At 44.8% G+C, this 266,142-nt stretch overlaps 1 protein-coding gene across 1 annotated transcript; it reads right to left on the bottom strand.

The window, feature by feature from the left end:
* Window positions 1-26,895: 26,895 nt before the first annotated feature.
* Window positions 26,896-165,109, bottom strand: LOC134932173 (uncharacterized). Its single transcript, XM_063926340.1, has 23 exons — window positions 165,040-165,109; window positions 163,789-163,940; window positions 161,798-161,878; window positions 159,990-160,118; window positions 145,992-146,081; window positions 141,789-141,901; window positions 140,792-140,809; window positions 136,711-136,796; window positions 133,931-134,031; window positions 131,728-131,871; window positions 126,300-126,416; window positions 104,820-105,831; window positions 104,133-104,287; window positions 102,896-103,034; window positions 102,648-102,746; window positions 102,003-102,120; window positions 86,390-86,444; window positions 85,670-85,801; window positions 85,414-85,593; window positions 85,039-85,181; window positions 83,319-83,400; window positions 27,693-27,838; window positions 26,896-27,120 (listed from the first exon to the last, which is right to left on the bottom strand). The coding sequence occupies exons 2-23, from the start codon at window positions 163,927-163,929 to the stop codon at window positions 27,012-27,014; spliced, it is 3,390 nt and encodes a 1,129-aa protein (XP_063782410.1). The 5' UTR covers window positions 163,930-163,940; window positions 165,040-165,109; the 3' UTR covers window positions 26,896-27,011.
* Between the last annotated feature and the right edge of the window lie 101,033 nt (window positions 165,110-266,142).

Raw genomic sequence — 266,142 nt, 5'->3', positions numbered from 1 at the left:
AGCAGGCACGCGCATGAGGTGAATATATGGCAACGTGCAGCGTGATATTTTTCTGACTTTGTCCACCATTTGGCAGTCATCAATAACTGCCACTTCCTAAAAACAGTTCAAAAAGAGAAAAATATATGTCATGTAAAAATACATTTCTATGATTGGGTAAGGGAGAAGAGAAGAAGGTGGGAAAAAGGTATGACCTAGTGAGATAGTAGAAGCATGTATGTATGAGTCCATGTTTAAGGGGTCATGTATCATCGTGCCGCACGTGTTTTAAATCAAGCTTTGAGGTATTGCGAAGTATACATTTGAATTCCTTCTTATCCCGTAGTACGGGTCTGTGGATGGGCTGTCAAACTTTACCGAGCTCTTTTCGGCTTTTGGTTGCAACAAAATGGGGGAGCACATTTTAGTTGATGATACATGAATGGGGGGATATGTGAGTGCTGATATCTGTGCCTATATTCCCTATCGACTATGTGTGTCATTACCTGAAGGTTGTAGAGATGAAGATAAGAAGCAATTATGGTAAATGCAGTCATAAACTATGTGAGTTTAATGTACATTTGCCGATTGAGGTCTTGTCTGATGTCTTATCTCGATGTACATGTTGCCTGTAGTCTCCCGATGCTTTTGCTATAATTGCTTGAGCAAAAAGCTTTCTCAATGTCCATAGACTTACAATCTTTGAAGTGTTGGGCTATCGTAAAATTTTAGAGTCACTAGGGAAAATGGGGGTCTATGGCATTGTCCATCAATGGTCTGTGTAAAAGGTTGTCAAATTCTTCTTCCAAGCGGATGTCTTTGTACCTTGGAGGAAAACAAAGGAGAAACGGGTGAAAGAAACGGACCGTGGAATCACATTTTCATCACAACATTGTCTCTATTGTTGGGTCATACATCAAATTAATCGTTGTTAATACAGTGTCCTCGCTTCTTAAACTCATCACTCGGGCACTACGTTTACACTTCGTTAAAACCCGAACGCATCTAAATATCAGACCAACCAATATGGCGACTCCCAGAATACACAAAAGAAATTTCCCTACATCCATGATAATACCTTGGGCCCATTCTCCTAAACCAGAGAACCAATTTCGTGGGTTCAACCATGACACCCAACTGGTCAGCTCATTACCCACAGCAGCAAGGGTGAGATTGTGTTTCCTTCGGAACTCCCATTTTAATTGTAAAATGTCATCCATCTTTTGGTCTATGACCTCGGCTGGGTCCTCCGTGCTGTTTGTAATGTACGTGCAGCACTTGATTCCATATTGAGTTGCCAGGGTTACACAATACCCGCCTGTCACAGCTGTGAGGTAATTGAGAATAATCCTATGCTGAACCAGTTCCGTTTTGTAGGCTTGTAACTCTTTCCCAGTGTACCTGAATGTGTCGTCATACATTTCGGTGATATTGTCTAATAAATTTGCAAGCGCAGATATATATTTATAATTTATCACTCCTCTAGCGGTACGAGTGATATCTAACGCGAGTAAGAATTGAATCCCGGTGGATTCATGGATCAGGTCAGAGGCTGAATGCTCTGTTCTTTCTATCAGGTGCCGTTTAACGATGTGCTCGTAATGAGTGTGAGTATAAGGAGCTTGGGCACCACGGTGAATATCTTTCATTTTAGGGTGGGATACAGTCATTACCTCAGGCAGTACTTTTCCAATATAACACAACCCTTCTGAGTTTGGGGCAAGCCACTTATACGCCTTCCTCCCGCATATGAAGTATGCATCATCGGGGAGAACATATGGGACGGAGTGTGACATAACCATATTACAGATTTTCCATGTGAACTCTCCTAACCCTAATTCTTCCATCTGTTTAGTACACGTATCCGTTTGTACGATCTGTGCACAGTATCCTGGTGATACTTCTCCAACTCGCATGATCCTACTTCCTAAGGTGTACCTCTTCCGAAAGAATTTCCTATGGTCGGCTATCTGGCGTATAAGTTCTGTGTCTATGGGCAATCTGTCGGCTCTATGTGAGAATGTCATGGTTTGATTACTCCATGACACTTCCCAATTTCCCGGCTTTCGGGGATTGGAAATGTTAAAGCACACTAAGGATCTGTCCACATGATATTGGTGGAGCTTCAAACTAGGAGGACTAGAGATATTAAACCTCTTGTCCACCGGCCTCCCACCACTTAGCTCAAGTACCTCTCCTACCGTTAAAGGGAATGGTACTAGTCCTGATTTGCTATGGCCTTGAGGCACTTGAGAGCATACCCAACAGTCTGTCTGATTTAACACTTTACCCACTAAGGAGTGATAGTCACTCAATGGATGCCGGTCCATGTGGACATTAAAACTGGACTGACATTTCTTTATGCACCCATCCTCAACTATATTGTCACAATGCCTACAGATGCAGTTCTCTTCAGCTAACAATCCTTCACAATTCCTTCTATGGTCAATGCTACCAGATCGTTTTCTGATACTCGCCTTTACTCAGAGATTATGTTGTTCTTGGAAATCTACGCCTGCATCCTGGTCATCAGAACCCATTCCTGATCCTTTCTCGACCTCCATGGTACTCTCACCGAAACAGACTGCTCTGGTCAACATCATGGTCAACAGGAAAATCTGGATCACAGTCTCTTGGGGCAAGTCCATCTTTGAGGAGTAAAAGGAGAAAAATAAGAAGGGGGAAAGGAAATAGGAGGGAGGTGGGAACTGGAGAAAATAACAAATGGGAAAAAGAAATCTGGCTCGACAAGCTTCCGGTCTTGTTATTCTCAGCGCTCAGGTGTCGTCTCAATCCTCCCTGAACAGACACTCTAGTGATACAACCTCTACCGTCTGTTCTTTATCACGGGACCTCTCTGGGTCAGTGACCTTTTTACAATGAGACGAATGGACCCAAGTCTCTCTCTCGGCAACCTTCAAAGCAGTTGTGCTGGTCAATAAGACTTGATATGGTCCTTCCCATCTGTCAATAAGGCAACCTGAGCGTAGAAAATTCCGTATCATTACATAATCCCCAGGTTCAATGTCATGACAATTACTGTCTGGCAAATCAGGAATCACCAACTTTAGATTATCATTCTGATTCCTCAATTGCTTACTCATCTTAACCAAGTACTTTACGGTTACTTCATTGTTACATTTCAAATCATCCTGGGGGTTAATCATAACATGGGGTTGTCGACCAAACAGAATTTCAAAAGGAGACAGATTAAGAGGGGACCTGGGAGTGGTTCTGATGCTGTATAGTACGATTGGCAAAGCTTCAGGCCATAACAGTCCTGTTTCAGTCATTACCTTGCTCAATTTATTTTTAATAGTGCTGTTTACTCTTTCCACCTTCGCGCTCGCCTGGGGGCGATACGGAGTATGCAGCTTACTATTAATTCCCATCAATTTACACATTGTTTGAAAGACTTCACCTGTGAAATGGGTACCTCTATCACTTTCAATTATTCTAGGGATACCGTATCTACACACAAATTCCTGCACAATTTTCTTTGCAGTAAATACAGCGGTATTTGTGGCCGCAGGAAATGCTTCAACCCAATTTGAGAATACATCAATACAGACCAAAACATACTTTAAATTTCTACAAGGTGGCAATTGTATGAAATCAATTTGTATCACCTGGAAAGGGCCATCTGTTGGAGGGATATGAGATGGCTCTGTCGGTATTGCCTTTCCGATATTCTTCCTCAAGCAGGTAAGGCATGTCATCGCTCTTTTACCCGCATGGGAAGAAAATCCTGGGGCGCACCAATAAGCTCTTACTAGCTTACACATCCCTTCTTTGCCTAGATGAGTCAGCTCATGTGCTGCTTCCGCTAGACTTGGAAGGTATGCTCTGGGTGCCACTGGTTTACCTTGTCCATCTGTCCAGAGTCCTGAGGACTCCTGGCCATATCCTTTTGACTTCCAAACTGCCTTTTCCTGTGGGGAACACAAATTTTGCATTTCACACAATTTCTGTGTGTTTACAGTATTAAATACCATCAATCGTGTACTATCTGTTTGTATGGGGTTACTAGCTGCTGATTTAGCAGCTTCGTCTGCTCGGCTGTTACCAAGTGATACCGGGTCTTGGCTATACGTGTGAGCTTTACACTTGATAACAGCCACTCTGTCGGGTTCCTGTATCGCTGTTAGAAGTCTTTTGATGTGGGCTGCATGCGCTACGGGTGTGCCAGCTGCCGTCATGAAATTTCTGAGGCGCCATAGGGCTCCGAAATCATGGACTACTCCGAATGCGTACCTAGAATCTGTGTAGATATTGGCTGACTTGCCCTTAGCCAATTCACATGCTCTGGTCAGGGCAACCAGTTCAGCAACTTGTGCTGAGTGAGGTGGGCCTAGCGGTTCTGCTTCTATGGTACCATGGTCATCTACGACTGCGTATCCAGTACACAAGTCTCCCGAGTCCGTCTGTCTGTGACAACTACCGTCAGTGTAGAAAGTAAAATCTACATCTTCCAGTGGGTTGTCACTGATGTCAGGCCTTGCCGTGAAATTTTGGGTCAAATATTCCATACAATCATGTGTGTCATCCTCTGTATTAAATCCACCTTCACCATTATTCTCATCCTCCACCCTTTGTGCCTGTCCAGGCACACCTGGGAGATACGTTGCAGGATTTAATGCGCTGCATCTCCTTATGGTAATGTTTACGGGGGCCATCAATGCCAATTCCCATCTTGTAAACCGCGCTGATGAGATGTGTCTGGTTTGGGCAGAATTTAGTAAGGCTGACACTGCATGTGGTGTATGGATTGTGAGGTTGTGTCCTAGCACTACATCTTCGCTTTTTGTAACTAGCAATGCTATCGCTGCAACACTTCGCAAGCATGTGGGGAGGGATCAAGCTACCGTATCTAGCTGAGCGCTGTAGTAGGCTACCGGCCTGCTGGCATCACCATGCTTCTGGGTTAGGACACCTGCTGCGCAACCAGCACTCTCTGTTCCGTACAGCTCAAAGGGTTTCCCATAGTCAGGCATACCTAATGCCGGTGCCTGTGTTAGGCACTGTTTTAGTCTTTCAAATGCCATCTCGGATTCGTCTGTGTACGAGATCCGATCATGTTTACTTGATGAGACCATCTCCTGCAAAGGTAGGGCTAGTATGGAAAAACCTGGGATCCAGTTACGGCAATACCCACACATTCCTAAAAACGTTCTAATCTGTTGCTGGGTTTGTGGCAGGGTCATGTCACGAATTGCTTGAATTCTATCAGCGGTAAGGTGTCTCAGTCCTTGTGTTAGACAGTGTCCCAAATACTTCACACGAGTCTGGCATAATTGTAACTTGTCTTTGGAAACCTTGTGTCCTGTGTCTGAAAGATGAGACAGGAGCTGTTTCGTATCTCTCAGGGACGCTTCCAATGAATCTGAACACAGTAGTAAATCGTCCACGTACTGTATCAATACTGATCCACTCACTGGTTGGAAAGACTGGAAACAATCATGCAGAGCTTGTGAGAAAATACTTGGACTGTCTATGAAACCTTGGGGTAAGCGAGTCCATGTATATTGAACTCCTCTGTATGTAAATGCAAATAAGTATTGGCTGTCAGGGTGTAGCGGTACCAAGAAGAAAGCGGAGCAGAGGTCAATCACAGTAAAAAATTTGGCAGTGGGAGGGATTTGCATTAGGATGACAGCTGGATTTGGCACTCAACTATTTTGTTGATCCCTCTTAGATCCTGCACTAATCGGTAACCCCTCCCCCCACTCTTTTTAACAGGGAAGATGGGACTATTTGCAGTGCTGGACGTCCTTACCAGAATGCCCTGTTGTAGCAAGCGTTCTATTACAGGGTAAACTCCTAACTCCACCTCTGGCTTCAGAGGATATTGTGGGATTTTTGGAGCTATCCTACCATCTTTTACTTGCACAACTACTGGGGCTACATTTGCCATCAATCCAGTGTCTTGTCCATCTTTGGTCCAAAGTGACTCCGGTATCTGGGAAATCATTTCTTCTACCTTGGACGGACACCTATTTATAATAACAGTGTGTGACATTAATCTTGTTGGGGAGTCTAGCATATCTTGCGCTTCCCGAGCGTGGTTTTCGGGTATGTCCAAGAACACACCTTCAGGAGTACAGTATATGACGCATCCCATTTTGCACAGTAAATCTCTCCCTAAGAGATTAGTCGGAGCCGATGCAGCCAGCAGGAAAGAATGCTTGGTATGCAAAGGCCCTATCGTAATCTCTGCGGGTTTGCTTAAAGGGTAGTGCTGTACTACTCCTGTTACTCCCATGGCTGGAATTGTTTTACCAGTGGTTCTCATGCCCACGGTCGAATTTATCACTGACTTGGCCGCCCCCGTATCTACAAGGAAATTTAGAGATTTACCAGCTACATCAATTGTGACCTCGGGTTCACTTCCAAGGTTCGCAATTAATTTCACTGGCTGCAGATTACAGGTGTGGCCTCGCCCCTATGGTGCGTGGTGGCCTCCCTGTATTGCGCTGGCAGCTATTACCTGTGAAGGGGGTAAATGGGATCTATCAGTGACTTGCCAGTCTCTTTTTGGGGGATACCTTTTTGTTTCCCCTGCGTGTGGCTCATAACTCCGTCTCTGCGGTCCTTGCTCCCAATTTCGTGTGTCATGTCGTTGTCTAGGGGGTTGGTATGATCTTTGTGCATTCTTTGATTTAGAGTCTCGTGCAAAATGTCCCTCTTTATGACAGTAATAACAAGTTACCACATTTGACTTACCCACAGGGGTCGGAGATTTATACAGAGATGGCCTTGTGGTCAGGGCCTGTATACTTACGGCCATTAACTTATCACTTAGTGACTCCCTGTGTCTGGTGATATTCCGTTCATGATCAACAGCTGCCTCTCTCAAAGTAGCCACCGACAGACCTCGCCAACATGGTTGGGTGGTCTGTACCCTTGTCTTTAATATTTCTTTTAAACCTTCCATTAACACAGATACTGCTACTGCTCTATGATTTACATTTGTCGAAATATCTTCTATGCCTGTATACTTAGCCATTTCCTGTAGTGCCCGATGAAAATAATCAGCAGCTGTTTCTCCCTCTTTTTGTTTGATGGAAAATTTTTTATTCCATTTGGCAACAGCTGGAAAATACTCTTTTAACTGTAAATTTATTCTCTTTACATTATCTTGGTTGTACACATCCGTAAGGGGTACATCTTCATCTAATTTACAGTCAGCTAAAAATCTTGCTGAGTCGACATTGGAGGGTAAACATGCCCTCAGCAATATCTGCCAGTCTTTGTTATTGGGCTCCACAGTATTTCCTAGATCTCTAATGTATTTCTGACTAGCAGCTAGATCTTTCCTAGGATCAGGGAATTCAGACACCATTGTTCTTAATTCCATTCGGGAAAAGGGGCAGTGCATGGCGATGTTTCTGACAGGAGTGATTCCTGAAGTGTCAGTTTTCCCATTTGGCACTGCTATTACCCTAACGGGATTAAGTCCAATAACATCCTTCTGAGTAGATTCTACAATATGTGGTGAAATGGTTTCAGCATAGTGTATGGTGCCGTACTTACCAGATGATACGACCTCACCTGTCCCTCCGCTAGGGGGCTTTGATGCTAATCTTACGGGTTGGGCCGTGCCCACTGTTGTTTCTGCTATGGTGGCTGCTAGAGAGAGTGCCGATATTGTTGTTGGCCCATCCTCTTGATCATACTCCTGGGGAAAGTTTAAAACAGGGTACAGCTTGCACAGGTTAGTATTTGCATCAATAATCTTAGTCACATTATTCTTAACATTTATACAGTTACTAAGTGCATGTTTATCATTCACCAGTGTGCCATTCTCTGTGACCACCTGCACTCCCGTTATGTATGGTGGCGGTGGCGCTGTGGCTATCAGTTTCTTGATAGGGTTAGATCCAGCCGCCTGAGCCAATCCTCTCTGTATTTCACCCTCCTGCTGCCATAACTGTAAATAATCATAATATTTGATTCGTCTCTTTGCAGATTTAATGAGACATATCCTTCTCCTTAGATTTTGCAACACATCTGGGCTAAAACTGCCTACCCGTGGGAACTTTTCCCCATCGTGCACAGTCATTCTTTCCCATTCATCGCACAAAACCTCTGTGTGTTATCCGTATTTCTCACACATTACATACCTTGCCGACCCGATTGGTCGGTTTACTAAGTCAACCCGAACCGAGGTTGATCGCCCTCTACCTGAACAACTGGCCCCCATCCTTGCAGGTGTTGCTTTCACTACCTCTGACCTTCAAATCAGGGTCTTCAGCGAACCCTTACAAAACCAAGATGTCCTGGGCAGGCCGGCGGCGAAGTTTACCGAGTACTCCACTCACTCGCCCACGTCGACCAATACGCCCACACACTGCCTTAGCGCTGGCGTACTCAACCTAGGGCCCCTGTGACCTGAACCTCTATTTACTGGAACATGTGGGTGTGATCCGAAGAGCACTTAACCCTTTCCAGTAACTATTGGTTGTTGGATAGTTCCCAAGTGACTAGCGAACTTCCCTTAAAATAAAAAAAATATTACACAAATCACGTTAGAATGTACAAATAGCGTTTATGACCCCTCTAGCTTACGCAAATGGTACTGGGTCAAGTTACTAACTAATGCACACAATTACGTGCGGTACAATCGTTCTGCACATAAGCAACTAATCTTATGTGCGGAGCGACCAGTGGAATTGAAAATTGTGGCTGCGAATTCCTTCAGCCTGAGCTTAATGGCCTATATGGGTATCGCACCAACCCTTTCTGGTGTTGTGCTACTCTTTATCTATAGCGGACTTCTTAGTCTGCTGTACCTGGACCTCCTGGTCTGTCTGGACCTCCTGGTCTGTGCTGCAGTAGACCTCCTGGTCTGCTATACTCTAATGCTCTTTTTTAATGTTTAACAAGGGATGCCTCCCAAGCCACCATGCAGTCACTTACACGTATGTACCTTCACGAGAACTCGATTTCCTTTGGTTCAACCCCAAAAATTAGAAACTTATATATATATGTATACACACTCTTTCACCTCATATACACTTTACTTTCGTTTCTGCACAGAAATCCCTTTCATTCAGTAACACAGTCTAGTCCAGATGGGTTGCAAATTAGAGAAGGATCTATTAGCTTAAAATTTTGGACACTGAAATTGACTTGCGCTATTATCGCGTTGCCTCCTTTTCGCCTATTTAAAATAATACTATCGTGTGATTTGTATTATGTGGGCGTACCCAGACGCTCCGTTGCGTAATATACGCTCCGTGCGTCGACCCTTGCGTCACGTACACTCGTTCTGCCCCTTGTTAGAGACACGTGTACGCAAGCCAGGTATGTCCACAGTAACACAGCTAACACGTTTATCAATGTAAATGACCTTTAATTGTAATCATCTACTGAACACCACACAGAACTTCCTTGTATTTTTAGGCAAGCCGTGTGCGTGTTTTACAAATTACTTCCTTACGTATTAATATTAACTTTTAACTACCAATAGCAACAAATCTTTCTCAGCACGTTATCAATTGTGAAATGGCAAACAGGAAGGTGATATTGTGAAAATACACAAATGAAAAGAGATACAGTTGTGTGTGTGCGTGCATGTGTACGCAAAACAGAAATAAACAGTTTTAAATTAAAAAAAAAACAATAGCGTATTGTTCTTACCTCCGGTTCCGGATCCCACCAGCACTCCTTCAATCTAGCGAAACAGACGCTTATCTAGTCAGCACTCCTGTATCCCGATACGAAGGGATACTGCCTTCCCGCCCTTGCTGACGGATAACGTTTGTTTTCGCTAGTGCGGATATGTGGAGGACGGACGAGCCGCCAATTGATAATACTGATTTAGATTACCTTATAACCTTCACAATAATGGGTAAGAGACACAGTACGCAATTGGCGTATGGGGTACCGTAAGGGTACGTATTTAGCGTAGCATACGCTAGGCCGTGATCGAGACGCACATGCGGCACGCTCGCTCACAGCTTAATGCGTGGCGTCGAGCACGCTATAGGCGAGCGACTACCGTAATGCTACGCTATCAGCGTAGCGGACGCTCGAGACCACGAGGAGATCACGAGCGGCGCAGACGCTCACAAGATGACAATCAGTAAACCTTGAATGTAACACACAGAAAGGATATTCTTATACTGTAAACCTTTGTACTGAAACACTGTAGCGATATAACGCTGCTTAACCTTGTTAACACTAAAGCTGTTTGAGCGATCGAGACGCTCCTATTACCCTCTGCAATGTAATAAACACACAATACCGTGCTAAGGATCCAACACCTTTACTAACAAGCTTTTAGTTATATCGAAAAGGGGTAAAACAGTTACAAGTCATACACTACATACTAACATATAATTCTAACAGAATATCTAGACAGAAATATACAATAACGTTACAATCTTAAACTAAACAGAGAGAGAGAATGTGGCCAATACAAACAAAAAGCAAGATAATCACAGAGAATTACTTACACACACACTGGGAACGATCGCAGCGCAGCCTGGTACCAGCTCCGAGTTTGTCAATATGAAAACCATTTGTGGAGAGTGGGGGAGCTGTTCAGGCTGGCTGATCTTATATACACTGAGTACAGTATACTACAAAGGGACCTACAATCTCATTGTTCATTGGACACAGGAATGTCTCCTCGTATCATATCAAAAGGTCATAGGTTAGTTTGAACAGGTGGGCTGTGACTATTTCAAACAGCTCAGGTGGGTGGGAATCTCCGGATTCCCGCCGCATGGATAATGAACTGCAAATATAGAATATGTCCAGAAACTACTAATGGCCATAACTACACGCAGGATCGATTAATCTTTACCTAACCAACACCGGATTGTTGCTATTAAAATACTCTTCAGTTAGGTACCAGACACAGCTGTTCAAACCCTGTCTGACCCTTCGTACCATACAAAGAGGGATTCCCAAGTCCGTGAACAAGTCACATTAAACAAACTTACAGTTATTACTAAGGGGAACATTATCTATAAAACATGCTATATGGATTTATTATCTAACGATTGAGTCGCCCGCTAGACGCACACAAACTCTACCGTAAATGCACATACCACGCGCTCGAGCGCATGGCCGAGGCGCCATCACGCGGCTGCGAGTATCCGCACGCACGGGAGAGAATGTGCACGTGCAGCAGGCACGCGCATGAGGTGAATATATGGCAACGTGCAGCGTGATATTTTTCTGACTTTGACAGAGGTGTGTGGATAATTGAGGTGGCAATGTGTACAGAGGGGTGGGTTGCAGGGAGAGTAGACAATGTATTTGCTTTGAAGAGAATACCATGGAGTGCAATGAAGTACAGCAATTTGAGGTGCATGGTGTGTTTGTGAAAGGAGGTATTGAGGCTAGAGCATGAATGTGTGTGCAAGTTTTTAAGTTGAACATTCAAATACTTGATTACTGGTGTTGTTCAGCTGTTCATTTACAAACACCTTATTAATGTGGATGCACGTTGACCAGCACAGCTGATCCTAAATTGCATGTAATGAAAACTATGGTTAATTAATACAGGCTACCAATGAGAAAAATGTGATGTTGATGAAAGGCGATAGATTACACTGTATTGGACTAAGCAAACAGCTATATAGACCTTCATGAAGTATGGAATAATATTTAAAATTTGAAGTACAAGTATTATAATTGCATGCAAATCTTGATATTACAAATGGTGCTAAGCATAGATTGTTTGCATAGTGATCATAAAGTGAGAGTTGCAGAGCAATATATACATACATTAGAAGTTGCAAAGAAGTTCTTTGTGGCAGTTGTAGGTGCTTGATGTTTCCTTACAGTTTTCGTACAGGCTAAGTAAAGGCTGACAAACACTTATATTTCTACACTTTGATTTCTACACCCTGCCTATGTCTGCCAGGTTGATTAAGGCCATGCCTCACTACCCATCACCCACAGAGGGGTAGTGAGGAGAGCAATAAATTTAAAACAAACAGATGCGATACCATCACAGAATAACAAAACACTAACAGATCAGACTGTTCTAAAAATTATTTCAAATTACCTAAGAATGCAGTAATATTAAGTAAGCCCAATGTATCAGTGTTTGCTGAGGAGGACATGGAGGAGAACATAATGATGGGTACCTAGGCTGTTACGTTCTTGGTGCTCAGAACGAAAGAGGTATTGAGTAGTAAGTTCAGAGCACAAGAACGTGACGCTGAAATAATGGCAAGGTGTAATAATAACCCCTAGCAACCTACCACCGTTGTTTCACCTGCGTGGTCAGTCTACGCCTGTGAGACTATGTGTTCTTGGGAATACGGCAGCCGCGTTTGAAGGGCGGATTAAATCTGCCCAACTCCGATGCCCCAGGTCTTGATATGAGACAAGGCGTAAACCAAGACGGGATGATAACAAAGGGACCTCTAACTAAACCAAACTCAGAGCTAGGGGCAACTAAAAAACCTAAAACTAAACGGAAGTGCGGCACGCCGCCAAAGGAAAAGGACAACAAAGGTACTACTGTCCACACCCTACACGGCACCGTCGTGTACCGGGGAGGACAGTTAGGGCGGAAACCTCCGCAAAAACACCTGTAACTAGCTTTACCAAAGAATACAGCGGCCTAGGCCGCAAGACTCGGCAAAAGCCACTACTCACAACACCGGGAGAGTAAGCCAATGAACGAGAACCCCCGAGATGACAGGCACTGGTAACAATGGACTGGAGGACTGGAAAAGACTCCCACAACCGACTTCCGAATACCAGGACAGGACCACAGGGAACAGAATCGACCAGATAACAGCACGCTGGACAAGGAATACTGCAGGGCAGGAACAGCATACAGGAAGCTGTCACCGGCGTCTGTGTAATGCACTGAGACAGCATATAAAAGGGAGCCCTCCAATCACTATGGAGAACCTAATTAGCAATGTTGTGCAGCTGCCCTGCTGCACGACCAGAGTAAGGCAGGTGTAATTAATCCTAACATGGCAACGGGGAACGCGGTCCGCCTGTGGCGTCCCCGTTGCCATGGCCCCGGCGGCTCTGAGCGCATGGCGTCCTAGCGTTGCCAGGGACCCGACGGCTACAGCGTGCACGGCGTCCTGGCGTTGCTAGGCGCCGTGCGGGGGAACAGGGAGGTGCGGCGGCTGTGATCGTTGCTCGGCAACAGCCGGGGCGACGGCAAGAGCCACCGCGCCTAACAGTACCCCCCCCTTGAGGAGGGGTTAAAGAACCCCTAGATCCGGGTTTCTGAGGAAATTCCTGAAAGAATAATTTCTTAAGTTTAGGGGCATGTAAATCCTTGTCCAGGACCCAAGACCTTTCCTCCGGGCCATACCCTTTCCAATGAACCAAAAAATAAAGCCGACCACGGGAAAACTTAGAATCTAAAACCTTCTCCACCAGGAACTCTTGTTGACCCTGAACATCTACCGGAGGTCTACCCTGGGAAGTCTTCCGAGGGAATCTCCTGGAAAAAATATATTGCTTCAAAAGAGAACAGTGGAAAGTGTTGCCAATTTTAAGTGATTTAGGCAACAGTAGCCGAAAAGCCACTGGATTGACTTTCTTGACAATAAGAAATGGTCCAATAAATCTGGGTCCTAATCTAGCCGAGGGTTGTCGGAGCTTAATGTTGCGGGTTGACAACCACACCTTATCCCCCCACCTTAAAAAAAATTCTCTCGGAAAGCAGCCTTCTTAAGGGCAAGGTGTACCTTTCTCCAAATAACTCTGAGACGGGAAGTTAAGGTCAACGAAGAGGCTGGACAATGAGGATAAAAGGAATTGGATGGATGAAATCCCAGGACCGAAAAGAACGGAGACTCCTTGGTGGAAGAATGGCAAGAGTTATTATAGGCAAACTCGGCCAGAGGAAGACAATCTGACCAATCATTCTGAAGTTTGGCAGAATAAAGCCGTAAATATTGTTTTAGTGACTGATTAACACGTTCAGTCTGTCCGTTAGACTGTGGATGGTATCCAGATGTTAAAGAGAGTTTCATGTTTAATGAGGCACAAAAACGTTTCCAGAAATGGGCAATGAATTGTGGTCCCGGGTCAGAGACAATATCCACGGGTAAACCATGATGTCTAAAGACATGGCGGAGAAACAGAACTGCCAAAACTTGAGCGGAGGGTAATTGGGGAAGAGCAATGAAGTGGGCCATTTTACTAAAACGGTCTACCACCACCCAAATGACCCGGAATCCGGATGAAAGAGGAAGATCCACCACGAAATCCATAGAAATGTGTGACAACGGCCTGAGAGGAATAGCAAGAGGCATGAGTTGCCCGACCGGCAACGATCGGGATATCTTGTGCTGAGCACAAACCTGACAGGAAAGGACAAATTCCCTTACGTCCTTGGAAAGATTAGGCCACCATACCGAGCGAGAGATTAACTCCAAGGTTTTAGCAATACCCGAATGACCAGAAACCTTATTATCATGAAACTCAGCAAGGACAGAGCCTCTCAAGAACTCAGGGATGAAGAGACGATCAGCAGGAGTAACACTGGGAGCCTGCTGCTGACGCTGGACTAGCTGCGTGAATAAATCCTGCATGAGGCCAGCCCGGATAACGGACGATGAGACAATGGGGGTTGTGGCCGGGTGGTTATTGTGGGCAGGAAGAAAACAACGTGACAGGGCATCGGCCTTGGTATTCTTAGAACCAGGCCTGAAGGTGATGATGAACTTGAATCGAGTAAAAACAGCGCCCAACGTGCCTGCCGAGCATTTAGCCGTTTTGCTGATTCAATATACTGCAGATTCTTGTGGTCAGTGAATACAGCAATGGTATGCTTCGCTCCTTCAAGCCAGTGCCACCACTCCTCGAAAGCCCATTTAACTTCCAGCAACTCTCGATTACCAACATCATAGTTGGATTCTGCGGAGGAGAATTTCCTGGACATGAAGGCACACGGGTGTAATTCCAGAGACTCCGGATCTTCCTGAGAAAGGATGGCTCCCACTCCAACCTCTGAGGCATCCACCTCGACAATAAAGGGAAGATCTGGGTTAGGGTGTCTGAGTACTGGAGCTGAGACAAAGGCCTGTTTTAGAGCCAGAAAAGCAGACTTAGCTTGAGACGTCCAATTGGAAGGATCCGCTCCTTTCTTAGTCAACGCCACAATAGGAGCAACTAAATCTGAAAAGGCATGAATGAAATGCCTATAATAATTTGCAAAACCTAAGAATCGCTGGATTGCCTTTAAGTTAGTGGGTTGTGTCCAATTTAGGATTGCCTGGAGTTTCTTTGGTTCTATGTAAAACCCCTTTGGAGAAATAATATACCCCAAAAAGGACACCTCCGTGATGTGGAAATCACATTTCTCCAATTTGGCGTACAAATGATTCTCCCGTAATCTCTGAAGTACTAGTCGCACATGGACCACATGTTGTTCGGAGGATTCAGAATAAATCAAAATGTCGTCTAAATAAACGACTACGAACTTTCCAAGAAAGTTGCGGAGGACATCGTTAATAAGATCCTGAAACACAGCAGGAGCATTAGACAGACCAAATGGCATTACAAGATATTCGTAATGTCCTGACTGTGTACTGAAAGCCGTCTTCCACTCATCCCCAGATCTTATTCGGATGAGGTTGTAAGCCCCTCTGAGATCGATTTTGGAGAAAACAACGGCAGTACGGAGCTGATCAAACAACACCGAAATCAGCGGCAAGGGGTAGGTGTTTTTAACAGAAATCTTATTCAAAACCCGATAATCAATACACGGTCTAAGCGACCCGTCTTTTTTCTCAACAAAAAAGAACCCTGTACTCAATGGAGATTTCGAGGGCCTAATAAACCCCTTCTTCAGGCTCTCCTGTACATAATCATCCATAGCCTTAGTCTCTGGGCCAGATAATGCATATAGTCTCCCTTTAGGCAGAGTGGCACCAGGGACTAAGTCAATGGCGCAGTCATATGACCGATGAGGAGGCAGAATATCCGCATTACCTTTGGAGAAAACATCAGCAAAATTCTGATATTCTGAAGGTATAAGTTCCGGAGTGACAGCCGCGACCCGGACTGGACGGGAAATACATTCTCTAACACAAAAGTAACCCCACCGGAAAATTTCCCCAGACCGCCAATCTATGGTGGGGTTATGAAAGGCGAGCCAGGGGTGACCTAAAACAACAGGCACAGCCGGACAATGGGTAAGATAAAACTCAATTTTCTCAGAATGTAAGGCCCCCGCTGTCAGTTGTACTGGAGGGGTGCGATGAGTAATTACCCCATTAGAGAGTGGACCACCGTCCAACCCGTGCATGGTGACAAGTCTATCTAAAGGTAACTGCGGAATTCCCAAAGCCTGAGCCCAGGCAAGATCCATAAAATTTCCAGCAGCTCCGCTGTCAATGAAGGCTGACACAAATAAACTGAGACTTCCAGAGGAAATTTTTACAGGAATTAACAAGGAATCATTTGAGGAGATTAACTGCAGATCCAAGTGAACCCCCTTCACAATTCACTTGGTCAGAGCGTTTCCCTGCTTACTTGGGCAGTTACGCGCAAAGGCCCTCATTCCGAGTTGTTCGCTCGCAAGGCGAATGTAGCAGAGTTACACACGCTAAGCCGCCGCCTACTGGGAGTGAATCTTAGCTTCTTAAAATTGCGACCGACGTACGCGCAATATTGCGATTACAAACGAGTTAGCAGTTTCTGAGTAGCTTCAGACTTACTCTGCCTGTGCGATCAGTTCAGTGCTTTTCGTTCCTGGCTGACGTCATAAACACACCCAGCGTTCGCCCAGGCACTCCCACCGTTTCTCCGGCCACTCCTGCGTTTTTTCCGGAAACGGTAGCGTTTCCATCCACACGCCCCTAAAACGCCGTGCATCCGCCCAGTAACACCCATTTCCTGTCAATCACAATGCGAACGTCGGAGCGATGAAAATGCCGTGAGTAAACTTACTTTCTTCATAGTAAAGTTACTTGGCGCAGTCGCAGTGCGAACATTGCGCATGCGCACTAAGAGAATTCTCACTGCGATGCGATGAAAAACTCCGAGCGAACAACTCGGAATGAGGGCCAATATGTCCCTTGCCACTACAATATAAGCAGAGCCCCGAATTTAGCCTTCTGGCTCTTTCTTCTGGAGACAGCCGGGAGAGACCCACTTTCATGGGCTCCTCGACGTCCTCAGGGAAAGCATACACACATGGACTAGACCTGAAATTAGCCCCTCTTTCAGCCCTCCATTCTCGGAGACGACGATCAATTTTAATAGCAAGCTCCATGAGTTTATCTAAAGTCTCCGGAGCTGGGTACTGAAGGAGACTATCTTTGATTACTTCAGATAGACTGAGGCGAAACTGACTGCGCAGGGCAGGATCATTCCAGCCACAGTCTTTCGACCAACGGCGAAATTCAGTACAGTATGCCTCCGCGGGATTTTTACCCTGTTTAAGTGCACGCAGGCGGCTCTCAGCCGATGCTTCCCTATCTGGGTCATCATACAAAAGGCCTAAAGAACTAAAGAAGGCATCTATGTTACGTTCCTGGTGCTCAGAACAAGAGAGATGTTGCGTAGTGAGTCCAGAGCACCAGAACGTGACGCTGAATAAGGTGTGGTATGGAAATAGCCCCTAGCAACCTACCTCCATTGTTTCACCCGTGTGGTCAGTTCACACCTGCGTGACTATGGTTTCTTGGGCCCACGGCAGCCGCGTTTGAAGGGCGGATTAGGTCTGCCCAACTCCGATGCCCCCAGGTCTTAGAGTGAGACAAGGCGTGAACCGAGACAGGATAATAACAAGGGGACCTCTAACTAAAGCAAACAGAAGGCTAGGGGCTACTAGCAACCCTAAAACTAAATATATGTGTGGCACGCCGCCAAAGGAAAAGGACAACAAAAGATACCACTGTCCACACCCCACACGGCACCGTCGTGTACCGGGAAGGACAGTGAAAAGCGGAAACACCAGTACAAAACAAACGCAAGGACTAAGCGGCCTAGGCCGCAACACGCGGCAGAAGCCGCTACTCACGAAACCGAAAGAGAACCCAAATAAGCGAGAACCCCCAGATGACTGCAACAGGTTCACTTGGACTGGAAGGATTCCCAGGACCGGCTTCAGAACTCCAGGACTCAGGAGCACAGGGAGCAGGATCGACCAGATTCAGCAGACTAGGAACAAACTTTGCAAGGCAGGAACAGCATACAGGAAGCTATCACCGGCGAGGCTGCAGTGTGCTGGCTCCCATAAAAAGGTCCTGCTGGCCAATGACAGGAGGGCCAGCAAGACCAGCCTCCAGACCCTAATTAATAGTTGCCGTGCAGCTGCCCTGCTGCACGAACAACTAATCCAGTTTTATCTGGCAACGGGAAACGCGGTCCGCCAATGGCGTCCCCGTTGCCATGGACCCGGCGGCTGTGGACGCCCGGTGTCCTAGCGTTGCCAGGGACCCGGCGGCTACAGTATGCACGGCGTCCTGGTGTTGCTAGGTGCCGGGTGGGCAGCAAGGGAGGTGCGGCGGCCCGTGAGCGTCGCTCGGAAGCAGACCGAGCGGCACCGCGGACCGTGGCACCTAACAATCTACAGTTAGCAAGGCTGCATCGTCGGATTTTAACCCAAAAGCCCAGGTTTGTGGATCGCCTTGAAGCAAAGACATCACAATGCCCACCCGCTGAGACTCAGTACCTAAGGACCGGGGCCTTAAACGAAAATAAAGTTTACAAGGTTCCTTGAAATTAAAGAAATCCTTTCGGTTACCTGAAAAGTGGTCAGGAAGATGCATCTTTGGTTCAGGAATCATACCCGGGGAGGCTCGTAAAAGATCTTCCTGCGATCTCACCCGAAGGGTAAAATCCTGAACCATCTGAGTGAGTTCCTGAATCTGATTGGCCAAAAGCTGACTGGGATTCGGTCCTAGTACTGCCGGATTCATGAGGACCGAATTTCAAGGCCACCCAGGTTATAAATAAACTCTTTATTTCTTTGGGCCGGTGATAATGTTACGTTCTTGGTGCTCAGAACGAAAGAGGTATTGAGTAGTAAGTCCAGAGCACAAGAGCTGAAATAATGGCAAGGTGTAATAATAACCTCTAGCAACCTACCTCCGTTGTTTCACCCGCGTGGTCAGTCTACGCCTGCGAGACTATGTGTTCTTGGGCCTACGGCAGCTGCGTTTGAAGGGCGGATTAGGTCTGCCCAACTCCGATGCCCCAGGTCTTGATATGAGACAAGGTGTAAACCGAGACGGGATGATAACAAGGGGACCTCTAACTAAACCAAACTCAGAGCTAGGGGCTACTAAAATACCTAAAACTAAACGTAAGTGCGGCACGCCGCCAAAGGAAAAGGACAACAAAGGTACTACTGTCCACACCCTACACGGCACCGTCGTGTACCGGGGAGGAAAGTTAGGGCGGAAACCTCCGCAAAAACACCTGTAACTAGCTTTACCAAAGAATACAGCGGCCTAGGCCGCAAGACACGACAAAAGCTGCTACTCACAACACGGGGAGAGTAACCCAATGAACGAGAACCCCGAGATGACAGGCACTGGTAACAATGGAATGGAGGACTGGAAAAGACTCCCACAACCGGCTTCCGAATACCAGGACTCCGGACCACAGGGAACAGAATCGACCAGATAACAGCACGCTGGACAAGGAATACTGCAGGGCAGGAACAGCATACAGGAAGCTATCACCGGCGTCTGTGTAATGCACTTAGACAGCATATAAAAGGGAGCCCTCCAATGACTATGGAGAACCTAATAGCAATGTCGTGCAGCTGCCCTGCTGCACGACCAGAGTAAGGCAGGTGTAATTAATCCTAACATGGCAACGGGGAACGCGGTCTGCCTGTGGCGTCCCCGTTACCATGGACCCGGCGGCTCTGAGTGCACGGCGTCCTAGCGTTGCCAGAGCCCCGGCAGCTACAGCGCGCACGGCGTCCTGGTGTTGCTAGGCGCCGTGCGGGGGAACAGGGAGGTGCGGCAGCCGTGATCGTTGCTCAGCAACAGCCGGGGCGCTATATATTATTCAGTTCAATGTTTTCATTGAGACCAGATGGTTCAAGGGTCTTTAAACCAAATATCCAGAAGGCTTCCCTTCTGCACAAGAGATTAAAGTGGTCACCGCCCCTTGCTGTCAGCTTAATTTGTTCTAAAGCTTTTACTCTAATTTTGGTTAAATCACCATGTTCACAGAGGGACGTATGCCTTGATAAACTATGTAGAGAACTTCTTTTTTTTATATTTCTCTTATGTTCCAGGAATCGCACTTTAAGTTTCCTTATCGTGCATCCCACGTACTGGATGCCATAGCCACATTTGATAAGGTACACAACATATGTAGAATCACAGTTCAGAAAGTGATCTATTGTGAAAACTTCTCCCGTGGATCTTGATTTTTAGGACTTTAAAATGATCTGTCTAATTTGTGCTGCATGGATGTTAAATTGTGTAACAAAAACACATTTATCTTTATACATATTTTCTCCAGAAAGCTGGTCCTTTTATATTTTTGTTTTTATAATTAGGGTTTTTGTTGGCCAAAAAAGTAGCCCTATCTCTCCCATTAGCATCAGACAGGGCTTTAGTGAGAATATAATCAGGGTACCCTTGTTCTTGGAAGGCTGAATGGACTATTTTTACTAGTTCTTTGTACCTTTCGTCCCTTGAGCAGTCCTTTTTTATTCTAAAGGAGAACTGGCTCTTCGAATATTGTCCCACCAAGCTCAAAGATGGCAACTGCTATACTTTAGGAAATTATTAGTATCAACCGCTATATATATATCACAGAAAGGAGTCAGATATGGGAGTTCGTTATATTAGTTATCATACTGCCCGTTTGCCGGAAACCTTGATTATTCACCACGGAATACGAGAGGCTGCTGGGGAATAATATTACAGTATTAGGGGATATTTAAAAGACGTTACTCTATAGCATCATTGCCAGTGTGATTATAGAATATTAAGGTCTGCTGGGGAACAGTATTACATCAAATAAGGGAGTCACAAGTGATGTGATCACACTGCATCACTGTTATTTTTGCCTGTGCAGCTAGTGCTCGTGCGGCTGACGGGTCTCCACTGCTGCTGCAATTTATATCACAGACATTACCCAAATGTATATGATGATATATAGGATAACTGTTTACCAACATAAAGTGTGAACAAATAAATATATATATATATATATATATATATATATATATATATATATATATATATAAAGGATTATTAGTGGACATTATGCTCCATTATGAGGTACACCATGGATATAATGGTTTCATTGTCATGTACACCATGGATACAACAGAATAACGTGCAGAGGCTAAATTAATTCCTTGCAACTTACATGAAATGTGACACATCAGTGCAGACATTGTAAAGCATATATTATTTCTGCACATATTTTGCAGTGTCGCGTTACATGTATAGATTATAGCAGGATCATTAATTCTCAACAGCCATACTAATAAGAGTTTTATATATTCCCTAGATCCCTCAAGTAGGTTTAGTATCCCAACATAGCAGGCGTCCCCCATATTATAGTATATTTACAGCCTTTCTAAGAAATATATAATATACAGGGGGTTATACTATAGCCTAGTGGGTATTTCATTCAATCTTATTGTGATACAGCTATATATATCATTATACATTACATCAGAAGATATATACTTTGACCAATGTAAAATAATAAAGATTGACACTTTTCGAGCATATATATGTATCCCCAGCAGTCTTTTCTTCTTGCAGGTATAATTACATCTATTCAGCTCATTTATAATGTGTAGTGTATAGCAACTCGCTACAGTGATCTGAGATACAGCAATTTTGTTTCTTATTTTGGATGTGGGACTCATCTGGTTACTAAGTATCGAAAGGACCACTTCACCACATTCACAGCCCTAATAGTAGGGATAGTGAATAACTGTTGCAATATCTGTACATCAATATTACAACTTTTAGCAACAGTTTATGAGCTAGTGATAAGCAATGCATTCATTTCTGTGATGTAGCGTTTAAGCTCCGTTTAATATCATTTTAGTTGACAATTATACCAATCTAGCACTGGTACAGTGCTGTATATACAATATATAAATATTTTCTCTGGTTTATGTACTGGTGACATTATATACGAGAATAATAAAGGAAACAACAAATTTGCTTTGTTTTTAAGTCTTTTATTCACTTTATAATCATTCTTTTCACATTTATCCTTCTTTTCGATTTTAATACTTCGCTAAATAATAATAAAGGACATACTCAGTCCCAATATAATAACAATACGTATTCTTAATAAAAGTACGTTAAACAGACATTTAGGTTTCATTAGATATTATTTGTAAGGGATATATACTCATAATAAATATAGTATTTTAACTTATTTTGGGTTGTGTGCACCCTAGATAAACTGGTTTCTCTTCCTTTTCCCCGCTCTATGGGGATTTGACAATATATTGTATAGAAATGTATCAACCAATGTGCGTCCAATGTCTACATCTTCGTATACAATCGTCGGATCTCAGATGCCTCCAGTAGGCGTCTAAATACAGATCATGGCTGCAACATTTGCATAATTTTGCACATCTGCTATGTACTGAATTGCAGATGTGTAGGCATTTGCGTACATCTCTGACTCAGGCCCTCAGTTCATTCCTACCTTCTTCTCTGCTCACTTTCCCTAGTTAAATATGACACTTCACATCCTTTAATTCATCACACACACACACACACACACACACACACACACACACACACACACACACACACACACACACACACACACACCCCTCCCCCGATACCATTTCCTGGATACTCCATGATTTTTCTTTGCTTCATTTTACTCATTTATTCTATAAATTTACTCTTTAAGCCACCTCTGAATTCCCTCTCAGGCTCGGCACCACAAATATACATATCATATTACAGGTTGAGTATCCCATAACCAAATATTCCAAAATACGGAATATTCCGAAATACAGACTTTTTTGAGTGAGATAGTGAAACCTTTGTTTTTTGATGACTCAATGTACACAAACTTTGTGTAATACACAGTTATTAAAAATATTGTATTAAATGACCTTCAGGCTGTGTGTATAAGGTGTATATGAAACATAAATGAATTGTGTGAATGTAGACACACTTTGTTTAATGTACAAAGTTATACAAAATATTGGCTAAAATGACCTTCAGGCTGTGTGTATAAGGTGTATATGAAACATAAATGCATTCTGTGCTTAGATTTAGGTCCCATCACCATGATATCTCATTATGGTATGCAATTATTCCAAAATACGGAAAAATCCGATATCCAAAATACCTCTGGTCCCAAGCATTTTGGATAAGGGATACTCAACCTGTAATTATTTGGACAGCATAGGTTTTAGTGTTGAGCTTTGATGGCTCATGTGTACACCTGATATGTCTGTGAATGATGTTGTTCAGACATATTGTGTTGACCCTGCAGCACGATCAGATACTGTATATTGGTCACATGACCAACCGACTGACCCATATGGTGGCCACAGGAAGCAGGTAAAATAATGCCAACACTACTTGCTTAGGCCAGACATATTATCCGATTGGTAAATGTGTATGCACAGGCACATACTTACCAAATCAGTCGGTCAGTTGGTCGGCTGGACAGATCTGTAGGCCAAGTGTGTACCCTACATTACTTATGATCAGGGGTTAAAGTGAGCCGGAACGGGGCGGAACTGCGTTCCGTCAGTTCCACTTGGAGACGGAACGCAGTTCCGCCTCCTCTGGCTCACCTAACCCGGCGATGTGTCCCCCGTCGCTGCAGGGAGATGACGGGCGCCCGCGGCAGCCGGAGGCAGGAGCTCAGTACTGAGCTCCGCCTTCCGGCTCAGTCAGTGCGCGCTATGGGAGAGACGTCATGACGTCTCTCTCATAGTGCAGAGGAGCGGGCGACGAGAGGACTGCAGCGGCCGGACACGGAGCGGGACTTGGTAAGTATGGTGTGTGCTGTGTTTTTTTATTTTTTTTTATTTGTGTAGCAGCTGGGGGGCAAACTACTGAGAGGTCATTACGGGGGCATTATTACTGGGGGGGGCAAACTACTGAGGGGCATCTACTGGGGTCATTACTACTGGGGGGCATTTACTGGGGGACATTACTACTGGGAGCAAACTACAGGGGGCAAACTACAGAAGGGCATTACTACTGGGGGACAGACTACTGAGGGGCAGAACTACTGGGGGACATTACTACAAGGGGGCAAACTACAGGAGGGCATTACTACTGAGGGGCAAGCTACTGAGGGGCATCTACTGGGGGGCATTTACTGGGGGGCATTACTACTGGGGGACATTACTACAGAAGGGCATTACTACTGGGCAGGGCCGTAACTACGTGTGTGCCAAGGGGGCTTGGCACACAGCGCAGTTGCCCTGAGGGCGCAACGGCCAGCGGCATGTAATGAGTCAAATTGACTCATTACATGCCGCCTCTGTGTGCGCCGTGCGCCGCGCTGGAGGAGAGAGACCAGCGCCGGGTTCAAGGAGGAGGAGGGAGGGGGAGCAGGGAGCCGCAGCAGCGCTATTTGATTGGTAGTAAGCGCCGCTGCAGCATCCCCCTCTCCTTCTGTATTGGCTGCCCGGCGCTGCTATGGATGCTGGGATGCGGTTCCTTCATCCCAGCATCCACAGCAGCGCCAGGCAACCAATACAGAAGGAGAGGGGGATGCTGCAGCGGCGCTTACTACCAATCAAATAGCGCTGCTGCGGCTCCCTGCTCCCCCTCCCTCCTCCTCCTTCTCACCTCACACAGCCTGCACCGAGAGGGAGCTGCACGAGGAGCCTGTCAGCGGGGAGAAGGTAAGTATGTCTCTCTCTCTCTTTCTCTCTCTCAGGGGGACACCGGCTGCCGCAATGTGTAAAAAGGGGTCCTGGCTGCCGCAATGTATAAAAAGGGGGTCTGGCTGCCGCAATGTGTAAAAAGGGGGCTGGCTGCCGCAATGTGTAAAATGGGGTCCTGGCTGCTGCAATGTGTAAAAAGGGGGACTGGCTGCCGCAATGTGTAAAAAGGGGTCCTGGCTGCCGCAATGTGTAAAAAGGGGGACTGGCTGCCGTAATGTGAAAAAAGGGGGGGTCCTGGCTGCCGCAATGTGTAAAATGGGGTCCTGGCTGCCGCAATGTGTAAAATGGGGTCCTGGCTGCCGCAATGTGTAAAAAGGGGGACTGGCTGCCACAATGTATAAAAAGGGGGTCTGGCTGCCGCAATGTGTAAAAAGGGTGCCTGGCTGCCGCAATGTGTAAAGAGGGGGCCTGGCTGCCGCAATGTGTAAAGAGGGGGCCTGGCTGCCGCAATGTGTAAAGAGGGGGACTGGCTGCCGTAATGTGTAAAAAGGGGGACGCTGTCTGCTGTAATGTATAAAAGGGGCTCTACCTGGTGTAGTGGCGCTACTGTGCAGCGTAATTTGAATAATGTAGACTACTGTGCACCGTAGTATGAATTGCTGTTATTTTGTGGCCACGCCCCTTCCCCGTGAAGCCACACCCCTATAAATTTTTCACGCGCCTGCGGCGCGCACTGCCCCTTTCTTACATGGGGGGGGGCGCCACTGTCGTTTCTTGCACACAGCGCTAAAATGGCTAGTTACGGCACTGCTACTGGGAAACAGACTACTGAGGGGCAGTACTACTGGGGGACAGTACTACAGGAGGGCATTACTACTGAGGGGCATCTACTGGGGGGCATTTACTGGGGGACATTACTACTGGGGGGCATTACTACTGGGGGACATTACTACAGGAGGGTATTACTACTGGGGGGGCATTACTACTGGTGGGCAAACTACAGAGGGGCATCTACTGGGGTCATTACTACTGGGGGGCATTTACTGGGGGACATTACTACTGGGAGCAAACTACAGGGGGCAAACTACAGAAGGGCATTACTACTGGGGGACAGACTACTGAGGGGCAGTACTACTGGGGGACATTACTACAAGGGGGCAAACTACAGGAGGGCATTACTACTGGGGGGCAAGCTACTGAGGGGCATCTACTGGGGGGCATTTACTAGGGGGCATTACTACTGGGGGACATTACTACAGAAGGGCATTACTACTGGGGGACAGACTACTGAGGGGCAGTACTACTGGGGGACATTACTACAAGGGGGCAAACTACAGGAGGGCATTACTACTGAGGGGCATCTACTGGGGGGCATTTACTGGGGGGCATTACTACTGGGGGGCATTACTACAGGAGGGTATTACTACTGGGGGGCAAACTACAGGAGGGTATTACTACTGGGGGGCAAACTACAGAGGGGCATCTACTGGGGGCATTACTACTGGTGGCATTACTACTGGGAGACATTACTACTGGGTGCAAACTACAGGGGGCAAACTACAGGAGGGCATTACTACTTGGGGCTTAACTACAGTGGCATTACTACTGGGGGCGTAACTACAGGGGTTAAACTACTGGGGGCATTACTACTTGGAGGCATTACTACTGGGGGCTAAACTACAAAGGGGCATAACTACAGGGGCTAAACGACTGGGGGCATTACCATTAAGGGCATTACTACTGGGGGCACTACTAATGAGGGCATTGTAAAGGGGGCACTTCATAAGGGGCATCAATCCTGGGGTCATAAGGGGCACTGCTATTGCGAGCATTGCATAAGGGGCACCACTACTATGGGCTCTATATAAGGGGCGCTACCACTGTGGGCATTGTATAAGAGGTGCTACTGCTGTAGGCATTATGTGTATTATGGGGTGCTACTACTGTGGGCGTTATTACTATTGTGTAACACGCCCCTTTTTTGAGACCACGCCCCTTTTTGCGGCGCGCGCCTACGGCGCGCGCAATACCTTTGTTGAATTGCCACCGTGGGAAGGGGGGTGAGTTCCACCACCTCTCTAGGACCACTTTAAGCACTGCTTATGATTATTAAATACACAAAAAAGGCAGGAAAAGTGCACTCTGTAAAGAACAAAAATGTTTAATTATTCATCTCCTCTATTTTGTTAAATGTGAATTAACTTCTCAATAAATGTATTCCTCCAATGTAGTATATTGACGAACTGTAGAAAACATGGTCTCCTTATCACAATGCAGGGAAAGAGGAAGTCCTTGTGATACTGACTAGATTTCTTTGGAGACAAGTGGTTTTTACAGGTGATCCAGGGGAAGAATCGTGTAGCTGTGACATCACACTACAAAACAAAATTGTGTTATATTACACAATCAAAAAGTGGGACTGTGCAATTTGTTTTCTTAAGAGATTGATTCCTTATGACAGTGGTTTCCAAACTTTTTTGAATCACGGCACCCTAGAGTATCATAATTTTTTTAGTTACAGAGAAATTCAGAAACAAATATTAATTTAAGTTGTGTTTATGTGTCGTCTTTATGTTCAGTTAAGTGGTGACCAACACTGGCTTTGCCTATACATTGACCATAAATAATTTGACTTGGTCCTGGACCACCAACCCAGGGCACCCCTGCAAGTACCCCATGGCACCCCAGTCTGCCATGGCACTCAGTTTGGGAACCACTGCCTTATACTCTTCTGGTTAATGCAAATATACAGTACAAAACAAAAAATATAACCAAAAAACGTATAAGAGAGTCAGAAGAGAAACCCAGTCATGTATGATTGGATGGTGTTTGTGTCTTATCCTGTATAAATGTAATCTGTCTAGTGACTCTTTAAATCCATCTTGTACCTGGGACTTGACTGTCTTTGTCTCAAAGGACATTATGGTATATTAGATCCTGCACTCACCAGCATTCCTTGCACAAGTACCTGTGCACGTCCATCTCCTGCAGTTTGGGGGTGATCACTAGTGGTCTCACCTCAGTGTGGGGGTGTATGATCTTCCTTTGTTTGGACATATGGGATGTAGCTCTGCCATAGCACAAAAGACCATCCTGAAGATGAGATAGACATATTTTGTACTTATACCACAACTGAGAGGAGAATCTCTGTGTGCCCCCTCTCAATCTTTAAATAAGATTTTTTTTAAATGAATCTCTATAAATTTATACACAATTGAATCCCCGCACATATATTTAAAGTCAAACAAACACAATACTAATACTGTACATATCACACCTGTCCAGAATACATATGATATCCCGGCTGTTGGGATGCCGGCTATCACTATACCGAAAGTGGCATCCCGATAGCGAGTCCCCTCATGGGCTCGCTGCGACTGCCACGCATTGGGCACAGTGGCTCACTTCGCTCGCCACAGGTTCTATTCCCACTCGGTTGGTGGCGTGGACCCACCAACTGAGTGGGAATCCCAAGAGTGTGTCAGGATTCCGGGTGTCGGCATTTCACCAGCTGTCGGGATTCTGGCGTCGGTCTCTTGAATGGACTGTATCCCATCTCTCCTGATGATAATTTTGTGCGTATTGTTCATAACTTCACAGTACTTTTAAACCTCTCCACTTTTATCTCCTGTTGTGCTAAGGGGCCTGACATAGGTCAGCAATACCATTATGCAGCTGCCTGGGGCATTAGGGTCGCTGAGGTCACCTAGCACTAAAACTGCTTATACTCTCACACTATGCAGAGGTTTGCTGTCTTGCTGATCCATCTAGAGTGTATGTCATGGAACTCCACAGGAATCTATCCTCCATTGCATTCAGATTGACACCTTCTAGTCAATAACATAATTGCAACCATAATCTAGATTGCAACAGTCGATGCAAATAGGGGCGGATATAGGGGAGAAAGTGCCCCTAGGCACAACAATAACGGCCGCCCCCCATTATAAGCCCTGATTTGATTTAATAGAATAATAAAAAAGCCACTAACTATGATTTTTTTATTTTTATTATGTATACATGCTAAGTGGGACAGCTTAAAGGGGCAGTATGTGCATGTCCTACCCATTTACACTTGATTCAAAATGGCATATGGTACAGTACAGTCAGTGCCGTTTCTAGCGGCGGACGAGCCGTGCAACTGTGCAGGGCGCCCTCCGCAGCACTTTTCCTGTCTCTGACTGCTCCCTGTCATTGTACTTCGCTCGGGGGGCGGAATTTCACTGCATGACGCATTTGCATCGTGACGTCATGACGCAACGCGTCACTTTGTGAACCTCTGCCCCCGCTGCAGAGTACTATGGCGGGGAGGAGGGGGAGCAGGAGAGCTGGCGGGTCTGGCGCTGGCGCACACCCCTGCCAGCATCTTATAGGATCTCCTAGTCCCATTTCATCAAAACGGACTCCTCTTAAATTTCACTAAAAGAGCTGTTAAACATTCCTTAAACCATGCTTTTTCCTTACAGGTATTAGCTGAATAATTATTTATTCACCACATATAGCGCTCCTTTCATTAACTCATTACACTACATTACACAACCATGGCAATGACATTACCCCGAGCAATGAGCATTATACACCCCTGGCAATGGGCATTCACCCTGGCAACAAGCATTACACACCTCTGGCAATGACAATAACCCTGGCAACTAGCATTACACACCCCTGGCAATGGGCATTACCCTTGGCAACTAACATTACACACCCCTGGCAATGACATTACCCCTGGCAACTAGCATTACACACTCAAGGCAACGAGCATTACACACCCCTGTCAACTAGCATTACACACCCCTTGCAACTAACATCACACACCCCTGGCAATGACATTACCCCTGGCAACTAGCATTACACACCCCTTGCAATGAGCATTACATACCCCTGGCAATGGGCATTACCCCTGGCAACAAGCATTAAACACCCCTGGCAACGGGCATTACCCATGGCAACAAGCATTACACACCCCTGGCAATGACATTACCTCTGGCAACTAGCATTACACACTCCTGGTAACGGGCATTTCCCCTGTCAACGGGCATTGCGATGTCTGGCATAATGTGGTGGGGGGCACCCTGCACCATATTATGCCACACACCATATGATATCGTGGATTTTTTTCTTCTCCCTGTGATGGCCGAGGTCTGTTGGTGCAGGGCCAAAAACTGGGGTGTAAGGTAGTCTTTTCCTGTGAGGCCACACCCATTTTCGTGAGACCACGCCCATTTTAGCGAGACCACGTCCCCTCGCCGGGAATGCGTGCACCTTTGGCGTGCACCAATTGCAATTTTTATGTCTATTGGGGGGTGCATTTTTTCAATATAAATGTGTGTGTGTGTGTGTGTGTGTGCGTGTGTGTGTGTGTGGGGGGGGGGGGGGTTTGCATTTTTAAATCTCGCACTGGGAGCTAAATTGTCTAGAAATAGCCCTGAGTGCAGTGGAAAATTTTTACAGTTACTGGTACTTTTTGGGCTGACAGTACCAACAAAAGCATCCAAGTGCCACTCATAGGCACCTCACATGCCTAATGGGAAATTCGCCACTGGATGCAAGCCCAGCTCATACATGTCCAAGTGAACATTACTGGGATTGAGAGTTTCCACTTTACATCTCACGGTCTGCTTTTGCAGCTATGTGATGCTGTGGAAGTTGGGGCAATTCACTCCAAAATAGATGACCTTGGCAATAGGGGTCGTTAGAACAGTGTTAGAATAAGTGGACTTTGTAAAGATAAACTTACCCATGTCCTAATCAGTGCCATTAACAAAATCTTGGGGAGATTCTGAAGCCAAATCCCAATGACCATGAAGAATTAGACAGGGCGCATGGAGCCTTTAAACAAAAGGATCCCTGAGGGCACGGACGGTTTAAAAGAGAAAGGGTCCCATGTGCAAGCTCTGTGCTGGCCTACTGTTCTCTGCAGTGCAGTAGAAGACTCTGGCACTCTGGGAACATGGCACCAGCCATGCCATATTCACTTCCCTACTGCAAATGCTCAAATCTCTGCGAAATTGTCAGCTGCAACATTTTCCTGGTGAACTCTGTCTGCTCCTGCTGCAGCACTGGTGATAGAGGATACCAGAGAAGTGAGTGCAATTATACGGGTGAAGGGTGTGCAGTGTGGGCCAACCTAGACCCAGAGGCCCATTTGCACTACACACCTTACACCCATTATAGATACGCCACTGGATGGAGGATCGACCAAAGGATATGATCTGTAGGCTCCATTTCTTATCACAAAACGAAAAAATACAATGTGCAAAACCTGTATAGCATGGAATTTAACAGCACCATATGCAAATCTTCCAGGACTTCTGCTGGCAAATGCCCCAGCATTATAAATGATTGAAACCCCTGCTGGCAGAACTGCACAAATATGATTATTTTTTTTAAATCTATTTATTGAGAGTGTTAAAATCCTCAGGAGGTGCCACATTCTCAGGACAATGTGGCCTGAAGATAGCCATCAGGTTTTTCTCATATGCAGTTATCTGTGCATTGCATGTCAGTTGGTGCAGTGTGTTCTGTTACCATGGTTACTGTGAGCTTCTGCCATTGTCATCACCATTTTGGAATACTCAATGGGGGTAATTCAGATCTAATCGCTGCTGTGTGTTTTCGTACAGCGGGCGTTCAGGTCCTAACTGCGAATGCATATGCACCGCAATGCGCACGCGCATCGGACAACAACAGGCATCGCCGGTCATCAATGGGATATTGCGAAAATTCCGATCACACAGGCATTTTCAAGGTGATTGACAGGAAGAGGCTGTTTATGGGTGGCAACTCAGCATTTACAGGGAGTGTCTGGAAAAACTCAGTCATGCCCAAACATTTTAAGGAGGGTGTCTGACATCAGCTCCGTGTCAGCATCCGGGGTCTTACCTCCAGTTCTGGTCCCTGCAGCCTTCCTGTTAGCTGGCTGGTGTGGCTGCAGCGGATAGGAGCTGTGGCAGCGAGGTCCTCCGGTGCGGCTGCCGGTTGTCTGGAGGCCGGAGTCTGGGTCCTGGGGAGCGGAGCACGGCAGCTGGAGGTGTCTGTTTCCAAGTGTTCTGTTGCTGGAGTGCGGCGTCTGGGAGGCTGAGACCTGAGGTAGTGGCTGTGTGCTGGTTCCACATGTGTCCTCTGTGCAGGGAGCTGCCATGTTGGAGACCAAGCCAAGCCAATATGTATCCCAGTTCGCATCCAGCCAATCCGGTGCAGTCTTCCCTTATAAAAAGGGGTTGATGCTTAGTCAAGGTGCCAGTGCTTTAAATTACTTGCTGCTGTAAGGTGCTCAAGCTCTGTGCTCCCAGGTTAACCCCTGGTATCCTGGTTCTGTTGTGGCCACCCGGTGGTCAGTTCTGTTATTGCAGTCCTTTGCTCCCAGTCCACCTGCTCTTGCGGTTTAACTGCTGGGTCCTCTATCTGGTAGAGGGTCTCCGTTTGCTGATGGTGCTCACAGCGAACCTCTCTTCACCATCATTCTTCAAGTCGTCTCTTCATTCAGTGTTCTTCAGCATAGTTTACAAATCCCAAGTTGTCTCTTCATTCAGTGTTCTTCAGCATCGTTTACAAATAACAAGTCATCTCTTCATTCAGTGTTATTCAGCATCGTTTACAAATCCATCCCAAGTTGTCTCTTCATTCAGTGTTCTTCAGCATCGTTTACAAGTCACCTCTTCTTTCAGTGTTCTTCCGCATCGTTTACAAATAACAAGTCATCTCTTCATTCAGTAAAAGGAATATACCAAGGTATATAGTCGGGCGCTAGAATGGGATGTTTTTCTAGCTGCTGTATGGAGGAGATAGTCAGTCTCCTTACATATACATAAAGTAAAAAAAACTGAAAAACAGCGCTAAAATCAAATTCCTAAACACATTTAATATATTGGTGTTAAAAGACAACTTTAAAATTCAATTGAACTAACAAATCACACATGAAAATAAAATGTCCATTGACCATGGGGATAATGAAATTGGCTAATTTCTGCCACTACTTTGCAACACCTTATGACCGAGTTACTGATATATTTGCCAGATTCACGTATGAGGACTTTAGTATAACGGAGTGTCCATTATTTGATAAAGCTACCTAGAGTAGCGAAACGCGTCAGGAGAACCTACTGCTACATACATCATCACACCAAGAAAGACCTGGAGTTTACTGCTGCCCTTACAAGATCTGAGAGGACTTTTCCGGTAATACATCAATCCGGTTCCATTTCCAAGCTTTCCAAGCCCTCTGTGGACCAGGATACCAAATACTATTGCGTGGAGTCTAGCGGCATTCAGACACCATTGCAACGGATCCCAACATAGGAACACAAGGCTGGTAATAATGGACACCCCGTTATACTAAAGTCCTCATACGTGAATCTGGCAAATATATCAGTAACTCGGTCATAAGGTGTTGCAAAGTAGTGGCAAAAATTAGCCAATTTCATTATCCCCATGGTCAATGGACATTTTATTTTCATGTGTGATCTCTTCATTCAGTGTTCTTCAGCATTGTTTACAAATCACAAGTCATCTCTTCATTCAGAGTTCTGCAGCATTGTTTACAAATCATAAGTCACTTCTTCATTTAGTATTCTTCAGCATCATTTACAAGTCACGAACATTTCGTCTTTCAGAATTCACTCAGACTTATCTCCTAGTCGTTATGTGTAGCTGCATCCGCAGACAACACTGAAATGAGTATCAGGGCGGTAGAAAACCAAGGGATTTGGTGCCATCGAAGGGAGTATTGAAAAGAAGATAAGTTAAGTAAGAGATGGAAAAGCACATGAGGGAAGAGGGCCCTGCTTGTGAAAGCTTATATTCTAAAGGGGAGGGGCACACAGACATGGGTGACACAGATGGGATAGAAAGTGAGTGTGGGACAGATGGCTTAAGATGAGAGAGGGCTGAGTTTGGTGAAGAAGTGGGTCTTAAGAGCTCAGTAGACGTTTTGTAGAGAGATGGAGAGTGTGAGGGGGAGAGGTAGATAATTCCAGAGAAAGGGAACAGCACGTACAAAATCTTGGAGGTAGGAGTGGGAGGAGGCAATCAGTAGGCAGGGGAAGCGGCGTGCATTGGTGGAGCAAAGAGGATGGGCAGGAATGTAAAAGGAGATAAGGTCAGAGTTGTAAATGGGAGAGGAGTGGGTGAGGGCTTTGTAAGTGAGTGTGAGTAGTTTGAATTGGATTCTGAAAGGGAAGGGAAGCCAGTGAGGGGCTTGTAAGAGAGGGGAGGTGGATGTAGTACATTTGGTGAGGAAGATGAGCTGGGCAACAGCACTAAGGATAGATTGGAGTTCAGAGAGGCATTTCTTAGCGATTCTTTGATACTGTAGGAGAAGAATACAGTAGTTAATTTTGGAGATGACCAGTGAGTGAATAAGAGTCTTAGTGGCATCCTGGGTGAGAAAGGGTCTGATCCTGGAAATATTTTTGAGATGAAAACGGCAGGTTTGTGAGAGGTGCTGATTGTGTGGTTTGAAGGAGAGGGAGGAGTCAAGGATGACTCCAAGACATCACACTAGGGGACTAGAGGAGACAGTAGTGCTATCAATAGATAATATTGTGGGAGGTGAGTTTGTGCAGGAGGCTGGGAAGATGATTAGCTCAGTCTTAAGGGGGGTACACACAGAGCGATAATCTAAGCAATCTGACTAGATTGCTTAGATTTTCAGCAAAATCGCTCCGTGTGTAGTCCTAACAGTGATAGCGATGCGCAGCCCGGAGCATCGCTATCGCTGCTGCTAGATTGGCCTGCATGCAGGCCAATCTAGCGGGTTGCTCACTTCACCCGCTGGGTAAAGTGAGCGGCCTCCCCATCTCCCCCCCCCCCCCCCCCGCACGCTTAGCGCACATCGCGCTGTGCTGAGCGGCGGGAGAGATGTGTGCTGAGCGGTTCGCTCAGCACACATCTCTCCCAAATCTGGCCGTGAGTACTGGCCTTTAGCCATGTTAAGTTTAAGAAAGTGTACAGTGGTATTTTAGTATCCTGAACCCGTCTTCAAATATAATTATTGATACTTTCAATTTGTAAAGAACCAGCTACTAAAAATTAATCCTCTATAATAGGTTTATAGTTTATGGTGCTGGAGCTGCTCCATACAATCAAAACCTTAACATGTTAATATCTACTTATTGGCAATTGCCAAAAAAAGAAAGATTGCTTTTTTGGAGCACTCTTCTATATTTTGTACAGTATATGTGATGATTAAATTGATATAATTGTTAATTTTAAAATGTAACTTTTAATATTCTTACTTAAGATAATAGGGGTAATTGTGATTTGTGTGACTTTGTAAATGATTATATGTATGTCACCCCCTCCTTATTCTAAATATATATTAAAGGACAATATTTGTCTCCGTGGTGATTTTTTTTTTGTATGACTGACATTCAAAAGGGGGGGGGGGGGGGGGGGGAGTTTACTGTCAGCATCCAGAGTCTTACCTCCGGTTGTGGTCCCTGCAGCCTTCCTGTTAGCTGGCTGCTGTGGCTGCCGCGGATAGGAGCGGTCCTCCGATGCGGCTGCCGTTTGTCTGGAGGCCAGGGTCTGGGTCCTGGGGAGCGGAGCATGGCAGCTGGAGGTGTCTGTTTCCAAGTGTTCTGTTGCTGGAGTGCGGCGTCTGGGAGGCTGAGACCTGAGGTAGTGGCTGTGTGCTGGTTCCACATGTGTCCTCTGTGCAGGGAGCTGCCATGTTGGAGACCAAGCCAAGCCAATATGTATCCCAGTTCGCATCCAGCCAAACCGGTGCAGTCTTCCCTTATAAAAAGGGGTTGATGCTTAGTCATGGTGCCAGTGCTTCAAGTTACTTGCTGATGTGAGGTGCGCAAGCTCTGTGCTCCAAGGTTAACCCCTGGTATCCCGGTTTTGTTGTGGCCACCCGGTGGTCAGTTTTGTTATTGCAGTCCTTTGCTCCCAGTCCACCTGCTCTTGCGGTTTAACTGCTGGGTCCTCTATCTGGTAGAGGGTCTTCGTTTGCTGATGGTGCTCACAGCATTCCTCTCTTCAACATCATTCTTCAAGTCGTCTCTTCACTCAGTGTTCTTCAGCATCGTCTACAAATCATAAGTTGTCTCTTCATTCAGTGTTCTTCAGCATCGTTTATAAATAACAAGTCATCTCTTCATTCAGTGTTCTTCAGCATCATTTACAAGTCACAAGTCATCTCTTCATTCAGTGTTCTTCAGCATCGTTTACAAATCACAAGTAATCTCTTCATTCAGTGTTCTTCAGCATCGTTTACAAGTCACAAGTCATCTCTGTTAGGGTCTCCTGCTCTGTGCTGCCACGTCGTCATGGCAACCGGGAGACAAGTGCTAGCGGAGTAACCTGAGCGTAGCTGATACTCCGGTTCGGGTCTTTTGCTATGCGGTGGTTACAGGCTCTGTGCACGGCAGGGGATCCGGTGCTGGTTTTTGTGCTCACAGTCTGTGAGGTCTGAGTGGGGCGTGGACAGCACCTGCTATATAAACCCTCTTCTCAGGTTAGGCAGATGCTGCTGAATCTTTGTTGGTTAGTCAGTTCCTGAAAGCTAGCTAGTACTGTGTAAACTTTGTATTTGTTTGTTGCTTACTGCAAATAGGCCTTGGGATTTGGTATTACACTCTGCCAATCCAGACCTAGCAGTAAGACTGGAGTCAGTCGTTTAACCTGCTGGGGTTCTTTTGCTACTCTGTGAACCTAGCAAGTTTGCGGCTGTATTCTCAGACTTAGGGGAAGGTTTGTTCTGAACTGTTTACCCGTGTGGCGCAATGCAGCCCGTCCACTAACAAATGCCAAAGTAAAAATCACCAATTTTACAAGAGCAATATACAATGTGAGATAAGGGGTGGTATCTGTCTATGTACAGGGCGCATATAAAATATTTATAACGTGAAATACATCCCTTTTATTAATGAGAAGATGGTATGTCCTTCATATGACAACTTGATGGTTTCTCTGATTTCTTCTTCCTCCTCTCGTAGAGTCATATAGTGATCCCAATGATCATATGAAACAGAAGTAAAGACAGAAATGTGTAGAACAGTTTGTCACCAACTAGTTATTTCCACAAATTTAGGAAAAAAGGGCATACCCCACTCACACAGAGACAAGTGAGTGGAAACCCATAAAGGTATCTTTCAACCAAGTAAATTTCTTTAGAGTGTTGAAGACAAAATTTCAGGAGCGTACCCAAAACTCACAATCATGGAATGATGAGAAATCACATAAAGGTATCTTTAAAATCTTTTGTTCTGTCAGAGCTTGATAATTTCTCTGATTTCTTCTTCCTCCTTTCGTGGAGTCATATAGTGATCCCAATGATCATATAAAACAGAATTAAAAGACAAAAATGTGTAGAACAGTTTTTCACCAATTAATTATTTCCACAATATTAGGAAATAAAAGGGCGTACCCCACTCACACAGAGACAAGTGAGTGGAGACACATAAAGGTATCTTTCAACCAGGCAAATTTCTTTAGAGTATTGAAGACTAAATTTCAGGAGCGTACCCCAGACTCACAGTAGTGAAACGATGAAAAATCACATAAAGGTATCTTTAAAATCTTTTGATCTGTCAGATGCGTACCCCAACTTACACAATTTTCAGTTGGAACATATACATAAAGGTATCTTTTACATTTTCTACCGCCAAGAAAAATGCGTACCACAACTCACTGGATATGAAGGTATTCAACTCCTATCAGGGTATCTTTATCCTCGGTCTCAAGAAATTATATCACATAGGATATACGAAGAAAAACAGGCAAGGATTCCTCTTTGTTTAGTTAAAATGGAGGGTTTATTTCCCAAATACATTAAAAAGTCAAAAACATTTCTTCTTATGAACAGATGTCGAAATACACATAGCAAAAATAAAAAAATTAAAAAAATTAAAAATTCAGAATTGAATCCAAATCTGGTTGTCCCAGGCTACTCACAGTACTGTTTGTTCAACGCGTTTCGGTCTTTAACAGGACCTTTATCAAGAACTGTTTGTACTGTGGGGAGTCTGGATATTTATACTACAAACATCCAATCAGTGAGCAGCAGGAAATCGCATCATTAATTGATTACATAATTCCATTATTTTGAAACATCAACAAAATATATATATATTCAGACAGAGTAAACCTTCAATATATTGAACACCAATCCAAATAAGTTGTGTAAGATATGAGACCCCAAAAGGCTTTATTCGGGCCATAGTCACATAAACCGATAAGGATTATGGGAAATGTAGGAAATAGGGCTAAACTCTATGACCATATAAGGAGTTCCGCCGGACATTGTGAATCCCGTGGCTAAGAAAGAATTTTCCAATATTATGAAACCATGACTAGTGGACATAATAGAACAGAGAACTTTTCAGTATCTAAACTAAATGTTTAGTATTATGGCTATTAAAGTCTATTTTCCGTCCGCGATCGGATGGTACCGCTGAGACTTGTGGGGGATGTAGTTTCTTTGCGGGACTCTTGATCCGGATGCAATAGGGTTCTATGGGATTAAACATGTCCAAGGAAATATACGCAGTAAAGACCTAGCTTCACAACTTGCAAAATCAGAGATGCACTATATTTTCACTTATGGAACCTTGAATCCCCACGGTTTAAACTGTGATTTTGAATTGAAATGGTTTCTGTAAAAAAAATGACATCTTTTTATTTGCATTTGGTTTTAATAATAATGCCTGTGTTTGTTCAAGAATATCATCATCTATCTGTGTATTATGAACACTAACACCTATTTATATACTCTACTAGTCAACTACTATGAAGTCCGTGTAACTATGCCACTGAACTACATATACCATGATTCCCCTGAGAACGATCCGAACATGCGTGACGTCACTTCCGGTCACTGCATAGACACGGAACTAATGTGAGGACACAACTAAACTAACGCCACTCGACTTCCGGCTGATCTCTTTATAAGGGCACAAGAGTCCCGCAAAGAAACTACATCCGCCACAAGTCTCAGCGGTACCATCCGATCGCGTACGGAAAATAGACTTTAATAGCCATAATACTAAACATTTAGTTTAGATACTGAAAAGTTCTCTGTTCTATTATGTCCACTAGTCATGGTTTCATAATATTGGAAAATTCTTTCTTAGCCACGGGATTCACAATGTCCGGCGGAACTCCTTATATGGTCATAGAGTTTAGCCCTCTTTCCTACATTTCCCATAATCCCTATCGGTTTATGTGACTATGGCCCGAATAAAGCCTTTTGGGGTCTCATATCATACACAACTTATTTGGATTGGTGTTCAATATATTGAAGGTTTACTCTGTCTGAATATATATATATTTTGTTGATGTTTCAAAATAATGGAATTATGTAATCAATTAATGATGCGATTTCCTGCTGCTCACTGATTGGATGTTTGTAGTATAAATATCCAGACTCCCCACAGTACAAACAGTTCTTGATAAAGGTCCTGTTAAAGACCGAAACGCGTTGAACAAACAGTACTGTGAGTAGCCTGGGACAACCAGATTTGGATTCAATTCTGAATTTTTAATTTTTTTTAATTTTTTATTTTTGCTATGTGTATTTCGACATCTGTTCATAAGAAGAAATGTTTTTGACTTTTTAATGTATTTGGGAAATAAACCCTCCATTTTAACTAAACAAAGAGGAATCCTTCCCTGTTTTTCTTCGTATATCCTATGTGATATAATTTCTTGAGACCGAGGATAAAGATACCCTGATAGGAGTTGAATACCTTCATATCCAGTGAGTTGTGGTACGCATTTTTCTTGGCGGTAGAAAATGTAAAAGATACCTTTATGTATATGTTCCAACTGAAAATTGTGTAAGTTGGGGTACGCATCTGACAGATCAAAAGATTTTAAAGATACCTTTATGTGATTTTTCATCGTTTCACTACTGTGAGTCTGGGGTACGCTCCTGAAATTTAGTCTTCAATACTCTAAAGAAATTTGCCTGGTTGAAAGATACCTTTATGTGTCTCCACTCACTTGTCTCTGTGTGAGTGGGGTACGCCCTTTTATTTCCTAATATTGTGGAAATAATTAATTGGTGAAAAACTGTTCTACACATTTTTGTCTTTTAATTCTGTTTTATATGATCATTGGGATCACTATATGACTCCACGAGAGGAGGAAGAAGAAATCAGAGAAATTATCAAGCTCTGACAGAACAAAAGATTTTAAAGATACCTTTATGTGATTTCTCATCATTCCATGATTGTGAGTTTTGGGTACGCTCCTGAAATTTTGTCTTCAACACTCTAAAGAAATTTACTTGGTTGAAAGATACCTTTATGGGTTTCCACTCACTTGTCTCTGTGTGAGTGGGGTACGCCCTTTTTTCCTAAATTTGTGGAAATAACTAGTTGGTGACAAACTGTTCTACACATTTCTGTCTTTACTTCTGTTTCATATGATCATTGGGATCACTATATGACTCTACGAGAGGAGGAAGAAGAAATCAGAGAAACCATCAAGTTGTCATATGAAGGACATACCATCTTCTCATTAATAAAAGGGATGTATTTCACGTTATAAATATTTTATATGCACCCTGTACATAGACAGATACCACCCCTTATCTCACATTGTATTCTCAGACTTGCCTGCCAAAATCCTTTCTCACTGTGCAAGGTGTTCAGGTGTCAGTTTAGTGGCAGTAAGCTGAACCAGTGCACTGCAAGTGAGGACTAGGATTGTGGAGACTCTCCTTGTGTCTATTATTCCATCTCTGACCAAGGAGTTTACTGCCACACCCGTTGGTAACCCTTTAGGGTTTTGCTGTTGCCCTTAGCAACAGCATTTCGGGTTCTCTACGTATTAAATCACTACATCTCGCTTCTTTCCATCTGAGCATTCCTAATACTAGGGAGACACCCAGTTCCTTAGCCTTTGGGCTTCTCTGTTCACTTTGTGTTTATTTTGTTACCCTATCACCTTCTGTGTATGTAATGTCATATTCCCCAGTCTGTCTGTGAGTTCATTTGTTTTGCATCCCTCACCGTTCAGACACCAGTACATTCCTGCTGGCACTGGTGTGCATAACATATTCAGCAGCCTAATACTCCTGTTGAGATTTTGTGGGAATATGGAGCATACCCCTCAAAATACTTTGCAACAGGTGGTCGATCAGGTGCAGGTCCTGACTCAACAATTTAATGATTTGTCCATTAAAATGCACACCTCGCAGGCCGCTGGCGGAGCTCCCGCAGCAGCAGTACCTTCAGGGGTTAAGGAGCCGAAAGTAAATCTCCCGGATCGTTTTTCTGGAGATCGCTCGCAGTTCTTTTGTTTCAAGGAGAGCTGCAAGCTATATTTCCAGCTTAGGCCTCAGTCTTCTGGGTCGGAGATTCAGCGGGTGGGCATAGTGATTTCCTTGCTACAAGGAGACCCACAGGTCTGGGCATATGGGTTGCAGCCTGACTGTCCGTCGCTTAAAAGTGTTGATGTTTTTTTTACGGCACTGGGCATGTTGTATGATGACCCTGACAAGACGGCCTCAGCCGAGGCTCAGATTTCGATCCTTAAGCAAGGGCGAAGGCCAGTTGAGGTTTATTGTACGGAGTTTCGGAGGTTGGCCCATGATACCCAGTGGAATGACCCAGCCCTGAGACACCAGTACCGAAGAGGTCTTTCTAACCAGTTAAAAGAACAACTGGTACAATATCCCTTGCCTGATAGCTTGGATCAGCTCATGCAGTTATCCATTCGGGTGGATAGACGGCTGAGAGAGCGCAGGCTTGAAAGGGAGACCGAGGTTTCCTTCTTTCCCAAGGGAACCTCAGACTCTGAGGAATTTTCTGAGGAGCCTATGCAGATTGGGGCTACCCGCCTCTCCTCGCATGAGAAGACGCGGAGGAGACAGCAGGGGTTATGTTTGTACTGTGGGAATAAAGGTCATGTGGTAGTATCATGCCCAGAAAAGCCGGAAAACTTCAGGGCCTGAGGGTGATGGGAAATATCCTGTCAGGCCAGAAGTCAGAATTTCCCAAGAAGACTTTTATCATTCCGGTGACCTTGAAGATCCTCGGTCAAACTGTCAAGACTGAGGCCTTTGTGGACAGTGGGCCGACGGGGTTTTTATGGACCGCCAATTCGCCCTGAAACACTCTGTTCCCTTAGTACCCTTGGCATCGGAAATTGAGAGTTGTGGGTTAAACGGGGAACCATTATCCCAGGGTAAAATTACCTCTTGCACTAGCCAGATTTCTTTGTTTATTGGAGCCACACACTCTGAAAAATTGTCCTTTTATGTGACTGTCTGTACTTTTGCCCCATTGGTGTTGGGGTTACCCTGGTTAAGGGCCCACAATCCTCAATTTGACTGGGTCTCTGGGGAGATTCTTAGTTGGGGTACTGATTGTTTCAGGAGTTGTTTGAGCCTTCCAGTCAGGCTTTCGCAGCTAAGTTTGCCAGGATTGCCAGGATGTTATGCAGATTTTGCGGACGTGTTCTCCAAAAGAGTTGCAGAGGTACTACCTCCCCATCGCCCCTATGACTGTGCCATTGATTTGTTGCCGAATGCTAAACTTCCCAAGAGCAGGTTGTACTCTCTGTCACGTCCTGAGACTCAGGCTATGGCAGAGTACATTCAGGAGAACTTGGCTAAGGGATTTATCAGACCTTCCCAGTCTCCAGTTGGGTCGGGGTTCTTCTTCGTGGGTAAAAAGGACGGTTCGTTGCGACCCTGCATCGACTTCAGGGAATTGAACCGTATCACGATTAAAAACTCATACCCACTGCCTCTCATTTCGGTCTTGTTTGACCAGCTTCGTACTGCCACCATTTTTTCTAAGATTGACCTACGCGGTGCGTACAATCTAATCCGAATAAGAGAGGGGGATGAATGGAAGACTGCCTTTAATACCCACTCAGGGCATTATGAATATTTGGTGATGCCTTTTGGGCTCTGTAATGCCCCGGCAGTCTTCCAGGACTTCATGAACGATGTGCTCAGGGAATATTTGGATAGATTCTTAGTTGTATACTTAGATGACATCCTAATCTTCTCCCATTCCCTGGAGGAACATCGGAAGCATGTACGCTTAGTCCTCCAGAAACTCAGAGACCACCGGCTTGGGGCGAAGCTGGAGAAGTGCGAATTTGAAGTTCAGCAAATCGCATTTCTAGGATATATTATCTCCCCAGAAGGTTTCCAAATGGAGGGTTCCAAGGTACAGGCAGTCCTGGATTGGGTGCAGCCCACTAGTTTGAAGGCGCTTTAGCGTTTTCTGGGCTTTGCAAATTTTTATAGACGATTTATCGCTGGATTTTCGTCTATAGTGGCGCCCTTGGTGGCACTCACTAAGAAAAGGGCGGATGTTGCTCACTGGTCTTGTGAGGCCAAAGCGGCTTTTGCCCGTCTCAAAAGGGCATTTGTCTCGGCCAAGGTGCTGCGACACCCAGATCCAGAGCGTCCTTTTGTGGTGGAGGTGGATGCCTCTGAGATGGGTATTGGGGCAGTGCTCTCTCAGATGGGGGTGTCTGATAATCGCCTTCATCCCTGTGCTTACTTTTCCCGTAAATGTTCGCCTGCCGAGATGAATTATGACGTGGGTAACCGGGAATTGTTGGCTATTAAGGATGCACTCGAGGAGTGGAGACACTGGCTTGAGGGGGCTAAGTTTGTGGTCTCAATTCTCACCGACCATAAGAATTTGGCATATTTAGAGTCAGCGAAGCGCCTCAATGCCAGGCAGGCACGATGGGCTTTGTTTTTTGCTCGCTTTAATTTTTTGATAACATATCGCCCTGGGTCAAAAAACATCAAGGCTGATGCGCTCTCGCTGAGTTTTGCTCCAATCCAGGAGACCACCGAGGAGCCATTGCCCATTGTGTCCCCATCATGTATTAAAGTGGGCATTACCCAGGACCTCTTGTCATTAGTCCTTAGAGCACAGGAGCAGGCTCCTCCAGTCCTTCCGGTAGGTCTTTTGTTTGTGCCTCCTAGGTTAAGACAGCGAGTGTTCCTGGAATTCCATGCCAAGAAGTCGGCAGGTCACCCGGGTATTGCCAGAACCCGAGAGTTGCTATCTAGGGCGGTGTGGTGGCCCTCGGTGGCTAGGGATGTGGATCAGTGGGTTCGGGCATGTGACATCTGTGCCCGAAATAAGACTCCTAGAGGGGTTCCTGTTGGCCCATTACATCCACTCTCTATTCCATCTAAGCCATGGACCCACATTTCAATGGATTTTGTGGTGGACTTGCCCAAATCCTCGGGGATGACAGCCATCTGGGTTGTCGTTGACAGGTTTTCGAAGATGGCGCACTTCGTTCCATTGGTTGGGCTGCCATCGGCCAGACGCCTGTCTGAATTATTTATGCTGCATGTTGTGCGCCTCCACGGGTTGCCACTTGATGTGGTCTCTGACCGTGGATCCCAGTTTGTGGCCAAATTCTGGAGGGCATTTTGTTCCGATCTCCAGATTTCTGTCAGCTTGTCGTCAGGCTACCATCCGCAGTCTAATGGGCAGACTGAAAGGGTGAACCAGTCCTTGGAGCAGTTCCTCAGGTGTTATGTCTCCAAGTGTCAGACTGACTGGCTTGCTCATCTGTCCATGGCGGAGTTTGCCTATAACAACGCGGCTCACTCTGCTACAGGGATCTCTCCCTTCCTTTGTGTGTATGGGCATCATCCTAAGGCCAATTCTTTTGACCCCCTGGACTCCACGCCTGGTGGTTCCTCTGTGGTTTCGGTCCTTAGAGGTATTTGGAGGAAAGTGAAGAAAGCCCTTGTGTCTGTGTCATTAGTGACCAAAAGGGTTTTTGATAAGCGGAAAAGACCCTGCAGCTTCAAATTAGGAGACTTCGTCTGGTTGTCTACCAAGAATTTGAAGTTGAGACAGCCATCTCATAAGTTAGGCCCCCGGTTCATCGGTCCTTATAAGATCACTAGGGTTATCAATCCGGTGGCATTTCAGTTAGATCTACCCCGTTCTTTGGGTATCAATAAAACATTTCATTGTTCCCTTTTAAAACGGGCGATTAGTAATCCTTCTTCCAGTGGAAGACCTTCCCCTCTTCTGATACGTGGCCAGAGGGAGTTTGTTGTTGAAAGGATTCTTGACTCCAAGCTGGTTCGGGGTCGGCTGTCATTTTTGGTGCACTGGAAGGGGTATGGCCCGGAGGAGCGGTCGTGGGTGCGCAGTTGTGATCTTCATGCCCCCAGACTGTTACGCTCTTTCTTCTCGCAGTTCCCCGATAAACCCGGTGGTAGGGGTTCTTTGACCCCTCGTCAGAGGGGGGGTACTGTAAGGGTCTCCTGCTCTGTGCTGCCACGTCGTCATGGCAACCGGGAGACAAGTGCTAGCGGAGTAACCTGAGCGTAGCTGATACTCCGGTTCGGGTCTTTTGCTGTGCGGTGGTTACAGGCTCTGTGCACGGCAGGGGATCCGGTGCTGGTTTTTGTGCTCACAGTCTGTGAGGTCTGAGTGGGGCGTGGACAGCACCTGCTATATAAACCCTCTTCTCAGGTTAGGCAGATGCTGCTGAATCTTTGTTGGTTAGTCAGTTCCTGAAAGCTAGCTAGTACTGTGTAAACTTTGTATTTGTTTGTTGCTTACTGCAAATAGGCCTTGGGATTTGGTATTACACTCTGCCAATCCAGACCTTGCAGTAAGACTGGAGTCAGTCGTTTAACCTGCTGGGGTTCTTTTGCTACTCTGTGAACCTAGCAAGTTTGCGGCTGTATTCTCAGACTTGCCTGCCAAAATCCTTTCTCACTGTGCAAGGTGTTCAGGTGTCAGTAAGCTGAACCAGTGCACTGCAAGTGAGGACTAGGATTGTGGAGACTCTCCTTGTGTCTATTATTCCATCTCTGACCAAGGAGTTTACTGCCACACCCGTTGGTAACCCTTTAGGGTTTTGCTGTTGCCCTTAGCAACAGCATTTCGGGTTCTCTACATATTAAATCACTACATCTCGCTTCTTTCCATCTGAGCATTCCTAATACTAGGGAGACACCCAGTTTCTTAGCCTTTGGGCTTCTCTGTTCACTTTGTGTTTATTTTGTTACCCTATCACCTTCTGTGTATGTAATGTCATATTCCCCAGTTTGTCTGTGAGTTCATTTGTTTTGCATCCCTCACCGTTCAGACACCAGTACATTCCTGCTGGCACTGGTGTGCATAACAATCTCTTCATTCAGTGTTCTTCAGCATCGTTTACAAATAACAAGTCATCTCTTCATTCAGTGTTCTTCAGCATTGTTTACAAATCACAAATCATCTCTTCATTCAGAGTTATGCAGCATCGTTTACAAATCACAAGTCACTTCATTTAGTATTCTTCAGCATCGTTTACAAGTCACGAACATTTCGTCATTCAGAATTCACTCAGACTTATCTCCTAGTCGTTGTGTGTATAGCTGCATCAGCAGACAACACTGAAATGAGTATCAGGTTTATAGTTTATGGTGCTGGAGGTGCTCCATACAATCAAAACCTTAACATGTTAATATCTACTTATTGGCAGTCTATATTTTGTACAGTATATGTGATGATTAAATTGATATGATTGTTAATTTTAAAACGTAACTTTTAATATTCTTACTTAAGATAATAGGGGTAAGTAATTGTGATTTGTGTGACTTTGTAAATAATTATATGTATGTCACCCCCTCCTTATTCTAAATATATATTAACGGACAATATTTGTCTCCATGGTGATTTTTTTTATATGAATGACATTCAAAAGGGGGGTGGGGGGGGTTACTGTCAGCATCCAGAGTCTTACCTCCGGTTGTGGTCCCTGCAGCCTTCCTGTTAGCTGGCTGGTGTGGCTGCTGCGGATAGGAGCTGCGGCAGCGAGGTCCTCCGATGCGGCTGCCGTTTGTCTGGAGGCTGGGGTCTGGGTCCTGGGGAGCGGAGCACGGCAGCTGGAGGTGTCTGTTTCCAAGTGTTCTGTTGCTGGAGTGCGGCATCTGGGAGGCTGAGACCTGAGGTAGTGGCTATGTGCTGGTTCCACATGTGTCCTCTGTGCAGGGAGCTGCCATGTTGGAGACCAAGCCAAGCCAATAGGTTTCCCAGGTCGCATCCAGCCAATCCGGTGCAGTGCTTCAAGTTATTTGCTGCTGTAAGGTGCTCAAGCTCTGTGCTCCCAGGTTAACCCCTCCCGGGTGCTCGGGTACGGCACATCGCGGACCGGGTAGATAGATTGTTGGGAGGGGCTGGGAAAGACCCAGCAGTCTTGGTGCACGTTGGCACCAATGACAAAGTTAGCGGAAGGTGGAATGTCCTTAAGAAAGACTATGGGGACTTAGGAAAGAAACTGAAGGCAAGGACATCTAAGGTAATATTCTCGGAATTATTACCCGTGCCACGCGCTAGTCCAGGGAGGCATAGGGAGATTAGGGAGGTAAATGTGTGGCTTAGGGATTGGTGCAGGAAAGAGGGGTTTGTGTTCCTGGAACACTGGGCGGACTTCTCAGTCAGGCGACATTTCTTTTGTCGTGATGGATTGCACTTGACTGAGGAGGGGGCAGCGGTGCTGGGGGGAAGGATGGTTAGAAGGTTGGAGGAGATTTTAAACTAGGAGCCTGGGGGGAGGGTTTAGCTAGAAACTACGGGTCATGCAGTGAGAATAGTGGGGATGGCGGTAGTAAAAGAAATGGGGGAGAAGTTGGGGGGAGGGTAAAAGCAGGCGGTAAGGTTACGAACATGGGTACTAAAAGAGATTTTACCAAAGCACTAACCAATGACGATTACAGGTCATCATTGCTACATAAGGTGAAAGATGTCCCTAACGCAAGGGAAAATACTTATCTTAGTTGTATGTATGTAAACGCCAGAAGCATTACTGGTAAAAAGGGTGAACTAGAAATACTTGCAGCAAGCAAACAGTATGATATTATAGGCATTACTGAAACTTGGTGGGACGAATCTCATGATTGGACAGTCAATCTAGAGGGCTATACACTGTTTAGGAGAGACAGACTAAATAAAAAGGGTGGAGGGGTGTGTTTTTACGTAAAGCCGTTTTTAAAACCTGATATACGGGAAGATATTCAGGAGGGGACTTTAGACACTGTCAAGACATTATGGGTAGAAATTGCATGCGGGGAAAAAGGAATAAAAAAGTTAGTATTAGGTGTATGCTATAGGCCGCCTGGTATCAACGCATCTGATGAGGAATTGTTACTAAAGCAAACTGAAAGAGCAGCAGGAGTAGGAGACATAGTAGTGATGGGACATTTTAACTATCCAGAGATAAACTGGAAAAACGATTTATGTGATACTGCTAGGGGCAATATGTTTTTAAACACACTTAATGATAACTACTTAGTTCAACTAATTGAGGAACCAACTGGGTACAATGCAATCTTAGACCTGGTATTAACAAACAATGGGGATTTGGTATCAGGTATTATAGTAGGGGAACCCATAGGAAACAGTGACCACAATATGGTCACATTCAATATCAGTTTCCATAAACAGCCCTATACTGGCTCAACTAGGACTCTAAACTTTAGCAAAGCAAATTTTGAAAAGATGAGGGTATTTTTCAGGGATATTGAATGGGAAGGTTTGTTTTTAGGAAAAAATACTACGGAGAAATGGGAGGTACTTAAATTCCTGCTAGCTAAAAATACACTCAAATTTATTCCTACGAGCAGCAAAAAAAAAGGAATAAAAATCATAAACCGATGTGGCTTAACAAAAAGATTAAGGAACTTATGGGCAAGAAAAGGTGAGCATTTAAAAAATACAAATCTGACGGGGAAGCAGAGTCATTTCAGCACTATAAGGAATGTAACAAAATATGCAAAAAGGAAATAAGCGGCTAAAGTAGAAACTGAAAAACTAGTAGCAAAGGAAAGCAAAGCGAATCCCAAAAAATTCTTTAAATACATTAATAGCAAGAGATTAAAGAAGGAGAGTATAGGCCCTTTAAAAGACAAGTTGGGAGTCTTAAGCAAAAATGATAATGACATAGCGGACACACTAAATGAGTTTTTTTCAACAGTATTTACTAGAGAGGACCCAATTCAGGGACTAACATATAATCTCAATAATGAGAATATCCCACTGATAGGTACTTATTTAAGCGAGGAAGTAGTCTGTGACCGATTAAAACTTTTAAAGATTAATAAGTCACCAGGTCCCGATGGTATTCACCCAAGGGTTCTAATGGAGCTTCATTCTGAACTTGAAATACCGCTATTTTTGATCTTTAAGGATTCAGTAATATCAGGTATGGTTCCCAAAGACTGGCGTATAGCGGAAGTAGTGCCTATATTCAAAAAGGGAAGTAAAGCTGAACCAGGTAATTATAGACCAGTTAGTTTTACATCTATAGTGGGGAAAGTATTGGAAGGTATTCTAAGAGATAGTATTCAGAAGTTCCTTGAAGTCAATAATGTCATTAAAAGGAATCAACATGGGTTTATGAAGGACAGATCCTGTCAAACCAACTTACTTGGCTTTTATGAAACAGTAAGCGCAAACCTAGATCAGGGTAAAGAGGTGGATGTAATCTTTTTAGATTTTGCCAAAGCGTTCGATACTGTACCACACATGATGTCACAACTGAGGGCTGATGACCGTGACTGGGAGCCTCAGTTGTAGGGGTTGACGGGTACCTGAATGTTGGAGGAGCGATGGGACTCCTGGACATGCGTAAAGACAGTAGCAAGGATGCCCGAAGGCGTGACCACGACAACTGGAAATATCTTTCAGTGATTTTATTAAATGAAAAGTCATAAAACATGCAAAACCAATAGAAAGTCACAAGTGGAAATTTAGGTGTGCAACTGGTTAATACCAGTAACCTGGAATGTAGAGAAAAGTTCTGTAAACTGTAAATGAAGCTAGGGTTCGCTGGAAAACTGTAGTTGTTGAAGAGTGGCTGCTGGAAAGCCGGAATACAGACACAGGTGAGTAAGGTGATGTTGTAGAGGGTTAATCACAGAGGTGTCGTGTTACACCACAGAGTGTAACACAGAGGAGTCAGGCTTGAATGCAGGAGAGTTCACTGGAGAATCTGTAGAAGACTGCACACAGGAACCACTGGAGACAAATGAAGCACTGACCTCTATCTGGCCCAGACACAGGATACTTATACCTGCAGCTATGCAGGCATTGGCTGGGCAATTATGCAGATTTCAGAGCCAGTAGATTGGAGGAGCTGGAACATGTGATTGCATCCAACATGGCTGCGCCCATGCTGGAAGTAAGATGGAAAACCTGGTTTGGAACACAATGTAGAAACATAGTAGTAATGGCGGCTCCGGCCGCAGAGGACAGGAGACGCCAAACAACAAGTGCATGCTGAGACACGTGGAAGGCAGCGGAGGCCACGGAGGGCGTACAACCAGAAGGGAGATAGTGTCTTAGTACTCGGATCGTGACACATGAGACTTATCTACAAGCTACAAGAATCAGGGCTAAGAAGCACAATATGCACTTGGGTCAAAAACTGGTTAGATAATAGGGAGCAGCGCGTTGTGGTTAATGGATCTTTTTCAACTTGGACTGAAGTGCTAAGTGGTGTACCGCAAGGCTCAGTATTAGGACCGCTATTGTTCAATATTTTCATTAACGACCTAACAGAAGGTCTAGAGAGCATGGTGTCAATTTTTGCAGATGATACCAAATTGTGTAAAGTTATAAATGCGGAGGGGGATGCTGAGTCGCTTCAGAATTACTTGGTTAAATTAGAAGCTTGGGCAGCAAAATGGAGAATGCGCTTCAATACAGACAAGTGTAAGGTAATGCACTGTGGTAACAAGAACAAAAATAACACCTACCTACTAAATGGGGTAAAATTAGGGGATTCTGTACTGGAAAAGGACTTAGGTGTCCTCATAGATAGCAAACTAAGCAGTAGTACCCAAAGTAGGACTGCAGCAAAGAAGGCTAATAAGATATTAGCATGCTTAAAATGGGGAATTGATGCTAGGGACGAGAGTATAGACTCCCGTTATATAAATCACTTGTGAGGCCACACCGTGAATACTGTGTACAATTCTGGGCACCTTACTACAAAAAGGATATCCTGGAGCTAGAAAAGGTTCAAAGGCGGGCGACCAAACTAATTAAGGGTATGGAGACGCTGGAATACGAGGAAAGGCTTGCAAGACTAGGCATGTTTACACTGGAAAAGAGGAGATTAAGAGGGGACATGATCAGCATTTACAAATATATAAGGGGACAATATACAGATCTTGCGCAGGACCTGTTTTTGGTTAGATCAACACAGAGAACTGGTGGACACTCGCTCAGGTTAGAGGAGCGGAGATTCCGCACAATATGGCGTAAAGGCTTTTTCTCTGACGTCCTAGTGGATGCTGGGAACTCCGTAAGGACCATGGTGAATAGACGGGCTCCGCAGGAGACTGGGCACTCTAAAAGAAAGATTAGGTACTATCTGGTGTGCACTGGCTCCTCCCTCTATGCCCCTCCTCCAGACCTCAGTTAGATTTCTGTGCCCGGCCGAGCTGGATGCACACTAGGGGCTCTCCTGAGCTCCTAGAAAGAAAGTATATGTTAGGTTTTTTATTTTACAGTGAGACCTGCTGGCAACAGGCTCACTGCATCGAGGGACTAAGGGGAGAAGAAGCGAACCTACCTGCTTGCAGCTAGCTTGGGCTTCTTAGGCTACTGGACACCATTAGCTCCAGAGGAATCGACCGCAGGACCCGTCCTTGGTGTTCGTTCCCGGAGCCGCGCCGCCGTCCCCCTTACAGAGCCAGAAGCATGAAGATGGTCCGGAAAATCGGCGGCAGAAGACTTCAGTCTTCACCAAGGTAGCGCACAGCACTGCAGCTGTGCGCCATTGCTCCTCATACACACTTCACACTCCGGTCACTGAGGGTGCAGGGCGCTGGGGGGGGGGGGGGGGGGCGCCCTGAGCAGCAATAAAAACACCTTGGCTGGCAAAATAATCACAATATATAGCCCCAGAGGCTATATATGTGATAATTACCCCTGCCAGAATCCATAAAAATGCAGGAGAAAAGTCAGCGAAAAAGGGGCGGAGCTATCTCCCTCGGCACACTGGCGCCATTTTCTCTTCACAGTGTAGCTGGAAGACAGCTCCCCAGGCTCTCCCCTGTAGTTTTCAGGCTCAAAGGGTTAAAAAGAGAGGGGGGGCACTAAATTTAGGAGCAATATTGTTTATACAAGCAGCTATTGGGGAAAATTCACTCAGTGATAGTGTTTATCCCTACATTATATAGCGCTCTGGTGTGTGCTGGCATACTCTCTCTCTGTCTCCCCAAAGGGCTGTGTGGGGTCCTGTCCTCAGTCAGAGCATTCCCTGTGTGTGTGTGGTGTGTCGGTACGTTTGTGTCGACATGTTTGATGAGGAGGCTTTATGTGGAGGCGGAGCAGATGCCGATAAATGGGATGTCGCCCCCTGAGGGCCGACACCAGAGTGGATGGATAGGTGGAAGGTATTAACCGACAGTGTCAACTCCTTACATAAAAGGCTGGATGACGTAACAGCTATGGGACAGCCGGCTTCTCAGCCCGCGCCTGCCCAGGCGTCTCAAAGGCCATCAGGGGCTCAAAAATGCCCGCTCCCTCAGATGGCAGACACAGATGTCGACACGGAGTCTGACTCCAGTGTCGACGAGGTTGAGACATATACACAATCCACTAGGAACATCCGTTACATGATCCCGGCAATAAAAAATGTGTTACACATTTCTGACATTAACCCAAGTACCACTAAAAAAGGGTTTTATGTTTGGGGAGAAAAAGCAGGCAGTGTTTTGTTCCCCCATCAAATGAGTGAATGAAGTGTGAAAAAGTGTGGGTTCCCCCGATAAGAAACTGGTAATTTCTAAAAAGTTACTGATGGCGTACCTTTTCCCGCCAGAGGATAAGTTACGCTGGGAGATATCCCCTAGGGTGGATAAGGCGCTCACACGTTTGTCAAAAAAGGTGGCACTGCCGTCTTAGGATACGGCCACCTTGAAGGTACCTGCTGATAAAAAGCAGGAGGCTATCCTGAAGTCTGTATTTACACACTCAGGTACTAGACTGAGACCTGCAGATAGTGCTGCTGCAGCGTGGTCTGTAACCCTGTCAAACAGGGATACTATTTTGCGAACATAAGACGTCGTCTTATATATGAGGGATGCACAGAGGGATATTTTTCTGGCTGGCATCCAGAATTAATGCAATGTCCATTCTGTCAGGAGGGTATTAGAGACCCGATACTGAACAGGTGATGCTGACTTTAAAAGGCACATAGCGCCTTATAAGGGTGAGGAATTGTTTGGGGATGGTCTCTGGGACCTCGTATCCACAGCAACAGCTGGGAAGAATTTTTTTTACCTCAGGTTTCCTCACAGCCTAAGAAAGCACTGTATTATCAGGTACAGTCCTTTCGGCTTCAGAAAAGCAAGCGGGTCAAAGGCGCTTCCTTTCTGCACAGAGACGAGGGAAGAGGGAAAAAGCTGCACCAGTCAGCCAGTTCCCAGAATCAAAATTCTTCCCCCGCTTCCTCTGAGTCCACCGCATGACGCGGGGGCTCCACAGGCGTAGCCAGGTACGGTGGGGGGCCGCCTCAAAAATTTCAGCGTTCAGTGGGCTCGCTCACAGGTGGATCCCTGGATCCTTCAAGTAGTATCTCAGGGATACAGGCTGGAATTCGAGGCGTCTCCCCCCCGCCGTTTCCTCAAATCTGCCTTGCCGACAACTCCCTCAGGCAGGGAGGCTGTGCTAGAGGCAATTCACAAGCTGTATTCCCAGCAGGTGATAGTCAAGGTGCCCCTACTTCAACAAGGACGGGGTTACTATTCCACACTGTTTGTGGTACCGAAACCGGACGGTTCGGTAAGACCCATTTTAAATTTGAAGTCCTTGAACACATACATAAAAAAATTCAAGTTCAAGATGGAATCGCTCAGGGCGGTTATTGCAAGTCTGGAGGAGGGGGATTACATGGTATCCCTGGACATCAAGGATGCTTACCTACATGTCCCCATTTACCATCCTCACAAGGAGTACCTCAGATTTGTGGTACAGGATTGCCATTACCAATTCCAAACACTGCCGTTTGGACTGTCCACGGCACCGAGAGTCTTTACCAAGGTAATGGCAGAAATGATGATACTCCTTCGAAAAAAGGGAGTTTTTAATTATCCCATACTTGGACGATCTCCTTATAAAGGCGAGGTCCATGGAGCAGTTGTTGGTTGGAGTAGCACTATCTCGGGAAGTGCTACAACAGCACGGATGGATTCTATACATTCCAAAGTCACAGCTGGTTCCTACCACACGACTGCTGTTCCTGGGGATGGTTCTGGACACAGAACAGAAAAAAGTGTTTCTCCCACAGGAGAAAGCCAAGGAGCTGTCATCTCTAGTCAGAGACCTCCTGAAACCAAAACAGGTATCGGTGCATCACTGCACATGAGTCCTGGGAAAAATGGTAGCTTCTTACGAAGCAAAATTCCATTCGGCAGGTTCCATGCAAGAACCTTTCAGTGGGACCTCTTGGACAAGTGGTCGGAATCGCATCTTCAGATGCATCGGCTGATAACCCTGTCTTCAAGGACCAGGGTATCTGTACTGTGGTGGCTGCAGAGTGCTCATCTTCAAGAGGGCCGCAGATTCGGCATACAGGACTGGGTCCTGGTAACCACGGATGCCAGCCTTCGAGGCTGGGGGGCAGTCACACAGGGAAGAAATTTCCAAGGACTTTGGTCAAGTCAGGAGTCGTCCCTACACATAAATATTCTGGAACTGAGGGCCATCTACAATGCCCTAAGTCTGGCAAGGCCTCTGCTTCAAAACCAGCCGGTACTGATCCAATCAGACAACATCACGGCAGTCGCCCATGTAAACCGACAGGGCGGCACAAGAAGCAGGATGGCGATGGCAGAAGCCACAAGGATTCTCCGATGGGCGGAAAATCACGTCTTAGCACTGTCAGCAGTGTTCATTCCGGGAGTGAACAACTGGGAAGCAGACTTCCTCAGCAGACACGACCGACACCCGGGAGAGTGGGGACTTCATCCAGAAGTCTTCCAACTGTTGGTAAACCGTTGGGAAAGGCCACAGGTGGACATGATGGCGTCCCGCCTAAACAAAAAACTAGATATTGCGCCAGGTCAAGGGACCCTCAGGCAATAGCTGTGGACGCTCTAGTGACACTGTGGGTGTACCAGTCGGTTTATGTATTCCCTCATCTGCCTCTCATACCAAAGGTACTGAGAATAATAAGAATACGAGGAGTAAGAACGATACTCGTGGTTCCGGATGGGCCAAGAAGAGCTTGGTACCCAGAGCTTCAAGAAATAATATCAGAGGACCCATGGCCTCTACCGCTCAGACAGGATCTGCTACAGCAGGGGCCCTGTCTGTTCCAAGACTTACCGCGGCTGCGTTGGACGGCATGGCGGTTGAATTCCGGATCCTAAAGCAAAGGGGCATTCCGGAGGAAGTCATTCCTACGCTGATAAAAGCCAGGAAAGAAGTAACCGCAAACCATTATCACCGTATTTGGCGAAAATATGTTGCGTGGTGTGAGGCCAGGAAGGCCCCAACAGAGGAATTTCAGCTGGGTCGTTTTCTGCACTTCCTACAGTCAGGAGTGACTATGGGCCTAAAATTGGGTTCCATTAAGGTCCAGATTTCGGCTCTGTCGATTTTCTTCCAGAAAGAACTGGCTTCACTGCCTGGAGTTCAGGCATTTGTGAAGGGAGTGCTACGTATTCAGCCCTTTTTTGTGCCTTCTGTGGCACCTTGGGATCTCAACGTGGTGTTGAGTTTCTTAAAATCACATTGGTTGAGCCACTTAAAACTGTGGATTTGAAATATCTCACGTGGAAAGTGGTCATGTTATTGGCCTTGGCTTCGGCCAGGCGTGTGTCAGAATTGGCGGCTTTGTCATGTAAAAGCCCTTATCTGATTTTCCATATGGATAGGGCAGAATTGAGGACTCGTCCCCAGTTTCTCCCTAAGGTGGTATCAGCTTTTCACTTGAACCAACCTATTGTAGTGCCTGCGGCTACTAGGGACTTGGAAGATTCCAAGTTACTGGACGTAGTCAGGGCCTTAAAAAATTATATTTCCAGGACGGGGAGTCAGGAAAACTGACTCGTTTTTTATCCTGTAGGCACCCAACAAAATAGGTGCTCCTGCTTCTAAGTAGACTATTGCTCGCTGAATTTGTAGCACAATTCAGCTGGAGCATTCTGCGGCTGGATTGCCGCATCCTAAATCAGTAACAGCCCATTCCACGAGGAAAGTGGGCTCATCTTGGGCGGCTGCCCGAGGGGTCTCGGCTTTACAACTTTGCCGAGCTGCAACTTGGTCAGGGGCAAACACGTTTGCTAAATTCTACAAATTTGATACCCTGGCTGAGGAGGACCTTCAGTTCTCTCATTCGGTGCTGCAGAGTCATCCGCACTCTCCCGCCCGTTTGGGAGCTTTGGTATAATCCCCATGGTCCTTACGGAGTTCCCAGCATCCACTAGGACGTCAGAGAAAATAAGATTTTACTCACCGGTAAATCTATTTCTCGTAGTCCGTAGTGGATGCTGGGCGCCCATCCCAAGTGCAGATTGTCTGCAATACTTGTATATAGTTATTGCCTAACTAAAGGGTTATTGTTGAGCCATCTGTTGAGAGGCTCAGTTATATTTCATACTGTTAACTGGGTATAGTACCACGAGTTATACGGTGTGATTGGTGTGGCTGGTATGAGTCTTACCCGGGATTCAAAATCCTTCCTTATTGTGTCAGCTCTTCCGGGCAGAGTATCCTAACTGAGGTCTGGAGGAGGGGCATAGAGGGAGGAGCCAGTGCACACCAGATAGTACCTAATCTTTCTTTTAGAGTGCCCAGTCTCCTGCGGAGCCCGTCTATTCCCCATGGTCCTTACGGAGTTCCCAGCATCCACTACGGACTACGAGAAATAGATTTACCGGTGAGTAAAATCTTATTTTTACGGTAAGGACGATACGTGTTTGGAATTCCCTGCCTGAGGGAGTTGTAATGGCCAACTCAGTCAACACCTTTAAGAATGGGTTAGATAAATTCCTAATGGAAAAGGATATCCAGGGTTACGGGGCATAGTCACGCACTATGGTTATTATAAAAAAGAGGGGTTAATCGGAACGGCAGTCAGCAACTTCAGTCAAAATTTTATACAAAATAATCTTGCATAGGAGACCACAGATAGGTTGAACCCGATGGACAATTGTCTTTTTTCAACCTTAGATACTATGTTACTATGTACTATGTATCCTGGTTCTGTTGTGGCCACCCGGTAATCAGTTTTGTTATTGCAGTCCTTTGCTCCCAGTTCACCTGCTCTTGCGGTTTAACTGCTGGGTCCTCTATCTGGTAGAGGGTTTTCGTTTGCTGATGGTGCTCACAGAGATCCTCTCTTCAACATCATTCTTCAAGTCGTCTCTTCATTCAGTGTTTTTCAGCATCGTTTACAAATCACAAGTTGTCTCTTCATTCAGTGTTCTTCAGCATTGTTTACAAGTCACAAGTCATCTCTTCATTCAGTGTTCTTCAGCATCATTTACAAATAACAAGTAATCTCTTCATTCAGTGTTCTTCAGCATTGTTTACAAATCACAAGTCATCTCTTCATTCAGTGTTCTTCAGCATCGTTTACAAATCACAAGTCATCTCTTCATTCAGTGTTCTTCAGCATCGTTTACAAATAACAAGTCATCTCTTCATTCAGTGTTCTTCAGAATTGTTTACAAATCACAAATCATCTCTTCATTCAGAGTTATGCAGCATCATTTACAAATCACAAGTCACTTCTTCATTTAGTATTCTTCAGCATCGTTTACAAGTCACGAACATTTCGTCATTCAGAATTCACTCAGACTTATCTCCTAGTCATTGTGTATAGCTGCATCAGCAGACAACACTGAAATGAGTATCAGGTTTATAGTTTATGGTGCTGGAGGTGCTCCATACAATCAAAACCTTAACATGTTAATGTCTACTTATTGGCAGTTGCCAAAAAAAGAAAGATTGCTTTTTTGGAGCACTCTTCTATATTTTGTACAGTATATGTGATGATTAAATTGATATGATTGTTAATTTTAAAACGTAACTTTTAATATTCTTACTTAAGATAATAGGGGTAAGTAATTGTGATTTGTGTGACTTTGTAAATAATTATATGTATGTTACCCCCTCCTTATTCTAAATATATATTGAAGGACAATATTTGTCTCTGTGGTGAATTTTTTTGTATGAATGACATTTTTACTTAAATCCAATGTATGGATAGTCAATGCTTATGTCAGTGGTAGCCAACCCTGTTCTCAAGAGCTACCAACAGTTCATATTTTCCAGCCCACCCAGCAGGTGCACAGATGCAGTCATTACTCACTGACACATTATAAAAGTTCCACAGATGGAGCTAATTACCTAACTTGCTATTCACCTCTTGAGGACCAGGGTTGGCTACCCCTGTCCTAAGTCATACAGCTAAGATCAAAGAATCATAAGTAGTTAATTTAGGGCATAATTATTTGCCTATTGTTTTAGCAGTAATATGTTGTTATGGCCGCTACAGCATACAAAACATTTCCATATAAGATTATAGGTTAGGAATCGGTTTTCAACCTTATTGATAATTATTTCATAAAACCGTCACCAGTTAACACCTGTAAATATATCCTAATTATAAAAAGAATATTATATAGCTGTCATAGACACAATCCTATATACAATTTCACAATATAGAATCATCAGACAGTCATCAATAAAAACCCTGAGTCAATAACCCAGGCAGTGGTTCCCTGCTGTGCACAACAAGGAGTGTATCACTTTCTTATAGCACAGGGATGGGGAACCTTCGGCCCTCCAGCTGTTGCTGAACTACACATCCCAGCATGCCCTGAAACAGTTTTAGCATGGCCAAATAGCAAAACTGTAGCAAGGCATGCTGGTATGTGTAGTTCAACAACAGCTGGAGGGCCGAAGGTTCCCCATCCCTGTTATAGCAGATGGTCTTTAGAATTCTAAATCAGTATTGACATGATACATTATTGCTTTCACTGGATACAGTTTATACATTCCAGTTACACAGATAGAGAAAAGGTATAACCTCCTAATTATGCCACACTTTTTAATTCAATCAGTAAATGCAGCTGGATACCACATAGTCACAGATACATTTATGCATTCCGGCTGCATAAGAAGAGAAAAAGCATGCCCTCCATATTCATTACATCACACTGCACCTTGATGTTAAATGCAATCAACAAATGCAAACACAAAGCAGATTTCACCAGATATACATTGTGGTGTTGGCAATTAAATACAATTTGTTTGATATATAGAATCTTAGGTTCCGGTATGAATGGTCGACCATGTTATGGTTGACAGTCATTAGGTTGACAACTATTGGTCGACATTGGCATGGTCAACATGAGTAGAGAAAGACCACCTTTCTGTCAAAGTGACAGGTACCATGCCCCCTTTCTCCTGGGATACGCCCCTTTAATATTAAATTATAGTGTTTGATATCGCTTTTATATAAAATTTAATATAAAATTTACAGAGTTCGATATTAAAAAATATAATGGCTTTAAAAAGAGTGTCACGTAACACCAGTCACAGAACACAACATAAAGCTGTATCACAAAACAGTTTGTGATGAAAAATGTCACTATTTTGACTTTACCAGCCTGTACCCTTTTGTTAACAAAACCAAAATTTTACAGCGTGTTATAGTTCTCACATTCCAGCAGATAAAACTTCATGCATGACACATATGGTACTATTTAAAAATCATACTATGTCACACATGGCACTGGTTTAAAAAGCATACTGATTTTAATGACTGTGTCCATTTTCTTAGATGCACAGAAGCATCACACCTGGTACTGATTAAAAAAGCGTATTGATTTTAATGGCCATGCATGATTAATGATGACAGCACAAATTTCAAAATTACATTCTCACACGTTATTTTTTGCAAACATATGTAGAAACAGCGTATTTGGTTTAACTGTATATTACAACCTATATATCGTTGCATACATGACATATGTTACTGTGTGTTAAATAGCACTAAAAAGTTTATCTTTATTGTGGCCGATCGCTGAACTTTGATTGCAAGCAGACATGACCAGACTTGTCGATATTACAGCGTGACATGTCCAGACCTGTATATTAACGAAAAAAGATTTACACCAAATACCACATATTACTGTGTATTAAACCGTTTATATCGATGCATACAGACCACATATTACAGTGTATTACAGAGTGTATAGCACTGTATACAGACCACATATTACAGTGTATTACAACGTGTATAACGCTGCAAGCATACCACATATTACCGTGTATTAAACCATTTATATTGCTGCATACAAGCCATATGTTACTGTCTATTAAACAGTGTGTATATCGCAGCTTACAGACCATATGTTACTGTGTATTAAACAGTGTGTATATCGCTGCATACAGACCATATATTACTGTGTATTACAGAGTGTATAGCACTGTATACAGACCACATATTACTGTGTATTACAAAGAGTATAACGCTGCAAGCATATCACATATTACTGTGTATTAAACCGTTTATATCGCTGCATACAAGCCATATGTTACTGTGTATTAAACAGTGTGTATATCGCAGCATACAGAACATATATTACTGTGTATTACAGATTGTATAGCACTGTATACAGACCACATATTACTGGGTATTACAACGTGTATAACGCTGCAAGCATACCACATATTACTGTGTATTAAACCGTTTATATAGCTGAGCACCATATATTACTGTATATTACATCGTGACATGTCCAGACCTCATACAGCTCGAGGACTGAGGGCTCACCTCCCCATGTTTTAACGATGATCTAAGAACTAATGACCACAATGAGCCATGAGGTACTACATGCCTCTGTGGCATAACTAGTTAAAAATTGATGGGCGAATTGGAAATGATCTAGGAACTAATGACCACAATGAGCCATGAGGCACTACATGGCTCTGTGGCATAACTAATTAACAAATTGATGGGCAAATATTAGAATTCTGCCTTTCCATTATCTAGGAACTAACGACCTCAATAAGCCATGAGGCACTACACGCCTCTGTGGCATAACTAGTTAACACATTGATATAGCAAAATGCTTACATCAATATTAGTTTCTGTTTATAACGATTAAAACATATAATTTAGAGGGTTACTTACCTTTTGATAAATTGGGCTGAACAGGGTTATCCCTGATTAGTGAATACATACCAAAATGCTTACACAACCAGTGAAGCAAAACTTTTTGGTCAACTGGGTTTGAACAGGGTTATCCCTGCTTAGTGAATACATACCAAGATGCTTACACAAACAATGATGCAAAACTTCTGCAGGGCATATATATATATATATATATATATATATATATATATATATATATATACACATATACTTGCCCCTGAGAATCAGGAAAAATAGCAAAACTATATAGATATTATGATTTTATTATGAATTAAACAGCATTTAGAAAATTCTAATTTATATTATACAACAGCGGGGTAGCAAATATTTTAGTATACACTGTATCAGAACCCCATAGATTTTTATTTGTCCTTGAATTGACATACCTTGAGCTTTGTTGCTGTAAAATCACAAATGACATGTTTAAAATAAGGTCATTTTCAGGCCGGTTTCTTATATGTATACATATATATTTACAATTTCTTTATTATTAAAATGTACCTTTTGGCTGCGCATGGCAGCTGCCATTATTTCTGCTCTACCAATATAGATAAGAATTCAGCCTTTCCATTATCTAGGAACTAATGTCCTCAATAAGCCATGAGGCACTACTTTGATATAACAAAATGCTTACATCAACAATGAAGCAAAACAGTTGCAGGGTATGCAGGTATGTGTAGTTCAACAACAGCTCGAGGACTGAAGGTTCACCTCCCAATGTTTTAAAGATGATCTAGGAACTAATGACCACAATGAGCCATGAGGCACTACATGCCTCTGTGGCATAACTAGTTAACAAATTCATGGGCAAATTGGATATGATCTAGGAACTAATGACCACAATGAGCCATGAGGCACCACATGGCTCTGTGGCATAACTAGTTAACAAATTGATGGTTGAATATTAGAATTCTGCCTATCCATTATCTAGGAACTAATGACCTCAATAAGCCATGAGGCACTACACGCCTCTGTGGCATAACTAGTTAACACATTGATATAGCAAAATGCTTACATCAACAATGTAGCAAAACTGTTGCAGGGCATGCTGGTATGTGTAGTTCAACAACAGCTCAAGGACTGAAGGTTCACTTCCCCACGTTTTAAGGTTGATCTAGGAACTAATGACCACAATTAGCCATGAGGCACTACATGCCTCTGTGGCATAACTAGTTAACAAATTGATTGGTGAAATCATTCATTTTTGGTCGACGCAGGCTGCGTTTGTTCGGGTTGATTCAGCCATGATGTATCCACATAGCCAACGGACTAGCATTCTTCTTTAGGCTGTTATGTCCGATCGAGGGCGTTGCAAATTGTTCGTTTGCAGTTTCAGCGACGGTTGTGCGAATTGTTGTTTTGCCCAATTATGCTAGGACAGTGCATTAGCGCATCTGTAACATTGCAACTTGGTAAGCTAATGGAATTGATATATATATGAATGGTATTGAATGTGAATTAAAAAACCAAAACAAATCAATTCTAGGGAACAGGCTATATAATAGGTAGCGTGTATCACCATCCCAAGTTTGTGATAATCCCCAGGGCAATTCCACTGGATATTTATCCTATAATTTTGGTATAATTTTTAAACAAATAATACTATGTGATCATGTGCAATCTGACTATCTGCACCAGTATTATGTGTTCCAGAATCATAATATATATGATAAATATATAGCGTTTAAATAAGATACCGTATTCTCACACTGACATACATATGAAAACCAATAATAAATTGCCCAATTATGCTAGGTCAGTGCATTAGCGCATCTGTAACATTGCAACTTGGTAAGATAATGGGATTGATATATATGAATGGTATTGAATGTGAATTAAAAAAACAAAACAAATCAACTCTAGGGAACAGACTCTATAATAGGTAGCATGTATCACCATCCCAAGTTTGTGATAAACCCCTGGGCAATTCCACTGGATATTTATCCTATAATTTTGGTATAATTTTTAAACAAGTAATACTATGTGATCATGTGCAATCTGACTATCTGCACCAGTATTATGTGTTCCAGAATCATAATATATATGATAAATATATAGCGTTTAAATAAGATACCGTATTCTCACACTGACATACATATAAAAACCGATAATAAGCAGTTCCAGCTACTGTAATCCTTTACATGATGATTTTGGTATATACACATATACTACAGGTCACTACAAAGATATGAATCATGATATATAAGATCGCTAAACAAAACAAGAGATCTGTAATGATTTCTGACTAACTAGTTAACTCAGTATACAGTAATCATATAGGTCCCTGTGTCATATAGATATGTGCTTGGCATAAATATTTCCAAACGTTCCTAAATCTAAGATGTATCATGCATGTTGTAACACTAAATATTGTAAATAGAATATCAACATGACAGATGATATAACTGAATTTATCATGACGAATCTTATATATTCCTATATTTTGCTAATGTAATACCCTTATGGGGGTATAATTTTTAAACAAATAATACTATGTGATCATGGGCAATCTTCCTATCTACACCAGTATTATGTGTTCCAGAATCATAATATATTTGAGAAATATATATCGTTTAAATAAGACAGATGCGTTAAATTGAATAGTAACAATACTCGTATGTTATGTTGGTAATAATGTAACGGGCTATTTTAACATAACAGATCCTATTTAGGAAAATGATGACATGATATGCCTAGTGACCCAATAGTTATTAAAACTTTTTACTGTAAATATAATGTTTGTGCATGCATACACCATGAGATATGTACTTCGATTAAGCACAAACAAGCATATTGGCATTCTACTCTAACATTTAGGGTAAAAGATTAGAATGGATCAAGGTAGCATAGCGTAAGGACAGATATAGGTTCAGCGGCCTCTTTGACAATCCATGTTATGGATATGAAGTAAACCCACCATTAATAAGCATTAAAAAGGATACCAAGAATATGATTTTGACATATGGCCCCAGATTTTCAAATAAAGGATGTGTAGCGTATCTCCTTATTTAATCCTAATGAAGTCATAATATTCAACAGGCATATGTATCTAGATTTTTCTTTAGTGACTACTTAGTAATGTTACCACCACTTATACCTAGCTCAAACTGTTCTAGATCATAAATTTTCACCTTTTTGTGATTACTAGTGTGGAATCGTAGAAAGTGTCATGCCAAAACTTGTAATTTTCTTCATGTTGCTTATATCTCTTTGTGTATTTTTAATGATATACACATGATCCAATATTCGTTTTTTTAAAAAGCATCTTAGCATGCTTGACATGGTCCACAGGGATAACAGACAGATAATGATGGATTTTTCCTCTGATGCTTGGAAAAGTGACTTCTAAACAAATTATCCCGTAAATTTGTTGATATCTTCCAGATGATCTGTATGGTCTTATCAAAATCTTTCTTCAGATCATAAACAGTGTTGAGTATATATCGATATATGTGTAATGATGCATTAATGTGTATCCACTCTTTACAGTATGTAACGATGTATCTTATTTGGCACAATGTGCGTTCTCTTGTCTTGGATATAAGTAAGGATATACTTGAAGTTTTATTGTTGGCATTATAAGATTTCTGCAGGTTCTGTTTTTCATAGACCATCATAGTATATATCTTTAACTAATCTTGCTCTTTTTCTATAAATTTCAACATCCGATCAATTTCTTCTGGTTCGGGTATATTCTCCTTTTGGAATTGATCTCAGAGTGACGGGATAATTGGGAACTAATGTGGTGTAAAATGCTGTTGGCGAACGTAGTCTTACGGAAAACAGCGGCGATGATTTCTACAACGGCTGTTTTGGAAATCTACAGGTCATGAATAGTATTATTATTGTGACTTATATCCGATGTAAGTTTAAGTACTAAGTCGCTATTATTAAGTAGTTTAATAATTTTTCTAGACGGGTTGATATTAACACTCTATGGGAGCGGGCAGAGGAAGGTGAGGAATCCACCTCAAATGTTATAGATTACTCCAGATCAATCCTACGGAAAAAAAAAACTTTGTCCCTAGCCCTCAAATATGCACCAAAGTACAGCTATTCACTGAACTATTCTCCAACCAGCGCAATAATTAATATGATATTTAATCTACACAGAGCGCAAAAAAGACACAAAGGGTACCATAGCAAATTATTGGTTGATAGTGTAATCCCATACATTTTATGCAGTATGTCCATGATATCGTGCACATACGATGGATTATCTAATACAAATCTTCGTAAGTGCTTAACCACAAAAATGCTGTCTTTTTCCGTTATACTTTCAATACCAGAGACAAAAGGGGCTATCGGATTGTACATGTACAGTACTAATGTACTTTCGGCAATAAGCACAGCGTAAAAACATTAGGATCAATTACTTTGAGCAAATCAAAATCAGACTTGGTTATAGTTCCACCATTAAAACCTCACTTAATGAGCTTTTCATAGAATATGAGTAAATTGGGTGTAGAATTCAGTGAATAGCTGTACTTGGGTGCAACAAATTATTGGTTGATAGTGTAATCCCATACATTTTATTCAGTATGTCCATGATATCGTGCACATACGATGGATTATCTAATACAAATCTTCGTAAGTGCCTTACCACAAAAATGCTGGCTTTTTCCGTTATACTTTCAATACCAGAGACAAAAGGGGCTACCGGATTGTACATGTACAGTACTAATGTACTTTCGGCAATAAGCACAGCGTAGAAACATTAGGATCAATTACTTTGAGGAAATCAAAATCAGACTTGGTTATAGTTCCACCATTAAAACCTCACTTAATGAGCTTTTCATAGAATATGAGTAAATTGGACGTAGAATTCAGTGAATAGCTGTACTTGCGTGCATATTTGAGGGCTAGGGACAAAGTTTTTTTTCCGTAGGATTGATCTGGAGTAATCCCCGTAGAGTGTTAATATCAACCCGTCTAGAAAAATTATTAAACTACTTAATAATAGCGACTTAGTACTTAAACTTACATCGGATATAAGTCACAATAATAATACTATTCATGACTTGTAGATTTCCAAAACAGCCGTTGTAGAAATCATCGCCGCTGTTTTCCGTAAGACCACATCCGCCAACAGCATTTTACACCACATCAGTTCCCAATTATCCCGTCACTCTGAGATCAATTCCAAAAGGAGAATACACCCGAACCAGAAGAAATTGATCGGATGTTGAAATTTATAGAAAAAGAGCAAGATTAGTTAAAAATATACACTATGACGGTCTATGAAAAACAGAACCTGCAGAAATCTTATGATGCCAACAATAAAACTTCAAGTATATCCTTACTTATATCCAAGACAAGAGAACGCACATTGTGCCAAATAAGATACATTGTTACATACTGTAAAGAGTGGATACACATCAATGCGTCATTACACAAATATCGATATATACTCAACACTGTTTATGATCTGAAGAAAGAATTTGATAAGACCATACAGATCATCTGGAAGATATCAACAAATTTACGGGATAATTTGTTTAGAAGTCACTTTTCCAAGCATCAGAGGAAAAATCCTGTTATGCACACCAGTGCCAGCAGGAATGTACTGGTGTCTGAACGGTGAGGGATGCAAAACAAATGAACTCACAGACAGACTGGGGAATATGACATTACATACACAGAAGGTGATAGGGTAACAAAATAAACACAAAGTGAACAGAGAAGCCCAAAGGCTAAGAAACTGGGTGTCTCCCTAGTATTAGGAATGCTCAGATGGAAAGAAGCGAGATGTAGTGATTTAATACGTAGAGAACCCGAAATGCTGTTGCTAAGGGCAACAGCAAAACCCTAAAGGGTTACCGACGGGTGTGGCAGTAAACTCCTTGGTCAGAGATGGAATAATAGACACAAGGAGAGTCTCCACAATCCTAGTCCTCACTTGCAGTGCACTGGTTCAGCTTACTGCCACTAAACTGACACCTAAATACCTTGCACAGTGAGAAAGGATTTTGGCAGGCAAGTCTGAGAATACAGCCGCAAACTTGCTAGGTTCACAGAGTAGCAAAAGAACCCCAGCAGGTTAAACGACTGACTCCAGTCTTACTGCTAGGTCTGGATTGGCAGAGTGTAATACCAAATCCCAAGGCCTATTTGCAGTAAGCAACAAACAAATACAAAGTTTACACAGTACTAGCTAGCTTTCAGGAACTGACTAACCAACAAAGATTCAGCAGCATCTGCCTAACCTGAGAAGAGGGTTTATATAGCAGGTGCTGTCCACGCCCCACTCAGACCTCACAGACTGTGAGCACAAAAACCAGCACCGGATCCCCTGCCGTGCACAGAGCCTGTAACCACTGCACAGCAAAAGACCCGAACCGGAGTATCAGCTACACTCAGGTTACTCTGCTAGCACTTGTCTCCCGGATGCCATGATGACATGGCAGCATAGAGCAGGAGACCCTAACAAATCCATCATTATCTTTCTGTTATCCCTGTGGACCATGTCAAGCATGCCAATATATTCATATCACTCAGAAGTTCTCTGACATAAATAACAATAAAACAGAAATAAAAAAGATTCATTAACTGCTCCACACATTTGGTGTAATTTACTGCTTAATAGGCCCATTCATTTATAAATATATCGGCATGACTAAGATGCTTTTTAAAAAACGCATATTGGATCATGTGTATATCATTAAAAATACACAAAGAGATATAAGCAACATGAAGAAAATTACAAGTTTTGGCATGACACTTTCTACGATTCCACACTAGTAATCACAAAAAGGTGAAAATTTATGATCTAGAACAGTTTGAGCTAGGTATAAGTGGTGGTAACATTACTAAGTAGTCACTAAAGAAAAATCTAGATACATATGCCTGTTGAATACTATGACTTCATTAGGATTAAATAAGGAGATACGCTACACATCCTTTATTTGAAAATCTGGGGCCATATGTCAAAATCATATTCTTGGTATCCTTTTTAATGCTTACTAATGGTGGGTTTACTTCATATAAATAACATGAATTGTCAAAGAGGCCGCTGAACCTATATCTGTCCTTACGCTATGCTACCTTGATCCATTCTAATCTTTTACCCTAAATGTTAGAGTAGAATGCCAATATGCTTGTTTGTGCTTAATCGAAGTACATATCTCATGGTGTATGCATGCACAAACATTATATTTACAGTAAAAAGTTTTAATAACTATTGGGTCACTAGGCATATCATGTCATCATTTTCCTAAATAGGATCTGTTATGTTAAAATAGCCCGTTACATTATTACCAACATAACATACGAGTATTGTTACTATTCAATTTAACGCATCTGTGTCTTATTTAAACGATATATATTTATCAAATATATTATGATTATGGAACACATAATACTGGTATAGATAGGAAGATTGCCCATGATCACATAGTATTATTTGTTTAAAAATTATACCCCCATAAGGGTATTACATTAGCAAAATATAGGAATATATAAGATTCATCATGATAAATTCAGTTATATCATCTGTCATGTTGATATGCTATTTACAATATTTAGTGTTACAACATGCATGAAACATCTTAGATTTAGGAACGTTTGGAAATATTTATGCCAAGCACATATCTATATGACACAGGGACCTATATGATTACTGTATACTGAGTTAACTAGTTAGTCAGAAATCATTACAGATCTCTTGTTTTGTTTAGCAATCTTATATATCCAGTGGAATTGCCCTGGGGTTTATTACAAACTTGGGATGGTGATACATGCTACCTATTATATAGTCTGTTCCCTAGAGTTGATTTGTTTTGTTTTTTTAATTCACATTCAATACCATTCATATATATCAATCCCATTATCTTACCAAGTTGCAATGTTACAGATGCGCTAATGCACTGTCCTAGCATAATTGGGCAATTTATTATTGGTTTTCATATGTATGTCAGTGTGAGAATACGGTATCTTATTTAAACGCTATATATTTATCATATATATTATGATTCTGGAACACATAATACTGGTGCAGATAGTCAGATTGCACATGATCACATAGTATTATTTGTTTAAAAATTATACCAAAATTATAGGATAAATATCCAGTGGAATTGCCCTGGGGATTATCACAAACTTGGGATGGTGATACACGCTACCTATTATATAGCCTGTTCCCTAGAATTGATTTGTTTTGGTTTTTTAATTCACATTCAATACCATTCATATATATCAATCCCATTAGCTTACCAAGTTGCAATGTTACAGATGCGCTAATGCACTGTCCTAGCATAATTGGGCAAAACAACAATTCGCACAACCGTCGCTGAAACGGCGAACGAACAATTTGCAACGCCCTCGATCGGACATAACAGCCTAAAGAAGAATGCTAGTCCATTGGCTATGTGGATACATCACGGCTGAATCAACCCGAACAAACGCAGCCTGCGTCGACCAAAAATGAATGATTTCGCCCATCAATTTGTTAACTAGTTATGCCACAGAGGCATGTAGTGCCTCATGGCTAATTGTGGTCATTAGTTCCTAGATCAGCCTTAAAACGTGGGGAAGTGAACCTTCAGTCCTCGAGCTGTTGTTGAACTACACATACCAGCATGCCCTGCAACAGTTTTGCTATATTGTTGATGTAAGCATTTTGCTATATCATTGTGTTAACTAGTTATGCCACAGAGGCGTGTAGTGCCTCATGGCTTATTGAGGTCATTAGTTCCTAGATAATGGATAGGCAGAATTCTAATATTCAAACATCAATTTGTTAACTAGTTATGCCACAGAGCCATGTGGTGCCTCATGGCTCATTGTGGTCATTAGTTCCTAGATCATCTTTAAAACATGGGGAGGTGAACCTTCAGTCCTCGAGCTGTTGTTGAACTACACATACCTGCATGCCCTGCAACTGTTTTGCTTCATTGTTGATATAAGCATTTTGTTATATCAAAGTAGTGCCTCATGGCTTATTGAGGACATTAGTTCCTAGATAATGGAAAGGCTGAATTCTTATCTATATTGGTAGAGCAGAAATAATGGCAGCTGCCATGCGCAGCCAAAAGGTACATTTTAATAATAAAGAAATTGTAAATATATATGTATACATATAAGAAACCGGCCTGAAAATGACCTTATTTTAAACATGTCATTTGTGATTTTACAGCAACAAAGCTCAAGGTATGTCAATTCAAGGACAATTAAAAATCTATGGGGTTCTGATACTGTGTATACTAAAATATTTGCTACCCCGCTGTTGTATAATATAAATTAGAATTTTCTAAATGCTGTTTAATTCGTAATAAAATCAAAATATCTATATAGTTTTGCTATTTTTCCCAATTCTCAGGGGCAAGTATATGTGTGTGTTTATATATATATATATATATATATATGCCCTGCAGAAGTTTTGCATCATTGTTTGTGTAAGCATCTTGGTATGTATTCACTAAGCAGGGATAACCCTGTTCAAACACAGTTGACCAAAAAGTTTTGCTTCACTGGTTGTGTAAGCATTTTGGTATGTATTCACTAATCAGGGATAACCCTGTTCAGCCCAATTTACCAAAAGGTAAGTAACCCTCTAAATTATATGTTTTAATCGTTATAAACAGAAACTAATATTGATGTTAGCATTTTGCTATATCAATGTGTTATAGTTATGCCACAGAGGCGTGTAGTGCCTCATGGCTTATTGAGGTCATTAGTTCCTAGATAATGGAAAGGCAGAATTCTAATATTTGCCCATCAATTTGTTAACTAGTCATGCCACAGAGCCATGTAGTGCCTCATGGCTCATTGTGGTCATTAGTTCCTAGATCATTTCCAATTCGCCCATCAATTTTTAACTAGTTATGCCACAGAGGCATGTAGTACCTCATGGCTCATTGTGGTCATTAGTTCTTAGATCATCGTTAAAACATGGGGAGGTGAGCCCTCAGTCCTCGAGCTGTATGAGGTCTGGACATGTCACGATGTAATATACAGTAATATATGGTGCTCAGCTATATAAACGGTTTAATACACAGTAATATGTGGTATGCTTGCAGCGTTATACACGTTGTAATACCCAGTAATATGTGGTCTGTATACAGTGCTATACAATCTGTAATACACAGTAATATATGTTCTGTATGCTGCGATATACACACTGTTTAATACACAGTAACATATGGCTTGTATGCAGCGATATAAACGGTTTAATACACAGTAATATGTGGTACGCTTGCAGCGTTATACTCTTTGTAATACACAGTAATGTGTGGTCTGTATACAGTGCTATACACTCTGTAATACACAGTAATATATGGTCTGTATGCAGCGATATACACACTGTTTAATACACAGTAACATATGGCATGTATGCAGCGATATACACACTGTTTAATACACAGTAACATATGACTTGTATGCAGCGATATAAACAGTTTAATACACGGTAATATGTGGTATGCTTGCAGCATTATACACGTTTTGGTTTTGTTAACAAAAGGTACAGGCTGGTAAAGTCAAAATAGTGAATTTTTTCATCACAAACTGTTTTGTGATACAGCTTTATGTTGTATTCTGTGACTGGTGTTACGTGACACTCTTTTTAAAGCCATTATCTTTTTTAATATCGAACACTATAAATTTTATATTAAATTTTATATAAAAGCGATATCAAACACTATAATTTATTATTAAAGGGGGCGTATCCCAGGAGAAAGGGGCGTGGTACCTGTCACTTTGACAGAAAGGTGGTCTTTCTCTACTAACATGGACAAATGGTCAACACATTAAAATGATCGACACATGAAAGCTCGACACATGAAAAGGCCGACATGAGTTTTTAAACTTTTTTTGGTGTCATTTCCTGCATAAAATGACGGGGAACCCCAATTAGTGCACCGTGTCCCCTCGCATGGCTAACTTCGCTCGCCATGCTTCAGGCAAGGTTCCTTGCTCCGTTACTGCTGCGCTCGGCACAGATTACCGTTCCCAATTGTAGTCCACGTGGATCGTAAAGTATGAAAAAGTTATACAAAAGAAAAAATATGTGAAAAACTCATGTTGACCTTTTCATGTGTCGACATTTCATGTGTCGACAATGTGTCCATGTCAATGTCGACCAACAGTGGTCGACCTAATGAATGTCCACCATAACATGGTCGACCATCCAAAGGGATACCAGAATCTTATTGGTATCGACTGTACCCAGGTTTCATTAGTTGATATTGTGTTAAATGGGGTTCCCCTTATCCATCATGAATAGCAGTCGTACGACTGCTATACATGCTGTACTACCTCCTATTTTAGAATAACAATCCTCAAACATATCTCCTACAGTATTGAAATTATGCACAATTCTTTTAAATGCATGTGTACCAGACCTTTTAATTTTGGCAATGTGAGGTGAGCAACGGAAACAGTTGCAGTGAAAATAAGTTGGAATCTTTAACTGCACTCTTTCTGTTGTCACTCCTGGATAAGGGGTACCCCAGTTAACACAATATCAACTAATGAAACCTGGGTACAGTCGATACCAATAAGATTCTATATATCAGGCAAATTTTATTTAATTGCCAACACCAGAATGTATATCTGGTCAAATCTGCTTTGTGTTTGCATTTGTTGATTGCATTTAACATCAAGGTCTGGTACACATGCATTTAAAAGAATTGTGCATAATTTCAATACTGTAGGAGATATGTTTGAGGGTTGTTATTCTGAAATAGGAGGTAGTACAGCATGTATAGCAGTCGTACGATACCAGAATCTTATTGGTATCGACTGTACCCAGGTTTCATTAGTTGATATTGTGTTAAATGGGGTTCCCCTTAACATCAAGGTGCAGTGTGATGTAATGAATATGGAGGGCATGCTTTTTCTCTTCTTATGCAGCCAGAATGCATAAATGTATCCGTGATTATGTGGTAACCAGCTGCATTTACTGCTTGAATTAAAAAGTGTGGCATAATTAGGAGGTTATACCTTTTCTCTATCTGTGTAACTGGAATGTATAAACTGTATCCAGTGAAAGCAATAATGTATCATGACAATACTGATTTAGAATCCTAAAGACCATCTGCTATAAGAAAGTGATACACTCCTTGTTGTGCATAGCAAGGAACCACTGCCTGGGTTATTGACTCAGGGTTTTTATTGATGACTGTCTGATTATTCTTTATTGTGAAATTGTATATAGGATTGTGTCTATGACAGCTATGTAATATTCTTTTTACATTCAGGATATACTTACAGGTGTTAACTAGTGAAGGTTTTATGAAATAATTATCAATAAGGATGAAAACCGATTCCTAACCTATAATCTTATATGGAAATGTTTTGTATGCTGTAGCGGCCATAATAACATATCACTGCTAAAACAATAGGCAAATAATTATGCCCTAAATTAACTACTTATGATAATATGATCTAAGCTGTATGACTTAGGCATTGATTATCCATACATTGGGTTTAAGTAAAAATTTCATTCATACAAAAAATTCACCACGGAGACAAATATTGTCCTTCAATATATATTTAGAATAAGGAGGGGGTGACATACATATAATCATTTACAAAGTCACACAAATCACAATTACCCCTATTATCTTAAGTAAGAATATTAAAAGTTACGTTTTAAAATTAACAATCATATCAATTTAATCATCACATATACAAAATATAAGAGTGCTCCAAAGAAAGCAATCTTTTTTATTTATTTTTTTATTTATTTATTTTTTTTTGGGGGGGGGGGGCAACTGCCAATAAGTTTAAGAAAGTGCTGGGATATCCAAGAACAGATAGCAGAGAAACAGTTGGATACGTGAGTGAGGAAAGTGGGGGAGAGGTCAGGGGAGAAAAGGTAGATTTGAGTATCATCAGCATAGGTATGATATTGTAAGTCAAAAGAGCTAAGAAGATCACCTAAAGAGGATGTACAGAGAGAGAAAAGGAGAGGACCAAGAACATAACTTTGGGGACAAATACAATTGGTGGAAGTAGGGAGGGGGGGGAGTCATGAAAGGAGACAGAGAAGGAACAGTCAGAGAGGTAGGAGGACAGCCAGGAGAGAGCAGTATCACGCAGACAAAGGGATTGAAGGATTTGCAGAAAGAAAGGGTGGTCCACACTGTCAAAAGCAGAAGAGAGGTCAAGTAGAATAAGCAGAGAGTAGTGGCCCTTGGATTTAGCAGCTTAGAGGTCATTGCAGACTTTTGTGAGGGCAGTTTCAATGGAGTGAAGAGGAAGCCAGACTGGAATGGGTCAAGCAGTGAGTGGGAGGAAAGAAAGGCAGCAAGGCGGTTGTGGACAATACATTTAAGGAGTTTGGAGGCAAAAGGGAGGAGAGGGATGAATCGATAGCTGGAGAGAGTGTGTGGTAGTTTTTTTTAAGAATAGGGGTGACTGGTGCATGTTTGAAGGCAGAATGGACAGTGCTTGATGAGAGGGAGAGATTAGGGAGGTGGGCAAGGACAGGGTCAAGTGGGGAGGTAGAGGGGGGGTCAGGGAACAGATGAGGGCCATGACTTCCTCACCAGATACATGGGAGAAAGATGTCAGAGTTGGTAAGAGGGATGGGGAAGGGTGGTAAGAGAAAGGAGGTGGCTGGTTGCTGGTGGTTTGGTGGAATGTGATGTCCTGATGTATGGAGTAAATTTTGCATGTGAAGTAAGTGTAGTTAAATGCAGAGAGTGAGGAGGGAAAATGAGATGGGGTGGTCAGAGGAGGGAGTTGAGAGTGGCAAAGAGGCACTGGGGTTTTCGAAGACTGGGAGGAGATGAGGTCCTTGAAGTATGACTGTTTAGCAAGGGAAAGGGCAGCACTGAAGGATGAGAGCATAAGTTTGAAATGGTGGAAGTCTGCCTTAGAGTGTATTTTCCTCCACTGTCGCTCGGCAGTACATGAGCATGTTGGCAGATATCTAGTGCATTTGGTGTGCCAGGGTTGAGGTATTGATCTGCAAAGGTGAATAGTGGTTGGTGGAGCGACAAGAGCAGAAGTAAGGGAAGCATTGTATAGGGAAGTGGCTTGTTCAGGGCATGAGAGAGACAGTATAGGAGAGAGAAGTGAGTCAAGCTGGTAGGATAGGGAAGCGGTGTTGATAGCCTCGGTGTTACGCTTAGTGATGGTTGCCTTAGGAGGTAAAGATGGAGTAGCAGAGAGAGATAAGTTAAAGGAAAGCAGATGGTGGTCAAAGAGGGGAAATGGGGAGTTGGAGAAATCAGAAATATTGCAGCGGTGAGTGAAGTGGGCAGTACGGATGGTGTAATGGTTAGCATTACTGCCTCACAGCACTGAGGTCATGGGTTCAATTCCCACCATGGCCCTAACTGTGTGGAGTTTGTATATTCTCCCCGTACTTGCGTGGGTTTCCTCCGGGTGCTCCGGTTTCCTCCCACGATCCAAAAATATACTGGTAGGTTAATTGGCTCCCTACAAAATTAACCCTAGCATGAATGTGTCTGTATGTACATGTAATAGGGAATATAGATTGTAAGCTCCCCTGGGGCAGGGACTGATGTGAATGGCCAATTCTCTGTAAAGCGCTGCGGAACATGTGTGCGCTATATAAATAACTGGTAATAAATAAATAAATAAATAAGATCAGATTTAGAGAGCTCCCATTCACATGGGAGGGTGAGGAGGTCTACTGGGATAAAACAAGCGATGTGAGATTAAGGAGTTTGCAGGCAGGAGATTTTGTGGGAATATCAATTGGGATGTTGAAATCGCCTAGGATAATGAAGGGCACATCAGGAAGCAAAGTTGTCAAGGAATTTGGAGGGAATGCCAGGGGGGCGGTAAATGACAGCTACTCTAAGATGAACATGTTGGAAGAGAATCTTCAGTCTGTGTTTCCAAATGCCTCTTATTCTGCTCACAGTATTTGCAGCCAGTATTTCCAAAGTTCCTTTCGTCCTGCTTGGAGTCTCTACAGTTTGTATTTGCAAGGTGCCTCTGATTCCACATGTTAAATGAATTGTTGCATCTTTAACCACAAACCTCTGATAATAAAGAGATTGTCTCTTCTCTAGTCACATATGTTTGCTGGTAAAATGGATTACCTCATCTTGAACCATATACAGATGCTGGTAAAAGGATTGCCTCATCTTCATCTACAGTATTCTGCATAATAAACAGATTCTTTTGCGTTCAGTCAGCCGCAGAGATCTGCATAATAAACAAACTGCCTTGTCTTCTCCCTGCCACTGACCTTTGCTGGTCTAACGGACTTGTGACAGTATATAAATACTTCTCCCTGTAACAGCTAGTAGGTGCTTCCTGTTTATTAAATAAACTGAGAACCTACACTAATATGGTTTCATTGTCGGTCCCTCAATCTGAGAGCTTCTGAGCACTGGAATATACCTGATATAGAGTCCTGCAATCTGTGTTAAACCCATTTCTTAACAAATGGTCAAACCCAATAAACAGAAATTGTACAATAATAATATAGAACACAGAAAGAAACAGTAGCATTATGTACATACAGTACAAGTAATATTCCAACCAAGAATGGTGTAGAAAACTGAGAGACAGAGTAACATGAAGTGGAAGGCTCAAGAAACAAGGGTAATAAGGCAACATCGACAACCAGTGCTGAGAGAATAATAAATGAGCATATTCAAAGTGTAGGCAGAGGATAAACCTGAAAGAAATGAAACCATGCAAATCATGTTCCTGTCTGGGAAAGGGGGACCCCTATCTAACAACTCTAAGTTGTACTAGGACATTAGATTAACTGCTTGTCTAGTGAAACCCTTGATACTTGCTAGGAGAGTAATGACATATGGTAACCAAACAGAAAAGAATCCATCGAACATCCTGCCCAATCCATTTGATAAAGAAATGTTAACTGGGAAACATCAAGAAAACGGACACATCTTATGCATTTATCCATTGTGATAAAATAGTTTTTGTTTTGGGCAGCTGCAGCTATTTTAGCTGGTAATATAGTGTATGGTAGTGAGTGATCCCAGATGGACCACTCCTTAGTGACTGAAAACAAGACACCCAAATCTTGCGTAATATAGCACTAAACAGCCAACCAGAAACTCTGCACTCTGTCACAGGACCACATCAAATGTACTGTAGTAAGTCTGCATCAGACTGAGAGCATTTGAAGCAGATGCACCAGTGACCTATCCCCTAAAGATACAAAAAATGTACCACACTAGAGCTTTGACCTGTTTCAAAATTGGGATTGGACAGAAGTAGAAGAGGGAATGGGATATACTGTAGTAAGATTGAGTCTCTTCCTAAGAACGTTCCATGCATGACAAGGTGTGGATATCAGCGGACTGTCTCTAAAACTAGCAGATTGTTCCATGGGGTGAATGTTGCTATGTGGCATAGAGAATTTAGGATGGGGGGCAAAACTTTTGTCCAGGAACCGCATTAACAAAGCACCCCCCCCCCCCCCCCACTCCACCCAGCCCCTCTTACCTATCTAGGATATATTGGTAATTGTTAGATAGCACATAGTCCTAGAAACAAGGACGATTAATGCCATGCAAATCAGGAGGTTGTTCTTACATACAGGGTGATGGTACCCCTCAATCTCCAGGTGATACATAACAGGAAATTGGTCTACCTGCAGGGCTCTGGTACTTTGATCATTTCTACTCATTCCTATATCTAAACAAGGTCACTGTTTCAATCTGGCTGGACCTCACACCTACATTAGAGAACTGATTGTCACCTGCCCAAGAAGAAAGACAAGGGATAACTGAAGGCTGATTACAGAACTGTTTATTCTTTACTCACTATGTCTATGACTTATATTTCTTACTTATGTTCCCCATATCGCTCCTGATGGAGGATCTCCTTGACTTGTCTACTTGCTGCACTCCATCTGGTGGGCCTCTTTGAGACTCTGACAGATGCCTTAACTACTCCCTTATTTGTCATACGTACCTTACCAACGTGAGCTGGCTGAGGTGTCACTTTATTTTGCAATCACCTGTTTTTCACTTTATTTTTGTGTGTACTTCTGTTGTTAGGTTGAACACACAACTTTTGTTGTCCGCCACATTTGCCCCCACGGCATCTCCCATCCACGTGATCTGGGTTCTCTAGCGTACACTGTGTATTCCTGGAGCAATTTATTACACGTTACAGTCCTTTACTATATTGTTTAACTATCTGTATCCTCAGCCCTGTTGCTTCCCTGCCTTTCCCAACCTATGACCACCCTCTTGGCATATTAAAGCACACACTGTATACTCTACAATACTGTCACCTCTGGATCTCAGAACTATCTCTACCATCATAAGCATATGTGGATCTGTCACCTTCTACTCCTTCCTTACTCAGAGTCTCTTTGTTTCACACTACTTCCCCACTGTTTCATTTTAAGGTTTCTTCCTAGGCTAGACAGGGCTTAGAACTTCACACGAGCAATCATTTCTCTAAGGCAAGCATATTTCTAATGTTGTGTTTTCTTTTATTGATATGTATTAGCCTCTCCATTTTATGCTAATGATTTATTCGTATGCTCTATGCTGGTCCATGTGGGTATTCCTAGTGTAATAATGCATGCCATCATATATAACTCTGTTATGTGATTTGCTTTCTTTAAACCCCAATAAGGAAAGTTTGCTCTAAAAAGGCCCAGGATTCTAGCATTTTATCAATTTATAAACATCCACAATATTTTGGAAGAGCCTCCAGATTTGACAAATTTAGCATACAGTGATTTACCTCTCAATTAAATACACTAGATTAATTTTAGGGATTTATAATTGTTTAACATATATTTTAGAACACACCTATTTTAAATATAAGGATACATTCCATTATACATCTGTGAGTGGCAATAGGAATACTTTCACATTTGGAATATCAATACCTCTCTGGCAGTGGCATTTAGTACTGATGGAAAGGCTTTTAAATGTCTTCATCTGGACCAGGCATGAGGGAAATCCAGACGACAACATTATGAATTATTTAAACACCAGTCAGTTTAATCTGGTTTTCACCCACACAGCCAGCAAAATGCTGGAAGTGTTCATTGATCTTGTAATGTGAGTAGATCAATCACAACTTCTATTTTTGTACCAAAGGAGTACACTCTATTACCTATTTGATTGCCACTTGTTGGCAGAAATATTCTTGGTTAAAATCAGTCTAATAAAGTAAATTGCTGGATGTTACTTTGAACAAAAGAAAACCTGATGTTTTTGCTCTGGTTGGCGGATGCAGAATTGCAATTCTGATAGGCATTCCTGGGCAGTGACAAGAGGTTGCTCTGATGTCCGATGGTGTGGTTGATGCCCGCTTGATTGGTGCAACTATTTGCGCACCTCAGCGGATTAGAGCCGCAGGTGGTGGGAGTTTCTGTAGACAGCCCATTAGCTGCAGCATTAGCATAAATTCCCAGTAGCGACTGGAGCAAAAGTCACAGTCTAGCGGCTGTCCACCAGGCCCATAATGCTACACTTTTATCTAATATTAAAGTGGAGATTGATAATGACAGAAATTCATTATTGTGAACTATACCTAGAAAAGTGACCCCCCCAGACTACAATCTGAAGTTTGGGCCTGATTCTGAGTCTCACGTAATACTGTTCCAGTTGTTGAAACCTCCAGTGACCAAAAGTCATATGCTAATATCTGCCTGTATCTGAGTCCGCACATCTATGCAACTGTACCACCCCAGCCCTCCAGCCACGAGAGTAGTCATAATCCTAGAAACGGCACTTACCTTTACCATAAGCTTGCTCTATAATATGCATCTGAAAATGTTAGACATTGCACGACTCTAAATAGGTGACAATTCTGACTGCACGCTCATGATATGCTAAAGGATTGCTTCTCCCAGAATCCTTAATTAGTAATAACAGGCTGATCCCACAGATGATTCCAGCATTACATACACTTTTTCCAGACAGTCCGATACTCAAATACATTTGAGCCTTTAGAATTGAATTAGTCTCCCCATCCCCCCTTTTTTTTTAAGGATATTACATAGTTAGACAAAATATATTATCTATCTGAAAGAAAATGCAAACTGTACAATTAGGTGCAGCATTATGATATCAATGTTACTTCTCTTAGCAATGGTCTTTTTTTATTTTACTATTTAAACATCAACGGTGGGATGTAATGCCGCTGAGTCCGGCGGCCGTGCGGGATGCCGGACGAACTCTGACTTTTTTTAAAGGGGCAATCACTTACAAGGCAAAACACTTTTAAAAAAGATATCAGAGTTCGGCTGGCATCCGGGAAGGCCGCATATCCCGCCGCACATGTGATATACTCTTTATTCTACTCATATCATAGAAACTCCCTTCCCCACTACACTACTACTGGCCACTACATGCAGTATATAGAGCAGAATGGAGCTGTGGCACAGTGGCAGCAGATTTTCCTAACAAGTCTGCTGTGTGTGTGTGTCTTTGGATCAGAGTGCTCAATCATCGCACCAGAGAGATTATTTGGTAAGTAGCTTACTGTGATCATTGGGCATCCATATGTCTGAAGTACTGCGCTTTGTATGGGGCAGACTATAGCTTGTTACATGCTAATTATGCATTGTTCATGGGCCGGTGACACCCCTCCAGAAATCCTGCCAGTGGTCTGCACCACAAGGTCATCTAGAGCACAAGGTCATCTATAGCACCTGTCCAGAAATCCTGCCTGTGGTCTGCACCACAAGGTCATCTAGGTCTGTGGTCTGCACCACAAGGTCATCTAAAAATTAAACACTACACATTTTATAGAAACATTTGAAGGATCAGATATCATGATTCAAGAGAAGAAAAAGACTAGCCTCCTAAATAAATGTGAGCCATACCTTAAGATCATTTACATAAATTTGAACCTATGGTGTTTAGTGATAGCTTTTATTTCTTTTGGGATTTTTTGGGAAACTGATTTTAATTTCTGTAATATAAATAACGGTCTTTTAATATGATTTTTTCCCCATCAAAAATATTGATATGCGCCAAAAAGGGAAGTTAATTTTCGGGAATGCAACATTTCTAGATAAGTACGCCCCTCTGTTTATAGCGTGGTCCTGCTGCATCCTGTATACATCTATGGGGTGTATTCAATTGCAGTCGGAAACTGCCGTCTGATCGGAAATCAATTGAATATACCCTTATGGCGGTATTCAAATGCTATATCACACCCAATCTCCTTTCTAAAGTGATCTCCGTTATCGTGCATATCGCGCCCATAATAATCAGGTATAGCTGCGTTAAGGGTAAGGGCACCTCGCAACCCCAGGGGTAGCGAGCTGAAATAATGATACCACACCTGTCAGCAGAAACAGAACGGGTGTGGAAGGGGGCGGAAAGAATTGAATACCGCCCCTGGTCTCTAATCTCTGCTGTCATGATACCCTGAATGGGTATCTTTAGGTCAGTCAGTCATTTTACTAGTAATATTTCCTGCCATCATCACCTGTTATGTTAACACTAGCCAAGAGTAAGTCATGGAGGTGATTCAGTTATTTTTCACACCTGATCTACCATCTAAAGTGATGAGAGATTGGAAGGTGCTAATAATTTTTTTTCATGCACTGATTGCGCCCTACCTTCCCGGGTTTAGCCATTTTTTGGGCGCAAAGCAAAAATGTGCTGTGTAGGTAACCAAACAGCTGAGTGGGGGCTGCGAGCTGAAATGCTGGTTGCGGTTCATGCCTGAACAGAGCAACAATTGAATTGCTCTGTCGGGCGCTCAGCATTGACAGCTGCCGGCACAAACAATAGAGTAGCCCCCATAGAGTTTAATGAGAACAGAGGTTGCTATAGGTGAGTTCTCATTACGAACAGTTCTGGCAAGTGTACGGATTAGTGACAGCCATTTGATATTCATTGATATGCCTTTTTACTCTCAGCTGGTATATGCGCTCTTGCATTACTTTTATAGAAGTGTTAACATGTTCTTAAATTATCAAGTGTATCCTTCATTTCACTGCTCTCCATCATCACATAAATTAAAAAAATACACACATAAAGGGCTTACGGGGTAATTCAGAGTTGATCGTAGTAGCAAATTTGTTAGCAGATGGGCAAAACCATGGTGGTCATTCCGAGTTGTTCGCTCGCTGCTATTTTTATCAGAATTGCTAATAGGCTAAAATCCGGCAGTTCTGCGCATACGTATGCACAGCAGGGCGCATGCGCTAAGCAATTTTACACAAAACTATGCTATTTTACTCACGGGCGAACAAAGCTTTTCAATCGCTCTGCTGATCGTAGTGTGATTGACAGGAAGTGGGTGTTTCTGGGCGGAAACTGACCGTTTTCAGGGAGTGTGCTAAAAAATGCAGGCGTGCCAGGTAAAAACGCAGGAGTGGCTGGAGAAACGGAGGAGTGGCTGGAGAAACGGAGGAGTGGCTGGCCATACGCAGGGCGTGTTTGTGACGTCAAATCAGGAACTAAACGGACTGAGGTGATCGCAATCTAGGAGTAGGTCTGGAGCTACTCAGAAACTGCAAGGAAATACTTAATAGCAGAATTGCTAATCTTTCGTTAGCAATTCTGCTATGCTAAGATACACTCCCAGAGGGCCGCGGCCTAGCGTGTGCAATGCTGCTAAAAGTAGCTAGCGACCGAACAACTCGGAATGAGGGCCAATGTGCACTGCAGTGGGGGCAGATATAACATGTGCAGGGAGAGTTAGATTCGGGTGGGTTATTTTGTTTCTGTGCAGAGTAAATACTGGATGCTTTATTTTTACACTGATTTGATTTCAGATTGAATACACCCCACCCAAATCTCTCTCTCTCTGCACATGTTATATCTGCCTCCGCTGCAGTGCACATGGTTTCGCCCATCTGCTAACAAAGTTGGTGCTACGATCAGGTCTGAATTAGGCCCTTAATTCAGATTTGTAGGAAAAGCAAAAAAAAAGTTAGTAACTTTGGGGGAAATTTACTAAGATGGGAATTTTTTTTAGAACTGGTGATATTGCTCATAGCAACCAATCAGATTCTACTTAACATTTATATAGCTGCTTCTAGAACATGGATCTTCAACCTGTGGACCTCCAGCTTTTGTGGAACTATACACCCCAGCATGCCCTGCTGATTGGTTGCTATGGGCAATATCACCAGTTCTAAAAGATCTCGCGCCTTAGTAAATTTACCCCTTTGTGTCGGTTGCCATGTAAGGGGAGCAAATACATTTACATTTTTTCTGTGCAGGGTAAATACTGTCTGCTTCTGCATGTAGCCCACAAATGCTGGACAGCTTTATGTTTACACTGCAAGTCAGATTTCAGTTAGGACACCTTCCAAATCTGCCTCTCTGCACGTTACATCTGCCCCACCTTCAGTGCAGCATGGTATTGCCCAGTTGCTTGCTTCGTTGCTTTGCTTACAAATATAACAGGCCCTAAGTGGTCAAATAAAAACTAATGATTTTGTGTAATGTCAACTAAGTTATAAATAGATTAGCAATGACAAACTAGGATTTTTTATTTATTTACTTATACCTTTAATACAGTTGTACATTTCCTTTTTAGCCACCAATGTTACCTGGTCCAGTGAAGGGAAAGCAGGCTGCAGAAGTGCTTCACGGCGAAGGCGACCTTGTTTGCGAGTCTCCATCGCTGATGAGCTAAATGAGATAAGGAAATATTAAACATATGATAAATGATTACTCTAGAGATCAGTTTGTGGGTGGGTTAATATACTTATAATATACTGAGTGCATCTGATTTGAACACAGCCATGTCCATGTCTGTGTCCATTGGTGGTCACCTGTCTACAACTTATGCAAATGCGGTTACAAAGCCCTTCCATGGTGTACATCCGTGCGTCTGTATGCGCAAGGACTGAGACACCCATTGTCAGCATCCATAGGCATTAAATTACTAATTGGTGCGTCTTAAGCCTTTAGATAGATACCACCATCAGTCGCATCGTGAAAACTTGTACCAGCCCTATGATAGCTGCAGTTTCGCTGTCCAAGTATCACCTCCTATGTGACTGATTAATTGTCTGTGTACGCAACCACTTTCACCAACACATCCGCAACAGACACTCCCATAACACACCCATAAAATGGACAAACTCTGTGCATGCGCCAAGCCACCTCCCTGTCACAGGCCAGAAACGCCCCTGCATCTCCCTTCTTCCTCAATCGCACTCTATCTTTATATACACGTGAACAGAAAAAAATAATGATCGCTCCATGTACAACATAAGCAGTTTGTGCGACTCAGAATTAGCCCTCTAATGTACTGAATTTACAAATATAACCATTAATCGATTTTAAAAATGAAACTGGTCTTATAAAGTGACATCTTTTAGGTCCTCCTAAGAGGAATCCAGGAGCCATGCCACACTTGAGCCAACATTTCGGGCTGGTTCAATAAAAGATCATTTGTCTGTGAACTTCCATTCATGTACTGATTTCATGATGATTTGGTGGTAAGATCAACCCTTGATAGTCAGCTTAATGTTAGATGGACCTGAGACTAACTAATGGAATGGAATGGTGGGAGACTTGGCTGATGCTCTAGGTTGGCTCCCAATGTGAGTGCCCTCATGTGTCCCATTTTCCTACAACAAATTACTCTTCAAACACCCAAAAACCTGTAACACCCCAGGATTATTCTCCTAATGCTGATGTACCACAATTAAAGTATAGATTAATATCTTAGTGTGCACTGAAAGATAAAACGGGCTAGCTTTTGTGCCCCACATGTAAGTCAGTTTTAAAAAATGTGAGTTTGCAATTAAATATTTATCTGTCAGCACTGGAGGAGGGCGCCTGTCCTTGTGTTTTTCTTGTAACACTTGACATGGCCAACAGCACTGCCAATTACTGCGTTTCAGATTGTCACATCTTCTCTGGTGCAGCACCTGTACATATACTGTGCTTGGTCCTTGAATGATTGTATTCTTTGATTCTAGTATCGTACAGTAAGAGGGCTCCTGAACTCTTTGGCAACAATGGGGCACTGAAGAGCAATGAATTTATAGGGAGATAAGTAGAAACCGAAATATCACGGCAGAATATTGAAGCTGACCACCATAAAGTATTTCCTGGCTGGCTGACAATGTAAGGACTGAATTACATTGCTTTGCTGCTCCACAATCAGAACACAATCACTAGAACTATAATTCCTGGAGTATTTCCATAAACTCTGTTATCTATTAAAACTACTTGAGATGGATGCAGTGCACCCAGATGTGAAGTACATACTGTAGATTCATTCTACCCACAGTGAGAGGCAGAAGGTTGTATTACCTTGCAGACCAGGAAAGCACAGGTTTGATGAGAAATATGCCACTCTCCTCCTGCACATCTTGTAAGGTCTTGTGTACAGCTGCTGAAAGAGCAATCCGCTCCTCCTGGCTCTGCATCATCTTCCTCCTCCATCGACGGAGAACCTGCAGCAATAACACATTCTCAAGTATAGTAATATAATATTATTGATGTACTAGTGTGCAGGCCAGAACCTTCTATGCAGTTACCTGTGGACAGTATATACTCTAAGTATAGCAGTGTATTAGCATTCATAGTTTGACATGTCTGACTGATGCTGGAAGATTATTCGTTATCAGTTATGTCAATGCAATGACAATATTTTTATAGTGGTATTTCTGGCTAGGCAGGCATTACCTGATCTCTCTGCTTTTGTAGCTTACTTAGGGTGGGTGTGACCTGTGGTCTGAGGAGACACTGCTTTTGTAAGAGGTTCTCAGCTCTTTTCCAGGCAATATGTAGAACATATCCCCAAACCAGAACCCGCAATCTTTCCTGGCGCATCGTGCTGTAAGCGGACATCACTCTGCTGGCGTCCTGTACGGAGACAAGCTAATGAGTGTTTCAGAATGACACTCTAGTGCAGCCTACAAGCTCAGCACAATGTCCTCACCTGGTATAAATTAATGGGTATCCTGCCCTGGTACCTTGCCCGCTGTAATACTCGTCTGTTGTGTTCTTCATCAAGACGAGTAAAGATCAGTGAGTGAGTACTGCTAGAATCATGACTGATGGGAGAATTCATCTAGACACATATAATACATGGCATCACATTCCTAATAGAATTATAGGACAATGGTTCTTTGTATTGAGCAGGTATTTGATGGAACAGATACATCTGTGATCCCCAGTCAGTATGGGGCATATTTTTGTATCAGAAGACCCAAGCAAATGATGGTCTAATGTGTAATACTGTTTAAATAAGGTGAGAATATACAATTAGGATTATTTGTAATTTATCATGTTTAATTTACTTTATTTTTCAAATATACTCATGTTTAATTATTTTGATTTAATTTATAACAATATTTGAACATTGGTTTATTACTAAAAACAAAATAATAATATGGTTTCTGTATTATCAGTTGCATCATGGCACCTAAAGGTTAAGAGCCACTGACATATAGTGCACATTTATGGATGCAACAATCAATAACCAAAGTATTATTCACAAAAATGTCATCAACATAACTGCATTGAAGCTAGCTACATGCATCAGATAATAAAGGCTCTGTATATAGACATCTAGCAATGCTGAACATAAAATCTGTGGCATACTTATAACAATGTCAACATCTCAGTTCTCGAAGGTGTAGGATTCTTTTCTACTTACTGGAAGATCATCACAAGTTTGGGTTCCATTTTCTGTATATATTAACAGCAGAGGGCTGAAATTAAATGAAATGTTTGTAAGAAAAGAATATGTTTAGAAAGATGTTTAATTATGAAAACATCATATCATAATTATATTGCATGTACTTCTTGGATAAATAAACTAAATGTGCTATTAACAACTATGTATCAGAGCAAAGTGGTTTCAATTAGTATGACAGTTTTCAAGTCTTCAGCATATACAGTATGGTATGGTAATGTTTACACATTATACCTGAAGAGATCACATTAAATAAAATAGAGGGTCTGATTCAGAGTTGTACAAAAACCCAACAGTGGGAGGACTGCTCATGCAGAATAGGTCCTGTGTCGTTGAACGCAGTGCCCCCTAATTTACAAGCTGTGGCCATTTGGAATCAGGGATGAAGTGGCACTAGGCAGAGTTCCTGAAAATGGGGAGTGGAGGGCGGGGTGTCCAGTTTTCTGAGGGTGCTGAAGCCAGTGTCTGTATCAGATCTTCAGATGCAGATTTACTGACATTGGCTACAGATCTGAGTAACCTAAGGGTTACTCAGATGACCGATGTTTTTGCAAATGATCCGATGCTGCTTCCTTGGACATAGCAGCAAATCACAGAAGTTTGTAGGAGGTGTTTATTTACACAAGACACCATCTTCAGCATTAGCATATTATCGCACAGCAGCTGTGTCCAAAGACTCTGTGTACACTGCATATTGGGGGGAGGGAGGGGGCCTGGACTGCACACCCTAGTTTCTTATAATGGTATGTGCTACCTTGCTGGGACTTTAGTACTGAAATATAGGAACAAGAACGCAGGTGCACCATACAACCATTAGACATGCAAATTATAATAAATGTAATTATCCATCATATTTGAGGTTCTTGACAAACATTGGCCAATATATGAGCATGCCCAGCATTGTCATGGTGACCTGATCGGACAGGTCCCTAACATTTTAGCAGCTCGCTTCTGGGGCACAGGGCACCCCCAAACCACCCCAGCCAAACCACTGATAAAGCTGAATATTTATCTTACTTAAAACCCTTTAAGAGGTCAAAGAACACAGTACGCTATTGGCGTATGGTATACCGTAAGGGTACGCACGTTGCGTAACAATCGCTTAGCCGTAGTCGAGACGCTCGAGCGTCACGTTCGCTTACGGCTAAGAGATCACAGGCAGGCACGCTATAGGCTGCCGACTAACGTAATTATACGCTATTAGCGTAGCGGACGCTCGGGACCACGAGGAGATCACCAGCGGCGCAGACGCTCACAATGTTAAACCTTTATAACTATACCATAAACAATGTATTTATACTGTAAACCCTTGCGTAGTGATAAGATGAAAATGCAACACAGTGTAAGCTGGTTTACACTAAAGCTGTTTGAGCGATAGAGACGCTCCTATTACCCACTGCAATATAATGAACTCACACAATACCGGTCTAAGGGTCTAACGCCTTTTAAGGAAATGAATGAACGTTCAAAAGAATAATACAATACAAGTCATACACTACCAATATAACATAGACTACCTAACCAGATAACTACACATAAAATACAATAGCAGTACAATAACGATATAAGAGAAACGAGAGAGAAAAGGGAGAAGAGAGAGAGAGAGAGAGAGAGATATGGCCCACAATAACAAGAAAGATAATATGGTTGCGGAGAAAACTTACGCACAAAGGGAAACAATCGCATGCGCCTCTGGATATCCAGCTCCCGATTATCAGCAATGAGAACCGTTGAAGAGAATAGAGAGCTGGATCAGGTCGGCTTGTCCTTTTATACCCTACACATGATACAGTACAATGGTCCTATATTCTTATTGTTCATTGGACACAGGAATTCCTCTTCGCATTATAACAAAAGGTCATAGGTTGATTCATACAGGTGGGCTGTGACTATTTCCAACTGCTCAGGTGGGTGGGAAACTAGGTTTCCCGCCGCATGGATAATAAAGTGCAAATAATAGTAAATGTCCATAAACTTCTTAAGTCCATAACTATTCGCACGAGCGATCAATCTGCTTCAAACCAACACCGGAATATTGCTAATTAAATACTCTTCCGATGGATACTAAACACCACTGTATAACCCTTGTCTGACCCTTCGTATCAAACAAAGAGGGATCTCTCTGTCCACGAACATGCTATATTAACTAAACTTTCAGATTCTATCAAAGGGACCATAATCTACAAAATACATTATATGGTTAAAATATGTTACGAACGAGTCGCCCGCTAGACGCACATAAACTTTACCGTAAATGCGCACACCGTGCGCCTGCGGGTGCATGCAACAGCGGGTGTGCGCACGCACGGGAGAGCCCATGCACACGCAGCGGGGACACGCATGAGGTGCAAATATGGCAGTGTGCATCATGATATTTTTCTGACTTTGACAGTCCACCCTTTGGCAGTCACCATTAACTGCCACTTTCTAAAACATTTCAAAACGAGAAAAATATATGTCATGTGTTAATATTTCCATGGTTGGGTAGGGGAGGAGAGGAGAAGGTAGGAAAAGGGTATGACCTAGTGAGATAGCAGAAGCATGTGTGTATGAATCCATGTTTGGAGGGGTCATGTATCATCGTGCCGTACGTGTTTTAAATCAAGCTTCGAGGTATTGCGAAGTATACATTTGAATTCCTTCTTATCCCGTGGTACGGGTCTGTGGATGGGCTGTCAAACTTTACCGAGCTCTCTTCGGCTTTTGATTGCAACAAAATGGGGGAGCACATTTTAGTTGATGATACATGAATGGGGGAATATGTGATTGCTGATATCCGTGCCTGTATTCCCTATCGACTATGTGTGTGCTTTACCTGAAGGTTGTAGAGATGAAGATAAGAAACAATTATGGTAAATGCAGTGGTATTCTATGTCAGGTTAATGAACATTTGTCGGTTGAAGTCTTGTCTGGTGTCTGTTGAATGCAGTCTTCTTTGGGCTTTTGCCAAAAAGTGCGGGCAAAAAGCTTTGTCAATGTCCATAGACTTACAAAAGTGTTGGGCTAGCGTAAATTTAAAATTTCTAGGGAAACTGGGGGTCTATGGCATAGTTCATCAATTATCTGTGTACAAGGTTGTCAAAACTTCTTCTTTAATCCATCTGTTGTCTGTATACAGGATCGTCAAATTCCTCGTCCAAGTGAGTCTTTTTACCTTGGAGAAAAACGAGAAACAGGTGAAAGAAACGGACCGTAGAAATCACATTTTCATCACAACATTGTCTCTATCGTTGGGTCATAAATCAAATCCATTGGAATTATAATGTCCTCACTCCTTAAACTCATCACCTTAGTACTTCGTTTACACTTCGTTAAAGCCTGAACGCATCTAAATATCAAACCAATCGATATGACAACACCCAGGATACATAGAAGAAACTTCCCTACATCCATTATGACTCCTTGAGCCCATTCTCCTAAACCAGAGAACCAATTTCGCGGGTTCAACCATGACACCCAACTGGTCAGCTCATTACCCACAGCGGCAAGGGTGAGATTGTGTCTCCTGCGGAATTCCCACTTTAATTGGAGGATGTCGTCCATCTTTTGGTCTATGACCTCGACCGGATCCTCGGTACTATTCGTAATATACGTGCAGCATTTCACGCCGTACTGCGTTGCCAGTGTGACACAATACCCACCCGTCACAGCTGTGAGATAATTGAGAATCATCCTATGCTGAACCAGTTCTGTTTTATAAGCTTGGAGCTCCCTTCCAGTATACCTGAATGTGTCGTCATACATTTCAGTGATATTGTCTAATAAATTTGCAAGCGCAGATATATATTTATAATTTATCACTCCTCTGGCGGTACGAGTGATATCTAACGCGATTAGGAATTGAATCCCGGTGGATTCACTGATCAGGTCAGAGGCCGGATGCTCTGTTCTCTCTATCAGGTGCCGTTTAACGATGTGCTCGTAATGAGTGTGAGTATAAGGAGCTTGGGCACTGCGGTGAATATCTTTCATTTTAGTATGTGATACAGTCATTACCTCAGGCAGTACTTTTCCAATATAACACAACCCTTCTGAGTTTGGGGCAAGCCACTTATACGCCTTCCTCCCGCATATGAAATATGCATCATCGGGGAGAACATATGGGACGGAGTAGGACATAACCATATTACACATTTTCCATGTGAAATTTCCTAACCCTAATTCTCCCATCTGTCTAGTACACGTATCTGTTTGTATGATATGTGCACAGTATCCTGGTGATACCTCTCCAACTCTCATGGACCTACTTCCTAGGGTATACCTATATCGGAAATATTTTCCACTACCAGCTATGTGGCGTATAAGTTCTGTATCTGTTGGCATTCTATCGGCTCTGTATGAAAAGGTCATGGTTTGGTTATTCCATGACACTTCCCAATTTCCCGGCTTTCGGGGATTGGAAATGTTAAAACATACTAGGGATCTATCCACATGATATTGGTGGAGCTTCAAACTAGGAGGACTGGAGATATTAAACCTCCTGTCCACCGGTCTCCCACCACTTAGCTCAAGTACCTCCCCTACCGTTAAAGGGAATGGTACTAATCCTGATTTGCTATGGCCTTGAGGTACTTGAGAGCATACCCAACAATCTGTCTGATTTAACACATTACCCACTAAGGAGTGATAGTCACTCAATGGATGCCGGTCCATGTGGATATTAAAACTGGACTGACATTTCTTGATGCACCCATCCTCAACTACATTGTCACAGAGCCTACAGATACAGTTTTCTTCAGCTAACAATCCTTCACAATTCCTTCTATGGTCAATGTTACCAGATCGTTTTCTGATACTCGCCTTTACTCGGAGATTATGCTGTTCTTGGAAATCTACGCCTCCATCTCTGTCATCAGAACCCATTCCAGAACCTCTCTCGACCTCCATGGTACTCTCGCCGGAACAGACTGCTCTGGTCAACATCATGGTCAACAGAAAAATCCGGATCACAGTCTCTTGGGGCAAGTCCATCTTATAGGAGGAAATGGAGAAGAATGAGAAGGGGGAAAGAAATAATTGAGGGAGATGGGATGGGAAGTGGAGAAAAACAATAAAAGGGAACAGGGGATCGACAACTGCCTCCGATCTTATTATTTTCAATGCTCAGGTGCCGTTACAGTTCTCCTGAAACAGACACTCCAGTGATACAACTTCTTCTACCGTCTGTCCTTTATCACGGGACCTCTCTGGATCAGCAACCTTCTTACAATGGGACGAATGAACCCAAGTCTCTCTCTCGGCAACCTTCAATGCTGTCGTGCTAATCAATAAGACTTGGTATGGTCCTTCCCATCTGTCAATAAGGCAACCTGAGCGTAGAAAATTCCGTATCATTACATAATCCCCAGGTTCAATGTCATGACAATTACTATCTGGCAAATCAGGAATCACTAACTTCAGATTGTCATTTTGATTCCTTAGCTGTTTACTCATGTTAACCAGGTATTTTACAGTCACTTCATTGTTACACTTCAAATCATCCTGAGGGTTAATCATAACATGCGGTTGTCGACCAAACAAGATTTCAAAGGGGGACAGATTAAGAGGGGACCTGGGAGTGGTTCTGATGCTGTATAGTACAATGGGTAAAGCTTCTGGCCATGTCAATCCTGTTTCTGCCATAACTTTGCTCAGTTTATTTTTAATAGTGCTGTTCACTCTTTCCACCTTCGCACTCGCCTGGGGGCGATATGGAGTGTGCAGCTTACTATCAATTCCCATCAACTTACACATTCCTTGAAAGACATCACCTGTAAAATGGGTACCCCTATCACTTTCAATTATTCTAGGGATACCGTATCTACACACAAATTCCTGCACAATTTTCTTAGCAGTAAACATAGCGGTATTTGTGGCCGCAGGAAATGCTTCGACCCAATTTGAGAATACATCTATACAAACAAGTACATATTTCAAATTTCGACAAGGGGGTAATTGTATAAAGTCAATCTGTATTACCTGAAAAGGGCCGCCTGTAGGTGGGATATGAGATGGTTCTGTTGGTATTGCCTTTCCGATGTTCTTCCTCAAACAGGTAAGGCATGACATTGCTCTCTTACCTGCATGAGATGAAAATCCTGGGGCGCACCAATATGCTCTTACCAACTTGCACATTCCCTCCTTGCCCAGATGAGTCAGCCCGTGTGCTGCTTCAGCTAAACATGGAAGATATGCTCTGGGGGCCACTGGTTTACCCTGTCCATCTGTCCAGAGTCCTGAGGACTCCTGGCCATATCCTTTTGCCTTCCAGACTGCCTTTTCCTGTGTGGAACACAAATTTTGCATCTGACACAACTTCTGTGTGTTGATGGTATTGAATACCATCAATTGTGTGGTGTCTGTCTGTCTGGGGGTACCAGCTGCTAACTTAGCAGCTTCGTCTGCTCGGCTGTTACCAAGTGATACTGGGTCCTGGCTATATGTGTGTGCTTTACACTTGATAACAGCCACTCTGTCGGGTTCCTGTATCGCTGTTAGAAGTCTTTTGATGTGAGCTGCATGCGCTATCGGTGTACCAGCTGCCGTCATGAAATTTATGAGGCGCCATAGGGCTCCGAAATCATGGACTACCCCGAAGGCGTATCTAGAATCGGTGTAGATATTGGCTGACTTGCCCTTAGCCAATTCACATGCTCTGGTTAGGGCGACCAGTTCAGCAACCTGGGCTGAGTGAGGTGGGCCTAGCGGTTCTGCTTCTATGGTGCCTTGGTCATCTACGACTGCGTATCCAGTACACAAGTCTCCCGAGTCTGACTGTCTGTGACAACTACCGTCAGTGTAGAAAGTAAAATCTACATCTTCCAGTGGGTTGTCACTGATGTCAGGCCTTGCCGTGAAATTTTGGGTCAAATATTCCATACAATCATGTGTGTCATCCTTTGTATTAAATCCTCCTTCCCCACCACTCTCATCCTCCACCCTTTGTGCCTGTCCAGGCACACCTGGGAGATATGTTGCAGGATTTAATGCACTGCATCTCCTTATGGTGATGTTTACGGGGGCCATTAGTGCCAATTCCCATCTTGTAAACCGCGCTGATGAGACGTGTCTGGTTTGGGCAGAATTTAGCAAGGCTGACACTGCATGTGGTGTATGAATTGTGAGGTTGTGACCTAGCACTACATCTTCGCTTTTTGTAACTAGCAATGCTATCGCAGCAACGCTTCGCAAGCATGTGGGGAGGGATCGCGCTACCGTGTCTAGCTGAGCGCTGTAGTATGCTACCGGCCTGCTGGTACCACCGTGCTTCTGGGTTAGGACGCCTGCCGCGCAACCAGCACTTTCTGTTCCGTACAGCTCAAAGGGTTTCCCATAGTCTGGCATACCTAATGCTGGCGCCTGCGTTAGGCACTGTTTAAGTCCCTCAAATGCCATCTCGGATTCGTCTGTATGCGAAATCCGATCAGGTTTGTTTGATGAGACCATCTCCTGCAAAGGTAATGCTAGAATGGAAAAACCTGGGATCCAGTTACGGCAATACCCACACATTCCTAAAAACGTTCTGATCTGTTGCTGGGTTTGTGGCAGAGTCATGTCTCTAATTGCTTGAATTCTATCAGCGGTCAGGTGTCTCAGTCCTTGTGTTAGACAGTGTCCCAGATATTTTACTTTAGGCTGGCATAATTGTAGTTTGTCTTTGGAAACCTTGTGTCCTGTGTCTGAAAGATGAAACAGGAGCTGTTTCGTATCCTTCAGGGATGCTTCCAGTGAATCTGAACACAGTAGTAAATCGTCTACGTACTGTATCAATATTGATCCACTCTCTGGTTGGAAAGACTGTAAACAATCATGCAAAGCCTGGGAAAATATACTTGGACTGTCTATGAAACCTTGTGGTAATCGAGTCCATGTGTATTGGACTCCTCTGTATGTAAATGCAAACAAATATTGGCTGTCAGGATGCAGAGGTACCGAAAAGAAAGCGGAGCAGAGATAAATAACAGTGAAAAATTTTGCAGTGGGAGGGATCTGCATAAGGATGACAGCTGGATTTGGCACTACGGGGAATTGACTCTCAACTATTTTGTTAATCCCCCTTAGATCCTGCACTAGCCTGTAACCCCTCCCCCCACTCTTTTTCACAGTGAAGATGGGACTATTGGCAGTGCTGGATGTTCTTACCAGAATGCCCTGCTGTAGCAAGCGCTCTATTACTGGGTAAACTCCTAACTCCACCTCTGGCTTCAGAGGGTATTGTGGGATTTTTGGAGCTATCCTACCATCTTTTACTTGCACAACTACTGGGGCTACGTTTGCCATTAATCCAGTGTCTTGTCCATCTTTAGTCCACAGTGACTCTGGTATTTGGGATGTCATTTCTTCTACCTGGGATGGATTCCTATTTAATATAACAGTGTGGGACATTAATTTTGATGGGGAGTCTAACATGTCTCGCACTTCCTGAGCGTGATTCTCAGGTATGTCTAAGAATACACCTTCAGGAGTACAATAAATGACGCACCCCATTTTACACAATAAATCTCTTCCCAGGAGATTAGTCGGTGCCGATGCCGCCAGCAAAAAGGAATGCTTGGTATGCAAAGGCCCTATTGTAATCTCTGCTGGTTTGCTAACAGGGTAGTGCTGGACTACTCCCGTTACTCCCATGGCTGGAATTGTCTTACCAGTGGTTCTCATGCCCACTGTCGAATTTATCACTGATTTGGCCGCCCCCGTATCTACAAGGAAGTTTAATGATTTACCAGCTACATCAATTGTGACCTCGGGTTCACTTCCAAGGCTTGCAATCAATTTCACTGGCTGCAGATTACAGGTATGGCCACACCCCTATTGGGTATGGTGACCTCCCTGAATCGCGCTGGCAGCAACTACTTGAGAAGGGGGTAACTGGGAACTACCCGAGACTTGCCAGTCTCTTTTTGGGGGATACCTTTTTGTTTCCCCTGCATGTGGCTCATGACTCCGTTTCTGCGGTCCCTGATCCCAATTTCGTGTGTCATGTCGTTGTCTAGGGGGTTGATATGATTTTTGTATGTTTTTCACTTTACAGTCTCGTGCAAAATGTCCCTCTCTATGACAGGAATAACAAGTTACCACATTTGACTTACCCACAGGGTTTGGAGATTTATACAAAGGTTGCCTTGTGGTCAGGGCCTGTATACTTACGGCCATTAACTTATCACTTTGTGACTCCCTGTGTCTGGTGATATTGCGATCATGATCAACAGCGGCCTCTCTCAAAGTAGCCACCGACAGACCTCGCCAACATGGTTGCGTGGTCTGTACCCTTGTCTTTAATGCTTCTTTTAAACCATCCATTAACACAGATACTGCTAATTCTCTATGATTTACATTTGTTTTGATGTCTTCAATGCCTGTGTATTTAGCCATTTCTAGTAATGCCCTGTGAAAATAGTCAGCAGCTGTTTCTGACTCCTTTTGTTTAATGGAGAAAATCTTGTTCCATTTGACAACAGCTGGGAAATACTCTTTTAACTGTAAATTTATTCTCTTTACAATGTCTTGGTTGTACACATCCGTAAGGGGTACATCCTCATCTAATTTACAGTCAGCTAAGAATTGTGCTGAGTCGACATTGGAGGGTAAACATGCCCTCAGCAATATCTGCCAGTCTTTGTTATTGGGCTCTACAGTATTCCCTAGATCTCTGATGTATTTCTGACTAGCAACTAGATCTTTTCTAGGATCAGGGAATTCAGACACTATTGATCTTAATTCCATTCGGGAAAATGGGCAGTGCATGGCAATGTTTCTGACAGGGGTGATTCCTGAAGTGTCAGTTTTCCCATTTGGCACTGCTATTACCCTAACGGGATTAAGTCTGCTTACATCGTTCTGAATAGATTCTACAGCTTGTGGTGAAATGGTTTCAGCATAGTGTATGGTGCCGTACTTACCCGTTGATACGACCTCACCTGTCCCTCCGCTAGGGGCCTTTGATACTAATCTTACGGGTTGGGCCGTGCCCACTGCTGTTTCTGATATGGTGGCTGCTAGAGAGAGCGCCGATATTGTTGTCGTTTCGTCCTCTTGATCACACTCCTGGGGAAAGTTTAGAACAGGGTACAACTTGCACGGGTTAATATTTGCATTAGTTAACTTATTAACATTATCCTTAACATTTATACAGTTGCTAAGTGCCTGTTTATTGCACCCTAGTGCGTCATTCTCCGCAACCAATTTCTCTCCTGATATATATGGTGGCGGCGGTGCCGTGGCTATCAGTTTCTTGATAGGGTTAGATCCCGCCGCCTGAGCCAATCCTCTCTGTATTTCACCCTCCTGTTGCCATAACTGTAAATAATCATAATGTTTGATCCGTCTCTTTGTTGATTTAATGAGACATATCCTTCTCCTTAGATTTAGTAACACATCTGGGCTAAAGCTGCCTACTCTTGGGAACTTCTCCCCGTCATGTACAGTCATTCTTTCCCATTCATCACATAAAACCTCTGTGTGTGAACCGTATTTTTCACACATTACATACCTTGCCGACCCGATTGGCCGGTTTACTGAATCAACCCGAACCGAGGTTGATCGCCCCCTACCTGAACAACTGGCCCCCATAACTTGCAGGTGTTGCTTTCACTACCTCTGACCTTCAATCAGGGTCTTCAGCGAACCCTTACAAAAACCAAGATGTTCAAGATAGGCCGACGGTGGCGGTTTACCGAGTACCCCACTCACTCGCCCACGCCGACCAATACGCCCACACACTGCCTTAGCGCTGGCGTACTCGACCCAGGGCCCCTGCGACCTGAACCGCTATTTACTGGAACATGTGAGGGTGATCCGCAGAGCACTTACTCTTTCCAGTAACTATTGGTTGCTGGATAGTTCCTGAGTGACCAGCGAACCTCCCTTAAAATAAAAAAAATTACACAAATCACGTTAGAATGTACAAATAGCGCTTATGACCCCTTTCGTACGCAAATGGTACTGGGTCAAATTACTAACTAATGCACACAATTACGTGCGGTACAATCAGTCTGCACATAAGCAACTAATCTTATGTGCGGAGCGACTAGTGGAATCGAAAATTATGGCTGCGAATTCCTTCAGCCTGAGCTTCAATGGCCTATATGGGTTTTGCACCAACCCCCTGGGTTGTGCTCTTTTCTATCTATAGCAGACTTCTTAGTCTGCTGTACCTAGACCTCCTGGTCTGTATGACCTCCTGGTCTGTTCTACAGTAGACCTTCTGGTCTGCTATACTCTAATGCTCTTTTTTTAATGTTTAACAAGGGATGCCTCCCTAGCCACCATGCACGTCACTTACATGTATGTACCTCACGAGAACTCGACTTCTTGTGGTTCAATCCAAAAATTGTAAAAACATATATGCAAACACTCACTCACCACATGTACACTTTACTTTTGTTTCTATTTCTGCGCAGAAATTTCTTTCCTTTAGACCAGATGTGTCGTAAATTTAGAGAAGGATCTATTAATTTAAATTTCAGACACTAAAATTGACTTGCGCTATTTATCGCGTTGCCACCTTTTCGCCTGTTAAAATAACACTATCGTGTGATTTGTTACGTGGGCGTACCCAGACGCTCCGTTGCGTAATATACGCTGCGTGCGTCGGCCGTTGGGTTGCGTACGCGAGTCTCAGTCTTTTGTTAGAGACACGTGTACGCAAGGCAGGTATCCACCGTAACACAATTAACACGTTTATCAATGTAGGTGATCCTCGATCATCTACCGAGCACCACACAAGTCTCTCCTTGTATCTTAGGCAAAGCTGTGTGCGTGCTTTACAAATTACCCCTTAAATGTATTACCTTTACTCTTTAACTACTGATAGCAACAAATCTTTCTTAGCCCGTTAACAATTGTGAAATGGCAAACAGGAGAGTGATATGAAAATACACGAATGAAAAGAAATGCAGATATATGCGTGCGTGCGTACGCAAGACAGAAATAAACAGTTTTAAAAGACACTAGCGTGTTGTTCTTACCTCCGGTTCCGGATTCCTTCAGCACCCTTTACTAAGCGAAGCAGACGCTTATCCAGACAGCACTACGAGGAATATGACCTCCCGCCCTTTGCTGATGGATAATGTCTGCTGAAATTACCTAGTGCAGATATGTGAAGGACGGACGAGCCGCCAATTGATAAAGCTGAATATTTATCTTACTTAAAACCCTTTAAGAGGTCAAAGAACACAGTACGCTATTGGCGTATGGTATACCGTAAGGGTACGCACGTTGCGTAACAATCGCTTAGCCGTAGTCGAGACGCTCGAGCATCATGTTCGCTTACGGCTAAGAGATCACAGGCAGGCATGCTATAGGCTGCCGACTAACGTAATGATACGCTATTAGCGTAGCGGACGCTCGGGACCACGAGGAGATCACCAGCGGCGCAGACGCTCACAATGTTAAACCTTTATAACTATACCATAAACAATGTATTTATACTGTAAACCCTTGCGTAGTGATAAGATGAAAATGCAACACAGTGTAAGCTGGTTTACACTAAAGCTGTTTGAGCGATAGAGACGCTCCTATTACCCACTGCAATATAATGAACTCACACAATACCGGTCTAAGGGTCTAACGCCTTTTAAGGAAATGAATGAACGTTCAAAAGAATAATACAATACAAGTCATACACTACCAATATAACATAGACTACCTAACCAGATAACTACACATAAAATACAATAGCAGTACAATAACGATATAAGAAAAACGAGAGAGAAAAGGGAGAAGAGAGAGAGAGAGATATATGGCCCACAATAACAAGAAAGATAATATGGTTGCGGAGAAAACTTACGCACAAAGGGAAACAATCGCATGCGCCTCTGGATATCCAGCTCCCGATTATCAGCAATGAGAACCGTTGAAGAGAATAGAGAGCTGGATCAGGTCGGCTTGTCCTTTTATACCCTACACATGATACAGTACAATGGTCCTATATTCTTATTGTTCATTGGACACAGGAATTCCTCTTCGCATTATAACAAAAGGTCATAGGTTGATTCATACAGGTGGGCTGTGACTATTTCCAACTGCTCAGGTGGGTGGGAAACTAGGTTTCCCGCCGCATGGATAATAAAGTGCAAATAATAGTAAATGTCCATAAACTTCTTAAGTCCATAACTATTCGCACGAGCGATCAATCTGCTACAAACCAACACCGGAATATTGCTAATTAAATACTCTTCCGATGGATACTAAACACCACTGTATAACCCTTGTCTGACCCTTCGTATCAAACAAAGAGGGATCTCTCTGTCCACGAACATGCTATATTAACTAAACTTTCAGATTCTATCAAAGGGATCATAATCTACAAAATACATTATATGGTTAAAATATGTTACGAACGAGTCGCCCGCTAGACGCACATAAACTTTACCGTAAATGCGCACACCGTGCGCCTGCGGGTGCATGCAACAGCGGGTGTGCGCACGCACGGGAGAGCCCATGCACACGCAGCGGGGACACGCATGAGGTGCAAATATGGCAGTGTGCATCATGATATTTTTCTGACTTTGACACCACCCCAGGGCATCACACAAATAAGGGATAGAAGTGATAATCAGTGTTAGGCAAGTGAAAGTAGCTGCTGAGTATTAGAAAGAGGACATCAGTAAGATGTCAGAGTGTTAGAAAGTGAGATAAAAAACTAACACAGGGTGATATAGGTGTTAGAAATAAAAGTAAGATGGTGATGCCCCAAAGTGACCCAGCCAGAGCAATCCAAGGAGCCCCACGGCCCAAAAGTTCACCCCTCAGCTGAATTGCTATATAATTATAAAGATCTTACCTGTAGCTTTTGTGCAGTCAGCATGTGTTAGTTCCCTGTTTAAAATTCTCAGATCAGTGGATGGGGTGCCAATCCAGGTGAGGGCATCCCAAGCCTTCAGGTGTGTATAAACATACATAATATTGAATATTAAGGGGAGAGGACCTGTACTGCACACCCTAGCTTCTTATAATGGGATGAGCTACCTTTTTGGGGCTTAGTACTAAAATATAGAAACAAGAGCGCAGGTGCCCCATACAAATATTAGAGCACACCTACGCTCTTATTCCTATATTGCACCGGTGCTCTTGTTCCTATATTGTAGGGGATGCGGTCAATTTACCTACAATCAAAATCCCGAAGGTCAAATCCCGACAACCATTGACTGACGGTCAAAATCCCGACATGGTCAAAATGCTGACATTTAAAATACCAAGGTCAAAATACCAACATTTAAAGTGTCAACATGTCAAAAAGTCGACATGAGTTTTTCATGATTTTTTCACTGAAACCGACTTGTTCATACTTTACATCCCAGTGGACCTGGTGGAGAAATATAATAGTGTGTGAGCGTGCGAGCCACGCGAGGGGATGCTGTACACTTATATGGTGTCCATGTCGACCTATGTCAACATAAACACCAAAAAAACAATTAAAAACTTGTGTCGACTTTTTGACCTGACGACATGTTAAATGGTGGTATTTTGACCTTCTCTGTATTTTAAAATATTTAAATGTCGATATTTCGACCTTGTCGGGATTTTGACCGTTGGTCAATTGCTGTTTGGATTTTGACCGTCGGGATTTGGATTGTAGGTATTTCATACTAAACTCTATTGTAGTACTAAATCCCAGCAAGGTAGCACATCCCATTATAAGAAGCTACGGTGTGCAGTCAGGCCCCCTCCCCCCCAATATTCAATATTATGTATGTGTGTGTATATATATATATATATATATATATATATATTTACATACACACACATACACACCTGAAGGCTTGGGATGCATTCATTCTGGATTGTATCACCCTGTGTTTTTTTTATTTTTATTTATGTAGCATTTCTCACACATCCCTTACACTTGTAACATTGGACCTAATTCAAACCTGATCGCAGCAGCAAGATCTTTCTCTAATGGGCAAAACCATGTGCACTGCAGGTGGGGCAGATATAACATATGCAGAGAGAGTTAGATTTGGGTGGGTTAAATTGTTTCTGTGCAGTGTAAATACTGGCTGCTTTATTTTTACACTGCAATTAAGATTTCAGTTTGAACACAACACACCCAAATCTAACTCTCTCTGCACATGTTATATCTGCCCACCCCCCTGCAGTGCACATGGTTTTGTCCATTAGAGAAACATTTTGCTGCTGCGATCAGGTCTGAATTAGGCCCATTGATCAGCTAACCTCACCTTCTAACACTCTAATATCTTACTGCTGTCCTCTTTCTAACACTCAGCAGCCTCTTTCACTTGCCTAACACTGATTTCTCACTTCTATCCTTTATTTGTGTGATGCCCTGGGGTGGTTTGGCTGGGGTGGTTTAAGGGGTGTGCTGCGCCCCAGAGACAAACCCCTATAATGTTAGGAACCTTTCCGATGAGGTCACCGTGACGATGCTGGGCAGGCTCATATCTTGGCCAATGTATGCCAATATCCGCGGATATGATCGATAATTGCATTTATTATAATTCTAATGGTTGCATGGTGCACCTGCGCACTTGTTCCTGTCTGTGTATACTGTGTCCACCTCTGAAGCAGGCACAGAATACAGAAGTGTTGTACAAATGAATATATATTTTGACAATACTTTGCAGGTTTTTCAAACCTGTTTTTTCCAGTCATCTTGTTTCCATTTGTTATATCAGCATCTTGTAAATATTCATCACTTAACTGCGTGTGCTCAGGACTCTTTCTTTTGGTAGTTTGTAGTAAGCTGTGAAACACTGATGGGAAAAATATATTCATGCATGGTATATATGATGTCCCCCTACTGAATTTATCAGGATATGCAGGACCGTGTAATAACCCAACACTGCAGGTTTTAACTCCAGAACATATACAAAACAACTACTGTATGTTGAGCATCTTAGTAGATGGTGATAGCAACCCATACTTGCCTACTATCCCAGAGTGGCTGGGAGGCTTCCGAAAATCGGATGACCCTCCCGGTCTCCCGGAAGAGCATGCAAGTCTCCTGATTTTTCAGGTCCCCTCTGCCCAGCCGCCCACTTAGTGAGTAAAATGGGCGGTTTGGGCAGTCGATGACGCGATTCTTGATAAATTGCGTTATCATAGCCACGCCCCCTGCAGTATAATGCTGGTGATATTGGCATTACAGAGAGGGGGCATGGCTTAAATGATGCAGCGAGGTAACCACGCCCTGTACCACCTCCGCCCAACCCCATTCCGCTTCTGCCCTGCCCCATCTACTTATCATTGCCGCCCTCTAGGGATCCTGAAAAACCATCACCTGCTAAGAAGTTTTCAAGCTGTGTAAGATTCTCAGATATTGCATCTCCATTATTGTCTCGGATCCCTTCTGTTAAACCATCAGCCAATGACTGAAAGCCTAAAATAAAATTATAGTTGTGTAGAGACATGAAAGCAAGCAAATGGAGCAAGAAGGCAATACATAGGTTTACAACTATATTATAATAGGTAACAATCAAATATATTAGGTTAGATTATGCTGTAAAAATAATTTCACCAATCACTCACCTTCAGTAGTAAGCAAGTCTCTTATTTCCTGCACACATTTGTGCAATCTTTGTGTTACCGGCCATAACTGTGCATGCCGATCACTACTGCCAGGGCTTTTCACAGCTGACACCTCGTCTAGATGGGATGCCCATTCTGTCTGAGCAACCCCAACAGAAAAAGTTATTTAACATTTATAGCACACTTGTTGGTCCACCTAGTGCGCTTCAAGGAGCGTATCTACTATCCGTATCTATGTGCATTCTCAGGAGACACCTCTGCAAGCTGAAAATGCTTCTAGACATGAAGAGAGGTGGTAACATTCTCCATAAGGATGCTGCATAAAGCGTATGGTGAGACCCAAAGATCACCAACTCTGATTTGTTCCATAATTCAAGTCTAAGCATCATTTACCTAGAACATTCTATAAAATGACAGCTTTGGACAACTGCTCCACTTTGTCGCTCTCTAAGGCTTGGGCTAATGTTCAGTCTATGGGTAAAACTTAAAACCCCCACGTTTCAGATTTAGGACTTGGGCTAATGTTTGGGTTATGTAAATTTTAGGGTTAGTTCTAGTCATTGACAGCTTATATGTGGCTATAACTTCAGTACTTTTCTTCTGCTTCAATAAAGAAAAAAATGTTTGTTTTTTAAAATGAGGGTTAGTTCTATTAGATTAAGTTTTAAATTAGTATGTTATATTACTGTTTTAAAGAATAACTCCCCTCACAACTAAAAAACACCACGCACACTCATCTCTTGTATGCGACAGACTGAATGCGTCATGTGGATGCCCATCCACTTTCGTGATAATACATAGTTTAAGAAGTAGAACTACAATAACAGTTTAGCCTGTTTGAAACAGGAGACATGATTGTAGAACAGTGTCATCCATCAATGAACCTGGCAGATCTGATGAACTGCATGTCCCTGGTAAGTACAATGTTATTTTAACTCCTTAATACTAATAATTAAATATTTGACTTTGGACAGAGTCCTTCTTCAGCAGGGAAATATCTGTAAAATAGCTCATCTGAAAAAAACCCATATCTGGCTCTATATCTTTTCTGTTCATCAGAAGGTTGAGATAACAGCTCTTGGGGACTCTCATAGTCCAGCTCCATTTTAGGAAATCGAGTCCTTTCTCAGGTTGGCCCTAATTACTGCAGCCTAAATATCCTCTGGGACATCAGATTGGTTTGATTCGTGAAATGTGCACTTTAATACTTGTGTAACCTATAGAAACAATAACTAACCTTTTTTCCTGCCTGGTCTTCGCAGAGCACAGTTGACTCAGCTGGTTGACGTATAGACCCAATGCTACTAGAGAGGAAAGATTCTTCATTTAGTTTTGCAATAACTTGTGCTTCATGTGCCCCCGGAGGCTGGGTATTGACTGCAGCATTAGGATCTGAAAAACAAACATGGGTTATGATACAATACGCTGCAGTATCATCTATAAGACATGATGTGATACCTGGTACACTAAGTGATATAGGGGTCTTTTCATGAATCAGTGAAAAGAATGGAGAATGAGCAAGTGGAGAAGTTGCCCATGGCAACCAATCAGTGTTGAGGTAACATTTATAAAGTGCATTCTATAAAATTATACATAGCAGCTGATTGGTTGCCATGGGCAATATCTCCACTGGCTCACTTCTCCACACTTTTCACTGCTTCATGAATAGACCCCATAGGCCCAGATTTATCAAGCCTTGGAGAGTGATAAATGGCACGTTGATAATGTACCAGCCAATCAGCTCCTAACTGTCATTTTTCAAACACAGCCTGTGATATGGCAGTTAGGAGCTGATTGGCTGGTACTTTATCACCATGCAGTTTATCACTCTCCAAGGCTTGATAAATCTGGGCCATAGTATGAACACTGCCATCCATATTGCTCTTCCCACTATTCAAAGGAAGTGATGTCCATGGATGCATACCATCACTTGGTACAGCCAGTGATGTAATAAGCTCAGTGGTCTTATCAAGCACAGGACGCGACGTGAGACGTAGGGTAGCCATGTCAGGCACAGGAACGGATAGGCTGTACCGTGCGCTGTCATCAGAAACTGTTGCAGTAAGATCATCGCGCTCATACGAAGGAGAAAGTGCTTCCAATGTGTTCTCTGCAGGGAGGATTATCTTGTCCATTATGAACTCTAGTGGAAAATCAGGATTTTCCTTAATATTTGATGGGGTAATCATCAGCTGAGTATCCTTTTTGGTGAGCAATGTGATATTACTAGTATTCTTCTTAGGCACCTGAACTAAAGTGTCACTGCTGTCAGACTGAGAGCATTGTATTCCCTCATGAGTCAACTGGAAGGCTGTAATTGGAATGGGAAACTTTTCAGACATAGGTGTTGATAATACAAGATGGCTTTCCTTGGCAGGCTCATGGCATGATGCTGTAATATTAGATTCACCACTAGGTGACGGATTACTCTCTGGTATGCCTCCCGAGGCTGAATGTGCAGACTGGTCCTTTCCTTCTGTCACAGGAGGTGAAATCAGATGACTAAGCTTATCTTCAGATGATGTCATATTGTCCTGAGATACACAAGGGGCTAAAATTAGCTTCTTTCTTTCTTCAGGTTTAGCAGAGGATGTAGGAGGGTACATTTCAGACTGATCATTGTCTGTGTGATGGATTTCCACCTCAGACACACCCCGTAGCTGTAAAGCTGATATGTCAGATGGTGGTGTTACAGTATGTTCTCTGCCCTCAGATGGAGGAAGTGATGAAGTGATGACACTAGCTAATGTAATAACGGTATCATACTCCCCCGCCACAGGGGACCCTGTTATATCAGAAATGTTCTCTTCATATACAGGAAAAGATTGAACAAAACATTCCAAAGACTCAGGTCGGGGCGCTTCTTCACTGCCAGTGTCTATAGTGCTGAATTTCGTTTCAAAGTTCTGCATATCACTTTGTTCATCAATTAATTCCTGTGAAACAAAAACATGGATGCATAGCCATTAGGATACGACCACTGTGAATAGTCAAGTGGAAGAATATGTTAGCACCTAAATAAAAGGAAAGTAAATATAATCACAATGTCTTAAAGAATAATCTAATGAAAATAAATAGTTCTGAGTGAAGTTTTACTTTTCCATAACCCCTATGTGACATGTCCAGCTCCAAGATCCTCTCTCCTACTAGTACAAACTAGCATCAGTGTAGTCAGCGTTCTCCCCCATCAGCATGGCTGGGAGGAGACACTACAACACTGAAAATATCAGAGGACATAACAAATTAGCGCAATTTGAGACTATAATAAATATTAACTTTGCATTCTCTGTTACTTTGATAAACTCCACATAGAACTAACTTTGATGGGTTGACTTATTCCATCAAATCAGGATATGCAAATTATAAGTGAATAAAAGAAGGACTATGGGGCTTATTCATCAACGTCACTGGGTCCGTTACATATGTGGAAACTGACAATGCTAAATTCCTTTGTCGTATAAACAACCCTTTATGAAGCTAAGAACACTGTACGCTGTTTGCTTAAGAAGTACCGTAATGGTACGCTATTGGCGTAGCGATCGCTCAGCCGTAGGCGAGACGCTCAAGCGTCACGTTCGCTCACGGCCCAGTGATCACAGGACACGTTATTGGTTATGACTAGGGGAATGATTCGCTGTAGCGTAGCGTGCGCTCGAGACCACGAGGAGGTCACCAGCGATGCAGACGCTCACAACACTATACCTTTATGTTAAAACCTTATACCAATGAAATACACTGAATACCTTAATGTGAGTACAGGGTGTAAATGCAACCTTGTGTAACCTGACTAACTACAAAGCCGCTTGAGCGTCACCGACGCTCAAGTGAACACTTAACACTATAGAAAATGCACAGATACTGGTTTAGGTTCCAAAGCCTATTAACTGTATTATATCTAATATACTTGTAAAAGGGGATAACAGTACAAATGATACACTACAATATAACAGAGACTTCCTAACCACAGAACTAAACAATAAATACAAAAAGACAATACTACTCTGACCTAAATGAAATACAATACAATACTATAATACTATGGGAGATATAAGAGAAAAAGAGGAGAGAGAGAGAGAGAGAGAGAGAGAGAGAGAGAGAGAGAGATGGAGAGAAATTGGCTCACAGAAAGACAATGATTACGGAGAGAAACTTACGCACAAAGGGTATGATCGCCTGCGCCTCGATATCCAGCTCCCGGCTATCAGCAGATAACCGTTGATGAGAGAGTGAGAGCTGGATGTGGTCGGCCTGCCTATTTATGCCCCACACCAGGGACGTGCAGTCAGGGGAGGCAGGGGAGGCAGTGCCTCCCCTGTCATTAATGATTGAAATAATACAAAGAGATACTTATGACACATATTCTGTGTCATAAGTATCTGCTTTAGTGTTGATATTATTTTAATCATTTTTTTCTGTGTAAAAAACCTGTTTTACATGTCTTTCAGAGGCACCGATGTCAGTGCCTCCAGCTGTCAGTGTAAGAGAGCAGGAAGAGGGGGGCGGGGCCAAGCGCTGGGCAGGGAAAGCCCGTAAAAAAATCTACCAGAAGCGGCACTTTGCAGAAGTGCCGCTTTAGACTGGGGCGTGCTTTCAGCTCATATGAAAGCACGCCCCCGTCACAGGCAGATGTAATTGGCCTCCAGCCCTATTGTCTGAGCAGCGGACACTGTAAGCTGCGGCCGCTGCCCTCCTCCCCCACACGCACACACCCCTTTCAGCTGCTGTCTGATCATGCAGACATGTCACAGTCTGACATGTCTGCTGCAGCACAGGCAGCAGCAGCAGTGCACGATGTCTGCTCCCCCCTACCCTCTTTGCATGGCCACTCCCTCCCCCTGCAGCAGCAACCAATCTCTACTGCAGGCTGTAGCAATACATCCATTCTTATTCCCCTCCAGAGGCCCCGCCCCCTCGCGGCAGAGGCCCCACCCCTTTCCGACTCTACTAGGGAAGATATGATTTCTCCCCAGCCAGCTCCGTGGGACAAACCAGGGAGGGAATATATAGAGACTGCAGCTGAACCTCCCACAATCAAAGGTGAGGATCTGTGAGGTGTTTGGGGGGGAAGGGGGTTATGGGTGTTTTTTTTTATATATGGGGGTTGGGGTATATAATATATTAATATTATATAGGGGTTTTGTATTAGTATTTAGGGGAGTGGTTTGGTAAATAATATTGGGTGGGGGTGGGGGTTGTATCACCATCATGGGGTTGTGTACTATTTTGTATTATAGTATCTGTATATTGAAGTTATTTGGGAATGGTGTAATGTAGTGTGTGTGTGTGGGGGGGGGGGGGTAGTGATGTTTTGTGGGATTTGGTTTTATTTTAATCTGAGCACACACACAGCCAGGTGTTTTCAGCAAGGAGGGGTCATTGTGCCGTCTTCATCCGGGCCCCCTTCTCTAGCCAGCGGTACAAGTAATACCCCTTTCAGACCACCTAAGGCGGGTCGCACACTGGAGCCTGATACGGGAGCTCACAGTGTGCAACCAGCTGCAGGCCCCTCGCCACTGCTGTCTGCAACCCAGCATATTGGGTTGGTGACGCTGCGGGGGCGGTGCTTGGAGATCACATGATCTCCAACCGCAGCCCATATACACACACAGTGAACGAGAAACTGATCGCATCGACCTGGCTCCCATTCATAACACACAGTGAGCCAGTTTGAACATGAGTTCAACCCTGCTCGCAACCAAGTTTAAAATACAGAGTCGTTCGACCAAGTATTTTAACCCTTGCACCTGTCAGACCGCACCTGAACACGGGTTATGTGCGTTCATGTGCCAATATCCCGTGTTCATAGGTGGTGGTCTGAAAGGAGTATGAGTAGAGTCTGGTGCTGTCCTAGAGTCTACTCACCAGCTTTTCCCAAAAGTCACTTGTGTGGGTTTTTGAGGGAGGTTGGGTGGTAGGCTAAAATTTATCCTAGGGCGCAGTGTCACTATGCACCGGCCCTGCTCCCAGACACGGACCTGTACAAGTGGAGCTAGGGAGTAGTGGAGGAAGAGCAGCCCCACCACAGGGAGCAGGTTTGTTGTTTCCTCTCCCTGTTACCGGCTGCAACAGGGGCTGGCTAGGATTTGCGTGGGAGAGTGGCGGATACTTTAATTTGACATGGTTTAAGCTCACCGGGGACCGGGCTGTACTGCTTATATTCCATGCTATACTGCCAACAGAGTGGGATAGTAATGTGCTCTCCATAGTATTTATTTATTAACAGTTTCTTATATAGCGCAGCAAATTCCGTTGTCACCCACTGCTGTCACCCTCTCCCTGGCATCACCCTATCCCTGGCGTCACCCTCTTCCTGTCATTTGCAGTTGGCACCGACTGCTGTCACCCTTTCCCTGTCACCAGCTCCCTGGCATCACCCTCTTCCTGTCACCCACTGCCTCTCTCCATCACCCCTTTACCTGTCACCCTCTCCCCGTCAACCACTGCCTCTCTCCGTCACCCCCTGCATCACTGTCTCCCCATCACCATCTCTCGTCACCCTCTGCCTTTCCAAGGCATCACCTTCTCCGTCATATGGATACAGCATTCCCATTGAGAACTTGTTGTTTGGTCACATTCTCAATGCAAGACTACGCCCAGTTTTCCGAGAGCTTGTGTGCTTTTCGCACATAATGGGACAGTGGCAGTAGTGGGCATGGTAGATGCTAGAACCAAGTGAGCTAAAGGACCTCTGATGTCAGGGGGAGGAGCTAGGCCGGCGGGATAGCTCTTTCACTATTCACGCCATCAACTACTCCCTTTAGTAACCTGGTGGCGAGCAGAGCGAGCCACAGTGCCCAAAGCACGGCGAATTAAGCGAGCCCGCAAGGGTACATTTCGGGTTCCCTGTTCGGCGCTGGTGACGTCAGAAGTTCTTTCTCCAACTATGTTTTAGCCATTTTAATGGGCATCGGCAAAAGGGCGGTAGCTTACATTGGCTCGACGGCGGTAGGGGTTATTGGTGGGACTCGGCGGACATTATGGCTGCAGTGCCTCACCAGCCACTGACCTCACCGCACGCCACTGCCCCACACACAATGCAATCTCATAGTCCCTACAATCCCATTGTCCATTGGCCGAAGGAATTCGGCCCTGCATCATAACAAAAGGTCATAGGGTGATTCATACAGGTGGGCTGTGACGATTTCCAACAGCTCAGGTGGGTGGGAAACTGGGTTTCCCGCCGCATACCTGAGTATGAGTAAATAATGGAAATGGACATAAACTTCTTATGTCCATAACTATTCGCACGAGCGATTAATACGCTCCAAACCAACACCGGAATATTGCTAATTAAATACCCTTCCGATGGGTACCAAACACTGCTGTATGATTCCTGTTAGACCCTTCGTACGATATAAAGAGGGATTCCTCAGCTCTGGGACATTGTATTTTAACCAAACTTTCAGAATCTATCAAAGGGACCATGATCTATAAACTACATTAATTGTGAAAATATGTAACGAATGAGTCGCACGCTACGACTACATAAACTCTACCGTAAATACGCATACCGCGCCTGCGAGTGCACGCTATTGCGGGTATGCGCCTCCACGGGAGAGCGTACGCACGCGCAGCGCGGACCAGTGTGCGGTGCAAATATGGCAACGTGCATTGAGACATTTTTCTGACTTTGACAGTCCACCCTTTGGCAGTCAATAATAACTGCCACAAAACATTTAAGGAGAAAAATGTAAGTCAGGGGTTAATTGATTTCCATGGTTGGGTAGGGGAGAAGAGTGGAGTAGGTGTGAAGAGGGTATGACCTAGTGAGAAAGTAGAAGCATGTGTGTATGAGTCCATGTTTGGAGGGTCATGTATCATCGTGCCGTACGTGTGGTAAATCAAGCTTCGAGGTATTGCGAAGTATACATTTGAATTCCTTCTTGTCCTGTGGTACAGGTCTGTGGATGGGCTGTCAAACTCTACCGAGCTCATTTCGGCTGTGGTTGTAACAAAATGGGGATGCACATTTTAGTTGATGATACATGAATGGGGGAGGTATGTGGTTGCTGATATCTGTGCCTGTATTCCCTATCGACTATGTGTGTTATTACCTGAGGGTTGTAGAGATGAAGATAAAGAACACTTATGGAAAATGCAATGATATTCTATGTCAGGGAAATGTACATCTGTCGTCGAAGTTGTTTTCGGTATCTGTTGAGAGTCGTCTTCTTTGCGCTGTATTGCTCCTTAGGCATGAGCAAATAGCTTTGTCTGAGCCATCAGATTTACAAAAAATGTTGGGCTAGCGTGAGTTTAAAAGTACTAGGGAAACTGGGGATCCATGGCAAAGTTCATCAAGTGTCCATATTTAAAGTTGTCAAATCTTCTTCTTTGGTCAATCCGTTGTCTGTATACATCTCGTCTCGTCAGCTTCCTCGTCCAAGGGGGTCTTTGTATCTTGGAGAAAAGCAGAAAAACAGGTGAAAGAAACGGACCGTATAATCGCATTTTCATCACATTCTGGTTTCTATCATTGGGTCATAAATCAAATCCAGGTTAATTACAGTTTCCTCGCTCCTCAAGCTCATCACTTTTGTACTTTGTTTGCACCTCATTAAAGCCTGCCCGCATCTAAATATCAATCCAATCGATATAACAACACCCAAGATACATAGGAGAAACTTTCCAACATCCATTATGACTCCTTGAGCCCAGTCTCCTAAACCGGAGAACCAATTTCGCGGGTTCAACCATGACACCCAACCAGTCAGCTCATTACCTACAGCAGCAAGGGTGAGATTGTGTTTTCGACGAAATTCCCACTTTAATTGCAGAATATCGTCCATCTTTTGGTCTATGACCTCTACCGGGTCCTCGGTGCTATTTGTGATATACGTGCAACACTTTATGCCGTACTGTGTTGCCAATGTAACACAATATCCGCCTGTTACTGCTGTAAGATAATTAAGAACCATCCTATGCTGAACTAGTTCTGTTTTGTAAGCTTGAAGTTCTCTTCCAGTGTATCTAAACGTGTCATCATACATTTCAGTGATATTATCTAACAAATTGGCGAGTGCGGAAATGTATTTATAATTCATCACTCCCCGAGCGGCACGAGTGAAATCTAACGCTACCAGAACCTGAATCCCGGTGGATTCATGGATAAGATCAGAGGCCGGATGCTCTAACCTTTCTGACAGTTGTCTTTTAACTCGGTGCTCGTAATGAGTGTGAGTATAAGGAGCTTGGGCACCACGGTGTATGTCCTTCATTTTGTCATGTGTAACAGTCATCACTTCAGGCAATACTTTTCCAATATAACACAATCCTTCAGAGTTTGGGGCAAGCCACTTGTACGCCTTTCTCCCGCATATGAAATATGCATCATCGGGGAGAACATATGGGACGGAGAAGGACATGACCATGTTACAAACCTTCCAGGTGAAATCTCCTGACCCTAATTCTTCCATCTGCCTAATGCACGTATCGGTTTGTACGATATGTGCACAGTATCCTGGTGATACCTCTCCAACTCTAGTAATCCTATTTCCTAGGGTATATCGATATCGGAAAGATTTTCCTCTACTGGCTATGTGGCGTACGAGCTCTGTATCTGTAGGCATTCTATCTGCTCTGTGTGAGAAGGTCATGGTGTGGTTACTCCATGACACTTCCCAATTTCCCGGTTTTCTGGGATTGGAGATGTTAAAACATAAGAGGGACCTATCCACATGGTATTGGTGGAGCTTCAAACTAGGAGGGCTGGAGATGTTAAACCTCCGGTCCACCGGTCTCCCACCACTTAGCTCAAGTACCTCCCCTAACGTTAAAGGAAATGGTACTAGCCCTGATTTACTGTGACCCTGAGGTACTTGAGAGCATACCCAACAATCTGTTTGGTTTAACACGTTACCCACTAGAGAGTGATAGTCACTCAATGGATGCCGGTCCATATGGATATTAAAACTAGATTGGCATTTCTTTATGCATCCATCTTCAACCAGATTATCACAGAGCCTACAGATACAATTTTCTTCAGCTAACAATCCATCACAATTTCTTCTATCGGATCGTTTTCTGATACTCGCCTTTGCTTGTTGGTTTGGTTGATCTTGGAAAACTACGCCTCCATCATCATAATCGGAACCCATTCCAGAACCTCTCTCGACCTCTATGGTACTCTCGCCGGAACAGACTGCTCTGGTCAACATCATGGTTAACATCAAAATCCGGATCACAGTCTCTTGGGGCAAGTCCATCTTTGAGGAGGAAATAGAGAAGAATGAGAAGGGGGAAAAAGAAATTTTAAGGGAGAGGGGATGGGAAGTGGAGAAAACAATAAAAGGGAGAGGGGAGTCGACAGCTGCTTTCGATCTTCAAGGCTCAGGTGCCGCCTCAGTCCTCCTGGAACAGACACTCCAGTGATACAACCTCTACCGTCTGTTCCTTGTCACGGGACTTCTCGGGATCAGCAACCTTCTTGCAGTGGGATGAATGGACCCAAGTCTCTTTCTCAGCAACCTTCAATGCTGTGGTGCTGGTCAATAAGACCTGGTATGGTCCTTCCCATCTATCAATAAGACAACCTGAGCGTAGAAAATTTCGTATCATTACATAATCCCCAGGTTCAATGTCATGACAATTACTATCTGGTAAATCAGGAATCACCAACTTCAGATTATCATTTTGATTCCTCAACTGCTTACTCATGTTAATCAAGTATTTTACAGTTACTTCATTGTTACATTTCAAATCATCCTGAGGGTTAATCATGACATGCGGTTGTCGACCAAACAGAATTTCAAAAGGAGACAGATTAAGAGGGGACCTGGGAGTGGTTCTGATGCTATACAAAACAATGGGTAAAGCTTCTGGCCACGTCAATCCTGTCTCTGCCATTACTTTACTCAATTTATTTTTAATAGTGCTGTTCACTCTTTCGACCTTCGCACTCGCCTGTGGACGGTACGGAGTGTGCAGCTTGCTATCAATTCCCATCAACTTACACATTCCTTGAAAGACATCACCTGTAAAATGGGTACCCCCATCACTTTCAATGATTCTAGGGATACCATATCTACATACAAATTCCTGCACAATTTTCTTAGCTGTAAACATAGCGGTATTTGTAGCTGCTGGAAAAGCTTCGACCCAATTCGAGAAAACATCTATACAAACAAGTACATATTTCAAATTTCGACATGGGGGTAATTGAATGAAGTCAATTTGTATTACTTGAAAAGGGCCGCCGGCAGGTGGGATATGGGATGGTTCTGTAGGTATTGCTTTTCCAATATTCTTTCTCAGACAGGTAAGGCATGACATTGCTCTCTTACTCGCATGAGAGGAGAATCCTGGGGCGCACCAGTATGCTCTTACCAATTTGCACATCCCCTCCTTGCCTAGATGAGTCAGCCCGTGAGCTGCTTCAGCCAGACATGGAAGGTATGCCCTGGGGGCCACTGGTTTACCATGTCCATCCGTCCAGAGCCCTGAGGACTCCTGGCCATATCCCTTTGCCTTCCAGACTGCTCTTTCCTGTGTGGAACACAAATTCTGCATCTCACACAACTTCTGTGTGTTGATGGTATTAAATACCATCAACTGTGTGGTGTCTGTCCGTGTGGGGGTAGCAGCTGCAAGCTTTGCGGCTTCGTCTGCTCGGCTGTTACCAAGGGATACTGGGTCTTGACTATATGTATGTGCTTTACATTTGATAACAGCCACTCTGTCGGGTTCCTGTATCGCTGTTAGAAGCCTTTTTATGTGAGCTGCATGCGCTATCGGTGTGCCAGCTGCCGTCATGAAATTTCTGAGCCGCCATAGCGCTCCGAAATCATGGACTACTCCGAAGGCGTATCTAGAATCGGTGTAGATATTGGCAGACTTACCCTTAGCCAATTCACATGCTCTGGTTAGGGCGACCAGTTCAGCAACCTGGGCTGAGTGAGGTGGGCCTAGCGGTTCCGCTTCTATGGTGTCTTGGTCATCTACGACTGCGTATCCAGTACACAAGTCTCCCGAGTCTGACTGTCTGTGACAACTACCGTCCGTGTAGAACGTGAGTTCTGCATCTTCTAGTGGATTGTCACTGATGTCAGGCCTTGCGGTAAAATTTTGGGTCAAATATTCCATACAATCATGTGTATCTTCCTTTGCATTAAATCCTCCTTCCCCATCACTCTCACCTTCCACCCTTTGTGTCTGACCAGGCACACCTGGGAGAAATGTTGCAGGGTTTAATGCACTGCATCTCCTTATGGTGATGTTTACGGGGGCCATTAATGCCAATTCCCATCTTGTAAACCTTGCTGATGAGACGTGTCTGGTTTGGGCAGAATTCAATAAGGCAGATACCGCATGCGGTGTATGGATTGTGAGATTGTGGCCTAGCACGACATCTTCGCTTTTCGTCACTAGCAATGCTATCGCCGCAACGCTACGCAAGCATGTGGGGAGGGATCGCGCTACCGTGTCTAGCTGAGCGCTGTAGTATGCAATTGGCCTGCTGGCATCACCGTGTTTTTGTGTTAGTACACCTGCTGCGCACCCAGCACTTTCTGTTCCGTATAGTTCAAAGGGTTTCCCATAGTCTGGCATACCTAGTGCTGGTGCCTGCGTTAGACACTGTTTGAGTCTCTCAAATGCTGTTTCGGATTCGTCTGTATGCGAAATCCGATCAGGTTTGTTTGAGGAGACCATTTCCTGCAAAGGTAGCGCCAATATGGAAAACCCTGGGATCCAATTACGGCAATACCCACACATTCCTAAAAACGTCCTGATCTGTTGCTGGGTTTGTGGCAGTGTCATGTCTCTAATGGCTTGGATTCTATCAGCGGTCAGGTGTCTCAGTCCTTGTGTTAGACAGTGTCCCAAATATTTTACCTTAGCTTGGCATAATTGCAACTTGTCTTTGGAAACCTTGTGACCTGTGTCTGAAAGATGAAACAGGAGCTGTTTCGTATCCTTCAGGGATGCCTCCAATGAATCAGAACACAGTAGTAGATCATCCACGTACTGTATCAACACTGATCCACTCTCCGGTTGGAAAGACTGTAAACAATCATGCAAAGCCTGAGAAAATATACTTGGACTATCTATGAAACCTTGGGGTAACCGAGTCCACGTGTATTGGACTCCTCTGTATGTGAATGCAAACAAATATTGGCTGTCAGGGTGCAGAGGTACCGAAAAGAAAGCGGAGCAGAGGTCAATAACAGTGAAAAATTTGGCAGTGGGAGGAATTTGCATTAGGATGACAGCTGGATTAGGCACTACGGGGAACTGACTCTCAACTATTTTGTTAATCCCCCTTAGATCCTGCACTAGCCTGTAACCCCTCCCCCCACTCTTTTTAACAGGGAAGATGGGACTATTTGCTGTGCTGGACGTTCTTACTAGAATGCCCTGTTGTAGCAAGCGCTCTATTACGGGAAAAACTCCTAACTCCACCTCTGGCTTCAGAGGATACTGTGGGATTTTTGGAGCTATCCTACCATCTTTTACTTGTACAACTACTGGAGCTACATTTGCCATTAATCCAGTGTCCTGTCCATCTTTTGTCCAAAGTGACTCTGGTATCTGAGATGTCATCTCTTCTACTTGGGATGGATTCCTATTTGTCATAATGGAATGTGACATTAATTTTGATGGGGAGTCTAACATGTCTCGTACTTCCTGAGCGTGATTCTCAGGGATGTCCAAGAATACACCTTCAGGAGTACAATAAATGACGCAACCCATTTTACATAGTAAGTCTCTACCCAGGAGATTAGTTGGTGCCGATGCAGCCAGCAAAAAGGAATGCTTGGTATGCAAAGGCCCTATTGTAATCTCGGCTGGTTTGCTAACAGGGTAGTGCTGGACTACTCCTGTTACTCCCATGGCTGGAATTGTCCTACCAGTGGTTCTCATGCCCACTGTCGAATTTAACACTGACTTGGCCGCCCCTGTGTCTACAAGAAAGTTTAAAGTTTTACCAGCCACATTGATTGCAATCTCTGGTTCGCTTCCAAGACTGGCAATCAACTTAACTGGCTGCAGATTACAGGTATGGCCACACCCCTATTGGGTATGCTGACCTCCCTGAATCCCATTGGCAGCAACTACTTGTGGGGGAGTTAGCTGGGAACTACCAGAGGCATGCCAATCTCTGTTCGGGGGATATCTTTTTGTTTCCCCTGTATGTGGCTCAAAACTCCGCCTCTGTGGACCCTGCTCCCAATGTCGTGTGTTGTGTTGTTGTCTAGGGGGTTGAAAAGATCTTTGTACATTCTTTGTTCTACATTCTCGTGCATAGTGTCCCGGTCTGTTACAAGAAAAACATGTTATTACACTTGCCTTACCCACAGGATTCGGTGGTACATACGCAGGCTGCCTTGTGGTCAGCGCCTGTATACTTACGGACATCAACTTATCACTTTGCGACTCTCTGTGCCTATTGATATTTCTGTCGTGATCAATAGCAGCCTCTCTCAAGCCGGACACTGACAGACCTCGCCAGCATGGTTGCGTGGTCTGAACCCTAGTCTTTAATGTTTCCTTTAAACCATCCATCAGTACAGATACTGCTACTTCTCGATGGTTTGGGTTGGTCTTAATGTCTTCTATACCAGTGTACTTTGCCATTTCTAATAGTGCCCGGTGAAAATATTCTGTTGCCGTTTCGGACTCCTTTTGCTTAATGGAAAATATTTTATTCCATTTAACAACGGCAGGGAAATACTCCTTTAGCTGTAAATTTATCCTTTTTACATTATCCTTGTTGTACACGTCTGTAAGCGGTACATCTTTATCCAATGCACAATCAGCTAAAAACTGAGTTGCATCAACATTGGAAGGTAAACAAGCTCTTAGCAGTATCTGCCAATCCTTGTTGTTGGGTTCTACAGTGTTACCTAAATCCCTGATGTATTTTTGGCTAGCAACTAAATCCTTCCTGGGGTCAGGAAATTCGGACACTATTGTTCTTAATTCCATTCGGGAAAATGGAGTGTACATGGCAATGTTCCTTATGGGAGTGGCTCCAGACACATCTGTTTTTCCATTGGGAACTGCTATTACCCTTACAGGAGCAATTCTAACAGCCTCTTCCTGTGTAGATTCTACAACTTGTGGTACAATGGTTTCAGTGTAGTGCATGGTGCCGTACTTACCCGTTGACACGACCTCACCTATCCCTCCGCTAGGGGCTTTCACTAATCTCGTGGGTGTTGCTGTGCCTACTGTGGTCTCTGCTATGGTGGCCGCAAGAGAGAGAGCTGAAATTGTTGCCGAATCTTCTTCTTGATCACACTCCTGAGGAAGGTTCAAAACAGGGTACAACTTGCACGGGTTAATACTTGCATGAGTTATTTGGTTAACATCATTAACATTTACAGTGTTACTAAGAGTTTGTGTTTTACAACCCAGTGCGTTTCTCTCCGCAATCAACTTCTCTCCTGCAATGTATGGTGGAGGAGGAGCTGTGGCAATCAACTTCCTGACTGCCCCAGATCCTGCCGCCAGAGCCAAACCTCTCTGTATCTCACCTTCCTGGTGCCATAACTGTAAACAATCATGATGCTGAATTCGTCTCTTTGATGATTTTACGAGACATATCCTCCTCCTTAAATTTTGTAACACTTCTGGACTAAAGCTACCTATTCTTGGGAATTTGTCCCTGTCTTGTACAGTCATTCTCTCCCATTCATCACATAAAACCTCTGTGTGACTACCGTATTTTTCACACATTACATATCGTGCCGACCCAACTGGTCGGTTCTCTGAATCAACCCGAACCGAGGTTGATCGCCCCCTACCTGAACAAATGGCCCCCATAATCTGCAGGCGTTGCTTATTCCTCCTTGGATCTTTATCTCAAGGTTTTCAGCGAACCCTTACAAACAAACCAAGATGTCCTTGGGCAGGCCGGCGGTGGTGGTTTATCAAGTACCCCACTTACTTCTCGCCCACGTTGGCCAGTACTGCAATCACTGTAACCAGAGCTGCTGTACCCAACCTAGGGCCCCTGTGAACCTTTATTTACTGGGGCGCGTTCCCCAGCAAGTATCGGTTGTTGGATAGTTCCTGAGTGACCAGCGAACTTCCCTTCCAAAAATAAAAAATTACACAAATCACGTCAGAATGTACAAATAGCGTTTGTGACCCCTTTACTCTAATGGTATTAGGTCAGATTACTAACTACTGCACACAATTACGTGCGGTCCAATCGTTCAGTACACGAGCACTACTTGTCATGTACTGAAAGATCAATGGAATCGATGTTTCCGGCCGCGATTCCTTCAGCAAGAGCTTGTATGGCCTATATGGGTTCTGCACCAACACCCCAGGCGTTGTGCCACTGGACTTTTATAGCGGACCTCTTTGTCTATTTTACCTGTTACCTTATGACCTCCTGGTCTGTTACCTTATGACCTCCTGGTCTTGTTACCTTATGGTCCGCTATACTCTAATGCTCAAATATTATTTAACCAGGGATGCCTCCCTAGCCACCGTATATGTCACTTACACGTATGTCCCTTGACGAGTACCCGGCTTTCCTTTTGGTTCCACCTTAAAGTTATATAAACTTTTGTATACAAAACACACTCACTCAACACATGTACACTTTGTTTCTATATCTATTTCTGCGCAGAAATTGTCTTTAGGCCAAAAGTGTTACCGATTAGGAGCAGGATCTGTTAAACTAAATTTCAGATTTTTCCAAAAAATAGATTTGCGTTATTTACCGCGTCGCGTTATCTACCGCTGTGCGTTAATTATCGCCTTTGCGTTACTTCACTTTATCACAGCTTGAGCTACGTGGGCGTAACCGGACGCTACGTTGCGTAATGAACGCTGCGTGCGTCTGCCTTTTGGATTGCGTACGCTAGTCTTTGTTAGCGACACGTGTACGCAATGCAAAGATCCACCGTAACACAATATATATACTTTTATCAATGTAAATGATCCCTGATCATCTACCGCAATCCACACTGACTGCCTTATCTCCTAGACAAATCGTGTGTTGTTCTATACTTTAACTATTACCTTTACTATGAAATAACAGCAAATCTCTTTTTAGCACTTTCTATCAACTATAAAAATTGGCAAACAGGAATAGTGATATACGAAATTTGAAAAAGAAATGCAGATAAATGTATGCGTGCGTGTATACGCAAGACAGAAGAGAAATAAAACAGTTTTAAAAGACACAAGCGTTTTGTTCTTACTTCCGGTTCCCGGATTCCTTCAGCACTCTTTATCTAAGCGAAGCAGACGCTTATCCCGTCAGCAACTGCGAGACAACCTCCCACCCTTTGCTGGGGGGATAATGTCTGCTGATCTACCTAGTGCAGATATGAGAAGGATAGGACGAGTCCCCAATTGACAATGCTAAATTCCTTTGTCGTATAAACAACCCTTTATGAAGCTAAGAACACTGTACGCTGTTTGCTTAAGAAGTACCGTAATGGTACGCTATTGGCGTAGCGATCGCTCAGCCGTAGGCGAGACGCTCAAGCGTCACGTTCGCTCACGGCCCAGTGATCACAGGACACGTTATTGGTTATGACTAGGGGAATGATTCGCTGTAGCGTAGCGTGCGCTCGAGACCACGAGGAGGTCACCAGCGATGCAGACGCTCACAACACTATACCTTTATGTTAAAACCTTATACCAATGAAATACACTGAATACCTTAATGTGAGTACAGGGTGTAAATGCAACCTTGTGTAACCTGACTAACTACAAAGCTGCTTGAGCGTCACCGACGCTCAAGTGAACACTTAACACTATAGAAAATGCACAGATACTGGTTTAGGTTCCAAAGCCTATTAACTGTATTATATCTAATATACTTGTAAAAGGGGATAACAGTACAAATGATACACTACAATATAACAGAGACTTCCTAACCACAGAACTAAACAATAAATACAAAAAGACAATACTACTCTGACCTAAATGAAATACAATACAATACTATAATACTATGGGAGATATAAGAGAAAAAGAGGAGAGAGAGAGAGAGAGAGAGAGAGAGAGAGAGAGAGAGATGGAGAGAAATTGGCTCACAGAAAGACAATGATTACGGAGAGAAACTTACGCACAAAGGGTATGATCGCCTGCGCCTCGATATCCAGCTCCCGGCTATCAGCAGATAACCGTTGATGAGAGAGTGAGAGCTGGATGTGGTCGGCCTGCCTATTTATGCCCCACACACAATGCAATCTCATAGTCCCTACAATCCCATTGTCCATTGGCCGAAGGAATTCGGCCCTGCATCATAACAAAAGGTCATAGGGTGATTCATACAGGTGGGCTGTGACGATTTCCAACAGCTCAGGTGGGTGGGAAACTGGGTTTCCCGCCGCATACCTGAGTATGAGTAAATAATGGAAATGGACATAAACTTCTTATGTCCATAACTATTCGCACGAGCGATTAATACGCTCCAAACCAACACCGGAATATTGCTAATTAAATACCCTTCCGATGGGTACCAAACACTGCTGTATGATTCCTGTTAGACCCTTCGTACGATATAAAGAGGGATTCCTCAGCTCTGGGACATTGTATTTTAACCAAACTTTCAGAATCTATCAAAGGGACCATGATCTATAAACTACATTAATTGTGAAAATATGTAACGAATGAGTCGCACGCTACGACTACATAAACTCTACCGTAAATACGCATACCGCGCCTGCGAGTGCACGCTATTGCGGGTATGCGCCTCCACGGGAGAGCGTACGCACGCGCAGCGCGGACCAGTGTGCGGTGCAAATATGGCAACGTGCATTGAGACATTTTTCTGACTTTGACAAAACAGTCAAGCCTTGGGTGGGCTCAGGGCACTTAAGACAGGGGAGCCTGGGGGGAAGCGTGGGTGTGTATATTACATACTGTGTATATTAAATTTAAACCAATGGTGTATACTAGATTTAAGATAATAGTTTACTAATGCTCGGTACTGGTTATAGCTCCACCTATTTGAGAGACACCTACTGTATTTTATAAAGTTTTTTTGCAGTGGCACAAAGACAATTTAAACAACCTTAAAATACATGTCGAAAAAAATTTCTATAATTTATCTTGCAAAATGCAATAGCTTCAGCCTCTGCACTACTTACACACTGGTACGGGACTCAGGAGGACTCTCTGTGTCCCTCTCACTGGACCCGAATGCTCTCAGTGGAAAGCAGGTTACACATGACCTAGACACCCAGGCGGGGAGGAGGAGTAGCTGGGATCCCTGGTTCACTTACAGCTCTCTCCCCCCTCCTATCTCTCCTCTTGTCGGGAAGCTGCATCGGTAGCTCATGAAACCTGATACTCCTGTGTCTCTGCATGCACTACATACCGTCCTCACATTCTGTCTGCTGGTTCTGCTGCTCCACAAGAGGGATAGCTAGTGATGTCAGTGTGCTCCTGCCGGAGAGCCCCTGACAGAGGGGGGCCTGGGGTACAGTACCCCTGTGCCCCTCCCTTAATCTGGCTATGGAAACAGTAGTTTGGGCATGTTATTCCCATATTTACTTTATGGATCCATTCTGCTAAAGTTGCACTGAGTGCACTGGAGACCCACTGTGCCATGGATCCCCATACACTAGTATGGGGATGACTATTAATCAAGTTCTTAAAACTTAAATTTTACTGAGCTTGAATTTGAGAACTAACACCAGCTGATCATGTTAGCCCACTGAGCACCTCTCCTTGATATAGGAAGGAGATCCAGAATGGAGGGATCCAATCGGATTCCCCCAATTACCCTGACCCCAGGCACGGACTGGCCCATAGGGGTACAGGGGAAACCCCCAGTGGGCCCCACTGCCTGGGGGCCCACCCTCTCAATTATACATTATGAGTATGTTATATTATACTGCACAGGACTATGGTGTATTTTCTACAGTACACTGCTGTTATTAATCTGGTACATTATCATGCATGCACTAGCAGTATTTACTATGTATATTATTTATCAAGGGGCCCAGACCATGCACTAATGGTTAGCCAAGCCTCTAAGAATGGGCCCCTACCACTGCATTTCCCCGGTGGGCCCTTCATGCCCCAGTCCGACACTGCCTGACCCTCACAGTACCATGTATGTTGTAAGTTTGTGCATGCGCAATAACAGTTGTATTCCTGACAGTGCAACATTTGCTGCTGTTATTAGTAATGTTAGGGCTTCTTGGGACAGCTGCTTTTCAGGACACTTGTGGCTGCACCAGAGCAACAATGAACTGTTCCATTAGATCATGCTCTGCTACTACAAGTTGTGGTACGCTAGATCCATAATTTGCTTTGGGCGATCGATAGGCTCCTAATAGGGAAGTGGAATATTATACAATTGCAAGCATATTTAGCAAATCACAATGGACACACTTTAACGCATTCTTTATTACTTGCTTTTAAAAGATGCTAATTTCCTGCTCAATTGCTGTTCTAGGTCACACACATTATTATATCTTCCTGACGGGATGCGTGGGGTAAAAATACTTACTCCCTCCGACGTCGGGATCACCAAGGTCAGGAATCCAGTGTCGAGATACTCACCCTCACTCACTGCTCCCTACACCCTTCCATAATGTGGGCTCTACCTGGCATAATGAATATCAGGGGCTCTACTTGGCATAATGTGGGCTTTGCCTGGTGTAATGTGTATCAGGGGCTCTATCTGGCATAATGTGGGCTCTACCTGGCATAATGTGTATCAGGGGTTCTACCTGGCATAATGTGGGCTCTGTCTGGCAAATGTGTACCAGGGACTCTACCTGGCATAATGTGGGCTTTACCTGGCATAATGTATATCAGAGGCTCTGCCTGGCATACTGTGTATCAGGGGCTCTACCTGTCATAATGTGTATCAGGGGCTCTACCTGACATAATGTGTATCAGGATTTATACCTGGCATAATGTGTATCAGGGACTCTACCTGGCATAATGTAAGCTCTACCTGGCATAATGTGAGCTCTACTGTACTTGTATTTTGGGCGTGTGCCTTCGTCGTGCACTGTACCTGTTTTAAATATGGTGGAAGAGGGGGCACCATTTCTTTTTCTGGCACAGGGCACCAAATGTCTAGTTACGGCTCTGCCTATACAATTCCTAGTACTGGCTGAAACACAGCATAAAACTGTATAAAACAATTTGAAAATCATATTTATAGATATGTCAGTGAAGGAATGTCACATCAATGTGTGTAAGCTCACAAGAGCAGGGTCTTCTCCCCTCATTGTGCATTTCCTTCTCCTACTTACACTATCTTATATGCGATACTCCCTTTGGTGGCACCTAACCCCTAGTTTTCCGTACTTGTCCTATATTGTCTTGAACACTTAGTGCTGTTTAGCTCATTTGTTTATGTACTCTGTAATGGGCGCTGTGGATCCCTTGTCTAACCGTATAAATAAAGGATAATAATAATCAATGTCACTTTTACTGGAATGACTCAGGCTTACTAAATCAAAGTGAGGACATATATACATGAGTACCAGAAGAGGCCTGCCTGTGTGTTGTGTGTAATAAATAAACCTATTCCCCCACAATCTATATTGCAGTGTCTGTGAGTGTCACTATTGCCTCCCTCCCCCAACCCCCTGCAAAAAATGCATTTCCTCTAATAATAATAATAATAATAATAATAATAATAATGCACCCTCTCAGTGACTCTGTGCAGCACACGCACTGGCACAAGATCAAGCATGCTAAGCATTGCAAAGTTCAGGTGCAGTGTTAGTAATACATGGCACATATGACTAGATGTCCCCAGCTACCTCAGCCAGTGGCAAACGCAGGATTTCTAGAGGGGGGTTTCCAAATGCAGTACACACTCTCCCACTCTGAGGAACGTTGGAGCAATTGTGGGAGTCTGGGGGAGCGGTAGAAGAACCTAGTAAAGACCCTGGACATTAATGTATACTGTATGGAATACAGTATTAATATTTAACACTATAGATGGTCTATAGTATAGGCTGTATCACACATTTAAATAATATAAATAAGTAGTCAGGAAAAAGATTAAACATATCATAATAAATAAATATTACAAACATAATAGAACCAGTCCTGCACTTTTTAAGCACACATTCTCCCACCTCATGGTAAGGCTCCTGTCTTTTCTTCCTGGTAGCTACTCTCTTGTCCAGTGTACTGATTGAGGATTCACACAGCAAACTTGGTAGAAGAAGATGCTACCACTGGGCACGTGCAGCAGCTCTGCTCTGTCCCTTAAACTGCATTATGTGGTGGTAGCTCTAGTTATCGTGTTATATACCATTGCTATTGTTTTCATAATTTGAACCACTTGCCAAGAGGATAGGGAAATCCCCCCCCCCTGCGTTTGCCTATGACCTCAGCCCATGCATCCTGGCACCGTGTCACGCTGCTTCTCCCCAGACAGGATAGGACCAACCTGCACACGAGTCCTAGCAGGCTGCAGCCTGATTTGCACACAAAGGGAAGTCCTTAGCTCTTACTCGGGTTCCAAGGAGAAAGTTTCCATGCAGGAGTGTCAGGAGCTATCTGCGGTGCTCTACATGCTCCCCTCATGCAGCGCAGGGAGGGCCAGACAGTCCTGGTCCCCAACAATCAGCCCCATTCAGTGGAATGTGAGTGCAGTCCTGGGTCCTAGTTTCTGATGCATCTCTGTCACCTGATATACATGTCGCCCACTCACACCTCCCCCTCCCTGCAGGCAGCAATGAGTTAGGGTACAGCCCAAACCTTACCCCCCACATCTCTGTCTACTACATACCTCTGCAGCAAAAAATTAAAAAAGCTGCTTTGTTATGGTGTGGGCAACCTGCTGTGCTGCCCCCAGCAAGTGGTGCCCCTAGGCATGTTCCTAGTGAGACATTCACCACTGCTAATGCTTCTCATGTGCTAGACATGCCCCCAGAGAGCAAAGCCACGCCCCAGCATAGTGTGGCTACATCCCCATCCTGGTGTGACTACGCCTCCTTCATCCTAAGCATCTATGTAGGGGGTCCCAACAGTGTCGGACTGAGGCATACAGGGCCCACCGGGATATTGCAGTGGTAGGGGCCCATGTTTAGAGGTGTGGCCAGTCTCCTGAAGCCACATTGCTTTGCCTAACCATGAGAGAGTGCATGTGCTGGGCTCCTTGATAAATATATATAGTAAATACGGCTAATGCATGCATGATAATGTATCAGAGTAATACACCATAGTCCTGTGCAGTATAAGGTAACATGTATAATGTAAACTTCAAGTGCACAGTCTGGAACCTTATCCATAGTGGAGAGGAAGAGGGGCGCCACCCCAAAAAGTCAGTGGGGCCCACCGGCGGTTTCCCCTGTACCCCTGTGGGCCGGTCCAACCCTGGGTCCCAAGAAGTTGCTGTACCAGCGCTAGAAATTCCTCTCGGTCACCACATCCTACCCTACATGTTTTAGAAACTCTGGCAGTCATAATGCAAGGACTTCTTATAATCCAAACACATTTTCTCACTTACTATTATGGATGTTTTCTCAGTGATTTCCATAGAGTCCTCAAGGACATTCTGTTCCCCTTCGCTGAATGAAGTAATGTCTCTTTCACCATCTCCGCACATGGACTCTAGAACTTCCCACTGAGAAAATATGGTTAATACTAGTGATGTGCACCGGAAATTTTTCGGGTTTTGTGTTTTGGTTTTGGATTCGGTTCCGCGACCGTGTTTTGGATTCGGACGCGTTTGGGCAAAACCTCCCTGAAAATTTTTTGTCGGATTCGGGTGTGTTTTGGATTCGGGTGTTTTTTTACAAAAACACCTCAAAAACAGCTTAAATCATAGAATTTGGGGTTCATTTTGATCCCATAGTATTATTAACTTCAATAACCATAATTTCCACTCATTTCCAGTCTATTCTGAACACCTCACAATATTATTTTTAGTCCTAAAATTTGCACTGAGGTCGCTGGGTGGCTAAGCTGAGCGACCCAAGTGGCCGACACAAACACCTGGCCCATCTAGGAGTGGCACTGCAGTGTCAGACAGGATGGCAGATTTAAAAAATAGTCCCCAAACAGCACATGATGCAAAGAAAAAAAGAGGTGCAATGAGGTAGCTGTGTGACTAAGCTAAGCGACCCAAGTGGCCGACACAAACACCTGGCCCATCTAGGAGTGGCACTGCAGTGTCAGACAGGATGGCAGATTTAAAAAATAGTCCCCAAACAGCACATGATGCAAAGAAAAAAAAAAGAGGTGCAATGAGGTAGCTGTGTGACTAAGCTAAGCGACCAAAGTGGCCGACACAAACACCTGGCCCATCTAGGAGTGGCACTGCAATGTCAGACAGGATGGCAGATTTAAAAAATAGTCCCCAAACAGCACATGATGCAAAGAAAAAAAAGAGGTGCAATGAGGTAGCTGTGTGACTAAGCTAAGCGACCCAAGTGGCCGACACAAACACCTGGCCCATCTAGAAGTGGCACTGCAGTGTCAGACAGGATGGCAGATTTAAAAAATAGTCTTCAAACAGCACATGATGCAAAGAAAAAAAGAGATGCAATGAGGTAGCTGTGTGACTAAGCTAAACGACCCAAGTGGCCGACACAAACACCTGGCCCATCTAGGAGTGGCACTGCAGTGTCAGACAGGATGGCAGATTTAAAAAATAGTCCCCAAACAGCACATGATGCAAAGAAAAAAAGAGGTGCAATGAGGTAGCTGTGTGACTAAGCTAAACGACCCAAGTGGCCGACACAAACACCTGGCCCATCTAGGAGTGGCACTGCAGTTTTCTAGCGAGAGGATGAGTGCTTCCATCCTCATGTGAATCTGAACCACTAGCCATGAACATAGGCCAGGGCCTCAGCCGTTCCTAGCCACTCCGTGTCGTAAATGACATATTGGCAAGTTTACGCTTCTCATCAGACGCTTTTAATTTTGATTTATGGGTCATTTTACTGAACTTTTGTAGTATACTTGACGACACAGAGGTAGAGCAGTGGACTACTGTACCGTACTGCTATATATATATACTGGTGGTCAGCAAAATTCTGCACTGTCCTCCTACTATATACTGCGCACAACTAAAATGCAGCACAGGTATGGATGGATAGTATACTTGACGACACAGAGGTAGAGCAGTGGACTACTGTACCGTACTGCTATATATATATATACTAGAAAAGAAGAATCTGTCAAGGTGTCCCGCGTGTCGCGCAGTCTAAAAAAAGGGCTGCCTTATAGTCCCCGTAGCCAGAAACGGTGTTTCTCCAAAACACCACAAATTGTTAGACAAGAAAAGAATTTTGGCTGCTGGTACCACCAGGCGCCTACATGCAATATATGTCCAAGTGCTTACGTGCAGAATGCATAAAATTAAAAAGCATATATACAACCCTTAGGTCGACGTGAAAGTCCAGTTCTCACTCCTCACACTTCCTCCTCTTAATATGGTAGCATGTAAAACAGAGGGGAGAGGAAAACCACATGTGCAGTACAGTAATTTAATAACATATACACACATACATGGGACATGGACAATCACAATAAGAACATAATAAAAGGTGCAGGGTAATAAAATTTCCAAGTGTGACAGCCACAATGGGATTGCAGAGCAATTACCAGAGAGTCCGAGAACCCAAAAGAGTCCTCAAACAAGTTCTTTAATTTCCAGAGTCCGCCCGGGCAGGAGCTGGAAAGTCCCTGGTCATTGGAACTGCAGACCACCGTGAACGCTGACCACAACTGAAGTACGCCAACGCGTTTCAACTCCCGTTCCTGGAGTCTTTCTCAAGGCTGGATATTACCTGCATACTCCCCATCCAAATATTTAAACATTTCTGTAGCCAATCACAAGTAACGTCATGACAAATTTCTCCTGTCACTGCGTGTGCGTGCCGCCGGGTTACCATGGTGACAGGAAGCTCCTCTCCGTCGCTTCCGTCTTTATTTTATTGAGTGCAGGTGTCACCTCTTTTATATAGGGCGAACCACTAGACCCCTTAAAGTACGTGTAAGCAAACACTGTAGGAACATTAAGAAGAGTTTGGAGTCTCATGCCCTGTCAAACCACTTTAAAATGCATCATAAGAGCTCCACAAGTGGGATAGCTAGATTTGGAGCTATTAAGGTGGTTAAATGCGGGCCGCGACATCGGGATGTTGCTACACTTTTAGCTAAAAGCGAGATGCATTTTATCTATGAATTTAATACTTTGCATCCTATGGGTCTTAATAATGACTTTGAATTGAAGTGGTTCTTGTGAGGTTTTTTAATCTGGTTAGTTTCATACTAGCCATTGTATTTGTAATTAGATTTTGTGTTTTATTCTATGTATTTTTCTATTTTTAGAATTAATTTACAATTCTGCTGTTGAAATCACCAGACATATATGCTGGACGAATATTTTTTGTAAAGGATTAAATACTGAACATTTGGAGCCGTCCATAACGGGTTTTGTTGACAGCGTAACCATGACAATAGATACCGGGACTCGGAGGCAGCAAAGACGCGCTGCTAAGAGAGGCGGGCCGGCTAGTTACTATGACAACTTGACGGAGGGCATTGTAACCGGAAGTGACGTTCCGCAATATCGGGTTACCATGGAAACAGCACCACAAACCCGAGGACGGAAGCGACGGAGAGGAGCTTCCTGTCACCATGGTAACCCGGCGGCACGCACACGCAGTGACAGGAGAAATTTGTCATGACGTTACTTGTGATTGGCTACAGAAATGTTTAAATATTTGGATGGGGAGTATGCAGGTAATATCCAGCCTTGAGAAAGACTCCAGGGACGGGAGTTGAAACGCGTTGGCGTACTTCAGTTGTGGTCAGCGTTCACGGTGGTCTGCATTTCCAATGACCAGGGACTTTCCAGCTCCTGCCCGGGCGGACTCTGGAAATTAAAGAACTTGTTTGAGGACTCTTTTGGGTTCTCGGACTCTCTGGTAATTGCTCTGCAATCCCATTGTGGCTGTCACACTCAGGGCCGTCTTTTCGTATGGGCTCAATGGGCTCTTGCCCAAGGGCCCCATGAGTATAAGGGCCCTAGGCTAATAGCTGAGGGTCCCCTCTTTCCATGGGTACCAGATTTTTGAAAATCGGCCCTAGGAAACCAGAGATATCCGACTTCAAAGCAGTGGTCCCCATCCAAGCCTGTTAGTTGCTCTTCCAAGCCAGATATCTTAGGTTCTGTCTGACATAGAGTTTTTCCGAGGGTATACTCCAAATGCTGGGACTCTCCCCTTTCAGTGGACAATGGCAACTTGGCCCTACTATGCCCAGAACCAGAGATATCTGCCTTCAAGCAGCCGGTCTCTGCTCCAGCTCCACACGCCTGGTATGCAGTTTTATATTTTCATTGGAGGACTGCTCTAGTTCCTTAACGCTGATCTACAAGTCCCCAGCACCTCCTGAAAGGTGAGTCCCTATAGTTTTTATCCTATTAAAAGCTAAGAAATCTATTACCAGGAACTTGAGATATCTGCAGTCAAGCAAGCTGCCCTCACACCAGAAAATGATATATATTAAGCCGCACAACCATCCACTCCTCCCCTACGTATTAAACACCCCCTACCACCCTGAAAGTCATGTATCAGGGCCACTTCATCCAGCACAATGCCCCATTCTACAGTTTAGTGTTCTCCCTCCTGCCCCATCTGTGCAGTAAAGGAGTAATTAGCAGAAATTACTGCTCCAGGTTCTACATGCTGAGAGGAAGACAGAACAACCCCTACCGCCCGCGGGACATCAAAGCTGCCACTGATAGCACCCCCCACCCCTACTGCTGGAGGATGGGTAGGGGCCCCAGTGCTTTGCTGTGCCCAGGGGCCCACATTACTGTTAAGACGGCCCTGGTCACACTTGGAAATTTTATTACCCTGCACCTTTTATTATGTTCTTATTGTGATTGTCCATGTCCCATGTATGTGTGTATATGTTATTAAATTACTGTACTGCACATGTGGTTTTCCTCTCCCCTCTGTTTTACATGCTACCATATTAAGAGGAGGAAGTGTGAGGAGTGAGAACTGGACTTTCACGTCGACCTAAGGGTTGTATATATGCTTTTTAATTTTATGCATTCTGCACGTAAGCACTTGGACATATATTGCATGTAGGCGCCTGGTGGTACCAGCAGCCAAAATTCTTTTCTTGCTATATATATACTCTTGGTCAGCAAAATTCTGCACTGTCCTCCTACTATATACTGCGCACAACTAAAATGCAGCACAGGTATGTATGCATAGTATACTTGACGACACAGAGGTAGAGCAATGGACTACTGTACCATACTGCTATATATATACTGGTGGTCACAGCAAAATTCTGCACTGTCCTCCTACTATATACTACAATGCAGCACAGATATGGAGCGTTTTTCAGGCAGAGAACGTAGATATTTTCAGCACACTGAGCACAGATATTTGCAAGCACACTGAGCACAGATATTTGCAGCACACTGAAAACAGAAACTGAGAGAACGCAGCCACGTCCTCTCGCTATCATCTCCAAAGCACGAGTGAAAATGGCGGCGACGCACGGCTCCTTATATAGAATACGAATCTCGCGAGAATCCGACAGCGGGATGATGACGTTCGGGGGCGTTCAAGTTAACCGAGCAAGGCGGGAAGATTCAAGTCTGCCTCGGAACCGTGTAAAATGGGTGAAGTTTGGGGGGGTTCGGATCCCGAGGAACCGAACTCGCTCATCACTAGTTAATACACCAACGTGATTTAATCAATCTACTGATAGTATAAGACATGGCCAAGTCCGGCTTTAGTCATTATTATATGTACCAGCCTATATTTAGCCTGCCCTAAATGAATTACAATAAGAATAGTACAAAGTTATCACAGGTAATTAAGATAAAAAATAAACATGTTAAGAGGGGACTTGAAGTTTCTGTAATCAGCAAGTTGACACATAACTGTGATATCACCAACCTGAGTGCTGGCATCGGTAAGCTGCTCTATTCCTACTGCAGCCCTACTACCAAGCTCCTCCAACTTCCCTGCCTGTCTTCTGAGTTCAGCCTCAAGAAGTGACCGTTGTGTTGCGGTTTCATCTTGTAGACTTTGTAGACTTTTCTGGAAACAGAAAATGGTTGAGTCTGGGAGACAAAGCAAGTGCAAGGGTGAACAAAAGGATTGCGATGTTGAAGATTACAGGAGAAAATGAGCTAAATACGGGACACTGCTTGTTATGTTAAGCAGCAAAGGGAGGCATCCATAGCCGGCTAAAGAGAGTATAACTATCACACATAGCCGCAAATTGTAATATGTATGTACTGTGGGATGCTGTAACATCTTACATATATCTGACTAGCTGTGACCACATGTATGGCCAAAACAAAAGTTAAATATGACATTTTATAACAGGTGGTGGGAATAACTGTAAAACTGTAAAACTAGCAATAATTGATATATTTGTGAATCTCTGAAATCACTAAATACTAATTTAAACTGCAGAGAGTGACACATACTTGTGTTACACACTTATCAATATTATTTTAATATTATTGCGATGGTGATTTAAGAAGGATTGCGCAGTACTTTAATAGGCAGCTTTCATCGCACAGACACAGCAAATCTTTCTTTGGCTGCGACTTAAGGTGGGTACGCACTAGGGCCCTCATTCCGAGTTGTTCGCTCGCAAGCTGCTTTTAGCAGCTTTGCACACGCTAAGCCGCCGCCTACTGGGAGTGAATCTTAGCATAGTAAAATTGCGAACGAAAGATTAGCAGAATTGCGAATAGACACTTCTTAGCAGTTTCTGAGTAGCTCCAGACTTACTCGGCAACTGCGATCAGTTCAGTCAGTTTCGTTCCTGGTTTGACGTCACAAACACTCCCAGCATTCGCCCTGACACTCCCCCGTTTCTTCAGACACTCCCGCGTTTTTCCCAGAAACGGCAGCGTTTTTTCACACACACCCATAAAACGGCCAGTTTCCGCCCAGAAACACCCACTTCCTGTCAATCACATTACGATCACCAGAACGAAGAAAAAACCACGTAATGCCGTGAGTAAAATACCTAACTGCATAGCAAATTTACTTGGCGCAGTCGCAGTGCGAACATTGCGCATGCGCAATTAGCGGAAAATTGCTGCGATGCGAAGAAAATTACCGAGCGAACAACTCGGAATGAGGGCCTAGGTGATGTGCTCAGCGAGCGACATCGCCTACTGTTTCCCTTCCCGGGCCAGGCTGCCCGAAAGCGGGCATACACACTGTGCGATGTCGCACAGTGACATCATGCCGATGCCGCCTGTAGCATGCAGCTTTGGACGATGAGTCCAAATTGAGCTGCATGCACGGTCGAGACCGATGGTTGTTAATGACCCACGGGGCCATGCATCGCTCGTCATCAGCTGCATACACACCAGGCGAAATAATGCACCACCTACTGTAAAGCAAAGATGATAGAAGGAGGCATTGTGCCTTTATATGGTCAAAGAATTACTTGTGACTGTGTTACTGCCCTTTTTAATTCACAGTGGAGAGCGGACTGTTTGGTTGTTAAAATTTTTGACAACCAAGTATTTGCAACTACAGACTACCTGTTTAAATAATCTATATACAGTTTTAGCTCAAACTGTTAAATCAGATCAGTATGTTTCAGTTGTGCAATCAAATGCACTCATTGGCCAATAGTATCGTCAGTAGCCAATTCTAGGCTTTTTTGGTTTACATCTAATTGTGTTTGGTTAAGAGAGAATGTACACACCTTAAAGTGACAGTGCATTTAGAAGTCAGGATCTTGTATCCTCAGACGTCTGTTGCAGGATTTATTTCGAGACCTGGATGTTATCTTTTGGATAATTCCTGCTGACCATGACTTGCGTCGTTATCATCGTTCTGTACCACTTGCCATGACCAAAGTTTTCACTTTGACATTTAGCTTCTGATTTTCTACTGCTTTTGTGAATGTCTTTTGCCCTTTCATTGGTAGCAAATTAGCCCTACTGGTCAGCGACTAAGGCTGTGTGCACAAGTAAGGGGGTAACAGTGAATGTATTAGGTTTTTTTAGAAGTGGGGCCACTAACAACAACTAGCCCTATGAAAGTGTCTTACCTGTTGGTATCTCTGATGATAACCATTGCATTACATAGCTGAACAGTTTTATCAACCATAATGTATATTTACTTTTGTGGCCTGCAGCTGGCTCTTAAAGTGTTGGATCTCCAGCATTCTCAACTCATTCTGTTTCTGGAGTTCCTTCATCTGCTGGTCTTTTAATGTTAGATCTAAAAAGGGTGATGGTAGGTTAGATAGGATTAGTGAAAGTCACACAGCACTGACATTTTACTAAATCTGATGAGAAATTGCTCCGTCACCCCCACATAGACCACCACCTTTCTTATTACATTGACAGAACACCTGCCTAATCTGTTTCCTCCCATTCAAAGGTTATTGAAAATTAAGATTTAAAAAACTGATAGCAGGTAAACAGATTAAACATGGACATTTCTGGAAGACATGTTATTATTATATAGGTATTCTGTAATATACTGTATAATTTGATCTTTATTCTTTCCTGAATTAAGGAGGGTATTTATGAAGGAATAGAGCAGAACCAAATGCTAAATATAGTATTAACGGTACAATCATGGAAACTACTGAGGAGGAAAGGGATCTAAGAGTCACTATTTAAGGGGACATAAAGGCAGGTAAGCAATGTAACAAGGCAATGAGGAAGGCTAGTCAGATGCTTGGTTGCATAGGGAAAGGTATCAGCAGCAGAAAGAAAGAAGTGATAATGCCACTGTATAGGTCATTGGTACGGCCTCATCTGGAATGCTGTGTCCTGGGGCTAATTCAGACCTGATCGCTAGGCTGCGTTTTCGTACAGCGGGCGATCAGGTCTAAACTGGGCGTGTCGCACGGGTACAAAGCGGATCGCCGCTCAGCGATGGGTTTTTGCGAAGGATCCATTCGCACGGGCGTTCGCAAGGAGATTGACAGGAAGAAGGAATTTGTGGGTGGCAACTGACCGTTTTCTGGGAGTGTTTTTAAAAACTCAGGCGTGTTCAAGTGTTTGAAGGGAGGGTTCCTGAAGTCAATTCTGGTCCCAGACAGGCTGATGTGATCGCAGCGGCTGACTCAGAGACTGCTACTCAGAGACTGTACAAAATCTTTTTGTACAGCTCTGGTATATGTGTTTGCACACTTGCAAAGCTAAAATACACTCCCCTATGGGCGGAGACTATGCGAACGCAGGACTGCAAAAAACCCTAGTGAGCGAAAAGGTCTGAATTAGCCTCCATATCTCCAGAAGTATATAAATACATTAGAGAGCGTACAAAGAAGGGCAACTAAAATGGTGCATGGCCTACATCACAAAACTTACCTGGAAAGACTAAAAGATCTTAATATGTATAGTCAGGAGCAGAGAAGGGAAGGGGGGACATTATAGAAACATTTAACTATATCATGGGTTTTAACAAGGTACAGGAAAACATTCTTCAAATGCAGAAAAATATACAAACACAAGGACATGCACTGAAACTGGAGGGAGCTAGGTTCAGGAGGTATTTAATAAAAAATGACTTCATATATAGGGTAGTGGATAGGTGGAATAGCCTCCCATCAGAGGTGGTTGAGGCTAAGACAGTAGAGCAAATTTAAAAATTCTTGGGATACAAAAATTCTTCCAAAGAACTAAGGATCAAATAGGGTTGAGGTTACCAAAAGTTAAAAAATGGGCAGACTAGATGGGCCAGGTGGTTCTTATCTGCAGTAACATTCTATATGTCTATGTTTTAACCTTGGCAGTACTGACAAATGTGGGCTGAACCCTACTGTAGTATTAAATGTAATAGAGGTACACTGGTATGGACATTGAGGCCCTGAGTGTGTTCCTATTATTACATACTCTCTAGCATCTCTAATTACACCTACTATATTACTCTCTTCTTCCAAACTTCCAACTTCATTGTAGTTACCAGGGCTGAATAAATGGATTGATGCTAAACCGTACAATTCCTATCAATTGTTTAAGCCTAATTAGCCGCCATAGTAAATTAGGTGGAATGGTCAGGAACAGAACACTGCTCTGGATCATTTGTCTATCCTGCTATAGATCAGATACATGAGTGTGTATATTAATACAGCTATTGCTATTTGTTAATTCCTCTTGCTGGGGATATACTACACCTGATGCATTCCATGGTGCACTGACGGCATTGTGCTTGTGCGTGTTCAGTGTCGCTGTTGAGCCGCTTGACCACGCCCACTGAACCCCCATGATTGGTGTTTTCTGTGTTGAGCTTTTGCATCCATGGAACTTTTTACTATGGGTGTTATAAGGAAGTTACTATGTGAACTCCTGGGTGTGCAATCCAGCATGGCTACTATCCCAGCATGGTGTATATGATTGTCCTCACCTGATAAGCTGCACCTGTTACTTATTTATGGGCTCTAGTTGTTTGTTTTTTTACCCATGATCTTTCCACTGGAGTGGTGTTGCTAACCATGAAAAAGTCCAAAATGGGACTGAAACAGCAGACACTGGTGGTAAACAATAAAGCACTGTACTGCAAGATTGATACAGCTGGAAATGGTGAGTGCCCTCTGCCCTTTTATTTCTTTATATAAGCAAACAGCACAGTGAGTGCAGGTAGTAATATATATATATATATATATATATATATATATACACACACACACATGCATACATACATACATACATACATAATATAGAAACACACACCCATTTACATGCGTATTTGCATGTAGTATTTGTATCAATCCAGACTAATGCCAAGTATGTATTACAGCTTCTGCAAGTCATGTGTAAAAACTAAACATGAAGCCTGGCAATGGTTTCACTTGGCACCGAATGTGCCATTCTAAACTAAAGTAGGACACAGACTGTAATGTACACAGAACGGAATGTATAACAATGTAGCTTATGAACACCGCACCTTCCTTTGCTTGCAGTAGCTGGTCAGTGAGCTGCACAATGTCTAGTCTCGTCTGCTCCAACACTTTCTCCAGCTTTTTCCGTCCCCTAGAGGGTAAGATCCGAGTTACAGATGTGTCCTCGTACACTGCTGCTCAAGTTGTAGCACATAGACCCCCTAGTGCGCCAGGTCCCAGGTGGCTGAGAGTCTTTCTTGCTCAAAATGTTTATTTTGCGTAAATAAAACAACTGGGAGCATAAACAATACTGCATTGCTAGCTTGCACTGATCAGTATGATGTGTAACAGTTGTATATCTGTGTGCGAATTAGTCTGAATCTGTACATAGTGGTCACAGCTTTTTCTCATGCCAAGTTCCGCTGTACCTCATCTGCAATTTTGTACGTGCTTACAACCAATTCCTGTGTGGGTAAAGTCACAGCCATCGTCTCCGTCTCTAGTACACATAGGGTTGCCACCTTTATTCTGGAAAAATACAGGATGGGAAAGGGAGGGCACGTCCTCTCAAGAAAGTAGAAAAAATACTAAGCATGGAACTGCGCGCTGCAATTAGGGGCACCGCACATTGTAAAGGGAGACTTTTGTCCCCCCTCAGCAGCTCTTTCAGTAAGAGGAGAGCCACGCGGTGCCTGAGCTGCTGTAATCCTACATTTGTGGTGTGGCGTCACCGCTGGGCCTGCCGGTGATTGTGTGAGGAACTCCGGGTCCAGACAGCATGATCCTTATAGGTGCTCAGCCTCTGCGCATTGCAATGTGCACTGTCAGTCACGCTTCACGCAGCAGTGAGCAAAGGCTGAGCGCCTGCTTGTCAATCAGGACTCGGAGGCGGAGCTCTGCCTCACACAGTCACCGGTGGGCTGCAGATCTAATATTGGGGCAAATTCCATCCTACAGGACAAAGTATGTTGCCTCCAATTACGGGAATATCCTGTATTATACAGGACAGGTGGCAAACCTAATTACGGGTGTAGTAGGGTATGCTGGCTGCCAGGCACCCGGCGGCCAGCATACCGGCGCTGGAATCCCGACCGCCAGCATACCGACAGCTGGGCGAGCGCAAATGAGCCCCTTGCGGGCTCGATGCGCTCGCCAGGCTGCAGGCACGGTGGCACGCTACGCGCGCCATGCTATCTACTCTCCTTCCAGGGGGGTCGTGGACCCCCAAGAGGGAGAAAAGATGTCGGTATGCCGGCTGACGGGATTCCGGCGCGGTATACTGTGTGCCGGGATCCCAACAGCCGGCAAACTGAAGACCACCCCTAATTACTGTGAGTGGTGTTTCACTGTTTCTGTGATGCGAAAAAGATGCAAAATGTAAAGAGAAGTAGGGTATGCTACTGCCCTCGGAGTGTCTCAGTTGTGCTGGGCATCTCGCACTGTATAACGTATAGACGCTAAGTGTATCTGTATAGATGTATAATTGTTTCTTTTCAATACTTTGTTATTTAATTGCTAACAATTGCTTATTGTTTTTTAAATTAGATCTGTGTGTTTATTGTTATCAGTAGCAAAATGTGTGATATAAATAATACACATTTTTTTGATCAAAAAGAAATATAGATACACAGCGATATTATTTAATTAATGCAAAGATATAAATATCAAGCAATAAAGACAATTTAATATGCAAATATAAAAATAAATAAAATAAGCAATCATTAGCCTATGAGTTAGGGAATAAAACCTGAATTTGGGCAAGTCTCTGGGCATATGGTTGAGCCATTACTGGAGAATTAAATTTCTGAACAGTTCAGTATTAAGACTTATGGCCAGAGCCGGCCATAGGCATAGGCAAACTAGGCAATTGCCTAGGGCATTTGATATGCCTAGGGGCATCAGCAGCTTCTGCTGATTAAAATGATATGCGGCATGCCTATATTCTGTGTGTAGCATTTCATATGCAGATACAGCCACAGTCTCACACAGTATATAGGCATACTGCATATCATTTTAATCAGCAGAAGCTGCTTGTGCACCCTAGTCACATTGCAATGCAAATAAGATGCATTTTCATAAAAAAGGTGTGCCCAACGTTAGTATTGAGGCAAGATTTATGAGGACACATCTGTATCCAAGCAGAGGCAGAGGTCACAGTGTTAGTGGCAGTGTGAGTGCTGTGTGCATGTGAGTGGGTTGGTTGTGTAGTAGTGTTCGGAATATGTGTAAGGAGCATTATGTGTGTCATGTAAAAATGCATTAATAATGTGCAACATATGTGTAAGGGGCACTATGTGTGTTATGTGTAAGGGCATTAATAATGTGCGGAATATGTGTAACAGGGTACTACTGTATGTGTGTCATTATGTGTATAGGGGCACTAATAATGGGCAGCAAATGTGTAGGGGGCACTACAGTATGTGTGTCATTATGTGTATAAGGGCATTAATAATGTGCGGCATATATGTAAGGGACATTATGTGTAAAAGGGCATTAATAAAGGTTGTCATAATGTGTAAGGCGCATTATGTTTATAAGGACATTAATAAGGTGTCTCATATGTGTAAGGGGCATTACTGTGTGGAATTAGGTGTATAAATGCATTACTAATGTGTGGCATTATGTGTATAAGGTGCTCTACTATGTGGAGTTGCATATAGAAAGGGCACAACTGTGTCATCTAATGTGAATAAAGAGCAATAGAGTGTGATGTAATGTGAATAAGGGGCTCTACTGTGAGGAGTAACGTTTATAAGGTAAAGTGATACTACTGTGGGATGTAATATGAATTATGGATACGATTGCATGATCAAATGTGATAAAGTTGCAGTACTGTGTGGCGTAATTGGAATTGGGGTTACTATTGTGTGGCCATGCCCCTTGCCAGCAAAAACACACCCCTTTTTGGGCTGTGCGCCAAAGTTGCAAACTGTTCCTATTTAAAATATAGGGGGTACAAACACCAAAATAAGTACTGCTATAGGTGAGGGGTGATGGTGCTGGGAAAGAGGTGCAAGGTCAGAGGCGGAACCAGCGGTGGTGCTAGGGGGCACCAGCCCAAATTTTGCCTAGGGCATCATATTGGTTAGGGCCGGCTCTGCTTATGGCCCATTGTGGGCAACAGTCCTGCTATGGAAGCAATTACCGGCTCTGTGGTCAATGAATGGAATCCAGTTTGACGATGGTCCATATGGCAGCGGTATCCAATGCAATGTGTATGGAATCCTTGGGCCTAATTCATACCTGATTGCAGCAGCAAATTTGTTCTCTAATGGGCAAAACCATGTGCACTGCAGGTGGGGCAGATGCAACATGTGCAGAGAGAGTTAGATTTGGGTGGGTTATATTGTTTCTGTGCAGGGTAAATACTGGCTGTTTTATTTTTACACTGCAATTTAGATTTCAGTTTGAACACACTCCCCCCAAATCTAACTCTCTCTGCACATGTTATATCTGCCTCCCCTGCAGTGCACATGGTTTTGCCAATTAGAGAACAAATTTGCTGATGCGATCAATTCTGAATTAGGCCCCTAATCCACAATTGGTATGCTGGAATAGAGTACGCTGTCCTCTTAGCAATAAAGGTATTCCATCTGGAGATGCCCTCCGTCCTGACCCAGATCACCTAACTCGTTTCGCTGCACCTGGCAGCTTTATCATCATAAGCCCAGAGACTTGCCCATCAATTTCAGATTTTATTCCCTAATTCATAGGCTAATGATTGCTTATTTTATTTGTTTTCATATTTGCATATTAAATTGTCTTTATTGCTTGATATTTACAGTATATCTTTGCATTAATTATATAATAGCGCTGTGTTTCTATATTTCTTTGTGTCTTTGGGAGACTATCTCCCGCGTTTCACCGCTGCCTGGTAGAAACTTCTCTCAGTAGCGCCTGTGGTGGTTTATATACTTGTTATATACTATTTGCATCTACACATTTCTTTGAGCATTCTCCTTCGTTGATGCTGCAGATTAATGAGCTGTTTTACAATAACTAATACAGAATTACCTGTGTCAGTGTTTCAGATCAGTTACATCACTAAATGGGTTGTCACTTTCTACTTTGATTTAGTATTTAAAAACTGTTGCATTCAGGAACAGCTTCTTCTAACTCACTTTTGTTACCTAGTAAATGGCATACCTGTCCTGTGAAGATTTCCTGCAAAACATAAGCAGAGAGACACATCTGGTGATCACTGATATGAGATGTCCTTGCACTCACATATATTGTGCTAGAAAACCAATGGAGCATTTACACTATGGTGGTCATTCTGAGTTGATCGCTAGCTGCATTCGTTCGCTGTGCAGCAATGAGGCAAAAAAATGGCACTTCTACGCATGCGTATGCGGCGCAATGCGCACGTGCGTCGTACTATTGCAACGAACTATGTCGTTTCACACAAGGTCTAGCAAAGCTTTTCAGTCGCACTGCTGGCCGCAGAGTGATTGACAGGAAGAGGACGTTTCTGGGTGTCAACTGACCATTTTCAGGGAGTGTTCGGAAAAACGCAGGCGTGCCAGGAAAAACGCAGGCATAGCTGGGCGAACGCAGGGCGTGTTCGTGATGTCAAAACAGGAACTGAACAGTCTAAAGTGATCGCAAGCGCTGAGTAGGTTTTGTGCTACTCTAAAACTGCACAAAAAAACTTTGCCGCCGCTCTGCGATCCTTTCGTTCACACTTCTGCTAAGCTAAAATACACTCCCAGTGGGAGGCGGCATAGCTTTTGCATGGCTGCTAAAAACTGCTAGCGAGTGAACAACTTGGAATGACCCCCCATGCTCTTATTCTTTACTATTGGCCTCTTATTAATAGATCCCTGAAAAATAACATTCCAGATGGCTGCACAATGTGGACTGCGCATATGCAAGTGTAGGCTATCCGAAGGAGAAAGACCACAGCTCCCTTTAAATAAAGGGGATAAAAGTATCCTGCATTATTTGGATAAATGCAGGAGATATTTGTCTTGCTTTAACAATGTTTTATATTTTTATTATATTAATAATATGTCGATAACATTATTAGAAGTACCTAATAGACCTTTGAGATCAGGCCTGCCTGCAAATAACACTTATAAGATCTCATTTTCTGAATGTATTAAGCCATGTGACACAATGATTCATGTTGCTTCTGACTCACCATTTACCCTGGGTTCCTGCAGATAGTGTCTGACTCACATAATTCATGATACCAGTGTGAATATCAGCCAGACGGGACATTGCAGCTTCTGCAGATTTCACTGCTCCAGTTACCTGCAAATGCACAAATCAAGCACCACCAAATAATAATTCTGTAGTCTCAGCTTTTGGTGACTTTACTACTATGCAGAGGCGGATTGGCCATAGGGTTTACAGGGAAGATTCCCGGTGGGCCGACGCACCCATGGGGCCTGTTTAGTTTGAGGACATGTGGTCCTTTTTATAGACATAATGAATAAGATGTACAAAAGGGGGTGAATGGCGCTCGTGTGTCTGGGTACTTTGTGTGGGCTGCAACCTGTGGATGAAGCACCTCCAAAAAATACTTCACGTAGACAATAATGATAATGGGTTTTCACAGGTGCGCCTGGTATCTATGGTGTCTGTAAAGAGGTATATAGTGGTTTGATTCCTAAAACAATATGCAATTTGATGTTCTTAACACAATAAATGACACAATATTGATACTGAAAGAAATGCAATAAACAGTATTAAAGTGAAAACACTCTGCTTTTATTCTATAATGAATATAAATGCTAAGAATGGAATAAAAAGAAAAAAAGGGGGGGGGGGGTTAGTGGGTATGCAGATTTTCCTCTGCTGTCAAAAAACAGCGATGGAGTTCCTTGTTATAAAGGTAGAATTTTCTATAATGCTAATCACTTCAGAATGGTGGCGTCCCACCTCTGAGTGAATTAATATACGTGCAGAATGAATGTCCAGAGCTTCGGGTGAAGTAGTTAAATGTCTTTGAATCCGGTAAACGAAAAAAGGACCAAGAAAAATATGTGGGGTACCCCTAAGTTGCCGCTGGCGATACGGGGTCAGGGTAGGTGAGTGCTAAGGTAGTGAGGACTCCGGACAGGCTGTGCCCCTCTACGCCCTGGACCACCCTGATGTCGCTCTAATGAGCGTAACACGGTGCCCTGGACAGAAGGGGAACAGTCATGAGTCTTGGAGAGAGAGGTAGGGGCTGCTTCTAGCACAGTTAGTGCTGTCCGCTGCGCCTTCTCCTCTCCTACAGAGTCCCTTACCTGTTAGCTGCTCCGTCTCCTTGTCCCTCCGCCAGCGGTCTTCTCCGTGTCGGTCACGGCCCGGCATTATCCCGCACTTCTGGGTTGGTCTGTCCGCGTGACCAGTCTCGGGTGACTCCGGGTCCCGTCAGAACTGACACACAAGAGGACAGAACTGCTCCACAAAAGAGAGCGCTAGAATAAGAGACCAGAAGGACCAGAAGGACGGAGGACGGAGAAGGTGACGAGAGTTAGACGGGACCCGGAGTCACCCGAGACTGGTCACGCGGACAGACCAACCCGGAAGTGCGGGATAACGCCGGGCCGTGACCGTCACGGAGAAGACCGCTGGCGGAGGGACAAGGAGACGGAGCAGCTAACAGGTAAGGGACTCTGTAGGAGAGGAGAAGGCGCGGCGGACAGCACTAACTGTGCTAGAAGCAGCCCCTACCTCTCTCTCCAAGAGTCATGACTGTTCCCCTTCTGTCCAGGGCACCGTGTTACGCTCATTAGAGCGACATCAGGGTGACCCAGGGCGTAGAGGGGCACAGCCTGTCCGGAGTCCTCACTACCTTAGCACTCACCTACCCTGACCCCGTATCGCCAGCGGCAACTTAGGGGTACCCCACATATTTTTCTTGGTCCTTTTTTCGTTTACCGGATTCAAAGACATTTAACTACTTCACCCGAAGCTCTGGACATTCATTCTGCACGTATATTAATTCACTCAGAGGCGGGACGCCACCATTCTGAAGTGATTAGCATTATAGAAAATTCTACCTTTATAACAAGGAACTCCATCGCTGTTTTTGACAGCAGAGGAACATCTGCATACCCACTAACCCCCCCCCCCCGCCTTTTTCTTTTTATTCCATTCTTAGCATTTATATTCATTATAGAATAAAAGCAGAGTGTTTTCACTTTAATACTGTTTATTGCATTTCTTTCAGTATCAATATTGTGTCATTCATTGTGTTAAGAACATCAAATTGCATATTGTTTTAGGAATCAAACCACTATATACCTCTTTACAGACACCATAGATACCAGGCGCACCTGTGAAAACCCATTATCATAATGAATAAGATGCTAAATAATTTGCATATGTGAAAATTACTTTGCCACTTAGCCTGTGATTGCAGATGATCTAGTGTATGCTCTGTCTGCCTGCTTGACTGACATATAAGATTGAGTGAATAGTGATCGGGATACAGTTGGTGTAATAAGCAAGAAAATATATCTTTCTAAAGAATGATATAGTTTCCTAAATTCTAATGGTGTATCATATAATGTGCTCATAAAATTTAATTTGATCTCTTTTTAACTTCCTCCTTGATGCTGGACATGCCCACTATCTGGAAAGTCTTGGGGGGAGGGTGCTGCTGCCATGGCCCATGGCTAGACCTAACGTCTCTGGTGCTGCCCATGTGGGGCCACTATTAAAAAAATTTCCAGGGCCGCTTTTTGTTCCCAATCCGCCCCTGCTACTATGCTACCTCTAGTCTAAAATAGGGAAGTTATATGCTTAAACAGTGGTCCACAAACTTTCCCAATTCACAGCGCCATTAGACCATCAGCATATTATACAAGGCACCCCTAAGTAATGGGGGATATTCAGTTAGCGGAAGAGCTCTGTTGGAGCCTCACGCGTTTATACAAAGTGAGTGATGCCCCAGTAAATCCTTTGCTCGCACCTAATAGAACTGCAATCAGAACTGAGCTACATTAGTTTTTCCTACTGTAATATATGGACACAGTTGCCCTTCTGTTCGTGCTGCATCTGATCAGTCATTAGCATTAATCTTGCCTGTCACAAGCAGTTGAAGAGGAGTAATGAAGGGAAAAGTGGAGGATGAGGAGGGAGAAAGTGTAGATCAAGTAGGTTGTCGGAGCAAAAGGGAGAAAAAGGTACGTGGAAAAGATGGAATGCTGGGACAGTGGTAAGGGTCCACTGAGAGACATACATAAGGAAAGACACACATACACAGGGGTAGCAGAGACACACATTGGGCCTGATTCGGATTTGGAAGCAAGGCAGAAAAAGCACGTAAGTTTGTATTGGGAACAATACATTTTTCAATGCAAGGGGAGGAAATACATTTATATTTTTTCTGTGCAGGGTAAACACTGTCTTCTTTTGCATGTAGTCCACAAATGTTAGACAGCTTTATTTTTACACTGCAATTCAGATTTCAGTTTGGACCCCACCCAAATATAAATATCTCTGCACATGTTGCATCTGCCCACCTGCAGTGCAGCATTGCTTTTTTGGTTTGCTTCCGCATCTGTATAACCCCCATAAACAATGTGACACACAGGGAAGGGGTAGACCAGAGTCAGGGGAGGAGAAGGGAAAATACTTATGAATTCTTCCAGGAACCCCGGATACTGTGCAGAAACTTAATTTATCCTTGGTGTATTTCACTTGGTTGTCAATATAGATAAATATTTTGGGGGTATCCAATTAGCAGCGGTGAATTACTGCGGCTGATCTGTGAGCCACTGCAGACCATTCATATTATAAACTTTCTTAACAGGGAGAGGGTACCTGAAATGCTTCATCTCACACAGTGCAATAACTAAAGCTATTTTTATTATTATTATTCTATGTTAGAGGACAGAATAGATCCCTCCTCCTTCCCTGCAAGCTCCCAGCATGATTTGCTGCTGGCTTGAGATAATGGGAAAATCTGTAATGGTATCCTGCTGTCTTCCATGTTAGGGTATTGGGCAGATATGATAACAAGATAGCTGATCAGTAGTGGACTTCGCCGTAATAGAACCCTCTGTGGAAATTCATGTCTCTTTTTAACATAGACCAACTAAGTTAATGATGCAATATCACAGTCTATACTATTATCTGGGGTTGTACTTAAAGGGGGAATTCAAATAAATAATTTGTTTTCTAAGGCCCTTAAAGTAATAAGATAATATTTAGTAATTTCATTATCTTTTGTTTGTCTAATATACAAATCGCCTTGATTTTTATTTGGTGTTTGGCAGCAACTGCAGCACGTATGAGTGGATTTATTATTAGGTCAGAATGGAAATTATGATTTTAGTGTATCCCTTGGTATCAATACTAAACATTAACAATGTATTATATTTTTCCAAATTAACCACAGTCTTACCTGATATGCTATACCATCCAAATCCACATTAGACTGTCCGAGCTGGTGGTCTCCTTCCTCTCCTCCAATATTGGAATAGATGCTGAAAAACTGACAAGAATCTACATTACAAATGTAACTTCACATGCATGTGTATCAGCCTAGGTGCAGCAGCGCAACCACTTTGATGGTAGGAGTGCTGCTGCTAAGGGGGCACTTTCCCTTTCAGTGCCCCTTGCAGCAGTAATTGGGCTTCTGCTGGCAATGTCCAATCTCCAGCTTACTGAGTCTCCCTCTAGTGATCAGGCTGTGTGTATTCAGCACTACGGACCATAGCTAAGGATGCAATTGGAAAACTGTGTGGGCTCCTTTAGCCCATTTACAGCTGCTTCACCCAGAATTAAATCTGTAAGTTTATCATTTATCCACACATGATCCTCAAGCACATATCCAAACAATTGTCCCTTTACTAAATGGCTATACCCCGTGGGCTGGCTGGTGTATGCTATGAGCCATTAAAATGTGGATATTTCAGAGATACAGATAGGCCCACTTCTGCTCCACAGAACACTCCTGCTGGGGGATCTTTGGCAATTATACTAATTGGGACACTTTGCAAATAGGAAATGCCGTAAATTATTTGTATTATGACTAGATTATCACAAATCAAAATGATAAACAGGATTATTTTGGGTGGAGAAGAGATATAGGGAAGAGACAGAGACAAATAGAATGGTTCTGCAGATACAATGGCAGAACATGTGAGTAGTAGTCCAGGTGCAAAAATATAATTTGGGCCGCCCTCTTTCATCCCAACCCAAGTTCACAATGGGTGACAGAGTAAGGGAGGGGGAGGCCAAGGTTAACATAGAGAGGCAGAGGGTGACAGCCGTAGGCAAGGGGAGGCAGAGGGTGACAGAGAGGCTGTGGGTGACAGGTAGAGGGTGACAATGCTAAATTCCTATGTCGTATAAACAACCCTTATGAAGCTAAGAACACTGTACGCTGTTTACTTAAGAAATACCGTAATGGTACGCTATTTGCGTAACGATCGCTCAGCCGTAGGCGAGACGCTCAAGCGTCACGTTCGCTCACGGCCCAGCGATCACAGGACACGTTATTGGTTATGTCTAGGGGAAAGATTCGCTATGGCGTAGCATACACTCGAGACCACGAGGAGGTCACCAGCGATGCAGACGCTCACAACACTATACCTTGATATTAAACCTTATACCGACGAAACACACAGAATACCTTTAATGTGAGTACAGGGTGTAAATGCAACTTTGTGTAGCCTGACTACCTACAAAGCTGTTTGAGCGTCACCGACGCTCAAGTGAACACTTAACACTATAGTAAATACACAGATACTGTTTTAGGGTTCCAAAGCCTATTATCTGTATTATATCTAGTATACTTGTAAAAGAGTAACACAGTACAAATGATACACTACAATATAACAAAGACTTCCTAACCAAACACCTAACTAAGGGATAAACTACAATACTATCCTGGCCTAACACAATACAATACAATACTATAAAGTTTAGTCTAGGGGAGTTACGAGAGAGAAGAGAAAATAGAGAGAGAGAAATAGACTCAGAGGGAGAGAGAGGAATTGGCTCACAGAAAGACAATGATTACGGAGAGAACTTACGCACAAAGGGTATGATCGCCTGCGCCTCGATATCCAGCTCCCGATTATCAGCAGATAACCGTTGATGAGAGAGTGAGAGCTGGATGTGGTCGGCCTGCCTATTTATGCCCCACACACAATGCAATCTCCTGGTCCTACAATCCTTCAGTTTATTGGACACAGGAATTCGGCCCTGTACTGTAACCAAAGGTCATAGGTTGATTCATACAGGTGGGCTGTGCTGAGTTTAAACGGCTCAGGTGGGTGGGAAACTGGGTTTCCCGCCACATACCTGAGTATGGGTAAATAATAGAAATGGACATAAACTTCTTATGTTCATAACTATTCGCACGAGCGATTAATACGCTCCAAACCAACACCGGAATATTGCTAATTAAATACTCTTCCGATGGGTACCAAATACTGCTGTATGACTCCTGTTAGACCCTTCGTACAATACAAAGAGGGATTCCTCCGCTCAGGGACATTCTATCTAAACCAAACTTACAGAAACTATTGAGGGGAACATGATCTATAAACGACATTAATTGTGAACTTTTGTAACGAATGAGTCGCACGCTACGATCACATAAACTCTACCGTAAATGCGCATACTGCGCGTGCGAGTGCACGCTATTGCGGGTATGCGCTTCCACGGGAGAGCGTACGCATGCGCAGCACGGACCAGTGTGCGGTGCAAATATGGCAGTGTGCATTGAGACATTTTTCTGACTTCGACAGTCCACCCTTTGGCAGTCAATAATAACTGCCACAAAATATTTAAGGAGAAAAATGTAAGTCAGGGGTTAATTGATTTCCATGGTGGGGAAAGGAGGAAGAATGGAGTAGGTGTGAAGAGAGTATGACCTAGTGAGAAAGCAGGAGCATGTGTGTATGAGTCCATGTTTGGGGAGGTCATGTATCATCGTGCCGTACGTGTGGTAAATCAAGCTTCGAGGTATTGCGAAGTATACATTTGAATTCCTTCTTATCCTGTGGTACAGGTCTGTGGATGGGCTGTCAAACTCTACCGAGCTCATTTCGGCTGTGGTTGTAACACAATGGGGATGCACATTTTAGTTGATGATACATGAATTGGGGGGGGTATGTGGTTGCTGCTATCTGTGCCTGTATTCCCTATCGACTATGTGTGTTATTACCTGAGGGTTGCAGAGATGAAGATAAAGAACACTTACGAAAAATGCAATGATATTCTATGTCAGGTTAATGTACGTTCGTCGATTGAGGTCTTGATTGGTGTCGTTTGATTGCAGTCTTCTTCTTTGTGCTTTTGCTCATAAATCGTGAGTAAAGCAAACAACGTCCATGGATTTACAAAAAATGTTGGGCTAGCGTGATTTTAAAGTTCCTAGGGAAACTGGGGTACCCATGGCATTGTCCATAAAATCTTGTATATCAGGTCGTCTGCTCTTCTTCTTTCCATCTTTCCGTTGTCGGCCCCTTGGCTCATCAGGTCCTTCGTCTACGTGGGTCTTTGTACCTCGGAGGAAAACATAGAAATGGGTGAAAGACGGACCGTATACTCATTACATCATTACGTCATGGTTTCTAGCATTGGGTCATAAATCAAATCCAGGTTAATTACAGTTTCCTCACTCCTCAAGCTCATCACTTTCGTACTTTGTTTGCACCTCATTAAAGCCTGCCCGCATCTAAATATCAATCCAATAGATATAACGACACCCAAAATACATAGGAGAAACTTTCCAACATCCATTATGACTCCTTGAGCCCAGTCTCCTAAACCGGAGAACCAATTTCGCGGGTTCAACCATGACACCCAACCAGTCAGCTCATTACCTACAGCAGCAAGGGTGAGATTGTGTTTCCGACGAAATTCCCACTTTAATTGCAGAATATCGTCCATCTTTTGGTCTATGACCTCTACCGGATCCTCGGTGTTATTTGTGATATACGTGCAACACTTTATACCGTACTGTGTTGCCAATGTAACACAATATCCGCCTGTTACTGCTGTAAGGTAATTAAGAACCATCCTATGCTGAACTAGTTCTGTTTTGTAAGCTTGAAGTTCTCTTCCAGTGTATCTAAACGTGTCATCATACATTTCAGTGATATTATCTAACAAATTGGCGAGTGCGGAAATGTATTTATAATTCATCACTCCTCGAGCGGTACGAGTGAAATCTAACGCTACCAGAACCTGAATCCCGGTGGATTCATGGATAAGATCAGAGGCCGGATGCTCTAACCTTTCTGACAGTTGTCTTTTAACTCGGTGTTCGTAGTGAGTGTGAGTATAAGGAGCTTGGGCACCACGGTGTATGTCTTTCATTTTGTCATGTGTTACAGTCATCACTTCAGGCAATACTTTTCCAATATAACACAATCCTTCAGAGTTTGGGGCAAGCCACTTGTACGCCTTTCTCCCGCATATGAAATATGCATCATCGGGGAGAACATAAGGGACGGAGAAGGACATGACCATGTTACAAACCTTCCAGGTGAAATCTCCTGACCCTAATTCTTCCATCTGTCTAATACACGTATCAGTCTGTATGATATGTGCACAGTATCCTGGTGATACCTCTCCCACTTTAGTAATTCTATTTCCTAAGGTATACCTATACCGGAAAGATTTTCCTCTACTGGCTATGTGGCGTACAAGCTCTGTATCTGTAGGCATTCTATCTGCTCTGTGTGAAAAGGTCATGGTAAGGTTGCTCCATGACACTTCCCAATTTCCCGGTTTTCTGGGATTGGAGATGTTAAAACATAAGAGGGACCTATCCACATGGTATTGGTGGAGCTTCAAACTAGGAGGGCTGGAGATGTTAAACCTCCGGTCCACCGGTCTCCCACCACTTAGCTCAAGTACTTCCCCTAACGTTAAAGGAAATGGTACTAGCCCTGATTTGCTGTGACCCTGAGGTACTTGAGAGCATACCCAACAATCTGTTTGGTTCAACACGTTACCCACTAGAGAGTGATAGTCACTCAATGGATGCCGGTCCATATGGATATTAAAACTAGATTGGCATTTCTTTATGCATCCATCTTCAACCAGATTATCACAGAGCCTACAGATACAATTTTCCTCAGCTAACAATCCATCACAATTTCTTCTATCGGATCGTTTTCTGATACTCGCCTTTGCTTGTTGGATTGGTTGATCTTGGAAAACTACGCCTCCATCATCATAATCGGAACCCATTCCAGAACCTCTCTCGACCTCTATGGTACTCTCGCCGGAACAGACTGCTCTGGTCAACATCATGGTTAACATCAAAATCCGGATCACAGTCTCTTTGGGCAAGTCCATCTTTGAGGAGGAAATGGAGAAGAATGAGAAAGGGGAAAAAGAAATATCAAGGGAGAAGGGATGGGAAGTGGAGAAAAACAATAAAAGGGAGAAGGGAGTCGACAACTGCTTTCGATCTTCAAGGCTCAGGTGCCGCCTCAGTCCTCCTGGAACAGACACTCCAGTGATACAACCTCTACCGTCTGTTCCTTATCACGGGACTTCTCTGGGTCAGCAACCTTCTTGCAGTGGGATGAATGGACCCAAGTCTCTCTCTCAGCAACCTTCAATGCTGTGGTGCTAGTCAATAAGACCTGGTATGGTCCTTCCCATCTATCAATAAGACAACCTGAGCGTAGAAAATTTCGTATCATTACATAATCCCCAGGTTCAATGTCATGACAATTACTATCTGGTAAATCAGGAATCACCAACTTCAGATTATCATTTTGACTCCTCAACTGCTTACTCATGTTAATCAAGTACTTTACAGTTACTTCATTGTTACATTTCAAATCATCCTGAGGGTTAATCATGACATGCGGTTGTCGACCAAACAGAATTTCAAAAGGAGACAGATTAAGAGGGGACCTGGGAGTGGTTCTGATGCTATATAAAACAATGGGTAAAGCTTCTGGCCATGTCAATCCTGTCTCTGCCATTACTTTACTCAATTTATTTTTAATAGTGCTGTTCACTCTTTCGACCTTCGCACTCGCCTGTGGACGGTACGGAGTGTGCAGCTTACTATCAATTCCCATCAACTTACACATTCCTTGAAAGACATCACCTGCAAAATGGGTACCCCTATCACTTTCAATTATTCTAGGGATACCATATCTACATACAAATTCCTGCACAATTTTCTTAGCTGTAAACATGGCGGTATTTGTAGCTGCTGGAAAAGCTTCGACCCAATTCGAGAAAACATCTATACAAACAAGTACATACTTTAAGTTTCTACATGGGGGCAATTGGATGAAGTCAATTTGTATTACTTGGAAAGGGCCGCCGGCAGGTGGGATATGGGAGGGTTCTGTAGGTATTGCCTTTCCAATATTCTTTCTCAGACAGGTAAGGCATGACATTGCTCTTTTACCAGCATGAGAGGAGAATCCTGGGGCGCACCAGTATGCTCTTACCAATTTGCACATCCCCTCCTTGCCTAGATGAGTCAGCCCGTGAGCTGCTTCAGCCAGACATGGAAGGTATGCCCTGGGGGCCACTGGTTTACCATGTCCATCCGTCCAGAGCCCTGAGGGCTCCTGGCCATATCCCTTTGCCTTCCAGACTGCTCTCTCTTGAGTGGAACACAAATTCTGCATCTCACACAACTTCTGTGTGTTGATGGTATTAAATACCATCAACTGTGTGGTGTCTGTCCGTATGGGGGTAGCAGCTGCAAGCTTTGCAGCTTCGTCTGCTCGGCTGTTACCAAGGGATACTGGGTCTTGGCTATACGTATGTGCTTTACATTTGATAACAGCCACTCTGTCGGGTTCTTGTATCGCTGTTAGAAGCCTTTTTATATACGCTGCATGCGCTATCGGTGTGCCAGCTGCCGTCATGAAATTTCTGAGCCGCCATAGGGCTCCGAAATCATGGACTACCCCGAACGCGTATCTAGAATCGGTGTAGATATTGGCAGACTTACCCTTAGCCAATTCACATGCTCTGGTTAGGGCGACCAGTTCAGCAACCTGGGCTGAGTGAGGTGGGCCTAGCGGTTCCGCTTCTATGGTGTCTTGGTCATCTACGACTGCGTATCCAGTACACAAGTCTCCCGAGTCTGACTGTCTGTGACAACTACCGTCCGTGTAGAACGTGAGTTCTGCATCTTCTAGTGGATTGTCACTGATGTCAGGCCTTGCGGTAAAATTTTGGGTCAAATATTCCATACAATCATGTGCATCTTCCTTTGCATTAAATCCTCCTTCCCCATCACTCTCACCTCCCACCCTTTGTGCCTGTCCAGGCACACCTGGGAGAAATGTTGCAGGGTTTAATGCGCTGCATCTCCTTATGGTGATGTTTACTGGGGCCATTAATGCCAATTCCCATCTCGTAAACCTTGCTGATGAGACATGTCTGGTTTGGGCAGAATTTAATAAGGCAGATACTGCATGTGGTGTATGGATTGTGAGGTTGTGGCCTAGCACGACATCTTCGCTTTTCGTCACTAGCAATGCTATCGCCGCAACGCTACGCAAGCATGTGGGGAGGGACCGCGCTACCGTATCTAGCTGAGCGCTGTAGTATGCAACTGGCCTGCTGGCGTCACCGTGTTTTTGTGTTAGTACACCTGCTGCGCACCCAGCACTTTCTGTTCCGTATAGTTCAAAGGGTTTCCCATAGTCTGGCATACCTAGTGCAGGTGCCTGTGTTAGACACTGTTTGAGTCTCTCAAATGCCGTTTCAGATTCGTCTGTATGCGAAATCCGATCAGGTTTGTTTGAGGAGACCATTTCCTGCAGAGGTAGTGCCAATATGGAAAACCCTGGGATCCAATTACGGCAATACCCACACATTCCTAAAAACGTTCTGATCTGTTGCTGGGTTTGTGGTAGTGTCATGTCTCTAATGGCTTGGATTCTATCCGCGGTCAGGTGTCTCAGTCCTTGTGTTAGACAGTGTCCCAAGTATTTTACCTTAGCTTGGCATAATTGCAACTTGTCTTTGGAGACCTTGTGACCTGTGTCTGAAAGATGAAACAGGAGCTGTTTCGTATCTTTCAGGGATGCCTCCAATGAATCAGAACACAGTAGTAGATCATCCACATACTGTATCAACACTGATCCACTTTCCGGTTGGAAAGACTGTAAACAATCATGCAAAGCCTGAGAAAATATACTTGGACTATCTATGAAACCTTGGGGTAATCGAGTCCACGTGTATTGGACTCCTCTGTATGTGAATGCAAACAAATATTGACTGTCAGGGTGCAGAGGTACCGAAAAGAAAGCGGAGCAGAGGTCAATAACAGTGAAAAATTTGGCAGTGGGAGGAATTTGCATTAGGATGACAGCTGGATTAGGCACTACGGGGAACTGACTCTCGACTATTTTGTTAATCCCCCTTAGATCCTGCACTAGCCTGTAACCCCTCCCCCCACTCTTTTTAACAGGGAAGATGGGACTATTTGCTGTGCTGGACGTTCTTACTAGAATGCCCTGTTGTAGCAAGCGCTCTATTACGGGAAAAACTCCTAACTCCACCTCTGGCTTCAGAGGATACTGTGGGATTTTTGGAGCTATCCTACCATCTTTTACTTGCACTACTACTGGAGCTACGTTTGCCATTAATCCAGTGTCTTGTCCATCTTTTGTCCAAAGTGAATCTGGTATCTGAGATGTCATCTCTTCTACCTGGGATGGGTTCCTATTTGTCATAATGGAATGTGACATTAATTTTGATGGGGAGTCTAACATATCTCGTACTTCTTGAGCGTGATTCTCAGGTATGTCCAAGAATACACCTTCAGGAGTACAATAAATGACGCAACCCATTTTACATAGTAAGTCTCTTCCCAGGAGATTGGTCGGTGCCGATGCAGCCAGCAAAAAGGAATGCTTGGTGTGCAGAGGCCCTATTGTAATCTCGGCTGGTTTGCTAACAGGGTAGTGCTGGACTACTCCTGTTACTCCTATGGCTGGAACTGTCCTACCAGTGGTTCTCATGCCCACTGTCGAATTTATCACTGACTTGGCCGCCCCTGTGTCTACAAGAAAGTTTAAAGTTTTACCAGCCACATTGATTGCAATCTCTGGTTCGCTTCCAAGACTGGCAATCAATTTAACTGGTTGCAGATTACAGGTATGGCCACACCCCTATTGGGTATGCTGACCGCCCTGAATCCCATTGGCAGCAACTACTTGTGCGGGGGTTAGCTGGGAACTACCAGAGGCATGCCAATCTCTGTTTGGGGGATATCTTTTTGTTTCCCCTGTATGTGGCTCAAAACTCCGCCTCTGTGGACCCTGCTCCCAATGTCGTGTGTGGTGTTGTTGTCTAGGGGGTTGAAAAGATCTTTGTACATTTCTTACTCTACAGTCTCGTGCAAAATGTCCTGGTTTGTAACAAGAAAAACATGTTATCATACTTGCCTTATCCACAGGATTCGGTGGTACATACGCAGGCTGCCTTGTGGTCAGCGCCTGTATACTTACGGACATCAACTTATCACTTTGCGACTCCCTGTGCCTAGTGATGTTTTTGTCGTGATCAACAGCAGCCTCTCTCAAAGTGGACACTGACAGACCTCGCCAGCATGGCTGCGTGGTCTGTACCCTAGCCTTTAATGTTTCTTTCAAACCATCCATCAGTACAGATACTGCTACTTCTCGATGGTTTGGGTTGGTCTTTATGTCTTCTATACCAGTGTATTTTGCCATTTCTGATAATGCCCGGTGGAAATATTCTGCTGCCGTTTCAGACTCCTTTTGTTTAATGGAGAATAGTTTATTCCATTTAGCAACGGCTGGGAAATATTCTTTTAGCTGCAAATTTATCCTTTTTACATTATCCTGGTCGTACACATCTGTAAGTGGTACATCTTTATCTAATAGACAATCAGCTAAGAATTTAACTGAGTCGACACTGGGAGGTAAGCAAGCTCTTAACACTATCTGCCAATCCTTATTATTGGGCTCTAAAGTGTTTCCTAAATCCCTGATGTATTTTTGGCTTGCCACTAAATCCTTTCTGGGGTCTGGGAATTCAGACACTATGGTCCTTAATTCCATTCTAGTTAACGGGCAATACATGGCAATGTTCCTGACGGGTGTGACTCCTGATGCATCTGTTTTCCCATTGGGAACTACTATCACCTTTACAGGAGCAATTCTAACAACTTCATTCTGTGTAGATTCTACAACTTGTGGTACAATTGTTTCAGTGTAATGCATGGTGCCGTACTTACCCGCTGACACGACCTCACCTATCCCTCCGCTAGGGGCCTTCACTAATCTCGTGGGTGGTGCTGTGCCTACTGTGGTCTCTGCTATGGTGGCCGCTAGAGAGAGCGCTGAAATCGTTGCCGAATCGTCTTCTTGTTCACACTCCTGAGGAAGGTTCAAAACAGGGTACAACTTGCACGGGTTAATACTTGCATGAGTTATTTGGTTAACATCATTAACATTTACATTGTTACTAAGAGTTTGTGTTTTACAACCCAGTGCGTTTCTCTCCGCAATCAACTTCTCTCCTGCAATATATGGTGGAGGAGGAGCTGTGGCAATCAACTTCCTGACTGCCCCAGATCCTGCCGCCAGAGCCAAACCTCTCTGTATCTCACCTTCCTGGTGCCATAACTGTAAGTAATCATGATGCTGAATTCGTCTCTTTGATGATTTTACGAGACATATCCTCCTCCTTAAATTTTGTAACACTTCCGGACTGAAGCTACCTATTCTTGGGAACTTGTCCCTGTCTTGTACAGTCATTCTCTCCCATTCATCACATAAAGATTCGGTGTGAATTCCATATTTTTCACACATTACATATCGTGCCGACCCAACTGGTCGGTTCACAGAATCAACCTGAACCAGGGTTGATCGCCCCCTACCTGAGCAACTGGCCCCCATCGTCTGTAGGTGTTGCTTAGTCCTCCTTGGATTTTCTGTATCAAGGTTTTCAGCAAGCCTTTACAGACAACCAAATTACTCCGCAGTAGGCCGGCGGTGGCGGTTTACCGAGTACCCCACTCACTCGCCCACCTCGACCAATACGACCTGATCACACCGACGTGGTGCTGGCGTACTCGATACAGGGCCCCTATGGAACCTTCAGTTTACTGGAACATATGAGGGATACCCGCAGGACACTTACTCTTTCCAGTAAACGTTGGGGTTGTTAGATAGTTCCTGAGTGACCAGCGAACTTCCCTTCCAAAAATAAAAAATTACACAAATCACGTCAGAATGTACAAATAGCGTTTATGACCTTCGTACACAAATAGTACCGGTCAGGTTTACTAATGCACACAATTACGTGCGGTACAATCGTTCAGCACATAAGCAACTAATCTTATGTGCGGAGCGACCAGTGGAATCGAAAATTTCGGCTGCGAATTCCTTCAGCCAGAGCTTAATGGCCTATATGGGTTCTGCACCAACACCCCAGGCGTTGTGCCACTGGACTTTTATAGCGGACCTTTTTACCTTATGACCTCCTGGTCTTGTTCCTTATGACCTCCTGGTCTTGTTACCTTATGACCTCCTGGTCTTGTTACCTTATGGTCCGCTATACTCTAATGCTCAAATATTATTTAACCAGAGATGCCTCCCTGGCCACCGTATATGTCACTTATACGTATGTTCCTTAACGAGTACCCGACTTTCCTTTTGGTTCCACCTTAAAGTTATATAAACTTTTGTATACAAAACACACTCACTCAACACATGTACACTTTTGTTTCTATATCTATTTCTGCGCAGAAATTGTCTTCAGGCCAAGAGTGTTACCAATTAGGAGCAGGATCTGTTAAACTAAATTTCAGATTTTCCAAAAATAGATTTGCGTTATTTACCGCGTCGCGTTATCTACCGCTGTGCGTTACTTATCGCCTTTGCGCCACTTATCGCTTTTGCGCTACTTATCGCTTTTGCGCTAATTCAACTTTATCACAACTTGAGCTACGTGGGCGTAACCAGACGCTACGTTGCGTAATGTACGCTGCGTGCGTCCTGCCTTTCGGATTGCGTACACTAGTCTTTGTTAGCGACACGTGTACGCAATGCAAAGGATCCACCGTAACACAATATATATTTTATCAATGTAGATGATCCCTGATCATCTACCGCAATCCACACTGCACACTGGCTGCCTCGTCTCTCGGACAAGCCGTGTGTTGTTCTATTCTTTAACTATTACCTCTATTTATTAAATAACAGCAAATCTCCTTTTAGCCCTTTCTATCAACTATAAAATTTGGCAAACAGGAATAGTGATATACGAAAAATGAAACAGAAATGCAGATATATGCGTGCGTACGCAAGACAAAAGACAAATAAACAGTTTTAAAAAGACACAAGCGTTTTGTTCTTACTTCCGGTTACCGGATTCCTTCAGCACTCTTTACCTAAGTGAAGCAGACGCTTATCCCGTCAGCAACTGCGAGACAACCTCCCACCCTTTTGCTGGGGGATAATGTCTGCTGATCTACCTAGTGCAGATGTGAAAAGGATCGGACGAGTCCCCAATTGACAATGCTAAATTCCTATGTCGTATAAACAACCCTTATGAAGCTAAGAACACTGTACGCTGTTTACTTAAGAAATACCGTAATGGTACGCTATTTGCGTAACGATCGCTCAGCCGTAGGCGAGACGCTCAAGCGTCACGTTCGCTCACGGCCCAGCGATCACAGGACACGTTATTGGTTATGTCTAGGGGAAAGATTCGCTATGGCGTAGCATACACTCGAGACCACGAGGAGGTCACCAGCGATGCAGACGCTCACAACACTATACCTTGATATTAAACCTTATACCGACGAAACACACAGAATACCTTTAATGTGAGTACAGGGTGTAAATGCAACTTTGTGTAGCCTGACTACCTACAAAGCTGTTTGAGCGTCACCGACGCTCAAGTGAACACTTAACACTATAGTAAATACACAGATACTGTTTTAGGGTTCCAAAGCCTATTATCTGTATTATATCTAGTATACTTGTAAAAGAGTAACACAGTACAAATGATACACTACAATATAACAAAGACTTCCTAACCAAACACCTAACTAAGGGATAAACTACAATACTATCCTGGCCTAACACAATACAATACAATACTATAAAGTTTAGTCTAGGGGAGTTACGAGAGAGAAGAGAAAATAGAGAGAGAGAAATAGACTCAGAGGGAGAGAGAGGAATTGGCTCACAGAAAGACAATGATTACGGAGAGAACTTACGCACAAAGGGTATGATCGCCTGCGCCTCGATATCCAGCTCCCGATTATCAGCAGATAACCGTTGATGAGAGAGTGAGAGCTGGATGTGGTCGGCCTGCCTATTTATGCCCCACACACAATGCAATCTCCTGGTCCTACAATCCTTCAGTTTATTGGACACAGGAATTCGGCCCTGTACTGTAACCAAAGGTCATAGGTTGATTCATACAGGTGGGCTGTGCTGAGTTTAAACGGCTCAGGTGGGTGGGAAACTGGGTTTCCCGCCACATACCTGAGTATGGGTAAATAATAGAAATGGACATAAACTTCTTATGTTCATAACTATTCGCACGAGCGATTAATACGCTCCAAACCAACACCGGAATATTGCTAATTAAATACTCTTCCGATGGGTACCAAATACTGCTGTATGACTCCTGTTAGACCCTTCGTACAATACAAAGAGGGATTCCTCCGCTCAGGGACATTCTATCTAAACCAAACTTACAGAAACTATTGAGGGGAACATGATCTATAAACGACATTAATTGTGAACTTTTGTAACGAATGAGTCGCACGCTACGATCACATAAACTCTACCGTAAATGCGCATACTGCGCGTGCGAGTGCACGCTATTGCGGGTATGCGCTTCCACGGGAGAGCGTACGCATGCGCAGCACGGACCAGTGTGCGGTGCAAATATGGCAGTGTGCATTGAGACATTTTTCTGACTTCGACAAGGGTGACAGGGAGAGTCATTGGGGACCCTGCTCTCTGTATTGGACCATTCATCCAACATTGCTCAAAATGGTCTTTAGGGGGAAGCCAGGGGATAACTCATTGCAGGTCTGGGCAGCAGCAGGTCCTTAATCCTCAGGGGCCCGGTGCAATGCACCTGCTGCACCAATGGTAGTTCCACCTCTGTGCAGATACACTCAGCTGTGCATGCAGATGTAATGTCACATGCACAGTGTACATGCAAACAATGATTTTGTTAACAATTTCATTTCATCTGAATAATCACAAGATCAATGCAATGAGAATCAAAACAAATTTAATTTGCTTTTTGCGATTCTCCACAAATTCAAAAGAATACAAATGCAAAGAAAAAAGGCATGCACTAAATAAAGCTGCCTATGATATCACTGCAGAATCCTCAATCATATATAATAACACAATACAAAGGTGTGTCCATGTCTCCGACAGACCTCTTGTAGTTGTGTCAGTAGATGTCTCCTTTGTCCGCAGGTCTCCTGATATCCCACAATAAAGACAGTTAGCTTCTGCTGGTATCTCCTCTTCTGATCCTGGTCATGTAGGACATTCTCCAACTCATCCTATACACAAGAAGCAGCTGTATAACAATAATGTATCTACATTGCTTCTCAGTTTGGGGCAAATGTACAGTTACAGCCTTGAAAAGTGATAATGTAAAGACAGATAAAGTACCAGCCAGTCAGCTCCTGCCATGTTATAGGCTGTGTTTGAAAAATGACTGTTAGGAGCTGATTGGTTGGTACATTATCTCCGTCCACTTTATCACTCCCCAAGGCTTAGTATATCTGCCTCCTTCCTGAGGCATCAAGTGACCTCATCTATAATATAAGAATGTAAGGTAGGATGGAGTACTTTCTAACCAACCTAAAGGAAAAATTTACATAGTAAGGTTATTATGGCAAGGATCTTTTGATGGAGATCTATGTGTATTTGTGATATTATGTCAATAATGATCTGCGTTTCAAAATCAAACTACAATTTCTGTATATTGGAACAACTTGTTGCATTCTTCAGAAGTACTGTAACACAACCACGATGCAGCATGCTGTAACATTATCGGATGATTGCACAACCATCTCATAGATACAAGTGTAACTATTCCATTGGAAACAACTGTTTACAGAACGTGCAACTGATCTTGCTGGATGACAAGTGTAGCTTTCATCATTACTATCTGAATGGTTAATTGCATCAACATTGCTTCCATTGTTAGAATTTAATGAACAACTCAGAGTCACCAGCTTTAAGGCCACTAACATTGTTTTAAAGGGGATATGTACAGGGAAATATACGTGGGTCGACCAGTGCTATAGATGGCTACTGCAATGATCAATATATAAAACAACCTAAACATTCTTATTATATGGCTGTCTATCTATCTATCTATCTATCTATCTATCTATCTACCTAGTGATATTGTCATCTTCAAGATGAAGTAGCCATCTATTTTATTTATCAGGATGGCAGACAAATTTCACATAAAAGACCTGATCCAACTCTTACAGGCCAGTTTGTCCGTCTGCGTATGCCCCACCCAAGGGATACCATAGGTGCAGGCAGTGCAGCTGCTATGGGACCCAGTGCTGACAGGGGCCCACTTCTCTGTCCCAGTTATATACATTTTTCACCACTGAGTAGTACATAGGGACCCTTACAAACGTTTGCCTTGTGGCCAACAATATATCTAGTTATGTCCCTGGATCTATTCATTGTAACATGGTATAAAATGAACTGGAGGGCATTCTAATGCTGCAGACAGGTGTCTCTCTAGACGCATTGGGACAGGGGCCCCTACAAAATGTTGCCACAGAGTTCTGGCTATGCCCCTGGCTCCACCTACAGGAACCAGTATGTTATTAAAGGCTAAACTTCACCCCAGCTTTATCCTAATTAGCTAAAAAGACCAGATGCTCTGTTTGGCTTGTTTTTACGCTGCTAACATCATTGAGAGCTGAATTCTTTCTAAAGGCACGTGGAAAATCTCAAGGTCTTCAAACTCGTGCCATATTAATATAGTATTTTAATGTTGCAAGAAACTAATGCTTAAGACCTTTAGTGCTGCCTCTTTCTTCCGTGTGTGAAATGTTGCATTTGTGTATGTATGACTGACTGTATGTATGTATAGAAACATTAGCGACCTGGGATCAATGCTAAATGTTAGTAGTTTTTGGTTATTCAGGCAGGATACATATGTGGGTAGAGTAATATATTATTAGTATTGCTGCTATCCACTGCTTACCATATCTTCCAATATCTCCATGTCAGGACTTTGTTTGCTGCTCAAGACACTGTTGTGTGTTCGTTCAAAGGTCTGAATCATCTGAAATAAAACACTGTTTAAATTTCTCTTCAAATATGGTGAACAACAACCATTAACATTCCTGTCTGAAGTTTTTTTATATTTTTAGATGTCTATTGTATTGAAGTGAACAAAATGAGTAGTTATGTAGGAATTCAATTGCTTTTTACACGTCCTCTCGCCCCTGATCTCCTGTCTAAAGTGACAGGAGATTACAGGGCACTATTCAATTATTTTTTTCATGCTGATTGCACCCAAACAATCCAGATTTAGCTTGTAAAATCTTTAAGGTATAATTGAAACAGGCTGCGCTATAGAGCCAATATTATATAAAAAACTATATAATTGCCGGTGGATCCATTCAGACACATTTATTTTTCACATGTATCTCAATACACACTAATACATATAATAAATATAAAAAGAAAACAGACATACCAGTAATGGATACAAATATCCTTTTTCAATTATACCTTAAAGATTTTATTGAGACTTGTGCAGACAGGTCTTTTGGGGCTGCTGCAATTGAGCCAATATTATAGTACAATTCTATACCATTATTCAATTGCGCCATAGGTATTTGTTTTGCGTTTAGCTTGTAAAATGGCTAATCCTGACCAAAGTGATGGGTGCGATGTGAAAAGTGCAGTTTGGGCGACCAAACGGGACACTTTGCACGTTCAAGCTCTCCACCTCCGGGAACTGCAAGCTGAAATGTGTCTCTCTGCAACTATTCACGCCTGAACGGAGTAACAGCTGAATTGCTCCATTGGGCACCATCTAGTGGTGGCTGTGGGGAAAAACAAATGAATTCTCTTTTGTGAGTCACCGTAACTGGATGGACATAACTCACTGCAGAGAATAGAGTAAGACTGAAAGCTGCTATGTGCCAAACTATGGGCCTAATTCAGACCTAATTGCAACAGCAAAATTTTTCTCTAATTGACAAAACCATGTGCACTGCAGGTGGGGCAGATATAACATGTACAGAGAGAGTTAAATTTGGGTGGGTGTGTTCAAACTGAAATTTAAGTAGCAGTGTAAAAATAAAGTAGCCAGTATTTACCCTGCACAGAAACAATATAACCCACCCAAATCTAACTCTCTCTGCACTTTATATCTGCCCCACCTGCAGTGCACATGGTTTTGCCCATTTGAGAAATATTTTGCTTTTGCGATCAGGTTTGAATTAGGTCCTATATGTAACTGCCTTAATTTGGATGGAAAGCAAAAACCAGTTAGCAACTAGATCTAAACTAAGGGAGTGATTCAGACCTGGATGTAATAGGAGCAAGGGTCGCTAATTACCGATGTTTATTAGACTGCAGAAACGCATTACACAAGTGCCGTGATACTACTGCGATTGCACGTAGTGTGGGGGACGCCACAGCCTGATTGACAGGCTGCTGCCATTTGAGGTAGAGACGGGGACTGATGCACAAAATGTAGGCGGCCATTCTGAGTAACTCTGGTTACTCAGATGGCCGATTGCCACGATGGTGATTGGATGCAGCAACAGACCACAAAAGCCTACAGTGGGCTTCTATTTACACAAGATCCCACCTACAGCTTTTACTTATTTTAGCATTGCCGTTACTTACAAAGACGCAGCAGATGTGCTTTTAGCAACCATCTCTGAATCAGCCCCTGATTCACTGGAAGGCTTACTCTCACATCATGAGCCTGGTCTTGAACAACTTTTCTTAAATTAGCCACACCTGGATAACTTGATTACAGAGGTTTATATACTCAAATTTCTGTATTTATTTATCTGGACTGTTTATCTTGCACTACCAGGGTTCACTGAATCATCGGTGAGCTTGTCCATACCAACAGCTATAGGGAACCCTCTCCTAATATCTTGCTCTATGTTAACTGACATACTTACTGTATTCCTGCATGCATTGATCATTGATTGGTTGAAATCTCACCCTATCCACCCGCTGCTTTATCCTATTCACTTCCTCTGTGATCTGGTTGGCTCTCCGGGCTATTCTGGATACATTATTAGCTGCTATAACCGCTATTGCAGGATCATCAGTCCCCTCCATCCAGTCAAGTCTGGAATCCATTTTGAAATGACCTGTCAGTGAAAAACAATTTCATCTTTCCTTATGCTCTGATATGGAGTAGCACTGCATTCCAGCTAAACATATTCAAGCATGAAAGGGCCCAATATCTATGTTTCACTCTGCTTTATGGAACCCACGCAACAATGCTTTTTTTTCTCTGCAAGAACTATTGACAAACCATCCTATGGCAAATGTTGCAAATCCCAAACTATTTACAGCAGTTTACTTATCAGCAAAAATACTAATTCATATACCCTTTGGTAAAAACCCCAAAAACATATTTATTGATAAAACCAAACAGAAATATGACTGATGAAGCGTTGGATGTAAATAGGTGTATGATGCGTCACAACTGTGTGCAGAGGAAAGATGTGTATTTGCTGTGATCCAGAGCTGTATGCATTGTGCTCTGTGTATCTTAAGGTGCATACACACTGAGCGTTTTTAGCCAGCGTGTATGCACAGCGATGATGTGAACATTTTTACCTGGCCCAGCTATGTTCACAGGGGTGAATCACTTTCCACAGTTGGAGTCTCTGGAAAGTGGTTAACTCGGCTGTTCAAACAGCCCGACGGCTGGCGATGATGCGGGAGCGCGCATCAGCGCTAACCGCTCATAGCCGGGCCGTAGACACTGGCCGAGTTTGATCTCAAAGTAGCTCAAAACGCCAAAAGTGAGCTAGTTTGAGCTCAAAATTGGCTAGTGTGTATTGGCCTTTAGTTTGCTATGAGTGCTGTACAGATGCCCTGACTGCACTTTGCCTATGTTACATTGCATGTTATATTACAGCTGTTATGCCCCTTCTGTTGAAAATGTAGATGTGATTGAAATATGTATGGCGTTGTATCACCCATACTTGCGTACACCAGTTCTGCAGCATGCGCAGTGCAAACACACTTAACACTACGCAGACAGACGTACATTCAACTCAGTGACCGTCTTATTGTGGGTTTCCTTACATACATTCCTTTAGCAGGATGCTTACTTGATAGACATGCAATTATCTGGCAAGCTCATGACTTGTGCATGACACCATGCTCCTTTAGCATCTTGTTGTGTCCAGAGACTAGACATACTATACAGCAATTAAAGTCTTCTGTGACACTTACCTGCGGCTGTGTATCTATGGATAGTGCGGTGCTGTTTCCTGCTCGTTACTATAAACAGGTTTGCTGTAACCTTGCTGCTCTGTAAACTAGCAGTCTTAATACAGAACACGCCCTAAATACATGACAGAAGGCAGGTCGTCCGATCACTCGGTCTCAGGGTGGGGAGTGATATTTAGATGATTATAACAATAAGATAAGATTAATTATAGTACTATACCCAAGTGTTTCCTGAAAGCATTACATACTTCATAAAATACACTGAATACTAAGTAGTGCTGTCCAATGCCTGCAAAGACTGTACACATTAAAATGCAGCTTAAATGAAAATGTTTATCAACACATCTGTCTGCGCATGTCTCCATATACACAATCAGATGAAAGCTCCACAGCAGCAATATCTTTTAAATTTTATTTTAATGAGTTTACTTTTGTAGCTACTAATTTGTAAGCCATATTGATGGTGTAATGGTTAGCATTACTGCCTCACAGCATGGCCCTAACTGTGTGGAGTTTGTATATTCTCCCTGTACTTGCGTGGGTTTCCTCCGGGTACTCCGGTTTCCTCCCACAATCCAAAAATATACTGGTAGGTCAATTGGCTCCCAACATAATTAACCCTAGCGTGAATATGTCGGTGTGTACTTGTGATAGGGAATATAGATTGTAAGCTCCACTGGGGCAGGGACTGATATGAATGGCCAAATATTCTATGTAAAGTGCTGCGGAATATGTGTGCGCCAGGGATGTGCAGTGAGCTAAATAGCTCAGGATGCACTGGCTAGTACCAGAGCCAGATTTACATGCAATATATGAGCCAAAACGTACATCTGGGCATTATACACAGGTGCAGCAGTATAAACTTCTGGAAATTTGATGAGTTTTGATTAGAGATGTGCGGAAAAGTTAGCCAGGTGAGGCACTGCCTCACCTGCCATAGACTTTTTACTCCAGAGTTTTGGCTATAAAAATTATTAGAATAATACAAAGAAGATATTTTAAACATATTGTTTATATTTTTCATATACTTTATATAGTCATAACTCTGACACAAACGTTCGTATAATAGGAAAGGCTCTGCCTCACCTGCCTCACCCCACCGCATGTCACTGGTGTGCGCTATATAAATAACTGGTAATAAATAAATAATAATATTGAACTAATCAATGTGGGTACCAGGGGCAGATTTAGGGCTTAGTGTGCCCCTAGCCACAAGAGTATTGCCCCCCCCCCCCCCTGCCATCCTGTATTATTATTTTAATTGTAGGAATATAAGCCCTCCTTTTGGCGATTGGTAGTTTAGCATACTATAACCTAATAATAAAACAAGCAATGAGCTAGAACATTTCATTTATTTTTTGATGATGTATACATATTTATTTACTAAGTAGGACAGCTTACAGGGCAGTCTGCAAATGTCCCACCCATTCAAACTCAAATGAAGATGGTCTACAGTATATTAAAGTGGAAACATTTTGTAGTTACTGGTAATTTCAGACTGACAGTAATAAAACATGAGCCCAAGTGCCACCCCCCAAGAAGTGCTGCCTCTAGACACATGCCTCATGGGAAAGCCTCATGGGAAATTTGTCACTGGTGGGTAGACACTATACGATACATTGGTCAATCTTTCAATTCTTAATGGATAACTGCAAACATCATATACCTCCAAATCCACTCATTTCATTGTTTGATAAACTGGGTGGTTGCATTGCCCCATCTGATATGCTACACACCAGATGGGCCGATGCCACAGACAATGCAGGGTTCTTGTATTAAGCATGTAACCATATATTGTGTCGTGCAGCGGATCATGTAGTGTGTACGGCCACATGGCTGAGGTGTGTACTTAGCTTGACTCGATCATCCAGGTAAAGTCTGGTGCATGAATGCTGGGCCTTGCAACAGTGCTAGCAATCTAAAAAAAACAGGGTAACAATTAAATGGCAGCTGATGAGAAAAAAGAAATCTCTGGGAATACATAAAGCAATATGAGATGTACGACTATGGGGCTTATGTGAAATTGAACATAAGCCTGTTGGTGCAGCGCATCTTTTGTGCTTCCGCGCTGTGCATGTTCTGTAAACGAGCACACACAAGCACAGGTGATGCAGAATCACATGCATTCCCATTACATATACACTAATGACTGAAGTGGCGTAACAGGGCTGGCTGTAATGGGGCGTACTCATTTAGGCAATATTCAGTGAGGGTCAGTGGCGGAACTAGCGAGCGGTGGGCCCAGGAGCGACAAAATGCTTTGCCCCCCCCCCTCCCCCCATCCCATCCAAGTCCACCCCTGGAGAGGATCTGGTAAGGGGGACCTGCTCAGGGCCAGAGAAATGGATACCTAGCAACAGTGCCGTAACTAGACATTTTAGCACTGTGTGCAAGAAACGGCATCGGAGCCCCACCCCTGCATGCAAAACAGGGGCAGTGCGTGCCGTAGGTGCGCGCAAAAATACATAGTGGCGTGGCTTCATGGGGAAGAGGTGTGGCCACAAAATAATACCAATTCGTATAACGGTCCACAGTAGTCTCCATTATTCAAATTACGCCGCACAGTAGCACCACTACACCAGGTAGAGACCCTCTTACACCTTACGGCGGACAGATTCCTCTTTATACACATTATAGCAGACAGCGTCCCCTTTTTACACATTACGGCAGACAGCGTCCCCCTTTTTACACATAACGGCAGACAGTGTGCCCTTTTTACACATAGCGGCAGACAGTGTGCACTTTTTACACATAACGGCAGACAGCGTCCCCTTTTTACACTTAACGGCAGACAGCGTGCCCTTGTTACACATAGCGGCAGACAGCGTACACTTTTTACACATAACGGCAGACAGCGTGCCCTTGTTAAACATAGCGGCAGACAGCGTACACTTTTTACACATAACGGCAGACAGTGTGCCCTTATTACACATAACGGCAGACAGCGTCCCCTTTTTACACATTACGGCAGACAGCGTGCCCTTGTTACACATTACGGCAGACAGCGTACCCCTTTTTACACATTACGGCAGGCAGATTCCCCCTTTTTACACATTGTGGCAGACAGATTCCCCCTTTTTACACATCACGGCAGACAGATTCCCCCTTTTTACACATCACGTCAGGCAGATTCCCCCTTTTTACACATCACGCCAGGCAGATTTCCCCTTTTTACACATTGCGGGAAAGATTCCCCCTTTTTACACATCACGTCAGGCAGATTCCCCCTTTTTACACATTACGTCAGGCAGATTCCCCCTTTTTACACATTACGTCAGGCAGATTCCCCCTTTTTACACATTACGTCAGGCAGATTCCCCCTTTTTACACATTGCGGCAGGCAGATTCCCCCTTTTTACACATTGCGGCAGACAGTCCCCCTTTTTGCACATGGAAAGAAAGAAAGAAAGAAAGAAAGAAAGAAAGAAAGAAAGAAAGAAAGAAAGAAAGAAAGAAAGAAAGAAAGAAAGAAAGAAAGAAAGAAAGAAAAAAGAGAATTATACTTATCCTCTCCGCTGGCTCAGGCTCCTCGCTGCAGCTTCTGGCAGATCACGATTCCCGGGCAGGAGAGAAGGAGGAGGAGGGAGGTGGAGGAGGTAGCCGCAGCAGCGCTGTGTTATTGGTGGAGGCGCTGCTGCTGCTGCTGTCCCTCTGCTTCACTATAGGCTGTTCTCGGAAGAAAGCCTATAGTGAAGCAGAGGGACAGCAGCAGCAGCGCCTCAACCAGTAGCAAAGCGCTGTGTCAAAGTCGATAAATATTGCAGTACACACATCAAGTACAAACTACACACAGATGACCTCCGTGCGCGTACTTATTCTGCCGTGCGTGCACATATCCGCAATTTGCGTATGGTCACTCCCGCGGTCCTGCGCATTAGCGCGTGGTATGGGTATTTACGGTAGAGTTTGTGAACGCATGGTAAGCTATCAAAACACATTACATATTTAAATCCAAATAGTGCACAATGTACACATAGGGGGTCATTCCGAGTTGTTCGCTCGCAAGCTGCTTTTAGCAGCTTTGCACACGCTAAGCCGCCGCCTACTGGGAGTGAATCTTAGCTTATCAAAATTACAAACGAAAGATACGCAATATTGCGATAAGACATCTCTGTGCAGTTTCTGAGTAACTCGAGACTTACTCGGCATCTGCGATCAGTTCAGTCAGTTTCGTTCCTGGTTTGACGTCACAAACACACCCAGCGTTCGCCCAGACACTCCTCCGTTTCTCCAGCCACTCCCGCGTTTTTCCCAGAAACGGTAGCGTTTTTTCACACACACCCATAAAATGGCCAGTTTCCGCCCAAAAACACCAACTTCCTGTCAATCACATTACGATCACCATAACGAGGAAAATACCGTGAGTAAAATTCCTAACTGCATAGCATGCGCACTAAGCGGAAAATCGCTGCGATGCGAAGAAATTTACCGAGCGAACAACTCGGAATGACCCCCATAGTCTCCCTGCACCACATCAGTAAGTTACAGCAGTTTAAATGGTAACAGAACAAAGGGATTCACCTTTACAGGATAGGAGGGGACAGAACAAGGTTATAAGGTGGTGTTTGGTATCCAGCTGTAGGGTATTTTAAGGGTAATATTCCGGTGTTAGTTTGAATAAGATCGCATGTTCCTGTGAATAGTTATGTGCAGGAGCAGAATAGAGAAATAAACTGTATTTACTGTACATTATGTATGCGGCGGGAATCCAGAGGAGATCACCCACAAGAGCAGTTGGAACAGACATCGCCCACCTATTCAAACCGACCTATAACCTCTCCTGTACTGTAAATGACCATCCCTGTGTCCAATGGACAAAGAGATTACAGTATCCATTGTGTTAGGTTTTGGAAGAATTGTATAAAGAGAGCCTGCTGCAGGCCTGGTCAGACACAAGACTCACAAAGTTATCTATCTAGATGACGGAGGACCAGACTGGGTAGCGCGGCAAAATCCAAACAAGTATGTAACATTGACTGTAGCCATTATTCTGTTGTATTGTATTATATTGTATTGTATATATTGTAACCCCCTTTCAGTAATAATATGCTGTGGTGTCGGAACCCAGCAGTTTAATTACAATCTGGTGTCGTGTCTTCCTTTCCCTGCTAAGGTTTAAAGTGTATTATTATCGCATGCATAGCTGTTAAGGGTTTGCGGTGTATCTCTGGGTGTGTACACGCTGTGTGTACTTTGTACCATCAGCGCGGCGTTTGTACGCAAAGTTCCATACACGGAACGGGACTCTGTACGCTAAAAGCGTAAAAGGTACGTAGAGTGTGTATTAAGTATAGCGGCCGCAGCAGCTCCATGGTAAAGTGTATTTAAAGTGTGTTTAAGGTATAGCTTTTCATTCCTGTATATAAATCAGCATTATCAATTGGTGGCTCCGTCAGGGATTCCACATACTCACAGCCTAACAGGTCACAACAGACTTAATCTATCAGCAAAAGGGTGGACAGAAAGTATCCTACATAACCTTTTCTTGGTCGGTGGATACACTAAAAACCCTACTTGTGTGCTGATTAGATGACGTCTGCTCTGTATGGTTTATAGAGATGCTGGTAGAACCCGTAAAGTAAACAGGAAAAAAGCTATTTAAAAATCTGTGAATTTTTTTGGCGCCAAAAGCGTACACAACAAAAGGCACCCATACCCTTTGTATACCCTCTCACATTGTTGCCATAAGACTCAAATTGTTAGATTCATTTAGATCTGTGTGAAACCGGTTACATTTTGTTGCTATATAGTTAAAACTAAAATAAATGTTTAAGGAAGTAAGTGTAAAGCACAAATGCAGTCTGGACTGGTTGTAAAGGTTTATACAGAAAGAAACTGTGTTGTGTTAAGTGAGCGATTGTAGTTAGTATTGCTCACATTTCTAGAAGTTGTGGGATCTGTTTTATTGCGGACGTACGGTTTTGTACATGTGTCTCGGACAAAGTACAGGACTGTGCACGCAGCGTAAGAGACACGCACGGTCGCGTGTTTACGCAAAGTGCGTAAGAGTACGGGCGCTAAGTACAAATTACACAATAATTCGTTTAGTTTAAAGGTGGGACAGTAGCCACGCTACAATAGCACAAAACTGCCCGGTTTCTAAAGCAGATTAATATAAAAAAAAAAAATAGTATAAAAACAGTTTTTTAAATTGCCTCTGGGGTAAAGCTGCCAACCTGAATGAATCCAAATTTTCTGTACAGAAAAACAAAGTGTATTTGAGTGAGCGAACGTAGGAGTGAGTGGATATTTGAACCCAGGGAATTCGGGATCCCGTCATGTGGTACATCAAGTAAGAGAAGGCTTGGTGGCGTGAAGTGGCTGACTCAAGTTAGTATAAGGTTTCATACGCAAATCGTGAAGTGATTTGCAAAGGAGCGTGATAGTGCATAAGTATTGCGAAGTATTGAAGTAAAAAGGTTTTTGTATTATGCTTCGGGCTGCGGGTCACAGTTTGTACATTGACCCGTGGTTGTACGGCAGATAGGTAACAAGTACCTATACGCTGTGCAATTGGACCGCACGTTTGTGGGTGCGATATATACAGCGCAACTTGATACCCCTTTACGAACTTTTGCGTAAAATCGCGGTATCATGAGCGCTGTGTATAGTATACGCAAGCGTGATTTGTGTATAAGTGTATAGGGAGTTTTCGCTGGTCTCTCTCAGGAAAATCTCCAGCGGTGTATATTCACTGGAATAGGTAAGTCACTCCTAAACACTTCCAGTGAATAGAAACCAGATAGGGGCCTCACTGGGTTCACGGTGGTCACTATTGGAGTGAGTCGTGGTACTCGGTGGAGAAGGAGTGGGTGAAAGCGCTCTAAGAACTTTCACAGTCTATTCGTATTGTGCATTGGGGATTGCGTAAAAAGGAAAAACTCCGCGATGGGATCCAATTGCACAAGTGGTGGACGTTTTGTAGCCAGGGTTCAGGTTGAAGAGCCGCGGCCCAAGGGGTCAGTGAGGTTTGTTATGTGTGGCAAATATGGGTCACACATGGAAGACTTTTTGTCTGAATTGGTATGTATGACTGACAAAGATAGGGTACCATTCCCTAGGGTGGGCAGCTTTGAACCAGAGGTATTACAGAACTTAAGGATAAGGATATGTCTGATAAAATCCAAGAAAGAAAGGATTAGACATACAGATTGTTTAAATTTATGGCAACAGGAGGGGGATGTGCAAAGGGAATTAGCTCACGCAGCAGGTTCCAAACCTAGCGGGAAAACAATGGCGACCGCACCACCACCACCATATATTGTGGGGGAGAAAGTGGCTACAGACAATGGTACATGATAGGAGAGTAATTGATAAATTTACTAACGCTAACCCTTGCCAGTTGTATCCCATTTAAAATTTTCCCCAGGACTGCGAGCAGGAAGATGAGCCCAGCACAATATCGGCAATCTCTCTAGCAGCCACCATACAGGACACTCAGGTGGGCACGGCCCAACCAACAAGAGCAGTAGTCAGGCCCCCTAGCGGAGGAATATATGAGGTCGTGTCCACAGGTAAGTACGGTACCATACATTATGCAGAGACAATAGCTCCCCACATTGTAGAATCAAACCAGAATGATGTAATTGAATTAAATCCTGTCAGGGTGATTGCAGTCCCCAAAGGGAAGACTGACGCTCAGGGAGTCACTCCCATCAGGAACATTGCCATGCACTGTCCCTGGTCCCGAGCAGAGTTAAGGTCAATTATGTCAGAATTTCCCGATCCCAGAAAAGATCTAGTCGCATGCCAGAGGTTCATTAAAGAGTTAGGTAACGCCAACGAACCCACGAACAAAGATTGGCGAACAGTGCTACGGGTATGTTTACCCTCAAATATTGACCCCGCAAAATTCATAACTGATTGTAAGTTAGACGCAGAAGTACCTCTCACTGATGAATACAATCAGGAGAATGTACGGCAAATCAATCTGCAATTAGGAGTATATTTCCCTACTGTTATCAAGTGGAATAAAATCTTTTCCATAAGACAAAATGAAGGTGAAATGGCATCCGAATATTTCCATTGAGAACTGCAGGAAATGTCTAGATACACTGGGATCGAGGACATAAAAGATAATGTGCATCACAGGGAGGTAGCTGTTACTGTATTAATGGACGGGTTAAAAGAGGCATTAAGAGCAAGGGTACAGACCTCTCTACCAAACTGGAGAGGTATCTCGGTGGCTGCATTAAGAGAGTCCGCTATCGAGCACGACAGGAACATCAGTAAGCACAGGGAGTCTCAGGGGGAAAAGCTGATGACAGTGAGTATAGACGCACTTACCAAAAAGCCATATCAGCCGAAACCCCAGACCCCTGATGGTAAGTCACGTATAGTAACATGCTATGCTTGTCACCAGGTAGGACATTACTCGAGGGAATGTAAGAATAAAGGTACACATAATGTATACCGACCCCCTAGACCAGGATATGAACCACACTATAATGCACATAATTGGGATCAGGGACCACTTAGGAGAAATTATGAGCCACATGCAGGGGAAACAAGGAGGTACCCACCAAGGAGAGACTGGCAGGCCTCCGAAAATTCTCAGCTACCCCCCTCACATATTGTAGCTGCCAATGCGCTGCGGGAGGGTCTCAACCAGTGGTGCAAGTAGAAAAAATGTCTTACGGGTACTGTGTGCGCGCGCCGAAGGAGCGCGCACAAAAAAATGGGTGTGGCCAAATGCCACATGGGGCGTGATCAATGAAAATGGGGGCGTGATACACATATGGGGGAGGGGCAGATACACGTATGACCCCAATAGTGTCAGATACACGTTGCCCCACAGTGCCAGATATACATTGCCTCACAGTGCCAGATACACATTGCCTCACAGTGCCAGATACACATTGCTCCACAGTGCCAGATACACATTGCCCCACAGTGCCAGATACACATTGCCCCACAGTGCCAGATACACAAATGTCCCCAGAATGCCAGATACACATTGCCCCACCGTGCCAGATACACATTGCCCCACAGTGCCAGATACAGAAATGCCCCCAGAGTGCCATACATTGCCTCACAGTGTCAGATACACATTGCCCCACAGTGCCAGATACACAAATGCCCCCACTGTGTCAGATATACATTGCCCCCTGTGCCAGATACAGAAATGCCCCTACAGTGCCAGATATGCCCCCAGTGCCAGATATCCCCCAGTGCCAGGTATACATGCCCCCCTGTGCCAGATATCCCCCAGTGCCAGGTATATATGCCCCCCTGTGCCAGATATCCCCCGTGCCAGGTATACATGCCCCCCCAGTGTCAGATATCCCCCAGTGCCAGGTATAACATGCCCCCCCAGTGCCAGATATCCCCCAGTGCCAGCTATACATGCCCCCCTGTGCCAGATATCCCCCAGTGCCAGGTATATATGCTCCCCTGTGCCATATATGCCCCCAGTGCCAGGTATACATGCCCCCCTGTGCCAGATATCCCCCAGTGCCAGGTATAACATGCCCCCCTGTGCCAGATATCCCCCAGTGCCAGGTATAACATGCCCCCCTGTGCCAGATATCCCCCAGTGCCAGGTATATATACCCCCAGTGCCAGGTATATATACCCCCTGTGCCAGATATGCCCCCAGTGCCAGATATCCCCCAGTGCCAGGTATAACATGCCCCCCCAGTGCCAGATATCCCCCAGTGCCAGGTATAACATGCCCCCCTGTGCCAGATATCCCTCAGTGCCAGGTATAACATGCCCCCCTGTGCCAGATATCCCCCAGTGCCAGGTATAACATGCCCCCCTGTGCCAGATATCCCCCAGTGCCAGGTATATATGCCCCCCCTGTGCCAGATATGCCCCCAGTGCCAGGTATACATGCCCCCCCAGTGCCAGGTATAACATGCCCCCCCCCAGTGCCAGGTAAACATGCCCCCCTCCCCTACTCACCACTGCCGTCGCCGTCCTGTCTGTCATGTGAGGGAAGGAGAGCGCAGCCTGCGCCTCTCGTTCCCCTCAGTCTCCGGCGGGTGTCTCAGTTTAATTCAGCGCCGATCCGTGAGCCAATCAGAGCTCGCGGGTGCGAGCTCTGATTGGCTCACGGATCGGCGCTGAAGTAAACTGAGACACCCACCGGAGACTGAGGGGAAGGAGAGGCGCAGGCTGCGCTCTCCTTCCCTCACATCAGCGGCGGTGCGGCGGGGACGGCGGGTGCGGCATGGAGCAGGGGAGGGAAGGAAGAGGAGCGGCGGCCCGTCGGTGTGGGTACGGCGTACCCACGGCTAAATTCTTACGGGTACGCCGTACCCACCCGTACCCGCCCACTTGCACCACTGGTCTCAACACACAATAGGTGTTGGGCCACACCTGTAGTCTGCAGCGAGTGAAGTTGATTGCTAGCCTTGGTAGTGAACCTGAGGTAACGGTTGATGTAGCTGGTGTACCATTACCTTTTCTCGTAGATACAGGGGCGGCCAGGTCAGTGTTAAATTCAACGATAGGTATAAAAACCACGGGTAAAACAATTTCGGCAATGGGAGTTAACAGGAACTGTGCAACAATACCCTTTGAGTAGACCGGCAGAGATTACGATAGGGCCTTTGCAAACCAAACATTCTTTTCTGCTGGCTGCATGGGCTCCGACTAATCTACTCGACAGAGATTATTGTGTAAAATGCGGTGTGTCATATGCTGTACTCCTGAGGGTGTCTTCTTGGATATACCTGGGAACCACGCTCAAGAAGTACAAGATATATTAGACACCCCTCAAAGGCTAATGTCGCATTCTACTGTTATAGACTAGTGTCCATCAAAGGTAGAGGAAATGATTTCACAAATACCGGGTTCCCTTTGGACCAAAGATGGACAAGACACTGGATTGATGGCGAATGTAGCTCCAGTAGTAGTACAAGTAAAAGATGGTAGGATAGCTCCAAAAATCCCTCAGTATCCTCTGAAGCCAGAGGTAGAATTAGGAGTGTACCCTGTCATAAAGCGGTTGCTACAGCAGGGCATCCTAGTCAGGACGTCCAGTACCGCCAATAGTCCCATCTTCCCTGTGAAAAAGAGTGGGGGGAGGGGTTATAGGCTAGTGCAGGATCTAAGGGGGATAAACAAGATAGTTGAGAGCCAATTCCCCGTAGTGCCCAATCCAGCAGTCATCCTCATGCAAATTCCCGCTATGGCAAAATTTTTCACTGTCATTGGCCTCTGTTCTGCTTTCTTTTCTGTCCCTCTTCACCCTGACAGCCAGTACCTTTTTGCCTTTACATACAGGGGAGTACAGTACACCTGGACTCGTCTTCCCCAAGGTTTAATTGACAGCCCGAGTATTTTCTCTCAGGCCTTGCATGACTGTTTACAATCCTTTCAACCTGAGAGTGGATCAGTGCTAATATAGTATGTCGATGACTTATTGTTGTGTTCTGACTCACTCGAATCGTCCTTGAAAGACACGAAACAGCTTCTGTTTCATCTTTCCCAAACGGGACACAAGGTTTCAAAGGATAAGTTGCAGTTGTGCCGGACCAGGGTAAAATATTTGGGACATTGCTTGACCCGAGGACTTAGACACCTCACCGCTGATAGAATACAGGCGATTCGAGACATGACTCTGCCACAAACTCAACAACAGATCCGCACTTTCCTTGGAATGTGTGGGTACTGTCGAAACTGGATTCCAGGGTTTTTTATACTGGCTTTACCTTTGCAAGAAATGTTCTCTTCAAACAAACCAGAACGGGTCTCGCACACAGATGAGTCCGAACTGGCATTTGAGAGACTCAAACAGTGCCTATCACAGGCACCTGCATTAGGTATGCCAGATTATGAGAAGCCCTTTGAATTGTACGGTACAGAAAGTGCAGGGTGCGTGGCAGGCATTTTAACTCAGAGACATGGTGATGCCAGCAGACCGGTAGCTTACTACAGTGCACAGTTGGACACTGTAGCACGGTCTCTCCCCACTTGCTTGCGAAGTGTTGCAGCAATAGCTTTGCTGGTAAGTAAAAGCGAGGACATAGTGTTAGGACATGACCTGACCATTCATACACCTCATGCAGTATCAGCCTTACTGAACTCAGCCCAAACCAGACATGTCTCATCTGCTCGGTTTACAAAGTGGGAATCATCACTGATGGCCCTGGTAAACATCACCATTAAGAGATGCAGCTCACTAAATCCTGCAACTTACTTGCCAAGTGTGCCTGGACAGGCACAAAGGGTGGAGGATGAGAATAATGGTGAAGGAGGATTAAGTGCAGATACTGATACGCATGATTGTATGGAATACCTTAATCAGACTTTCACAGCGAGACCTGACATCAGTGACAACCCACTGGAAGGAGTAGACTTTACCTTCTACACTGACGGTAGTTGCCACAGACAGACTGAATCGGGAGACTTCTGTACTGGATATGCAGTTGTAGACGACAGAGGTATCACAGAAGCTGAACCCCTGGGCCCACCGCACTCAGCACAAGTTGCTGAGTTGGTCGCCCTAACCAGAGCGTGTGAATTGGCCAAGGGTAAGTCAGCTAATATATACACAGATTCTAGGTACGCCTTTGGAGTAGTGCATGATTTCGGGGCCCTATGGCGCCTCAGAAATTTCATGACGGCAGCTGGCACACCTGTAGCACATGCTTCCCACATAAAAAGACTTCTAACAGCGATACAGGAACCAGAGTGGCTGTTATCAAGTGCAAAGCACATACTTACAACCAAAACCCAATTTCACTTGGTAGCAGCCGGGCAGACGAAGCTGCTAAATCAGCAGCCAGCACCCCCATACAAATGAACATCACATCACTGATGACATTTAACACGATCACCACACAACAATTAATTGAAATGCAAGATTTGTGTTCTTTACAGGAAAAGGCAGTCTGGAGGTCAAAGGGGTATGGCCAGGAATCCTCAGGACTGTGGACAGGTGGACAAAGTAAGCCGGTGGCCCCCAGAGCATATCTTCCAAGCTTAGCTGAGGCGGCACACGGTCTGACTCATCTGGGCAAAGAGGGTATGTGCAAGCTGGGAAGAGCCTACTGGTGTGCGCCAGGATTCTGTTCTCATGCAGGTAAGAGAGCAATGACATGTTTTACTTGTTTGAGGAAGAATATTGGAAAGTCAATACCAACAGAGCCATCCCATATCCCTCCGACAGACGGACCTTTTCAGGTAATACAAATCGATTTCATACATTTACCACCCTGTAGGAATTTAAAATATGTGTTAATTTGTTTTGATGTATTTTCCAACTGGGTAGAAGCGTTCCCTGCTGCCACAAATACTGCTACGTTCACTGCAAAGAAAATTGTGCAGGAATTTGTGTGTAGATATGGTATCCCTAGAATAATTGAAAGTGACAGGGGTACCCATTTTACAGGTGAAGTCTTTCAGGTCATGTGCAAACTGATGTGAATTAATAGCAAGCTGCATACTCCGTACCGTCCACAGGCGAGTGCAATGGTGGAGAGAGTGAACAGCACTATTAAGAACAAGCTGAGCATATTAATGGCTGAAACTGGATTGTCGTGGCCAGAAGCTTTGCCACAAGTGTTGTACAGCATCAGAACCACTCCCAGGTCTCCCCTTAACCTATCACCCTTTGAAATTATTTTTGGTCGACAACCTCATGTAATGATAGACCCCCAGGATGATTTGAAATGTAATAATGAAGTGACCGTGAAATATTTGGTTGGGATGAGCCAGCAGCTGAGAAATCAACACAGAAATTTAAAGCTGGTGATTCCTGACCTGCCGAACAGTAATTGTCATGACATTGAGCCTGGGGATTATGTGATGATTCGAAATTTCTTACGCTCAGGTTGCCTCATAGACAGGTGGGAAGGACCATATCAAGTCTTGTTAACCAGCACGACAGCATTGAAGGTCGCCGAAAGAGAGACTTGGGTCCATTCGTCCCACTGCAAGAAGGTCGCTGACCCGGAGAGAACTCGTGACAAAGAGCAGAGTGTAGAGAATCTCGTATCACTGGAGTGTCTGTTCCGGGAAAGTTGAGAGGCAGGACTGTTGAAGGGCATCTGAGCACAGAGAGTAACAAGACCTAGAATGGTTGTCGTACCACTTTCTTTTTTCACCTCCCCCTGCATTTTTCCTTTCTTTTCTCCTTCTTATTTTCCTTCTTTCCCCTAACGAAATGGATCGATCACAAGAGACTGCGTTTCGGGTTCTATTAGTAATTCTGGTTTTGATAAGGACAGTTTGTTTTGGTGAGGGTCCCAGAGAGGTCGAGCAGGGATCTGGAATGGGTTCTGATGGCAAGTATGAATTTGTAGGATCTCAGGATCAGCGCATCACTTTAGTAAAGGCTGGCATCAGTAAGCGCTCTGGTAGTCAGGGAGCTCGGAGGCACTGTGAGGGGTTATTGTCTGAGGAATATTGTATTTGTAGGAATTGTGAGAATATAGTTGAGGATGGGTGCATCCAGAGATGTCAGTCCAACCTTAATATCGACATGGACCATCATCCGTTGAGTTATTACCACTCACTAGTGGGTAAGGTCTTAAACCAGACAGAATGCTGGGTGTGCTCACAGGTACCTCAAGGTCAGAGCAAGTCAGGATTAGTACCGTACCCTTTAGCAATAGATGAGGTACTCGAATTACAGGGTTAGAGACCGGTGGACAAGAAATTCAATATCTCTAGGCCCCCTAGCTTGAAGCTCCACCAGTATCATGTAGACAGGTCCTTACTGTGCTTTAATATTTCCAATTACCGAAAACCGGGAAATTGGGAAGTGACGTGGAATAACCAGACAATGACCTTTTCACACAGAGCTGATAGGATACCCATAGACTCTGAATTTGTACGCCAAATAGCCAACAGTGGGAGGTATTTTCGGTATAGGTATACTCGTGGAAGCAAGACATGTGGGTTGGAAAAGTATCGTCAGGGTATTGTGCTCATATCATCCAGCCCGATACTTGTACTGAGCAGATGGGAGAACTAGGGATAGGTTTCTTTACTTGGAAAGTTTGTAATATGGTGATGTTATATTTTTTTCCCTATGTTCTCCCAGATGATGCCTATTTCATATGTGGGAGGAAGGCGTACAAGTGGCTTGCCCCGAGCTCAGAGGGATTGTGTTCTATTGGGAGTACTGCCAGAGGTCATGACCATAACCCATGATAAGATGAAAGACGTTCACCGCAGTGCTCAGGCTCCTTATACTCATACTCACTATGAACAGATCGTCAAGAGACACCTCATAGATAGGACAGAGCACGCAGCCTCTGATTTGATCCACGAATCCACGAATCCACCGGGATTCAGTTCCTTCTCGCATTAGACATCACCCGTACTGCCAGAGGTATTATAAATTATAGGTATATCCATGCGCTAGCGAACTTGATAGATAATATCACTGAGATGTATGACGACACCTTCAGGTATACGGGAAGGGAGTTACAAGCTTACAAGAAGGAACTGATTCAGCACAGGATGGTCCTTAATTATGTTACAGCCGTGACAGGTGGGTACTGTGTTACTCTGGCAACTCAATATGGTGTGAAGTGCTGTACGTATGTTACGAACAGCACTGACGACCCCATGGAGATCATCGATCAGAAGATGGACGATATCTTGCAGTTGAAGTGGGAGTTCAGGAGGAAGCACAACCTTACCTTAGCGACTGTGAGTAATGAACTGACCGGCTGGGTCTCATGGTTGAACCCACGCAAATGGTTCTCAGGTTTAGGAGAGTGGGCTCAGAATGTCATTATGGGTGTTGGGAAGTTTCTCCTTTGTATCCTGGGAGTCGTCATAATTATTGGTTCGATATTTAGGTGTGTTCGAATTTTAATGCGGCGCAAGCACGGCACAAATCTGATGAGTCTAAGGAGCGAGGGCGCTGTTATAGCAGCAGATTTAATTTATGACCCATCCATAGAGACAGTGTTATGATAAGGATTGCAAATGAATTTCATGGCCTGTTTCTTTCACCCGTTTTTCTTTTGTTTCCCCCTCTGCCCAGATACATCCATCCGGAAAAGACATCAGCCCTACCCAAAATGTTTATGTGAATGTATTTTATATATGTGTCTTATCTTCATCTCTGCAACCTCCAGTTAATGGCACACATAGTCGACAGTTGATATCCACATATACTAGCACTCACATATGTTTCCCCCTCCATGTATCATCAACTAAATATGCACCCCATTTGTTGGAACAAGAAGCCGAAAAGATCTCGGTAGTGTTTGTTGGCCCATTTACAGACCCTTAATACGGGATGAGAAGGATTTAATGTATACTTCGCAATACCTCGAAGCTTATTACATATACGGCACGATGATACATGCCCCTCAGACATGGATTCATACATACATGCTTTTTACTATCCCACTAGGTCATATATTTCCCACCTACAACTCTTCCCCGACCATCCAAACTTCTGTAGATATTGTGTAGATATTTTTCTGTTTATTGATTAGATAGTGGCAGTTATTGGTGACTGCCAAAGGGTGGACTGTCAAGTCGAAAAATATTGCAGTACAAACTACACACAGATGGCCTCCGTGCGCATACTTATTCTGCCGTGCGTGCACATATCCGCAATTTGCGTATGGTCGCTCCCGCGGTCCTGCGCATTAGCGCGTGGTATGGGTATTTACGGTAGGGTTTGTGAACGCATGGAAAGCTATCAAAACACATTACATATTTAAATCCAAATAGTGCACAATGGGGGTCATTCCGAGTTGTTCGCTTGTCATTTTTTTCTCGCAACGGAGCGAATAGTCGCTAATGCGCATGCGCAATGTCCGCAGTGCGACTGCGCCAAGTAAATTTGCTATGCAGTTAGGTTTTTTACTCACGGCATTACGAGATTTTTTCTTCGTTCTGGTGATCGTAATGTGGTTAACAGGAAGTGGGTGTTTCTGGGCGGAAACTGGCCGTTTTATGGGTGTGTGTGAAACAACGCTACCGTTTCTGGGGAAAACGCGGGAGTGGCAGGAGAAACGGAGGAGTGTCTGGGCGAACGCTGGGTGTGTTTGTGACGTCAAACCAGGAACGACAAGCACTGAACTGATCGCAGATGCCGAGTAAGTCTGGAGCTACTCAGAAACTGCTAAGAAGTGTCTATTCGCAATTCTGCTAATCTTTCGTTCGCAATTTTGATAAGCTAAGATTCACTCCCAGTAGGCGGCGGCTTAGCGTGTGCAAAGCTGCTAAAAGCAGCTTGCGAGCGAACAACTCGGAATGACCCCCAATGTACACATAGGGGTATATTTACTAAAATTCGTATTTTTCCGAATGTGGTTAAAGTTCAAACACGAATTACATCGAAAGTGTAAATTTGCAACTTTTTGAATTTATTACGACTAATTTACTAAGCTGTCGTATTCTGCATTTTCGTATTTACCGATGTCGATGTCATTCGTATTTTTTGGCAGTGTTTTACGGGAGTGAATTGTAAAACACTGCTGACTTTAACACAATGAATCTCGGCCGGATCTGTGAGATCTGTGCTGGGCTTCATTGTGCACCTTTCGTAAAAAAAATAAAACATTGTTAAAAATTAAAAAAAACTGCGTGAGGTCCCCCCTCCTAAGCAAAACCAGCCTCGGGCTCATTGAGACGGTCCTGGTTGAAAAATATGGGAAAAAAAGTGACAGGGGTTCCCCCATATTTAATCAACCAGCACCGGGCTCTGCGCCTGGTCCTGGTTCCAAAAATACGGGGGACAAAAAGCGTAGGGGTCCCCCGTATTTCTGAAACCAGCACCGGGCTCCACTAGCAAGATACATAATGCCACAGCCGGGGGACACTTTTATATTGGTCCCTGCGGCCCTGGCATTACATACCCAACTAGTCACCCCTGGCCGGGGTACCCTGGAGGTGTGGGAACCCCTTAAATCAAGGGGTCCCCCCCTCCAGCCACCGAAGGGCCAGGGGTGAAGCCCGAGGCTGTCCCCCCCATCCAAGGGCGGCGGATGGGGGGCTGATAGCCTTTTTGACAAAATGTGAATATTGTTTTTAGTAGCAGTACTACAAGTCCCAGCAAGCCTCCCCCGCAAGCTGGTACTTGGAGAACCACAAGTACCAGCATGTGGAGGAAAACCGGGCCCGCTGGTACCTGTAGTACTACTACTAAAAAAATACCCCAATAAAAACAGGAGACACACACCTTGAAAGTAAAAGTTTATTACATACATCCACACCACCAAACATACATACTTACCTATGTTCACACGAGGGTCGGTCCTCTTCTCCATGTAGAATCCATGGGGTACCTGTTGGAAAAATTATACTCACATAATCCAGTGTAGATCGGTCCTCTTCTGTTCTATTTGTGATCCTCGTACTTTGCAAAATAAAAAAACGGACACCCGACCACGCACTGACAGGGGCCCCATGTTTTCACATGGGACCCCTTTCCCCGACTGCCAGGAACCCCCCCCTGACTTCTGTCTAAGAGGGTTCCTTCAGCCAATCAGGGAGCGCCACATCGTGGCACCCTCCTGATTGGCTGTGTGCTCCTGTAGTGTCTGTCAGGCAGCACACGGCAGTGATACAATGTAGCGCCTATGCGCTCCATTGTAACCAATGGTGGGAACTTTGTGGTTAGCGGTTGACCGAAAGTAACCTCACCGCTGACCACATAGTTCCCACCATTGGTTACAATGGAGCGCATAGGCGCTACATTGTATCACTGCCGTGTGCTGCCTGACAGACACTACAGGAGCACACAGCCAATCAGGAGGGTGCCACAACGTGGCGCTCCCTGATTGGCTGAAGGAACCCTCTTAGACAGAAGTCAGGGGGGGGGTTCCTGGCAGTCGGGGAAAGGGGTCCCATGTGAAAACATCTGGCCCCTTTCAGTGCGTGGTCGGGTGTCCGTTTTTTTATTTTGCAAAGTACGAGGATTACAAATAGAACAGAAGAGGACCGATCTACACTGGATTATGTGAGTATAATTTTTCCAACAGGTACCCCATGGATTCTACATGGAGAAGAGGACCGACCCTCGTGTGAACATAGGTAAGTATGTATGTTTGGTGGTGTGGATGTATGTAATAAACTTTTACTTTCAAGGTGTGTGTCTCCTGTTTTTATTGGGGTATTTTTTTAGTAGTAGTACTACAGGTACCAGCGGGCCCGGTTTTCCTCTGCATGCTGGTACTTGTGGTTCTCCAAGTACCAGCTTGCGGGGGAGGCTTGCTGGGACTTGTAGTACTGCTACTAAAAACAATATTCACATTTTGTCAAAAAGGCTATCAGCCCCCCATCCGCCGCCCTTGGATGGGAGGGACAGCCTCGGGCTTCACCCCTGGCCCTTGGGTGGCTGGAGGGGGGACCCCTTGATTTAGGGGTTCCCACTCCTCCAGGGTACCCCGGCCAGGGGTGACTAGTTGGGTATGTAATGCCAGGGCCGCAGGGACCAATATAAAAGTGTCCCCCGGCTGTGGCATTATGTATCTGGCTAGTGGAGCCCGGTGCTGTTTTCAGAAATACGGGGGACCCCTACGCTTTTTGTCCCCCGTATTTTTGGAACCAGGACCAGGTGCAGAGCCCGGTGCTGGTTGATTAAATATGGGGGAACCCCTGTCACTTTTTCCCCCATATTTTTTCAACCAGGACCGGCTCAATGATCCCGAGGCTGGTTTTGCTTAGGAGGGGGGACCCTACGCATTTTTTTCCAAAAAATTTAACACTTTCCCACCCCTTCCCACTGATAATCATGCACGGATCTCATGGATCCGTGCATGCCTATCAGAACACTGTAAAAAAAAGCAGGTCTGTTTTATTTTAGCACTTTTTTACGATTTGTATCTTTTCATGGCAGTGTTTGGCTATTGCCGGCAGTGTTTGTGAATTACACTTTTTAGTAAATGACCGAGTTCTACCAAATTTCAGGCGTATTTGACCGATGGTGTATTCATTCGTAATTTTTTTCTTTGAGTTCCAAAAAAATACGAATGCCCTCATCACTGCCGTGATTTGAGTTTAGTAAATTCCCGAGATGACACTTTGAAGAAAAAACACCATCTCGGTCAAAATCGGGACCTTAGTAAATATACCCCATAGTCTCCCTGCACCACATCAGTAAGTTACAGCAGTTTAAATGGTAACAGAACAAAGGGATTCACCTTTACAGGATAGAAGGGGACAGAACAAGGTTATAAGGTGGTGTTTGGTATCCAGCTGTAGGGTATTTTAAGGGTAATATTCCAGTGTTAGTTTGAATAAGATCGCATGTTCCTGTGAATAGTTATGTGCAGGAGCAGAATAGAGAAATAAACTGTATTCACTGTACATTATGTATGCGGCGGGAATCCAGAGGAGACCACCCACAAGAGCAGTTGGAACAGACATCGCCCACCTATTCAAACCGACCTATAACCTCTCCTGTACTGTAAATGACCATCCCTGTGTCCAATGGACAAAGAGATTACAGTATCCATTGTGTTAGGTTTTGGAAGAATTGTATAAAGAGAGCCTGCTGCAGGCCTGGTCAGACACAAGACTCACAAAGTTATCTATCTAGATGACAGAGGACCAGACTGGGTAGCGCGGCGAAATCCAAACTAGTATGTAACATTGACTGTAGCCATTATTCTGTTGTATTGTATTATATTGTATTGTATATATTGTAACCCCCTTTCAGTAATAATATGCTGTGGTGTCGGAACCCAGCAGTTTAATTACAATCTGGTGTCGTGTCTTCCTTTCCCTGCTAAGGTTTAAAGTGTATTATTATCGCATGCATAGCTGTTAAGGGTTTGCGGTGTATCTCTGGGTGTGTACGCGCTGTGTGTACTTTGTACCGTCAGCACGGCGTTTGTACGCAAAGTTGCGTACACGGAACGGGACTCTGTACGCTAATAGCGTAAAAGGTACGTAGAGTGTGTATTAAGTATAGCGGCCGCAGCGGCTCCATGGTAAAGTGTATTTAAAGTGTGTTTAAGGTATAGCTTTTAATTCCTGTATATAAATCAGTATTATCAGCTGATGCGGCTCCCTCCTCAACCTCCCTCCTCCTCCTTCTCACCCGTACTGCTGCGCTCTTCTCCTCTCTGTCCGGGTGGCTGTGTGCTGCGGGCAGCGGTTGCCCGCAGCACACAGCGGCATGTAATGAGTTAGTTTGACTCATTACATGCTTTTGGCCCTGGACAGTGGCGGGCCCCAGTGCAACGCACTGGTTGCACTGGCGGTAGTTCCGCCTCTGGTGAGGGCGTGTCAGTGTTGGCTATAAGTGATAAATGTGCCTGTTTCTAGTTGTTACTTTGGCACTTGGTAGGTGCAAATACTATATGACTAGTAGCAAGCCAAGGGTAGAGATACGGAGCAGGTGTTCCACAGTATGCATACAGCTCTGTATACAGGCAAATACTGTATGCAGGCATTTTATTCTGTGCAGGCAATGCTGGAGCACATGATTTATGTACAGCTCAGTTTATTATCCACAATGGGCATCAGGCCCATTGTGTATAATAAGGTGAATTGTGGGGATCCATGAGTTAATACCAATAATAATCATACATCGCTTTTTTCCAACAGGAGTGCTATAAATTTACAGATAACAAAAAAACACGCCACAATAAACTACTTGAGTATTAACAGACTACACCAGACGTTCCCAAACTCGGTCCTCAATGCACCCTAACAGTACAAGTTTTAAAGATATTCGTAGCTTAGCTCAGTTGGATAAATAAAATTGATCGAAGTACTAATTATGTCACCTGTGGCCAAGCATGGATATAGGGGGTAATTCAGAGTTGATCGCAGCAGCAAATTTGTTAGCAGTTGGGCAAAACCATGGGGGTCATTCTGACCCGTTTGCTCGCTGCGTTTTAACGCAGCAGAGCGAACGGGTCCATGCTGCGCATGCGCCCATACCGTAGTGCGTCGGCGCATGCCAGATGGCTGAAGGCCGTAGCAGGGATGCGATCGTCTCTGCCTGATTGACAGGCAAAGGCGATCGCTGGGCGGGAAGGAGCGGAACGGTGGCGTCTGGCCGCCGTTTCGTGGGTTTGGTCCGGCCAACGCAGGCGTGGCCGGACCGAACGGGGGGTGGGCCGCAGCGGCTGCATGACATCACACGCAGCCGCTTCGGGCCGGGGAGCGATGAGTAGCTCCCGGCCAGCACGCTAAAGCTGCGCTGGCCGGGAGCTACTCTTGAAGTGCAAAGGCATCGCCGCTGTGCGATACCTTTGCTCTTCTGCGAGGTGGTGCCGGACTGACATGCGGGGCGGGCTAGCCCTGTGCTGGGCGTCCCCCCGCATGTCAGGGAAGATTGCAGCTGTGCTAAATTTAGCACAGCTATGATCAACTCGGAATGACCCCCTATGTACACTGCAGGTGGGAGCAGATGTAACATGTGCAGAGAGAGTTAGATTTGGGTGGGGTGTGTTCAAACTGAAATTTAAATTGCAGTGTAAAAATAAAGCAGCCAGTATTTACCCTGCACATAAACAATATAACCCACCCAAATCTAACTCTCTCTGCAAATGTTATATCTGCCCCCCTACAGTGCACATGGTTTTGCTCAACTGTTAACAAATTTGCTGCTGCGATCAACTCTGAATTACCCCCGTATTTATTATTATTATTATTATTATTATTATTATTATTATTAGTAATAATAATAATGTGGTGCCCCACTTAAACTCCTTGGACACCTATTGTTGTGAGCCCCACCCATTGTTAAAATTTACTGACGCCTGGCTATCTGGGGACTGGAGATATACAGGGGTTAACAGTTCTCCCCCTGCTCGCTGGGTGACATCAGCGACAGCAACTTGGCAGACCTTAGGACCCGGGACACCTCTGCAGTTTCCCTAGAAAGGAGAAAGACTGGAACGCTGTGGTTTCGCTGGAGCTGGGCGGGAATGGAGGTACGTGGGGGTACCGCCCAGAGAGTGCCCTGAGGAGATGCGCAGAGTGGTGACCGGAACTGTTGTTTATTGAGGCCCTTTGCTAACAGCCAATTGCTGTCAAACGAACTTGCTTTCTGCAATAAATAGTGCATGCTCTAAACTCTGCAGTGCTCTGACAAACTAGAACCTAAACAGCTGCCCTGTTAATGGAAGGGGCATTACAGTAAACATCGAAGTTCAGCATAGCCTTCACTGCCCCTTGTGGACTTAAGGGAGACTACCATAAACCCTTTATAATAAAGTTTAGCCAAGACTGCCAACTGGTGGACATCTAAGGTTACTTCAAGTGATTAATACATCAGTCATACTGTGAACTGTATACTGAGGTATTCTACTACTTTACGGAGAGTTTGTTTCATATTCCATATATTCTGGAACTGCAATCTAGCATTGCCATATGGGCTATGTGATAGTTCTTGCATTGTTATATGCTACTATGTGTTACCGTATGCATTGTTTTACCCTACTGTGAGTTGCACCTTGCCTTTTAACCAAATAAACCCACAGCGGTGACCAGTTACGTTTCTGATTAATAAACACCAAGTTAACCTCCTAACGCGTGGTGGCTTTTGTTTGGGGTTTCTTGGGGAGGGGTTTCTCAATTCTTCTGCCTACGGTTGACAATTGCTGAGGTTTAGGAGTCAACATCAACATTGCTGTGGGAGCAGGTACATCCACCGACATCAGCACAGACACCTACACCAGTTGTTACAATAATAATCATCATAATCATCATCATCATAATAATGTGAAAGTCTTGAGTCTATTTTTGAAGGACCTCCAGATGAGTTCAGGGAATTTCTAGGTACTGTTAATAGTCCTTCATCTCAGGGCCGCCTTAACAGCAGTGTAGGCCCCTGGGCAAAGGAATGCACTCCATCGGTAGGGGTGGGGGGTGCCATCAGCAGCAGTTTTGATGTCCTGCAGGCGGTAGGGAGTGTTCTATATTCCGCTCAGCATATAAAACCTGTTGCAGTAATTTCCACAGATTACTCCTTTACTGCACAGATGGTGGGAGATGGGGTGGGAGGGAGAACATTAAACTGTAGAAGGGGCATTGGGCTGAATGAAGGAGCCCCAGTACATGACTTCTCGGGTGGTATGGGATGTTTAATACGCAGGGGAGGGGTGGATAGTGAAGTGGGCTTAATATTCATCATTTTCCAGTAGGAAGGCAGCTTGCTTGACTGCAGATATCTCCAGTTCCTGGAAATAGATTTCTTAGCTACTGGTACTGGGGACTTGGGGATCAGAGTACAGGAGCCAGAGCAATCCACCAACACAAATATAAAACTGCATACCATGCATGTGGAGCTGGAGCAGGGACCTTCTGCTTGAAGGCTGATATCTCTGGTTCTAGGCAAAGTAGAGACAAGCTGCCAGTGTTCGCTGAAAGGGGATATCCGAAATTTTGGAGTATACCCTCTAATACCCCTTTTACACTCACACAGCCGGGTCATTACCGGGATGCATTCCCGGGACTGACCCCTTTCACACTGCACTAAGACCTGGGATCGACCCAGGACAGCCCCATTTACACTGATCCCGGGATATTCCTGCAACATGCACTATAACCATACGGCATGCAGCAACACTGTATATATACTCAGTGTCACATACAGCCCACATGCCTGCAGCCACCCCTCTCGCAGCAGCCAGAGCTCCCGGGGAAGGGGCGTACGGGGCTGCCAGGGATGAGGCACTGGGGATGCGGCATATGAGGCATCGAAGACATGCCCAGCAGTGCCGCATGGAGACAATTAAGCGGAGGCTGCGGCGTGCACAGGGCAGGTCCCCCCTCCCGCTAGCGGCGGGTACCGAGCACTCCCACTGGCTGCCCCCCACCACCGTCCCAGCTGACCCCACGGCTGGCAGATACCAGGCACCCGGGGGCACACGTCCCGGACACTCGGCGCGTACAGCCCGGGGTAATGCAGCACATCGCACCCCACCCCGGGAACCCCCACTTGCTGCACACGGTTTACACCGGAACGGGGACTAGGAGCTAAATCGCCGGGTCTTGCCGCACCATATCCCCGGAGCCTGCGAGGGGAGAGCTTGGCGTGGGCAGCTGGGCTGCTGACAATGGGTGACAAGCCCAAGAAAGCTCCAATCCAAGGGCTTTTAACAGTCCCGGGTAGTGAATTTCACACTACACAGCTTCCCGGGACGGTCCCTGGTTCAACCCAGGTCTCGACCTGGGATAAAATCCCGGGATGCTCGTCCCGGGAAATTGTCCCTGTACCCTTTCACACTGAGCAAAATCCCGGGACGATGTGCGTTCATGTGCAATATCCCGGGATATTTTTGCGAGTGTAAAAGGGGTATAAGTCAGACAGATATCTGGCTGGGAAGAGCAATTAACAGACTCCGATGGGGATCACTACTTTGAAGTTGAATATCTCTGGTTCTCCATAGCCAGTTTTCAAAAATATGGTACCCCTTGAAAAAGGGGACCCTCAGCTATCATCCTAGGGCCATTGGGCAACTGCCTATTGAGCCTATACAAAAAGACACTTCTGCTTCATTTACAGATCGCAGTAAATGAGTGGGACAGTAAGGGATCAAAAGCTGCATCAAGTACCTTGGGGCCTGATCATGCAGGGCTTTTTTCATAATCAGGATGCCAATCTTGAAAATTATTTGCCATCTTACAGGCAGCCAGTGAAGGCAGTAGAGAATGGATGTTATGTGGCTAGAATAGGCTGGTTGGTTAATAGCATGGCAGCTGCATTTTGTACCATCTGTAAGCAGTGCAATTCTTTTGTTGGAAGACCCAGGTAGAGAGGGCATTGCAGTTGTTTAGGCATGATTATACAAATGCATGTATGACTTTATGTAGATCTTCTATGGCAATTAAGTGCTTGATTCTGTCTGATGTTTAAGTCCAAACCACTATACAGGACAACATCATGATTCCGCATGTTTAGTGTTTTGTAGTTCTGAAACCCCAAATTTAAGTCCAGTTGGTTTGCTATGCTGCAGTCTTGTCCTGTGACCTGGCATAAGGACCTCTGTTTTATCCTGGAGCTCAGCTAGACAGTCATTTAGGGTTATCATTGGCTTCTCGGTAACTGGAGCAAAGGACAGGTAAGGTTGTGTATCATCTGCATAGCAGTAGTAGATGAAGCCATGACATCTGATTATTTCACCATGTATACTGTATACATGTAGCATGTATACTGCAAAAAGCATGGGAGACAATATAGAACCCTGTGGGACACCACATGGAAGTGGCACTGGTGATTGTGAGTATACTCCAGAAGAAACTCTCTGACTTGCTGATGAGAAATTATTTGAACCAGTTAAGGACTGTGTCTACCAGTCCACATACAATTTTCAGGCAGTCAATCCATGGTCCTCTGTATCAAATGCTGCAGAGAGATCCAGAAGGATTAAGATTGAACAGTCGCCTCTGTTCCTTGCCATCAGATCACTAAGCACACATACCAGGGCTGTTTCAGTGCCATGTCTTCTCCTGAATCTTGACTGGAATGAATCATATATATAATGGGTTGACAGGTGGGTTTCTAGTTGAGTTGCAACCAGGGACGAATCTACTATGAAACTAATGACTTTCTGTCCTCCCTGAGCTCACATTAGAAGCAGTGAGTTCCAGAGTCAGAGCCTTTAGGGTCATTTCATGGTAACAAATGTTATATTTTGAAATATATTTCATGTGAAATATATTTTTTTGAGCACGTGTTATGAATATTTTGTGCAAAGTAAATGTTGTTTGTGTGGTAAATGATATGCTTTAATTTTGATGCAAAGCTTGTCATGAAAACTGGTAACAAACGTTACATCAAAAGACCATTTTCATGGAATGACCCTTGCAGATATTTTTGGTTGGCCTAACAATTGGGCCTTTATTATTTTTCTAGAGAGGGTTCCAGCTATCTGTGTTACACACTTTATTTTATCCCCTGAAAAATTTCCAGATTTTTCCTGGAATTTTGAGAGATCGTCCTTAACCACACACTTCTTGATTTTTATACGTGGACACATGGTCAGATTCTTGAAAATACACACACTGGCCGATATGTAGAGACGTGGCTGAGATTTTTGCTTTGGAACGACAGATTGGAAAATCTATTATTCGTGTTTGTGATCAAGATTTTCCCTATTTATCGGCGAAACACCAAAACGATGCTTCGTACACATTATGCAAGACATTTATTATTGGCAAATCAGACCAATAATTGTATAGTGTGTACCTAGTTTTAACGCTAAAAGCGCAACCTCCAAATGAAGTATGGGAGATTCCAGGTACTGGAAATAATCCTTCATCTGAGAAAGCAAAGCAAGCGGGGCAGTAAAGGTCACGCCCATATATTAAATATTTTTCAGCCATTTTTGACAAATACAGATCTGTCAATCTCGAAAAGCTCATCAATTTACTAGAAATGGTCTGCAAATTTGGTGATTGTTAAAAATACACTAGCAATGTACAGCCCCAATTGATCTGTGAAATTCAACATGTTAGGTCAAAGTCCTGAGTTGACCTGGCAATTTGTTTTTCTTTGTGAAGGGGGCTACAGCCCGAAACCCGTGGGGGAAAAAAAAAATTCTTCAAATGCCAGGTTTGCGACCACGTTGTCTAAAAGTAGTAGGACAACACCTTGAATGGTGTCATGTTCCTCAAACAATTCCTGAACAATTGTAGGCATTTTTGGCCGTGGACAGATGTCATAAGTGGTTCTTATCTGCCGTCAAATTCTATGTTTCTATGAGCACTCTGCCTGATCTGTTGCTACACAGTAGGCTTCAATGTGTGTTCTTCTGACACCTGTCATAGCCAGCATTAACATTTCAGTAATTTGTGCAACAGTAGATCCTCCATAGGATCAGACCAGATCGGCTAGCCTTTGCTCCCCCACACTCATCAATGAGCCACAGGCGCCCATGACCCTGTCATCTGTTCAACGGTGGCCTTTCCTTCTACCACTTTTAGTAGGTACTATCTATTGCATACCAGGAACAGTCAAGACCTGGTCTTTTGGAGATGCTCTGACCCAGTCACCTAGACATAATAATTTTGGCTAATATATCCCTCCACTTGACAGGTGCCACTGTAACCATGTAATCAATTTCACAGTATTCATGTCACATAACAGTGGTTTAATTATTATGGCTTTTGGGTGTATGTGAATGTACAGATATCTTCTGCGGGAACCCATTGCTTGATTCTAGCAATGTTCCTCAGATGAAAGAATTAGGATTTAATCATGTCTGACACACTAGAATTCTAAATACCTTTTTTAATGCAGTAAAGAGAAATAAATTGCATTGCATTTATGCAGGAAATTGCAAATACAGTTAAAATTTTGATATTTATGTATCGCTAAACCAATTGCACCTAGATTTTTCCCACTATTTATAGCAATGAAATAAAATGGAGTTTGTTATCCATGTGAATGACGGTCCAAGTTGCAATTAAAGCAGCTTCAAACGAATCTCATAAAAGTGTTGGCCAAGGGCAGGGCCGGATTGGCCACTACAACTACCGGGGAGATTACCGGTGGGCCGATGGGTGCGTGGGGCCGTCTGTCATCTGTTTCCACTCCCCCTTAGCGCCTCACCCGGTCACATCTTTTGTGCATTACAGCCAGCCAGGGGGTGACGTACGAAGGGGTCGGGGAAACAGATGACAGGCGGCCCAAATCACAGCTACTAGTGCGGCCGCTGTCAGCAGAAGAGGCCACCGCCAACCTGAAAGGAGGTATGAGCGCCACAACGCCAGCGAGTGACGTCACGTACCTCGGAGGAAGAGAGGCTGCGATCAGTTCAGCAGCCTGCACTGTGCTCCCCAGGCCGCCATCAGCTGCAACTTTCCAGACTGTGCAATGAGGAAGGGGGACACAATGGGGAAAGTCGGGGCTGACAGGGAGATGTCCTCTGATTGCGCTGTTAATGGCTCCTGCTGCAGTTTGTTTTGAAAAAACCAACAATATTCATGCAGCTTGCAGCACATTTTATTTTGAAAAGACTGTCAGGCTGCCTGCTGAGCTGTACTGGATGATAGGGAGAAACAGAGCTCAGCAGTAGTTCCAGGTGCAGGCAAGCTGGGTGCCGTCAAGGGCGCTGCGACCTGAATGAGCGGCCGCAGTCACCACACAGGCACTTGCCTGAACCCCAGCTGCAGCAGGCGCCATGGGCACCCACTGCAGCTGATACCATTGAGAGAAACACTACTTGACCTATAGCAACTGGAGGAGAGAAAGGAGATAGATGCTAGAGATCCTACTCAACCTCTAGTGTCTGAGTGTTTCTCTCAATGGTATCGGCTGCAGCGGGACCCCATGTAGCCCAGGGCACCTGCTGCAGAAGAAGTGCAGGGGAGCAGGTGGGTTGGGTGCATATAAACCCCTTGCCAATGAGCATGAATCCCGTGGCAGTGAGAATGAAACCCTTGGCAGTGAGCATGAGACCACTGGCAGTGAACATAAGACCCTTGGCAGCAAGCATGAGACCCCCTGGGAATGAGCATGAGACCCCCTGGGAACAAGCATGAGGCCCCTGGCAACAAGCGAGAGACCCTTGCCACTGAGCATGAGACCCTTGGCAATGAACATGAGACCCCTGGCAGCGAGCAGGTAATTAAAAAAGAATTAGAAGCGGTGGGACATAATTTATAAGAGACATTGTGTGTGGGGAGTAAAATGGAGTTGGGGGCATTACGGTGAGTAGCATAACATGTAATGGGCATTACAGTGTATGGCGTAATGTGAATGACCAGTACGGTGTGTGGCGCAACGTGTAATGGGCATTACAGTGTGTGGCGTAATGTGTAGTGGGCATTACAGTGTGTGGCGTAATGTGTAGTGGGCATTACAGTGTGTGGCGTAATGTGTAGTGGGCATTACGGTATGTGGCGTAACATGTAATGGGCATTATGGTGTGTGGCGTAATATGTAAAATAAGAATTTACTCACCGGTAATTCTATTTCTCGTAGTCGGTAGTGGATGCTGGGACTCCGTAAGGACCATGGGGAATAGCGGCTCCGCAGGAGACTGGGCACAACTAAAAGAAAGCTTTAGACTACTGGTGTGCACTGGCTCCTCCCACTATGACCCTCCTCCAGACTTCAGTTAGGATACTGTGCCCGGAAGAGCTGACACAATAAGGAAGGATTTTGAATCCCGGGTAAGACTCATACCAGCCACACCAATCACACCGTATAACTCGTGATACAATACCCAGTTAACAGTATGATAACAACTGAGCCTCTCAACAGATGGCTCAACAATAACCCTTTAGTTAGGCAATAACTATATACAAGTATTGCAGACAATCCGCACTTGGGATGGGCGCCCAGCATCCACTACGGACTACGAGAAATAGAATTACCGGTGAGTAAATTCTTATTTTCTCTAACGTCCTAAGTGGATGCTGGGACTCCGTAAGGACCATGGGGATTATACCAAAGCTCCCAAACGGGCGGGAGAGTGCGGATGACTCTGCAGCACCGAATGGGCAATCTCTAGGTCCTCCTCAGCCAGGGTGTCAAACTTGTAGAATTTAGCAAATGTGTTTGACCCCGACCAAGTAGCTGCTCGGCAAAGTTGTAGAGCCGAGACCCCTCGGGCAGCCGCCCAAGAAGAGCCCACTTTCCTCGTGGAATGGGCTTTCAATGATTTAGGATGCGGCAGTCCAGCCGCAGAATGTGCAAGCTGAATCGTACTACAGATCCAGCGAGCAATAGTCTGCTTTGAAGCAGGAGCACCCAACTTGTTGGGCGCATACAGGATAAATAGCGAGTCAGTCTTTCTGACTCCCGCAGTCCTGGAAACATAAATTTTCAGGGCCCTGACTACGTCCAACAACTTGGAAGCCTCCAAGTCTTTAGTAGCCGCAGGCACCACGATAGGTTGGTTCAGATGAAAGGCTGATACCACCTTAGGGAGAAATTGGGGACGAGTCCTCAATTCTGCCCTATCCATATGGAAAATCAGATAAGGGCTTTTACATGACAAAGCCGCCAATTCTGATACACGCCTGGCCGAAGCCAAGGCCAACAACATGACCACTTTCCACGTGAGATACTTCAATTCCACGGTTTTAAGTGGCTCAAACCAATGTGACTTTAGGAAATCCAACACCACGTTGAGATCCCAAGGTGCCACAGGAGGCACAAAAGGGGGCTGAATATGCAGCACTCCCTTAACAAAAGTTTGAACTTCAGGTAGTGAAGCCAGTTCTTTCTGGAAGAAAATCGATAGAGCCGAAATCTGGACCTTAATGGAACCCAATTTTAGGCCCATAGTCACCCCTGACTGTAGGAAGTGCAGTAAACGGCCAAGCTGAAATTCCTCCGTTGGGGCCTTCCTAGCCTCACACCACGCAACATATTTTCGCCATATGCGGTGATAATGGTTTGCGGTTACTTCTTTCCTAGATTTAATCAGAGTAGGAATGACTTCCTCCGGAATGCCCTTTTCCTTCAGGATCCGGTGTTCAACCGCCATGCCGTCAAACGCAGCAGCGGTAAGTCTTGGAACAGACAGGGCCCCTGCTGCAGCAGGTCCTGTCTGAGCGGCAGAGACCATGGGTCCTCTGACATAATTTCTTGAAGTTCCGGGTACCAAGCTCTTCTTGGCCAATCCGGAACAATGAGTATAGGCCCTCATTCCGAGTTGTTCGCTCGGTATTTTTCATCGCATCGCAGTGAAAATCCGCTTAGTACGCATGCGCAATGTTCGCACTGCGACTGCGCCAAGTAACTTTACTATGATGAAAGTAATTTTACTCACGGCTTTTTCTTCGCTCCGGCGATCGTAATGTGATTGACAGGAAATGGGTGTTACTGGGCGGAAACACGGCGTTTCAGGGGCGTGTGGCTGAAAACGCTACCGTTTCCGGAAAAAACGCAGGAGTGGCCGGGGAAACGGTGGGAGTGCCTGGGCGAACGCTGGGTGTGTTTGTGACGTCAACCAGGAACGACAAGCACTGAAATGATCGCACAGGCAGAGTAAGTCTGGAGCTACTCTGAAACTGCTAAGTAGTTAGTAATCGCAATATTGCGAATACATCGGTCGCAATTTTAAGAAGCTAAGATTCACTCCCAGTAGGCGGCGGCTTAGCGTGTGTAACTCTGCTAAATTCGCCTTGCGACCGATCAACTCGGAATGAGGGCCATAGTTCTTACTCCTCTTCTCCTTATTATCCTCAGTACCTTTGGTATGAGAGGAAGAGGAGGGAACACATAAACCGACCGGTACACCCACGGTGTCACTAGAGCGTCCCAGCTATCGCCTGCGGGTCTCTCGACCTGGCGCAATATCTTTCTAGCTTTTTGTTTAGGTGGGACGCCATCATGTCCACCTGTGGCCTTTCCCAACGGTTTACAATCAGTTGGAAGACTTCTGGATGAAGTCCCCACTCTCCCGGGTGGAGGTCGTGCCTGCTGAGGAAGTCTGCTTCCCAGTTGTCCACTCCCGGAATGAACACTGCTGACAGTGCTAACACGTGATTTTCCGCCCATTGGAGAATCCTTGTGGCTTCTGCCATCGCCGTCCTGCTTCTCGTGCCGCCCTGTCGGTTTACATGGGCGACCGCCGTGATGTTGTCTGACTGGATCAGTACCGGCTGGTTTTGAAGCAGGGGTTTTGCCTGACTTAGGGCATTGTAAATGGCCCTTAGTTCCAGAATATTTATGTGTAGGGAAGTCTCCTGACTCGACCATAGTCCTTGGAAGTTTCTTCCCTGTGTGACTGCCCCCCAGCCTCGAAGGCTGGCATCCGTGGTCACCAGGACCCAGTCCTGTATGCCGAATCTGCGGCCCTCTTGAAGATGAGTACTCTGCAGCCACCACAGCGGAGACACCCTGGTCCTTGGAGACAGGGTTATCAGCCGATGCATCTGAAGATGCGATCCGGACCACTTGTCCAACAGGTCCCACTGAAAGGTTCTCGCATGGAACCTGCCGAATGGAATTGCTTCGTAGGAAGCTACCATCTTTCCCAGGATCCGCGTGCAGTGATGCACCGACACCTGTTTTGGTTTTAGGAGGCCTCTGACTAGAGATGACAGCTCCTTGGCCTTCTCCTCCGGGAGAAACACTTTTTTCTGTTCTGTGTCCAGAACCATCCCCAGGAACAGTAGACGTGTCGTAGGGACCAGCTGTGACTTTGGAATATTTAGAATCCAGCCGTGCTGTTGTAGCACCTCCCGAGATAGTGCTACCCCGACCAACAACTGCTCCCTGGACCTCGCCTTTATCAGGAGATCGTCCAAGTACGGGATATTTAAAACTCCCTTCTTTCGAAGGAGTATCATCATTTCGGCCATTACCTTGGTAAAGACCCTCGGAGCCGTGGATAGACCGAACGGCAACGTCTGGAATTGGTAATGACAATCCTGTACCACAAATCTGAGGTACTCCTGGTGAGGATGGTAAATGGGGACATGCAGGTAAGCATCCTTGATGTCCAGTGATACCATGTAATCCCCCTCGTCCAGGCTTGCAATAACCGCCCTGAGCGATTCCATCTTGAACTTGAATTTTTTTATATATGTGTTCAAGGATTTCAAATTTAAAATGGGTCTCACCGAACCGTCCGGTTTCGGCACTACAAACATTGTTGAATAGTAACCCCGTCCTTGTTGAAGTAGGGGCACCTTTACTATCACCTGCTGGGAATACAGCTTGTGAATTGCCTCTAACACTGCCTCCCTGCCTGAGGGAGTTGTTGGCAAGGCAGATTTGAGGAAACGGCGGGGGGGGGAGACGTCTCGAATTCCAGCTTGTACCCCTGAGATACTATTTGAAAGATCCAGGGATCCACCCGTGAGCGAGCCCACTGATCGCTGAAATTTTTGAGACGGGCCCCCACCATACCTGGCTCCGCCTGTGGAGCCCCAGCGTCATGCTGTGGACTTAGAGGAAGCGGGGGAGGACTTTTGCTCCTGGGAACTGGCTGTATGCTGCAGCTTTTTCCCTCTACCTCTGCCTCTAGGCAGAAAGGACGCACCTTTAACCCGCTTGCCCTTATTGGGACGAAAGGACTGTACCTGATAATACGGTGCTTTCTTTGGCTGTGAGGGAACATGGGGTAAAAATGTAGACTTCCCAGCTGTTGCTGTGGAAACGAGGTCCGAGAGACCATCCCCGAACAACTCCTCACCCTTATAAGGCAAAACTTCCATGTGCCTTTTAGAATCTGCATCACCTGTCCACTGCCGAGTCCATAACCCTCTCCTGGCAGAAATGGACATTGCACTTATTTTGGATGCCAGCCGGCAAATATCCCTCTGTGCATCCCTCATGTAGAGAGTGCGTCTTTAATATGCTCTACGGTTAGCAATATAGTGTCCCTGTCTAGGGTATCAATATTTTCCGACAGGGAATCTGACCACGCAGCTGCAGCACTGCACATCCATGCTGACGCAATAGCTGGTCTCAGTATAACACCTGTGTGTGTATATATAGACTTCAGGATAGCCTCCTGCTTTCTATCAGCAGATTCCTTCAGGGCGGCCATATCCGGAGATGGTAGTGCCACCTTCTTTGACAAGCGTGTGAGCGCTTTATCCACCCTAGGGGATGTTTCCCAACGTGAACTATCCTCTGGCGGGAAAGGGTACGCCATTAGTAACCTCTTAGAAATTACCATTTTCTTATCGGGGGAAGCCCACGCTTCTTCACACACTTCATTTAATTCCTCAGATGGAGGAAAAACAACTGGTAGTTTATATGCAACACATTTTTCATTGCCTCAATCATATACCGTGTGGCCCTATTGGAAGATACATTAGTCTCATCGTCGTCGACACTGGAGTCAGTATCCGTGTCGACATCTGTGTCTGCCATCTGAGGTAGCGGGCGTTTTAGAGCCCCTGATGGCTTTTGAGACGCCTGGGCAGGCACAGGCTGAGAAGCCGGCTGTCCCACATTTGGTATGTCGTCAAACCTTTTATGCAAGGAGTCGACACTGTCACGTAATTCCTTCCACAGAACCATCCACTCAGGTGTCGACCCCGCAGGGGGTGACATCACATTTATCGGCATTTGCTCCGCCTCCACATAAGCCTCCTCATCAAACATGTCGACACAGCCGTACAGACACACCGCATACACACAGGGAATGCTCTGACAGAGGACAGGACCCCACAAAGCCCTTTGGGGAGACAGAGAGAGAGTATGCCAGCACACACCAGAGCGCTATATAACACCGGGATCCCACTATAAACGAGTGTTTTTTCCCTTATAGCTGCTTTTATATATATATATATATATATATATATATAATATATATATATACATACTGCGCCTAAATTTAGTGCCCCACCTCTTTTTTTTACCCTTATGTAGCTTGTCACAATGCAGGGGAGAGCCAGGGAGCGTCCTTCCAGCGGAGCTGTGAGGGAAAAATGGCGCCAGTGTGCTGAGGGAGATAGCCCCTTTTCCGGCGGACTTCTCCCGCTTTTTCTGGAATTCTGGCAGGGGTATTTTTACACCTATATAGCCTTCCTGACTATATATGGTGTAGATTTGCCAGCCAAGGTGTCTTATATTGCCCTCAGGGCGCGCCCCCCCCCCCCCCCCCCCCCCCCCCAGCGCCCTGCACCCATCAGTGACCGGAGTGTGAGGTGTGCATGAGGAGCAATGGCGCACAGCTACCTTGTTGAAGACAGAAGTCTTCTGCCGCCGATTTTCCGGAACACTTCTTGCTTCTGGCTCGGTAAGGGGGCCGGCGGCGCGGCTCCTGGAACGAACACCAAGGTCGGGTCCTGCGGTCGATCCCTCTGGAGCTAATGGTGTCCAGTAGCCTAAGAAACCCAAACTACCACCAGTTAGGTAGGTTCGCTTCTTCTCCCCTTAGTCCCTCGCTGCAGTGAGTCTGTTGCCAGCAGATCTCACTGTAAAATAAAAAAACTAAAATAAACTTTCTTTCTAGGAGCTCAGGAGAGCCCCTAGTGTGCATCCAGCTCAGCCGGGCACAAGATTCTAACTGAAGTCTGGAGGAGGGTCATAGTGGGAGGAGCCAGTGCACACCAGTAGTCTAAAGCTTTCTTTTAGTTGTGCCCAGTCTCCTGCGGAGCCGCTATTCCCCATGGTCCTTACGGAGTCCCAGCATCCACTTAGGACGTTAGAGAAAGGATATTACGGTGTGTTGCCTAATATGTAATAGACATTACTGTGTGTGGCATAAGTTGAAATAGGTGTTACGGTGTGTTGCATAATGTATAATAGGTATTATGGTGTGTGGCATAATATATAATGGGCATTACGGTGTCTGGCATAATGTGTCTATGGGGTACTACTGTGCGGTGTAATGTGACTGACGGACACTGCTGTGCGGTGTAATGTGACTGACGGACGCTACTGTGCGGTGTAATGTGACTGACGGACGCTACTGTGCGGTGTAATGTGACTGACGGACGCTACTGTGCGGTGTAATGTGACTGACGGACGCTACTGTGCGGTGTAATGTGACTGACAGACGCTGCTGTGCGGTGTAATGTGACTGACGGACGCTACTGTGCGGTGTAATGTGACTGACGGACGCTACTGTGCGGTGTAATGCGACTGACAGACGCTGCTGTGCGGTGTAATGTGAACTGTTACTGTTCTGTGGTAACGCCCCTTCCCTATGAAGCCAAATTTTCACCCTGGGCGCCACAAGGTCTAGAACCGGCCCTGATGGATATCTGTCTCGGGAGTGGGAGGGGGATATTCTGTAGTAGGTGGGGGAAGGGTTTTTGGTGCTAAGGGGGTATGAGTTGTATCTGGGTGGGTTAATTCTATGGTAAGGGATATGATGATCAATCTGGAGGGGTATTCTGTGCTAGAAGAGATGATCTGTCTGAGGGGCGGGGGGTTATTCCATGCTTTGGGGAGATGATTTGGCTTAGGTGGAGGAAGAATCTACTAGGGAGAGATGATCTGTCTGAGGGGGAGGGGAGTTATTTATATCTAAAGTAAGATGACCTACAGTATGGGGGAGGGGGTAGTCCATGCTAGGGGGAAATGATCCGTCTGAGGGGAAAGGGGCCATCCTATGCTAAGGGAGTTGATGATCTATCTGGGGGGGGGGGGGGGGGGGGGGGCAGTAGTGGTTTTACCACAAAGCTTTGAGAGGCAGAATAGGGGTGGGTAGAGGCCATGACCTGGTTTTTTTGCAGTCCTGCGTTCGTATAGTCGCCGCCCATAGGGGAGTGTATTTTAGCTGTGCAAGTCTGCGAACACTTGTGTAGCAGAGCTGTACAAACAGATATTGTGCAGTTTCTGCACAGCCCAGGACTTACTCAGCCGCTGCGAACACTTCAGCCTGTCCGGGAACGGAATTGACGTCAGACACCCGCCCTGCAAACGCTTGGGCACGCGTAGGTTTTTCCAACCACTCCCTAAAAACGGTCAGTTGACACCCACAAACGCCTTCTTCCTGTCAATCTGCTTGCGAGTGCCTGTGCGAATGGATTCTTCGCATAAACCCATCGCTGAGCAGTGATCCGCTTGTACCTGTGCGACGCGCCTGTGCATTGCAGTGCATACACATGCGCAGTTTAGACCTGATCCGCAGGTTGTATGAAAATGCAGCCTAGCAATCAGGTCTGAATTAGGCCCAATATGTTTTCGGTTAATACAGTAAGGGTGTGTTGAGGAAAATGCAACCAAGACAGGGCTGAAAAACAGAAGCATATTTGTCTCTTGCTCAACCTACAGTATGCGTTAAAATATGATGATGATGATGATGTCTTAGGTCCGGTGGGGGTGGTAGTGGTAGGTCGGGGGAAGTGTTAGGGGTGATGGCATTCCTTGTTTTTTAATAGAGCATATTTTCTCAAACTCAGGACTCCAAACAGTGCATGTTTTCAGGTCTCCTCACAGAATGACAAGTGAAATAATTAGCTCCACCTTTTAAAATGTGTTAGTGAGTAATGAAGACAGCTGTGCATCTGCTAGGTGACCTGGATAACATGAGCTGTTTGGGGTCTTGAGGACCAAGTTTGCGAATCACTGTAATAGAGTACAGCATAAAGTAGCTATAATTGCTTTAAAATGTATTTAGGGAGTGTGCAGAGGATTAAATGTCACCTCAAGTTTAATTTCTTAACTACTTCTGCTACAATACAATACTTTCTAAATGTTTTAATGTGTTAGATCCAGCTAATATGCCATGCTCTGCCTTTTGTTGGTGTAACTCCGCCTATATTACATTTTAAAGTAGTAATCCCGCCTACATTGGTATTGGTTCCGCCTACAGTTGATTTGGTGCCGCCCACATGAGGCCACTTCTAGAATTTTTTCCAGGGCCACTTTTATTTCCCAATCCGGCCCTGGCCAAGGGGCAAAGGGTGACAAGGACTCTACTTCTTTCTTCCCTAACTGACCAAAGACCATTTCAACTTCTGCCCATGGATCTGAGGACATGTAAAGACATTTTTACTTTACTTGGATGTCTGTCAGAGGATTGGATGAGTTACTGAACATTCTATGTCCTACACTGCCAAAGCCAAACACATGGCTGAGGCCAAGTATAAGCCCAAAAAGAACATCTCGTTACACAGAGCTGTGTCCAACCCTACTATCGCAAGCTTGTCTTGTGTACTTTTTTTCCCCCTGGAATTCATAACACACCATCAGAAAGCTTTCACATATAGGGGGTCATTCCGAGTTGAAAGCTCACTAGCTACTTTTTGCAGCACTGCGATCAGATAGTCGTCTCCTATAGGGGAGTGTATTTTCGCTTTGCAAGTGTGCGAATGCCTGTGCAGCTGAGCTCTGCAAAAACATTTTGTGCAGTTTCTGAGTAGGTCTGAACTTACTCAGCCCTTGCGATCACTTCAGCCTGTCTGGTACCGGAATTGACGTCAGACACCCGCCCTGCAAACGCTTGGACACGCCTGTGTTTTCCCAAACACTCTCAGAAAACGGTCAGTTGACACCCATAAACGCCTTCTTCCTGTCAATCTCCTTGCGATCGACTGTGCAAATGGATTCTTCGTTAAATCCATCGGTCAGCAACGATCCGCTTTATACCCGTACAACGTGCCTGTGCATTGTGGTGCATACGCATGCGCAGTAGTGACCTGATCGCTGCGCTGCGAAAAACAGCAGCGTGTGAACAGGTCAGAATGACCCCCATAATTCGCAACAATACTTTTCTAATAGACAAATGTAGAAGCCACCTTTAAGTATTGTATCTTGCATTTACTACAAGAAAAATAACTGATACTGTAGTTTGTATTGGTTACTTGACATTACAATGTGTATGAGGTGCGTAGGTAGATAGTGCATGTACTTTCCTCTGGCCTGGCTAGCTCATCATGGGTTTTGGCAATAAAAGACTAGGGATTTCACATCAGTTTCTTTAATGGTGCTGACAAACCTATTATTGCATGGTGACTGCAGTGTAATACAATTACAATAGGTCTCACTAATTTGGGGGCAAGCCCGGTCTCTCTATTACAAATGAGAACTCTCAAGTAATAACTTCTCCACTCCAGCACAATACTTGTAGCACAGAACTTCTGAAACTATGGTGGTCATTCTGAGTTGTTCGCTCGTTGCCATTTTTCGCAACGGAGCGATTAGGTGGAAAATGCGCATGCGCATGGTACGCAGCGCGCATGTGTTCAGTAATTTAACACAAAACTTTGGAGATTTGCACATGCTCGAGCGACGTTTTTTTCATTGCTTGAGTGATCGTTGAGTGATTGACAGGAAGTGGGTGTTTCTGGGCGGAAACTGGCCGTTTTCAGGGAGTGTGCTAAAAAACGCAGGCGTGCCAGGTAAAAACGCAAGAGTGGCTGGAGAAACGGGGGAGTGGCTAGAGAAACGGGGGAGTGGCTGGCCGAACGCAGGGCGTGTATGTGACGTCAAACCAGAAACTAAACGGACTGAGGTGATCGCAATCTAGGAGTAGGTCTGGAGCTACTCAGAAACTGCAAGGAATTATTTAGTAGCAGTTCTGCTAATCTTTCGTTCGCTATTCTGCTAAGCTAAGATACACTCCCAGAGGGCGGCAGCCTAGCGTTTGCAATGCTGCTAAAAGCAGCTAGCGAGCGAACAACTTGGAATGACCACCTATGACCGTTCAGACTTTAATTATATCCATGATGGTTAAATCAAATTGACCAAGGTACTAATTAAGTCACCTGTGCTCAAGCATGGATGTCCTGAAAACCTGGACTGTAAATGGCAACGTTTGGGCAACTCTGCTGTAGGAGGAGACTGATAAACACTGCTGAAGAGAAGCTTCAATAAAGGGCCCCATACACTAGACCGATAATGCCCGATTTCAGCCCAATTCGGGCAATCGGCCCGATATATTGGGTGAAATCGGGTATTTTTTGTGTGCTTTTCCCCCGATCCGATGCGTGTTCCCGTGAGCATCGGATCAGATCCCCCTAGATCCGACAAATCACGAGTGCTGCACTCGTGATATGTCGGATCCCGCAGTAATGGAAGGGAAAGTAAAAGATACATCGTATGCAAAAAAAACTGCATACGATATATTTAATACTATCCTGCCAACGGGGAGGCTGCCGGGAGGTTGGAGGAAATCTTATATGACATGATGGACCTTCATGTCGTATAAGTGTATGGGGCCCTTTAGACATAACTTACAAAGCAAAACCCTGTGCCCAGAGACACTGCTCATTAAGTCATATAGGATTTACAGAGTTGGATTGAGACCCACTGGTAGTAGGCATTAACACTGGAAGACATTTTAAAACAGGATTTTAATACCTACCGGTAAATCCCTTTCTCGTAGTCCATAAGGGATACTGGGGTTTACTTAATACAATGGGGTATAGAAGGGGTCCAAAGGAGCTGGTGCACTTTAAATTTCTTCAACTGGGTGTGCTGGCTCCTCCCCTCTATGCCCCCTCCCACAGGCAGTTATAAGTAAAATAGTGCCCAAAGGAGAAAGGACATACTTGAGAGAAGGAACATAACAACAAGGAGTGGTGAGATTCACACACCAGCACACCACAACATAAAACAACCAGCAACAGCTGGAACAGGTAACTTTTGGAAAAGAAAAAACCTGCAGAGAAGTCAACGCACTGAGGCGGGCGCCCAGTATCCCTTGTGGATTACGAGAAAGGGATTTACCGGTAGGTATTAAAATCCCGTTTTCTCTGGCATCTGTAAGGGATACTGGGGTTTACTTAATACGATGGGGACGTCCTAAAGCATCCAGAACGGGCGGGAATGTGCGGAAACGCCTGCAGTACCGCCTGCCCAAACTGGGTATCCTCTTTGGCCAGGGTATCAAACTTGTAGAACTTCACAAAGGTGTTCTTCCCCAATCAGGTAGCAGCTCGGCATAGTTGCAAGGCCAGGACTCCACGGGCAGCCGCCCAGGAAGACCCCACTGATCTTGTAGAGTGGGCCTTCAGGGACTGTGGAACAGGCAAGGCTGCCGACACATAGGCCTGTTGGATAGTCAACTTAATCCAACGAGCAAAGGACTGCTTAGAAGTAGGCCAACCCTTTTTCTGCGCATCATATAGCACGAATAAGGAATCAGTCTTTATCATCCGAGCCGGTCTCTTGACATAGATCTTCAAGGCTCTCACAGCATCTAACGACTCCGGAGGAGCTGATGTACCAGAATTTGTCGAGACTACAATCGGTTGATTCAAGTGGAATGCAGAGACAACCTTCGGCAGGAACTGCTGTCTAGTCCTGAGCTCAGCTCTATCCTCATAAAAGACAAAGTAGGGATTTTTACATGATAAGGCCCCCAATTCTGAGACACGCCTAGCAGAAGCCAGGGCCAGCAACATCACCGTCTTCCACGTGAGGTACTTGTCTTCTACCATCATCAAAGGTTCAAACCAGGAGGACTGTAGAAATTCCAACAACACATTTCAAGTCCCAGGGTGCCGTGGGCGGCACAAATGGAGGTTGTATGTGGAGAACTCCCTGCAAGAAGGTCTGAACTTCTAGCAACACTGTCAACTTCTTCTGGAAGAAAATTGAGACAGCTGAAATCAGGACCTTAAGGGAACCCAGATGTAAGCCCTTATCCACACCAGCCTGCAGGAAACGTAAGAGACGTCCTAAATGGAACTCTGCAGTTGGATATGTGTGTTCCACGTACCAGGAGACATATCTCCTCCAGATATGATGATAGTGTTTTGAGTCATATTTGATTAACACCTTTTGGTGAAGGTGGAGGGTTGCTGTGTGGGGGAGGGGGTTGTAATTAGGTTGAACATGTGTCTGTAGTCTTACTTATTCAGTATAGGTCAGGATGCCAGGCCCCTTAGGACCCTGCAATGCCTAGTATATGAAGTGGCTAGTTATAAAGTGGCAAAAGAGAGATATGCTCTGCGCTCCAAATTTATTGGTAATTAATTAAATAATAAATTAATTAATCAAGTGCAGTCTAGCAGGGTGAATAATTGACTCAATGCAACTATTTTATGTCACAAAAGTTTATATCAAATTGTCAAACTCAACGAATACAAAGAATCGGTTTACACAGAAAACATATTAAAAAGACACATATATCCTATCTTTATAATGTGCACATTAAAGAATAATAATGTGTCTAGCCTAAAAATGTGCTGATTCTAACAGCAGACTGTAAAATCACTGTTAATTTAAACAGGGAAAAAGCTCTTTGTGGTATCAACTTCTAAAAACAGCTGCCTCTGGATAAACAGACCCGCGAGACGGACACCCACGGACCCCCGCAGTGAGGTCGAGTCAGTGCCGGCTAAGTGGAGCTATATCTCTCTTTTGTTGTATTTATATTCTTTCAGTCTAACCAGCTGTTTTTGCTCAGCAGCTCCTTAGCTTTTATACTTTTTTGAAAAAAATTTTTAATTTATTAATCTAATCATATAAAGCGCCAGGTTATACAGTTTGAGAAATCATCTCCAGCTGTATAGACATTTTTTTGCATACTTAGTTATAAAGTGGCAGCTAAAATCAATAGCAGTGTTATACCTGTGTTAAACCGAAGGAAAACAGAAGGCAAACTAACTAACAAGATAACAGAAGGACTGCGTTACAACCACAAAACTCAGGATCATTATGTGGCCTCTCCTCACCTCTACCATAAGAACTCCAGGACCAGGCTTACCACCTCTTCGGCTGAGAACATCAAGTCTGCCCCTGGGCCTAACCCTCAAGATGAGATGGGAACTGTGGGGGCACAGCACCAGGACCAGGCTCAGCAAGGACATCCCCATTACTCCTGAGTGTGCACCCCACATTCTCATACCCACCCGTACTGTGATCTTATAAAAATAATGTTAACCGAATTTTCCTTCTGCCACTGGTTACCTGCAATTGTTTTTCCTGTTTTTTTTCTCTCATCCACCCCACCGTGTGCTTTTCCTGTAATGTTTACCTCCACTGATTGCACCCTACATACAGGGTACATCATACTACTACACAAGTGTCAGTTTAACCATATATGCACTGGACCCTTGTATGGCTCACCTCCCACAGTGTAAACTTCGAAGTGTGCCCAACATGGCTGCCCCATATGGTACACTTGTGGATGGGATGAAAAATACATGGACCTGGTGGTTTTGTTGGAACCCTTCTCTGAACTTTAGGACTCTGAAATAACCCCATTTTGTGTCATCTCTTCTAGGGGTGGACTATTCCACTCTGGGTAATCCTACGCTGTGCGCCCAAGATGGCTGCCGCACTTAGTACCTGGTGAGGGCGGAGTACACAACCCTTGGAAGTCATTACCCAAAATGCCTACACAAATCATGCATTATGCTTTCTGTGTGCTTAAGGTTTTCTTTTATGTCTGTGTTGCTTATCTATTGCTGTATTACTTAGATCCACTGTATTATGTGCATTGTTTTTGATGTCTGTAAAGCGCCTTGAGTCCTGTTAGAGAAAGAGCGCTATATAAATAAAATTATTATTATTATTATTATTATTATTATTATAGGTTTTCTGGCCTGAACCATGGTTGCAATAACCTTCTTGGAAAGGCCTTTGCAAGCTAGGATGTTCCGCTCAATCTCCAAGCCATCAAACAAAGTCACCATAAGGCCAGGTAGATGAATGGGCCTTGTTGCAGAAGATCTTTTCTCAGTGGCAGAGGCCAAGGGTCTGTCACGGACATGTCCAGAAGATCTGCGTACCACGCCCTCCGAAGCTAATCCGGGCAATCAGAATTGCCCGGACTCCCTGATTTCTGATTCGTTTGAGCACATTTGGGAACAAGGGAATCGGAGGAAACAGGTAAACCAACCAATAAGGCCAAGGTGACATCAGCGCATCTATTGCCCTCACTTGAGGGTCCCTGGTTCTTGCGCAATACCAGGGAAGCTTCTTGTTGAGACGAGAAGCCATCAAGTCTATCTGTGGGCAGCCCCACAAGTCGATGATCTGCTGAAACACCAGGTGGTGGAGACCTCACTCTCCCGGGTGGAGATTGTGGCGACTGAGGAAGTCCGCTTCCCAGTTGAAGATCGCGGACATTGCTCTTGCATTTCATTCTGCCCAGAGGAGAATATTTGACACCTCTCACATGCAGGCTCTGCTTTTTGTCCCTCCTTGTCGATTTATGTAAGCCACTGCCGTGGCGTTGTCCGACTGAACTTGGATTGCCCGGTCCCTGAGCAGAGGAGAGGCCTGAAGCAGAGAACTGTAGATCGCCCGATGTTCTAGAATGTTGATTGGAAGAAGGGCTTCGTGGGTTGACCACCTGCCCTGGAACTGAGCCCCTTGGGTGACAGCTCCCCATCCTTTCAGACTCGCATCTGTCGTGAGGAGGATCCAATCCCGATTCCCAAAACTGCGACCCTCCAGTAGGTTGGAGGACTGCAACCACCACAGGAGGGAGATCCTGGCCTGAGGTGACAGATGAATTATCCGGAGCATCTGAAGATGTTATCCAGACCACTTGTTCAGGAGATCCAATTGAAACGTTCTGGCATGGAACCTTCCGTATTGAATGGCTTCGTAGGAGGCCACCATCTGTCCCAACAGTTTTATGCAAAGATGAATGGATATCAGAGGAGGCCGTAGGACTAGTCGCACCATCTCCTGAATTGTTCTTGCTATGTCCTCTGGTAGGAACACTTTCAGGGATACAGTATCCAGCCACATTCCAAGGAACAGGAGCCGCTGAGTTGGCTCCAAGTGGGACTTCTGTAAATTGAGGATCCACCCAGAAGTTGGATAGTGCGTTCTATATGGAGCAATAAAAGTTCCCTGGATCTTGCCTTTATCAAGAGATCGGACAGAAAAGGGACAATATTGACCCCCTGGACCCGGAGTTGGAACATCATCTCCGCCATCACCTTGGTGAATACCCTCGGAGCTGTGGATAGGCCGAAGGGTAGCGCCTGGTACTGGTAGTGATCGTTTAGCAGGGCAAACCACAGGTAAGCCTGGTGAGGCGGGCAAATTGGGATATGGAGATAAGCGTCCTTTATATCCAGAGAGACCAGGAACTCCCGTTCCTCCAGGCTTGCAATCACTGCTCTCAAGGATTCCATCTTGAACTTGAAAACCTTGAGGTAAGGGTTCAAGGATTTTAGATTCAGAATGGGCATTACCGAACAATCCGGTTTCGGTATCACAAACAGATTGGAGTAGTAACCCTTTTCTCTGTTGTAGTAGCAATGGCCTGGGACTGGACCAACTTTAGGATTGCCTGTTGCAGCGTAACCCGTGTATCCTCCAAAGCTGGTAAGCCTGATTTGAAAAATCGTTGGGAGAGGAGCGCTGTCTAACTCCAGCTTGTAGCCCTGGGAAATGAGGTCCATTACCCAGGTATCCTGGCAGGAGCCGTCCCAGATGCGGCTGAAGTGACGCAGACGAGCTCCCACCTCGAGATCCCCTCGGGGTGGGGAGGCACTATCATGCTAAGGCTTTTGTGGAAGCTGAACTGGTGCTTGGTTCCTGGGAAACAGCAGCAGTTGGTTTTCTTGTCTTACCTCTGGTGCCTCATGCCGCATTGGAGGCACCTCTGGCTCTTGATCCGAATCTGGTGGTCCGAAAGGACTGGTTAGACGGCCCCGGGTAGGAACACCTAGCCGGCGGGGCCCCAGAGGGGAGAAACGTGGATTTTCCTGCAGTAACCTTAGAAATCCATGTATCTAACTCAACCCCCGAAGAGCCACTCCCTCGAGAAAGGGAGAGACTCCACACTGCGCTTGGAATCCGTATCCGTAATCCAATGATGCAGCCACAAAGATCTGCGCGCCAACACTGCCACGGTAGCAGTTCTAGCATTAATAGTGCCTATCTCCTTGAGAGAGTCACACAGCACGCATGCCGTGTCACACAGCAGGCGTGCAGTGTCTTGAATGTGTTTGAGGAGGGTTACTGTAGTGACCAGGGGCATATCCCCCACAAGGCCCTCCTGAATTTGAGTCGCCCAGGTATGGATGAATCTTCAGATTCCCTCCCACCTGAGCAGTTTGATATAGTCGCAGCCCACCTGTTCAAACTAACCTATGACCTTTTGTTATGATACGAGGAGACATTCTTGTGTCCAATGAAAAATGAGATTATAGGTCCCTTTGTAGTATACTGTACTCAGTGTATATAAGATCAGCCAGCCTGGGCAGCTCTCTCACTCTCCACAAACGGTTTTCATCTTGACTAACTCGGAGCTGGTACCAGAAAGCTGCGCAGCGATCGTTCCCAGTGTGTGTAAGTAATTCTCTGCAAACCAACTTATTCTCTGTTTGTATTGGCCATTCCCTCTCTCTGTTATAGTATAAAATTGTGACGCTATTGTATATTTCTGTCTAGATATTCTGTTAGAATTATATGTTAGTTTGTAGTGTATGACTTGTAAACTGTTTCCCCTTTTCAATATAACTAAAAGCTTGTTAGTAAAGGTGTTGGAACCTTAGCAAGGTATCGTGTGTTTATTATATTGCAGTAGGTAATAGGAGCGTTTCGATCGCTCAAGCAGCTTTAGCATAAACAAGGTTAAGCAGCGTTATATCGCTACAGTATTTCAGTACAAGGTTTACAGCATAAGAGTATCCTTTCTGTGTGTTACATTCAAGGTTTACTGATTGTCATCCTGTGAGCGTCTGCGCCGCTCGTGATCTCCTCGTGGTCTCGAGCGTCCGCTACACTTGTAGCGTAGCATTACGGTAGTCAACCGCCTATAGCATGCTTGACTCCACGTATTAAGCTGTGAACGAGCGTGTCGCATGTGCGTCTCGATCACGGCTGAGTGTATGCTACGCTAAGTGCGTACCCTTACGGTACCCCATACGCCAATTGCGTACTGTGTCTCTTACCCATTATTGTGAATGTTATAAGATAAATAGTTAGCTTTATCAAGACCCTTTTACACCTTACAGCGGACAGATTGCCCTTTTTACACATAACGGCAGACCGCGTGCCCTTGTTACACATAGCGGCAGACAGCGTACACTTTTTACACATAACGGCAGACAGCGTGCCCTTGTTACACATTACGGCAGACAGCATCCCCTTTTTACACATTACGGCAGACAGCGTCCCCTTTTTACACATTACGGCAGACAGCGTCCCCATTTTTACACATTACGGCAGGCAGATTCCCCATTTTTACACATTGCGGCAGGCAGATTACCCCTTTTTACACATAGCGGCAGGCAGATTACCCCTTTTTACACATAGCGGCAGGCAGTCCCCCATTTTTACACATTGCGGCAGGCTGATTCCCCCTTTTTACACATTACGTCAGGCAGTCCCCCCTTTTTACACATTGCGGCAGGCTGATTCCCCCTTTTTACACATTACGTCAGGCAGTCCCCCATTTTTACACATTGCGGCAGGCTGATTCCCCTTTTTACACATAGCGGCAGGCAGTCCCCCATTTTTACACATAGCGGCAGGCAGGCCCAAGAAAGAAAGAAAGAGAAAGAAAGAAAGAAAAAAGAAAAAAAAAAAGAAAGAAGAATTATACTTACCCTCTCAGGCTCCTCGGTGCAGCCGCGTCAGACGATTCCCGGGCAGTAGAGGAGGTGAAGGACGGAGGTGAAGAAGTGAGCCGCAGCAGCGCTTTGTTATTGGTGGAGGCGCTGCTGCTGCCCCTCTGCTTCCCTATAGGCTGTTCTCGGAAGACAGCCTATAGTGAAGCAGAGGGGCAGCAGCAGCAGCGCCTCCACCAGTAACAAAGCGCTGCTGCGGCTCCCTCCTTCACCTCCCTCCTCCTCCTTCCTCCGTCAGTGCCGCTGCTCCTCTCCTCTCCTGGCGGCTGTGCGCTGCGGGCAGCGGTTGCCTGCAGCGCACAGCGGCATGTAATGAGTCAGTTTGACTCATTACATGCTTGGGCCCCTGGACAGAGGCGGGCCCCAGTGCAACGCACTGCTTGCACTGCCGGTAGTTCCACCTCTGGTTAGAACGCTATAACGGAGAAACGCGTTAAGGACCCCTGCACTGGCGCTTTGAAACACTTTTCTGCTCTATAGCTGTTTTCTGTGCTCCCCACCTGGCAACAGCACAATCCACTCATTCCGTGGATAGGAGAAGCTAAGCGGCAAGCTGACACAGCCGGACCTTGGTGAATGCACACATCATGCTTGGATCCTGGACACTATAAACCGGATTCAGGGGTGCCAATGCCGCAAAAATAAGTCTCTATCTCCGGTCTCAGGAACTGTGCACGGACAGGGTAACAGGGTTCTCAGCAGCTGGACACTATTAACAATGACCACAGGGGCTGGGAGAAATAAAGGAGACTGAGATTACTCCCGGCAATTGAGTGCCGGTTGGTAAGAGCAACACAGCTATATAACTGCAGGCTGATATGCCTATATCTATATATGAATATATAGATAGATAGATATCTCTATGTGAACCTATTAATAACCTTGGAGAAATCTATCGTTTAACATCGGACTGAAGTGTCTCTAGAGCCCCAGTGCTAAGATGCATTTATATGAATAGTGATTGGGTATACAATATTTTATATTTTTTTATTGTGTAATAAATATTTAGAATACCTATGCGCTCACTTATCTATGTATATTATTTTTAATACATCCCTGAAAGCAAGAATGAGGCCCCCTCCTCCTGAATATCCTCATCAGAGTCTGACAGTAGAGCAGGCAGCCCACATTTAAGTGGCCCTGAACTAGTGAGGGGAGGCTGTCTTTCATCAGCCTTAGTAGCCAGGTCTGCAACTGCCTGTTGCAGTTGTTGTGTTGTCTGTTTATTAGCATTGAGCTGAGATGACATGTCTGCCATCATAGACTTTATGGCACCGAGCCAGGATGGCTCCTGACCTTCCCCCCCAGTCTCCACTCTAACTCGGGAAGACTGACTGCATTGGTCACAGGATAGGGAACCAGTGGTAGAAAGGGAGAATCTGGTGTGACAAACCTTGCATAATGCTTGTTTGACCACAATTACATAATAACACACACACACACACACACACACGTACAATAACAAGCCTGCCCTTACTGCCTGTGAGATGGAGACCTAGAGTGAGAGGACAGCACACCCCAGCCTGTCAGACTCAGGAAATCTGCAGGCTGAATATATTTATATCACAGTAAAAACCAGATTACTTGTCCTATTTAGGACACTAGATTGTGTACAATAGCAGCTCTCCCCTTGTTATACACTCTTGTACCAGTTTCCTGTGTATCCTGGAGTGCATGGAGTTGTGTGTCCTTTCTGCTGCTGTAGGCAGAGGAAGGCGCCAAAATGTCGCTGGTCACGCTCTGAGTAAGCTTCGCCTTTTGTAATGGCGCCGGGGCTACAGAGAATCTTTATACTGGCAAAGTCTCCATACATTGTGCAAACATCACAATAGCTGTTAGTTTGCACTACCGCTGCCAGTGTAAGGGTCCCGTATGCCGCCCCTGCACTGCGCTGCATCAAGAACCGGGAGTCCCCCCTAGCGGGGCCTCCGGTTTCTACTCACCACTCTTTTCACCTTCAGGCTATGTGAGGGGTGAGCGGAATGCTGCGATTGCGACCGCCAAGGCGCAATGCCCTGTGGAACAAACAACCTCTCAGGACAGTGGTCCTACAGCAGGGAAGCAGCTCTGATGCCTTATAAAGGCCGGTAACCGCCCCCCTCCCCTCCCCCTAACTCCCATGGTGCAGGTATACTGTTGCCCAGACAGTATACAGAAAATAATAAAGTTTAAAAGAAACTGAAGAAAAAAAAACTGAAAAAGTGCCCTCGGGAGAGGATGCACACTCTGGGAACTCTGGAGTTCCCAGAGTGTGCATCCTCTCCCGAGGGTACTTTTTTCTAAACTGCCTGTGGGAGGGGGCATAGAGGGGAGGAGCACACCCAAGCACACCCAATTGAAGAAGAGCACACCCAATTGAAGAAATTTAAAGTGCACCGGCTGCTTTGGACTCCTTCTATACCCATCGTATTAATTAAACCCCAGTAACCCTTATGGATGTCAGACAAATATTGAATGGGATGTTAATGTAAACTTAATTAGCAATATAAAAAAGTAAACCCTAATCAATAGTAAAAGAGAATGTCAGATAAACTAAATTCAGCAAAAGCAGATTTGTGGCAAAGTAATATTCACCAATTCACTGTCATAGCTGCTCTCAAGAAGTGAATTAATACTTGCTGTTTGTATGGCACTCATGTCAGTACACACTACCCTGCACATAGGAGCTCATGTATGCATCCTCATGGCACTGCCACAATTATTAACAGTCTGTGGGGGTAATACTGAGTTGATCGTATCAGCAGGTTTGTTAGCAATTGGGCAAAACCTTGTGCACTGCAGGGCGGGCAGATATAACATTTGCAGAGAGAGTTAGATTTGGGTGGGTTATTTCATTTCTGTGCAGGGTAAATACTGGCTGCATATTTATACACTGCAATTTAGATTTCAGTTGGAACACACCCCACCCAAATCTAACTCAATATGTTCAATATGAGGTCCCTGCTATCAGACTATTAAGTCTGAAGTATGCTGTAGGGCAGAGGTTCTCAAACTCGGTCCTCGGGGGCACACACAGTGCATGTTTTGCAGGTCTCCTCACAGAATCGCAAGTGAAATAATTAGCTCCACCTGTGGACCTTTTAAAATGTGTCAGTGAGTAATTAATACACCTGTGCACCTGCTGGGTTACCTGCAAAACATGCACTGTGTGCGAGGGCCGTAACTAGGTGTGTGCCGATGGTGCCTTGCCCACAGCGCAAATGCACTGCAGGCGCACCATCTTGCAACACACCCGCACGGCCGCTATCTCCATTCTGCACAGCCCACAGCCAGACTCACTGCTGCTGCTGCTGGCGCCACCTGTGTCCCTTGTGCAGCGCCGCCTGTGTCCACTACAGCGTGCGGCGCTGCGTGTGTCCCTACTCCTGCTGGCAGCGCCGCTTGTGTTCCGCTGGCGGCCGCACCGCCTGTGTCCCGCTGGCAGCCGGCGCTGCCTGTGTTCCTACTCCCGCTGGCGGCGGCAGAGTCTGTGTCCCCTCACCCACCGCCGCTGCTGCTGCTGATTGGTCTGCCTGCAGGGGACTGTGAAGCTGCTGTACCTGGCGGTGGGTCAGTCTGCAGGAAGATGGAGTGGCTGTGCGTTCATGGAGGAGCAGGACACTACCAAGAGGACTCGGGAGCTGGCGGCAGCACTGAGAAAACTGCCTGTCAGGCTCTGCCTAAGCGCTGCACTGAATGGTAAGTAAGTCTCTCTCTCTCTCTCTCTCTCAATGTGTAAAAAGGGGTCGCTGTCTGCCGTACTGTGTAAAAAGGGGCCACTGTCTGCCGTACTGTGTAAAAAGGGGCCGCTGTCTGCCGTACTGTGTAAAAAGGGGCCGCTGTCTGCCGTACTGTGTAAAAAGGGGCCGCTGTCTGCCGTACTGTGTAAAAAGGGGTCGCTGTCTGCCGTACTGTGTAAAAAGGGGTCGCTGTCTGCCGTACTGTGTAAAAAGGGGTCGCTGTCTGCCGTACTGTGTAAAAAGGGGTCGCTGTCTGCCGTACTGTGTAAAAAGGGGTCGCTGTCTGCCGTACTGTGTAAAAAGGGGTCGCTGTCTGCCGTACTGTGTAAATAGGGGTCGCTGTCTGCCGTACTGTGTAAAAAGGGGTCGCTGTCTGCCGTACTGTGTAAAAAGGGGTCGCTGTCTGCCGTACTGTGTAAAAAGGGGTCGCTGTCTGCCGTACTGTGTAAAAAGGGGTCGCTGTCTGCCGTACTGTGTAAAAAGGGGTCGCTGTCTGCCATATTGTGTAAAAAGGGGTCGCTGTCTGCCATACTGTGTAAAAAGGGGTCGCTGTCTGCCATACTGTGTAAAAAGGGGTCGCTGTCTGCCATACTGTGTAAAAAGGGGTCGCTGTCTGCCATACTGTGTAAAAAGGGGTCGCTGTCTGCCATACTGTGTAAAAAGGGGTCGCTGTCTGCCATACTGTGTAAAAAGGGGTCGCTGTCTGCCGTACTGTGTAAAAAGGGGTCGCTGTCTGCCGTACTGTGTAAAAAGGGGTCGCTGTCTGCCGTAATGTATAAAAGGGGCTCTGCAGCGTAATTTGAATAATGGAGACTACTGTGCACCGTAGTATGAATTGGTATTATTTTGTGGCCACGCCCCTTCCCATGAAGCCACGCCCCTATATATTTTTTGGCGCGCACCGCCCCTGTCTTACATGGGGGGGGCGCTAATGCCGTTTCTTGCACACAGCGCTAAAATGCCTAGTTACGGCACTGCTGTGTGCCCCCGAGGACCAAGTTTGAGAACCTCTGCTGTAGGGTATCTGTATATGTATGACAAACGTGTTCTCATACAGACTCTTAAAGTTTCTATATGTGACGTGTGCTTAGGTGATAATTTATTATGCAGGATATTCGTGCGTGCGTGTATATATATACATACATACACACAAGCTAAAAGCACGACTGGACACCATTTTAACACAACTTCCTGGTTCTTTTTGCAGGAAGTTTGGTGCCAGTCCTACAACACTCAGCCACTGGAGGGTGCAGGGGTGTTGGTAGGAATTTTATAAAGCACACATTTAACTGATTTTAGTGTGTACCAGGTGCACTACACTTCTGGGTTATACACACTTTACATTTTTTACTGAGTCGTGGGATTTGTCTTTGACTGTATACCTTCTGTCTACATAAGTAGTAAAGCTAATGCAAAATCAAAAAAGCAGCTTGTCTGCAGTGTCTGTGAGAGTGTGTTCCCTGATGGAACTACCACTTGCACAGTGTGTCTGGCAAATACAGGTACAAAATAGGATTTTGGTACTTACCAGGTAAATCCATAGGGGGCACTGGAGTACTCTTGGGATATGGACGGCTTTAGCAGAACCAGGGCACTGAATATTTAAATTTAGTAACTCTCCTCCCCTCCATATTCCCAGAGTACCTCAGTGTTTTTTACTGAGCCGAACAGGAGCGATAGAGAGGTTGACAATGGAGAATTACATATAACATAACGGACAACAATAAAGTTGACACATAACGTAACTGACAACTAAACAGTTGACACCATAACCGATAGAACTTGATCATTTGAACCAGTCGGTGAGAGTGTGTTACCATAAGATCCCCTGAACTTACCACAAACCAGGTAAACTGCTCTGGGGGGGCGTCCAGTGCCCCCTATGGATTCAAAGAAAAGGATTTACCTGGTAAGTACCAAAATCCTATTTTCTTTTTCATCCACTAGGGGTCACTGGAGTACTCTTGGGACGTACCAAAGCTTCCCCCGTGGGCGGGAGAGCTGTTTGGCACCTGTAACACTAGGCGGCCAAAGCTAGAAGCGGATGCCGCAAACGTATCAAACTTGTAAAAGCGCACAAACGTGTGCACCGATGACCATGTAGCCGCACGGCAAAGCTGCGTCGTAGAAGCTCCACGACCAGCTGCCCCTGAAGTTCCCACAGAACGTGTGGAATGAGCTGTTACTGATGTAGGCGGCTGTAACCTAGCATGAAGGTAAGCCTGACGTATAGTCAGTTTTATCCATCTGGATAAGGTCTGCTTAGAAGCTGGCCAACCCATCTTGGCAGCATCGTAGAGAACAAACAACGTATCCGTCTTACGAACTGTAGATGTTCGGGATACATAAACGCGTAATGCGCGTACCACATCCAGAGTTCCAGACTGTCCTGTTAACACAGGAACTACTATTGGTTGATTGATGTGAAAAGATGACACTACCTTTGGTAAGAAAACGGGATTCGTCCGAAGTTCCGCTCTGTCATCATGAAAAACCAAATACGGTGGCTTGCATGACAAGGCACCCAAATCTGAAACACGCCTTGCCGAAGCAAAGGCTAGGAGAAAAATTGTTTTCCAAGTGAGAAACTTAATATCCACTTGTTGTAAGGGTTCAAAATATGAAGACTGTAAGAAATCTAAAACCAGATTCAAGTCCCATGGCGCTGTAGGTGGAATGAATGGAGGCTGTACTCTGAGGACACCTTGCAGAAAGGTGTGTACAGACGGCAATAGAGCCAATCGTCTTTGAAAGTAAATTGACAAAGCAGAGACCTGCACCTTTAGTGTAGATAAACGCAGTCCTCCATTTAACCCCGTCTGTAGAAATAACAAAAGACGGTATAACTTGAAAGATGATGTCGGAAACTTCCGAGCTTCACACCAACCTATATAGGCACGCCAAATTCTGTAATAATGAGCTGCCGTAACTGGCTTCCTAGCACGTAACATAGTTGGTATAACCGATTCTGGAATGCCCTCTCTTCTTAAGAGGGCGGTCTCCACAGCCACCCCGTCAAACGCAGCCGCGCTAAATCGGGGTAAAGGAACGGACCCTGTTGTAACAAGTCCGGACGTAGTGGGAGCGGCCAAGGATCGTCTGCGAGTAATCCGCGGAGATCCGAGAACCAAGCTCTCCGAGGCCAATGAGGCGCCACTAGTATGACTGTGGCGGACTCTCTTTTGATCCGTTTTAGCAACAGAGGGAGCAGCGGAAACGGTGGAAACAGATACACGAGGCTGTACGGCCACGCAATTGTGAGAGCATCCACCGCCACTGCCTTTGTATCTCTCGTTCTGAACACATACTGGGGCGTTTGGTGATTGTGGTGAGATGCCATCAGGTCCACTTGAGGGTAACCCCACCTTTGGACCAACATGTGAAACCCTTCTGGATTTAATGCCCATATTCCTGGATGAAAATCCCGACGACTGAGATAATCCGCCTCCCAGTTGTCCACTCCCGGAATGAACACTGCCGACAATATCACTTGGTGATGCTTGGGCCAAATGAGGATTCGAGCTACTTCCCGCATTGCCATGTGGCTTCTCGTTCCTCTTTGTTTGTTAATGTACGCGACCGCCGTCGCGTTGTCTGACTGCACCTGGACAGTCTGAGACCGGAGCATGTGCACTACTTGTCGTAGCCCATTGTAAATTACCTGGAGTTCCAGGACATTTAGAGACAGCAATCTTTCGTGATCTGCCCAGAGACCCTGGAGCTGACAATTTTGAACCACAGCTCCCCAACCTCTGAGACTCGCGTCCGTCGTTAGAATTATCCAATTCCAGGCGTCGAACCGTTTCCCTGCGGTTAGATTGTGTACTTTGAGCCACCAGAGTAGAGATACTCTGGTCCGTGGCGACAACCTCACCCTGTGGTGAATCTGCAGATGCGAGTCCGACCACTGTGCGAGCACATCCAGTTGAAAAGGACGCGAGTGAAATCTTCCGACCTGAAGCGCTTCGAAAGCCACCACCATTGTGCCTAAGAGCGAATGCACAAATGAACCGAGACTGTGCGTGGCTTGAGCACTAATTGTACCAGATGACGAATAATCTGTACTTTCTGTTCTGGTAGGTAAATTATTTGATTTACCGTATCGAGAAACATACCTAGGAATTGAAGTCGTTGAGACGGAATTAGATGTGATTTCTTGAAGTTGACAATCCAACCGTGCTGAACTAGTACATTGTACGTTAACAACGCATGTTGGAGGAGCATCTGTTGAGACGGAGCTTTGATGAGCAGATCGTCCAAGTACGGAACTATTATCACTCCTAAGGATCTGAGATGAGCTATCATCACAGACATCACTTTGGTGAATACCCGAGTCACTGACGAGAGGCCAAACGGTAGAGCCTGAAACTGGTAATGGTTCTGCCGTATCGCAAAACGCAAGAACCTCTGATGAGGTGGCCAAATCGGACTGTGTAAGTACGCATCCTTGAGATCCAGCGCAATCCTGAATTCCTGTGGCTCTAAACCTGCAATTACTGACCGCAGAGATCCTAACTTGAATCTGTAGTAAGTGACGTACTGAAAGAGACCCTGTAAGTTCAATATTGGCCTGACTATCTGACTACTAGCATACCTCACCCTCCTCATATTCTTCTTGCGATATGAGGTATGGCATTGAATCGTCATAACTATTTTTCGGAATAGAGCTAGACTTTTGTGCAAAGTGCTGGACGACTCCTGAGCCCCTACTGGTATCTCAGGAGGCATTGTCCTAGCCTCAGATCTCGCCGTCTCACGTTCCTTACCTGCCGTGGCCATGATTGTAAACCCGACATAACATCCTCCAGCCTTGGTATGGAGGCTGAGGGGAAGGGAACGTATTTGTTGTATTTACAAACATATTGGGGGTCATTCCGAGTTGTTCGCTCAGTAAAAATCTTCGCATCGCAGCGATTTTCCGCTTAATGCGCATGCGCAATGTCCGCACTGCGACAAGTAAATTTGCTATGCACTTAGGAATTTTACTCACGGCATTTTCATCGTTCTGGCGATCGTAATGTGATTGACAGGAAATGGGTGTTACTGGGCGGAAACAGGCCGTTTTATGGGCGTGTGGGAAAAAACGCTACCGTTTCCGGAAAAAACGCAGGAGTGGCTGGAGAAACGGGGGAGTGTCTGGGCGAACGCTGGGTGTGTTTGTGACGTCAAACCAGGAACGACAAGCAGTGAAATGATCGCAGATGCCGAGTAAGTCTGAAGCTACTCAGAAACTGCTACGAGGTGTGTAATCGCAATATTGCGAATACATCGTTCGCAATTTTAAGATGCTAAGATTCACTCCCAGTAGGCGGCGGCTTAGCATGAGCAAATCTGCTAAAATTCACTTGCGAGCGAACAACTCGGAATGACCCCCATTGTGTCACACACGCACAGACGTTGCAGTTAAGCTGCCTTTGAGTTAGCATTAGCCTTACTCATTATGTACAGATACAGACAAGTAGACAAAGATAAACAAGTCCCACGACTCAGTAAATGTTACTAAAGTGTATATAAGCCTGAAGTGCAGTGCACATGGGCTACACTACATGAAACCTGATCTGTGCAAAATTCCTAGTAACACCCATGCTCCATCCGATGGCCGAGTGTAGTAGGACAGCAACTTCCTGAAAAAAGAAGCAGGAAGTAGAGTTAAAATGGCGTCCTGCCATGTGCTTAATATATACAAAGATATATATACCTACATCCATTGTATATATATATATATATATATATATATATATATATATATATATATATCCAAATACACAAGCATATATACCCATTTAAAGCTATATGCAATATAGGCTTAAAACTTAAGCCTGAACGTGTGCTGTGCATATAATGTGCTGCTGCATTAAAATGCAGCTTAGTTTATAGGGCCTCTCGCTTCAATGCGAGCACAATCCTCCCCTCTCCCGCGCGACCTCCCCCTCACAGACGGACCGCGGCAGCAAGCACTGTCCGCGTCAGTCTCCCCTCTCTCTTCCCCCGGCAGACAGAGCCGCGCCAGCCGCCGTTCGCGGCCCGGAGCTCTGAAATGGGAGGGAGGGGAAGAGCAGCGGCGCAGGGAGCCGAGCGGTGGGGAGCGCCCAGCGGCGGCTGCTAGTACTATCAGTCCGGGGCTGGGTAGTGGCCGGCGCTGGCGGGCGGCTGGGTGTGGTAGCAGCGGCGCAGGGTGTCTAAGAATAAAATAGAAAACTTTTCAGACCCCACATGGCGGGCGGCTGCGTGAGCTGACCTACTCTACCCCCAGCAATATAAATAAAAGGAGCAGTGCCACTTACCTTATGCTGATGGTGGAGGCTGTGACAGGGCTTTTTGGTAAGTTCTGTCTCCCTCCTGCAGTCTCAGTGACTGAGCTGCCTGTAGGCTATGAGGGTGCTCTGTAGTGAGGACCGACATGCCAAGAGCTGCATGCAGCAGTTTCCACTATCCCGGACCCACGCCTTTTGGAAGGGGAGAAGGGATGTTGGTAAAGTTTAAAAATGAAAATCAAAAATAAAATATTCAAAATAAGTGTGTGAGCTCCACACAAGCCTTGTTGCTACTTCGAGCACAGAAAAAACACTGAGGTACTCTGGGAATATGGAGGGGAGGAGAGTTACTAAATTTAAATATTCAGTGCCCTGGTTCTGCTAAAGCCGTCCATATCCCAAGAGTACTCCAGTGACCCCTAGTGGATGAAAAAGAAATATGAATCTCTACCCTGATCCTCCTTGGGCGATGATGGCAGGTGTGATGTCAGAGTTAAATCAGAGTTGGTTACTGCACGAAGATAGGTGGCTAGGTATGATACGGCCTAAGCTGCCAGAGTGGGCTCAGGGTAAGTCAAGGACTTTGTAGAGTTTACAAAAGTCCAGGTCTACGTCAATTCCTAAAAGTAGTCCTAGTTTTGCTCATAATGTACCAGTTTCAGCGGTGTTGCATTCTGAGGCTTCAATGCCAGACTTTATCTCGCATGAGGAAGGTGAATTGGGCCAGGAGTTAGATAGTGAGGTTACGGATAGCCCGGCCATTACGGACAACGGTACACCAGGTTCTAAATTTTACTGAGACTGAGGAACCTCTTTCAAATGATGAAGTTTTATTTGCTAAAAAAAACAGAGAGCACCTGTGTTTTCCATATTCTGATTCTCCTAATAAACAGGTTTTTTTTTGTAAAACAGTTTTTATTTTCTTATTTTCATAATGTAAAGAGTTACATACAGTGGTGATTCATAATAAAAAGTTATAAGTAAGGCAGAAATACAGACGTACATCCCCGCTATAGCAAAACTGCGGATATCTCAGTGCCTTGCATCTTGTGCCACCTACTTCCGCATATCCTGTATTTATACACTTTAAACTGTAAACTAATACCACCCACTTATAAACATGATAAAATAATAATATGGGGAAAAACAAGAAGGGAAAGGGGAAGAGGGAGACAAGACAATTCACTCCGTAGTCGCGCGGAATACATACAGTACAAACAACTTATGAACTCATCAGCCTCAAAACAGCAAAGTATACACTTATATTAATTAGCATCCACTCGTTTATATAGAATCCAGGAGGTATTTTCAAAAAGCCTTTCAATATGGCCCTGTGTTGCAATGTCTAGGCCAGAGGTTCTCAAACTTGGTCCTCGTGGGCCCACACGGTGCATGTTTTGCAGGTCTCCTCACAGAATCGCAAGTGAAATAATTAGCTCCACCTGTGGACCTTTTAAAATGTGTCAGTGAGTAATTAATACACCTGTGCACCTGCTGGGTTACCTGCAAAACATGCACCGTGTGGGCCCCCGAGGACCGAGTTTGAGAACCTCTGGTCTAGGCTGTCAATGTAAAGCTCCCATTTCGAATAAAAGCGAGCAACCCCTCTCTCAATGTCTGGCAAGGTGGCTTGGCGCTCGAAATAGAGGACCTGTAAAAGCACATTTTTTAATTCCCCTAAAGAGGGAGACGACTTTTTCGTCCAATGATTCAGAATAACTTTGTTAGCCACCGTGAGAATGACCGTGAGAATGGGGGTGACTTGCTTCCTGTCTGGGCCAAGAGGCCAACCCTCAAAACAATTACATAAACAAGCTATGGGGTCTCCTGCAACCCCCAATGAAAGAGTTCTATTAATGAAAGCAATAACTTTGTTCCAAAACGTAGAAATCTTCCTACATGCCCAGAAGCAGTGAAAGAAGGAGGCCCTTGACACGTGACATTTTAAGCATTCACTTGTCCCATCCGGGATCATGGGGGTAATTCCAAGTTGATCGCAGCAGGATTTTTTTTTAGCAATTGGGCAAACCCATGTGCACTGCAGGGGAGGCAGATATAACATGTGCAGAAAGAGTTAGATTTGGGTGGGTTATTTTGTTTCTGTGCAGGGTAAATACTGGCTGCTTTATTTTTACACTGCAAATTAGATTGCAGATTGAACACACCCCACCCAAATCTAACTCGCTCTGCACATGTTATATCTGCCTCCCCTGCAGTGCACATGGTTTTGCCCAATTGCTATCAAAAATCCTGCTGCGATCAACTTGGAATTACCCCCCATATGTGTTCTTTGGGCTGGGGCTATATAAGCCCTGTGTAATAACTTAAAATACACTTCCTGAAGCTGAGCCGAATGTAAATATTTAAATGCATATTGACAGGATTTCAGTAGGATTGATTGCGCCGGGAAATCCGGTATATCCCCCGCCCAATTAGAAATCGTGCGATTCCATTGCTTTTCCTCCTGCATCACCCGTAAATGATCATAATAATATGATAGACGATAAGTAGAGGCATTCGTGAGGAGAGTGGTTATCGGATCCTGTATGTCTGGCGAGGGCATAGGGGCCGCCATAGTAGTGACAAAATGTCGGGCTTGCAGGTACATATAAAAATTTGAATTTGCTATACCATATCTGGACCTCAATTCCTCAAAGGACAGCATATGTCGTCCCCCAGGGTCAAACACATATCTAATAGACGAAATTCCCGCTCCCGCCACTGCTTAAAGTTAACATTTTCCAGCCCCGGGCTGAAGCAAGGGTTCCCCCAGAAAGTTGTGTATCGGGAGGAGGTCGGGTGTCTATGTAATTTGGAATTGGAATAGTGCCAGGCTCTATAAGTATCAGAAAGGATAATATTCGTTTTAACTGCTGCCGGCAGTTTGTTCTTTGGGGTGTGGAGGAGGGCGCTGGGAGAGAAGGGGGCAAACAGTTCCTCCTCCAATGTATAATTGGTAAAGCAGGAACGCTGCCATAACCAGTCCGTGACATAACGGAACATCACTGCTCTGCTAAACGCTTCCAAGTCTGGGATTCCCAGCCCCCCCTCCGCCCTTGGCAACTGAAGTTTAGCATAGGAAATCCTAGGTTTCTTCCCTCCCCATAAAAATTTAGAGAACATGGAATTCACCGACTTACAGTCTGTTTTTGTAAGGCAGAATGGCAGCATTTGCAAAACATATGAGAGTTTCGGGAACACCACGCTTTTAAGGACCGTGGCCCTACCCATCAAGGACAAAGGCAAATTAACCCACCCGTCTAGGAGGACCCGAACAGCCGTCAGGACCGGTGCAACATTAACTGCATATAACAGTTCCAGTAACGTAGGGATCATTATCCCCAAATACTTAAGAGCCCTCTGGGTCCTAGGGAACTGGGATAAAACCGGGTGCCTATTGAAAAAAAGACGCATCTCCCGATAGAGGCATTAGTTCCGATTTGCAAAGATTAACCTTGTAACCCGCAAAGGATCCAAAGCTGTCAATGATGGAGACTATAGGTCCTATTGACCTGCTGGCGGCAGCAATAAACAGCAGCATATCATCAGCAAACAGTGCTATTTTAACCTCCAGCCTGCCCACAGAAATGCCTCTAAAGGAAGACGCGTCACGGAGGGCTATCGCCAGTGGCTCCAGGGCCAGAGCGAACAGCAGTGGGGATAAGTGGCAACCCTGACGGGTGCCTCTCTGAATGTAGAAGGGGGAAGAAATATAACCATTTCCCAATACCTGCGTGGCAGGGTCTTTGTACAAGCGGACCAACACCTCTACAAAGGCAGACGGGGCCCCGAACCTATGTAGTGTATCAAATAAATGGTCCCAAGTTACCATATCAAATTCCTTTTCGGCGTCAAGTGATAGGATAACATTGGTGCCCGTATCTGAGGAATCCTGTAACCTCTGCCTTACAGTTAAAACTTTTCTGATATTCACAACCGCCTGACGGCCCCAAATGAACCCCGACTGATCTGGGTGGACAATAGAGGGCAATACAAGTTTCAACCTGTCAGCTAATATCTTGGTAAACAACTTATAGTCCGTATTAAGGAGGGAGATGGGTCTATAAGATTCCGGGAGTTCCAGGTCTCTACCTGGCTTCGGCAACATCCTAAGGAACGCTGAATTAAAGAAACTAGGCAGGGCCTGACCTGAGAGTAGTTCATTAAAAAATACCTGCAATGTGTCCCGGATGTGGGGTAATAAGATTTTGTAGTAATCATTGGAGAGGCCGTCCGGTCCCGGCGCCTTTCCAGTTTTCAAGGCCTTAATCAACTTTTCTACCTCCTCCCCCGATATGGGTGCCATAAGGGATGAGGCCTGGCTATCAGACATCTGAGGTAAACTCATATTAGCCCAAAAGGCCTCTTTATTGGGCAGATTACTAGGAGGCTGAGAATACAGTTGGGAATAAAAAGAGCTCAGCACTTCCGTTATCTTGGCATTAGTCCGGACCCTAGTGCCGTCGCTAGTATGGAGGGATTTAATTACCGAAGAAGAGTGACGCCCCTTCAATAAGAAGGTCATCAATTTACCCGGTTTATTACCATATCTATGAAAGGAGGCATTCCTATAAAAAGTGTGCTTGCCTTCCAAGTGATTCAGAATATTATCAAAAACGGCCTTCTTATTATTATAATCAGCCCTATTAGTTGGGGTTGGTGACTGCTTAAACCTTTGAAAGGAAGTCGTCAAATTCACCTGGGCTTCCAAGTATGAGCCGTCTAATTGCCTATCCCTGTGTGCACAGCAAGACATAATAACCCCTCTCATGACGGGATTAGACGCCTGCCAGAACATCAGAGGCTTCTCGGACTCACAACCAGCGTTATTACTATTGTAATCTAGCCATGCCGCTTCCAACATATTACGAAATTTCAATGAATTAGCCAGATGTGCCGGAAACCGCCACTGCCTCACCGGGCCCTTATCTACGTGTACCGACAGTTTAATCCAACATAGGGCGTGATCCGAGATACTAATAGCTTCGATCCCAGCATCCATAACCTTGGGGAACATGTGCTCTGACAACAACAGGTAGTCAATGCGGGAGAGCGGACCATGCGCAGCAGATAAGCAGGTATAATCCCGTTCCAGCGGATAGCACGCCCTCCACACATCCACCACCCGCAGTCGGCGTGTTAGATACTGAACACCCACTTTCGGGGTGCTATACCCTCGACTTGAAGCCACATTCCTATCCAAAACATGAGACGAAACTACATTGAAATCCCCCCTAACACAATGTTGGACTCTATATGACCATATAGTTTGTTCAACATATCAAAAAAAAAACACTTTGGGGCGGTTATTCGGAGCATATATATTACATAGCAATAAGCGTGTGCAATCTACTGTAAAGTCTGCAATAACGTATCGACCCTGCGGGTCAGCCTTTATAGAATGAACAGTATGAGATAAGGACCGTCTTATCAGTATGGCCACTCCCCGTGCCTTAGAGGAGTATGGGGCCGAGGCCAATACTGACCACCGAAGTGTGTTAAGTTTGGCTACCTCTAGAGGGAGGAGGTGCGTTTCCTGCAAGAATGCTATATCCATGCGGAGCTTGTTTAGGTCCCTCATTCCGAGTTGTTCGCTCGTTATTTTTCTCCGCATCGGTGCGATTTTCCGCTAACTGCGCAAGCGCAATGTTCGCACTGCGGCTGCGTCAAGTAAATTTGCTAAGAAGTTTGGTATTTTACTCACGGCATTACGAGGTTTTTCCTTCGTTCTGGTGATTGGAGTGTGATTGACAGGAAGTGGGTGTATCTGGGTGGAAACTGACCGTTTTATGGGTGTGTGTGAAAAAACGCTGCCGTTTCTGGGAAAAACGCGGGAGTGGCTGGAGAAACGGGGGAGTGTCTGGGCGAACGCTGGGTGTGTTTGACGTCAAACCAGGAACGAAACTGACTGAACTGATCGCAGTGGCAGAGTAAGTGTCGAGCTACTAAGAAACTGCTAAGAAATTTCTATTCGCAATTTTGAGAATCTTTCGTTCGCAATTCTGCTAAGCTAAGATTCACTCCCAGTAGGCGGCGGCTTAGCGTGTGCAATGCTGCTAAAAGCAGCTTGCGAGCGAACAACTCGGTATGAGGGCCTAGATACATAAGGATTTTTTTCCTCTTAGCCGGGGAGTTTATACCCCCCACATTCCATGTGCTAATTGCTAGAGACGACATGTAACTAATCTAAATAAACCCAATGAGGTAATGACGAGTACATAAAGGAAGTGGTGGTCCAGCCACCGCTGCTCCATCCATCGCGACACTTGAGCAGACATACAGGGGGGACAAGACGGGACACAAAGAGGGTAACAACACATAGAGAGAAAGAAAAGACAAAACAGGACAAGAGGCATTAACTCGCCTCTACCGTCCAAGAAATAAGAACTTCCAGCCATATAGAAATCCGTAAGGCTAACATCAAACTTGGCTTGCTTACCCCTAGCACACCCCGGCCAATAACGACATTCAAAAAGATAAATGAGAATCCCAGCCTCCACCCAGCCCAACTGAACAGATTAGACTGAAGCTAAGGAAAAGAGGGTGTCTGGTACTTATAAACTAGATGAAAAGCATTTAGGCAAGTATTCCTCGTTCATGGGTACCATACAAATCGCAAGCATATGAGCAGTCCCGGCCGGAACTCCCAGGCCATCCATCAAGTAACACATGTATCTCCCCCACTCAGGGCCTATGATGTGGAACGTGGAGAAATAGGAGAAGACGAATGTCTCGATTTCCTTCCTTCAGACAAATAACCAGCTGCGTCAGCTACATTAGAAAAGTCACGAAAGGAGTCCCCCTCAAAGAGCCGTAAACGTGCAGGGTACAGCAGTAACAAAGTAACATAGTATCTGAGGTTGAAAAAAGACAATTGTCCATCGAGTTCAACCTATTTGTGGTCTCCTATGCATGATGATTTGACTAAAATTTCTGACTGATGCTGCTGTCAGCCTTTGCATTTTATCCCTATTTATAGTAACTATAATGCATGACTATGCACCATACCCCTGGATATCCTTATCCATTAGGAATTTATCTAACGCATTCTTAAAGGTGTTGACAGATTCCGCCATTATAACTCCCTCGGGCAGGGAATTCCAAACACGTATTGTCCTTACCGTGAAAAAGCCTTTACGACGTATTGTGCGGAATCTCCTCTCCTCTAACCTGAGCGAGTGTCCACGAGTCCTCTGTGTTGATCTAACCAAAAACAGGTCCCGCGCAAGCTTTGTGTTTTGTCCCCTTATATATTTGTAGATGTTGATCATATCCCCTCTTAGTCTCCGCTTTTCCAATGTAAACATGTCTAGTCTTTCAAGCCTTTCCTTGTATTCCATCGTCTCCATGCCCTTAATTAGTTTGGTCGCCCTCCTCTGTACCTTTTCTAGCTCCAGGATATCCTTTTTGTAGTATGGTGCCCAGAATTGTACACAGTATTCAAGGTGTGGCCTCACTAGTGATTTATATAACGGGAGTATAATACTCTCGTCCCTAGCATCAATACCCCGTTTTATGCATGCTAATATCTTATTAGCCTTCTTTGCTGCAGTCCTACTTTGGGTACTACTGCTTAGCTTGCTATCTATGAGGACACCCAAGTCCTTTTCCAGTACAGAATCCCCTAATTTTCCCCTATTTAGTAGGTAGGTGTAATTTTTGTTCTTGTTACCACAGTGCATTACCTTACACTTGTCTGTGTTGAAGCGCATTCTCCATTTGGCTGCCCATGCTTCTAATTTAACTAAGTCGTTCTGAAGAGACTCGGCATCCTCCTCTGTATTTATAGCCTTACACAATTTGGTATCATCTGCAAAAATTGACACCATGCTCTCTAGACCTTCTGTTAGGTCGTTAATGAAAATATTGAACAATAGCGGTCCTAATACTGAGCCTTGCGGCACACCACTTAGCACTTCAGTCCAAGTTGAAAAAGATTAATTAACCACAACGCGCTGCTCCCTATTATCTAACCAGTTTTTGACCCAAGTGCATATTGTGCTTCCTAGCCCTGATTCTTGTAGCTTGTAGATAAGTCTCATGTGTGGTACAGTATCGAACGCTTTGGCAAAGTCTAAAAAGATTACATCCACGTCTTTACCCTGATCTAGGTTTGCGCTTACTGTTTCATAAAAGCCAAGTAAGTTGGTTTGACAGGATCTGTCCTTCATAAACCCATGTTGATTCCTTTTAATGACCTTATTGACTTCAAGGAACTTCTGAATACTATCTCTTAGAATACCTTCCAATACTTTCCCCACTATAGATGTAAGACTAACTGGTCTATAATTATCTGGTTCAGCTTTACTTCCCTTTTTGAATATAGGCACTACTTCCGCTATACGCCAGTCTTTGGGAACCATACCGGATATAACTGAATCCTTAAAGATCAAAGATAGCGGTTTTGCCAGTTCAGAGTGAAGCTCCATTAGAACCCTTGGGTGAATACCATCGGGCCCTGGTGATTTATTAATCTTTAAATGTTTTAATCGGTCACAGACTACTTCCTCGCTTAAATAAGTACCTATCAGTGGGATATTCTCATTATTGAGATTGTGTGTCAGTCCCTGAATTAGGTCCTCTCTAGTGAATACTTGTTGAAAAAAACTCATTTAGTGTGTCCGCTATGTCATTATCATTTTTTCTTAAGACTCCCAACTTGTCTTTTAAAGAGCCTATACTCTCCTTCTTTAATCTATTGCTATTAATGTATTTAAAGATTTTTTTGGGGATTCGCTTTGCTTTCCTTTGCTACTAGTTTTTCAGTTTCTACTTTAGCAGCTCTTATTTCCTTTTTGCAAATTTTGTTACATTCCTTATAGTGCTGAAATGACTCTGCTTCCCCGTCAGATTTGTATTTTTTAAATGCTCGCCTTTTCTTGCCCATAAGTTCCTTAATCTTTTTGTTAAGCCACATCGGTTTATGATTTTTATTCCTTTTTTTGCTGCTCATAGGAATACATTTGAGTGTATTTTTAGCTAGCAGGAATTTTAGTACCTCCCATTTCTCCGTAGTATTTTTTCCTAAAAACAAACCTTCCCATTCAATATCCCTGAAAAATACCCTCATCTTTTCAAAATTTGCTTTGCTAAAGTTTAGAGTCCTAGTTGAGCCAGTATAGGGCTGTTTATGGAAACTGATATTGAATGTGACCATATTGTGGTCGCTGTTTCCTATGGGTTCCCCTACTATAATACCTGATACCAAATCCCCATTGTTTGTTAATACCAGGTCTAAGATTGCATTGTACCTAGTTGGTTCCTCAATTAGTTGGACTAAGTAGTTATCATTAAGTGTGTTTAAAAACATATTGCCCCTAGCAGTATCACATGAATCGTTTTTCCAGTTTATCTCTGGATAGTTAAAATCTCCCATCACTACTATGTCTCCTACTCCTGCTGCTCTTTCAATTTGCTTTAGTAACAATTCCTCATCAGATGCGTTGATACCAGGCGGCCTATAGCATACACCCAATACTAACTTTTTTATTCCTTTTTCCTCGCATGCAATTTCTACCCATAATGTCTCGACAGTGTCTACAGTCCCCTCCTGAATATCTTCCCGTATATCAGGTTTTAAAAACGGCTTTACGTAAAGACACACCCCTCCACCCTTTTTATTTAGTCTGTCTCTCCTAAACAGTGTATAGCCCTCTAGATTGACTGTCCAATCATGAGATTCATCCCACCAAGTTTCAGTAATGCCTATAATATCATACTGTTTGCTTGCTGCAAGTATTTCTAGTTCACCCTTTTTACCAGTCATGCTTCTGGCGTTTACATACATACAACTAAGATAAGTATTTTCCCTTGCGTTAGGGACATCTTTCACCTTATGTAGCAGTGATGACCTGTAATCGTCATTGGTTAGTGCTTTGGTAAAATCTCTTTTAGTACCCATGTTAGTAACCTTACCGCCTGCTCTTACCCTCCCCTCAACTTCTCCCCCATTTCGTTTACTACTGCCATCCCCACTATTCTCACTGCATGACCCGTAGTTTCTAGCTAAACCCTCCCCCCCCAGGCTCCTAGTTTAAAATCTCCTCCAACCTTCTAACCATCCTTCCCCCCAGCACCGCTGCCCCCTCCTCAGTCAGGTGCAATCCGTCACGACAAAAGAGATGGCGCCTGACTGAGAAGTCCGCCCAGTGTTCCAGGAACACAAACCCCTCTTTCCTGCACCAATCCCTAAGCCACACATTTACCTCCCTAATCTCCCTCTGCCTCCCTGGACTAGCGCGTGGCACGGGTAATTATTCAGAGAATATTACCTTAGATGTCCTTGCCTTCAGCAAACGTCCTGCCCTCCTGGACCAGGCGAGAGCAAATCTGAGAGAAATCCTTGCGAGCTCGGGATACTTCTGCAGAGTAATCTTGAAAGAGACGAATGTCCCCACCATCCCATGCAAGAGTCCTGTGTCTCCTGGAAGCAGACCAAATAGCTTCTTTATGAAGAAAGTTTAAACAGCGAAAAATCACCACACGTGGCCTCGCGTTCTGACCCGTCCTGGGCGGTCCTAACCGGTGTGCCCTTTCCACTACCATGCCTGCACATGTGTCCTGGATTTCCAACAACTCTGGGAGGGACACTTGTAAAAAACGATACAGGTCTGGCCCTTTAAGAGATTCTGCTAGGCCCATGATCCTGAGGTTATTCCTCCTCGACCCGTTTTCCAGGTCATCTAATTTATTCATAACTTCGTAATAAGATTTCTGCATAGTGTCAGTATTCATTTTTAATTCTGCCACGTCTTGGAATACTTCCCCCAATCTTTGCTGAGTGGATAATACCCTCTGGGACAGCTGTTTCATCTGAGACTTAATGTCCTGTGCCACCTGCGTCAGCTTAGCAGAGTGCGCGTCCATGAGGGGCCCCATTGTTACCTGGATTGCTTTCACTACATCCTCATACGAGACTGGAGCTGCAGGGTCAGGAGAGGCAGGCGGAGATCCATCATCCAACTGCTGCGTGCCCTCCAGTGTGTCCGGTGCGGCGGCCATGTTGGATTCCGCCCGGCTCCGCTCAGAGCGGGATCTTTGCCGGCATGGGAGAGGTGAGAAACTTCTCCATAAGGTGGAGAAGAGCTTCCCCTCGCCAAGGCTGCGGGAACCACCGGGATTGTTGCCGCGATCGCGGCGCTGCGTGCTGTGCTGGCCGGGGTAGCAGCGGAGCTCTCACACCAGGCACCCGATCACATGGGAGCCGGAACCGGAAGTCCTCTCCTAATAAACAGTTAATGGAAGCATGGAAGAATCCAGATAAACAGTTTGCTGTGCCTAGACAGTTTCTAACTAGCCGTTCCCAGAGTCTGACAACTAAATGGGAAAATCCACCAACACTGGATTCCTCGGTGTCAAAACTTTCTAAGAAGTTAACCATTCCAGTGCCAGCTGCAATGACTCTTAAAGACCAGTCAGAGCGTATGCTAGAAGCTATGCTAGAGTCAATGTATACAGCAGTAGGGGTGTTGCTTAGACCTGCTTTAATTGGATTATGGGTTAACAAGGCTGTCATTGAGTGGGCATCACAGCTCAAGTTGGGCCTACAAACAGGATCTTCCCTTAGACCAGCTTATACTTCTTGCTGATTACATCTGTGAATCTGCTGAGTATTTAGGTACGGCTTCTATTGACGTTGGCCAGGTTTGTTCTCGGCTTTCAGCTTCACTAGTTGCACCACGATGGGCGCTTTGGCTGCATTCTTGGCAGGCAGAGGCAGAGTCAAAACGAGGAATAGAAGCGTTGCCTTACGCTGGCGAGATGTTATTTGGTTCTGAATTGGACAAACGGATTTCTCAGGCTACTGGGGGAAAATCTGTTTTCCTACCATTGCCTGCACCAGTTCCTAAACGGAAATACGCTGGACCAGCGTTTAAAACTTTTAAACCCCAGTCCTTTTGAAACCATGCTAGGAGTAACAACCATACAGAGTAGATGTGGTAGAGGACGTGGTTTCCAACAAACCAATAACTGTAGTCAGGACACAAAGTCCGCTAATAAGCCAGTGGCATGACGGGCTTCCAGCCCATCTCAGATCTTCAGTTGTGGGAGCACGCCTTCAAACGTTTCACTTGGCGTGGTTTCAGGCATCCACAGATGAGTGGATCCTCAAATTAGTGTTCAAAGGTTACAAAATAGAGTTTGATTGTCTACCACCAATGCGGTTTTTCAAGACAGCCCTAACTGTGTCGGAAGACAAAAAGGCAGTTCTGCTGACCGCGATTCAATCTATCGTAGATTCAACGGTTTTGATTAAGGTTCCAGTTCACCAACAGGGTCAAGGTTATTATTCCAGTGTTTTTATAGTACAAAGCCGGACGGCTCGGTCCGACCGATATTGAACCTGAAGGAGCTTAATCAGTACGTGACTTACTACAAATTCAAGATGGAATCCCTGCAGTTAGTGATTGCACGTTTAGAACCACGGGAATTCATGATTTCGCTGGATCTCAAGGATGCGTACTTACACATTCCAATTTGGCCACTGCATCAGGTGTACCTAAGGTTTGCAGTACAACAAAAGCATTATCAATTTCAGGCTCTACTGTTTGGCCTCTCATCCGCACCTCGGGTATTCACAAAGGTGATGTCTGTGCTGATAGACTACCTTCTCATCAAGGCTCCATCTCAACAAATACTCCATCAAAATGCCTTACTAACGTACAATGGGGGTAATTCCAAGATGATCGCAGCAGGAATTTTGTTAGCAGTTGGGCAAAACCATGTGCACTGCAGGGGAGGCAGATTTAACATGTGCAGAGAGAGTTAGATTTGGGTGTGGTGTGTTCAATCTGCAATCTAATTTGCAGTGTAAAAATAAAGCAGCCAGTATTTACCCTGCACAGAAACAAAAATAGGATTTTAATACCTACCGGTAAATCCTTTTCTCTTAGTCCGTAGAGGATGCTGGGGACTCCGTAAGGACCATGGGATATAGACGGGATCCGCAGGAGACATGGGCACACTATAAGACTTTGAATGGGTGTGAACTGGCTCCTCCCTCTATGCCCCTCCTCCAGACCTCAGTTAGAAAACGGTGTCCAGGGAGACGGACATTTCGAGGAAAGAATTTGTTTAAACACGGTGAGTGTCATACCAGCTCACACCACGAACGTGGCATTCAATAGAACACCAGCCAACGGCATGAAAAAATACACAGCCATATGCTGATAAATATGTAACACAACCTGTGTGTCAACCCAACCAATAATAAGATACCGCATGCCATGGCATTAACGTCAGCAACAGCCCAACAGAAAAGAAACACCACAAGAGTGTAACCATAACCAATAACTGCAGACACAGTACGCACTGGGAGGGGCGCCCAGCATCCTCTACGGACTAAGAGAAAAGAATTTACCGGTAGGTATTAAAATTCTATTTGCTCATACGTCCTAGAGGATGCTGGGGACTCCGTAAGGACCATGGGGTTTATACCAAAGCTCCAGACCGGGCGGGAGAGTGCGGACGACTCTGCAGCACCGATTGAGCAAACATGAGGTCCCCATCAGCCAGGGTATCAAACGTGTAGATCTTAGCAAAAGTGTTTGAACCCGACCAAGTAGCCGCTCGGCAAAGTTGATCCGCCGAGACTCCTCGGCCATCCGCCCAAGAAGAGCCCATCTTCCTAGTAGAATGGGTCTCCACAACTTCGGTAACGGCAATCCAGCCGTAGAACGAGCACGCCGAATCGTATCACAGATCCAGCGTGTAACAGACTGCATAGACGCAGGCGCCCCAATCATGCTGGGAGCATACCGGACAAATAGAGCCTCTGTTTCCCCAATCTGAGCCAAATTGGCGACATAAATATTCAAAGCCCCGACTACATCAAGAGACTTTGAATCAGCCAATGCTTAAGTAACCACAGGCATCAAAATAGGCTGGTTTCTGCGAAACACAGAAACCACTTTTGGCAGAACTATTATCCGAGTTCTCAATTCCGCTCTATCCACATGGAAGATCCAACAGGGGCTCTTGTGAGACAAAGCCGCTACTTCCAACACCCGCCTTGCGGACGCCAAAGTCAATAGCATGACCACTCTTCAAGAGAGAAATTTTAACACAACCTTTCCTAAAGGTTCCAATCAGTGTGACACAATAAAACGCAACACCACGTCAAGGTCCCACGGTGCCAATGGGGGCACAAATGGAGGCTGGACGTGCAGTACTCCTTTCACGAAAGTCTGAACTTCTGGAAAGATGGCCAATTCCTTTTTTTTTTAAAGAAAATTTATAAAGCCAAAATTGCACTGAAATGGAGCCTAACTTTAGGCCTGCATCCACACCTGCTTGCAAAGCATGGATAAGAACGACCCAGCTGAAAGTTTTCCGTAGGAGCCTTCTTGGATTCACACCAAGACACATATTTACGCCAACTATGGTGGTAAGGCTTTGCCGTTACTTCTTTTCTAACCTGAAGAAGTGTGGAAATGACTTCACTGGGAACACCCTTTCGGGCTAGGATATGGCATTCAACCGATACACGCCCGGATCTTGCTGTAACAGTTCCTCACGTAGAGGAAGAGGCCAGGGATCTTCTATGAGTAAATCATGAAAAACTGGATACCAAGCCCTCCTTGGCTAGACCAGAGCAAAGAGGATCGCCTGAACCTTTGTTCTTCTTACGTTTATCACCTTCAGAAAGAGTGAAAGCGGAGGGGACACATAGACCGACTGAAAACACCCAAGGTGTCACGAGGGCGTCCACTGCTATAGCTCGAGTGTCCCTTGACCTGGAACAATATCCCTGAGGCCTCTCGTTGAGGCAAGACTCCAACATGTCCAATTGAGGCACTCCTCAAAGACTTGTCACTTCTATGAAAACTTCTCAATGACGACTGTATTTCTCCCGGATGGAGATCGCGTCTGCAGAGGAAATCTATTTCTCTGTTGTTTACCTCTGGAACGAAGACTGCTAATATAGCGTTTACAAGTCTTTCCACCCAGCGGCAAACTTTTGCATCTTCTGCCATTGCTGCTTAGCTCCTTGTTCCGCCCTAGCGGCTTACTTCTGCCACTGCTGTCAAGTCGTCCGACAGAACTAACACGGGCAGATCACGAAGAATATGTTAGTCGAAAATAGCTCTTAATTCAAGAAAGCTTATTGCAGACAAGCTTCCCAGCTTGACCTTTTCCTCTGGAAATACGTCCCTTGCAAGGACTGCTCCCCAGCCTCGGAGATCTGCATGCATGGACACCAGGATCTAATCCTGGATCCCGAACCTTCGTCCCTCCAGAAGGTGAGAACCGGGCAGACACCACAGGAGCGATGTCCTGGCCATTAGGATTATATTCCGGTGCATATGCAGGTGAGACCCGGACCACATTTCCAACTGGTCCCTTGAAAATCACTCTGGCATTTGACCTGCTCACCAAAAAAGGCCTCTTAGGCCGCACCCATCTGCTTCAGCAACGGAACATATTGATGGATTGTCACAGCAAATCTGATCCGACTCTGGATCCTCAGACCTCTTTCCACCGGAAAAACACAGAACCTCAACCGGTCAGTATCTACTCTGATACCCACCTCCAACATCTGCGTCGTTGGGAACAACAGCCATTCCCTGTGTTGAAGAACAGTCAGAGAGAAACAACGATTTGCACCACTTGTTTCTTGACCTCGCCTTAATCAGGAGAGCGTCTCAGTACAGAATAACAATGGCTCTTACTATTGAAAGAAAACCATCATACTGCAATCACTCCGGTGAAAGGGCAAAGACAATCCTGGATATCCACCCAGGTAATCTGAATGCGGAGAACAACGCATCTAAACCTTAGTCTTTTTTTTTTTTTTTAACAGGGACAGCAGGACAATGCCCTGAACCTGACGCACCCCTGTATGGCATCGCGTACTACCTCCCCTTCCAGAGGGGAAACGGCAAGATCTATTAGAAAAAACAGTGAGGGGAAACATCTGTAACTCAGAATGTCCCCCTTTGGATTCTATAATTAACTCACAGGTCCTAGTCTATTCCCGGACTAACTGAAAATTAGGAGACGAGTCCCCACCGGAGTGGGTCCAGCCAGATAGACTCAGCGACATGTGGTGGATGTGGTAAAAACAGAAAACGACATCCGCTTCTGCGTACCTAACAAGGCTGCAGAACTCTTACCTTTTCACCTTCCACTGTCTGCACAGAAAAGGAAAAAAGAACGATATCGAACCGGTTAAAACGACTGCATCCCACAAAAGACTGCGTCACCAACCGTTGTGAAGGAGTCTCCAGTATCTCTCGGAGACATCCTCAGCATTTCCCCGGCCACACTTCCTGCCGTCGCGCGGCAGCCTGCTGCAATGTTATAGAGTAGAATCAACATAAGCAACCTTACCCACTCTCTTTAGGGTAATTCTATCGGAAGCCTATCCGAATATAACACTCCGCCATGTGCATGCAATGCAAATAAGTCCAAAGTATAGAAATAAAATATCACTTAGCTTCCTATGTATGATCCTTTGTGACCGGGCTCCGTGTCGACCAGGAGTTGACTTCCACAGTATTCTCTCCGCGTCGGGAAGAGAATAAACATTCGGACTCCTTGAGAGGATCGAAGACCAACTCGTCACGGCCGACCTAGAGCTTAATCAACAGAGCGACCAGCACATGAGAAGAAATACTATTACTTCAGCATTCATGAATATACATAATGTAATACACAATATAACACACATATCCTATCTTATAGATAGATAGATCTATCTATCTATCTATATAACATATACATAAGTGGATTGTCCAGACCAGTCAGGTCCCTAGTGACAGTAATGTGTTCTGAATGTGTATGACCATGTACTGACATGCCCCAGTTGTGGATCTACCAGGAACGTTATGGTCGACAGAAAACTTAGTAGACGTCGACAGCAGGGAATAGTAAGCAGGCAAAAAATAACATTCTTGGAACCCCGAGGGGTCTGAGGGAAGCATACATATATAATTTCAATAACACTCCACCCACATATACCTATAAATATATATACAGGTATAAGGCAGTTACAGCGTGTTAATTTTCACCCAGTAATTACAGTTGATGCCGACAGGGCACCCACATACGACTGTGTCTCCAACACCGTGTTTACTTTTACAAGCATACAACTACCGACCTGCTGACACTGCATCTTCCGAATCAAGTACCAACAGGCGTCGGCGATGCCAACAGTGATCCCCACAGCTGCTTGTGACAGAGCCCTCACACATGTCGACTAAAAACTATAGTGTGTAATCTGACAGGAAAAACACAGAGATACATGCACCACAACAATGATTATACACCCATTATTGAAAATAGTGCTATATTTCTCTCCATATAGCACTAAAACACTGTTAATGCCTATTATATATCCTATATTAAACACTCTAAAAGGTTAATGAACACAGTACGCAATTGGCGTATGGAATACCGTAAGAGTACGCACGTAGCGTACAAACGCGTAGCCGTGGACGAGACGCACGAGCGGCACGTTCGCTCATGGCTTAAAGCGTAAAGGCAAGCACGCTATAGGCTGCCGACTAACGTAATGATACGCTATCAGCGTAGCAGACGCTCGAGACCACGAGGAGATCACGAGCGGTGCTGACGCTCACAGAGTTAAACCTTTATAACAGTATCATAAACAATGTACTTCAATTGCAAACCTTTGTGCAGTGATAAGGTGTAAATGCAACACAGTGTAACCTTGTTAGTTTAAAAGCTGTATGAGCGATTCTTACGCTCTGAGAACCCTTTAGCAATATAATAAACACTCAAATACCGGTCTAAGGGTCTAACACCTTTTAAGGAAATGAATGAACGTTCAATCGCAAAAGAATACACAATACAAGTTATACACTACCAAACTAACATAAAATACCTAACCGAGTTACTACACGTTAAAATACAACAAAGACATAATTACATTTAAAAAGGGGAAGGAGAGAGAGAATGGCTTACAACAAAAATAGGAGATAAATATGGTTGCAGAGAACTTACGCACAAGGGGAACAATCGCATGCGCCTTCCTGGATATCCAGCTCCCGATTATCAGTGATGAGAACCGTTGAGAAGAGTAGAGAGCTGGCCCAGGTCGGCTTGTCTTTATATACACTTACACATAGTACAATACAATGGTTCCTACATTCTTATTGTTCATTGGACACAGGAATCCGTCTCTGTATTATAACAAAAGGTCATAGGTTGGTTCATACAGGTGGGCTGTGACTATTTCAAACTGCTCAGGTGGGAGGGAAACTGGGTTTCCCGCCGCATGGATAATAAAGTGCAAATATAGTAAATGTCCATAAACTTCTTATGTCCATAACTATACGCACGAGCGAGTAATCCGCTTCAAACCAACACCGGAATATTGCTAATTATATTCTCTTCCGATGGATACTAAACACCACTGTTTAACCCCTGTCTGACCCTTCGTATCAAACAAAGAGGAATCTCTCTGTCCCCGAACATGCTATATTAACTAAACTTTCAGATTCTATCAAAGGGACCATAATCTACAAAATACATTATATGACTAAAATATGTTACGATTGAGTCGCCCGCTAGACGAACACAAACTCTACCGTAAATGCGCATACCGCGCGCCTGCGAGTGCACGCGACCGCGAGTATACGCACGCACGGGAGGGCTCATGCACGTGCAGCGGGCACACGCATGAGGTGCATATATGGCAATGTGCAGCGTGATATTTTTCTGACTTTGACAGTCCACCCTTTGGCAGTCACCAATAACTGCCACTTCCTAAAACAGTTCAAAAAGAGAAAAATATATGTCATGTATAATACATTTCTATGATTGGGTAGGGGAGGAGAGGAGAAGGTAGGAAAAAGGGTATGACCTAGTGAGATAGCAGAAGCATGTGTGTATGAATCCATGTTTGGGGGGTCATGTACCATCGTGCCGTACGTGTCTTAAATCAAGCTTCGAGGTATTGCGAAGTATACATTTGAATTCCTTCTTATCCCGTGGTACGGGTCTGTGGATGGGCTGTCAAACTTTACCGAGCTCTTTTCGGCTTTTGGTTGCAACAAAATGGGGGAGCACATTTTAGTTGATGATACATGAATAGGGGGATATGTGAGTGCTGATATCTGTGCCTATATTCCCTATCGACTATGTGTGTTATTACCTGAAGGTTGTAGAGATGATGATAAAGAGCAATTATGGTAAATGCAGTCATAACCTATGTGAGTTTAATGTACATTTGCCGATTGAGGTCTTGTCTCGATGTACATGTTGACTGTAGTCTCTCAATGCTTTTGCGGTGTGCAAAAAGCTTTTTCAATGTCCATAGACTTACAAAAAGTGTTGGGCTAGCGTAAAATTAAAGGTACTAGGGATATGGGGGGGTCTATGGCATAGTCCATCAGTTGTCTGTGTACAAGGTTGTCAAATTCTTCTTCCAAGCGGATGTCTTTGTACCTTGGAGGAAAACAAAGGAGAAACGGGTGAAAGAAACGGACCGTGGAATCACATTTTCATCACAACATTGTCTCTATCGTTGGGTCATAAACCAAATAAGTCGTTGTTATTACAGTATCTTCACTTCTTAAACTCATCACTCGGGCGCTACGTTTACACTTTGTTAAAACCCGAACGCATCTAAATATCAGACCGACCAATATGATGACACCCAGAATACACAAAAGAAATTTCCCTACATCCATGATAATTCCTTGAGCCCATTCTCCTAAACCAGAGAACCAATTTCGTGGGTTCAACCATGACACCTAACCGGTCAGCTCATTACCCACAGCGGCAAGGGTGAGATTGGGTTTCCTTCGGAACTCCCACTTTAATTGGAGAATGTCGTCCATCTTTTGGTCTATGACCTCGACCGGGTCCTCGGTGCTATTTGTAATATACGTGCAGCACTTTATTCCATACTGAGTCGCTAGGGTAACACAATACCCGCCGGTCACAGCTGTGAGATAATTGAGAATCATCCTATGCTGAACCAGTTCTGTTTTATAAGCTTGGAGCTCCCTTCCGGTATACCTGAATGTGTCATCATACATTTCAGTGATATTGTCTAATAAATTTGCAAGCGCAGATATATATTTATAATTTATCACTCCTCTGGCGGTACGAGTGATATCTAACGCGATTAGGAATTGAATCCCGGTGGATTCATGGATCAGGTCAGAGGCCGGATGCTCTGTTCTTTCTATTAGGTGCCGTTTAACGATGTGCTCGTAATGAGTGTGAGTATAAGGAGCTTGGGCACTGCGGTGAATATCCTTCATTTTAGTGTGGGATACAGTCATTACCTCAGGCAGTACTTTTCCAATATAACATAACCCTTCTGAGTTTGGGGCAAGCCACTTATACGCCTTCCTCCCGCATATGAAGTATGCATCATCGGGGAGAACATATGGGACGGAGTAGGACATTACCATATTACACATTTTCCATATGAAATCTCCTAACCCTAATTCTCCCATCTGTTTAGTACACGTATCAGTTTGTATGATATGTGCACAGTATCCTGGTGATACTTCTCCAACTCTCATGATCCTACTTCCTAGGGTATACCTATATCGGAAATATTTTCCACTACCGGCTATGTGGCGTATAAGTTCTGTATCTGTAGGCATTCTATCGGCTCTGTATGAAAAGGTCATGGTTTGGTTATTCCATGACACTTCCCAATTTCCCGGCTTTCGGGGATTGGAAATGTTAAAACATACTAGGGATCTATCCACATGATATTGGTGGAGCTTCAAACTAGGAGGACTGGAGATATTAAACCTCCTGTCCACCGGCCTCCCACCACTTAGCTCAAGTACCTCCCCTATAGTTAGAGGGAATGGTACTAACCCTGATTTGCTATGGCCTTGAGGTACTTGAGAGCATACCCAACAATCTGTCTGATTTAACACTTTACCCACTAAGGAATGATAGTCACTCAGTGGATGCCGGTCCATGTGGATATTAAAACTGGATTGGCATTTCTTGATACACCCATACTCAACTACACTGTCACAGAGTCTACAGATACAGTTCTCTTCAGCTAACAATCCTTCACAATTCCTTCTATTGTCAATGCTACCAGATCGTTTTCTGATACTCGCCTTTACTCGGTGATTATGTTGTTCTTGGAAATCTACGCCTCCATCTCTGTCATCAGAACCCATTCCAGAACCTCTCTCGACCTCCATGGTACTCTCGCCGGAACAGACTGCTCTGGTCAACATCATGGTCAACAGAAAAATCCGGATCACAGTCTCTTGGGGCAAGTCCATCTTGTAGGAGGAAATGGAGAAGAATGAGAATGGGGAAAGAAGTAATTGAGGGAGATGGGATGGGAAGTGGAGAAAAACAATAAAAGGGAACAGGGAATCGACAACTGCCTCCGATCTTATTATTCTCAATGCTCAGGTGCCGTCTCAGTCCTCCTGAAACAGACACTCCAGTGATACAACTTCCTCTACCATCTGTTCTTTATCACGGGACCTCTCTGGATCAGCAACCTTCTTACAATGGGACGAATGAACCCAAGTCTCTCTCTCGGCAACCTTCAATGCAGTCGTGCTAATCAACAAGACTTGGTATGGTCCTTCCCATCTGTCAATAAGGCAACCTGAGCGTAGAAAATTCCGTATCATTACATAATCCCCAGGTTCAATGTTATGACAATTACTATCTGGCAGATCAGGAATCACCAACTTCAAATTGTCATTCTGATTTCTTAGCTGTTTACTCATCTTAACCAAATACTTTACAGTCACTTCATTGTTACACTTCAAATCATCCTGAGGGTTAATCATGACATGCGGTTGTCGACCAAACAGAATTTCAAAAGGGGACAGATTAAGAGGGGACCTGGGAGTGGTTCTGATGCTGTATAATACAAGGGGCAAAGCTTCTGGCCATGTCAATCCTGTTTCCGCCATAACTTTGCTCAATTTATTTTTGTCAGGAATCGACTCACCACGGTCACATCTGTCCGCCGGTGCGGACTCCGTCCAGGGTCCCTGCGTTCCACTGTCATCCGCACCTCTGCCATCAGACGTCATCCTGGGCCTGGGAGCGCTCCTGTGACAGCGGGCGTGTAGCACGCCGCGTTCCCACTAGGCCGCGGCATGGGCGCCGCCATGACAGTCTCCATCGGTCAGAGCACGGCGGCCAATCCGGTGCTTGGCCGCACCTACTTTCCTCACTCCCACCAATGACTGCACATCAGGGGGTATATCAGGAGCTGCAGGATCAGTCTGCAGGCATCCTGAACTTTGTGTCACTCCTGCGACCCATGTGTCTGGATCTGGTTACCTGTTCCTCCGTGTTCCTGGTTACCTGCCTATACCGCCGTGTTCCTGGTTACCTACCTGTGACTTTCTGCTCCAGGTATCCTCTACAGCTCCGTGGAACTACAAGCCTCAGCATTACCTGCTTCTGTTTACAGGCTTCACACTAATCACCAACTCAGTGTGCTTCAGCCTAGCAGTAGAGACTCGCTCCAGGTGCATTCCATCTCCTCACCTGTGATGCAGCTTGCTTGCTGCCTGTGCCTCATCACCTGCACTGTGAACATTGCCAGTCTCCTGCCTCTGCTACCAGGTTTGCCATTTAATACCATCTCTGCTGGCTCCACGTTTTAAACTGCTCTGGTTCCCATACCAGATTATCTCCTGCCAAGTTATTATTCATCAGTGTACATTCATCAGTTATTATTATTACCAGTTATCATTCATCAGTTACCAATCATCCATTTGCCATATTTCTGTTGCCATAGACTTTCAGCTTCCACGCTGCACTATTGACATTTGCATTTCTTGTTGTTTATTTTCTGCTGCCGTTGTGAACTTTCTGTATAATAAATATCATTGCGCCCATGCGCAGAAACTTAATCCAGCCTCCTCGCTTTCTCCCTTCTACCTCCACTGACCCACTAGCGCCCCCTCCGGGGACACAGACAAAACCTACTCTGACAGTAAGTTCAGGATCGATGGACTCGGACGGTGGTCGGAGTGTGGGGTCAGAGGCCTTACAAAATCTGGTCTCCCGTTTGGACGGTCAAGAGGCTGTGCAGCAGCAGATGTTTCAGTTTCTGCAAGGGATGTCCTCCCGGATTGATACACTACAGCAAACCCTGCCTAGTGTACCTACTTCTACAGTTCCGGTTACTCCAGCACCTGCAAGTGCTGTGAGTTCTTCCATACCGGCTGCATCAACTCCAGTGTCACGCTTGCACCTACCTGTGCCTAGCAAGTATGATGGCAGCCCAAAGTCATGTCGCGGGTTTCTTAACCAATGCGAAATCCAGTTCGAATTATTGTCACACAATTTCCCCACGCCAAGATCCAAGGTTGCCTACATTATCTCACTGCTCTCAGGTTCTGCCCTGAGTTGGGTGTCTCCTCTGTGGGAACGTGCTGACCCTCTGGTGAACAACTACGCTGAATTCGTGTCAACCTTCAGACGGATCTTTGACGAGCCAGGTCGTGCAACATCAGCTTCTGCAGATCTTATGCAACTTCGTCAAGGTACCCGTAGTATGGGCCAATATGTCATCCAGTTCCAGACGTTAGCCTCAGAGATCCAGTGGAACAATCAAGCCCTGGTAGCAGCTTTCTGGCATGGACTTTCAGATCGGATTAAGGATGAACTGGCAACTCGCGATCTCCCTGAGCAATTGTCTGATTTAATTTCCCTGTGCATCAAGTTGGACTCTCGCATTCGCGAACGCAACAATGAACGTGCTCGTAGTGAGCCGCGCAGGTCAAGAATGGTACCTCCTGTACAATTTCAGTCTCCACCTTCTGATGAGCCTATGCAAGTAAATAGGTCCCGCCTAACTCCTGAGGAGAGGTCAAGAAGACTTCGTGAGAGACTGTGTCTTTATTGTGCGGCTGCAGGTCACCAGATTAATTCTTGTACAGTGCGTTCGGGAAACGCCAGATCCTGACTTGTAAAGGAGGAGTCAAGTTGGGATCTTCTAGTCAAGCTCCTTCAAATCAAGACCTTATTCTTCCCGTGACTTTAGAAACTTCGGCTGGTCTTCAATCTGCATCTGCGTTAGTGGACTGTGGAGCCGCAGGAAACTTCATCACTCAAGCTGCGGTAAATAAATTTCGTTTGCCAGTCTGTGAACTTTCGTACCCAGTCTACATTACCGCTGTGGATGGTAGCCGAATCTCCAAGGGGAATATCTCTCACCAAACTGTACCAGTGGTGTTGGGAGTTGGGTTCTTGCACTCAGAATTAATAAAGTTCTTAGTTATTCCTCAGGCAACCCAAGAGATCGTTCTAGGTATGCCCTGGCTCCAGCTACATAATCCACAGATTGATTGGTCTACATTACAACTTACCTCCTGGGGTTCACATTGCCACCAGTCCTGTTTAGCCCAAGTTTGTCCTATCAAGTCTACCGAAGTCAAAACCCAGTCAAGTCTTCCCGCGGCTTACCAAGATTTCTCTGACGTCTTCAGTGAAAAGGCCGCTGATGTTTTACCGCCCCATAGAGAGTGGGATTGCCCCATTGACCTCATTCCTGGCAAGAAACCACCTAGGGGGCGTACCTATCCGTTGTCCGTTCCTGAAACTGAAGCGATGAGCGACTACATCAGGGAGAACTTACAGAAAGGATTCATCCGTCCCTCATCTTCACCCGCTGGTGCGGGCTTCTTCTTTGTTAAGAAAAAGGATGGAGGATTACGTCCATGTATCGACTACCGGGGTCTCAATGACATTACCATCAAAAATAGCTATCCATTACCACTCATCACCGAGTTGTTTGACAGAGTTAAGGGAGCCCGCATCTTCACCAAGTTAGATCTTCGCGGTGCCTACAACCTCATTAGAATCCGGAGTGGTGATGAATGGAAGACAGCTTTTAATACTCGAGATGGTTATTACGAGTACCTGGTAATGCCATTCGGGTTGAGTAATGCCCCAGCAGTGTTCCAGCACTTCGTGAACGAAATCTTCCGTGACGTTCTGTACAAATACCTTGTGGTTTATCTGGATGATATCCTCATCTTCTCTCAAGATCTCTCCTCTCATCGTCTGCAAGTCCGTGAAGTCCTCCGACGTCTTCGTGAGAACTGGCTCTACGGAAAACTATCCAAGTGTACCTTTGAAGTTTCTTCTATACCCTTCCTAGGGTATATAATTTCCGGATCGGATCTCCAGATGGACCCGACAAAGTTGGAAGCCATTGCCAATTGGTCCATTCCAAATTCTCTCAAGTCTATTCAGCGATTCCTGGGATTCGCCAATTACTATAGGAAATTTATTCGAGGATTCTCAACTCTCATCGCTCCTATTACCAACTTAACTCGGAAAGGAGCAGATCATTCCAACTGGTCAGAAGAGGCGTTAGCGGCCTTCCAAAAGATCAAGCTGGCCTTTATGTCTGCTCCAGTTCTGTCTCAACCAGACGTAAACAAGCCGTTCGAGTTGGAGGTGGATGCCTCTACCGTAGGAGTTGGAGCGGTTCTCTCCCAGAATGGAACTGATGGGAAGATCCACCCCTGTGGATTCTACTCTCGTAAATTCCTCCCTGCAGAAGCTAACTATGCCGTTGGAGATCAAGAACTACTGGCGATTAAGCTGGCCCTCGAGGAATGGAGGTATCTCCTGGAAGGGGCCAAATATCCGTTCAACATCTATACGGATCATAAAAATCTGTTATATTTAAAGGCAGCCCAGTGCCTTAATCCTCGCCAGTCCCGGTGGGCTATGTTTTTCTCTCGTTTTAATTTTAAGCTTCATTTCCGCCCAGGTTCTCAGAACATTAAAGCTGACGCCTTATCCCGATCTATGGAGTCCGAAGAGGAAACGTCTAACTCAGTTCCGCATTCCATCCTGAGTCCAGTGGTATTCGCTGCATCTCAAGTTTCTCCGGCTCCTCCTCCTGGTAAGACTTTTGTTTCTCCAGAACTCCGTCCCAAGTTGCTATCTTGGGCCCATCAGTCCAAGTTCACTGGACATCCCGGTATCCTGAAAACTTTCAAGTTCCTCTCCGAGACATACTGGTGGCCAAAGATGAAAGCTGACATCAAGGATTTCGTGGCATCCTGTCCTAAGTGTGCGCAGCACAAGATTCCTCGTCAGTCTCCAGCAGGTCAGTTACAACCATTATCTGTTCCCAGCCGTCCCTGGTCACACCTGTCCATGGACTTTATCTCCGACCTTCCTCCTTCTCAAGGATATAATACCATCTGGGTTGTGGTGGACAGATTTACCAAGATGGCCCATTTCGTTCCTCTCCAGGGTCTCCCTTCTGCCCCAAAACTCGCCCACATCTTCCTACGGGAGATTTTCCGTCTACATGGTCTACCCTCAGAAATAATATCCGACCGAGGTGTTCAGTTTGTAGCGAGGTTTTGGAGGGCTCTCTGTTCTGCCATGCAAGTTAAACTGAAGTTCTCGTCAGCTTACCACCCTCAGACGAATGGGCAGACAGAGAGGGTAAATCAGGAATTGGAGACATTTTTAAGACTTTATGTTTCATCTTCTCAGGACAACTGGTTGGATCTGCTCCCGTGGGCCGAATTTGCCCACAATTTCCGCTATCACACAGCTACTGACACAACTCCGTTCTTTGCTGTATATGGGCAACATCCTCGTGTTCCAGACTTCCAAGAACTCCCTCACATGGATGTTCCTGCTGCCACTACTGCTCTGAGTCAGTTCTCGTTAACCTGGAGGAAGATTCACACTTCTCTCAAGAAGGCCTCCAGCCGGTATAAATACTTTGCTGACCGCAAAAGACGTGCAGTTCCTAGCCTGAAACCTGGGGACAAGGTTTGGCTTTCTACCCGGAACCTCCGTCTTAGGGTCCCGTCGATGAAATTTGCACCACGTTTCATCGGTCCCTTTCCCGTTGAAAGAGTCATCAACCCTGTGGCCTACAAGCTTAAGTTACCATCTTCTCTGCGAATACCTAATGCCTTTCATGTCTCTCTCCTCAGACCTTTAGTCCTGAATCGCTTCCAAAGAGCTCTTCCAGTCGGCCCCAAAGTTCGAACTCAGCGGGGCGTGGAGTTCGAGATAGAGAAGATTCTGGATTCCCGTTGCCGGTACGGTCGTCTACAATATCTTATCGATTGGTCCGGTTATGGTCCGGAGGAGAGAAGTTGGGTGAATTCCGCAGATGTCCATGCTCCAAGGTTGGTCCGTGTCTTCCATAACACTCATCCTTCCAAACCACGTGGGTGTTCAGTGCCCACCCTTAAAGGGGGGGGTACTGTCAGGAATCGACTCACCACGGTCACATCTGTCCGCCGGTGCGGACTCCGTCCAGGGTCCCTGCGTTCCACTGTCATCCGCACCTCTGCCATCAGACGTCATCCTGGGCCTGGGAGCGCTCCTGTGACAGCGGGCGTGTAGCACGCCGCGTTCTCGCTAGGCCGCGGCATGGGCGCCGCCATGACAGTCTCCATCGGTCAGAGCACGGCGGCCAATCCGGTGCTTGGCCGCACCTACTTTCCTCACTCCCACCAATGACTGCACATCAGGGGGTATATCAGGAGCTGCAGGATCAGTCTGCAGGCATCCTGAACTTTGTGTCACTCCTGCGACCCATGTGTCTGGATCTGGTTACCTGTTCCTCCGTGTTCCTGGTTACCTGCCTATACCTCCGTGTTCCTGGTTACCTACCTGTGACTTTCTGCTCCAGGTATCCTCTACAGCTCCGTGGAACTACAAGCCTCAGCATTACCTGCTTCTGTTTACAGGCTTCACACTAATCACCAACTCAGTGTGCTTCAGCCTAGCAGTAGAGACTCGCTCCAGGTGCATTCCATCTCCTCACCTGTGATGCAGCTTGCTTGCTGCCTGTGCCTCATCACCTGCACTGTGAACATTGCCAGTCTCCTGCCTCTGCTACCAGGTTTGCCATTTAATACCATCTCTGCTGGCTCCACGTTTTAAACTGCTCTGGTTCCCATACCAGATTATCTCCTGCCAAGTTATTATTCATCAGTGTACATTCATCAGTTATTATTATTACCAGTTATCATTCATCAGTTACCAATCATCCATTTGCCATATTTCTGTTGCCATAGACTTTCAGCTTCCACGCTGCACTATTGACATTTGCATTTCTTGTTGTTTATTTTCTGCTGCCGTTGTGAACTTTCTGTATAATAAATATCATTGCGCCCATGCGCAGAAACTTAATCCAGCCTCCTCGCTTTCTCCCTTCTACCTCCACTGACCCACTAGCGCCCCCTCCGGGGACACAGACAAAACCTACTCTGACAATTTTTAATAGTGCTGTTCACTCTTTCTACTTTTGCACTCGCCTGGGGGCGGTACGGAGTGTGCAGCTTACTATCAATTCCCATCAATTTACACATTCCTTGAAAGACATCACCTGTAAAATGGGTACCCCTTTCACTTTCAATTATTCTAGGGATACCGTATCTACACACAAATTCCTGTACAATTTTCTTAGCAGTAAACATTGCGGTATTTGTTGCCGCAGGAAATGCTTCGACCCAATTTGAAAACACATCTATACAAACTAGTACATATTTCAAATTTCGACAAGGGGGTAATTGTATGAAATCAATTTGTATTACCTGAAAAGGGCCGCCTGTAGGTGGGATATGAGATGGTTCTGTTGGTATTGCCTTTCCGATATTCTTCCTCAAGCAGGTGAGGCAAGTCATTGCCCTCTTTCCCGCATGGGAAGAAAATCCTGGGGTGCACCAATATGCTCTTACCAACTTGCACATCCCTTCCTTGCCTAGATGAGTCAGCCCATGTGCTGCTTCCGCTAAACTTGGAAGGTATGCTCTGGGTGCCACTGGTTTACCCTGTCCATCTGTCCAGAGTCCTGAGGACTCCTGGCCATATCCTTTTGCCCTCCAAACTGCCTTTTCCTGTGTGGAACACAAATTTTGCATTTCACACAATTTCTGTGTGTTGACGGTATTAAATACCATCAGTTGTGTGGTGTCTGTCTGTCTGGGGGTACCAGCTGCTAACTTAGCAGCTTCGTCTGCTCGGCTGTTACCAAGTGATACCGGGTCTTGGCTATATGTATGTGCTTTACACTTGATAACAGCCACTCTGTCAGGTTCCTGTATCGCTGTTAGAAGCCTTTTGATGTGGGCTGCATGCGCTACCGGTGTACCAGCTGCCGTCATGAAATTTCTGAGGCGCCATAGGGCTCCGAAATCATGGACTACCCCGAAGGCGTATCTAGAGTCGGTATAGATATTGGCTGTTTTGCCCTTAGCCAATTCACATGCTCTGGTTAGGGCAACCAGTTCAGCAACCTGGGCTGAGTGAGGTGGGCCTAGCGGTTCTGCTTCTATGGTGCCTTGGTCATCTACGACTGCGTATCCAGTACACAAGTCTCCCGAGTCCGTCTGTCTGTGACAACTACCGTCAGTGTAGAAAGTAAGATCTACATCTTCCAGTGGGTTGTCACTGATGTCAGGCCTTGCCGTGAAATTTTGGGTCAAATATTCCATACAATCATGTGAGTCAGTGTCTGTACTAAATCCTCCTTCACCATCCCTCTCATCCCCCACCCTTTGTGCCTGTCCAGGCACACCTGGGAGATACGTTGCTGGGTTTAGTGCACTGCATCTCTTTATGGTGATGTTTACAGGGGCCATTAGTGCTAATTCCCACCTTGTAAACCGTGCGGATGAGACATGTCTGGTTTGGGCAGAATTTAGTAAGGCTGACACTGCATGAGGTGTATGGATTGTGAGGTTGTGTCCTAGCACTACATCTTCGCTTTTCGTTACTAGCAATGCTATCGCAGCGACACTTCGCAAGCATGTGGGGAGGGATCGCGCTACCGTATCTATCTGAGCGCTGTAGTATGCTACCGGCCTGCTGGCATCACCGTGCTTTTGGGTTAGGACGCCTGCCGCGCAACCAGCACTTTCTGTTCCGTACAGCTCAAAGGGTTTCCCACAGTCTGGCATACCTAATGCTGGTGCCTGCGTTAGGCACTGTTTAAGTCTCTCAAATGCCATCTCGGATTCGTCTGTATGCGAAATCCGATCAGGTTTGTTTGATGAGACCATCTCCTGCAAAGGTAATGCTAGAATGGAAAAACCTGGGATCCAGTTACGGCAATACCCACACATTCCTAGAAACGTTCTGATCTGTTGCTGGGTTTGTGGCAGAGTCATGTCTCGAATTGCTTGAATTCTATCAGCGGTCAGGTGTCTCAGTCCTTGTGTCAGACAGTGTCCCAGATATTTTACTTTAGTCTGGCATAATTGCAACTTGTCTTTGGAAACCTTGTGTCCTGTGTCTGAAAGATGAAACAGAAGCTGTTTCGTATCTTTCAGGGACGCTTCCAGTGAATCTGAACATAGTAGTAAATCATCCACATATTGGATCAATACTGATCCACTTTCTGGTTGGAAAGACTGTAAACAATCATGCAAAGCCTGTGAAAATATACTTGGACTGTCTATGAAACCTTGTGGTAATCGAGTCCATGTGTATTGGACTCCTCTGTATGTGAATGCAAACAAATATTGGCTGTCAGGGTGCAGAGGTACCGAGAAGAAGGCGGAGCAGAGGTCAATAACAGTGAAAAATTTCGCAGTGGGAGGGATTTGCATAAGGATGACAGCTGGATTTGGCACTACGGGGAACTGACTCAACTATTTTGTTAATCCCCCTTAGATCCTGCACTAGCCTGTAATCCCTCCCCCCACTCTTTTTCACAGGGAAGATGGGACTATTGGCAGTGCTGGATGTTCTTACCAGAATGCCCTGTTGTAGCAAGCGCTCTATTACGGGGTATACTCCTAACTCCACCTCTGGCCTCAGAGGGTATTGTGGGATTTTTGGAGCTATCCTACCATCTTTTACTTGCACAACTACTGGAGCTACGTTTGCCATTAATCCAGTGTCTTGTCCATCTTTAGTCCAAAGTGACTCTGGTATTTGGGATGTCATTTCTTCTACCTGGGATGAACTCCTATTTATCATAACGGTATGTGACATTAATTTTGACGGGGAGTCTAGCATGTCTCGTACTTCCTGAGCGTGATTCTCAGGTATGTCTAAGAATACACCTTCAGGAGTACAATAAATGATGCACCCCATTTTACACAATAACTCTCTTCCCAGGAGATTAGTCGGTGCCGATGCAGCCAGCAAAAAGGAATGCTTGGTATGCAACGGCCCTATTGTAATCTCTGCTGGTTTGCTAACAGGGTAGTGCTGTACTACTCCCGTTACTCCCATGGCTGGAATTGTTTTACCAGTGGTTCTCATGCCCACTGTCGAATTTATCACTGATTTGGCCGCCCCCGTATCTACAAGGAAATTTAATGATTTACCAGCTACATCAATTGTGATCTCGGGTTCACTTCCAAGACTTGCAATCAATTTCACTGGCTGCAGATTACAGGTGTGGCCACACCCCTATTGGGTATGGTGACCTCCCTGAATCGCGCTGGCAGCAATTACTTGTGGTGGGGGTAGATGGGAACTATCAGAGATTTGCCAGTCTCTTCTTGGGGGATACCTTTTTGTTTCCCCTGCATGTGGCTCATAGCTCCGCCCCTTCGGTCCTTGATCCCAATGTCTCGTATCAGGTTGTTGTCTATAGGGTTGATATGAATTTTGTATTTGTTTTGCTTTACAATCACGTGACATGTGTCCCTCTCTGTGACAACTATAACATTTTATACCTCTTGACTTACCCACAGGGGTCACAGTTCTGGGCTGAGGTGGCCGGGTAGTGAGGGCCTGTATGCTTACAGCCATTAACTTATCACTCTGTGACTCCCTGTGTCTGATGATATTTCGATCATGCCCAGCAGCAGCCTCTCCCAATGCATCCACCGACATACCTCTCCAATCAGGCCTAGTGGTTTGTATTCTATTCCTTAAAACCTCCTTTAGACCGTCCATTAATACTGAAACAGCTACTTCCCTGTTGTGTACATTAGTTTTAATGTCATCTATACCAGTGTACCTAGCCATATCCTGCAGAGCCCGGTGAAAATACTCTGGTGTGGATTCACCTTCTTTTTGTTTTATTGTAAAGATCTTATTCCACTTTACTACTGCAGGAAAATATACCCCTAACTGTAAGTTGATTCTCTTTACATTATCCTGATTATACTCGTCTGTTAGTGGTACCTCCTCATCTAACTTGCAATCAGCGATAAACTTTAACGGATCAACACTGGGGGGTAAACATGCCCTCAAAACTGTTCTCCAATCTGTGTTATTTGGCTCTGCAGAATTTCCTAGCTCCCTAATATACTTTTGACTTGCAACTAAGTCTTTCCTAGGATCAGGGAATTCAGACATCATTGATCTTAATTCTGCTCGGGAAAAGGGACAGTGCATGGCGATGTTCCTGACAGGAGTTGCCCCTGAAGTGTCAGTTTTCCCATTTGGCACTGCTATTACCCTAACAGGATTAAGTCCAACAACATCATTCTGAGTAGATTCTACAACATGTGGTGAAATGGTTTCAGCATAGTGTATGGTGCCGTACTTACCAGTCGATACGACCTCACCTGTCCCTCCGCTAGGGGCCTTTGATACTAATCTTACGGGTTGGGTCGTGCCTACTGCTGTTTCTGATATGGTGGCTGCTAGGGAGAGTGCCGATATTGTTGTGGGCTCATCCTCTTGGTCACAATCCTGGGGAAAGTTCAAAACAGGGTACAACTTGCACGGATTAGTGTTAGCATTAATTACTTTGGTTACATTATCCTTAACTTCTACACATTTAACATGACCCTGAGTGCCATTCTCTGCAACCAATTTCTCTCCAGGTATGTACGGTGGTGGGGGTGCAGTGGCTATTAGTTTCCTGATAGGGTTAGATCCAGTGGCTTGCGCCAACCCCCTTTGTATTTCACCTTCCTGTTGCCACAATGTTAAATAATCATAATGTCTAATACGCCTTTTTGAAGATTTAATCAGGCAAACTCTTCTCCTTAAATTCTGTAACACTTCTGGGTTAAAACTACCTACCCGGGGAAACTTTTCCCCGTCATGCACAGTCATCCTTTCCCATTCATTGCACAACATTTCTGTGTGATGACCATATTTCTCACACATGATATACCTTGCCGACCCGATTGGTCGGTTCACCAAATCAACCTGAACATGGGTTGATCGCCCCTTACCTGAACAACTGGCCCCCATCTCTGCAGGTGTTGCTTTCACTACCTCTGACTTCAAATCAGGGTCTTCGGCAACCCTTACAAAAACCAAGATGCTCGGGGTAAGGCTGCGGTGGGGGTTTTGCTCCGAAGTCCGCCCACTTAACTCCCGTCCACGCTGGCCAATACGGCGACCAAAGTTCCCAGAGGTTCCGTACCCAACCTAGGGCACCTAAGTACGTCTACTTGCTCGGGCGTGTGGGAGTGTCTTACCCTCCCCAGCAAGTATCAGTCGCTGGAATGTCCCTGAGTGATCAGGCTACTTCCCTTAAAATAAAAAAAATTACACAAATCACGTTAACAATGTGCAAGCAGCGTTCTTCTGAATTCAAGATACGCTGATGCACACAATCACATGCGGTACAATCGTATCTGCACACAAGCAACTAATCTTATGTGCGGAACGATCAGTGGAATCGAAAATTTCGGCTGCGAATTCCTTCAGCAATGAGCTTCTTTGGCCTATATGGGTCTAGCACCAACCCTCTTCGGTTGTGCTCTCTACTTCTAGTCTGCTGTACCTGAACCTCCTGGTCCTGTGACCTCCTGGTCTGTGACCTCCTGGTCTGTTATGTACAGCAGACTCTACTGCTCATAAATGTGTCGAGACTAACAAGGGACGCCTCCCAAGCCACCCCACGATATCACTCTCGCTGGTGTACCTCTTTCTACTGGCCTATGGTTCCCACTTCCGTAATAAAAGAGAAATCTTATATATACACACTCTTACATTCAAACACTCTTATTTCTGTACAGAATTCCTTTCATTCAGTAATAGTCTAACCCAGGAGAATTACAACAGAGAAAGTATTTTTCTTTTAACTTTAAACTTTTTGGATTTGAGATAGATTTGTGTTATTATCGCGTTACTTCCTTATCGCCTATTAAAACAATACTATCGTGCGGTTTGTATTACGTGGGCGTATCCGTACGCTCCGTTGCGTGATATACGCTCCGTGCGTCGACCTTTGCATTGCGTACGCCCTACCCTTGTAAGGACACGTGTACGCAGACCAAGTACGTCCACAGTAACACACTACACTGTTATCAATGTGAATGATCTTTAACAGTAATCCTTCACTGACCACCACTCAAATCTCCCTTGTATTCTAGGCGAGATTGTGTGCGTGCCTTTTACAATTATTCCCTTAAATATTTATCCTTTAACTATTAATAACAACAAATGTCTCAACACGTTATCACTAGTGTGTGGCAATCAGGAGAATGAGATACGAACAAATAATACTAAACAAGGAATACAGGTGTGTGTGCTTATGCGTACGTTCGCAAAACAGAAACTAAACAGGTTTTAAAAGACAATAAAGTACTGTTCCTACCTTTTGGTTCCGGATTCCTTCAGCACTCCTTACTAAGCGAAGCAGACGCTTATCTGGTCAGCACTACGAGGAATATTACCTCCCGCCTTTTGCTGACCGATAATGTCTGCTGAAATTACCTAGTGCAGATATGTGAAGAGCGGGCGAGTCCCCAATTGTTAATGCCTATTATATATCCTATATTAAACACTCTAAAAGGTTAATGAACACAGTACGCAATTGGCGTATGGAATACCGTAAGAGTACGCACGTAGCGTACAAACGCGTAGCCGTGGACGAGACGCACGAGCGGCACGTTCGCTCACGGCTTAAAGCGTAAAGGCAAGCACGCTATAGGCTGCCGACTAACGTAATGATACGCTATCAGCGTAGCGTACGCTCGAGACCACGAGGAGATCACGAGCGGCGCTGACGCTCAGAGTTAAACCTTTATAACAGTATCATAAACAATGTACTTCAATTGTAAACCTTTGTGCAGTGATAAGGTGTAAATGCAACACAGTGTAACCTTGTTAGTTTAAAAGCTGTATGAGCGATTCTTACGCTCTGAGAACCCTTTAGCAATATAATAAACACTCAAATACCGGTCTAAGGGTCTAACACCTTTTAAGGAAATGAATGAACGTTCAATCGCAAAAGAATACACAATACAAGTTATACACTACCAAACTAACATAAAATACCTAACCGAGTTACTACACGTTAAAATACAACAAAGACATAATTACATTTAAAAAGGGGAAGGAGAGAGAGAATGGCTTACAACAAAAATAGGAGATAAATATGGTTGCAGAGAACTTACGCACAAGGGGAACAATCGCATGCGCCTTCCTGGATATCCAGCTCCCGATTATCAGTGATGAGAACCGTTGAGAAGAGTAGAGAGCTGGCCGACCTGGCTTGTCTTTATATACACTTACACATAGTACAATACAATGGTTCCTACATTCTTATTGTTCATTGGACACAGGAATCCGTCTCTGTATTATAACAAAAGGTCATAGGTTGGTTCATACAGGTGGGCTGTGACTATTTCAAACTGCTCAGGTGGGAGGGAAACTGGGTTTCCCGCCGCATGGATAATAAAGTGCAAATATAGTAAATGTCCATAAACTTCTTATGTCCATAACTATACGCACGAGTGAGTAATCCGCTTCAAACCAACACCGGAATATTGCTAATTATATTCTCTTCCGATGGATACTAAACACCACTGTGTAACCCCTGTCTGACCCTTCGTATCAAACAAAGAGGAATCTCTCTGTCCCCGAACATGCTATATTAACTAAACTTTCAGATTCTATCAAAGGGACCATAATCTACAAAATACATTTTATGACTAAAATAAGAATTTACTTACCGATAATTCTATTTCTCGTAGTCCGTAGTGGATGCTGGGAACTATGTAAGGACCATGGGGAATAGCGGCTCCGCAGGAGACTGGGCACAAAAGTAAAGCTTTAGGACTACCTGGTGTGCACTGGCTCCTCCCCCTATGACCCTCCTCCAAGCCTCAGTTAGGATACTGTGCCCGGACGAGCGTACACAATAAGGAAGGATTTTGAATCCCGGGTAAGACTCATACCAGCCACACCAATCACACCGTACAACCTGTGATCTGAACCCAGTTAACAGCATGATAACAGCGGAGCCTCTGAAAAGATGGCTCACAACAACAAAAACCCGATTTTTGTAACAGCAACTATGTACAAGTATTGCAGACAATCCGCACTTGGGATGGGCGCCCAGCATCCACTACGGACTACGAGAAATAGAATTATCGGTAAGTAAATTCTTATTTTCTCTGACGTCCTAGTGGATGCTGGGAACTCCGTAAGGACCATGGGGATTATACCAAAGCTCCCAAACGGGCGGGAGAGTGCGGATGACTCTGCAGCACCGAATGAGAGAACTCCAGGTCCTCCTCAGCCAGGGTATCAAATTTGTAGAATTTAGCAAACGTGTTTGCCCCTGACCAAGTAGCTGCTCGGCAAAGTTGTAAAGCCGAGACCCCTCGGGCAGCCGCCCAAGATGAGCCCACCTTCCTTGTGGAATGGGCTTTTACAGATTTAGGCTGTGGCAGGCCTGCCACAGAATGTGCAAGCTGAATTGTACTACAAATCCAACGAGCAATAGTCTGCTTAGAAGCAGGAGCACCCAGCTTGTTGGGTGCATACAGGATAAACAGCGAGTCAGATTTTCTGACTCCAGCCGTCCTGGAAACATATATTTTCAGGGCCCTGACTACATCCAGCAACTTGGAGTCCTCCAAGTCCCTAGTAGCCGCAGGTACCACAATAGGCTGGTTCAGGTGAAACGCTGAAACAACCTTAGGGAGAAATTGAGGACGAGTCCTCAATTCTGCCCTGTCCGTATGAAAAATTAGGTAAGGGCTTTTATAGGATAAAGCCGCCAATTCTGACACACGCCTGGCCGAAGCCAGGGCCAACAGCATTACCACTTTCCATGTGAGATATTTTAAGTCCACAGTGGTGAGTGGTTCAAACCAATGTGATTTTAGGAACCCCAAAACTACATTGAGATCCCAAGGTGCCACCGGAGGCACAAAAGGAGGCTGTATATGCAGTACCCCCTTGACAAACGTCTGAACTTCAGGAACTGAAGCCAGTTCTTTCTGGAAGAAAATCGACAGGGCCGAAATTTGAACCTTAATGGACCCTAATTTTAGGCCCATAGACAGTCCTGTTTGCAGGAAATGCAGGAAACGACCCAGTTGAAATTCCTCTGTAGGGTTCTTCCTGGCCTCGCACCACGCAACATATTTACGCCAAATACGGTGATAATGTTGTGCGGTTACATCCTTCCTGGCTTTGATCAGGGTAGGGATGACTTCATCCGGAATGCCTTTTTCCTTCAGGATCCGGTGTTCAACCGCCATGCCGTCAAACGCAGCCGCGGTAAGTCTTGGAACAGACAGGGTCCCTGCTGGAGCAGGTCCCATCTTAGAGGTAGAGGCCACGGGTTCTCTGCGAGCATCTCTTGAAGTTCCGGGTACCAAGTCCTTCTTGGCCAATCCGGAGCCACGAGTATAGTTCTTACTCCTCTCCGTCTTATAATTCTCAGTACCATGGGTATGAGAGGCAGAGGAGGGAACACATACACTGACTGGTACACCCATGGTGTTACCAGAGCGTCCACAGCTATTGCCTGAGGGTCCCTTGACCTGGCACAATACCTGTCTAGTTTTTTGTTGAGGCGGGACGCCATCATGTCCACCTTTGGTTTTTCCCAATGGTTCACAATCATGTGGAAGACTTCTGGATGAAGTCCCCACTCTCCCGGGTGGAGGTCGTGCCTGCTGAGGAAGTCTGCTTCCCAGTTGTCCACTCCCGGAATGAACACTGCTGACAGTGCTATCACATGATTTTCCGCCCAGCGAAGAATCCTTGCAGCTTCTGCCATTGCTCTCCTGCTTCTTGTGCCGCCCTGTCTGTTTACGTGGGTGACTGCCGTGATGTTGTCTGACTGGATCAGCACCGGCTGACCTTGAAGCAGAGGTCTTGCTAGGCTAAGAGCATTGTAGATGGCCCTTAGCTCCAGGATATTTATGTGAAGTGATGTCTCCAGGCTTGACCACAAGCCCTGGAAATTTCTTCCCTGTGTGACTGCTCCCCAGCCTCTCAGGCTGGCATCCGTGGTCACCAGGACCCAGTCCTGAATGCCGAATCTGCGGCCCTCTAGAAGATGAGCACTCTGCAACCACCACAGGAGAGACACCCTTTTCTTTGGTGACAAGATTATCCGCTGATGCATCTGAAGATGCGACCCGGACCATTTGTCTAGCAGATCCCACTGGAAGGTTCTTGCGTGGAATCTGCCGAATGGGACTGCTTCGTAGGAAGCCACCATTTTTCCCAGGACCCTTGTGCATTGATGCACTGAGACTTGGCCTGGTTTTAGGAGATTTCTGACTAGCTCGGATAACTCCCTGGCTTTCTCCTCCGGGAGAAAAACCTTTTTCTGGACTGTGTCCAGGATCATCCCTAGGAATAGAAGGCGTGTCGTCAGGATCAGCTGCGATTTTGGAATATTGAGAATCCAACCGTGCTGCCGCAACACTATCTGAGATAGTGCTACCCCGACTTCCAACTGTTCCCTGGATCTTGCCCTTATCAGGAGATCGTCCAAGTAAGGGATAACTAAAACTCCCTTCCTTCGAAGGAGTATCATCATTTCGGCCATTACCTTGGTAAAGACCCGGGGTGCCGTGGACAAGCCAAACGGCAGCGTCTGAAACTGATAGTGACAATTCTGTACCACAAACCTGAGGTACCCTTGGTGAGAAGGGTAAATTGGTCTCACCGAGCCGTCCGGCTTCGGTACCACAAACAGTGTGGAATAATACCCCTTTCCCTGTTGCAGGAGGGGTACCTTGATTATCACCTGCTGGGAATACAGCTTGTGAATGGCTTGCAATACTGCCTCCCTGTCTGAGGGAGACGTCGGTAAAGCAGACTTTAGGAAACGGCGAGGGGGAGACGTCTCGAATTCCAATTTGTACCCCTGAGATACCACCTGAAGGATCCAGGGGTCCACTTGCGAGTGGGCCCACTGCGCGCTGAACTTCTTGAGACGGGCCCCCACCGTGCCTGAGTCCGCTTGTAAAGCCCCAGCGTCATGCTGAGGACTTTGCGGAGGCGGGAGAGGGCTTCTGTTCCTGGGAACTGGCTGTGTGCTGCAGCCTTTTTCCTCTTCCTCTGCCACGGGGCAGAAATGAGGAACCTATTGCCCGCTTGCCCTTATGGGGCCGAAAGGACTGCGCCTGATAATACGGCGTCTTCTTATGTTGAGAGGCTACCTGGGGTAAAAATGTGGATTTTCCAGCAGTTGCCGTGGCTACCAGGTCTGATAGACCTACCCCAAATAACTCCTCCCCCTTATAAGGCAATACTTCCATGTGCCTTTTGGAATCCGCATCACCTGACCACTGCTGCGTCCATAACCCTCTTCTTGCAGAAATGGACAGCGCGCTAACTCTTGATGCCAGTAGGCAAATATCCCTCTGCGCATCAAGCATATATAAAAATGCATCTTTTAAATGCTCTATAGTCAGTAATATACTGTCCCTATCTAGGGTATCAATATTTTCAGTCAGGGAATCCGACCACGCCACCCCAGCACTGCACATCCAGGCTGAGGCGATTGCCGGTCGCAGTATAACACCCGTGTGAGTGTATATACATTTTAGGATATTCTCCTGCTTTCTGTCGGCAGGTTCCTTTAGGGCGGCCGTATCAGGAGAGGGTAGTGCCACCTGTTTAGACAAGCGTGTGAGCGCTTTATCCACCCTAGGGGGTGTTTCCCAACGTGCCCTATCCTCTGGCGGGAAAGGGTATGATGCCAATAACCTTTTAGGAATTATCAGTTTTTTATCGGGGGAAACCAACGCCTCATCACACACTTCATTTAATTCCTCGGATACAGGAAAAACTACAGGCAGTTTTTTCTCACCAAACATAATACCCTTTTTAGTGGTACTTGTATTATCAGAAATATGCAAAACATTTTTCATTGCCTCAATCATGTAACGTGTGGCCCTACTGGAAGTCACATTTGTCTCATCATCGTCGACACTGGAGTCAGTATCCGTGTCTGTGTCTGCCATCTGAGGTAACGGGCGTTTTAGAGCCCCTGATGGCGTTTGAGACCCCTGGACAGGCACAAGCTGAGTAGCCGGCTGTCTCATATCGTCAACTGTCTTTCGTAAAGAGCTGACATTGTCACGCAATTCCTTCCATAAGCTCATCCACTCAGGTGTCGACTCCCTAGGGGGTGACAACTCTATTATAGGCAATTGCTCCGCCTCCATCTCATTTTCCTCCTCAAACATGTCGACACAATCGTACCGACACACCGCACACACACAGGGAATGCTCTGATAGAGGACAGGACCCCACTAGCCCTTTGGGGAGACAGAGGGAGAGTATGCCAGCACACACCAGAGCGCTATATATAGACAGGAATACCACTATATAACGTGCTTTTCCCTTTATAGCTGCTGTTATTATCAAAACTGCGCCAAATTAGTGCCCCCCCTCTCTTTTTTACCCTTTTCTGTAGTGCAGGACTGCAGGGGAGAGTCAGGGAGACGTCCTTCCAGCGAAGCTGTGATGGAAAATGGCGCCCGTGTGCTGAGGAGATAGGCTCCGCCCCCTTCTCGGCGGCCTTTTCTCCCGCTTTTTGGTGAATTCTGGCAGGGGTTAAAATACTTCCATATAGCCCCGGGGGTTATATGTGGTGTATTTTCGCCAGCCAAGGTGTTTTACATTGCTGCTCAGGGCGCCCCCCCCTAGCGCCCTGCACCCTCAGTGACCGGAGTGTGAAGTGTGCCTGAGGAGCAATGGCGCACAGCTGCAGTGCTGTGCGCTACCTTGTTGAAGACTGATGTCTTCTGCCGCCGATTTTTCCGGACCTCTTCTTGCTTCTGGCTCTGTAAGGGGGCCGGCGGCGCGGCTCTGGGACCGGACTCCGAGGCTGGGCCTGTGTTCGGTCCCTCTGGAGCTAATGGTGTCCAGTAGCCTAAGAAGCCCAAGCTGGCTGCAAGCAGGCAGGTTCGCTTCTTCTCCCCTTAGTCCCTCGATGCAGTGAGCCTGTTGCCAGCAGGTCTCACTGAAAACAAAAAACCTAAAACTAAACTTTCACTAAGAAGCTCAGGAGAGCCCCTAGTGTGCACCCTTCTCGGCCGGGCACAAAAATCTAACTGAGGCTTGGAGGAGGGTCATAGGGGGAGGAGCCAGTGCACACCAGGTAGTCCTAAAGCTTTACTTTTGTGCCCAGTCTCCTGCGGAGCCGCTATTCCCCATGGTCCTTACGGAGTTCCCAGCATCCACTACGACGTCAGAGAAAATATGTTACGATTGAGTCGCCCGCTAGACGAACACAAACTCTACCGTAAATGCGCATACCGCGTGCCTGCGAGTGCACGCGACCGCGAGTATACGCACGCACGGGAGGGCTCATGCACGTGCAGCGGGCACACGCATGAGGTGCATATATGGCAATGTGCAGCGTGATATTTTTCTGACTTTGACAACACTGTGCCCCCCCTCGTTTGTACTGTATACATAACCTCGGCGGGGACATGGAGGAAAATGGCACTGAATCTGTTGTGAGGGCTAAGCTCCGCCCCTTCCCGGCACACTTAAGCCCCGCTAAAAATAAGATTTTAAACCTACCGGTAAATCTATTTCTCCTAGTCCGTAGAGGATGCTGGGGACTCCGTAAGGACCATGGGGTATAGACGGGCTCCGCAGGAGATAGGGCACCTAAAAAGAACTTTGACTATGGGTGTGCACTGGCTCCTCCCTATATGCCCCTCCTCCAGACCTCAGTTAGAGAACTGTGCCCAGAGGAGATGGACAATACAAGGCAGGATTTAGCAATCCAAGGGCAAGATTCATACCAGCCCACACCAATCATACCATGTAACCTGGAACATACATAACCAGTTAACAGTATGAACAAAAACAACAGTAATGGTCCTAGACCGATGTCAACTGTAACATAACCCTTATGTAAGCAACAACTATATACAAGTCTTGCAGAGTTTCCGCACTGGGACGGGCGCCCAGCATCCCCTACGGACTAGGAGAAATAGATTTACCGGTAGGTTTAAAATCTTATTTTCTCTTACGTCCTAGAGGATGCTGGGGACTCCGTAAGGACCATGGGGTTTATACCAAAGCATCCAATCGGGCGGGAGAGTGCGTATGACTCTGCAGCACCGACTGAGCAAACGCTAGGTCCTCATCAGCCAGGGTATCAAACTTGTAGAATTTAGCAAAAGTGTTTGACCCCGACCAAGTCGCCGCTCGGCAAAGTTGTAAAGCCGAGACGCCTCGGACAGCCGCCCAAGAAGAGCCCACCTTCCTAGTGGAATGGGCCTTAACCGAATTTGGTACCGGCAATCCAGCCGTAGAGTGAGCCTGCTGAATCGTATTACAGATCCAGCGAGCAATAGTCTGCTTTGAAGCAGGAGCGCCAATCTTATTGGCCGCATACAGGACAAACAGAGCCTCTGTTTTCCTAATTCTAGCCGTCCTGGCTACATAAATCTTTAAGGCTCTGACTACGCCCAGGGATCTGGAATCCTCCAGGTCACCGGTAGCCACAGGCACCACAATAGGTTGATTCATATGGAACGACGAAACCACTTTAGGCAAAAATTGCGGAGGTGTCGTCAATTCAGCTCGATCCACATGAAAAATCAAGTATGGGCTCTTGTGTGAGAGAGCCGCCAATTCTGACACTCGCCTTGCTGATGCTAAGGCCAACAACATGACCACCTTCCAGGTAAGAAATTTCAACTCAACCTTGTTAAGTGGTTCAAACCAGTGTGATTTTAGGAACTGCAACACCACGTTCAGGTCCCATGGTGCCACTGGAGGCACAAAAGGGGGCTGGATGTGCAGCACTCCCTTTACAAACGTCTGGACTTCTGGAAGACAAGCCAATTCCTTCTGAAAGAAAATCGAGAGGGCCGAAATCTGTACCTTAACCGAGCCTAATTTCAGGCCCATATCCACTCCTGTCTGTAGGAAGTGGAGAAAACGACCCAGATGAAAATCTTCCGTAGGTGCATTCTTGGTCTCACACCAAGACACAAACTTTCGCCAGATACGGTGATAATGTTTTATCGTCACCTCCTTCCTAGCCTTTATTAAAGTAGGGATGACCTCTTCCGGAATCCCTTTTTTCTAGGATTCGGCGTTCAACCGCCATGCCGTCAAACGTAACCGCGGTAAGTCTTGAAATACACAGGGCCCCTGCTGCAACAGGTCTTCCCTCAGAGGAAGAGGCCAGGGGTCTCCTGTGAGCATCTCTTGTAGATCCGAGTACCAGGCCCTTCGAGGCCAGTCTGGGACAACGAGTATCGTCTGTACTCTTCTTCATCTTATGATCCTCAACACTTTCGTGA

This window comes from Pseudophryne corroboree, chromosome 6 (genome assembly GCF_028390025.1).
Source record: "Pseudophryne corroboree isolate aPseCor3 chromosome 6, aPseCor3.hap2, whole genome shotgun sequence".
NCBI classification, from domain to species: Eukaryota; Metazoa; Chordata; class Amphibia; order Anura; family Myobatrachidae; genus Pseudophryne; species Pseudophryne corroboree.
Note: the sequence above shows the minus strand (reverse complement) of the source record. Positions and strands in the feature narration are given on the sequence as shown.

Bases quoted from the DNA above. Each gene is read 5' to 3' on its own strand.
- LOC134932173 (XM_063926340.1), bottom strand. From the start codon at position 163,929: ATGGATTCCAGACTTGACTGGATGGAGGGGACTGATGATCCTGCAATA. The intron at 103,035-104,132 runs GTTAGTTATTGT...GGGGTTGCTCAG, and splicing joins AAGACCAGGCAGGAAAAAAG to ACAGAATGGGCATCCCATCT. The intron at 102,121-102,647 runs GTGATGGTTTTT...TTTTCCCATCAG, and splicing joins GCTTGAAAACTTCTTAGCAG to TGTTTCACAGCTTACTACAA.